Genomic DNA, 282339 nt, shown 5'->3' on the forward strand with positions numbered 1-282339 from the left:
CATGGCTTGCCAAGTGGTGCCATGTCCACATCCGGGATCCGAACCGGCGAACCCCGGGCCGTGGAAGCGAAACCTGTGCACTTAAGCGCTGCGCCACCGGGCTGGGGACGACTTTTGATATAGCATTAGGAACACCAGCTTTGGAGCTAGTCTTGGGTTCAAGTCCCAGCTTCTACCAAATCATAAGCTGTGGGACACTGGAGAGGCTGTCTAACCTCTCTGAGTCTCCGTGTCCTCCGTGAAAGGAGGAAAGCTGTCCTGGGGAGGATCGAGTGAGGCTCTATGGGTCAGCTTACAGAAAAATGCTCTGCAAGTGTGATCTTCTTCTCATCACTTCCCCCAGGCGCATCTGTGCTCTCCGGGCCTGACATGCACCAACCAAGCTCCCGTCAGGCTCATCGTTGGACCAAAACTTTAGATAGTCGGTTGACTATGAGAAATAGAACTGCCATGGAAACTGGAACACTCAGGCTGATCATTGCCCCCGCTCAGAGGCCACTCGGACCTCAGTTTCCTCATCTGCAAAATGGGAGGGATGCGGGGACAGCCACGTGGGGAATTATTTTAAGAATTAAATGAGAATAAGTAAAATGGTGGTTCTCTTTCTTTCCTTTTCTCCTCGTCTTCCCACCTCCACCATGGCAGAGACACACGGGTGACTCTACGGCTAAAGTCACCAGGCTAATGAAGCCCAGGGCCCCATCTCCTCTGAAGGGGATCGGAGACCCATGGATAGAATGCCTCCTCTTGGGTTGTTCTTTAAAGAGACCACTCGAAGGTCGCAACAGTGTGGCGCCTAGATCAGGAATCAAGAGCCCCTGGTTCACTCAAGGCTGTGGCCCCAGCTCTGCCCCGAAAGAGCTAGGTGCCAGTTGGCCAACCTTTTTTGCCTCTCTGGGCTTCAGTTTCCTCGTCTTAAAAGGAGGGCCACATCTCCCACCACCCACCCCCAGCTCAGACCTGCCCCCGACCGTATTGACACACCAACATTCATCAGGTGGCTTTACATATTCTAGATTTGGGACACACCCTGACCTCTACGGCAGAAGATGGGCTACCCTCTGATCTTTCAGGGACCCTCTTCCTGGGCTGCTTACATCCCCAGAAAGGAGAGGAGGCTGGGGCATGCTCAAGGTTGACAGCTAACCACTTCATCCAGGGAGCCGAGTGTGGCGCACACATTTGCGAAAACACAACCCTGGGCATAGCAACGAACTTGCTACCCCTCCCCTCCTGTTTTATCTTATTTTCTTTATCGCAACATTAACAGAAGAATTGCAGTGCAAACATTTTCTGTGTTCATGGCTTTCCTGACTGAAGCTTACAAGGATGTCACCCAACCTCTGAAACGTTTTCCAGATAATACCTCTGGGAAATCATTTAGTTGGATGGTATAGATAATGACTGCCTTGAAAAGTCATTTTAGCTTCCTGAGAGTAATTCTCCATCGTTGGTTCTTGCCTAGGTTTTATTAAAGTAACATTTGTGGGTTTTTTTTTTCTAATGATGAAAATAATGCAACTCACTATAGAGTATCTGGAAAGTACAAACTAGCACAAAGAAGGAAATGAAAACTACCCACAGCCCCCCTCAAAGAGAACCACTGCCAACATTCTGATGTATCTCTTTCTGGAAATATATATATATAGCATATGCATATAGAGAGAAATGTACCAACCTAATTGAATACAGTATCAATATTTTCACATACAGACATAGGTTTTTCACTGACAAATCTGAGACAAAATTTAATTTCACTTTTCAAAAATAGTTCATGTAAAATTCATTTTATTACAATTTTATCACTTTAATAACATTCTAGAGGTTTTCAGACAAAAGATAATAAATTTTACATAGTATATGCTTCATCTAAACATAGACCGTTTTCTTTTTCTAATTTGGGCTCACACTGTATATACTTGTTTGTAACTTGCTTTTTTTTTTTCCTGCTTTATCGCCCCAAATCCCCCCTGATACATAGCTGTATATCTTAGTTGCAGGTCCCTCTAGTTGTGGCATATGGGATGCCACCTCAACGTGGCCTGATGAGCGGTGCCATGTCCGCGCCCAGGATCCAAACCCTGGGCTGCCGCAGCCGAGCGCACGAACTTAACCACTCAGCCACGGAGCTGGCCCCTGTAACTTGCTTTTTTTTTTTAAAAAAAAGTCTTTTTACCGTTTTTAAAAATTAGAGCTTACTTTACACATTAGTGTACGGTTCTGTGACTTTGACAAGCACACATGGTCGTGTAACTACCACTACAATTGGGATATAGCATCTTGCATGTCATTACATAGTTATCTAAAACATGACTGAAGTGTCACCAAGCTTTCTGTCATTTGGAAGAGCAAGGATGTAACCAATCTCTTTTTGTTGGCCATTTAAGTTGTTTATAATTTTCCTCTTACCGATTTTTCAATCTAGAGGAATGAAATAAATGAATGAAAATGAGTGGAATCTGGGGTTCTTATTTTCCTGGAGCTATGCCAAACGGGCTTCTCCCTTCTCTGCTTTCGAAACTGCTCATCTTTGAGACCCAGCTCAGATGTCACCCACTCTGTAAAGCCCCCATGATGCCGGTTGGAGAGCTGGTTCCTCTGTCTTCTGTGGTCCCACAGCCCCACGTCCGTCACACACTGCTTATAGGACAGACATTGTAATACTGTTTCTCTCCTTCCCTCCAGGCTGTGAACTAGGGGGAAGTGATGTCTTAGACAGCTCTGTGTTCCCAAAATCTAGGCCATGCTTGGCTCATCGTGCTCCACAAATGTTTGGGAAATGAATGAGTGCTCTACCCTGTCGAACTAAATCTTGATATTGTCCTGATTTCTTAAGAGACAGCACAGTGAATATATGGGCTGGATGAATTAAGCTGGTACACTTGAAGAGAGTTGGAAATTTTCCCGTTCCAGACCCTGGATCAGGTGTGCAAATCCATATTTATGTGTAGTCACTCAACAAATACTTATTGAAGGAATGAATACAAGAATGAAGAGAAGGTGTTATCCTGGACCCTGGGAAGTAGGAAAGTCAATCAGGGGTGGCACCTGCTGTTGGTGAGCTCACAACGGGGAATCAAGGAATTGCCTTGGGAGGGTTCACCCACCCCCTGTGCAGGCTTTACTCAGACTTGGTGAGTCACGGGCTCCTGGCTGCCTCACCACCAACAGCCAGACAGTGGCCAGTGGTGCCTGGCAATGATTCCTCGACATTTTTGGTGTGTGAAGAGTTTGTGCTGCAGGAGTCAAACCCTGAGGGGGGAGCATCTTCTTTAATTTATTAACGGTGGATTTATTAACCTCTGTATCCGCAAATTCTAGCAAAAGAATTGCCGCATAGCAGATGTTTTAAAAAGCTTGAGTAAGGATAAAACATGATTAAGGATAATAATGTTTGAAAAGGATAAAAATGACCACCATTTGCAGAGTGCCCCTACCAGGTTCTCAATTAGTCGCTCTTTATAAACTCTATTTCTTATAACAGTCCTGGGGTAGATCTGTGTCATTTTCGCATCTTACAGATGGGGCAGTGAATCCCATCCGGGTTCCCCTGAGTTGCCCAGGCCCACGCCGCAGGGAAAAGGATCTGCTGCGAGTTGAACCAGGTGTGCCTGGCTCCAAAGCCTGCATTCTCGACCCAGCGCCCAGGAGCCTCAGCGTCCAGCTCTGCCCATCTCTGTACCCTGCCCAAGTACAGCAGGTAAAGCTCGGTGAATGGGTCTTGCGCAGAAACGGCGTCCTTCTGAGTCCTGTAAGGATCGGTTCCAAGGAGAGGCGACACCGCGGGCTCCGACCGGCTGCGAGCAGGTGACCTGCGCCTGGGCGCGCTCTCCTGGAAGGTGTGTGGACGTGACGTGTGGGGAGTGTCTGGATGCACAGCAGACGCTCGATAACGGCCTTTGGGGTCCCCGTGGCTGTAGGAAAAGATTTGGGGGCAGCCCTGGAGGTGGAAGATTCCCCCGGGGCGAGGACCAGAGGCCGGAGCACCGGCTGGGCGGAGACGACCGCACCTGAGCCGGGCCTTGGGGGCGGGGCCCGGAGGGGGCGTGGCCCCGACTGCGGCCAGCCAATCGCAGCCCGCCCCACCTGAAGAGGCGGCGCTTGCGCATTGGGCCGCCGCGGCTCCTCTCCTGGGGGGGCGGGGCGGGCCGGCGGCGCTCTGTGCTGACGCTGCGCCGACGCGCCCGACGTCGGGCACGTTGACGCCGGCGACGCGCAGCCGGGCCCGCTCCTCCTCCGCTCCGCCAGTGTCCGGCGGCGGGCCGGCCTTAGTGACCGGCGGGGCCGCGGGCGCGGGGCGGGCGCGGGCTGCCTTGGTCGGGCCCCCAGCTCGCCCGGAGCGCGCAGCCGCCCGCGAGCCGCCGCGGAGCCTCCTCGGCCGCTCGCGCCGGCGAGCAAGGTAAGGGAGCGGGAGACTGAGGCAGGCGCGGGCGGAGCGGGTCCGGCCCCCTCCCGCGGCGGCCGCCCGGCCGATTCGGGTCGGACCCCGGGGAGCGGGGCGCTCCGGGGCGCGGGCGGCTGGGGCGAGGCCCGCGGAGTCCCGCCGGGGAGCCCTGCGAGCGCCCGCGGGACCCCCGGCGGACGCGCCCCCAAGGGACGGGCTCTCGGGGCCGCGCGCCTCTCGCTCCTCTGACCCCAGCGCCGGGTGACCCCAGCGCACGGTGACCCCAGCGCCGGGCTCAGGGGGCGAGGACCTGTGGCCGCGAGAAGCCCGCTGTCCACGGGTCTCACCCCGCCGGGGTCCGGGGACTCTGCAGCACCTGGTGGAGGTGCGAGCGGGTTGGAGGTCGTCATCACTGTCAGGTGCGCGGTCTGGAGCATCCCCTCTCGGGGGTCCGCCGCACCTGGAGCCCCCAGCCCCGCCAGCAGCGTCAGGAACCGGCCCCTCTTCCCCCTCGCCCGGTCATTATATTTGAGACACTTAATAGCCTCTCCTAATCTCACCTTTCACTTTTCCTTCCTTCCCAGCCGTCCCCGGCTGTTATCGACCTGCTGTATTTCCATTATGGAATTTTTTTTTTTTTTTTTGGCTATTACCTTACGTAAGTTAGGTTGACTGACCAACCATTGCAGCCATTGAAAAACACCTCTCCCCAGCGCTTAACGAATCCAGTTCCTTTTAGCGCTCACCAAATCCAGCCCAAGAATTCAGGGAGCCGTCAGTCCTTCCCAGGAGCTGACTGCACACATTCCTGTAAGATGCCTGATGGATTTTGTGCTTGTCAGTTTTACTGGCTGTGTGCTCCTTCTGTGCTTTTCCTGAAACATGATTGGGTGGCACGTGTTTTGACTTTCTCTCCCCCACCGGGAAATAGGGAAAAAAAAAAAAAAAAAGAATAGGTTACAGAAGCACGCTTGTTTTCAACAACTAGAAAGTACAGCGTTGCAAACAGAATGCCGCAGGGTTTGTTCTTTATGTGAGGGGTAGTCCTCGTTGGACTTCACCCCTTCACTGGATTATTGTCTTCATCTTGAGTGTTCCAGCTCTTAGGATTTGCATGTGTGTGTTTTCCCAGCGTATTTATATACAGAGCTTAACAGATCTGAGAAAAATGAGGCTGTCAACCTTTGATTTACTGGCTACAGATAGCAATAAAGTTGCGGATTTGTGGGAGCCTTTATTTTGCACTTAATGACTACAGTCTGGGTCTTTTATTTCAAGATGATGTGCGAGGTGATGCCGACCATCAGTGAAGCAGAAGGCCCCCCGGGAGGAAGTGGGAGCCATGGGTCCGGCTCCCCTTCGCAGCCAGACGCGGATTCACATTTTGAACAGTTGATGGTGTCCATGCTCGAAGAGAGGGACCGTCTTCTTGACACACTGAGAGAGACTCAGGAGACGCTGGCGTTAACCCAGGGGAAGTTACACGAGGTTGGCCATGAAAGAGATTCCTTGCAGAGGCAGCTGAACACTGCCCTCCCGCAGGTACGGAGGCCTTTCTCCTGGAACCCTGCAGATTGGTTTCCACTGAACGTTATTTGATGTGTCGTCTTCTGTGGTGTTACTATCTCAGATGAGTGTTCTGCGTGACCACGTGGGAAGTGTGCTTCTGGTATTCGTAAGCCACGTATAGAGAAGGTTCTCCAGGGTTCAACATCTTAGGGAGAACAGACTGTGGTGCTCTAAAGTCAGGTGAAAATACCTCATAATGCCCTTTCCTTTCTTTGGGCAGCAGAAGAAACTGCCTAGATTCAGGAGAGGGCCCCAGAGTTTTTGAAAAAGGGCCATGGAGCACCCAGGCTGTGTGGTGCCTTCTGACCTGTCGTCTTAAGCCATTTCTCGCTGAATGTGTATTTCCCGTGGGTTTCATCATATATTTCCAATTTCCTAATGAAATTTAGTGGACAAATAGGATGGATTTCACAGAGAAAATATTTTTACACACCACCTTTATTAGAACACCTGTGTTTTGTAAATCAAATCTGTTTTAGGGGGTGGAAGACTGGAGGTTGACCCCTTTGGAACTTTGTCCTTGGCGGATGAGAGTTACAAAGCTTAGAGTCACACTGAACTTGTTAGTCCGGGTGTGTTGGCGTTGGGACCAGGGTGTCAGAGCCTTTCCTTCGGGAGCTGAGTGAGGGTGTCATGGCAGGTGAAGGAGGAAAGTGGCACCTGGGAAAGTGGAGGGTACGTGGGTTCCGGGGGCCTCTGGGCTGTCGTGGTGCCGTTTTACTTGCTCGTAACAGGTGCCTCTGTGGTGCTTTCAGGTGGACCGAGTGGGTGCACACTTACACTCTCGTGATGGGTCTGCAGCACTGAGCTAGGAGATGAGTAATGACAAGCTTCATGCGCTTCTTGGCTTAGTCAGTCCTCCTGAAAGACTGATTAGCCAAACATTTGGATTTCCTTTTTAACAACTAATTCGCGCTATGCAGGGCTATAATGCTCCTTCTCTGTTGGGTTAGAGAATCATTAAGTTTTTTGTCCTCTGAATCTTATAAATTACCAAGTTCGTTTAGGTCAAATTTTATTACCACAGCTTAGAAGGATTGGCCAAATTATGTTTTACTGGGATTTTCATATATTTATCTTTTCAGTAGTTTTGTTTGTTTGGTTTTGTAACTGTGTTTGTTTTCATGTAATTTGGGGTACTTACACTGAAGTGTGTGTCAGATACCGCACATTTGATAAGGTAAAATATCACATTTTGAGAGAATGGGCTCAGGGGCCCTCGCAGGGAAGGGACAGGAGTGTGTGCAGTCCAGTCTGGAGCAGCGGAGGCCGTCGCAGCGGCGGAGGAGCCGGTCGCTCAGTGGTTTGTTTCCAGCCACTGCTCAGCGTTGTAGCCTGGAAATGCCTCGCCGGGTGGAGAAGGCGGTGACATCAGCGGTCCCTGAGCCCAGCGTTTCAGAAACGCAGGAACCACTGAGTGAACACTTTCAGGACCCTTCCGATTCCTGGTGCCTGTCTCATGTTTCGTGGCTAATAGTGTGACCAGAGAGGCGTGTGCTTAACTAAATGCATTTGTCTTCCTGGCACGTTATGTCGGCACATAATGCTGTACTTATAAAAGATTTAGCTGTAGCATACATCAGAGAATTTCCCCAAGCGTAAGTGTGCACCTCAGTGACTTTTTCACTAAGTGAACACACTCTCGTAACTACCGCCTACATTAAGGAGTGAAACATGGCCAAGCTTCCCAGAAGCCCCCTCGTCCCCACTCCCAGGAACTGTCCCCCAAAGCCGGTGGTGGTCTTGGCTTTCCACCATTGATGTCTTTCCCGTGTGCTTGACTGTCTAAGTGAAATAAAGTTATACGTACATTTGGTTTCTTGGTTCTTTCATTCAGTAGTATCCTTGTGGGATCCACTCGCGTTGTCTCGTAGCTTTGTTCTTTCTTGTCTGCTGCCCAGGAAGCCAGTCTCTGAATTTACCGTCATTTATTCTTTCTGCCATTCTTGGGTATTCTGGATGTTCCTAGTTCAGACGAACGCCGCCCTGCGTATTCGTGCTTGTTTCTGTGGTGCAGGTGTGTATGCGTTTCTGTTGGTGTTCACAGGAGTGGCACTGCAGAGGGCCAGGGTCTGCGTCTGTCCAGCCTGGGTAGACGCTGCCCAAAGTGGCGGTGCTGCCGCCGGCCGTGTGTGAGCCATCCGCCGTTCCCCAGCGCTTGGTGTCGTCAGCTCGTTCGTTGCGGCTGTCCGGTGGGCGCCGAGTGGAGGAAGCTCAGTGTGCTGTGGGCTGGCCGCTGCCCGGTGGCGCGCAGAAGCAGCCTCCTTGTGTCTGTCTGTTGGCGGTTTCGAGATCCTCTCTTGTGAGTGCTTGTCCTTTGCCCGTTTTTCGATTGGGTTTTCTGTGTTGTTTCTTACTGAGTCGAAGGAGTTCTTTTCATATATTCTGAGTACAAGTTATATATTCTGAGTACATGTGTGTGTGGCAGGTTTTTTTTACATTCTTGTGTATGTTTGCCCTTTCGCTCTCAGTGGTGTCTTGATAAGCAGAAGTTTTAATTGTAATCTAGCCCGATGGATCAGTCTTTTCAGTAATATTGAATGCTCTTTGTGTTCATTGGAAGATAGTATCACAAAGGTCATGAAGATATTATCCTGTAAAAGCTTTATGATTTTATCTTTCACATTTAGACCTGTAATCCATCTGGAAGTGATTTTTGTTTATGGTGTGAGATAACGGCCAAGGTTCCCTTTTTTCCTTAAGTGTATGCTATACAGTTGACCGAGAATAATTTATTAAACAGACCCTCCTCTCCCCAGTGCACTACAGTGTCGTCTGTGTCATCAGGCAAGTGACCGTAAACATATGGGCCTGGATCTAGACTCCGCTCTGCCCCGTTGGTCTTTCTGTCGTCTTTGCACAAGCAGCACACTGTGTAAATTGCTGTAGATTTCGCCTGTCCTGGCATCTGGTAATTTGAGTCCCCCAGCCTCGTTCTTGTGCAAGGCTAGCTGGACTAATCTTCACCCTTTACATCCTCGGTTAAAATGTAGAGTCTGCGTGGCCGCCTCTCCCCGGAAAACGTGCTCTGATTTTCTCTGAGATTGCGTTTCATCTGTAGACTAGCGTGGGGAGAAATGACAGCTTCTTAATATTGGTCTTACAGGGGCCCACCCGGTGTGCGGCGGTTAAGTTTGCGCTCTGCTTTGGCGGCCCACGGTTTGCAGGTTCGGATCCCGGCTGTGGACCTGCGCACCACTTATCAAGCCGTGCTGTGGCAGGTGTCCCACGTATAAAGTGGAGGAAGATGGGCACGGATGTTAGCTCAGGGCCAGTCTTCCTCAGCCAAAAGAGGAGGACTGGCAGTGGATGTTAGCTCAGGGCTAGTCTTCCTCGGAGGGAAAAAACATGGGTTTTAAAATCCATGAACACAATATAGCCTTCTATTTATTTAGCTCTTTAATTTGTCTTCATACTATTCAGTTTTCTGTATATGTATCGTCTACATGTTTAATTACGTTTATTCATAGATATTTCACATTTCTTATTTTATTATAAATTATATTATGTAATTGTTTATTACTGTTATATAGTGATAGAATTGATTTTTGCGTATTCACTTGCTAAATCCATTTATTTCTAATAGTAATTCTTCTTGTATTTTCTACGTGTTCACAACTATGTCTGCAAGAGACAGTTTCTTTTCTTTTTTGTTTCCAAGCGCTGTACTCGTTTTTCTTTTTCTTGCCTCGCTGGCCTGGCTGGGACCTCCAGCACAGTGCTGAGTAGAAGTGGTGAGGGTAGGGATCCTCGTCTCCCTCCCAGTGTCAGAGGGAAGGCTTTCGGTATCTCACTGTTATATCTGATGTTGGCTGTAGCTTTTCCATAAATATTTTTATCGAAATATCGAAATTCTCCTCTATTAGTTTGCTAAGTGTTTTTTTAAATCATGAATTAAATTATTAACTTTTCTTAAGTGCATTTTCTGCATCTTTTGAGACAGTCGAGTTTTTTTCCTTTTATGTGGTGATTTAACTTTTAGTTTGCAATTCTAGAAGAATCCCAACCTGACCTTGATGTATTCTGCTTTCCCCGGATTTTATTTGTTAATATTTTAAGATTGTTGCGTCTGTGTTCGTGAGAGCTTGGTCTGTAACTTTGCTGTCTTGTGTTGTCCTTGTTAGGTTTGGCTCGTGCTCGTCTCCTAACACAAGGTGGAAAGCGTTCCTTGTTGATTCCCAGAAGAGCCCCTGTGAGACTGGTGTTTTCTTCCTTGCAGTTTTGGAAGAATTGACCAGCAAAACCAGCTGGTGTAAGGTTTTCTTTGTGAGAAGGCTTTTAGTTTCAGATTCAGTTATTTACGTGGAAATAGGATTTTTCTGATTTTATATTTCTTCTTGTGTCTGTTTGGGTAAGATGCTCTTTTTTCCTAGGAATTTGTTCAGGCCACCCAAACTTTCCAATTATTAAGTGTAATATGGTTCATAATATCCTTATTTTGTGCAAGATCTCTTGTAATATCCCCTTTTAAAAATTCTTGATATTGGTAATTTGTCCTTTTCTCTTTTTCTTCATCGGTCTTGCTAGAGTCTTATGAATTGTAGTAGCACTTTCAAAGGACAGCTTTTGGCTTTATTGATTTTTCTGTTTAGTATTTGTTCTCTATTTTGTTAATTTATGCTTTTCCCTTCCATTTACTTTGTGTTCTGTTTGCTGTTCTTTTTTCTAGTTTCTTGAGCTAGATGCTTAACTGATTTTGGCTCTTTCGTCTTTTCCAGTCTATGTATGTGAGGCTCCAGCTGGCCCTGTAAGTGCACCTTCAGCTGCATCCCGCAAGTTTTGAAAGCCAGATTTTCATTATCTCTTGTGTGAAAACATGTTCTGATGTTCATTGTGGTATCTTTTTTACTCATAAAGTTTTTAAAGAATTATGTCACTTAACTTCCCAATGTTTGTGGGGATTCTCTGGTTAGTTTTTTGTTGGTTTCTACCTTCCTTGCATGAAGATCCCTGTCTTGGTCTTTTGGGGCTGCTATAATCAGATGCATAGACTAACTGGTTTATGAACAACAGAAGTTTAATCCGCATCGTTCTGGAGGCTGTGAAGTCCCGGATCAAGGCACCGGCAGATTCCGTGGCTGGTGAGGGGCCGCTTCCTGGTTCGTAGACGGCCAGCCTCTCACTGTCCTCACATGGCGGAGGGGGCGAGGGAGCTCTCTCAACTCCAGACTAATCACCTCGCAGAGTCCCCGCCTCCTGATACCATCACCTTGGGGCTGACGAATTTTAGGGGGACGTAAACTGTCAGTCTGTTGTAATCTCTACGTACACCCTGCATTATTTCAACGTTTTGAAATGAGTTGAGCTTTCCTAATGGCCCAGCATACATTCATTGTTGTTAAACGTTCCTTGGGCCCTTGAAAATGTTATTTATCGGTGAGAATGCAGTGTTGTATGTATACCAGTTAGATCAAGTTTGTTAATCATATAATTTAGATTCTAGTAACCACATTACATAAAGTAAAAAGAAATAGGTGAAATTAATTTTGATAATGTATTTTATTTAACCTAAATATCCAAAATATTACAATTTCAATGTGTAATCCACATGAAAAGAGTACTGAAATATTTTGCCTTCTTTTTGTTGTGGTAAGTCTGTAAAATCGGGTGTGCGTTCTTGCAACACGTCTCAATTTGAAGTAGGCACGTTTCAGGTAGTTAATAGCTGCCTGTGACTGTTTACTGGGCAGCCCAGTTCTACACTCTTACTTTTTTTTTTTGAGGAAGATTAGCCCTGAGCTAACATCTACCGTCAGTCCTCCTCTTTTTGCTGAAGAAGGCTGGCCCTGAGCTAACACCTGTGCCCGTCTCCCTCTACTTTATACGTGGGGCGCCTGCCACAGCATGGCTTGATGAGCGGTGTGTAGGTCTGCAGCCAGGATCTGAACCGCCGAACCCCGGGCCGCCGAAGTGGGACGTGGGAACTTGACTGCTGCGCCACTGGGCCGACCCCTACACCCGTACTTTTCTTGGGTCTGTTTTTTCTATCAGTTACTGAGAGATGTGTCTTAAAGCCTCCCACTGTGATGTTGGCTTTGGTTGTTTCTCCTTTTCTATTTCTATCAATTTTTCTGTCTTTTGAGATCGTGTTGTGAGGTGCATTCAGATTTAGCGTTTTTATCTTCTTGGTGGATTGCACTTTTATCGTTGTGAAATGCTCCTCGTTAGTCAGGCTTCTTGCTGTCGAGGCTGCTTTATTTGATAGTGATCTTTGCCACATCGGTGTTCTCTTAGGTAGCGTTGGCCTGGGGATCTTTTGCTTTCACCTGTCTGTGATCTTGTATTTTTAAGCGTGCCTCTGTGGAGAGTATACAGCTAGTTTGATTTTAATCAATTTGACGATTTTTATCTTTTAATTAGAGCATTTGCTCCATTTAAATATAATTGCTGGTATTTTGGTTTGTAGGTACCATGTTACTATCTGTTCTCTGTTTGTTCCACCTATGCTGTGCTGTGTTTCTCTCTGGCCTTCTGTTAGACGTATCGTGATGTTTAGTTCGGTACTTCTCTCTTAGGTTGTTGGCTGTGTACATTCCTAGATACAGGGTGCATTTTACATTTGAGCCTTATTTACTGCTTTTACTACCTCCTGACGCTGCTGTTTCCTTTGACACTTGAACTGCATTGAACTCCCTCCCGCCTCTTGTGTCATTATCATACTTTTTAATTTTAGATACATTTTTGGCATTATCATCGTTTTGTACAGTTAGTGCTTATGAAGGTTTATTCTCGTAGTGACCCTTTCTGTTGCTCTTCACTCCTTGTTTTTTCGTATTTTGTATTTTCGTATTTTTCTTTTCCCTGAAGAACTGCTTTCATAATTCTTTTAGTTTATGTCTGTGGGCAATGAGTTGTCTCATTCTTGTTTCCTGAAAAGTCTATATTTTGTCTTCACTTTTGAAGACTTTCTATTGGGTATAGGATTCCAGGTTAGTGGTTATTTTCTTTCAGCGTTTTATAGATGCCACTCCATTGTCGTCTGGCTTCCTTCCCTTTCCTTAAAGAGTCAGCTCTCAGTGTTACTGTTGTCCCACTGAAGGTGGTACCTTTTTTCCTCTGGCTCCTTTTGACACTTGGTTCTTGCCTTAGGCACACTCAGAAGGACTGCTGAAAACCAATATGTGGTTTTCTTTGTTGAGTCAATGGCTTGATTCCTTCATCAATTTCAGACAAGTTTTGACCATTGTCTGTAGATATTTCTTACTCCCTGTTGTGTCTTTCCTCACTTTGGGAGTCCCCATTTATATGGACATTAGACCTTTTACCGTGTCCTGCATGTCTTTTGGGCTCCTTCTGTATTTTCCAGACTTTTTTCTTGTGACTTCTATCTGGCTATTTTTTACTGACCTGTCTTCTGGTTCACTGATCCTCTCTTCAGTTGTGTTCAACCTGAGCTTAAACCCATAGATTGGGTTCTTAATTTCACTTACTCTATTTTTCAGTTCTAGAATCTGTTTTGATTCTTTGGTGAAAATTTTCATTTTGTCAAGTCTATTTTTGACTAGTTGAAGTTTGCATCTGATAACTACACTGTATGGGTCACCTCAGGGTCTGTTTCTATTTCTGTTTTCCTTTTTTCTCTTGGTCCTGTTTCTTGTTGTTTTTCTAATTAAACCTTGGGCATTATGGATGAAAACCTGTGGAGACTCTAGGTGATGCTGTCTTCCCTCAGAGCTTCCTCTAACACACACCCAGAGGACAGACCCTCTCAGTTCAGCCAGCTTCTGAGCGACTCTAGGCTGGATTCGGTCTTTGTAAGCCTCAGTCCTTATAAGCTGCCTTCATCTGCCCTCTCACCCAGGGTGTAGCCTCCTTGGTCTCCATCTGAAAGCCTGAAGTGTTTCCCGGGGCCCTTCCTCCTTGGCAGGTCCTGAAGCCCAATTTTTGTTGCCTGAAGACGATGAGATTCCTGAAGGCTCAGCCTCTCAGGCAGTTTTTACACAGTGCTGGGCTCATTTCCTCTGCCTCCCTTTTCTCAGAGATCTTGGCCCCTTAAGTCCTGTCTGATTTGTCAGGCCTGTATTTGAATTTCTGTCTTCCCAGCCCCATGGAACTCTCCAGAGCTCTATTAGCCAGTACTTTCTGCTTGGCTTTCTGCTGTTTTCTTCCCAGCTTATTGGTGCATTTCCCCAAATCCCTGAGGAACACCTGATCGTCCGATGCCCTGAGGGAGAGAGTGGCTCTCGGAATGTTAGACTGGCCTCAGTGGGCTGCCCTTTTGTTTAGAATCTTTGCCCCTCCAGTTGGCTGCCTCAGTATCTCCTTGATGCCTTCAAACAGTCTTAAAAGTGTATCCAGCTTTTCTAGTTCTTGGTGAGTGGATCTCCTGCAAGCTGTTCGTGTATGTAGCTGGACGTGGGCAAACAAATCGGTGTTCCCTCTCCATCTGAAGCAAGATGTCAGAGTCCTAGTAAGTATAGTGATCGTTATTGTTATGAGAGAAACCTAAACCCACTAGTCCTTGCTTAGTACCCCCTGTTCTTTTTCTACTCAGCATCCCGTTTGCCCTGGCCCAGCCACTTACACAGGGAAAGACGGAGCAGGTGGCCCACCCCACCAGGACACACAGGCAGCACCTCCGCTCCTGGCTCCGCTCTCAGCTGCTGCGCGGACGCTCCATCCTGGCACTGCTCCCTCCTCTTCCCCTTGCCCTGAGCCAGCCCAGGGCAGGCTCTGTGATGACAGGCTGGCAGTGGCAGAGGAGAAGGCTTAAGAGTTGGAAGGGGTTAAGTGACATTCTGTGAATTGATCACATGTGAGTCTTCACTTTGAGTGTTTAAACAAATTACTGCTTTTAGGCTTCCCTCCAGTTTCATTTTAAAGTTGAAAATGCAGATTTTGTTCTTGAAATCTAGTGCAGTGATTTTACAGTGTTTTTGAAAGCAACGAATGAGATTTTAATAAGACGTCTCACTCAGAGAGCTCCAGTATGTAAGACTGAGAAAAGAGAATCTATTTGGGTTGAATTGTGGGTGGGACCCCAGTTGTGGGTCCCCCAGAGTCCACCAATGCCTGAGACGGGGCGTGTCTGTGGGACTCAGAACGCCCTCGGGAGTAAGGTCTTAAAGCCACGACCTCGTGACGCCTGAGTCGACCTGTGTCGGGTGTGTTGGTTGTCAGAGCACAGGTCGAGGCTCAACTGGTAGCGGTATGAGGTGTGCTGGGGGCTGGAAAGGAAGAAGGTGCAGGTGCAGCCCGGTCGGCAGGAGGAGAAAGGACGAAAGATGATGCGGGGGACAGCTCGGGTGGTTGGGGGGACCGAGGAAGGTGCAGACACTGGGCAGTGTCTGGGGTGTTCTGGTTGTCACAGCTAGGGGCAGGGGTGCTCCTACACATTCCGCAGTGCGGCCCCCACAACGAGGAGTTACTACTATTCAGGAAGCAGGTGCCGAGTGGAGAGGCTCGGGTGGAGGAACCCAGGCTTCTCCTGGGGACTGCTCTAACCTCCAGTGGGGTGCGGCGCGCCCCTGTCGTTTCATCCTGAGTGCTCTTAGCAAGGCTTCATCAAGCCCTTCCTGGGCTTAAGCTGGTGAGTAAATGAGGGAGAATTGACCTCGTAGTCCGCATGAGGTGAGACTAGCTCAGTGACTGCTGACTGAGGGTCCATTCTAGACGTCCCCTTCCGTTTAGATAGTGCCCCTCTGGCGGCCGTTACTGACTGCTGCTCTTGTAGAGGAGGTGGCAGACCCCCCAGAAAATCAGGCTTATTTCTGTTGTGTTTGGTTTATGAAACAGTTAAATATATCCCTTCAAAGTAGTATTGGACTATTTGCATCTTCTCTCTTTTCTACACACTCAACTTGCCATCTCTTTGAAAGCAGCCCTGCCTTCTTTTCTTTTTTGAGGAAGATTAGCCCTGAGCTAACTACTGCCAGTCCTCCTGTTTTTGCTGAGGAAGACTGGCCCTGAGCTAACATCCATGCCCATCTTCCTCTACTTTATATGTGGGATGCCTACCACAGCATGGCATGCCAAGGGGTGCCATGTCCGCACCCGTGTTCCGAACTGGCGAACCCTGGGCCGCAGAGAAGCGGAACGTGCAAACTTAACTGCTGCGCCACCGGGCTGGCCCCTCCTTCTTTTTTTCTTTTTGTGAATCCTCTTCTTTTTGCTGAGGAAGACTGGCCCTGAGCTAACATCCGTGCCCATAATTCCTCTACTTTATGTGTGGGATGCCTGCCGCAGCCTGGCCTGACAAGTGGTGTGCAGGTCCGCACCCGGGGTCCGAACCAGCAAACCCCACGCCGCCCAAGTGAAGAGTGTGAACTTAACCACTGTGCCACCGGGCCGGCCCCCAGCTCTGCCTTCTTGTCTTCCTGTTTCTGTCCCTTTAATCGTCTGCAGGAGCCGGCGCCACCCCCAGCCCCTCTGTGACTATATACGGTTCCGGGTTCCAGGTTCCGTGCTCCTGGGAGGCAGTGGTGGAGGCACACAGGATCGCAGTCCTCAGAGAGCTGACAGAGCAGATCCTTTCTCACGATCAGTACAGGTTGTGAGCGCACCCTGACAGGAGGAAGTAGTTAAGAGGAAAGACACGACCCGGTGTGTGGGCAGGCCGCCTGCGTGCACACCGTGGTCCAGCAAAGGCCTTTCGGAGGGCTCACGTTTGAGCCAAGATCTGAAGCTGAGCGGAGCCAGCCTGAGCGCTTTCCCGGTGCTGGGCCTGCTGGGGCCAAGGCCGGGGGCAAGGAACAACTTGGCCGCGTCAGGCCATGAAGCTGTTGCGGAGGTTCCTGGACCGGAGGCGGAGGGAAAAGACGAACAAGGTGAGGGGGACCAGGGAGTTGGGAGTCAGGTGGAGCCTTCCCCAGCAGAGCTGGGATTTTTGTTTTGTTTTTAAGGACTTCTGAGGGCCCGAGGGTATTGTGGCTTCTCAGGGAGGGGTTGAGGTGATTTGGGTGAGTTTTTATGACGCTGGTGCTGTGTGGAGAATGGGTTGAGCTGGAGGCAAGAACGGATGGGGAGTAGGAACCGTTGGTCCAAGAAGGCACTCCTGATGCCTGGGTTGAGCTGTGAAGTTGGTGCTTTGGGCCAGCATTAAAGTCCCCTTCACATCGCCCACCCCACAGAGCGCAGAGCAGTGTGCATGTGTATGATGTTGCAGAGATAGAGAATGTTTCAGTGGCGGATGTGTAACGGCTGTGTGTGTACGCCTGTCACGTGCACAGCACTGTGTTCAGATACTTCCCGAGTGCCTGTTACGGGGCGGGCACTGTTCTAGGTGCCGAAGAGTCAGGATGTAGTAAGGGGCGCATAACCCAGGTATGTTTCAGTTGTGCAAGGAGAACTAGAGGACGGAAGGGCTGTGTGGGTTCAGCTGGAGCAGGTGAAATGTGTGGACGGTGCGGTGGCTGCAGCCGTGGCTGTTTTGTCCTGGGTGTCTGTGCAGGCGGACTTGGGGAGCCCCTGATCCCTGTACTTTCAGCCACGCCCTCTGCTCTGTCTCGCAGAGACCTGCCTCAGCGCCACACTCTCTACCTCCGTTTGGGTGGTCTTTGGGTTCCTTAAGTTCAACATCGGCCACAACCATCCTTTGCCCTCGTCTGTCCCTCCTCCTGTGAGCAGTGTGGCCTCCCCCCAGCCAGGGGCTCAGAAACCGGGGAGCCCGCTTCGCCTCTTCCTCAGCCTGCAGTCTGCAGGTCCTGAGGCATGTGCCTGTCCTGTCGGAGCCCGCCTCTGAGGTGCACTGGCGAGAGCTGGACCGTTTTTTCCGTCAGGGTGATTCGAGGAGCGGTTGGCTCCCGTGGCCTCTCCCGCCCCGGCCCCCTGTGGTCTGGCGCCAGCTGCGCTGAGCTGTGGGCAGTTCCTCACATGCAGATGTGTCGTTTTCTGGAAACTTCTTTGTAAATATGCTGTTCTCAGAGAAGGCGGTCTTTTTTACTTACCCTGTGTTCTGCTTGCTAATTCTTCATGCTAATGACTGCTAAGTAGTTTGATAACTAACTCTTTTGGAGAACCAGTTTCGCCCTGTGAATAAAGATCTTCAAAAGTGCTCGTATTCTGCCCAAGCAGTTTTACTTCTGCTCCGGAAATGGTTGCTTTCTGGAGGGGACTTTCTGCATAAGGATGTTCACCATAACAACTTAGAGTGTTTACATCCTTTATTCCTGAGCAAGTTAGAAGAGTAATAGATGCCAGCATCTATTTATTTTTAGAAACCATTTAAAGCATAAATAATGTGTAATTCCCACTTCATGGGTTTAACATCTCTCGCTTTTGCCTCCCAGCCTCACCTCCTTCCCCCTGGTTTTGGCATCACCTCGGGAGGGACATGATTTCCTGTGGGCCCGTTCTTGTGGTTGGAGGTGGGGCAGCGGGCCCTGGCTGTGACTGCAGACCACGCTGGACTCTCCCGGAGCTTCCTCGGGGGTCTGCGGAGGGCCACAGGGAGCCCATTCCCAGCGACCTTCCTGGTCAGCTGGGGCCTTCTAGTAGTCGTAGTGCCCACTGGTGTTCCTGCCCGAACCGGGTCCTGTATTGGAGGTTGCGAAGCGGTGATTTTTCTGACTCAATCCTCCTTCATTTATTAGCTGCTCCTCTTCAGTAAGGAGCATCCCTTTCTGTTCTCTTTCTCTCTCTCAGTTGCTGTGGCCCCTTGCATTTGTATTTATTCAGTGTATCGCAGTCAGTTATCATCATTATTCCTTTGGATACTCATATTGTCCCCTCAGCTGGGCTCCTGTGTCCTTTAGCCAGGGCCCTATTAGTCTTTGAATGCTCCGTTGTTTCCTGACACAGAATTTGTCGCAGACCCACTTTGTGTTTCTCCTGCCTCAGATCTGCAGTCGTTCCTCTGAGGAGCCCTGGTTCCTTTTGGTGGGGAAATGCTGTTTAGAAATCAGTATCTGGGGGCTTGGTGTCACAGAGGTTCACATCTAGGTTCTTTTCGGGACAGAGCTGGACAAAAATCTTGACAAAAAGAAAAACCTGGATTTCCTATTGGTATTTCCTTTACAAATTAAACCTAGTTTTTTCCCCTTATTTTATTTCTTTTTTTCTTTTTTCTGCTTTATCTCCCCTAACCCCCCCATACATAGTTGTATATCTTAGTTGCAGGTCCTTCTAGTTGTGGCACGTGGGACGCCACCTCAGCGTGGCCTGACGAGCAGTGCCATGTCTGCTCCCAGGATCCGAACCCGCGAAACCCTGGGCCCCCGAAGCGGAGCGCATGAACTTAACCACTCGACCCCGGGGCCGGCCCTTATTTTATATTTCTTGTCTTACACTGACAATTTTGATTTCTAATGATATTAGCCTTAATTTTTTTATCCTATGATACACGTAAAATAGTTTAAACCTTTTACTATCATATTGTTATAATCATCCTGTTGAGTGAAGTTTTAGAGCTTCTTTGTAGTTCTTTTGGATCTTAGAATAAACCTATCTTAAGAATACATAGCTAGAATAATGGGTTTTAAAGCAATATGAAGTAACATAACCACACAACATTTGATAAACAGTTGTAGTGCCCGTTGGTGTTCCTGCCCAAATCGGGCCTTCTATTGGAAGTTGCAAAGTTCATTTGTTTCTGCTTCTTCTTAATTTTAGGGTTTACATTTTTCTTCTGGAGTTAATTTTTCTTCAAATACATAAAGCTTTTACGTGATTCAAAAACGAGAACTGTAGAAAAAGGCATAGTCGGAAGTCTTGCTCCTCCCGTCCCTGTCCCACTCACGCCTTCTAGGTGGGGGACCACAGTCCGGTTTGCCTGAGGGTAGGCCTGGGTTTTGCCTCTTATCCTCAGGCAATTAGCAGTCGTGCCCCTTTCACTCTCAGAAATGAAGCATAGGGAAAGCCTTGTCGGCGCTTGCTAATGCTCATGAGAGAGCGGACAAAATGTTTCCACTTGGTAGGTTTTTCCCTGTGGCTGGAAGGAAGCTCTTGGCCGAGTTCTGCTGACTTGGATCGCGGTTCGCTTGGCAGGGAAGGTCCACCCAGGGAGTTCTTTCTGGCTTCCAGAGGCTCATTCTTATTCTGAGGAGGAAATTTCCTTTTTCTCTGAAAATAAATGTGGGAGCTTGAAGCATATCTTGCATTTCCAAGTTTTTCTGCTTTGCAAATGGGTAATTATCCCTCCTGCCTATGTATTTTTAAACCTTTGCCAGTAGTAATATGGAAATTGATTTCGTGTAGCGCCATGCTGAAGAAGACTAATCAATATCTCTGAGCCCTTAACATCTCTGGAAATCCCGGGGTGCTGCTAAGAAGCTAGGACACACTCTTGCTCCCGCCTTAAAAATAGTTCATGGGGAAGGGGCTGGCCCCGTGGCTGAGTGGTTAAGTTCGCGCACTCTGCTGCAGGCAGCCCAGTGTTTCGTTGGTTCGAATCCTGGGCGCGGACATGGCACTGCTCATCAAACCACGCTGAGGCAGCGTCCCATATGCCACAACTAGAAGGACCCACAACGAAGAATATACAACTATGTACTGGGGGCTTTGGGGAGAAAAAGGAAAAAATAAAATCTTTAAAAAAAAAAAAAATAGTTCATGGGGAAAACGTGAGTGACAGGTGAGGTCGCCATAGCCTGCGCGCCCTGCAATAGAAACAGCTGTGGCAGGGCAAGGGTATTTTGAAGAGTCTTGAGTATTAATTATAGGATAGTCTGATGTGTTATTTTCATGCAAATTAAAATATAAAAGACTTCATTTTTGACTGAGTGTGAAATGCAGTTGATGCACAGAGTTAAAGAAGTCCTGTATAGAATTTTACTCGGCTGTTTTGTGGCTCAGCTCCTGTACCTCCGGCAGAGATACACACGGAAGGGAGACCGTCAGCAAGCTGGCGTCTCCTTCTTCGTGCTGTTTGAAGGCGCTTTACACAACATGCTGAGTGCCTGTCCCTCCTCTGGCAGACAGATTGACTCCAGTGGACAGTGACAGCAGGTGTGTGGGTGTGTGCCGCCCTGTCTCCTGTGCTGCCGTCCGTCTCTGTAGGTAGAACCCCCGTCTCCCTCGGTCCCAGTGGGCAAGGCTTGGAGGAAGCAGCCTGGTGGGCAGTCGGCGGATTCGCGCCCCATCCTCGCCGAGTTCCCTGTGTCAGTTACCTCGTCTCTGAGCCTTCGGAGTTCTCATCCGTCAGTTAGGGACGGTAACTGTCGGTTTTGCTTCAGCAAATATTGATTGTCTGCCATGTGTTAGGCACTGTCTGTCCAAGGGCTGGGTAGACAGATGTTTGGGGGATTAAATGAGATAATAGCCAGCATTTATTGCTTCTAAGCCTCTTTCTGTGAGTTATCTCCCTGAGCCTCATAACAGTACTGTAGAGCATGCTTTCTACTATAAATAGTGCTAGAAGGCAGGGGACTGTTCCGCAGCCCGTCTGACAGTGAAGGAATTGAGGCACGGAGAGGTTTGGGAGCCCCTTCAGAGGCCGGTAGCGAATGAGTGTGGAGTTTGGTTATGGTGAAGAGTGCTTTCCTCTGACTCCCGCAGTTAACCGTGACCAATAGGGAAAAAAGGAGAATGATGAAGAAAAAGTGCAAACGGTATGCAAATGTGTGGTGGATGGAGTGACAGTCTCTCTCTCCACCCCGTATGTCCACAGTGTGGGGTATTTTATCTGAAAGGCGGTGGTGTTTTTACTGTGCGTTCATAGTTTTCGTAGAGAAAGATGGGTGAAGTTCTACATTGTGAGAATACAAGTAATGAGTAAAATAAGCTTGCTGAGTCAGGGGGCTTAGTGACAAGCTGCCTGGTGATCCGTGCAGAGAAATAAATTATTCTAAGGCCTTTGGTTCCCCGCGTCGATGGGAGGGTGGGAGAAGAGCTCTGGAGGCCCCCCCCGGGGTGTGTTGTGGTCCAGTGCTGCCCCCCTGCTGCGTCCTCACCCAGGCGTGCCACGGTCCACTGCTGCCCCCCTGCCACATCCTCACCCAGGCGTGCCGCGGTCCAGTGCTGCCCCCCTGCCGCGTCCTCACCAGGCATGCCATGGTCCACTGCTGCCCCCCTGCCACATCCTCACCCAGGCGTGCCACGGTCCACTGCTGCCCCCCTGCCACATCCTCACCCAGGCGTGCCGCGGTCCAGTGCTGCCCCCCTGCCGCGTCCTCACCAGGCATGCCATGGTCCACTGCTGCCCCCCTGCCGCGTCCTCACCAGGCGTGCCTCGGTCCAGTGCTGCCCCCCTGCCGCATCCTTGCCCGGCGGGGCCCGCGATTAAAGGATGCCTCTGCACACTGTTCGCTTCTTGTCTCAAGTCTGAGATTGGCAGACCTGGGGCCGTCCTGCGCTGCCCCAAATGCAGGAGAGGCCGGGAGAGTAAGTGCCTGGGGCTCTCAGCTCCTCTGGCCCGGTGCTGTTCCCAGGCCTGGGAGGGGCTCAGAGGCTGGGCAGCCAAAACAGGTGAGAAACGGTGACAGCATGCCTGAAATCACTGCAGCTGTGCCTCTGCAGCTGGAGAAGGCAGTTTAGCGTTTACTTACATAGCAGCTGGAACGCTCTTCCTGGCTGGGATTATCGGGGCCAACTGCCGCCTCCCCCTCCCTTGCCCTGACTTCCCCCAGAAGGGAAAAGAACACGTGTTAAATAAAGACGGGAATTAGGGATTTGGAGCTATATCCCGCCCCCGTTTGTTACTTTTATTCTCGTTCCTGATGATCTTGACTCCATTTCTGTGAGAAAGTTTCACAAACTGGACAGCGTGTCTTTTTGATGTGTGTATGGTGGGTGCCTGACAGTCACCAGAGTGGGAGAAAGGCCCATGCAGGACAAAGTAGTAGGTGGTTAGAATAAAGGGTTTAAGTTGGAGAGAAAGTGCATTCCGAGGTTGTTTTCTTGTGCAAGCCATAGAAATAGTTGTTCCTAACGAAGTTCGACGATGAATTAAGAGATTGTGTGGAAGCAGATTCCTGATTATAGGTTCTGCGTAGTTTGTACAAACCCTTAACGTGCAGTTCGTTCCCCTTCATGTTCCCCAACTGTGTCCAAAGGGCTGGGCGCTGCGGGAAGGGAGCCGTTTCCAGCAGACCTGAAAGCGTTAATACAGTAGCCGCTCTTTCCGCGGCTTCCAGGCTGCGAGCCCGTGCCCCCGCCTGGCCTGGAAACCCACGAGCTGTGGAGGGCAGGGCGTCGCTGCCCACCGTGTCTGGGACTCGGGATGCGGGTTTCTCTGTGCTTTGAAACGCTGCCGGTGTTCCTTCAGTTGTAAATTCGTCTGAAGAGCCTCTGGTGGGAAGTTTTATAGTAATGCCATGTAAAGAGATAGTGACACACGTAGTGCTAATTTATAGTCACTTTAAGCATTGCCAGTAATTTAATTTCCAGGGAGCTCCTGAACCGCCTGTGCTCGGGTCTCCGTGGTTCTGTTTGCTGCGCTCGCTGGCGGGCATTAGGTTCGTTCCAGTTGGAAAACCTCTGCGGGAAGGACGGAGGGAAAGGAAGCACTTGCTATCCACACATTCTTGGGTAATTATTTTCATTTGAACGAAAGTTTTGTGCTAATGACTAGGAAATACGTTAAATCCTAGCCCTCTGCTCCCTCTGCTCTAGTCGTCATCTTGGAGATTCCTTCGTCTCTGTGGGGTCACCCGTCCCCTTTTTGAAGATGATCGCCACGTTTCTGTCTGGAGCTCCACATTTGGGATGCTCCTGCATGCCCAGCCCCGAGTTTTGCCGTATCCCTTAGACGGCCCGTAGACATCCTGCTGTGTCTCAGTCCAGGGTCCTGCTCCGCCTTCCTCCTTGGTCAGCCTCGAGTCTCCCCGCCTCCCTCCCCACTTCACGCGCCTCCTCTGCCCTTCCTCGCTCATCCTGCAGGGCCAGTCCGCAGCTCTGTCCGTGTTTGCTGCTCTCACGTCGTTTCTGTTTTCCTTTGTGCTCTGGTGCCCTAGCTTGGGCCGTTCTTGGGGCCTTGGTGTCTACATGAGTTGGCTTTGCTTGTGCTTTCTTCCTTTCCAGGCCACCTAGCTCCCAGGGTAACCCAGACCTCTGGCATGAGAAGGTTTTGGCGGGGCCTATCCATGGCAGCAGGTGTTTGGCAGTTTGGCATTCATGGCTCCATGTTCTGGCTTTATTCACCTTTCCCACATCTTTCCCTCTGTAAATGCCCCTTCACTCTGCCCAACCAGTCTGTTCACTCTGCTCCCCTTCCCTGATGCCTCGTCCTGCGCGATTCCCTTCTCGGGAACTGCCTTTCCCTCTCCTCGATTTCATCAGACCCCACCTGCCTCTCCAGGCCGAGGTCAACCCTGTGAGGTCTGCTCGGACCAACTCCGATTCCTACTGGGATTCAGAGTCGCTCCCATCTCTAGGAGACGACAGATTTGGTGCTTGGGGCTGGTTTTACTGTTATTCCTTTTATCTTTTCTCCAGTTTTTCAAAATGCCACCAGCTTTAAGAAAAACGCAGATGAAAGAGTAGGATCAAGGTCATTCTTGAGGGGGCAAAAGAAATCACAAAAAGATCGCCTGTGGGGCATGTGGCCAGCCTCTTTCTCCCCATGGGATGATGGCGGTGGGCTTGCTGGGCGAGCGTGGAACAGTCTGCTTTTTCACTGACTGCTGAGTGGCTTCCTCTTCCTCCCACCCTTCCCTCCTCCTCTACCTCCCCCTCCACACCCGTGTCAAATCTTGGATCCTCTGCTTACTAACTTTCTGATCTTGGCCAAGATATTTCACCTCTGAGACCATTTTGTCGTCTGTAAAGTAGAGATACTATTTATTTCCCAATATTATAGGCAGATTTAGTGAGAACTAAAATAAAGCATCCACCGCTGTACCCTGCACAAGGTGGGCCTTCGTTAGATCCGAGGTGTCTGTCTGCAGACCCCGTAACCCCGACTCGGGTGACTGGGAGGGTGTACAGCCTGCAGGGGCTTGGTTTGGGTGCTCACCGTGGGCTCTCCCCCTGAAGATGACGTCGTCTTGAGCTCTGAGTCCCGAGTTGCTCATCAGCCAAGTGACCTTTGTAGGTCGCTAACCTGCCCGGGCCTGTCTTCCAGTCTGTGAAGTGAGCTAATTATGTATGCCTTCCTGTCGTATGTGACATCTACTTTTATGTGATAAATATTGGAAAATATTTTGAAAACCAGTCAAGCATAAGCACGTATAAAGTTATTACAATGAATATTTGTGTCTTAGGAGTGCTTAGCATCGTGCCTCCCAACGTTTTTGTTCAGTGAATTGTCCAAATTAATAGGGCTACTCCTTCTCCAGCTGGTATTGCTGTCTCCTGAGCTTGCTGGAGCCTCGAGAAGAAATCCCTAATAAAGTAGCTTCCGTTCCAGTTTTGTACTTAGACCTTTGGTTCATTCTGAGACGCCCTTCTTGTTAAGTTAGAGGGTAGGTAAAACTGGTTATAATATAAGGCCCTTGTCAGACTGGTTTGCAAGACATGAATACACGGAGCCATGACAGTTTAAGAAGGTTACAACGCGGTAATATTCACAGTCAGACGCAGTCGTTGCTGGTTCAGATCCACGGGGACCTGTTGTTTGAACACTACATTCTTCGCCCGGGCTGGGGATTTTGAAACAGTGAGGGGAGCAGTTCTTTCCCTCGAGCAGACTCGTGTGAGTGCGGTCCCGCATGGAAGGGACACGGAAGGGACAGGTGCTGTCTTTCTCAGGGGCCGGCGGAGCCTGTACAGAGCGGCAGGGTTGAGCTCAGGCTGCGATGTTGTGTCAGGCATGCGGGAGGCGCGGGGCTGGGGCGGCAGTGGGAAGGAGGAGCTGCCACGGGCGCGTGAGCACGAGCAGAGGGCGCAGTTGTGGGCCGGCTGGGCGGGCCTGCTCCGTGTTGGGTGGTTGGCTGCGGAGGGGTGCGGTGTGCCAGGCACGCCGGGTGGGAGGAGAAGGGTCGACAGAGGAACAGAAAGGCACTGAGGGTGTGAGCTCACGGCAGGGTGGTCCCCGAGGGCTGGGGTCAGTTCTCTGGTGGGGCAGCGTGATGGGGGTCCTGCAGGTGCCGAGAGCCCGCCTTTGTTGACGCTGCACCCTTACCTGAGTTCCGCCAGCCAGCCGTGTGTGCTCCGGGGGGCACTGTCACTCCTGCTGTGGACACTGCAGGAGAGGGGGTCGACAGCGTCTTCGGGCTCACCTGTCCTCACTACTGTCAGCCAAGGCTGCGTGGCTTTGCACGCCGCAGCTCCTGTGTTTCTTTGACTTGTTAGCAGGCGGTGAGGAGCTGCTGTCAGTGTAGCCTCAGGTAGCCGTAGGTGCTCCTTCTAAACTTGTGTTTCTGCTGACCCGGCGTGATGGAGCCGCGGGAGGAATCCCGCATGGAGCACTTTCAGGCACGGCTGATGTTGAGAGCCCTGCCTCAGCCCGAGATGCCCTTCTGTCCCGTGTGTCCAAAACGCTCGTCAGAGACGGAAAGGAGAGCAGGCTGCTCGCTTGTCCTCGGTGTCCTGTGCGCTCAGCTGGAGCTTCCAGGCGTGGTCTCCCCGTATCTGTTGCAGTGCTGGCCCAGCTTCTCCATGCTCGTTTCCTGCCTGCCTTGGGAATTGCGGGTGGCTCTAGGGCAGTCAGGTGCAGTGTGCGGGGACCCAGTTGCCGTCAGAGTGGGGCTGTTGAATAGTACCCGCGGGGGTCTTGTTTGACATTTCTGTTCCCGTCAGTAGTGGAGTCTCAAAGTGTGACAGAGCAGGTGCTGTCTTAGATCCCTTTCTGTGCCGTTGTGCTCGGTGGTACCTATGAAGGCCTAGGGGGTGGTGTCCAAACGCTCTTCCACATCTCGGACGTCCTCATGTAATAAAGGTCATGAAATAACTTCACAGAGTGCTTCATCACACGCAAAAGAGTGGATTGTGGCTTTCTTTGCAGAATTGAAGTGCTAGTGTGAACTACTGACAAGCCTGAAAAATGCTAATATTGTAACTGAATCGGGGAAACCTTGCTCACACCCTAAGACTTTTCAGGAGAATTGCTAACCTGTAAACTATAAAGCTGTTCCTGAGAGGGGCTGGGGAGACCAGTATGACGTCATTTTACTAGAGGAGCAGGGGCGTTAATCAGGTTACTGTCCTCCCCTCTCAGGTTCAGGATGCCTGGAACACTGGCACCCTCCATCACTTCCATGCCTTTATTGGCTCCATGTTTTGGTGGAGCCATCATTGCCGGGAGGGATACCGCCACATGCTAAGGCGGGACCACCAGTGGTTCTGGAACGTGGCAGAGTGTGAGTGACGGAGCAGTGACTCGCAGGTGGAGCGTCCTAACGTAGGGACTCCCACGTGGTAGATGGTGTCAGATGAGTCCCCAAGGGCTCACTAAAAGGTGAGCTGCTGTTGTCAAGCAAGGAAGACTAGGAAACATAGTTTAAGGGTCTCGCGGAGATGTTTTAAAGCCTGGTGATGTAAGTGCAGAGTAAGCATGTCCGATGTGGTAACTTAGCGTGCAGCTGGCACGAACACGTTTGTCTGCCTGTTTATTGTAGTAAATTTGTGGGGCTGAGTCGGAGTCAGAGTCGGCTGGTGCTCTACTTTCCTGGAAGGGTGTGTTAATGTGTCCAACCTTTCTGGCAGCCGTCTTCGTAGGGAAATGGGGGGCTGGCCCCTTGAAGTCGCCTTGTGTTTAGGCACACAGACTACGTGTGTGATGTTTACATAAGATCCATAACTGGGGTGTCAGGCTGAATAATCACAGGTTTGTGATTATTTTTACTGTTATGTAATAGCATAATATTTTAATCTGTCCTTTATTGCCATGGGGAGGTTAAAAAAGGCAAAGATTTGGGGCCAGCCCCCTGGTGTAGTGGTTAAGTTCGGTGCACTGCACTTCAGTGGCCTGGGTTTTGGGTTTGGATCCTGGGCACAGACCTACTCCACTCGTCAGCCATGCTGTGCCGGCAACCCACATGCAAAGTAGAGGAAAATTGGCAACAGATGTTAGCTCGGGGGCAGTCTTCCTGGCCAAAAAAAAAGGGCAAAGATTCTACATAGAGAAATTGTGGTGAAATAAAACATTATTTTTGCAAATAATGTTTTATCTCTAAAAAGTAGTAAGACAGTCCTCACTTTGCGTGGGACTATAAAAATGACCATGCAGCTGGCCCGCTACAAAGCAATCTTAATCATTGATGGAAATGATTATGTTTGTGATTGTTAACATTTTTTTTCAAGACATTGCAAACTCTCTTAAATTATAAATGTATGAGGAAATGACAAAAACAGTAAAACTAATCTTTATTTAGTACACTGCAATTTATAACATTAGAAACGTTGAGAATTAAATTCCATAGCTCTTTGAGCCAGCAGGTCCATTTCTGGGTCTGTACCTTAGAGCAATCCAGTACCTCCTTTTTGTACATAATTTTAAAAAATCAGTACAATATCCTAATTATAAAATAAAGTAAATTTAAAAAGTTAGTTTACGGTAAAACATTTCATTATGTAAATGTTTGGGCATGACTGCACCAGAAGACGCAAGTCAGATGTTTGTACCTTCTGCTGATGAATGAGTTTAAGAGAAGATGATCAGTAGCCATTCCATAGAAAAATATAGAAATGTGAAAGAAGAGGTGGCCACTCCATAAAAGTGTGTTAGGATAAGTAAACACAGACCAATCTCAATTGTATTTGATCCGAGAAAAATGAATAACCGTGACTGAAATAAGGACAGCGTGCCGTTCGTATCACAGATTGTCAAGTAGAGACCTGGGCAAGTACAACAGTCGCGCATACGAGCTGAGCCTTCTTTGCAGGTGAAATGTCAGAATAGTTCCCTTGGTCATGGGAGGGCCAGGGGAGTGACGGAGGGTCACGAAGAACATATTGCCTCTGGAACTCTCACCAAGTGCCCAGGCATGCGTTCAGTCTCTGTCATATGAGAAGATTTTGGAGACCCCTATTTGATGGGCGACAGGGAATGGAAGATGGATCCAAAGAAGAAAGTGGGCCCTAAAGTGTAATAACACACCAGGGTGGCAGAGCTACAGGAAGCAGGTGTTTCATAAGCTGCTGGCCCAGGAGGAATAATTTAGCCGTAGCTATTAAAATTGCAACTGACCTTTGACTCAGAAATTCTAAGGTTTTATCCTGCAGATGCACTTGGCACACGTGCAGAATGATGCATGTACAAGGTTCTTTGTTGCCATGCTGTTTGTCAGAGCTAAAGATCGGAAGCTCAGTCGTAAGTGTCCATCTGTAGGAGAAGAATAAATACGTTACGGCTTTTGTGTCAGTGCGGCTGTGAGAGGAGGAGGACGCTGCGAGCGGGCCGGCCCTCCTCAGGCCGTGTCCCTGCTGGAGAGGCACTAGAGGGAATGCGTGTCTCACTGGATTCTCCGCGCGTCGAACCTCGGGATAAACGGGGAGCGTCTGCCTTCAGCTGCCTGCCGAGTTGAAGAGCCACCAGGGCTGGAAGGGAGGCCTCCATGGATACCTTTATTACCATTTGTAAAAAACAAAGTTTTAAAAGTTGGTGTGAAAAAAAGCTCTGTCCTGAGCATCCTTCCATTGCTGCTGCTATCCCTGTTTTGTAAAAGTTTGTGATGGCCAAAACATCTCCGTGGAAATGTGGATTTTACACTGTTCCTAACGATGGCTTTAGGCTGTGAAGGTCAGGCAGGCAGTTTCTGGTCTCATACTTTAAAGACAGTTTCTTTCTGATTCAGTAGTTTTTTGGCACGTGCATAGATCTATGAAAGGAAGTATTTGAAAATGAAAACTATTTTATACTCCAGTAAGCACGAGCAGCGCCAAAAATCACATACTTGCTTTACTGGAAAGTTTGAAACATGGTGTGAATATAAACTGGACATTAATATGCTTCATATTGTGTTTTCATTTTATTATTATCTAGTGTTGTTAATTTATCTGAAACTCTTTAAGGTAGTCTTTTGTAAAAAAGTAATGTTTAAAAAAAAAACCTACCTAGAAGATTCCAGAAGGCACTCATTCCTATTTGAATAAAGGATTTCTGCCCTTGATTTTTTATTTCATTGGTTTGATTCTCCCCTGCCGCTCAGGCTCAGCTTGAAAAATTTAATTAGAATGTTTTTGCCTGTGAGTATTTCGCTGTTATTATGCACTGAAATATTATGCTTCTGAAATATACTTTCACACTAGTATTTCAGATTGTTTTGAAATATACGTGTGCATTCGTATTTCAAATTGTCTTGACTAATTGTGAGACATTATTTGTGTTTAAATACAAAATGCTTGTAACAACCGAAAACATTTTGGTTTACTATTTAGCAGAAAGGTGAAAATACGTGAAGCAAAACTTATACTTACTGCCCATGAGTAAATCCCCATTTTTGCTTAAAAGCAGATGCCTTCCAAAGAAGAAAGGAGTGATGGCTAACATAGCTAGAAATTTAAATTGGAAATGAGAAACAAAAATGGAATAATTCACTCATTGACGTTGTAAAGAAATGTGTCTACTCCTGTGTACACCCGAGAGAAAACATAGCATAAATCCGCATAAAAACTTGTGCAGGAATGTTCATAGCAGCATTATTCATGATCGCTAGGAAGTGGAAGCAACCCACATGTTCGTCAGCGAATGAAGGGATAAACAAAACGTGGTCCATCCGTGCGGTCGAATATTATTCAGCCATAAAAGTGAACAAGGCCCTGACACACGCTACGATGTGGATGAATCTTAAATATGTGATGCTGACTGAAAGACACCAGACACGAAAGGACAGATATTGTGTGATTTCGTTTATACGAAACGTCCAGAATAGGCGAGTCCATAGACTCAGCGGATTTGTGGCTGCCAGGGGCTGGGGGGGAGGTAATGGGGAGTGACTGCTAATGGATCAGCTTTTGGGGCGTGACCAAAATGTTCTGGAATTAGTGGTGATGGTAACACAACATTGTGAATATGCTGAAAATCACTGAATTGTACTCTTGAAGATGGTTAAGATGGTGAATTTTATGTTAGTGACTTTTGTCGTAGTAAAAAATTTCAAAAAGAAAAGAAAAGCAGTGTGGTCACATTTTTTATGAATTTGAGTGATGTGGATTGAAAATAGTGTTATAAAATACTCACATCAGGGGCCGGCCCACGGCCAAGGGGTTAAGTTCATGCACTCCGCTTCGGCACCCCTGATTGTCAGTGGTTCGGATCCTGGGCGCGGACATGGCACCACTTGTCAGGCCACACTGAGGCAGTGTCCCACATGCCACAACTAGAAGGACCCACAACTAGGAGATACAACTATGTACTGGGGGGATTTGGGGAGAAAAAGCAGAAAGATAAAAGGGAAGAAGAAGATTGGCAACAGTTCTTAGCTCAGGTGCCAATCTTGGGGGGAAAAAAAATTCACATCAGTGTTTCAATTACTGTGAGGTAATGCAGTTCTCTCAAGAGTAAAAAAAGTTAAGATGTCAAAAATGATCAAATGTCAGAGTGGGCAGACCAAGTTGTGAGTTGTGTTTGTGTTATTGCCGCTTGGCAATGCCCCTGCAGCTGGTGGACAGACCGCATCCTACAGAGATGCTCAGGTTTGGCTCTAAAGGATGCTCGTTTGGAATTAGACTCCCACACAATGCATCCTCCCTAGTTGCCAAGCCAACAGGAAAGAGGCACAGGATGGTTTTTTTCAATAAACTTTATTTTTTAGAGCAATTTTGGGCTTACAGCAAAATTGAGGGGGAGATACAGAGGTTTCCCGTATACCTCCTGCCCCCCACTCCCCCAGCCTCCCCTACTGTCCACACCCCCCACCAGCGTGGCACATTGGTTACAGTCCTTGAACCTACGTTGATGCATCGTCACCACCCAGAGTCCACGGTTGACGTCAGGGTTCACTCTTGGTGCTGGACGTCCTGTGGGCTGAACATGTGTGTAAGGACCTGTGTCCACCATTATAGGTCATCCGGAGTAGTTTCACTGCCCTGAAATCCCGTGCTCCCCCTGTGCATCCTTCCCTTCCCCCAGCCCTGGCCATCACTGATCTTTCCAGCATCTCCATAGTTTTCCCTTTTCCAGAATGTCATATAGTTGGAATCGTACAGTATGTGATTCTTTCACCAAGATTAGCTTCTTTCACCAAGGAATGTGCATTTAAGATTCCTCGGTATCTTTTCATGGCTTAATAGCTCCTTCTTATTAGTGCTGAATAGTACTCCATTGTCTGGATGGACCATAGTTCATCCACTCACCCTCTGAGGGACTTCTTGGTTGCTTCCAGGTTTTGGCAATTATGGGTAAATCTGTAAACATCTGGCACAGTGTATTTTTGACCTGGTCCATACATACATTAAAAAAAACCCACTAAGGTAGTTTTTTTCTCCTCCAAATGGAAGTCACGTTCGGTTTTTGGCAGAACAGGTTTGAGCTGCTGTTGGGAGCAGTGGCTGCTCAGCACTTAGCAGAGACGAGTTTTGGAAGACGAGAGCAGGCCCCGGGGCCGACAGCTGGCAAAGTGTCCAGCGCAGGGAGAGCGGAGGGCTGGGTGGCGCTCAGGTTTGCTGATCTTGGAGAGCGGTAGGTCGGTGAGTGGCAGGGAGAGGGGGCGGACAGCGAGAACCTGGGCGGGCATGAGCACGGGGACGCGGGGCGGAGTGCAGACCGCCTCTGAAGCGTGGTGGCGAAGGTAATGGGAGGTGACAGGGCGGGCTAGAAAGCCAGCCAGTGGTCCCTGTTGGAAGAAGGTGAGTGTACGTGTGATCGTTTTCCCCATCATGGGTGGGAATGCTTCTGTTAAGAGCTGAGCTAACGTTTGAAGGTACTTAAGTGACATCCATTTTAGCAATATTGCAAAAATCAGCCCGTCAGAACCCTGTTAGCCACCTGCTCCTGGTGGAAACGCCCGGAGATGCTGTGGAAGGAGCTCGGCGGGGCCAGGTGGCGGCTGTCGCCTGTGTTTGAGGGCTGACAGTGAGGCCTTTCAGCGGAGTGGCTCATTTCCAGCGTCCTCATTTGATGTCACACTGGTGGCCGTGGTAGAACGTAGATATTGCTCCCCATATTTTTAGATGAGTCGTCAAGATGGAGAACTAAGTGACCAGTCCAAGGTCATAAAGGTCAGTTGTTTCCCAGCATGGCTACTGAATTACCCTGGGAAGCCTTTAAAAATACATATTCCAGGTTCCCCCCCAGAAATGTTGATTCAGTAGGCTGAGGCCTAGGAGTCTGCATTTTCATCAGCTGCACAGGTGGTTTTTAGGCAGCTGGTCTGGACAGCACGGTTCCCTGTGCCGCCTGCAAACCTCTGAGGTAGACGGGTGTTTTGTTCTGCAGCACACGGCCCTTAGGCCGTGAACTGAGCAGGGTGAGTGGTGGCCAGGGGAAGACCGGCCGATTCACAGACCTGAGGCAGAGGGCACAGGCGAGGCACAGACGTGTTCTTGGAACTGTAGATGAGTTGGGACTGACATGCCGAGTGTGAGACACAGAGTAATGAGGGAGCAGGCTGGAGAGAGAGGCAGGGTCAGAGCTGCGGGAGCTGACTTCTGGAACCACCCCTCCAGACCAAGGAGACCTGGTGGCCTAGGCAGAGCAGGAGGCAGCGAGGACCCTCCAGAAGATCCAGGTAGGAGGCAGAATTAGTACCCAGCAGCTGGTTAATGTGGGGGGAGAGGAAGTGGGTGGTGTGACGTCCGGGAGTCTGGCTTGGACAACTGCATGGATGGATCCTCTGCTGAGTTGAGTGAGGGCCTGGGAGGAGTTGGGGGCTGGGTCAGGGAGGAGGGTGATGAACTCCGTTTGGGGAAGGTGGTTTAAGCGTCCAAGTAGAGATGTCTGACGGGCAGTTGGACAGTTGCCGGGGTGGGGGCTTAAAGCCTTGGACACAGGACACAGGTGTGGAGAGTGAACAGGGCACCCAGGAACCTTTTGTTCAGCAGTTACGAGATGAGCAGAGAAGCCTGCCTGGGGTTAGCGCAGGCGAGGGGATTGCTGTGTCTGAGCCAGAGCGCTTTCAGGGCAGCAGCGGGGCCTGAGGCCAGGTTGCAGAGAGCAAGAACAGGATTCAGGATTGGGGTGTGGTGGCTGAGGGGGCAGGTGTTTCTGAACAAGTTCTGTGTCCACGTGGACAGTCCATATTCTGGTCGCGTCCTGTGCTCTAGCATTGTTTTGGGAGACAAAAAGAGAAGGGAGGATTGGTCTTTTGTTTTTTTTTAAATACAAGGCAAGGGCATAGTTAAAAATTTAAAAAGGAATATAAATTAAAAATGAAGTCTCGCTTCAGCCCCCTTTCCCAGTCCCAGTGGGTAACCTGCCTTAGCTGTTTGCCCGTCTCTGTGTTATCTTAAAGACGTAAAAAATACGCATGGTGTGTGTTTGCTGTGAACCAAGTTGAGATGACGCTGAAATACTGTGCTGTACTGTCTTTTTCGGTTCAGATTATACAGTCTCTGCTATGAATCCCTAAATGCTGAGCAGCAGCATAAATTGTGTCAGTATCCGTTTCTTAAAGAGAAACCGACAAGAAAAGAAATTAGATGTATTGGGACTTTGTAACTGCTTATGCATTTTACTCTCTTGCTTGCAAATGACGTTCAGTGACTGAAAATCCCGTGCTGTTGCCTTAAAAGTGGCTTTCCACAAGTCTAGTGAGCTGATGGTCAGCTTTTCCAAGGGCGTAAAGTTCGCTGTCTTCTGACTGTGCCTCTTCTCCCGTCGTTAGATGCGACATGAACAGACAGTTAGACATAGTCTGTTAACAGGAATAGATAGTTGTAATAACCTTTCTAAGCACACTTTTAATCAAGATGCTGGAGTTTTGAAACATATGATTTGCTGACTCGTAAATAAACTTCCGATTTCCTTTATTTCACAATTTGACATGCTTTAAAACCTAAGGCTGAAGCGGGTAGCTTCTGCTGACACAAGATAATCTGTCAGTTCTGCAAGTCAGTTTTTCAGGGGTTCGTTTGGTGTGCTAACAATTAGACCCTGTTTCTATTTGTTTATTACTCTCTCTGTCCCCACACCAAGAGGACGGGTACTTTTTGCCTCCACTGAAGCTTCGCTCCTGTTTCAGCAGGTTAGCGAAAATAATGAAGAGTAGCTAAAAAATAAAACGAAACTACTGATGGAGATGATAGAGAGTGAAAGATGCTGAAGCGCAGCATGGGATGGCCGAGTGAAGAATTTGGGGGAGGGCGGGGGGGGGGGCAGGGGTCAGGACTCACGTGGGGCTGGGGGAGTGGGAAGGGCCGCTGCTTCCAGCCCAGAGTCCTGCAGTTGCTGGGAGCTACTGGAATGACTGGGAAGAAAGAATGTTCTTTGCTTTCGGAGCTAAATGTTGCATCTGATGCATAGGACTTAACTTAAAATTGGTCTCATGGCGGATTTTGATAAATAATGTCTGGTTTGCATAATCTGGACCTATTATCCAGATCTGAACCTTTTGTCCAGAAATGCTAAATGTCAGCATTTTTGAGCGTTATGTGAAACCAAGTTCTTGAGCTGGTGTTAATGGCTGTTACCTTCCCTGTTCTCAATCCTAGAAAATGTCAAACGGAAATGCAAATCTGTATTGCTCAGACTTATACTTTAAATGAAAATATCCCAGTGATTATTGGATCTGTTCAGTTTCAGAGATACTTTAATTATAGTAAATAGAATGACACTGTAGACTAGTAGTATATGTGGCTTACAGTATTTTTTAGAGAAACATTTTTTTTCTAAAGAGGAAAAAGGTAGATGCTGACAATTAGATTCCTGTGATGGTAATAGGGGAGATCATTTACTGCACATGTTTGGGGTTTGTTCAGCCTGTGCTAGTTTTTTCTGCAATAATGATACACAGTGCACATATGAACGTGCTTCTGGAATCTTAAAGTTTGGAATTTCCTGTCTAATGTTTATCTAAACTCCTAAGTTTAAATTTGCTTTGATGCTTTTTCAGTTGTCGAATTCTTTTGAGCGAAGGGAAAAGGTTTTCCTTTAAGGAGTAAAAATAATTGTCAAGTTCTGTAAATGTGTTTTCTACCATAGCCAAAGCAGTCTGTCACAGATTTCCTTTGAGATATAACCCAGCGATAGGAATGAAGCATATTCTCTTTACAGGTGAACGAAGACAGTCCGGGCTGTTAGGAAGAACTTACGGGGACTGCATGAAAGAGACAGAGGCTTGCCCGGGGAGGGGGGCGAGAGGAGGTCACGGGAAAGCGAGGTGACAGGCATCCAGCATAGGGGCTCGATGGGAGCGCAAGTGGGCTCCGGGGCGGAGCTCTCTCTTTCCAGGTGGTGTGAGTCCGTGTAGGAACCAGCTCCTCGTCCCGTGCGCAGGTGAGCTTCGACGCACCCCCTGAAGTGTCCAGTGTCCACCTTGTTGTGCTTTGACTAGGCGTTTCATTTAAAGGTGGTGAAATTTGTCCATAACAGCTAGTAAGACTTAAAAATAAAAGGCTGATACTCAACCCTCCTGGGACTGCAGGTCCCCTGCCACTTGTCATGGTCCCTCGCCCTTCTCCCCTCTCCCTTCTTCCTCACCCCCCTGAAATCCCATGGTCCGTTATCATCACAGCCTTGCACGCCCTGCCCCTCCCTCGCCTCTTTCACTTCACTGTACTCACCGGCAGAAGCCTGCACCCAGTAAGCGCGTTCTCCGTCCGCTGTCGTGACCAGTGACCGGAAGTGGGCCCGCATGCCGCCACAGTCACGTGACTGTCAAACAGCGACTCTTCTCTTCTAGATGGCTGTTTTCTTCCTTCCCCTTTCCCCTCCCCAGCGCTCCTCACCCACCCTTAAACTTAACGCCAAGTCCTCTGTTTTCTCAGTGAAATTGGAAGAAATCAGAAGAGGTCTTGCGTAAACTCTCACCACATGTCTACCTATTTACCTGGATCTGAGCCCATGTATTCGGCTGCCCTTCCTCTTACTGTGGGCGAACTGTGTGCACCCAGGAAAGGCCACCCGTGCACTTGGCCGCTTGGCCTGATCTGCTCGCGCTTACTCAGGGGAGTTACTCTGTCAGTCCCACCGCTCCCCTGGCTTCCTGCCGTCAGCACGCACACTGTCTCGTCCTCCAGAAGGTCTTTCTAAACCCATGTCTGCTGCAGCCCCTGCCCTGTTTCTCTTCCCCCTCTACCGCCCAGTTCCTCAAAGGAGTTTTCACTTCTCCTCCTGCTCTCTAGTGACCTCAGCCCAGTCAGGCTTTCGGCCCTGCCGCTGCGCCAGAACTGCTGTTCTCACGGTCACCGCTGACCTGCCTTTCAGCAGATCCACCTATCAGTGATCGGTCAGCCAGCATCAGAGATAGGGCTGATTCCTGCTGGGAGCGCTGGATTCTGGCATGTCCTCCTGCCCACTGCCCGCTCCCAGTCTGCTTTGTTGATGCCCCTCATCTCCCAGCCGTCCAATGTTAGGTTGTCACAGGGCTGGAACCTCATCTCTTCTTGTCTGCGCTCAGTGCCTTGTCCATTTGCGTGGAATGCAATTGCTATCCCGTCTTGGCCAACATTCCCGAGAACTCCAGACAGGGAATTGCAGCTCTGCACTGGGTATCCCAGTCCGCTTGAGTGTCTGATGCTGTCTCAAATGGAGCAGTGCACACTGGACTTCTGCCCCTCTCTTCAGAACGTGCTCTTCCCATGCTCGTTCCCTTCTCGGAACGTAGTGACTCCGTCCCTCCCTTGCTCCTGCCGGAATCCTTGGCATGGTCTTGGGCCTTTCTTCCTCTCAGATCTGTTGGGTCTGTCAGCACATCCTGTTGGCTCTCCTCCAGGGCATCTTCGGAGCCCACCGACTTCTCTTACAGTGCGCTCGCTCACCTGGTCTTGCCTGCGTCATTGCAATACCTGCCTGGTCCCTCCACTTCTGGCCTCACCCTCTTACCAGCTCTTCTGAACACAGCATCCAAGGGATGCTTTAAAAACTGAGGGAGAATACAGCAAGTAGCATCTGGCACATGTTGCATACTTGTGTTTTGTCTTAAGAATTCCTTTTTGGTCTCCATCTCTCTAACGCTGGGCTTAATTCAGACCTCATTTCTCCCTGGCACTCTTGCTCTGGGCTCAGAGCTGGTTCTCACTCTCACCCATTTGGAGCACATCCTTTGTGCCGAGCACTGCCTGGGGCTTTCACAGTTTTGCCCACTCCCTGTTCAAGCCCCTCAGAGGCTGTAGATGGACGACTCCCAGAGCCCTCAAGGTGGCATCCGGGCTCCTGACTGTGCACAAGGGCCTTCACAGTCCACCCTCCGCCTGCGTCAGCCTCACCTTGCTCCTTCCTGCGCTGCCCATGCCCCAGCCCACTGGCCCGCTTCTCCACTGTCACATGTCCCTGCTTTTGTGAAGAGGCTCTCACCGACTGGGTAGCCAGTCCCTGTTCAGACTTTGGGTCAGGCGCCATCTCCTTCGGCAAACCTTTGCATAAGCACGCCCACCCCCTCCCATCATAGGTGACTTCCGCCCTGCTCCCACGGTAGCCTGGGTCTCTCACTCAGAGCGCTGGCCACACTGGGTTGTTGCTAGCTTGTCTGTTCCTTTGGAGCACCCTGAGGGGCCAGGCTCGCCTGTCTGGTGTTCAGCTAGACTAGGTGTGCGACCATTTCTTGAATGAATTCTGACTTCCAGTCAGGATGGCAGCATGAACTCGTACTTTGACACATCTCTTCTCCAAATGCACCAGTGAAAAGGTAAAATTTAAATAGAGAAACAAATAGCCAAAAGGTATAGCCAGGCCCCCAAAAGAGAATACCCTCAGGACACAAAGAGGGTAGAAACCCACATGGCAAGCCTGAGTTGGCTAGATTTCCTGGCCTGCAGAGCTCCAGGCTCCAAGCAGGCGGGGGCAGGAGGGAACACGCCTCCCGCAGGTGAGAGTCACAGGAACTGTGTGTTCGTTCAGTGGACTCAGAACTAGATTTAGATTCGCTTTTTGAAGCTAGGGTCAGATGATGTTTCCCCCCCAGGCCGCTGTCCCATGTAGGTTGGGGCTTCATAGGCAATCGCGGGCCTGGGGAAAGCAGAGAGCATGCCTGGGATGCCCTGCACTGCCCGCTGGTTCTCTCAGGACTGGCGCCGTCTGTAGTGGAGCCGCGTAGCACTAGCCCCGAGTCACCTGAGGCCATGGGAGGCTGGGAGGGGCACCCAGGGACCCCAGGAGGGAGGGGAACAAAACCTCCCAGTCCGGACGAGCCCAGGCCAGATCCCACAACAGGAAGAGATCTCGTCCTGAGACATCCTCCCAGAGCCGCCTCCTCACGGAGCTAGACCTGTGCTCCATCGGCAGTTCATGCACAGTCCCAACAACTGTCAAAATAAGTGTTTAAGTTGCTTAAAGAGATAAGTTAACATCCATGGAAACAAACGAGAGATTATAAAACAAAAACAAATGGAACAAGAGCAGGAGGCCTGACAACAAAACAATTTGAAATCAAGTAAAGGAAAATGATGTTAGCCAGAACTTTGGACCGGACGTAATCAAAGACAGAAGTAATGAGTCGGCAGTTCCTTCACGAGACTGACCCAGATGGCAGCACAAGGGGGACAAAGTGATCAAAACTCCGAGGGCCTGACCTCAGGCCTAGAGCCGGCGCCCCTCGGACCTGACCGGCTCTCAGCTCAGGCTAGTGTGAGTCAGGGTGTCTTTCACCTGCAGCGACAGAGTGTTTTCTGATCCAAGATCTCAGTAGGTATATGAAAATCTCTCATTAATGTGAAAGGGGAGGCATTAGATGATCTGACAGTCAACTGAAGTTGTTTACCAGAGGAGCTGTAAGTCGGGGCATTCAGTGTAATTAACACCGGCACATGTGAAAGACACCTGCAATGTCGGAACGAGAACTTGACGGGAGAGCATGGAAAGGAGATGCACTTCCCCACCCGGCTGCCTGCTAGGTCTCAGAAGATGCTCCGGCACTTGAGAGAGTGTGTGTCAGGCTTCAAGACACATTGAATGGCTTCTTTTAGTGTTCCCGGAGTTTCTTTCTGTTTGCAGGCCTGTGGTGGAATACTGAAGTACCGAGTCGTCCGTGTTCTTTAGCCAGTCTTGTGCTCTCAGGAGCAGCCTTTTCTCCAAGGGCACTGTGTGTGTGTAAATTGTGATAAAATATACAGACCATATGGAGTAAAGCGATTCGTTTCAGCAGAGGAAAGGATGACTTGAGTAACTATTGGTGTTGAAACTGTTGTCTATCCATTTGAACTAAAATAAAGTTAAATCTTAATTTTGTACAATAAAAAAGTATATACCTACCATTTTAACCAGTTTATTGAGTACCTGGATGATTTCAGTGAAGCCTGTGTCTGTGGCCCCTGGCTGAGCTCCTCCTCGGGGGCTGAGGCGGGGAGGTGTGGCTCTGGACAGGCCCCCAGTCGCCCTGGGCGGTAGTGGAAGTGGTAGGGCCCTCTTCCCCTCAGTCCATGACCCACCCAGCTGTTAACTCCACTAATTGCCAGCCAATTGCTCTATTTCCAGCAGTGCCCTGGGGCGTAAATTCCCCTACACACTAACCCAGTCAAATTCTGCCTCCTTTCTAGGGATTGTCTCCAGGTCAGAGTTTGGTATTTGCCCTGACCCCAGGAGGGTTCCTCCCAGCTCCCTGAAGCTCCAGTTCCCTCCTGCACACCAGCGGGGTACCGTCTGGGCTGTGTCTTCGGAAATCCGGGCATCTCCTCCCAGCTGCCTGTCACCTGACCCCCACTGTTCTTGAGAGCGCCCTTGGGCTTAAACTTCACCCATGGAGTCAGCTCCTTTGGGATGAGATTAGGAGCTCTCTTACTGCCTCCCCCCGCCTCCCCCACCGGAAAATCTCTGAACTAGGGCTCTGGAGCCTGGTGCGGACAATGGCAGGCTCCTCTGAGTGACACCTGTGCTCTAGGAGCTGAGCACTGGCAGGGGTGGGCAGCAGCCTGGGGTCTCTGTAGCCTTGGAACCACTGCCTCAGAGAGCAAGGGCGGGGATGATCAGGGCCAGGATTCTCAGCACGCGCCACCCAAGGTGTGACGTGAGCCTCTATTCCTTGAGTGGAAGTTGGGCAGAACCTGGGAGCCCGCACATCTCCACCATGCTTCCCTCTGCGCCAGGTAGCTGGGGGCCCAGGTGGGAAATGCTGCTGTCCTGCCCCCCCCAGGAAGAAATCCTTCTGATGGGGGCGAGGGGACATGGGGGTGAGGGGATGGGAAGCCTGTGTTCTTGGCTGCAGCCTCTAGATTGGAGTCTCTACCTCCTGGAGCTGGGGTGGGGGAGGGAGCAGTCTTGGTGCAGATGCCACAGACTCGTCCCTTTCCACGGAATCTTCATAGATTTTCTTGAATAGATGTTTCTTCATTTGTTATTTGCCCTTAGGACCATCTCAGAGGCTTTGAATAGTTGTTTTTTTGGTTTTTGGGGAAGATTAGCCCTAAGCTAACTACTGCCAGTCCTCCTCTTTTTCGCTGAGGAAGCCTGGCCCTGAGCTAACATCCATGCCCATCTTCCTCTGCTTTATATGTGGGACACCTACCACAGCATGGCATGCCAGGCGGTGCCATGGCCGCACCCGGGATCTGAAGCGGCGAACCCCGGGCTGCTGAAGCGGAACGTGTGAACTTAACTGCTGTGCCACCGGGCCGGCCCCATGAATAGTTGTTTTTATCTATTAATTTCACCAGTTTCACTGGGGAGCAGGTCAGCAGAGCTCCTCATGCTGTCAGGCTGGAAGTTGATCACCCACGGTCATAGATTCTTGAAGAAGAAATTAGATAAAATGGGCGTTAGCTGACTATATCCACAAAAATGTTCACGTGTCCTTCAAGATCTCTGTAAACTGTCTCCATGCCCATCCCCCTGTATTTGTTACCCTTGAAATAACAGCATTCGAGAAAAAAGTAAATGTTTTCACTTTACTCTTTTCCATTGTTGAATGTAACAATATGGCTCGCTTCCTTTCATCCCCCATGGGTAAGTATTTCAGTTCTGCATCATGGCTCAAATAGGCTCTTGTGGGCTAGCCTTTTAAAGTCAAATTCTAATTGACCACAGATGGTAATGCTGACTTTGAGTTGCAAATGATTAATTTAGGAATGAGCTTTACGCCACCTGTTTGTAAATTGATTTTCTAGAATTACCTCAATCAGCCTCTTTTCGTATTTTGACTGGCAGCTTGATTGTTTGTTAGGTGAACCTTTATCCGTTCCTTTGTCCAGTAAAGAGAAAACTCTTAAAATATTGAGAAACGTTGGCAGTTGGCAGATAATTTTAATTATTTCAGAGGAGTTTTGCTTCATTGAAAAACTGACAGGAGAATGTGAATCCTTTCCTTTCTCCCCAGCTTAATGACATCGTGTTTGTGTGAGGGTGCTCAGTGTTGCAGTTAGAAGTGACCCACGGTTGACAAGGGGAGTGCCTGGCACCTCTCCTCTCAGTGATGTCGTCAAGGAACTTTTTCCACTTAGCTAACGAAATGTCTTCTTTTTTTTTTTTCTTTCTGCTTTATCTCCCCAAATCCCCCCCGACCCCATACATAGGTGTATATCTTAGTTGCAGGTCCTTCTAGTGGTGGCATGTGGGATGCTGCCTCAGCGTGGCCTGATGGGCGGTGCCATGTCCGCGCCCAGGATCTGAACCAGTGAAACCCTGGGCCGCCAAAGCGGAGTGCGCGAACTTAACCGCTTGGCCACCGGGCCTGCCCCAGAAATAAGTCTTCTTAAACTTCCCCTTCCTACCAAAGGCTTACCAGCATTTGTGAAAAGTCCACATTAGGTAGTTGGCTTTGAGTAATTATTTGGCCAATCCTTTAGTGTTGGAGTGCCATCAGCCTTTTCCTGGGGATGCTCTTCCCCAGGGGAGAATCCGCGTAGAGCAGGAGGCTGGGCGCAGGGCGGCGGCCTTCGGGGCCTCTTTACTCTCTCCCGTGGCTCCAGGTCACAGGCGTGTGAGTCATTTAAAGATGTCTGTATCCACTTGGTGTCAGGATTCCTGCTCAGGAACGTGTCGAGGGCTTCTCTGGGTCTGAGGAGGTGGGCTTGGAGTCCCTTCTTCCTCCGCTGTGCGTGTGCCCAGGTGCAGGGGTGGAGGGAGGGTGGCGTCTGAGTTACGGCGTCTGCGCGGTCTTGGGCTGGTGGCTGTGGACCCCCCACGGAGGTCCCTTAGAGCCTCCGGCTGGGGTTGCCTGTGTGAGGACTGGGGTGGCTTGCTGGGAGTCTGTCCTTAAAAGATCTCTTTTCCCCCCTTATTTTCTAGGAGTTTGCAGCACTTACTAAAGAACTCAATGTGTGCAGGGAACAGCTCCTTGAAAGGGAGGAAGAAATTGCGGAACTGAAAGCAGAAAGAAACAACACCAGGGTCAGTAGGTGCCGGAACTTGAGCCTCTGGGCCACTATCACAGTCACTCTGGCTGGCTTTAAACTCGAAAGACGTCCACTCTACCTGGTTTCAAACACATTTTTGACATTTTCCCACGACTTAACTGTGATCGATCAGTTCAGCGTTCTCATACTTTTCTTGAAATTTATAGTAAGAATTAGTATTTTGATCCATTTGAGGAGGAATTTCTCTAACTTTCTACTGGATTGAAGGCATTCACACTGGTTCAGCATGAGATGGAAAGGATTGATTTGCCCCGAATCCCAATGTGCAATTGAAGGTGTTGTTTAAACTTGCGTCTGTGTTGGCCTTTTCTCCCAGCTGCTGTTGGAGCACTTGGAGTGCCTCGTCTCCAGGCACGAGCGGTCCCTGAGGATGACGGTGGTGAAGAGGCAGGCGCAGTCCCCCGCCGGCGTGTCCAGTGAGGTGGAAGTGCTGAAGGCGCTGAAGTCGTTGTTCGAGCACCACAAAGCTCTGGATGAGAAGGTACCGGCGGCCCCGGGGCCAGCCTTGGGCTGCGCGCTGTGCGCCCGGCGGGCGTCGTGCGTGTGCAGCTTCAGTTTACTCTTAGCAGCTTCTGGAATTCTTGTCAACAAAGTTCTTCTGTAAGAAGACAGTTCTATATGGTTAAAAAGTATTAGTTGGCAGAAATGTTTTAGATTTTTGTTTTGTTTTTTCCTTTTTCTCCCCAAAGCCCCTGGTACACAGTTGTATATTCTTAGTTGTGGGTCCTTCTAGTTGTGGCATGTGGGACGCTGCCTCAGCGTGGTCTGATGAGCAGTGCCGTGTCCGCGCCCAGGATTCGAACCGACGAAACACTGGGCCGCCTGCAGCGGAGCGTGCGAACTTAACCCCTCGGCCACGGGGCCGGCCCCTGACATAAATGTTTTAAAATTTATTATATCCTGTTTATAGATTTGCTGTTAAGAATTGGGTAATGCAATTTATTTAGGGAGAAGATTTTTCTCAAACTGAAAATTTAAAGCTGTTAATAGCAAGTTTCCATGACGGTAACATCAATGGGAGACGTTCCAGGTGTTCTGTGTTATATTCTGCTAGTGATAGGGTCACTGTCCGCGAAGGCTTGGAGAAGTGTGCACCCACACACTCCACCCCTGCTGTTTTCAGGTGAGAGAGCGGTTACGAGTAGCACTTGAAAGATGTAGTTTGTTGGAAGAAGAATTAGGAGCCACACACAAGGAGGTAAGCTTGCTAAATCATTGTGTGCTTGGAATTGAGGGGTGTTAATTTTTACTTCTTAATTTTGAAAAAAGTATGATGCCTTAGTGGTGGATATCGCATGTTCTTTATCTTTCTGAATCTGGGTCATTCGAATGACTCGTAAACTAGACTTTTATTTCCAAGTTGCAAAAGTCTCTTAAGTACCCGGTTGTCCGGGAGATAATAAACTGTGTTTTTAATAACCTGGTTCCCCTCAGGGTGGGTGACACCACCATGTGTTTTCTTTTTGTGTTATGGTTACAGTTTAATAGTTATGTTTTTCCAAAAGAAGTTTGCTATCTTTACTTATTTCTTTGCTCTTATCCAATTTTTTTTGGTTTTAGCTAATGATTCTTAAAGAACAGAATAATCAGAAAAAACCACTCACAGATGGGGTGCTTGACATAAACTGCAAACGAAAAAATACACCGAGCACTAATGGAAAGGCAAGTCCGTGGGCTTTCTCTTTGTCGTCTCCTAGTTCCATCTGCCCGCAGTGTGCGTGCAGCACTGTTTGACAACTGTTGTCGAGCCCCGCTTCGAGCTTGAGTGTCGTGAGCGCTGTGCCGTCCAGCAGGTCTCGTAAATCAGCTTTGGTTTTACCTTCCTCCTGGAAGTCCTTTACTTCCTAGCTCACCAAACAAGCCTATTTAAGGATTTTTTTCCCCCAGCAGCGATCTTCCGATGGTTCCTTAAGCCACGAGGAGGACCTTGCTAAAGTCATCGAGCTCCAGGAAGTCATAGATAAGCAGTCGAGAGAGCAGAGCCAGATGAAGGAGCGTCTGGCCGCCCTTTCCAGTCACGTCTCGGAGCTGGAGGAAGACCTGGACACCGCTAGGAAAGATCTCATCAAATCTGAGGAAATGAACACCAAGTTGCAGCGGGATGTCCGCGAAGTGAGTGGTGGTGGAGACGGCGCTGCCCTGGAGTCCTGGGGCTGGGCGGTTTGGGTTTGATCCTCGCTCAGCTTGTCCCTCACGCTCCCAGCTCCCTCCAGCCTTTGGGTTACTGTATAAGTGACGGCCAAACAGAACAGCACTGTGAGGCTGTGGTAGGCGCCTCCCCATCTCTGTGGTGAGGCCTCCTTTCCCTGAGGTCTTCGGAGCTGGAGGACCCCCGGTCCAGCTGGTCTGTTAGCCTGGTGGCCGCGGCTCCCCGCCGTGCTGCGGTGTGGCTGTAGTGCCCTGGTTTGTGGGTCCCTCACATGCACGGCTTCCAGGCTGTCTGAATTTATTCTTCGTTATGCTCAGGTTTCCTTCTTGCTTAAGGGGAATGTTGGTATCGGTTGTCTGCTTGTTCCCTGAAAGTGATGTGAGCGTGATCTCCTGACCGTTAAGAGCACGTTCCTGGCAGTCTTCCGGCGCTCTGACCTTCTGCTCTGCGAAGGGATGGGTGATGGTATTGAATGTCAGAGGTCGGACCACAGCGAGAGTGGAATTGGCTCACACTGTGCCGTGAGGAGCGTGCTGTAACAATATGCAGAAATAGACTCGTTTCCGGCACATGTTTCTGCACGTAGAATTATTTACGAGAAACTATCTAACCATCGTTATAAGAGCAAATGAGGGCTGGATACTTTCTCTGGTGCTTCCTCCTGTCACTGCAGCCCGTCCTTTGCAAACAAACAGAACACACGCACGCGCACCCCTGCGAGACCATCTCAGAGAGCCTGTCGGGAAGACCCTTCAGACCTTTTCACGTGGGTGCAGAGCAGCCGCACTGCCCCTTAGCAGCTCGGTGCGAGCAGTTTTATGTAGGAATTCAAAACAAAGAAAAATACTACATTTATTACAGAACTTGTTTAGTTATATTGTTCCTTGGCAGCAGGAGGAGATTATTTATGTGGTGGAGTTTAATATGCAGAGAATTTCGAACTTCTTTAAGACCCGTCACTTTGAATATTAAGACATGGCTAACATGAGTTCCTTAGTAAACAAAGAGGGACCTGAAATGAACTTTTAGGTTGGGGGACAGGAATGGCGCTACCAGAAAGTTCTGGTTCGGGTTTCAGTGTTCGATACTGTGTAATAGAATTTTGCTGCTGAATGAGGCATCAGAAGGTTGCATCCAATTAAATTGAACTTTGACTTCTGTTCCCATTTGTTAATGTTATTGCTTTAATTTTGTGGTAATTGCATGAGATTTCATCCAACTCCTAGCCAAGAAAATGAGACTAGTGTCTCAGCATTGTGTCCTTGAGGGGCTTCGCCCCGTCCTGCAGGAGCGCACTTGCATCGTGAGGCACACAGAGGTCGTGTCTTCATTGTCAAGACCTTCACCTCCTGGGATTCTTGCAAGATTGGGATATTTTATTATCCATTTTTCTGGGTAATCTTATGTAGAAAAGGATAAGCTTCGTAAACTGAGTGGCCAAACATAGTAGGTGAATATTTATGAATATTTATGATATTTGAGATAGGTACATTGCCATTCACATTGAAGGAAACTGGCATCTCTATCAACTTAATTCTGAGGACACTAATTTTATTATATTTGATTTCAAAATTAGAGTTTAGTCCAGTTTTTTCTCTCTTTAGCATTCACCTTTTTTCCGTCTGAAACACCTAATGTAGGCCATGGCCCAAAAGGAAGACATGGAAGAGAGAATCACTACTCTGGAGAAGCGCTACCTCGCGGCGCAGCGGGAGGCCACCTCTGTGCACGACCTCAACGACAAACTCGAAAACGAAATCGCGCACAAAGACTCCGTGCATCGCCAGGTAGGGGATCTTACAGAGCTCTGTCTGGCTTTCACTGAATAATTACTAAGGCAGTTAAAGGCCTTTTTCCTGTGACTTCCATGTTGGAAAGCAAGGCCCAATGTAAAGTTTTTGTAATCTTAGACTATTATGTTCAAAAGGGTGAATGACTTCAATTGGCCAGTTTTAATTACTTAGGATTTGATTTAACCATTTTATGGAACTGCACTCCTTGATTCTTTCTCCTGTTTTGTTTTCTTTTAATTGAATGTTAATCTGTTGCTTGTTAGCGTTTTTACCAAACGAGCAGAGTGGCAGAGAGCTGCAAGGCAGTGGCTGCTTGTTAACAGCTGGGTCAGTGTAATACATGGCGCGTTTAGAAATGCAGCCTGCAGGGAGAGTCTGCCCCTCCTGCGGTTTCCTGAGCCACGCTTGCTCCTGTTTCTCTGTAGCCCCAGAGAATCGAGTTAACCAGGAAACCCCAATTCAGCTTCTTGAAAATAAAGTGAGTTCATGTGGTATGTCATAAAGTATATCATTAAACCCAAAATAAAAATAAAACATAAAATACTAGGAAGCCATTAACAATTTTATTGTGGAATACTGTTTGAGAGCTTGGGAGTTGTTCACAGGGATGACTTTAAAGGGCAGACCACAAAATACTGTGGACAGTGTGATGCGTTTTCCAAAGGTTTTCAAGCGTAATATATTGTCTGTATGTCTATGGAGATACGTGCACACAGGAAGAGGAGAAAGCTGCTTAGGAGCAAATGTCCGCCTCTCGGGAACCTGAGCTTATAGACGATTTTTAAAGTTTTCTTTTTTTAAAAAGTTCTTGTCTGAATTTTCTACATTGAAGTTTTTTTTAGAGTAGGAGGACTTTTTAAAAGAACAATTATACATTTACAAAAATAGCTTGACTAGCTTTTCCTTAGGCTGACTCTTAGAAGGTCTCTTTTTCAAAGGAGAAGGCCGTCTTTTGGCTTACCTGCCCCTGGCAGCCGGCTGGAAGTAGTGTTACCTTCAAATCATGGGTCTGGTTATTTTTTAAAAAGGGTTAATAATGACTCTTCTTCCTTAACTTGTCAATAAGAATGAGCAAGCTTCTACAGAAAATGGGTTTTCTTTCATGTATAGGAACTTTGTTTTTTGTTTTTTTTAAGAAAAAAGACTTCTTCAAAGATATTTAGGTAAAGCAACTACTTTGGCAGAGGCGCTTTGCACATTGAAATCAAGCCCAAACAGTGGGCGTATCCTCCTCTCAGGAAGACGAGGTTCACTCTGAAGTGCCTGCCAGCACAGTGCTGCTTCTGTCAGAGCTGGTTTAGGAGATGTCTGCGTTTAGAGTTTTCCTCAGTTTGTCAATATGGAGATGGCTAGAAGATTTGGTCCATTTTGATGCTCTGCTCTCGTTTCGTAGACTGAGGATAAGAACCGCCAGTTACAAGAGCGCCTGGAGTTGGCGGAGCAGAAGCTGCAGCAGACCTTGCGGAAAGCGGAGACGCTCCCCGAGGTGGAAGCGGAGCTGGCCCAGAGGGTGGCTGCGCTCTCCAAGGTGCCGCCTTGGGTTCCCTTCTGGGGCCAGTGTCGCGATTTTGATCTTGAGATGATTTCCCTGTGTGCCTTGTTTACCTTTTGTTCTTATGTCGGTGCACCTCCGCCCACGAAAGAGCTCAGATTGGTTCTTAGTCTTGCGTTGTCTGAGATTGGACCGCTTTTTAAATGTCCAGTGTGAGCCTCCTTTTTTGTTATCCGTGAACTAATTTCTCTCCAGTTTTGTCAGGTGTGTGCTGTTCATCCCCAGGCTGCTTGATCTAAGAGTCACTGCTTCTTAGAGTTAGTCAGCAACTCAAAGTGTAGGATGGAAGCTTTGTGTAAAAGGATAGACTTGGTCCCAGAAATAGGAAACACCATTCTCATTTGTGAGTCACCCTGAGCTAACGTCTCTTGCCAGTCTTCCTCTTTTTTGTATGTGAGCTGCTGTCACAGCATGACCACTGGCAGATGAGTGGTATAGGTTTGCTCCTCGAAATTGAACTTGGGCTGCCAAAGCGGAGCACACCGAACTTAACCACTAGGCCACCAGGGCTAGCCCTGCCATTTTCTTTTAAAGACAATGAAAATAAATTTGTAATAAACAAATTTTTAAGTAATTTATTCATTCATCTGTTCAACAAATGTTGACTAGGCGTATGCAAGACACGCGCCCTGCCCTCACTATCCACGGGGGAGCCAACAGGTGACTAGGCACCTTCAGAATGATGTTGTAGGTACTAGAAGCAGGTGGCCCGTACGGGAGGAGGAAGCACGTGATGACAGAGAGCCCAGCCTCCCTGGGCCTAGGGAAGGCTTAGCCTCCAGTGCCCGTGGGAGTCAGCCAGGCAGAGAAGCGGCCCCGGGCCAGGGGGCCTCCTGGCAGAGGCCTGTGTGGGCGCCTCCGTCAGTGGTTTCATGTCGCCTGGTTCGAGCTTAGTGAGCTGCTGGGGAGGGCACCCGTGGGAAAAGGGCAGGACAGGCACAGGCTGCTGCTGGTGAAAACTCACCTTGGGTGGGTCAGATGCTGTCGAGTGCGCACAGGCCTCCCTCAGAGCAAGTTCATTGCTAACAGCTGTCGCAGAACCGCTTCTCTTCCTTCGTGATCTGCGTTTAAAGTGTCGGTTTCTTCTCTCCCCGTCATCTCTCCTGTCCCTGGTTGGCCTTATAGTCTGACCCTTGGTCTTCTGGAATGTCTGCTGCTAAGGAAGCTAAACTGTTCGAACTTACTTCCCAGCTCAGGAAGGTAGAACGTGTGCATTGCTCTCACTCGCGCTTGCTGCTTCCTGCTTTCCCTGCTGACTAACCAAACGCGATGTGAGGGTGGGGAGCATACGATCCACTGAAATTGGGCACGGGGTCGGGGAAGCACATTTCTCTCACCACATTTGTCACCAACACCAGTCCTGCCTCAGCGTCACCAACGTGAGAGGATTAACCGCTTCCCAGATGAGCACGTGAAGCCACGTGGGCTGTGTCGGGAGATGTAAGGAGACGCTTTCCGTCTCACGTGGTTGACAGTGGTGCACGCAGAGCATGTTCCGCTGGCTGCCGCCGCAGTGGCGTACAGCATGCTGCCAGTGAAGCGGAGGCACTGGTTGAACTTACACTGTGTTTGCTGACAGGCCGAGGAGAGACACGGCAACATTGAGGAGAGGCTGCGCCAGATGGAGGCACAGTTGGAGGAAAAGAATCAAGAGCTGCAGCGGGTACGTGTCCAGGCACAAGGCCGAGCACCGAGCCCGGTGCGGGGGGATGCGCTCAGGCAGAGGAAAGCGACACCTCGTGATTCCGCTTGTCCCGACGCGGACACCGGTCCCTTCTCCATCCTGTCATGTGTGTTTCGTTTGTGGCCTCATCTGCGAGTCGTCTGCTGACAGGTGCATCCACCCCGGGGACAGTCATGCCAGCACTGCAGCAGGGGAAGAGCTTGGTGCCCGTAGGCCCTGCAGGGAGGTGGGTCCCCAGCCCGAGGAGGCTGCTTGCTTCTCTGACCAGCCCGTCAGGGAACCTGCTCCAGGCGCCCCTGAAACCTGAGGTGCTGACCTGGCGTCCCCGTGAAACTTAGAGTGAGGCATGTTGTCCTAGATGACAGGTCCACTTGCTTAGGATATGGCACTGAAAGCCCAAATTCAGGTCACGGGCCTGACTGTCTCCCAAAGTACCAAAGTATGACTGCAGACACACAGGTGTGTGCAGAGGTGGGTATTGGCGAGGAAGAGGAGACCATGACTGAGCTGTGAGCTGTGAAGAGAGTGTGCAGTGGAGGCTCGTGTCAGTTGAATCCTGAGAGAGTTTTCCCTGAGGAGTTGGTCAGGTGTCAGTATGGAGCATCCAGGCAATGGAGCGAGTGGCCGTCCTGCGTCCGGCTGGCACCCAACCTTACGACACCAATTCAAGGCCGTCAGATTTTATTTTCACCAGAAGCCCGTATTCTTGGGCATGGACTGCAAACTTTCGAACATTCTGACTCTCTTCAGAAGATTGTATCTTAGTCCTCTGCCTGGCCCCCATACGCACACGCCTAGCTCTTAGGCAGAGATTTTTATCCGTTTGGGGATGTACTTCCTTACTTTCAGAACTGTTGATAGAATTTGGAAGGACCAGTGTTGAGATAGGGGTGCCATTTATAACTAAGGCAATTCCAAGTAAACGTTTAGGTTGCTTTGCTTTAAAAATATTTGAACACCGGTGCCTTATTGTGTGGTGTGCTGGGTCTCTCCAGATGGTGGTAGCTGCTGTGTGTTGGGCATGATTCTGAGAGCTTTATGTTTAATTTTACCGTGACCCATGAGAAAAGGGAGATGCTGGCACCCGTGGTGGTCAGCTGAGGACGCTGAAGCATGGAGGGCTTGACTGTGTTGGTGGTTCCCTGTGGGCTGCTCCTCCAGGCAGCGTGGCTTGAGCGCAGGTCTCAGCCCCCGAGCCATGCTGCCCTCTGCCCGGAAGCCGCCCACCTGCCCTGGGGACCCACCCTGACAGGTGCCGCCTGTTAGCCCTTCCTGTCCCCTCCACGTGCCCTTTGTATTTGTTCAGAATAAGGGGCGAAAACAAGCTTTTTAAGCCATGAAATTGATGATAGTTTTATAAAACACAGACTTAGCAACTTTATTTTTATGTTTTAAAATTACTCGTGATTATTTGTAATTTTTCAACGTAAACGTTCATTACAAAAAATTCAAGTGATGTAGGAGTACAAAGAACAGGTGAAAGTCTCTGTCTCCACTGTTTTTTCCCCAGATGAATTTCTTTACCTTTTGCTTTGTGAGTTGAGTTCATTTTTTCTCCTGAATCCAGACGCAAGCTTCTGTTTACATGGGCAGATTCCTCCACTGGTGTGTGGATAAGCTGATTCCCCTTGAAACTCTGCTGTGTCTGGGTGTAAATCTGCTCCTGGAGCCCACCCGACAGTCAGTGATGGGTGACGTTGCTGAGGCCCCATGAGGGCCTCGTTTAAGGAGCAGTGGACGTTCTCATTAACGCTCTCGCAGACTTGGCCCTCCCTTTCTCTGCGCCTGTGAGGCAGTCCTGGTCATCGTGTAGACGTCCACTGATGGCGGAGGGCCGGAACAGCCCAGGGATGGCGGCACGGGTGACTCCACGGTGGGGGAAACGATCCTGCCTTTGCTCGCAGTGGCCAGGTTTTTGTTTCTCCTGTTCCAGGCAAGGCAGAGAGAGAAGATGAACGAGGAGCATAACAAACGCCTGTCTGACACCGTCGACAAGCTTCTGTCAGAGTCTAATGAGAGGCTCCAGCTTCATCTCAAAGAGAGGATGGCTGCCCTGGAAGACAAGGTGGGATGTCACACACCTCGCCGAAGGTTTCCCATCCTTTACAAAGAGATCGCCCATGTTCTGCTCCCCGGGAATGCTGCATAATGGTGGTTAACAGCCATTACAGGAAGTAGAAATGACTGTGTAAGGAGGAAAAAGTGCCAACTGTTAACCGCTCGCTGAATTAACTTATCGTTTGTTATGTTCTTGCCCAATTTGTGTATATGGAAGCTTGTTTACCATTCTTATTCTCTAGAGCAGGAGTTGATAAACTGTTTCTATAAAGGGCCAGATAGGAAAAATTTTAGGCTTTTACTAATTATGAGTAATTGAGCAAAATAATTTCATGCCTGCTAATAATGAGCATGAAAGCAGCCGTTGATGACATGTGAGTGAGTGACTGTGTTCCAGTAGAACTTTATTGACAGGGACAGGCCCTCGCTTGCCAGCCCCTGCGCTGGAATCTTTTGCTGGGCCCAGCCCTCACCCCTTCGTTGCTTCTGCGGCGGAAGTTAATTTCTGTCTCATTTATAAACATAACGATGTAGGAGAAAGGTTTAAATAAAGGCTTGGATCAACTGAAAGTGTTCCAACTCCTCCCTCTCTCCCTCCATTCGGTTTGGAAAACGTCTGAGCAGGACTCATGCTCCTCTCATCATGGGGACACTTCAGCCATCCCCAGGGTGAAGGAGAGCCCTAGAATTTGTCAGAGAAGCTCTCATGGGCGACATTTGCATTCGGCCTTGGCACGACCTGTCCTGACTGCATGGGTGTCCCTAAAGATAACGGCCAGAGCCTGCCCTGAGGTGGCCACCGTGGTCATGCTCATTCGAGAGAGACCAGTGGTCATTACTAATGATGTGACTTTCCTGTTACACAGAGCCCGTCAGGAAAGGCGTTATCAGAGACCACACAGGATGCTTACCCGTTTCTTCCTTGATCAGTGGGCCAACCTTAAGGGAAGAATATTTTTACCTTAGATTTAAACTATACATTTGAAACTTATGTCAGGTTTCCCAAGTGACCGATGAATTATAAAATCTAAAAGCTGCTATAAACCAGTTTAACTGATTAAGATAAGCCTACACCATGGGCTTGACATGCTTACTTAGAAAAATCCATCAGGGAGGTAGTAGGTTCTGTATTTACAAATTATCATTAGAAGTTGTGATGGTCTCTCTTGCATTTCACTCTAATACTGCTCATGAGCACATTCACGTGGCCCCTTTTCTGTGGTACTTTATTATCTTAGAAATGTAGCCATACTATTACGTGGAACGTTTTCAAGAATCAACACTAAAGGATTCTTCATCTTTTGCAGAATTCTCTATTACGAGAAGTTGAAAATGCAAAAAAGCAGTTAGAAGAGACACAACATGATAAGGTACTTAAATCTCTAAATCATTGAGAAATCCGTGAATTGAGCGAGTTCACTGTTGCTGTAACTACTACAGACGTTGGGTGAAGTGGAGTCAAACTTTCCTGCTGTAAGATTTATGGCACTCCTAGAGTTGTGCGTGAATGCATTTGTGTTGTCGGTGGATGTTAAGTCTGGCGGCGGGTAGGGATCAGAGTTCTGAGTCCTTTCTGGGTTCATTTGGAAGCTAAAACCTTAGCACAAACCTGTCCTCTAGAACTGTGCTGTGCAGCAGAAGTGTAATGGGAGCCACGTGTATAATCTGAAATTTTCTAGTAGCCACATTTAAAACTGTAATATGAAACAGGTGAAATTAGTTTTACTTAACCTGATAGAGTCAAATGTTATTTTATCATGTCATTAATATAAAAGCTAATGAGCTGCTTTACATTCATTTTTTCATAGTGGGTCTTTGAAACCCGCTGTGTGCTTTATAGTTACAGGACATCTCAGTTTGGACCAGCCCCATTCAGGTGCTCAATGGCCACGTGTGGCGAGTGGCTGCTGTATGGGACAGCATAGATCTAGAAGGTTATAGGTGACTTAAAAAGTTTTTTGTCAGTTTTCCTTACTGTTTTGACGCGTACAAAAATGAGATTGGATGTACAAATGAACAAATGATTCATGAATGAATGAATGTGTGCTCGATGTGAGACAAAGACAATACAGAAAGGAAAAAGACAACACGGGAAGTATGTGCAGTAGAAGGTGAGTATTGTTCGCCTCTCCCCGTCCCCACATCTCTCTACAGAATTAATAATTGTCAATGACTCGGTGTTTCGCCTCTAAAAACAACTCTTTGACTAAGACATGACTTTTTATTCCTCAGGGTTTGTAAAGCTAATTTGGTGGTCTGAGTGTTTGTGTTTACTATAGGACTCTCGGAGAAAACGTTCTCAGAATTAAAATACTTGATATTTATAACTGCTAATTTAACCTGTTATGGTTATGTTCAACGTTTGATGCAAATAATTTTAAATCCTGAAGGAGACAGCTGCAGTGTGTGTCATTTGCTGTTTTGTAGGATCAGCTCGTACTGGACATCGAAGCCTTGAGGGCTGAGCTGGACCAAGCGAGGCTGAGAGGCGCGTCCCTTCACCACGGGTACGGCACTCACGCATTCAGAGACACTCTCCAGCACCTGCTGTGTGTGTACGGGGCGCTCACAGACGTGCTCTGGCATCTGCCATGTGCGTACAGGCCACTCACGTGCTCAGAGACGTGCTCCGGCACCTGCCGTGTGTGTACAGGGTGCTCGCACACTCACAGATGCACTCCAGCACCTGCCGTGTGTGTACAGGGTGCTCACACCCTCACAGACACATTCCAGCACCTGCCGTGTGTGTACAGGGCGCTCACAGACACTCTCCAGCACCTGCCGTGTGTGTACAGGGCGCTCACAGACACTCTCCAGCACCTGCCGTGTGTGTACAGGGCGCTCACGTGCTAACAGACATGCTCCGGCACCTGCCATGTATATACAGGGCACTCTCATGCTCACAGACACACTCCGGCACCTGCCATGTCTGTACAGGGCACTCACATGCTCACAGACGCACTCCAGCACCTGCCATGTGTGTACAGGGCGCTCACGCACTCACAGACGCACTCCAGCACCTGCCATGTGTGTACAGGGCACTCACATGCTCACAGACGCACTCCGGCACCTTCCATGTGTGTACAGGGTGCTCACACGCTCACAGACGCACTCCAGCACCTGCCGTGTGTGTACAGGGCGCTCACATGCTCACAGGTGCACTCTGGCACGTGCCATGTGTGTACAGGGTGCTCACGTGCTCACAGACACGCTCCAGCACCTTCTGTGTGTGTACGGGGAGCTCACGCACTCACAGACACGCTCCAGCCCCTGCCGTGTGTGTACAGGAACACATGCAGGCCACAGGGGCAGCCAACTGAACACACTGCCTGGCCTGAGCTCAGGGAGCCTGGAGCTTCGGAGCAGGCCGGAGGGCAGAGGACAGCATCATCCTGAAGGTTAGGTTCTGGTACCTTGGAGGTTCTGGTCACGTCCTTGACTCAACTCAGAACCGCAGGAGGAGGTGGGGCTGGGGACGATTGATTTGTGTCGGGCATATGAGTCTGAGGGACCCGACAGAGCGTGGGCGTGGTGGTGTCGGGATCGGAGGACAGAGCCCAGGGTGCCAGAGGAAGCCCCGTCCACCTGGGAGTGACGGTCGCATCCTCGAGGAGAAAGAGAAGGCCGCGGAGAGCCTGCGCTGCTGGAGCGGGAGGATGCCCTGACCTTCGCGTGTCTGGTGCGGCGCTTGGAGTCTGTATGTTTTTAAGAGGCTGAGAGTTAACGGCGTGGCGCTCGCAGATCTTTCGAGGCGTGACCGGGCCGGCTGCTGCGGGAGTGAGCCCCCTGGCTCGGCGTGAATCTACCAAGTTGCCCGGCATCCTGAGTTTTTCTTCCTCATCGTGGTAGAGGCGGTAATTCTCATTTAGGTGATTTACTTCCTTGTAGAAAATGGTCATCAAGTGAGAGTTACGCTTTAGCAATAGTTATCGAAGCGCTTACCTGGTGGCAGTGACTGAAACACAGGAGACGGGCCCCTGCCTCCAACACGACTCAGGAGGAAGCTCCGAACCTCTGCAGGCGTTCCGGCATTTGCCAAGTTAGGACATCCTGAAGGTTTAGGGTATCTTGCGGCTGTCCCTGCCTAACCCACTCCTAGGAACTAGAGGAGAAATCAGCGAGGACAGAGAGGCAGAGCCAGAAGCTTCCCCTGACGCCGAACCCGCTGGAAGGTGGCGTTTCGAGGAGGAGAGTGTGCGCTTCAGAGAGCGAGGTGCAGAGGAGGACCAGTGCAGGGAACAGGCGCTTGCTTTCTGCTTCAGGTCCTCACTGGTGGAAGGCTCGTGTTGTTAGAGCGCTGCAGGCGGACCTGCTGCTCGGGATTGCAGGCGTGTGTGCGAGGAGGCTCTCACAGGCACGTGGGTGAAGAGGAAGTGGACACGCATGTGTGACTCTTGTGGAAGTCGAGTCCTGAAGGGAAGGGAGCCGGTGTAGGAGCTTGAGGGGGTGGCAGAGCTGGGGGCAGTTTTTCCGATGGAGACGTCTTGACATGTTTGCCCGTCCCAGGTGTGATGTTAGAGGTGAAAGACAAGGAGAGAAAGGAGCTCTTTGCCCTGGTAGTGCAGAGGTGGCAGGAGGGGATGGCCAAGGTCACCCGGGGCTGAGTGGTCTGAAGACAGTGGGCAGGAGAGGCTGCATGCAGAGGGAAGGGCTTTGTTTCAGGGAGGCAAGGCTAGAGGCTGCATGTCAAGTGGCCTAGAAGAGAGGTTGTTGGGAGCTGTAGAAACGGGGGGAAGCCAATCACAGTAGGCGTGGAAGGACCTTGGGTGGACTGAGGAGAAGGGGTCTGGCAGGCAGGGCAGGCTCAGCTCATTTGGTGTGACTCCACGGCGAGATCGGTCATCTTGTTTTTGTGATCTTCTCCATGAGAAAAGGTAGTCTAGATTGAGGAGTGGAAAAGCACGGTGATGGGTGGCCTTCCATAAACAGATTGGCCATATAGAAGAGAGGCTTCAGCAAGTGATCAGCTGCAGGGTGGTGGCGTGTCGGGAGGCAGGTAAGCCTGGGAAGGGGTGTCAGAATCGGGAAGCATTTGTGCTTCCCGAACCATCCAGAGGTACACGCAGGATTTCAGGTGCATCGCTTTCATCTGCCGTTGAACCGTCTCACGGCCCCAGAGCAGTTGGGCTGGAAGTCACCCTGAGGGAGAGACAGTGTCGTGAGGAGTAAGGGGGAGAGGAAGTAGGGCTGGGTGTGCTCCAAGGGGAATTCCAGACTTGGAGATCTTCGAACAGGCAGGAAATCTCGTGTAACGCTACAAGAAGGGATTTCTTTAAAAAGATGTCGAGAGGTGTGTACCAAAAGTAGATGAGTTGGCATGTCAGCCTGGCCCTGTCCATGATCGGGTGGGGAGGCTCGAGGGGTCCCCTGTCTAACTGGCTTTAATCAGATGAATGGACTCTGTCTTCTCAGATAGTAAGGCCTCCTGAAAATGAAGGCAGCCAGCCTTCTTTCCGGAGAACAGGGAGGCCCTCCGTGGCGGGCCAGGACTGAGGTGTGGCTGGGGTGCCCACAGTCAGGGCTGAGCGCAGGGCTGGGCTGCGCCCTCCTCGCCTCCGCTCACCAGTTCCTCTCCAGGGCCTCTCCTAGTGACTCTCTTGAGCGTCTCCCTCGCGGGTGCTCAGGGCCCCAGTCACTGGTTCAGGGGACTGTTTTAGCCGGGCGTGTTGATTGTCTGTCAGTCTGATTGCACGCAGTCTCTGCTTTTGGTTCAGAATCCTCAAAGCGTCCTGCCCAGCCCGGTTCATACCAGCCCGAGCTGTGGTCAGAAGGGCTTCTGCAGCCGCTCCCTCCGAGGGGCCTGTGGGAGCACTTCAGACAGTGCCACACAGAGAGAGGAGTGTCGGTGTCCACCAGCCTCACACTGCGGAGCCTGGCACAAATGGGAGAGTGACCGTGGAAGGCCACAGGTGGGGGTGGGTGTGCTTCCTGGTGGGTCGAGGAGAAGGTCGAGCAGAGGCAGGGCTGAGCACCCCTCTGCGGGCCCTGACATGGGTGACGGATGCCTCTTCCACGGCCCAGACAGCTGGACCCCATCCTCTCATCTCCAGGTCTGCAGTGGCAGCATTGGCTTTCCTAGGTATGGAGTGTCCCCGCTGGCGGGGCTGAAAGGCTCAACGCTGTCGGGAGCGACGACAGAGGTGCCCTCCTTGGAGTCCTTTTTCTGTGAAATTACGTGTTTTCCAAATTGACAGCTTCTGGCTTGACTAACAAACTTAGTTCACTTTTCTTATCTAATAATGACCTTTTGTTTTCCATATTTCAGCCGACCCCACTTGGGCAGTGTCCCGGATTTCAGGTTCCCTGTGGCAGACGGTCCCGCAGACGCCTACAGCAGCAGCGCGGTGTTGCGGCGCCCCCAGAAAGGCCGCGTGGCAGCCCTGCGGGATGAGCCATCCAAGGCAAGGGCCTCCGTCCTCGCCGCCCGCGAGCTGCCGGCCCTCGGGCGCGTCTCCTGCTCGTCCCGTGACTTTGAGACTTTGGGGATTCCAGTGGTCATAGGTCGCCTTCTCTCTTCCCCTCCCCCCATTTTCCTTTTTCTGGCTAAGAGTTTCGTTTTAGGCGTGCTTTTCTCTGAAGAACAAGTTCTGATAGAATATGACCTACTCTTAAGTGCAACGTAATGTAATTAGTACAGTTTGGAAGCAGCGATAAGCGCGAATGAATGCGTGTATCCGTCATCTTTTAGTGAGAAGAATTCACATTGGGAAGTTTAAATCCCTTCCTACTTCTGTCTGTTTAACAGCACGTCTTTATATACTTCTGCGTATTTTTATTTACAGCACCCGTATTCAGTGCACACCTGGTTTGGGCCAGGCGTCATTATAGACTAGGGCTCCAGCAGTGAGTACAGGCAGAGAAGATGCCCGCACCGCCAGGGCGCACGTTCTAGTGAGGAGCCAGCGTGCGTGAGAAGTACAGTACGGGCTGTGTGTCAGTTTCCTCTCACTGCGGTCACAGGCTGCTGCGAGCTCAGTGGCCTAAAGCAAGGAGTACTTAGAGTTCATAGGTTCCATGGGCTCGGGGCTGTGAGCAGGACGCTTCGGGCTCAGTTCTCCTGAGGTTGCAGCCGTCCGGATTCTCACCTGGGGCTGAAGAGTGCACTTCCAGGCTCACTCGCCTGGCTCTGCCTGGCCCCTCTCTGGGGGCTGCTTGAGTGTCCTGGAAAGATGACCGCCAGCTTTGTTCTGGGCTCATTCTGAGAGAGAGCCAGGAGAAAGCCCCAGAGCCTCTGAGGCCCTGGTCTGGAGGCAGCACACCTTCACTTGGGCTGCACTCGGTGCGTTAGAGTGAGTTAGCGAGTCCTGCCCTCACTGTGGGCCAAGGGAGGAGTGTTAGAGAAGTGTGGACGTATATTTAAACCACCACAGGGTTTCCGATGGTCATAAGCAGGGAAAGGAAACCCGGGGTACCCTGAGCTGTAGGAGGGGAATGATAGTTTTCAATAGGGTAGCCAGCGAGGTCTCACAGGGACGGTGACATTTGAGCCAAGGAAGGGAAGGAACCATCTGGAGATATCATAAGGTCATGCCAACACGATGTGCTGATGGGTTGAATATAGAGTATGAGACAAAGAGGCGAGTGAGGCCCCCGAGGGCGCGGGCTTGAGCAGCTGGAGGCTGGAGGCTGTCTCCTGCGATGAGGAAGACTGCGGGGCAGGGGAGACGAGTGGAGTCTGGCCCTGATCAGGTCGACAGCCCTATCTGCTGTCCAGGTGGACGTGTCAGGTAGGCAGTTGGATATTCTGGCCTGGAACCCAAGAGAGAAGTCTCGACTAGAGATAAAGATGTGGGGGTCATGACCATACAGATGGTGTTTAAAGGTGTAAGATGAGATCAAGTCCAAAGTGGGTGCCTCTTGATAGAGAGGAGCTTCCAGGATACAGCCGTGGGCCACTCCAAAATTGAGAGGTTGGGGAGACTGACAAGGGACCGGCAGGAGACTAAAGAGTGACAAGGAGGTAGGCAGAAACCTGGGACCATAGGGCCTGCAGCCGAGTGAGCGAGATGCTCAGGGAAGAGGGGAGAGCAGCAGACCTGGGCCTGCCGATGGGCCAGACGAGAGGGCGGTGGAGGTCAGTGGCGGACTTCTTAAGGTGGGCGCTTTGATCCTGGAGCAGCTCTGCGGGAGGGGAGGTGAGCAGGAGGAGAGGAGGTGGAGGCGGAGTCGAGGCGGCTCTGGAGACCTTTTACTCATCGGGACGAAGTGCAGTGGTGGCTGGAAGGAGACCTGGCATCCAGGTTCCGTGGTTCTGGTGTGTTATCTGAAGGAGGGAGAAGGGCGCAAACCTTCTCAGGCTGATGGGAGTGGGCCAGTAGAGAATCGATTATCCCGAGAGAGGGAGGGAGCACAGCAGGTGAGCCTGGAGTCAGCCGGAGGGGGTGCTCCTCGTGCCCAGAGGTGGGGCTGGCCTGGGTGGGGGCCCAGGTACCTGGCCGCAACCTCAGATCGTGGGAGGGGAGGTGGAGTGCATGGGTAAAGGCCCGGGGGACGGGGAGATAAGCCAGCAGGGCATCTCAAGTCTTGTGGTTGCTCTCATGTCGTGTCAGTGAAGTGGGAGGCAGGGCCCTGGGCTCAGTGAGGACGGGAGAGGAAGAGATGGAGGCTTCGAGAGAGGGGCTGAGACAGCGGCACGGGATGGGTCACGTGGCCCCGGCGCGCATGCCTTCTCTGTGCGCATTCTGATTGCACACGGTACCCCTCCATCACGCGAGAGAGGAGTTGGCTCGGCACAGAGGAGCCTTTTCTCCGAGAGCCTCAGTTCTCTAGAGAACGTGGTCCGCCAGCTCGCTCTTCCCTGGGTGTTGAGACGAGTGCGTCCGACGGCTGCCCTGCTGTCTCCTTCTGCCCCTGTCTGCTGCTGTCTGTGCTTGTTCACACCGGGCTCAGAAGAGGGAGGATTGGGGACCTCCAGTGAGTCGTGTTACTCGGTAACACTAGTACATGGTGTGGCAACTGCGGTGAACACAGCTGCTGTGGATCTAGTGAACTTTTTACTTCCCATTAGCGTGGCTGATCGTGCCATGTTTTTGTGTGTGTGGTTTTTGTTTTTGTTTTTGCTGAGGAAGATTAGCCCTGAGCTAACGTCTATGCCGGTCTTCCTCTATTTTATATGTGGTTCGCTGCTACAGCGTGGCCAACTAGCAGTGTAGGTCCAAACCCGTGGATTCAGGCCACCGAGGCAGAGTGCACCGAACTTAACCACTATGCCACAGGGCCGGCCCCCCCATGGTGTATTTTTCTAATTTTCAGTTTTTGTTTGCACTCGGTCTTGTCACCATTGTGAATAACGTCATGGAAATGCCTTGTGTCCACAGTGAGATGTGACTGTTACCAGGCAGTCTAAGTAATCGACTGTCCTGCCCCTTAAATACTGCCTGCTTAATATGTGTCAGCAACTTACAAGCATGGCCTACTTTTCCAAAATCTTTTGGGCTTCTATTTAAAAAATATTTAAGTTTCTGCTAGGTTTACTGTAAGTTGCTGTAACTTGGTTGTTATTTTCCATCTTTGCTGAGATTTGATTTTCTTGTTTCTAGGTACAAACTCTTAATGAACAGGATTGGGAACGTGCCCAACAAGCGAGTGTCCTGGCCAACGTGGCGCAGGCCTTCGAGAGTGATGTGGACGCGTCCGACGACGAAGACGACAGGGATACCATCTTCAGCCCAGCTGGCCTCTTGTCCCCCAGTGGGCAGGCCGATGCCCAGACGCTGGCCATGATGCTTCAGGAGCAGCTGGACGCCATCAACAAGGAGATCAGGTACGTGGGCTTGTGCATAGCACCACAGACACCATGCATATCTCTAAAGAATTGTATTCTACCTAGAACAGTCTGGAACAAATACTGTGGACGTATTCTACATGTCCCATGATAGTAAAACTTAGTTCAATCCTGTTTGAATAGTTTTAAGTTCTGAGGTTGCCCTTGATTGGAAAGTTCAGTTGACCGGGCGTTCTCGCCACAGTTGTGGTGTGGGTACACTTGTGTAATATCTTGCAGAAGGGTGAAAGGGGTTCAGTCCGTTCCCCCACGAGCCGATGACACAGCTGGAGAGCGTTGCCGGGGAGCTCAGTGTCCACCTGTGCCGCTCTGGATCCCAGGCCGGGTTCCAGAGACGGCCGGGGTGCAGAGAGCTGAGTGCACATCGGAGGAGGCCTCCCTGCTCCGAAGTGCAGAGGGGAGCTGTGGTGTGGGGCAGGGCACCATGGAGAGCCAGGAGGAGGTGGACTGGCCTGGCGCCCTTGTGGGTAAGAAGCAGGACTCTTTTCACGGGCAGTGCCAGGTGGTGGGTGACTTACGAGGAGAAACGCTGGAGTTCAGTCCACTGGCAAGCGAAGGTGAAACATGCAGTAGGAAGCGGGAGGGAGAGTTTCCTGCCCCCCTCCAGCCTGAGTGTCCCCCAACTCTGAACCCTGCGGGGGGCAGGGAGCTGGGGCAGCGTCCACCTGCCGCTTGTGCCTTCTCCAGCGCTGAGGAGGGCCCTCTTGTGTGTCTTTCAGAGCCTCACGTTTTCAGGTGTGTCACCCAACCACCTGGAACAGAAAGCCGAGGTTTTCAGATTGGCAAATTCCCACTCCTACTTGCATTTTTCTCTATTAAACTAATATAATGTGAAAATTGGTTCATTACAAGACAGTGGTCAGGGGCAGGCCCCATGGCCGAGTGGTTAAGTTCACGTGCTCCGCTTTGGCGGCCCTGGATTTCACCAATTTGGATCCTGGGTGCTGACACAGCACCGCTCATCAGGCCATGTTGAGGCAGCATCCCACATAGCACAGCGAGAGGCACTCACAACTAGAATCCACAACTATGTACTGGGGGCTTTGGGGAGAAGAAGAAGAAGAAGAAGAAAGAAGGCGACGATTGGCAACAGTTGTTAGCTCAGGCGCCCATCTTTAAAAAAAAAAAAAAAAAAAGACAGTGGTCAAAGGATGGTTTGAATCTTAACCTCATCAGTGTTTCAGAGGTGTTTTCTTTGGAAAGCCTCTTAGCAGTTATAACAGTAAATTTACAAGACAAAGGGCCGACTGTGGGGTGCAATCCAAAGACTTGCCCGTCCGAGGGGGGATTAAGAGGCCTTAGGTCTGGGGCGCAGGGTGACAGGGAGCCCAAGATCCGCCCTGTCAGGCCTGAGGCAGCCGTGGTCCGGTCCTGCATGCACACGGAGACCAGCTGTGTGCCAGTGACCCTGCAGGAGGTCCGGGCAGAGTTGCTGCCAACATTTTGTTCTTGTCAAGCTGACACAGACGCCAAGTGCCGGTTCCTGCGCAGAGCCTGCGGGAGGGAAGGAGGGGCAGAACTAACTCCAGGGAGAGCTGTAGGCTCTGCAAGGAAGGGGTGTGCGGCCTGCAGTCTGCCTCCGTAAACCACGGTTCGTGTGCTGTGTTCAACCCGGCAGAGCCCGGAAGACTGCCTTTCCCCATCGCTGTGGGAAACACGAAAGGATTATAAACGTCAGCTTTTATTTTTCACAGTGTATTGCTAAGTAAAATGGGTTTTTCTTTATGTAGCAAGTTGACCTGATATAAATGGTAAATTCTGTCCACTGCCTTGGTATCAATAACAGAAAGTACTTTCAGAATATATAAGTAGAACTTTAATTGGACAGGTTACTGCAAGGTTACTACTAATTTAATATTAGAGTAATGATTTGCATAGTCAAATATTAAAACTGCTGTTTAAGCATCCACTATACATTAGGAGAGAAGAGCTTTAATTATGAATTTCCAAATTAATGCAGCATGGTTGACGTGAATTCATTCAGATGAGGCTGGTGGAGAATTCTGTCAAACAATGCTTTTGTTCGAACTCAACCTTTAAAAAAAAAAAATCAATGTTTCCGTCTAGTCTAGAGACTTAAGTGTTGGGAAACTCCTGATTGCTTTGTAAATTGATTTTTTGATTATATCAGAGTTCCCAGTTTCCAGTCAAAAAAACCGATAGGTAAATGTGCAGCTGTGCCCTGAGAAGTGGGAATGTCGGAGCTGTAAAATTCAAACATCGCGTTGTGCAGTAAGAGAGTTGCCAACTAGCCCCTCCAGACTTGTGGGGTACGTAAATAAAATCAAATGCGAGTGATCAGAGATAGTTGGTAAGACTCAGTGGAAGGTGTACTTTGTGCTGTTCCGAAGCCGTGTGTTAAAGAGAGAAAAAGTAGAACGTTTTTGCTGAAGTGTTAATTGTTGGAGCAACCGTCATTGGAGTTTCCTTACAGTAATGCAAGCACCGATTTTTTCATCTGAACCTGTTAATCTGTTTGCTAATAAAGGAAGGATGACTGTTTTGTTTTTACTTTAGGTTGATACAGGAAGAAAAGGAAAACACAGAGCAGCGGGCGGAGGAGATTGAGAGTCGAGTTGGCAGTGGGAGTTTAGACAATCTTGGTCGTTTTAGATCAATGAGCTCCATTCCCCCCTACCCTGCCTCCTCGCTCGCCGGCTCCTCTCCTCCGAACAGTGGCCGGTCCACCCCGCGAAGGATTCCGCACAGCCCAGCTCGGGAGGTGGACAGACTAGGTATCATGACTCTGGTAAGGATTTGTCTTTTCTTGTGCTGTCTCCCCTTGCCCCCGACACACCTGATTTAAGTCTTGGACACCACGAATATGCTTTATTTTTAACCCGGAAGAAAATCAGGTACACTTGTTATGCTCAGAGGTTTGAGATTTTTAAAACCAGCTCATATTTAATCATTCAACAATAGCATGGTGACAAATTAATTTTAATATTGGGGTGATGCCTGAACTCCAGAGAAGTTTTCACTTGTTCAGCTCTGAGCGTGGTCAGCTCTGCAGGGTTCGGCAGCTAGGGGGATATTTTTGTTTTCCAGCGATAGACAGTGTAACAAAAGTAAATACAGCAGCCATCGTAACATACAGGAAAATGTGCAGAGAGAGTCAGTGCTGTCTGTCTTTACGTTCGGGATGCCTGACTGGAGGGTACAGAATATGCAGTCAAAAACAAAACTGAAAAAAAAGCTAAATCAGTCCTCTTAATAATGCCCTCGGCGGCATGCTTGGCACCGGTTCTGCAGGTGAATCCAGGGTGGCGTGAGTGAGAGCGCACTGCCGCTTGGCCTCCCCGGGAAGTGCAGGGCTGCGTTCGTGCGCAGCCTCTGGAAGTGCAGGGACCGCGACAGCGTGCTGCTCTAAAGAATAGTGCCTAGCTTTCTCACATGTTTAGTCTGGGTTTTGTGAATGCATGAAATCATGTTGACAGCGTTCTGCTTTCTAACTGCGCTTCCGTTCTCATTTCTTCTGCTACCACCCATTTTCGTTTGTAGTTATGTTGTTAGCCTGCATGTAATTACATCAACCGCGAACCACTTTAGTAGCATATGAAGTGGTAACTAGTCCATTTCGCGGTGTTTTGACATACTATTTTTATAATTTACATCGTTAGCTCATTAGCTGATGTTTTAAGCTCTTTGACAATTTCTTGCTTATTTCCTTTCAGAGAATTTGTAAAAACAGTTCTGTTTTTCTTTTTCCTTGTTTTTGTAGTTGTGTGTGCCGGCTGACGCTGTGTCTGCTTCCGTGTTTAGTTTTGATTTCCTGTGTCATCCTTCTGTTTGTTTTGTCACTGTTAGTCCAGGCCTCAGCCCGCGCTGTGACACCCCCTCCACGGGGTGCTCAGGGAACCGTCACAGTTGGGGCCATGGTGTGTGTGTGTGGGGGCCATTGGGGCTCATTAGTGGGGTTTCTGCGTTATCTTCGTTTCTCATGAAATAGTGTATTTTTCCCTCAGTAGTGATACGTTTTTACTGCTGTGTCACTGTACAACAGATGTGGATACAGGCATGATATCGATGGATCAGAGTGCTTTTATTCAAACTGTGTAGGGTTTGTGTAATTCAGAAATGAAATTTTTTATATATACAGAGGTAATCCACCAAGTATAGAATTAACGGAAACTTGACACAAACAGTATACCTTTTGGTTTTGATGCTTATATTCAAGACTGTAAATCTCATCAACTTGTTGGACATAATTAATGCCTTTAGTAGACTATTTTTTAAATTCACATATCTTATAGGAATCATAGAATGTGAAGATTCCACCTGCTATTCTGCTAGCTTTTAGCCTTACGTATTTTCACAGGGTACCCTGCTTTAATCAATAAATTTATGTTTGAGAAATTTTGAATCAGTTTCTAGGTAAGAATTTTATGTTAATGACGAATAGGTGATTAATAACTGAAAGTAGGTTTGTTCGGTTTTATAGTACGTCTTGCAATAACTTCCTCATCAACTAAATTGCTGTTTAGAGACCTGTTTTTCATTAGGGCAAACTAAGTTATAGAGAAGTTTGGCTTAGAATAGACAACTGTCAGGGCCCTTTGTTACATAAAATGCCGTATTTGAATAAATTGTGTATGTTGTAATAGAATTTTATCTCCCTGAGTAACAATTTATAGTGTTTCTCTAGTAAATCTTGAGTAACTTACTGTTTAAATTTCATGGTGAAAAAGATGTTCCATTTCCAGTTACGTTTTCTCTGAATCTTAGCTCGCTTATATCTGTCTTGTCATTCTCTTTTTAATATATTTACCTGTACTGATCCTTGAATTTTTAACTTCAGAGTATGCAGTAAATCTGGTTTCTCTTCATTTCTTTGCATGCGTCTGTCAGCCTAGTGATTTAAGGAAACATCGTAGAAAGGTAAAGTGTTTAGTAATTTAACATTCCTTTGTTTCTCTGAAGTATTGACGGGCACCTATCATTTGGCAAGAATGAGCCCTGTGAATCATTGACATTTAAATGGACATGTTGACACTCACCTGGCATGTCACAAATGATGATTGTCCTGTTGGAGACAGGTCACTGGTGGTTTGCATAGAATGCTGGGACAGGCGTAAGGGTATGCCTTTCTTCCACTCATTTGCCTTCTCATCGTTGCCTGCTTATTTATAATGGATATAGTATTTTTTCAATGAGAAATTACTGAAGCAGAGCCACAGATTTTAGTTTGGGGAAAAACTAATTTTAATAAGCATAGCTAGAAGGGCCGGCCTGGTGGCGCAGCACTTAAGTTCGCATGTTCTGCTCCTCGGCAGCCTGGGGTTCGCCGGTTCGGATCCCGGGTGTGGACATGGCACCCCTTTGCGAAAGTCATACTGTGGGAGGTGTCCCACATATAAAGTAAGGAAGATGGGCACGGATGTGCACTCAGGGCCAGTCTTTCTCAGCAAAAATAGGAAGATTGGCAGTAGTTAGCTCAGGGCTAATCTTCCTCAAAAAAAAAAAAACATAGCTAGCTGTGGTAAGCTCTTACTGTATGCCAGGCCCTGTGCTGAGTGCTTTACGAGTCTGCTCTTTCGTCCTCATGGACTTCCCGTGAGATGCAGGTTACTGTTGTTATCCCCATGGACAGATGTGGAACGGAGGCTCAGAGAGGCCACGTGCTGTGCCTAGGGGCACACAGTTAGGGAACGCTGCAGTGTGGACTGGTCTGATTTCAAAACCAGGACACCGAGTCGCTTCTCCCACGGCCTGACTTCTCTGCAGATTCTCTCACCTCCTCACTCGTCCCTGACAGCGGGGGCCAGCGGGCCTCTTCTTATAGATAGTCGTGAATCGGGCCTCCCTGTTCTTGGAGGACGTGCACGCACTGGGGAGCAGATCTGTTGACCAGAATGCCTTCCTCCTAACCTTCACGCCATGTGCATAGCCTGGACCCCCACCCAGAAGCTGCCTGATCCTGCGCTCGTAGGCCGCCCTTCGGATGCTCGGGCAGCTGTCCTCTGACCGCAGCGCTTAGAGCACATGAGCTGGGCGGCAGCCGTGGGAGCCCTCCGCTGCGCAGAGCACCGTGGCGATTCAGCGAAACGCAGGCTCAAGTGCCCGCTGTCAGTGATGATTTGTGACCCGGGTGTGCTGCTCGCCCTCTCTGCGCCTTGGTTTGCCCTCCTGTTTAAGTGAAGACAACGACAGAAGCGCGCTCCTCGGGGTGGCCGCAGACGGTGCCCGTCCGTGCACGATCTGCAAGGAGCTGAGAGCTTATAACCGGCCCCGCGGCGCACAGCACGCCCTCAGTCCCGCCGACTCGCATCCGTGTTTCCCTCGGTGGGAAGGCTTTCTCAGGGAAGGAAGGAGCGTGTTGATTGACGTCCAGGCGGGACAGCCTGACTCTGTTGCTCACGGCACTGTGGGCTGGCTGGCTGGCTACTTTGAGGGCCTTGCTGTTGGGCTGTGGTGAGGATGAAAGGCAGGAGTGCAGGCGTGGTGCAGACATGGGCGGCGTGGGCCGCGCACTGTCCTCCTCCTCAGCGTCCCTGGCCTACGCCGCCGTGACCCCCCAGCTGTCGGGGAGCTTCGTTCCAGTCAGCTCTGAAAGAGCGTGCAGGCCCCAGCCTGGCGGGCCCCAGGCTGGGCAGGGCCCCTCACCCCGGGGGCACAATGGGAGCAGCCACCAGCCGGGGCGGGCCGCTCCTCCTGAGCTCTGTCTCCGCTGAGGACAGTGAACTCAGTCCCGTGGACTGCTCCCTGTCCTGTTCTTTTTTGTTTTTTATAGGTGATTGTTTTAACCTCAGTTTGAAATCTCTCCCTGTTTCAGTTTCGTATTGATAGTTTCTAGCCGTCATAGCCTTTGGTTGTCTGCAGATTGTAATTTGAAATCAGGAGAGCATGCGGAATCTATCCAGCTACGGCTTAAGGTTCTATCTTAAATGAGTTCGACTCCGTTTTGCACTAATCCCCTTGGTTGTCACTGAGCCGCTGTGGGGCTGCAGTGGAGCGATACTCTACACAGTCGCATTAAAAAAGCCCAAGTTGGGTGCTCAGGTCTTGCTGTTTGTACAAATGCCTGCCACGCGCGTTTTGAGAACTCGAGCCCTGCCTTCACCACGGAGCCCCATGTATCAGTAAGACCTGCCGGGGTTAACGTTTTCCCCACCGCCTCCTTCCTGTCCTCACGTTCCCCGACACGGGAAAACTGGCAGTCTGAAGGAGAGGATCTTCCAGTGGAAGGCCAGGACTGCTTTGAGCCGGCTTGAACAAATTGCTTTTAAACCGCGTAGAAAGACCTCAGTTTATAGCATCCGTCCTGCACGTTGAGACGTAAGAGACAGACAGGCGTGTCTGGGATGCAGCAGTTAGATCCCTTTTCGCTTTTCCACTTGTTACAGAGTCCAGGAAGGTGCATCACTACTCAAAATGATAGTGGATCATGGTACAAGCTATTTCTCTTTTTCTCCCAAAACAAAAAGTTCTGGACAGTTTACCCAAGAGGTTTCTGCCCTCTCTGGTGTTTCTTCTGAATGCATCAGGAGATAAACACCTTCATCTTCAGCTCCTCATCAGGGACAGTGAGTGCCGTGCGTGCTGTGTGAGGACGAGGTTTTGGGCGTGGTTCAGATCTCGGTGCCCTTCAGTGGCTGTCCTCATGGTGGCCTAGGATCCTAGGGCGGGCGGGCCCTCGGGCTGCGAGGAGGCTCAGGAAGAGTGCCCGTGTGTCCTGCCCGGGTCTCTGCGCTCATTCTGGTGCTCGTAGGCCAGGAGTCGGGCTCTGCTCTGTGCTCCTGCTCCTGATAAGTAAGACGGTCCTTTAACGTGGCGTTGGGCTAAAACGAGGCTGGTTGTACTCAGTAGAAAGCATAGGTCATGGATTTCCACATAAGTTTATGGTTATAATTTAAAGCCTATGTGTTGTGGGGTTTTTTTGGTCACAGTGTGTTGTTCACTAATTTTACACTGGTCTCAACCCCTCAGTTGCCAGCCTCCCTAGAAGAGGTACGAGACGACAAGACGACAATAAAATGTGAAACCTCGCCCCCGCCCTCCCCGCGGTCCCTTCGGCTGGACAGGCTGCACAAAGGGGCGCTGCACACGGTCAGCCACGAGGACATCAGGGACTTACGGAAGTAAGGAGGGCAGCGTCCCACCCTAGCCCAGCTCCAAACAGACCGCCTTCCCATGCTCAGCTTTCAGAAATCCATTGCTCTCTTCTTGGGAAAAAAGTCAGAATGATGACTTTAAAGAAATACCGGTTAATTGAGTTGAGTTGATTTAGATGATGCCCTCAGGCTGCCCTGGGAGCTCAGGTGAGCCCAGCAGAAGATGCTGTCTGTTTGGGCGAAGTGAGTTTAGAAAGAGGGGAGTTCAGTGATACCAGCAATCTTAGAAAGCCTTCATGTCTTCAGAGTCTGCAAATTGACTATTGTGAGAACTTTCTCTTCTTGTGGAGCATTTGATAAGTATGTGGCGTGTTCTGACCGTTGCTCTGCAGGACCGTCCGTGTCCTGCTGCTCGGATGCGCTCTCTGCCTCTGAGCTGTGGAGAGCCCCACCTCGTCCCCAGCGCTCCGAGCGCCTCCCCACAGGGACCATTAGAGCCGGTGGGTGACTAGTGTGCTCCTGTGTCAAACTATCACGGGCTGTGCTTTTGTCCCGCCCTGGCAGCCCTCGGTGGCGGGTGCAGGTGTCCATCCTCGCCGCCTCTGCAGTAGGCCCTGTGGCTCTTGTTTCGCGGCAGGGATGGTCGCACTGGGGAGGTTGCTGGGGCGCTGGGGTCAGGCCTCCAGTTGGGAGAGCATCTTCACAGCCGAGGGGCGGCCCTCAGGTGGGCTCATGGTGCTCTCTGCCTTCCATGGTTCGGACTGGAAGCCTTCTCAGAAGGAGAGCTCCGGCTCAGAGCCTCAGCTCCTCAGAAACGGTTCTCCATGGTGGGATGGCTGGGAGCCTTCGTTTCTACACGCGATGCATTTTGTGAAGGAGACATGCCTGGAGGAGACTTGGAATGCTCGTGTAGTTGGAAGAGCAAGTATTAAAAGCGTGGAGTGTTCTAGTGCATGTGAATGGAACGTTGTGTTGGGACGAGGGCGCTCATTAAAGATCGTTTTCTGTCCCCAAAGCTCCACAGGCTCACAGGACGGCCCCGTGAGCAACCCCAGCAGTAGTAATAGTAGCCAGGACTCGCTCCACAAAGCCCCCAAGAAGAAGGGCATCAAGTCCTCCATCGGCCGCTTGTTTGGCAAGAAAGAAAAGGGCCGACCTGGACATGCTGGCAAGGAGTCATTAGGACAAGGTGGGTGGCTTCCAGCAAACATTCTTAACCCTTAGGATGGAGGCGGGGGGCCTGCCGTGTGTGTGCCTACTGTGTGCCCCCGGTTGTTCCCACGGGCGGTCTGTCGAAGACGCTGGGCGTTCTCAGGGAGTGAAAGCTCAGGAGGCGTATGTTTTCTCTGGGACACATGCGACCCAGAGAGCCACGGTGGATGTTCTTTGGCCCTGAACAACCTGGCGTCCCAGACAGAAGGGGCTCACTGTCTCTCGAGCATTCTTGTGCCTTGGTTGCCTAGTCAGAAACTTAGCCTTTAGAGGTTTTCTTTGCCTGCAAGTGCTCTTCCACCTGTTTCTGAATTCACCTAATGCGGCCGTGTTGATTTCTCTCGCTGTTTCAACCACTGGGCCCTCACAGCTGGTGTTTCAGAGACCGAAAACTCAGCTCAGGATGCCTTGGGACTCAGCAAACTGGGAGGACAGGCGGAGAAAAACCGAAAACTTCAAAAAAAGTAAGCTTTTCATTATTCGTCCATCTCACTGAACACTTCTCGGTTGTGCCTGATTTTTAACTAATGTTTATTTAATAAGTGTAGTATCTATTTATGTGTATATATTACCTTCTGAAAGGTTAACCTAAAGCTTTTAACAGACGGTGCTTCCTGGGGGGCTGAGAGCCTCTGCTCAGGAAGGGGGAGAGGACTCAGGGGAGGCTCCCGTCCCCCGGAGAGCTGTCTGATGAGGAGGGCTCCCCGCCAGGCGTGGGGCCCCGAGTCCGGCTCCGGTGCGTCAGCTCTAGGGGGAGGGGCCGCTTAGCCTTGCTGCGCTCCCAGTTTCCTCCTCTAAGATGGGAGTGCAGCGGTACGCGCCTCACACGGCTTTGTGAGTGTTAGACACACATCTGTCGCTACATAAACACGCGTAAAGCACTGGCAACAGTGCCAGCCATCCTAAAATAGGGAGAACTGAGTGTGTAATTGCAGCCACCGCTCCGACTTGATCACCAGCATTCAGAGTTTGCCGTGCGGGCTATGATCTGTCAGGAAATATTCACTGTGTTGCCCCTTTTTTCCTCCTCCAGTAGATTTTGTATTTTTATTTTAAGTAGACTCGTGATTTTGTGGCCTGTTTATTAAATTTTGATTCCGATTTGTCTTGACTCTGAAAATAGGTGATAGCAGGGTGATCATTTTCTGCAGAGGTGCTCAGAGGCTGCGATGCCCCGGGGTAGGGGCATGGAGGAATAGTGTGTGCGTGTTTCTCTGGCTTCGTTCTGATCGGGAGCAGGTTGTGTGTTGGTTGACCGTATGTCAACCAGAATTAAGTAGATGAACGAGGTAAGGAGAGACAGTATCCCAGTGAACTGGCGACAGAAAACTGAAACTGAACCGCCCTCTGCAACAAGGGGCAGTTAGCAGTCCCAGAGGGAAGCTCTGAACTTGAGAATGGGGAAGATGGGCGAGAGCCAGTGGTCAGATGGCAAAGCTGGGCCTTGCGACAGGCTGACGATTGGTGGGTTCTGTGGTCAGTCTGACGATAGGAAAGGTCGTCTGGCCACTCAAGTACCCTGAGACACCCTCATTGGTGTGGCACCCGGACCTACAGTGCGCCCCCAGGACCATGCTGGGGCCCGGGGACCCTCTCCCCTAGAGGCCACGTGCCTTTAGCTGTAGAGTTGCCGGTTGGGTTCCCTTTTGTGAACCCTGCCTCATTTTCGTTCTCTTCTCAGAATCGTGCTAATCTTCTTGACTGGCCCACTGCTGGTCTTATTTCAGGCGAAGTGCCGTTGTTTCTGTTATTGCTCACCATGCCCTAGGAATACTCAGTCTTTCAGGTCCCCGTGAATGGAAATCCGCAGACACCATTGAACAGCAAAACGTGCTTTGAACGTTGCTGTCTTTGAACTGTATAAAAATGTTTTAAAGTAACTTGGGTAATTGCCATTTGCCTTTGTGAAACGTATCCCAGCCAGGCCTTTTGCCTCCTGGAGCCCTGCCAGGAAAAATGTGTCCGTTAGATTTTGCTGACGTGTTCTAGTGCACACGCTTGCACATGCTGGAATAAAATCCGTAAGGTTTGTGGCAGTGCGCCTCGGTCCTCGTCCCCGGAAGTTCATGGTTCCTGTAGGGTCACAAACTATTCAAATTGGCCCAAGTTTGGGTCACCCTTGTTTTCTAAATTTATTTTGTAATTCGCAGGAGGTATGCTTGAGCACTTGGCTGTGTGGAGACAGCCTTTATTGTTTGTCCCGCCACGTGACTCCGTTTCCCGCTGCGTGGGGAGCGTGTGTGGGGGTGGGTGGTAGGCGGGTTTCTCTGGAGCTCTGGGTTCCCCGTGATGGCATTGGCTCTGCACTTCTGTGTCACCATAGCTGTAACTGTCCAGGGGCAGGCCGTTCTCTGAACTCTGTGGTCGTGCACGGCAAGTTCTAGGATGTACTAGTAAGTTACTAGGGAAAAATTCAAAGTATGGAGGTTATTTGTCTGACTACAGTGGGTAATTTTAGTTCTGTCAGTTAACCAGAAATAAAATTGACTTTAGGAAAAATGCTTTATTTATAATTGTGGGAAAATGTTTGAGTTATCCGGAAAAAGTGTTATTGGAATACAGTTTTACGTTTACGGCATTATAGAGGTAAGAATCAAAATACGGTCCTCAGAAATATTTCTTTTTATTACCTCAAAAGTGTGCCTTTAGCTGCCAAAGTCACACAGCCAAACACATCCACTTTTAGAGAGTTTTTAAGAACCTGGTGACTTCGGTGGAGAGCTGACTTTCAGGTTTTGTCAAAGTTACATAAAAGAGAGTGGTGGGTGCGTTTGGTGCTGGGCATGCTTAATGAATCCGTGGAGGGTACCGTTGGCGTGAAATCAGACATCACTGTGTTCGTCCGCTTGGCGGTGCTGCCACAGCGTTGCCGGGCGTCCCTGGTGCTGTCTGAACTCTGTCACCTTAAGTAACCTGGTGTTTTAATGCTCTCTTTCCCGTTTCTCCCTGGTTGACTCTAGTGTGGTCACAGGGTAAGTTGAGGCGGAGGGTGTGCTGTGCTGAGCGTGTGTTACAGCCTGTGGCGTTGGCGGTCACCAGCCTCAGGCTCTGAACTGAGGTTCCGGGAGAGTCGTGCTGCTTTGCTGAGAGCTGTGCCGGGTCCCCTCACCCTGGCCGCCCCCCACCCCCAGGCTCTGACAGCGAGCTGCACCCCTTGGCGGGAGTAATGCTTTGCGTGGCCCGTAGAGCCGTGTTTGTGACATGAGCCCAGCAGGTGTTGGTGCAAGGTGCCATGGTACTGAATGTGTCAGCCTCAGAGAAACAAGGTACGTGTGTCGCTTGGATGGTACACCTTATCTGGGGTCTGGTCAGCAAAGCCCACACCGCTTCTCGTTATGAAAGATAACTTCATCGTGTCCTGTCCTAGTTATAAAACACACATCGTCACTCACGGGTTACATGACCTTTGTCTCATCCGTGTGCCTGTTCCCCAGGGATTTAGCGTATTTCTGAATGTCTTTCTCCTCAGACTCTAATTTTAAGTCTGGGAAGCATGCCACATCAGTTTCCTGGTACAGACGTATTTAAAAAAATCGCCCTTGGGGTCTAGAATGATCTTCGAGGGAGGAGGTCAAGTCCCAGCCAAGCAGCCGCGAGTTGCTGGCTGACCATGGCGGGCCCAGCGCTCGTCCCTTTACTCCGCAGGGACGGCAGCCCCGCCCTTGTTTCTCGAGTAGCTCTCTGTAAACGGAGATCGCAGATCCCAAGGGTGGACAAAGCGATGACAGAGATTGCAGTATCTCCAAGCAGAGGAGGGAAATACGCAACAACAGAAAGCAGACGAGTCTTCTGTTTGCTTCTGGGCAGTGGTTTGGGGCCGTAGAATCTGGGCACACGGAATACACCTCATTGCCCCAGGATGTCAGCTTCTGCCTCAGCCTCTGCAGAACAGAGCTGGGTGCCTCGGGTAGACTCAGGATGCAGAGAAACGCACGGCACTTGAGAGGCCCGCCGCCTTCGATCTCTCGGGTTTCAGGCCTTGGAGCGAAGGGCCAGTAGAAGACGACCTCGTGCCCTGGCGGTTAGCTGTCACGAGGACTCAGCAGCTATCGTAGTGATCTCTGGTTTGGTGAAGTCGAACAACACGGGTGGTTCTGTTGATTCTGATGAGTAGTCACAAACGAAGGAGAGCGGCCGTCTGCCTGAGGCCGTTCTCAGTGGCCAGCAGGGAAAGGCAGATCCTAGACCGAGCAAGAAGGGAGCGTATTTGTTCGAGAAACCGAGCTACAGAGAGGGCAGGAGTGGCGCTGGCTCTGGCGTCTCCAGTCTGGTCTCCGCATCCTGTGCTCGCCCTGCCCTGCACAGCTTCCAGGGGTCTGTCTCCAGTCCAGCAACGCCGTCTCCTCTCCCACGGGCAGGGGCCTTATTCACATGACAGAACAGTCACCCCCAGAGAAGAAGGGGGTGCTGGTGTTCCTGCCTGGGGTGATAACGCAGGGATCTGGCTCCCTGTGGGGTCTTCAAGGTCACCAGCTAGCCTGATAGGGGAGGGACCTGGAAGCAGACAGAGACCTGGGCCGGCCGCCCAGCTGGGGTCTCCTCTGCCCTCGCGCTCACTTCTCGCGTCTCTCAGCGGCATGTAAGAGATGCATCGTTCTCCCTCCATTGCCTTATCGCACTTTCAGCAGGGCGCTGGGCCTGCACTGTGAAACCCAGAAGTACTCCATACTAGAGAAAGCTTTTGATAAAAGCCAACGACCATTGCAGGTGAAGTCAGAAGGGTGTGCACCAGTCCCCAGATAATGGAATTACCAGACTATTTTTAACCCTGTGTTCCTGTGTACAGTGAGTGTCTGTTTCATATGAAAAATGAACTCTCTGCCAAGTGCCCCGGACTCAGTACCTGTTTAGTTCACTTCAGAGTGTGGGGATCGGAAAGCCCTGTTGGCCCGGCACCAGTGCCATCCCCGCCCCTCCGCCGGGCCAGGCGGGCAGGACTTGGCCCTTGACCGTGATGTCAGGGTTCAGGCCTTTCCCTGTTCCGTCTGCCGAAGAGGTGTCTGTCTTGCTCGTATGGCTCCTATGGCTCACAGACGTGTTTGCATAAGATAGAGCCGCTGTCCTCGAGGAGAACGTGTCCCCAGGAAACACAAAGTGGCACTTAATTCAGCACACTGGCGGTCGGTCCCGCCCAGCGAGGCCCTCCTCTCCCCTCCGTCCAGCATTGGCCTCCTGTGTCAGGGGGACGGCAGTTCCAGTGGACTTGGCTGCTTTTTTATTTATGAGTAGCTTTGCTTATTTGAACTAGAGAAGTTTGCCCCTTTTTAACTCTACTTGAGCTATTAAGATATTTGTTGCATCCTCTGGTAGAATTATCCTGGATAGTTGCAATATCTGTTATTCCCCAGAAGCCTCAGGGTGACTTAAGGAACACTTACTTGAGATCCTGTGTGAAACGTTTTGAGCTTTAATTGTCCGTAGACTTCATAGTCTTAAGAAAAGTCTAATAGCATTTCAATATGTTGAAGAGCTGTTACGTATCTTTAGAAGTAAAAGATTCGACGACGTGTTCTGTAGAAATGATTATGGAAAATGACTTGGGGTGTCGGGGCACGTGCGGTGAGCAGCCCCGTCTCCTCTCCGAGGCTCTCCCTGTCAAAGTAATAGGGTGTCTTAGAAAGGCTTGGAGGTAAACAGCACAAAGCAGTAAGATAAGATTCGTGAAGCTTCTTTGTTCTCTCTTACATAGCCATGTTCCCAGTAGACAGAATCATTTGCAAAGATGGTAATGTGGTAAAGTTATAGTTCGCATATTTTAAAATCAGGCCTACAGAATATTTCTGATCTCACGAGGGCCCTGGGACTCCTCCCTGCCTCCTGCCCCACGGTAGCTGTCAGCGCAGGGCATCTTAGGCTCACACTCCGTCTGGGGTCCTGGTAGAAACTGTCCGGGTTGAAATTTTCTGGATTTGAAGCCTGTGGGTTAAACCACAGAATGACCCAATGTCTGAATTTAGCAAATACCTAGTTAGCTAACTAGCAACGTGGAAGAGAAACAGCCAAAATCCAGTCCACTACTTGCTTGCTACAGTAGACCATTCCTAGTGTTAAAAATCCACATTGTTCTCGGTGTTGGTGGTGTGAACGCTGAACGTTTGTGAAGCTCCCACAGAGGCAGGCTTCTCTGTTCAGACCCGGTCTAGTTTCCTCTTTCTCCATATTTTCCCTCATCGTTTAGAAAGAGAAGAGCGAGTATGTTTTCGCTTGAATGTCCTAGCTTGGATACAAAGGCTCTGCTGGGTTTTTTTAAAGTGGGTAATAATTCTTTAATTCTGCGAGGAGATGATTCTACAGAGAACCTTGTGGAGTCCGTCAGCATTCCATTGTTCAGGAGTTCTTCCTGACACGTACCAAACTACCGTTAAGTGGATGGTTTAGAAGATTAAAGGAAAATAATGATATACGTGCTACTATGCTTGTGAAAGTGTATAGAGCGAGTACTCTGCTAACTTGCTTCCTATATGCGTGTGATCGAGTCTTTCATTGTGACTGTCTGGTTATTTGTAGGCATGAGTTGCTCGAGGAAGCCCGGAGACAAGGTTTACCTTTTGCACAATGGGATGGGCCAACTGTTGTCGTCTGGCTGGAGGTATAGCCGTCTTTCAATCCTGGATCAAGTATGTGACTCATGTGAACGTGTTAATCCATTTCACACAGTGTGCATAACCTTCTGGCCTCAACATTTCCTGTCTCTAGCTCTGGGTTGGGATGCCAGCCTGGTATGTGGCCGCTTGCCGAGCCAACGTGAAAAGCGGGGCTATCATGTCCGCCCTGTCAGACACGGAGATCCAGCGTGAGATCGGCATCAGCAACCCTCTGCACAGGCTGAAGCTGAGGCTGGCCATTCAGGAGATCATGTCCCTCACGAGTCCGTCAGCCCCTCCTACGTCAAGAACGGTGCGTCTCCCTGAAAGCAGTTTATCCCCTCCTGACGTTGCTTCTCCAAGTCTTCATAAACACACCCAGGGCTCCGGTTTAAAATTTCAGCCTGCAGAAACGTCACAGCTTCTAACGGGTGAAAACTGAGTGGTTAAAAATACTTTATTGAATGCTTTTTTAACAGCCTGGCTTCAGTGGCTGCATTGTAACGTAGAAGTAGGAGTTTCTGAAAACAACAGTAGTGACCACAAATTTAGACATAAATTCATCAAAAGTGAAGGGAAAAAAGCCTCCATCCCCAGTTGCGCTATAACCAGTGTTTTACTCTAATGGGACGTTGGGCCTCTCGGTGCTTCCGTTTTGGGCGCTGAGGGCCCTGGGAGCTCAGGGTTCTGAGCAGTCCGTTAGCCTGCGTGTGCGCATGCACCAGGCATTACCTGTGCTCATCCGGTTTGCTCCCCGTGGGGAGACCTTGAACGTCCTTAAAGAGGGTCCTCCTATTTGAAACGTTAAAAACTAATCTAATGAAAACATTAGTGGTTATTGGGAGATAAGGGCAGGCCAACGCCTCATTTCTAAAGTGCAGACTCTTGTCATTGGCCCAGTGCCTACTCCCTGCTTTTAGCTTTTGGTTTACTCTCGAGAGAAAAACCCTGATTAAGAAACCAAGAGCCTCACAGGCATGCTTCTCTGAGTAGCAGGTGAGGGCCCGATTCAGGACTCAGTTACTTTGCACAAAAAGTGTTAAGAGCCTTTTTTGTTTGTTTGTTTGATTTTGCCTCTTAGTAAAGAGTTGTGGTAGCGACAGTCAGCCTGTGTTCTCACCTGTCGCACAGACAGCTCTTCTCCCAGTGGAAAGTTTTGTTGCAGTATCCGATCTGGTCCCTGTTCCCCCATCATTTCACATGAGAGTGGCCTTTCTGCAAGTGAAGGCGCTGGGGTGGTTTTCCCCAAGTTTTTATCAACTGTTTTGAGAAAGCTCGCGTCCTGCGAACTGAGGTTAACGGACAGTGGTGAAGAGCCCGTCCCCCGGGAAGCTCTGCGCTGAGAGCCGCAGGGCCTGGCTGTCCGCGGCTGCAGTGACAGGGACGGGACGTGGGGCCGGTGTTCCGGCAGAGTTGCGATTGGGCCTTCTTTTGGACACACTCAGCCCTGCTCCCTGCCTCTTGAGCGCCCCGGCGAGGTTGTGCAGGCCGAGAGGCCCCATCCTGGGAGCCCCGTCCTGGGAGCGCCTGCCCCGAGCCGTCTCCCCCAGTCCGGAGCTCAGCTGCGTGGGCTTCCTGGGCTGAGCCCCTTTCGCATGGGGCGGGTTGATGGGCACCGGAGAATTACTCACACTTGGAGAGGCGCAAAATGTATTTTCTTCTCTTTATATTTCACATACCTCAGGGGGTCAGCAGGGCAGATCCAGCTCTAGGAATCATGGGCTCTTCTCGTGTGGCTGACCACACAGCATTAATTAGGTGTGGTCACTCTTTAAGAAGGGCGAGCTGGTCGATGTTCTCTCCTTTTCTAAGTGGGCATCTCAAATGAGAAGAGGGGGAGATGGGCCTCGCCTCCCCTGCTCCTCCTGTGTGCCCGTGGCTCACGTGTCTGCCACCTTCCTCTCTGTCACTGCTTCCCTCACCCTGGATGTTGTGGTCCCTGGGTCACCGTAGACCACAGGAAATGTCTGGTTAACGCATGAGGAGATGGAAACACTCGCGGCCTCGCCACAAACGGTCAGTCCCGCCCCGAGCCTGTCCTCCTCCCAGGGCACCCCACTTACAAGCGGCGCCATTCCCGGCCTTTTTGTGGGAAACAGAAAGGTCATTTTACACTCAGTTGTTCCTGATAAGTATTTCCGCTAGGTATTAGTCAAATGTATAAAATAGGATCCGTATTTTGTCTTATTTTAGATTTTTCCAGGAACTTTACATTGGTAGGCCCTCTCTCTTTAGAGTAGGTTGAATTCACACCTCCTTTAGGGAGAGGCCTCGGCCGAACGCTCCATTTTTGAGGGTCTGGCCCATTTTCTCCCTCGCTGAGTGTGCTTGCCGGGCGGGGGGCCTCGGCTCCTGCATGAGAAGCTGGGATTGTTGTTTTGCATGCGTTTTGCATGATACCTTGATTTCTCGAACTTTCTCCTCTGTCTCGCTGCACCTTCTGAAGTTGATCTGCTTGCCTTACTAAGCTCACCGATACTAACAGCTGTGTTCTTTTCATTCCTAACCACGTAACATCAGGAGGATGAGGAGGGAAGCTGGGCTCAGGTTGGAGACTTTCTATACTATATTCTTCACTATATGTACAGCAACAAAAAGAATTGGCGTATGAAAACTCGTAATTTACTTTTCTTGACATTTTTAACATCTTAACTTTTTCAGAATATTGTTAACGATTTGAAAGCATTAGTCGGAAGCAGAGCGTAGAGTTAAAGAGCACGTCTCATGGACAATTTTGAACCTCTCTTCTGTGGGGCTGTGGTGTCAGTTCTGGTTAGCGTAGACGGCTCTGTGTAGCGGACCGGCTTCTGGACGCGGTCCTGGGGCTTCGGCGGCTCCTGACATTGCGGATTTAAGTACCCGCTTGGGTAACTTAACCGCAAGGTCTGCCGGTGGGAAAACTGAATTCTGAGAACTTTCCAGCACAGGAGTTGCTGTGGAGACGTCACGTCTGGGTCTTCGTGTTGGTGTTTTACTAAGTGCTGTCCTAATGCTCTGTTGATCAAAAGACCTTCTTACTAATGGAATTCTCAGAAATTAAGCCTCTTCTCGCTTAATGTACTTTTCCGTTTTCAGCTCCCCAGTTCTTCAGCTCACAAAAAGCTACCACACGTGTCTTGCAGCCTTCCTCTGAGACAGCTCGACTAACACAGCGGTGTCCCTGCCTGCGACTCCACCAGCGTTGCTGTGTGACATGCCGCACTTTAGGGACCCGCACAGCCGCGTGGTATGAGCAGGCGGCGTCTCCCGAGGCTCTTGCTGAGGGCAGAGCGCTCAGGGTCCTCACGGGATCGTTGTATGTCTGAAAAGAATCAGGATAGTTTCAAATCAGAATTTTCCTGAGTACAAGTTGTTGGTTGAAATGCCAGTTTCCCTCTGTTTGTATGCCCAACATAAAGCCAATTCTCTCTCTCTTTGTAACAAAAGAAGAGAGAAGCTATAATATGATGGTGTGAGCCCTCTGCTCCTGATTTGGGCCTTCTGTGCTGCTACACCAGATAAATATCCTCATTAATGATTTAACCTGGTCAGCTAGCTCTTTACAAGGCCACTAATGACCATCAGTGAATTAAAAAGGGTGCATTTCGTAATTACTTAAATGTCGGTGTATTTCACACTAGGAAGCAGAACTTTGTCAGCACTTGAGTAGGAAATTCCCTGTGTCAGGGGCACGAGGTGTAAATTAAATAAGCGGAATGTTTGCTCTCTGCAGTAGAAATGCAAACACGGGTGAGCTGTGCCCGCGGCAGCAGAGTTAGCCAACACTCAGTGTTCCTAGTAAGCAAGAGCTGCTCTCGCTGTCGCCTCCCCTAGATGAGAGGAGTGAAGAGGCTTCCTGGGCTCTGTGAGGCCGCCCGGTCTGCTGAGGGCCGCGGTCACACAGTGTTCCTCTCCTGTGCCCTTACCTCGTGGCCAGCTCTGAAGCCGAGGGGAGGTTCAAGGTTTCCTCGGGCCCTCGGGAAGAAAGCATCAAGGTGTGGTGAGAGCCGTGGGTGCCTTCATTTAGCAAGTGGCACATGTGGGCTGTCTGTGGGAGGCTGTGCTGCTTGCTGCAGACACAGGAGTGAGCGGGACAGCCACAGTCCCTGCCGCCGGCCCTCACAGTTTACAGAGATCACAGAAGTGTGTTTGTGATCATTTCAGTGGTGGATTAGCAGGCCCTGGGCAGTGGCTGCCTCTTCTGGCCCAGGTGTTGTCCGATGATGGAGATCCGTGTCAAGGGCTTTTTCAGAAGGCTCTGATGGCGGCCCGGGAGATGGAGGGCTCCCTGGACTGGGCCTGATCCTCAGTCGCTGACCTACGTTATCTGACGCTGACCACTTAAGAAGTGTGACTAGAGTGTATGATGAGTAAACAAAAAGGAGGAGGGTTCCGCTTCCATGGAATTCTCTTATTTAGAAATCTTTGCGTTGTGTGCCCATTTAAGAATACGTAATCACAGGCAAGGAAATGAGACCAGATGCTCATGCGTAAGTCTCAGGCATATGAGATGAGAGTAAGGTTTGAAAGAGTGAAAAACATGACAGTGTGATGATTTCCCGAAAATGTTTGATGTTTTTCCCACTCATGGTTGCTTAGAGAAAATAGTGAAAATGGTTTTTTCTGTTAGAATTTGAGCATTCTTGTTGGAGTGCGAGTCATTTCTTCCAGCTTGGTTGGTGTAAGTGATAAATTAGATCAGAGGCCGTGTTTTCAAGGCAGAGCATGGTGGTAGTTGAGAGGGACTGTGTCCAGGGATTCCGTGATGGGACTGCAGAAGGCCTGCGGGCGCAGCTGGTCTCGGACAGAGGGGCAGCGAGTGCCTTTTTTGGATATGTCTGTAGATACATATAATGTGTGTGCTTATTTTTCATTGTACAAAGCTTGGCTGTGTTCTGTTAGATTTATCCCTAAGGATTTCATGACTTTGATGACATTGTGAATGGCATTTTGTAAATTTCAGTTTCCAGTTCACTTCTGGTATTTAGAAACCCAGCTCGTGTTTGTGTCCTGGCCTTGTGTCCTGCCGCTTTGCTAAGCTCGCTGTAGTTCTCACAGCCAGTTTGTAGGTGTATTTTCTATGTTGCTAATCAGGTCATCTGCAAATAAAGACAGGGTTTTTTTTTCCAATTCCTATGCTTTTGATTTCTTTTTCTTGCCTTGTTACCGTGGCTAGGAGTTCCACTGCAGCACTGAATAAAATTAGTGAGAGCAGACCCTTTGTTCCTGATCTCAGGAAGAATACATTGTCTTTCACCGTTAAGTGTGATGTCAGCCCTGTGTTTGCTGTAGATGCCCCTTATCAGGTTGAGGCAGTTTTCTTCCATTGCTAGATTGCTGAGATTTCCATAAATGAATGATGAATTTTGTCAAATGCCTTTTCTGCATCTTTTGAGATGATATAGTAGTATTTCTTTTGAATCCATTGATAGGATGAATGTCATTGATTTTTCAAATGTTGACCCAACCTTATGTTCCTAGGATGAACCTCACTTGTCGTGATAGCTTATTCTTTTAATTTATTATTGATTTAATTTGCTCATATTTTGTCGAGGAATTTTGCATCTGTGTCTATGAGAGATACTGGTCTGTAGTTTTCTTGTAATGTCTTTGTCTGGTTTTGGTATCAGGATAGTGCTGGCTTCATAGGATGAGTTAGGCATTTCTTCTCCATTTTTTTGGAATAATAGTGTAGAATTGTTATTTTTCCCATAAATATTTGGTAAGATTCACCAGTGAAGACATTTAAGGTAAAGATTTTATGTGTATGTGAGAGAAAGTTTATAACTGCAAATTTGAGTCCTGATAAGATACAACTTATCTCTTTCTTATGAGTTGCTCTCATAGATGATGTCTTTTGCCCATTTTATCTAAGTTGCTTACAGTTGTTCACAGTTTTCCCTTTCAGTGTCTATGTCCTATAGTGTGTCCCCTCTTTCATTCTTGATGTTGGTAATGTACGTCTTTTCTTTTTCCTTAGTCACTCTGTCTAGGGCTTAGTCAATTTTACTGATCTTTATGAAGAACCAGATTTTAGTTTCATAGTTTTATTTTTCTTGTTTCTGTTTCATTGATTTCTGCTCTTTTATTTTCTTCCTTCTGCTTGCTGTGGATTTCATTTGTTCTTCTTTTTCAAGTTTTTTAAGGTAGAATCTTACATTGTTGTTTTGAGACCTTCCTTCATTTACGACATAAGTGTTTAATACTATAAATTTCCCTCAAGACACTGCTTTAGCCATGTCCTGCAATTTTTGAATAGATTGTATTTCACTTTCATTCAGTTAGAAATATTTTCCCATTTCTCTTTTCTTCTTCTTTGGCACGTGGGTTATTTAGCCGTATGCTAATTTCCAAACACTTGAGAATTTTCTAGATATCTTTTTATTATTGATTTCTAATTTAATTCTGTTGAGGTCAGAGAACATAGTTTGTATGATTTCAGTCCCTTTAGATCTGTTGAGATTTGTCTTGGAGAATCCCATACGCACTTGAAATGAACGTATTCTGCTGTTATTGGGTGGGGTGTTCCACAAAACGTCACTTAGGTCAAGCTGGTCAATAGTGTTGTTTAAGGCTTCTGGATCCTTACTGAGGGGGTCTGTCTGCCTGTTTTGGCTTCTTTGTTCCATCAGTGACTGAGTCAGAGGAGGGTTGAGGTCTTGTGACTGTAACTGTGGATTTTTCTGTTTCTCCTTTCAGTTCTGTCAGTTGTTGTCTTGCTTCTCTCTTCTTTTAAAACTATTTTTCGGTTCACTTTTTTTTTAAGATTTTATTTTTCCTTTTTCTCCCCAAAGTCCCCTGGTATGTAATTGTATGTTTTTAGTTGTGGGTCCTTCTAGTTGGGGCATGTGGGACGCCACCTCAACATGGCTTGATGAGCAGTGTCATATCCAGGCCCAGGATGCAAACCGGTGAAACCCTGGGCTGCTGAAGCGGAGTGCGCCAACGTAACCACTCAGCCACGGGGCCGGCCCCTTCAGTTCACTTTTTACACGGATTTTGAAATTAACAGATTTTTTGTTGAGGAAATTTGGAAAACAAAATGTTAAAATTAAAACCAGCCACAGATATTTTTGTGTACAGTTGGATTGATCCTTCAAACTTGTTCATGAGTCGTGATCATTCTTTGTTGTTATATTATTATACACAAAAATTACTTCAGAAAGATCATGTGTTATCAGCTACATTTTTATTGTGGTTGGGGAAATAGGTTAAATTTATAAACACGAATGAGTCATAGGTTTTCAGTGGTATAATACCTTCTGTTAAAATTCTACTGACAAATTTAAAAGGTAGTAAATAGGAGATCAAATTATTTTGAAATGATAAAGAACAGTGTTGTCATTAATTTAAGCTTTAGGAATATGTAATAGGTTAAAAATCCAGTTTAAAGATTATTTAAACTGCCCTTGTGACCTCTTGGGTGTTCTTTTTCCTGAACTGATCGTACTTGCTTGTTGAAAGCAGACGCTCGCCTACGGGGACATGAACCATGAGTGGATCGGGAACGAGTGGCTGCCCAGCCTGGGCCTCCCGCAATACCGCAGCTACTTCATGGAGTGCCTGGTGGACGCGCGCATGCTGGACCATCTCACCAAGAAGGACCTGCGCGGGCAGCTGAAGATGGTGGACAGCTTCCACAGGTCAGTCGTTGCACACAGTTCCTGCTCGTTGGCTAGGAGGCTTTTGACTGTTTCCATCTGTAATTTTTTTTTTTTTTTGTAAATAGAAACAGCTTCCAGTGTGGAATTATGTGCCTGCGAAGGCTGAATTATGACCGAAAAGAACTGGAAAGAAAAAGAGAAGAAAGCCAGAATGAAATAAAAGGCTAGTACATTACGTTTAATTGATTTAGCATATTTCTGCTTCCCAGTGTATTAGCAGCCTAAGTGATTTCCTAGTTTCTTTAAATTAAAAATAATATTTTTTTATTGTGGTCATGATAGTTTATAGCATTGTGAAATTTCAGTTGTACATTAATGTTTGTCAGACACCATGTGAGTGTGCCGCTTCGCCCCTTGTGGCCACCTTCCACACCCCTTGCCCCTGGTAACCACTAAATTGTTCTCTTTGTCCGTAAGTTTGATTATCTTCTACGTATGAGTGAAATCATCCAGTGTTTGTCTTTCTCCATTTGGCTTATTTCGCTTAACATGATGCCCTCAGGGTCCATCCATGTGGTTGCGAATGGGACGATTTCATCTTTTTTTTATGGCTGAGTAGTATTCCATTGTGTATTTATATACCACATACTCTTTATCCAATCATCCATCGATGGGCACTTGGGCTGCTTCCACATCTTGGCTATTGTGAATAATGCTGCCATGAACATGGGGTACATAAGTCTCTTTGGATTGTGGATTTCAATTTTTTTTGATAAGTACCCAGTAGTGGGTTAGCTGGGTTGTATGGAATTTCTATTTTTAATTTTTTGAGAAATCTCCGTACTGTTTTCTGCAGTGGCTGTGCCGGCATTCATTCCCCCCAGCAGTGGATGAGGGTTCCCTTTTCTCTACAACCTCTCCAACACTTGTTGTTTTTTGTATTGGTGATTATAGCCATTCTAATGGGTGTAAGATATCTAAGTGTAGTTTTTTGCTTTTTGGGTTTTTTTTTTAAAGACTGGCACCTGAGCTAACATCTGTTGCCAATCTTTTTTTTCTTTTTCCCCCTTCTTCTTCTCCCCAAAGCCTGCCAGTACATAGTTGTATCCTCCAGTTGCACGTCCTTCTGTCTGTGCTATGTGGGATGCCACCTCAGCATGGCTTGATGAGTGGTGCCATATCTCCACCCAGGATCTGAACCAGCAAAACCCTGGGCCGCTAAAGCGGGGCATGCGAACTTCACCACTTGCCCACGGAGCCGGCCCCTGAATGTAGTTTTGATTCGCCTTTGCCTGATGATTAGAGATGTTGAGCATCTTTTCATGTGGCTGTTGGCCGTCCGTATATCTTCTTTGGAAAATGTCTGTTCGAATCCTCTGCCTACTTTTTGATTGGGTTGTTTGTTTTTTTGTTGTTCATTTGTGTGAGTTGTTTCTATATTATGGAGATTAACTCCTTGTTGGATATATGATTTGCAAATATTTTCTCCCATTTGATGGGTTGTTTTTTCATTTTAATCTTGATTTCCTTTGACTTCCAGAAGCTCTTTAGTCTGATGAAGTCCCACTTGTTTATTTTTTTCTTTTGTTTTCCTTGTCTGGGTAGACATGGTATTCAGTAAGATCCTTTTAAGTCTGATGTCAAAGAGTGGACTGCCTGTATTTTCTTCCAGAAGTTTTATGGTTTCAGCTCTTACCTTCAAGTCTCTGGTCCATTTTGAGTCTATTTTTGTGTGTGGAGAAAGGTAGTGGTCTACTTTCGTTGTTTTGCATGTGGCTGTCCAGTTTTCCCAGCACCATTTATTGAAGAGGCTTTCCTTTCTCCATTGTATATTCTTAGCTCCTTTGCCGAAGATTAGCTGTCTGTAGATGTGTGGTTTTATTTCTGGGCTTTCGGTTCTCTTCCATTGATCTGTGTGCCTGTTTTTGTACCAGTACCATGCTGTTTTGATCACTATGGGTCTGTAGTACGTTTTGAAGTCAGGCACTGTGATGCTCCAGCTTTGTTGTTCTTTCTCAGGATTGCTTTGGCTATTCAGGGTCTTTTGTTGACCCATGTGAATTTTAAGATTCTTTGTTCTATGAAGAATGTCATTGGGATTCTGATTGGGATTCCATTGAATCTATAGATTGCTTTAGGTAGAATGGACTTTTTTTCTTTTTAGGAAGATCAGCCCTGAGCTAACTACTGCCAATCCTCCTCTTTTTGCTGAGAAAGACTGGCCCTGAGCTAACATCCATGCCCATCTTCCTCTACTTTGTATGTGGGACGCCTTCCACAGCATGGCTTTTGCCAAGCAGTGCCCCGTCCGCACCCAGGATCCGAACCGGTGGACCCCGGGCTGCTGAGAAGCAGAACGTGCGCACTTAACCGCTGCACCACCGGGCCGGCCCCTAGAATGGACATTTTAGCTATGCTTATTCTTCCAAATCCATGTGCATGGAATATCTTCCCATTTCTTTTGTCATTATTGATTTCTGTCAGTGATGTCTTATAGTTTTCCTTGTATAGATCTTTTATTTCTTATTTTTTTATCGCAGTAACATTTGATTATAACATTATATAACTTTCAGATGTACATCATAGCATGTTTCAGATTCTGTGTAGATTCCATCGTGTTCACCACCCAAAGACTAATTACAAGCCATCACCACACACGTGTGCTTAATCACCCCTTTCACCCTCCCCCTGTTAAATTTATTCCTAGGTATTTTTTTTTCATGTTGTGAGATTTTTACTTTATTTTTTAAAAAAATTTTTATTGAGTTAATGATAGGTTACAATCTTGTGAAATTTCAGTTGTGTATTATTGTCTGTCAGTCGTGTTGTAGGTGCACCACTTCACCCTTTGTGCCCACCCCCCCACCCCCCCTTCCCCTGGTAGCCACTAATCTGTTCTCTTTGCCCACAGGTTTAAATTCCTCATAGGAGTGGAGTCACACAGAGATTGTCTTCTCTATCTGGCTTATTTCACTTAACATAATTCCCTCAAGGTCCATCCATGTTGTTGCAAATGGGACGATTTTGTTCTTTTTTACGGCTGAGTAGTATTCCATTGTATATATGTACCACATCTTCTTTATCCAATCATCTGTTGATGGGCACTTAGGTTGCTTCCATGTCTTGGCTATTGTAAATAATGCTACAGTGAACATTGGGGTGCATAGGACTTTTGGAACTGCTGACTTCAAGCTCTTTGGATAGATACCCAGTAGTGGGATGGCTGGATCGTATGGTATTTCTATTTTTAATTTTTTGAGGAATCTCCATACTGTTTTCCATAGTGGCTGCACCAGTTTGCATTCCCACCAGCAGTGGATGAGGGTTCCTTTTTCTCCACAACCTCTCCAACATTTATTACTATTTGTTTTAGTTATTTTTGTCACTCTAATGGGTGTAAGGTAATATCTTAGTGTAGTTTTGATTTGCATTTCCCTGATGATCAGCAATGATGAGCGTCTTTTCATGTGCCTATTGGCCATCCGTATATCTTCTTGGGAGAAATGTCTGTTCATGTCTCCTGCCCATTTTTTGATCGGGTTAATTTTTTGTTGTTGAGTTGTGTGAGTTCTTTATATGTTATGGATATTAAGCCTTTGTCGGATGTATTACTTGGAAATATTTTTTCCCAGTTAGTGGGTTGTTTTTTTGTTTCAGTCCTGTTTTCCCTTGCCTTGAAGAAGCGCTTTCGTCTGATGAAGTCCCATTTGTTTATTCTTTCTATTGTTTCCCTTCTCTGAGAAGACATGGTGTCCAAAAAGATCCCTTTAATACTGATGTCAAAGAGTGTACTTCCTATATTTTCTTCTAGAAGCCTTATGGTTTCAGGTCTTACCTTTAGGTCTTTGATCCATTTTGAGTTTATTTTGGTGAATGGTGAAAAAGAATGGTCAAATTTTCGTTCTTTTACATGTGGCTTTCCAGTTTTCCCAGCAGCATTTGTTGAAGAGACTTTCTTTTCTCCATTGTAGGCCCTCAGCTCCTTTGTCGAAGATTAGCTGTCCATAGATGTGTGGTTTTTATTTCTGCACTTTCAATTCTGTTCCATGGATCTGTGCACCTGTTTTTGTACCAGTACCATGCTGTGTTGATTATTGTAGCTTTGTAGTATGTTTTGAAGTCAGGGATTGTGATGCCTCCAGCTTTGTTCTTCTTTCTCAGGATTGCTTTAGCAATTCGGGGTCTTTTGTTGCCCCATATGAATTTTAGGATTCTTTGTTCTATTTCTGTAAAGATGTCATTGGGATTCTGATTGGGATGGCGTTGAATCTGTAGATTGCTTTAGGTAGAATGGATATTTTAACTGTGTTTATTCTTCCAATCCATGGACACGGAATGTCTTTCCATGTGTTTATGTCGTCATCCATTTCTTTCAGAAAAGCCTTGTAGTTTTCATTGTATAGGTCTTTCCCTTCCTTAGTTAAATTCACCCTGAGGTATGTTCTTCTTTTTGTTGCGATTATGAATGGTATTGTGTTCTTGAGTTCTTTTTCTGTTAGTTTGTTATTAGAGTATAGAAATGCTACTGATTTATGTAAATTGATTTTATATCCTGCAACTTTGCTGTAGTTGTTGATTACTTCTAAAAGTTTTCCAATGGATTCTTTGGGGTTTTCTATATATAAGATCACGTCGTCTCCAAATAGCGAGAGTTTCACTTCTTCCCCCCCCATTTGGATTCCTTTTATTCCTTTTTCTTGCCTGATTGCTCTGGCCAGGACCTCCAGTACTATGTTAAATAAGAGTGGTGATAGAGGGCATCTTTGTCTCGTTCCTGTTCTCAGGGGGATGGTGCTCAGTTTTTGCCCATTGAGTATGATGTTGGCTGTGGGTTTGTCATATATGGCCTTTATTGTGTTGAGGTAGTTCCCGTCTATCCCCATTTTGTTGAGTTTTTATCATAAATGGCTGTTGGATCTTGTCAAATGCTTTCTCTGCATCTATTGAGATGATCATGTGGTTTTTCCTCAGTTTGTTGATGTGGTGTATCACGTTGATTGATTTGCGGATGCTGAACTATCCCTGTGTCCCTGGTATGAATCCCACCTGATCATGATGTATGATCCTTTTGATGACTTACTGTATTCTGGTTGCCAAAATTTTGTTGAGAATTCTTGCATCTGTCTTCATCAGCAATATTGGCCTGTAGTTCTTTTTCGTGCTGTCCTTGTCAGGCTTTGGTATCAGCATGATGTTGGCCTCATAGAATGTGTTAGGAAGTGTTCCATCCTCCCTAATTTTTTGAAATAGCTTGAAAAGGATAGGTATTAAATCCTCTCTGAAAGTTTGGTAAAATTCCCCAGGAAAGCCATCTGGTCCTGGGGGTTTATTCTTTGGGTCCTTTTGATTGCTGTTTCAATCTTTGCTTGTGACTGGTCTGTTCAGATTGTCTCCTTCTGCTTGAGTGAGCTTTAGGAGGTTGTAGGAGTCCAAGAATTTATCCATTTCCTCTAAGTTATCCATTCTGTTGGCATATAGTTTGTCATAGTATTCTCTTATAATCCATTGTATTTCTGCGGAGTCTGTTGTTATTTCTCCTCTTTCATTTCTGATTTTGTTTATTTGAGCTTTCTCTCTTTTTTTCTCTGTAAATCTGGCTAGGGGTTTGTCAATTTTATTTATCTTCCCAAAGAACCAGCTCTTTGTTTCATTGATCCTTTCTACTTTCTTTTTTGTTTCAATAGCATTTATTTCTGCTCTGATTTTTATTATTTCTCTCCTTCTGCTGACTTTGGGCTTTGTGTGTTCTTTCTCTAGTTCAGTTAGGTGTAGTTTAAGATTGCTGATTTGGGATTTTTCTGGTTTGTTAAGATGTCCCTGAATTGCGATGAATTTTCCTCTTAATAGAGCTTTTGCTCCATCCCATATGAATTGGTATAGCATGTTATCATTTTCATTTGTCTCCAGGTATTTTTTGATTTCTTCTTTAATTTCTTCCATGATCCATTGCTTGTTCAGTAGTGTATTGTTTAGTTTCCACATCCTTGTGCCTTTCTCAGCTTTTTCCTTGTAATTAATTTCTAGCCTTATAGCATTATGATCAGAGAAGATGCTCGTTATTATTTCAATTTTTTTAAATTTGTAGAGGCTTGCCTTATTTCCCAACCTATGGTCTATCCTTGGGAATGTTCCATGCGCACTTGAGAAGAACGTGTATTCTGCTGTTTTTGGATGGAGTGTTCTATATACGTCTGTTAAGTCCAACTGTTTTAGCTTTTCCTTTAGCTCCACTGTTTCCCTGTTGATTTTCTGTCTGGATGATCTGCCCATTGATGTGAGTGGGGTGTTGAGGTCCCCTACTATTATTGTGTTGTTTTTGATATCTTCTTTTAGGTTTGTTAATAGTTGCTTTATGAACTTTGGTGCTCCTGTGTTGGGTGTATAGATATTTATAAGCATTATTTCTTCTTGATGAAGTGTCCCTTTGATCATTATATATTGGCCCTCTATGTCTCTCTTTACCTGCCTTATCTCGAAGTCTGTTTTGTCTGATATAAGCATTGCGACACCTGCTTTCTTTTGTTTGCTATTAGCTTGGAGTATTGTCCTCCACCCCTTCACCCTGAGCCTGTGTTTGTCCTTGGGGCTGAGGTGTGTTTCCTGGAGGCAACAAATTGTTGGATCTTGTTCTTTAATCCATCTTGCCACTCTGTGTCTTTTTATTGGAGAGTTCAGTCCGTTTACGTTGAGGGTGAGTGTTGATGCATGAGGGCTTAATGCTGTCATTCTGTTGCTCGTTTTCCGGTTTTCCTGTGTTTCCTTTGTTTCTTGTCCTGTGTGTTTTAGCCTACCCATTGACTTCTGCATTTTCTTACGCTGGGTTTCTTAGATTTTTCCTTATTTATGCTTTGTGTCTCTGTTCTGCTTTTTAGTTTAGTGGCTACCCTGAAGTTTGTATTCAGAATCTCATGTATAACAGTCCATTTTCTGGTGGTCTCTTACTTCCTTAGCCTAGACTGTTTCAGTCCCTTTCCTCCTCCCTTTCTAAATTATTATTTTCATCTCTTATTCCAACTTGTGTTGTGAGTTTGTGGTTAGGGTGATAAGATTGACTTTGCTTTGGTGATTTACTTCCCTTTATCCTAATGCTATAGTTGAATATTTGCTATCCTATTCAGATTCTATGTATTTGTCTCCTTACTCTGTGTTTTGTGACCCCTTTCTCCTTTATTTTTCTTTTTTCAGGTATGAGAGCCTTCTTGAGGATTTCTTGTAGTGGCAGTCTTGTGACTACGAAGTCCCTTAGCTTTTGTTTGTCTGGAAAAGATTTAATTTCTCCCTCATATCTGAAGGATATTTTTCCTGGATAAAGTATTCTTGGCTGAAGATTTTTATCCTTTAAAGTTTTGAATATGTCACTCCAGTCTCTCCTAGCTTGTAAGGTTTCTGTAGAGAAAACCAATGAAAGTCTGATAGGGGTTCCTTTGTAGGTTATCTTCTTCTGCCTTGCTACCCTGAGTATTCTTTCTTTGTCCTTCATTTTTGCCATGTTTACTACTATGTGCCTTGCAGTAGGTCTTTTTACATTGACAAATCTAGGAGATCTGAAAGCTTCCTCCACACGCATTTCTCTCTCAATCCCTAGATTTGGGAAGTTCTCTTCTCTTATTTCGTTGAGCACACTTTCTGCTCCATTTTCCTTTTCCATGCCCTCAGGAATTCTGATGATTCTTAAGTTGCATTTTCTCATTGAGTCAGCTATTTTTCTGAGCTTTTCTTCAGTTTTTTTAATTCTTAGTTCTCTTTCTTCCTCTGTCTCGATCCATTCAGCCTGTCTTTGATTATGCTAGTTTGCTCCTCTATGGTGTCTACACGGGCATTCAGGGAATCTGTATTCTGTTTTATCTGGTTCATTGTATTTTCATCTCTAGTATTTCTAATTGATTCTTCTTTATAATTTCAATCTCTTTTGTGAAGTAACTCCAGAACTCGTTGACTTGTTTCTCTATATTTCCCTTTACCTCATTGAATATTTTGAGGATAGCTATTTTGAACTCCTCTTCACTTACTTTACCCATTTCCAAGCCCTCAGGACATAATTCTGTGTTTTTATTGTTTTCCTTTTGGACTGGAGCTTTTATAAATTGCTGGATGGTAGAGGAGAGGTTTTTGCGCATGATGCTGTTATTTGGTTGCAGGTACAGCCTGTCGCCACTAGATGGGGGTCAAGAGCCTTGGTTCTGAGCCCTGCGCCTTCAGCCGTGATGGTGGCGCCCAGCGTGGGTTGGGGGAGGAGGGACACTTTCACTCATGCCAACCTGGATTGGCACAGCTCTCGCTCTCTGGTCTCCCAGGGCCCTGGCTTGCTGGGGTTCCCCCACGCGAAAGCTGTCCCCTGTTAGAGGGTTTCCGCTGCTCCAGCGGTGGGAGTCCTGCACGATCTCCCAACGCACGGCCCCTCCCCTGCTCCTTCTCACACCCACGGCAGTGATCCCAGTCTCTAGGGGAGGGAGCAAAGACCCCGTTCCAGCTCCTCCGAGGGCGGCTCCAGCCTCTCCACCTTCTGTCGTTTGGCTGCTGTGGGTCTCTGAGGATTTCTGTTATTGGGATTTTTTTTTTTTTGGTTGGAAAGCAGTTGCTCTTTTTAGTTGTAATTTGGAGGGGAGAGAGTCCTGGGTGAGCTCACGCCGCCATGTTGCTGACGTCACCCCTATTCCTAGATATTTTATTCTCTTTGTTGCGATTGTAAATGGGATTCTATTCTTGAGTTCTTGGTCTCTTAGTTTGTTATTAGAGTATAGAAATGCAACTGATTTTTGTAAGTAGACTTTGTATCCTGCAACTTTGCTGTAGATGTTTATTTCTAATAGTTTTCCCATGGCTTCTTTAGGGTTTTCTCTATATAAAATCATGTCGTCTGCAAACACTGAGAGTTACACTTCTTCACTGCCAATTTGGATTCCTTTTCTTTCTTTTTCTCGCCTAATTGCTCTGGCCCAAACCTCCAGTACTGTGAGAATGGTGGGAATGGGCTCCCTTGTCTTGTTCCTGTTCTCAGGGGGATGGCACTCAGTTTTTCCCCGTTGAATATGATGCTGGCTGTGGGTTAGTGATTTCCTATTTTTAAAAATATTAGGAAATTTGTTAAGTGGAGAAAACTAGTCTGGCATCATTACAGAGGAGGGAGGGTTGGAAATGAGTGCTTTTAAGACCCTGCTCTCATGGCCTGGTGGTTAAAGTTTGGCCCCCACCACTCAGCGGCCCTGGTTCACTTCCTGGTTGCAGCACCACACCACCTGTCTGTCTGCTGCTGTGCTGTGGGGGCAGCTCGTGTAGGAGAACTAGAATGACTTACAACCAGGATGTACAACCATGCCCTGCGGCTTTGGGAGGAAGGACAATCTTCCTCTGAAGCCAGAGCACTTGTGCCTGTTTTCTTGTGCTTACGTCAGTCTGCGTGAACCGTCTCAAGGGGAACACTTCTCCTGTGACTTGTTCTGACTTGTGTACTCCTTCACTCAGCAATGCCACCCCGTGCCACACTGCTGGATAACAGCAGGGCAAAGACAGACAGGACTCTGCTGTCAGCTCACTTCACTCCAGTGTGGCGATTCTGCTCTAGCCATTTATCAGAGGGCTTTAGGAGCGCAGACGGAGCCCTGTGGCTCTGCCTCCAGGGCTCAGGGGGCAGCACAGAGGCGCTGGTTCAGCTGGGCCTTGGAGGTGGAGGAGGAGCTCCTTAGCAGGGGACGATGGCAGAGGCGGTTCAGTGAGAGCGCAGGTGGGGAGATGTAATGGGAGCCTCTCACCCGGCATGCCTCGTAAGCATCAACTACAATAGTCTGCTTTTAAGTAAGACGTTAACAATTAAGCTCAAAGTAAAATCTCCCAGAATTTTCAGAATAAAGAAATCACTAACAACAGTAATAATAGGTAAGACTTAAGAACTCGAAGCACTTTCAGAGGTTAATTATTTAATCCTTCCCACAACCCCGTGCGTGTGAGTGCTGTCTTCTTCCCCAGGTTTTACAAAGAAAGAAACTAAAGACAAAACTGGTTGAGGACACAACCCGTTTAAAGGATAGTCTGGTCATGATTGAGCTAACGTGAATCACAAGAAAAACCGTAAGCCAGCTTTTATACTATATATATATACACACTTTATACTATATATGTAGTGCGTATATTTTATACTATATATATATATATATAGTGTGTGTGTATAGTATAAAAGGGCATTGGAAATAAAATGGGTAAATCAGTTTTGTCTGTTTTCTGTATCTGTTTGAAATCTTTTTATAGTTGACAAAAGTTGTCTTTGGAAGTGATTGGTGAGCATCCGGAGATATTTTTATGGAGTGGCTATTTTTAGATCTCTACTAGAGCGAATTTAATAATGGGTCACTTCGTGTGGTGTAAGATCTTCCCCCCAGTCTCTAATATGCTGGAGAGTATCTTTAAGTTTCTCTCTTTTTAAAATGAGACAACAAAAAAGGCTTCAAGGAAACGAGCTTCAAGATTACAAATGAGAGATTGAATCGAGCAGGGCGCCAACTCCTTCTCTGACGAAAAGAAAGTGTTTCAGAAACTCTGAAGGCTGTAGAGGAAGCGCGCTCGTGCCTGGTGGGCATTCAGCTTCTTCTCTGTCCTTCTGGTTTCTGACCCTGGATCCTCCTCATTTTCTGTTCTCTGGAAAATAAATGTCCGTTAAGAACTTCATTGCTCTTGGGTTCTTTGGCAGCATGAGTTCTAGTGGGACAGTTTCCCTTCGATGGAGGAGGGCCGAGGCATGACCTCTAAATGCAGCAGCGGTTGCCTGCCCACCTTCTGTGTGCTGTGTTACAAGTGTGCATGATGAAGACAGCTTTGTGCAGACGCCATTCTAATTGTTTCTGTTCACCTGTAGACGTGCTTGTGTGGAGCAACGATCGAGTGATTCGCTGGATCCTCTCAATTGGTCTTAAAGAATATGCAAACAATCTGGTCGAGAGTGGCGTTCACGGTGCACTTGTGGCCTTAGATGAAACCTTCGATTTCAGCGCACTGGCGCTCTTGTTACAGATCCCTACGCAGAACACACAGGTATGCTGCAGAGCCGGCCCGGCTCTCACTCAGCGTTCAGTCAGGTCTCCTGATGGAGACGTCTAGCTGGTTAACTGAGTGGACACAAAACTTCACAGTACCTCAGACAACTATCCCTAAGCCACAAAATACTGGTTCCAAACCAGCAATGCTTAATTCTTCATTATTTTTGCCTGTCCTTCCATTTCTTGTCGCCAGCATGAGAATCTTGCAATAAAAAAAACAAGGGGAAACTTCGTTCAAGTCCTTATGCTCGTAGGAGTGACGACATGTATTTAGTTCTTACGTGGCACGAGAAATACTCATAGGTACACCGATGGAGATTCTGTTAATTTTGTTTCTATTGCCCTGTGTGATTCTTTTTGACACACGGGCTCACCTGAGAATCAGGAAATTTATTCTTCTACAGAAGATTGTATGTCTTTTGCCAATACCCCCCGTCCCCCCACCAGCACCAACCCGCAGAGCACACTTTCGTAGATAGTCTGCCAGCGGTCATGGGTCCCTTTCCCTGAAAGCCCATCTGTGGGCTCCGCAGGAATCCCCTAATTTAAGATGTGGTTGTGGGGGCCAGCCCGGTGGTGCAGTGGTTAAGTGCGCACATTCTGCTTCTCGGCAGCCCGGGGTTCGCTGGTTCGGAACCCGGGTGCAGACGTGGAACCACTTGGCAAGCCATGCTGTGGCAGCGTCCCACATATAAAATAGAGGAAGGTGGGCATGGATTTTAGCTCAGGGCCAGTCTTCCTCAGCAAAAAAGAGGAGAATTGGCAGCTGATATTAGCTCAGTGCTAATCTTCCTCAAATAAATTAATTAATTTAATTAAATTAAATGCTGTCATGGCTCAAGGTGTTTATAGCCTGAGCTTTTTAAAAGTCTTGATTTGAAAAACAGTTGTGATATGCTAACATCCTTCAGATTAGATTGATGAAGCTTTGCGGTATTGTTGTTTTGTTATGATTTCAGGCTCGCGCTGTCTTGGAAAGAGAATTTAACAACCTTTTGGTCATGGGGACGGACAGAAGGTTTGATGAAGTGAGTTTTCAGCCTAATGAATTTTAAATTTGCATTCAGTGTGAATTATTTGTTTATACGCACGTGAGCCCCGTCGGCAGTCTCTCTTCTAAGTGTGGGGATGATTTTACCTCCTGAGCTAAGCTTTGCTCTCAAAAATGTGTTAACAAATGAGATAGTAAGAAACTCATATTTTCAGTCTGAGGTTTTCTGTTTTTAAAATATTTGCTATTTAAGTTTTGATAGCCCTCAAAAATGTTGTTCCCATCAACATTGGTGGCAGCCGAGGCATGGCGTCCGTGGGCTATGTTTGGGGACCGCTGGATGTCTGACCCCAATCCAGAGTCCCTGTGCTTTGGAGAAACCTGTTAGAAGGAGATTAGAGAAACGCAACATGTTAATTTCCCCTCACACAGTCGTGACTTGTTTGTTCCCACACTGTTTTTATTCTTTCCTTCGTTGCACGTTAAGAAAACGTGAGTTTGCCTGGTGACTAGGAGGACAGCTAAAGGAGCGCTCGCTGGCTCTTCCCCAGCTCTAAGGCAGAACTGCTTACAGCTTGGAAACTATTTTAAGACAAATAAAAATGTATTATCTTATACGGCAAGAAGATGATTTCTCCAAGATAAGAAAGGAAACGGGGTGATCACTAGGAGGCACATGCACCTGGGCGGCCCAGGGCCGTCCTTATCGATGCCCAGCGAGGGCCCCACATAGTGTTACTGGGCCCGTCACTCTCAGAAGTTCCCAGTGGGGACAGTAGATCCTGTGGTTATCAGGAACGGGTTAAAGAGCTGTGAACAAACATGCAGTGACAAGTTCAGCAGTCATGTTCAAGGCTGGTAACTTGACTGTCTATTTTTGTCCTTTATTTTAAAATCAGTCTTGTTTTCTGTCCTTTAATTTCCCAGGACGATGATAAAAGCTTTAGGAGAGCACCTTCTTGGAGAAAAAAATTTAGACCAAAGGATGTTCGTGGCTTAGCTGCTGGGTCCGCAGAGACTCTCCCCGCCAACTTCCGGGTCACCTCCTCTCTGTCCTCACCCTCCATGCAGCCGAAGAAGACGCAGCTGGACGGTAGGTGTGCAGGGGCAGCCTGCCGCTGTGGGTGGCATGAGCAGCTTTGTGGCTGGAATGTTAACAGTGATCCAGAATGGCCTCTTGGATGTGTTACAAGGCATTGAGTACTGGTGCATGCCCAGGTGAAGTGTTTTAAAATGAATCCTAACATCTGTGCATAACAGTTTAACAATAATGTAGGTTTTTTAGAGTCTTGTCTGGTTGAATCTTAGCATATCCTTCCAACTAATAAAGCTGAGCGTCGCGTGTGTTCTCGGTGTGCTGAGTGGACGTCCTGTAGTCTGTGTGTGTGGCAGGCAGCCCTGGAAGGCTCTGCCGGAAGGTGGTGCAGCAGCTCTCGGGCCACGCCGGGTGCTCCCGGGACGTCTCTCCCCCTGGAGAGGTGACTGAGTCCATCTTAGAGAACACAGTTTCCCCCTCTCTGAGCCTTCCCTTTCCTCCCTCCACCCCTGCTGGCGTTGGTCCCTGTCACTGCGCACCGTAAGGACGGAGAGGAGGAAGAAGGTGAGCCTGGGCAGGTCGTCACTGGAGCGCGGTGGGCCCTGGGAGCGCACGAGCCTTGCAGTCAGGGTTCCAGATGGAGCTTGCGGTTTTCCCTTTGACCGCCACTCCGCTTGGAGGACACGGCTGATGACAAGTTGGCCGCGCTTTACTGACAGACCTCTCAGCTCTGACCGCGGCCCCCACGATGACAGGATCAAGGGCAGATGGCCTCGGTGGACCCTGGCTCTGCCGCTGAGGAGGGGCACAGCCTCGAGCACTGTGCCTCAGTCTCCCCGTCTGTAGGGCCGTCGTCGTACAGCCATGTCCTCTTCAGCGGCTGTAGCAGTGAAATGGCTGCTCCTCGTCAGGCTCGTAGGAGGCGTCTGCGCGTCCTGGTCCCGTGTGGTGCTGGCCGCTGGGGCCATTGTAGCCGCACTCCCGTTACGAAGGACTTCGTTCTCGTCTCTGTGGCCGATGGATCGGCTATGGGAAAGGAAGCGCTTTTAAAAATTGTCCTGAGGTGGCTTTTACAAGTTTCCCTGTTCTTAGCCCTTCCCATACGTAGGTTTGTGAGTTTAGCTCTCACTTGCCTGTATCAAAATGAGAGAAAAGCGTGTGTGTGTAAAGCCTTCGCTCAGCCGGACGCTTGGTGAGATGGCCCCCAGGGCAGCACTGCTGCTGGAAGCCTGCATCTCTCTGCAGAGCTCAGTGATCTGGTTAATGGGGCAAGAGCAGCAATGTCTTCAGTAGCATTCTTATTCCAAGGAGCATGAGGTAATTTGTATAACTCTAACGGTAACTTGGCCCTCCACTTATTGAATAGGCTGCTGGAGCGCCTTCTGATTTTCTTCACAGCTTCGTGCCCAGTTTCGTCAGAATCAGTCACACTTCCCGTGTTCAGTATTGACGGCGACATTTATATTAGAGTTCAGATAAATTAAAAATAAGCCTAGAGTGAGGTGTAGGGAATATATTATATGGAAGACGGCTGTTGACCCTTGTAGGAAAACTGAGGCCGAACCCCGGGAGAGTGGACTGCTCAATGCCTTCTTAAATAAGGGGCGTCGGGGAAGCTGCAGCTGGCCTCCTGGGACCTCAGGGTCAGGATTTGGAAAGATGACCCATGCTCACCAACAGTGCCAGCTGTTGTGCCGTCTCTTCTGGAACCACGGCACATTCTTGATAAAACGTGTTCCTGCTGGACCCGTGGGAACGCAAACTGTGTAATTGGCAGTCGGGAATATCTGCTCCAGGTGTTCGCACATTTCCTGTCCAGGTTGCAAGGGAGAGTCGGGGCTCACCTCTTGGGCCGTGCCGTGTGTTTCTCGACAGGAACAAGGCATCAGTGGTACACATCACTTCCGGCAGAAACTGAGACTGGGTTTTAGTGTTCTTAGATGAGTCATTGTCCTCTACCCACCCCCTGCAGCCAGGCCCTGGGGAGGAGTGCCCTGGACGCTCCCTCAGACGGTCGTGGAGGGCAGGTGGCCCGAGGGCGCGTCTCCCGTCAGGCCAGGCCTGCATTTGACTCCGGTCACCTGCACCCCGTGGTGTCTAGCGCGGCCCCGGGTTATCTACCTCACACCGGCCTTGGGGATATCACGTTCAGGCCCCGAAGAAAAGTCCAGTTGCTCTGCAAATCTAGAGAGTTTCAGGAGAAACAAAGTTACCAGCTGAAGTAGTTGTCACTTACACAGAGGACATCACGAAGTCTGTACCATCTGACGCGTCCTTGCTGTCGTGAGATTAACTGCCAGTGGCTCCCAGGGCTGCTGGGGGCTGAAGAGAACCCCCTCCTGGCGACACTTAGGTTCTCTTTCCCTGGCTCGTCCGCTCCCATCTAGAAGTTTCCCTGGGAGCCCTCAGTAGGTGCTGTTGTAGGTGTGCAGATGTGTGTACGTGTGCCCCGTGTGACGTCTGAAGACTAACCGCACGCTGTGTTTGCACGCTTCCTCCCCGGTGTCGGAGCAGGCAGCGTGTCGGGAGCGCAGAGGCTGGACGCCGCCACGGTCAGGACTTACTCCTGCTGAAGCCCCGAGGTGAGTAGAGGGCTCCGCGTGCCCGGAGGCCGCAGAGGCGGCCGGGTGACCGCACGGGGACGCTGCCTGGCCCGGAGAGCCCGTTTCCGTTCCTCCAGGCCTTTAGGAACACGCACGCAAGCCCGGCTGCACCCATTACGAGGTTCTGGTGTTCTGTATGCTCACAGTTGGTCACAGAGGGGTTCGTGTATCCTCATTTGTTAAGCAAAAAAGTGTATTTGCATTTTTTCCTTAAAACTGAAAGTGCTGGACTCTTTTCAGTATCTGGTGATGTCTTTTGGGGGTGGGGAGGCAGGAGAGCAGCGCGTGGCAGGAGCTCACCGGCTCAGCTCTTGGCTGGCGGCCACCCATGGTTGAGAGCGCCCGGCACGGCGGCTCTCCGCCTTGACCCTGGCATCCGCGCTGGTGTCGCTCCCAGGTCAGCGGCGCCCGCTGGCTTTCTTAGAAATACACGTTCTTGAATGAGCCGCACCCCGCGCGGCCAGGTTTCCTGCGGCCACGCTGTCGTGAACCCTGAGGGCCTCGCGGCTGGTGTTAAACACACAGCTGCGTTGCCATCTCAGGGGTGCAGTTACGAGCAGCCCGCTCGCGCTGAAGGGGTGACGTGGGGCTGGGAGCCCAGCCCCTGCTCGTGGCGCCAGGGCCGGGGGCTCTGTTCCGCTCTCCACTTTTCACGTCTCCGCCAGAAGGTTTGATTGGTTTCATAATCTTTTTAATTGGTAACTTTTAGACATACGCCAAAAGGAAGTCAGCAAGGAATTTTCTCATTGATACGCGTACTCCTTGACGTTTCATCTCAGTTCTCAAGCAGCTACAGCGCAAGGGGCAGGGAGGCAGGGCTGGGCCTCAGGACGCAGGTGTGCGCCGGGCGGCCCGTCCTGAGGCTGATTGTCCTGTTTGCGCTTCCTTTCCAGTTTACCCACACTACTTCTACAGATGACCGTGCAGCGCTCGGGACCCGGCGAAGACGGCCTTTCAGAATTCAGTGGATCTGCAATCTGTTGATACTTGTTATATGGACCCTAAGATATTTTATTACAGAGTTTTTAATTAGTGAAAAATTCACGAATACCATAGAGAAAATATTTTAGAATTTAATGTTTCTTATATTTATGTAAACATATGACTTCATTTATATAGTTACTTACTTTTTCATATCCAGGCTATAAATATCCTTTCAAATCGATTCTGTTCTTATATCTAATTTTAGTCTTTCAAACAAATGTACTGTAATGCCTGTATGTATAAATCCTATGAAAAGATATAGGGCTTTTGTAAATTATGCATTTATTGTAATTATCATTAATTTTTTAATAATAATCGGCGAGAGAGAAGAGGATTTTACTGCATTTGCATTTGTAAGATCATCATGACATGGTGCGCGTTATCCTGACAAATGTAACCAGCTCTACAACAATCATTTTGAAACAAGCAGACTTAATTTCAAGCAATTGTGTTTTAATGACTGACCTTACTCTACTTTTTCTAGCAAGAAATGCTTTATTCTGCAGCGTGAACAGACTGAAAGTACCTGGCGTTAAATATGAGCTTCTGATAAAATTTGGGCTGAAGGGGCCGTCAGAACTGTGAGCATCTCTGGTGGCTCTCAGTAGCTTGCAGAGCTCGTTCGTCCCTGGGGACCCGCACGGCTTGTCCTCAGCGCCCGGCACGAGCCCCAGCCGGGAGCACTTCTCTCGGCGGCAGGAAGGGCTGGGGGGCTCTCTGGGCTCTGCCCCTACGGGTGGACGCGGGCCCCCGCCCCGCTGCTCTTTGAGGACCAAGCAGGAAGCACCGCGCTCTGCAGGGACGCTGGGCGGGAAGAGGAAGGCGGGGGCTCCCGGAAACCAGGAAACCACGCAGTGCGACTCTACTAAAGGCCTTATTTTTTCTTATGTAAATCATCCTTTTACATTTGTTTGTAAACATGTTGAAAGGAGGGACCTAGTGGTACATTTTTAGCTTTTGACGATATAGCCGTTTTGGACTGTCTAAGTAGCAGATGTAACTTTTCCTTTTTAAATGGCACATTAAAGAGCCAGCAGGAAATGCGTTCCGACCACGGTGCGTTATTTATTATACAGCTCATTTTGTCGGTGGACGGCGTGTCTCTTTACATTCGGTTTCTGCTTTTAACTTCCTTGTACGATTTGTTGTTACATTCTGTTTTCTGTTAATCTTTTGTGAACTTCCTGATTATGTAACAAAGTATGTACAGTCTCCTTTTGAACTATTTTTATCACAGTATTATTTATTGCTTTCTTTCAATAAAGTACTGAGGCGTTTTCCACTGCCAATAAAGGATACTGAGAATAAGCTGTCATTCTGTGACAAATCGGCCGCAGCTGGCTCATCTCCGGCTCCAGGCTGATTCAGTGGCGGCAGCGTTGTCGAGTGGACTTTCTTGGGTAGAAATCAGTTGACAGAATGAAAAAGCTGGGGATGGAAGCACAGGATGGGGGCGTCCCCGCCAGGAAGCCCAGGTGCTTCCCGCCCAGACCCTCTCTCGCTGAGACCTGGGGGACCAGGCCCGGGCAGCCTGGCGCTCAGAGGCACCGCAGGCCACAGGGAGGCGCGGAGGTGCGTCAGTCCATGCGCGCACTGGGGCCCTGCTCTCCTGCTGCTCCCGCCCTGGGCTGCGTCCTTCCGGTTCCCAGGGAGCCTGGTCTTGGAGCGCTCAGACGGAGTCCTGAGTCATGAACCAGTCTGGCGCGAGAGGGGAGGGACGCGCCGACGGGCCCGGGCAGGCAGGCAGGACGCGCCCGGCTGCAGGGCGGCAAGGCGCGGCACTCGTGGCTGGCAGCGCCAGGCCCAGGGCACCCGATGCCTCAGCCCCTACGTGCTGTCGCCCGCCCTCCCCCCACCGCAGTATCGTCATCAGGTCTGGGGGTGCACGATGCCCAGGCCGACCCCATGCCTCGCACTGTGTTGGGTGGGCGCTGCTGACTGTCGCCTCGGTTTTCCTTTTCCTGTTCTGCTGTCCTTCCAGGGCTGACGGCCGCCTCTCCTGAGTGACGTGTTTTCTTTATTCGGGTGAATACATTCCAGCTGGTGTCCGTCAGGGCACAGCGATCCGGTGGTTTCGTGTTCTCTTGACAGCCTGTGCTGGCTGGTTTTCCAGTTTTGTTGGGGGCAGCCTTTTCTCGGCATTTCCTCGTTCTTGGGTTCACTTAAGCGTGAGACTCAAAACCACATAGCGCTTCCCTTCTTTTTCACCCACCAATCCGTTTGCCTGACCAAAGCCGGGCAACCCTTGGGTAGCCTGAAACTTCTGGAAGCAGACCAGGTCATCATTGGCTCTTTAAGTTGCAGGTGTTTGATTAAAACTTCATTCGGTGGTTCCGTTTACGCCTTTAACAAAAGGTCAGCTCAGAACGACCCAGAGAGCACAGGCCGGTGTTGCAGTAGCTCTGCTGTGCTAGGCGCACTCTCAGCCACGCCTCCCGGGTCTGCTCGCCCCACGCGCAGTGTCCCAGGGCTCGCCCGCAGTCGGCGGGGATGGGAGTCATTCGCGGGCCAGGTGTGGCCACACCGAAGACTCTCTGGACCCTTCCCACCGCTAGAACTCTGTCGAGTCTCCTTTAGCCTCATAATTGCTGCCCTTAAGTTTCTCTTTTCAAGTCTCACATCACGCATTTTAAGGTAATTGTGGGTTTGGGGTTTTCTTTGCTCTTTTGCTGGCTAAGTCCTGTGCTCATGGGGATGGGCTCCCCAGGGTCTGGGGAGGAGCGTGTCTCCCCTGTATCTCCGGCAGGTGGATAGCGAGGTGGGCGTCCGGGTGCTGTGGCTGCTGTCTTAACCGCTGACGTGTCATCGAGTGCATTCCCAAATAGCTCAGAGGCTTCTGTTTCTGACATTTCCTTAGCTTAACTCCTCGGTGAGGAGGAGTAAGTAGCCAGTGGTTTTGCGACTGCGTGTCCTTGACTCAGTGGGGCACCTTTTGGAGTCCTGTTGTTCGAGGCCAGCACTGCGTGCGCCCCTCCACCTGGCACACGCCAAGGGCACACCCAGTGCAGGGAGGAGCAGGGCCGGTTCCTTCGGGAGGCTGGCGTGGAGGATCCATCCTTCGCCTCTTCCCGCTTTCAATGCTTGTTGGCCTCCTCGGCTGTGAGCCGGGTCTCCCGTCTCTGCCTCTGTCTTCACGTGGCCCCACCCTGTGTCTTATCTTCTGTCTCTTACGAGGACACTTGTCACTGGCCCACCTAGGTCATCCGGGATGGTCTCACCTCAAGACGCTTCACTTAGTTACACCTACAAAGACCCCTTTCCCAAATAAACTCACGTTCACAGGATCCTGCAATTTGCACACAGACACATCCTTGTGGGGCCCCCGTTCACCCCATTCCACCTTTCGACATTCTGGAGAAGAGCTGCCCTGCCCGGGAGATACCCAGATGGATAGACCTGGCCCTACCCCAAGGGACCCACCCCCCAGTGGGAGCATGGTGAGCCAAGAGAGGGAGCCGTGACGCCCGGGCTCCTACATAACACGCGCTTAATGTGGCCTCTCGATTCCTCCAGTGTGGACTTTGCCTCTTGGCATCTCCTTCTGGAGGATGAGAATTTCAGCTTTCCTGCACCTCCCTTTCTCCTCCCCAGCTCCCAGCAGAGCTGAATCCGTGTTCACTGTTGCCGTGAGGAAGGCTGGAGGTGTTCTTCATTGCTGGGCCAAGTGGGTTACTATGATTACAACCGAGGGCACGTGTTGTGTGCCCAGTATTTACAGATGAAATGACTGTGTCTGGGATTTGCTTGACAATAATCTTGGCGGAGGGGTAGGTCAGGATATGGGTCAAACCAAATTGACCGTGTGGGTTGATAGTTGTTGAAGGTGGGTGATGGATTCATGAGGGTTTATCATAGCATTCTCTTTTTGCATTTGTGTGACATCTTCTATAATAATATTTTAATAGTTATTTTAGGGAGACCCTCTGTGTTTTAAACCCTCAGTCTTTAGATGTCTGGAAAAATTGCTTCTTGGTCCTCACTTTGGAATGTAATTTACCCAAGTTTTGAACATTAACTGCAGCCCACCCATTTTACACCACAACTCAGCATGCACGCACTACGTTTCATCCATTCTATCGTGACTCCTTTGTGACATTTTGGTGTCTGTGAAATCAGGATGTGTCTTACAAACGATGGCATCTTAGACTTGATGAACTATGGTGTACGACAAAACTTCACGTGGGCTGCAGCTTCTCTGCTGCTCCTCCCACTGACAGGTGGGGTCTCATCCCCTGCAGCCTGGCCGGCCTCAGTGACTTGGTTGACCAAATGAATGTGGCAGATGTGATGTTTGGGGACCCCTGAAGTCAGGTCATCAGAACCCTTGCAGCTTCCACCTGAGCTCTGTGGGAACTCCTTCTCTGAAAGGAGTCAGCTGCCAAGTAAGACCAGCCACCCTGAGAGCGCCATGCTGTAAGGAAGCCCGAGGTACCCACGTAGAGAGATGGTGTTGAGCGAGACCCCCAGATGTTGCCGCCCTCCCATGGTAGGTGCCAAACATGTAAGTGAAGAAGCCTATCTGGACAGTCCAGTCCCTGCAGACACGACAGGGAGGAGAAAGGGGAAACCCACCCGACAGGCAGAACCAAGGCCCCAGATGTGTGGCCCAGTCAGGTCATCCCAGCTGCGGCCAACCATTCGAGACACCTGGTTGGGGCTCCACTGGAAGCAAACAAACTGTCCAAACTTCTGACCCCTCCAGTTGTCAGCTCAATGGTCCAGACATTGAGGACAATGGTGCTGGTTTTTCACTTCTAACATTTGGCGTGGTTTATTACACAGCAATAGATACTTGGAACTCTTCCGTGTGACATGCACTTTTATATTTTCTCTTCTTTTTTTTTTTAATGGTGTTTTCCCCCCAGAAAATTGATTTCACAATCCACTAAAAGATCACACCATCTGTTACGTTTTCTTATCTGTTGCTATGCAGAAATCCACCCCAAAACTTAGTGGTGAAAAACAACGATTTATTGTTTCTCTCAATTTGGCGGGTTCGCAATCTGGGTGACTCTTCTGCGGGTCTTTGCTGGAATCGCTGGTGTGATGGCATTTGCCTGACGGCTCCAATGGGGCTGGAGGGTCCGGGAGGGCCTCAGTCGAGTGCTGGCTGTGGGCTGGGCGCCTCCCTTCCCTTTCCTGTGGCCTCTCTCGTACTCCTTAGGCTAGACTGGCTTCTTCACAGCAGTGTCAGCTCAGCTTCCAAGAGGAAGGTCAGAAGCTGCGAGGCATCTTAAGGGCTAGACCCCCGAACTCACACCGTGTCATTTCTGTGACATTTTATTCATCAGAGGAGGTCACAAGGCCGGCCCAGATTCGAGTCTGGAGAAACAGACCCCATTCATCTCTTGATGGGAGGAGCAGCCATGTCACTGCTATGGACTGAGTGTGGACCTGCCAAAATCCGTATGTTGGAACCTAATCCCCAATGTGTTGGTGTTGGGAGGTGGGTGGAGACCTCATAAGTGGGATTAGCGTTCTTATGAAAGAGACCCCAGAGAGCTCCCTCACCCTCCCACCGTGCGAGGACACAGAGAGAAGTTGGCCGTCCGTGAGCCAGGAAGCCAGCGCTCATCAGACACTTAATCTGCCAACACTGCCAACACCTTGATCTTGGACTTCAGTCACTAGAACTCTGACGGATTTCTGTTGTTTATCAGTTTCTCAGTGTATAGTATTCCATTATAGGAGCCCAAATTGACCAGGACAGTCGCTTGGCAAAGAGATGTGGACACAGAAGCATGGTTCTTTGAGGGCTGTAGCAGACAGGTCAGGTGGCCACAACAGCAGAACACAGACTGGGTGACTTAAACAACAGACATGTATTTCCTCTCAGTCCTGGAGGCTAAAAATTCCAAGATCGAGGTGTCGACCGGGTGAGTTTCTCCTGAGGCCCCTCTCCTCGGCGTGTAGATGCCGTCTTCTCCGTGTCCTCACCTGGCCTTCCCTCTGTGAGTCCACACCCCTGGTGTGTCCAATCGTGTCAGATCAGGGCCTCACCCGTATGACCTAATTTAACCATAATTACCTCTGTAAAAGCCCTGTCTCCAAAAACAGTCACATTCTGGGGGTTAGGGACACAATTCAGTCCCTATAATAATGGCCATTATTGTAACATTGGAAACGCTGTTTATCACTTCCCAGGTGGACAGTTATTTTCTCTCAACACACTAAAGATGGTGGTCCATCGTCCTCCAACATCCACCGGGCAGAGGCCAAGTCTGTAGCGGGGCTCATTGTCTGTCTTTTGCAAACCACCCGCCCTCTCGTTCTGGTACCTTTTACGCCTTTCCTACTTATTCCTGAGAGCTTGCAGTTTTACCATAATGCTTCTAGGTGTATGTTTTATTTGTATTTATCATTCTGGGAATCGGAGAGCGCTTTGAGTTAGTTTGCATCCTCTCATCTTTCTTTGATCACAGAAATTTCGCATCTACAATTTCCCGTGATCACTTCACCATTTTTTCCTTCTGTGCTTTCGGAACACCTGTTAATGGCGCCTGGAGCGGCTCCGTTGGTCTTCCATGTGACTTCTATGCTCTATCTCATTTTTCATTGCTTTGGATCTGTTGTTTATTCTGTTCTTCCTGACTAATGACTTCCAAATGGCGAAATTTCCCCTTGACCATGTCAATCTCGAGTTAACCTCATCTATTGAGCTTTTCATTTGAATAACCACATTTTTCGTATTGTATTGGTCAGCCCCGGCTGCCATCACAAAATACAATAGAGCGGAGGGCTTACTCCACAGGAATTTATTTCTCACAGTTCTAGAGGCTGCGAAGTCCAAGATCAAGGTGCTGGCTGATTGGGCTCCCTGCTGAGGGCTCTCTTCCTGGCTGGTGGACGGCTGCCTTCTTGCTGTCTTTTCAGATGACGGAGGGAGAGAGTAAGCAAGCTCTCTGGTGTCTGCTCTTACAAGGACACTAATCCCATGATGAAGGCCCCATTGTTATGACCTCACCTAACCCTGATTACCTCCCAAAGGCCTCATTTCTAAATACCTTCACATGGTGGGTGGGTGGGGGGGGCGAGGAGCGGGTTAAGGTTTCAACATATAGATTGGTGGTGGTGGGGACACACAATTCAGTCCATAGCACATGTGTCAGATTTTAATAATTTTTTATAACTGCCTGTTTTTGTTTCTTTTCTCCTCCTCCTCGCCCCCACCAAAGCCCCCGAGTACATAGTTGTATATTCTAGTTGTGGGTCCTTCTGGTTGTGCCGTGTGGGCCACTGCCTCAGCATGCCCTGATGAGCGGTGCCACATCAGCACCCAGGATCTGAATGGTGACACCCTGGGCCACCGAAGCAGAGCTCACGAACTTAACTACTCGGCCCTGGGGCCGGCCCCCGTTTTTGTTTCTTAATTTTTGAGCTTATTTTATGAATGTTGTTTCTTCTTCTCAGTTTGATACCCTAAACAGACATACTTATGGTCTTCTACAGTAGAAAACTTAACTTTAATAATTCACGTTCTCATTGTTCATGTATTGACATTTTTATTTAATATTTGTTTTTACAATTTGCTTTGGGACTTACATTGTAGGTTCATTTTAAGTCGGAAGTGTTTCTTAAAATATTTTTTACTTTATTTTTTTAAAAAAGATTTTATTTTTTTCCTTTTTCTCCCCAAAGACCCCCCCAGTGCATAGTTGTATATTGTTCGTTGTGGGTCCTTCTAGTTGTGGCATGTGGGACCCTGCCTCAGCGTGGTTTGATGAGCAGTGCCATGTCCGCGCCCAGGATTCGAACCAACGAAACGCTGGGCCGCCTGCAGCGGAGCGTGAGAACTTAACCACTCGGCCACGGGGCCAGCCCCTACTTTATTTTTTTAATTGCGGCAACATTGGTTTATAACAAGTGGGAAGCGTTTTGCTTTGCTTTTTCTCTTCCTCCCTCGGTGTGGGGCCCTGCCCGTCTTCCTGTTCTGCACTCGTCTCCAAGCTCTCTGTATTGGGGTGGGCCAGACACCTGTAACAAATTGACTGCGCAGATCATGTCTTAAACACAGGATTTCATTTCCATCTCATGCAACAGGCCAGGGTGTATGTTCTCAATGTCTCTTGTATCTACTCGCTTCTCTCCCTCTTACCCGCCACCACCAGTCTGCCTGAACTGGCTGTCCGAGCTCCTGCCTGGCCCTCTTCCCATCCGTTCTCCACACAGCTGTTAGAGGGATTTCACTAGCATCCAAACTGCATGATGTCTCTTCTCTGTTTAACTTCCTCCAAGGACTTCCCATTTCTTTTAGAATAAAGACCAAGGTCCTTGCTGTGCCCTTCCAACCTGTCCGTGACCCGGCCCCATCCCACCCCACTTCCCTGCTTCATCACCACACTTCCGCTACACTGAACTGCCTTCAGTTCCTCTGTGGCAAGACCTTTCTGACGCCAGGGCCTCTGCACGTGCTGTTTTCTCACCTGGAAAATTCTTCGCTCCTTACCTGGTTTACTTCTATTTGGCCTTCAGATCTCGGCACAAAGGTTAATTGCTCAAAGAAACCTTGTCTGATCTCTTGGATGACTTCATGTCCCACCTTTTCCCCAGTATAATTTCATGACACCTTTGACTTCTTCCTCACAGCATTTATCTTTTCTCCTAATTATCTATCTATGTGATTAATGCCTGATTCCCCTTCTAGGCTGGAAGCTTCCTGAAGGCAAGGGCTGTGTTTATTCTGCTGACCTTCTATCTCTGATGCATACCTGACCTTCTCTGGATGGACAGAAGAATGGATGATGAATGGATGGATGATGGATAGATGGATGGTGGGGTGGGTAATTGGAGGGTGGATGGGTGGATAGAGAAGATGGATGATGGATGGATGGATGTGTGGGTGAGGGATGGATAGAAGGATGGGTGGATGAATGGAGGCTGGGTGGACAGATGGATGACGGATGGATGGGTGGATAGAATGGAGGGTGGATGGAAGAAAAGGGATGATGGATGGATGGATGATGAATGAATGGATGGATGATGGATGGATGAATAGAGAACAGATGGACGGATAGATGTATGGGTGATGGATGGATGGATGATGAAGACGCTCTTCCCTCCAGCTGACCGGCCGTCACAGTCACCTCTTGTGAGTCCTCAGGGCTCATGCACTGGGCACTGACCCCCAGGCCTGGCTCATTTTCCCTTTCTCACCCCGGGCAGAGTTGTCAATCCTCGAGACCCACCTGGGATCGTCTGCATCTGAGCACACTCTCGTGCGCACACGGTGGGCGCTCCGGACATTGACTCTGCGTGTAGGAACAGAGTGTTTCCAGGCACGCTTTGCAGGCTCGCACCCCGGCGGAGCTCGGCCCGCGCTGCCCGCGCACGCGCGCGAGGGAGGCGGCCGGGCGCGAGGCGGGACGTGCGGGGGGAGGGGCGGGGCCTCTTCGGGACCCGGATGAGGCCCCGCCCCCGCCCGCGGAACCGGAAGTGGAGCCGCACGCCTGGGAGCGGCGGGCGCGGAGGCGCGGGGCCGGAGTCGAGTGGGGCCGGACCGACCCAGGCGGCGGTGAGCGAGCGCGGCTTCCGCCGGGCGGGGGGTCCGGCCCCTCCTCGGCGCTCCTGGGGCGCCCCCGGGCCCCGAAAAGGGAAGGAAGCGGCGGCCGCAGCGGTCTAGCCGCTCTTCCGCTCGCGGTTTCGGGTCGGCCGCGGGGGGAGCGCGGGCGAGGCTTCCCCAGGCCGGGGGTGGGGGCGGGGAGGGCTGTGGCCGGGGAACCGGGCCCGGGGGCCGAGGGGTGGGGGCCGGGGGGCCGCGGGGTGAGGGGCGGGGCGCCGAGCGGTGGGGAGCTGGTGTCGGGGAGGAAGGGGCGGGTCTGAGGTTTAGGGGTCCGGAGGGGAGGGGCCGGGGCTGCAGGGAGCAAGGGGAGGAGAGGGCCAGACGGGGATGGGGTCTGGGGTCTGAGAGGGTGCCCGGGACCCGGGGGCTAGGGGAAGAGAGAGTGGAGGGGCCGAGGGTCGGAGGGGGGCGAGGTGGGAGAGAGGCCATGCTGGGAGAGGGTGGGATCCGGGGTGAGGGGCTCAGGACCCAGGGATTTAGGGGAGGGGGGTGGAGGGCCGACGGGGAGGGGCTGGGGTACAAGGCGGGCGAGGTAGGAGAGGGGCGCTGCACGGAGGGGTCCGGGATCCGGGGGCAGGGGTCAGGGCCCTCGGATTTAGGGGAAGGAGGTGGAGGGCCGAGGGGGAGGGGCTGGGGTACACAGCGGGCGAGGTAGAAGAGGGTCGCCCTGCGGGGAGGGGTCCGGGATCCGAGGGAGAGGGGTCAGGGCCCTGGGGTTTAGGGGAAGGGGGTAGAGGGTTGAGGGGGAGGGGCTGGGGTCCAAGTAGGGCGAGGTAGGAGAGGGGCCCTGCGGGGAGGGGTCCGGGACCGAGGGCGACGGGATCAGGGCCCTGGGGTTTAGGGGAAGGGGGTGGAGGGCCGACGGGGAGGGACTTGGGTACAAGCGGGGCGAGGTAGGAGTGGGGCCCTGCGGGGAAGGACCGAGAGGGGCCGGGGTCTCCCTGGCGCCCGGGCGGGGCCGTCGCAGCCGCGGCTCCTGCGGCCCGGCCCGCACCTACAGGGAGGTTTAGCAATCAGGTCACTGGAAATGCGGCGACACGCGCAGCTGCAGACGGCCGAGAGGCTCTAAATTTGGAGCCATCCCTCTTCTGGGTGTGTTGGAAATCACCAGAAAGGTGCTTCTGGGTTTTTGGTTCTTCTGTTTGGATCGCCTGACTGTTGCACCAGGAGCTCGATCCCCGCGGGCGGCCTCCCTGGAGCGGGTGCGGGGCTTCCTCCGCCCGCTGTCTGTGGACGTGTCGGGCCTGGGGGCGGGGGTGGGATGGGGGGGGGGGGTTCCGTTTCCCGCTGATCGCAGCGCTGGCGGCATCCCCAGTGAGCGCGCCCTCCCCGGGCGCTCCGCTTGGCGCGGGGCTGCCTGGGCCCCGCGGCGCTCTGCCTGGCTAATCCCCCAGGCCCTGACCGCGGGATTCAGCCGGGCGCCAGCTGGCGAGGGCTGAGATCCCAGGGCTGTGGGTCGGTGGGCCCCCCTGCCCGTGGCTGAGCGCGGCTGAGCCCCTGGCGCAGTCCTGACTCTCCTCTGGTTGGAAAAGTGCTCCCAGATGCTCAGGGAGCCGGGCAGAGTCCTAGAGGCAACTTTCAGACCCGCTGGAAGAAGGAGCCAAGGGGATGCAGAGTTGGTTTTGATCCTCTGCCCCCCAGGAACTGGAAGTTACCCCCACCCCGTTCCCGCCCCACAGCTGACTTGTAGTGGAAGCATCTTGTTAGACTTATTCTTGAAACACTTTTGAGTGTATGTAAGTGGTGATTCAGACCTTTGCTCGCTGCCATGCAGTCGGTGCTCAGAAAGCGCATGGCTGAGTGAGTCAGTCATTGTGAGCGCTGGGAACTGCCTGGTGTTGCAATCTGCCAACGTCCTGGGGCCGCCGGCCGCTGTGTCCCCTCAGAGCTCTTGTCTTTCCCCTTGGTCAGTGTGCAAGCAAGTGCTTTGAGTAAGCTGTGAGCCCGTGCGCCCCGGGCGGGGGGCAGGGGTTTCCAGTGAGCCACTGTGTGGGGAGTGGGCTTTTGCTGTCTGTTTTGGCTGCTCTGATGCCTTTTTGTTCTCTTTGGAAAGATAATTGTGTGTGGGTGGTTTTATCGTTTCAAACTGTCTCCCACAGAGGGGTTTTCCACTCTGCTTTTATAAAGGGAGTGCAGGATTCCTTCACACTTGTGTGTTGACTTGCAGGGCAGGTCCACCATTTGTGGTGCTGAATGGGCCGTTATCTTTTCTTTGAACCATATCTTTTGGTAACGGCCATATTGAGATCTAATTCGCACGGCATCCAGTTCACCCATTTAAAGGGTACAGTTCGGTAGTTTTTAGTGTATTCAGCCATTTAGTGTACAACCTTCACAATCAGTTTTAGATTAATTTCATCACCTCGAAAAGAAACTCTGTGACCCCTTCCCGCGAAGCTCTCCCCCCGGCACTAGGCCACCACTGGTCTACTTTTCCTCTCGATAGGTTTGCGGGTTGTGGACATTTCCTGTAAATGGACTGTGTGGCCTATGGTCTTTTGTGTCTGGCTTCTTTCACCTAGCGTAATGTTTTCAAGAGGCCTCCAGATTGCATCGCGTCCGGACTTCACTCCTTTTCATTGCCGAATAATCTTCCGTTGTGTGTAGGCCACGTTCTCTCTCTATTACATAATATGGACGTTTGGGCGCTTTTCACTTTTTGGCTGTTATGAATTGGGCCGCTGGGAACGCTCTTCTGCAAGTTTCTGTGTGGATGTGAGTTTTCGTTTCTCTTGGGCGTGTACCCAGGAGTGGAATCGCTCCGTCCTGTGGTGACTCTTAATCTTTTGAGGAACTGCCAGACTGCTTTTCACTTCACATTCCCACCAGCAATATCAGAAGGTTCTGATTTCTCCAAACCCTCTCCGGACTTGTTGTCTGGCTGTTGGTGGTATCTCGTTGTGGTTTTGATTTTCATTTCCTTGATGGTCAATGATACTGAGTTTCTTTCTTTTTTTGAATGTTGGCCCTGAGCTAACATCTGTTGCCAATCTTCCCTTGTGTTTTCTTCTTCTCCCCAAAGCCCCCCAGTACATAGTTGTATATTCCAGTTGTGGGTCCCTCTGGCTCTGCTATGTGCGACGCCGCCTCAGCGTGGCCTGATGAGCAGTGCTCGGTCTGCACCCAGGATCCCAGCTGGTGAAACCCTGGGTCGCCGAAACGGAGCACGCGAACTTAACCACTCGGCCGGGGTCGGCCCCAATGCTGAATTTCTTTACAGGAGCTTCTTACCCGTTTGAATATCTTTTTTGGAGAAATGTCTATTCAGATCCTTCACCCCTTTTACAATGTAGTTATTGGTCCTTTTTATTATTGAGTTGTAAAAATTCTTTATGTGTTCTGGATGTATGATTTGAAAATAGTTTCTCTCATTCTGTGAATTGTCTTTCTTTGAAGCTGAAGGTTTTAATTTTGTCCGGCTTTTCTATTTTTTTTCTCTTCTTCCTTATGCCTTTGGTGTCACATCTAAGAACCATAGCCAAATTCAAGGTTAGGAAAATGAATGCCTATGTTTTCTATGTTTCTATACCTGTGTTTTCTTCTAGAGGCGAACAGTTTTAGCTCAGACCTTTACGTCTGCGATCCATTTTTGAGTTAATTTTCTGTATGGTGTGAGGTGGGGGTGCAGAGGCATTAGCTTTGGATCCAAAAAAATGTATATGGAAGCTTTTAGTTTTTCACAGTTATTTTTGTGATGCTCTTTTAATTTAAAATATTGAGGGGGGAATAAATTATTGTAGATTTGAGCCTATCTCTAGCTGCCCTCGGGCAGATTTTTGTAGATGCCTGCTGAGTACGGTAGTAATTGCAGTTCCCAGAATGTGGTAAGCAAGCCACAGAAGTTAGGATTTCCAGAAGGGCCTGGGGAGAGAGAGGGAGTAAAGAGTAGGGTCAGGAATGAGAGAGGAAACTGAGCACAGACAGCCCCCGACTTATGATGGTTCGACTTACCATTTTTCTTGTGATGGTGCGAAAGCAATAAGCGTTCACTGGAAACCGTCCTTCGAATTTCGGTCTTTTTCCAGGACTAGCAAGATATGGGGTGAAATTCTCTCATAGTACAGGAGCCACAGCTTCCAGTCAGCCCCACGGTCACGAGGGTACACAGCCGATCCGCTGACGGCCATCCTGTTTGTCACTGTCAGTACAATAGTCAGTGAATTACGTGAGATATTCAGCTTTCAGAATGGCTTTGTGTAGATGATTTTGCCCAGCTGTAGGCTCGTGTAAGTGTTGTCGGCACATTTAAGGCAGGCTAGGCTGAGCTAGGATGTTCCGTAGGTCAGGTGTCTTCAGTGCGTTTTCGACTTTGGATGTTTTCAACTTACAGTGGGTTTACCCGGCTGTAACCCCGCCGTCAATCAAGGCAGAGGTGCATAGGGAAGCCTAGCAGAGCATTCTCCCTGGAGCTCCTGATGCGTGACACGCTGCCAGCTGGTCCTGGCTCGTGCCTGTGACTGGCTTGCTCCTAGTGGGAGGGGCGCGTCATTCCTCTGCTCTGGGTGCCCAGCAGTGCGGGACCGTCCAGGCTGTTGATAGCCTTAGGGGGAGGGTGGGGAGCCGGTGGCTTGGGGAGTCGGAGTCTTGACCTCCTGCAGTGATGGGCTCTGTTGGTTAGAAATGCAGCCTGCCTCTCCCTTGCTCCCTGAGTCGCCCCCTTCCCTTCCCCATAGCTGTCGGCGTGCTGGTTTTTCTCCCAGCCGCAGCGTGATCCCTTCAGGGAGGATTTTTCTTATATTATTTTTTTAAAAACTCACAGTGAGAGAATTTTATTTTTTTAGCAGGATTTTAAATTAGAATGAACAAAAAATGGAAACCTATTAGGATTATGGCAAACAGAAAATGTCTACTAGCCATCAAGGCACTCGTGTCTGTTGGTATTAAGAAGAAACTTCATACAGTTATAAATCTTTAGAAACTTCTTCCAGTAGTTTCTCCACGTGTCTGAAAATCGGTTGAGGTTTGCGGTTAGTAAAATGTGAGTCTTCCCATCCTCCTCTCAGCTTTCTTCACAAAACCCTGTTCCATTCGGGAGGGTTTCAGAGGTATTTGAGAAGGCCGTCCACGTGGAGGGGTTTGCCCAGAGCGCCTGTCAGCAGACATGCTGAGCCTTTTACCTTTGATCTTTTTGCAGACGGAACCCCTCCCAAATGCCTGGGGACTCCTCCTTGGATTACTGGGTTTGAAACAGAATTTTGTGAACGGCCTTTTACCTTCGACCGGGAAGAAAGGTTTGTGCCTTGTGGACGTTCTGTGCTCTCTCCCCGGGACCAGCAGGGTGACTCCTTTGTCAGGGACGGGGAGGGAGCGTCTTCCCGCTGGGCTCACAGGAACAGGGCCAGTAACTTTCTGGGAGGAAATTTCCTTGTTTAAAAGATGAAGTCAAGTGTCCAGGGTTGCCTGTGGTTTAGAAGGAGGAGGGGGTTCCAGAAAACTCCGGAGTGGACGGGCAGGAAGGATGCCCGTCCCCCGGGAGTCATCTGGCCTCTCCTCCCTGGCCTGTGGCAGGTGGGAGGAGCCACGAGGCAGATGTCTTGGAGGGCACACATGTGCTCATCCTGCCTGCCAGGGAAGCTGGCTTCCAGAAAGATGGGTGAAGATTGGGCTCAGCTCCTGTTTTCCTGATGACTCTGCAAAAGTACCAGCAAAGACAGCTGCTCTGACGGGTGCCTTCGGGGCAAGGCCCTGTGCAGAGGCCCTGTCCTTTTGTGTATCCGCAGTGGGTGGAGCTGTGGGCATCTAGGATAGTGTGGTGTCACGGGGCACATTTGACTTGGGGAGGCAGAGACTGTGGGCAGATCATTTAACTTCCGGGTTACGCTGTTTGTTCATCTGGGAATGGGTGCGTTGGGACGAGACCATCTGGCCGTGCCTCCCAGGACTGAGATTTTCATCTGTTTGCTCTCTAAAGTCGTGTCAGTAGCAGATTACATCTGGGGAATTCTTGCCGTGCTTCGGGACAGAGGGGGATGAGGTTCGAGGTGGCCTCGAAGGGGCGTTGTTGGTCCCTGCTCAGGAGACAGCGGCAGGAGTTGCCTCTGGAAGTTTGAGGGCGCTGTGCCTGATTCGCCCCTCGTTGCCGCCTGGAACCTGGACCGGAGACCCGCAGAGCTGCAGGGCTGGTCTAGACGGGCGATCCTCGGGCTGGCGAAGGGCTCGTGTCCTGCCCTAATTCAGGCCACACGAGCACCCGCGTGCGCCGTGGAAGCCAGAAGGCATGAGTTGGCGTGCTCAGCTCAGGCTCGTGGATGGAGCTTCTGGTTGATTGAATTAAAATGATCTTTCAGTTGCTTCCTGGCCTATGGGAAGTTTTATGGGTACTTCTGTGGAAAATGCATCAGTTCTTCTCATACGTGGTTTTCCTTGAAACCCGTAAAGCTTAGATTTTACCTTTGCAGTTAACAAAAAGAAGTATCTGGTTCAAGTCTGCAGCTGTCTCCGTGTTCTCTTCTGGATAAAACCTTATAGGCTTAAAGTGCCGAGGAAGAGAGCAGACAGCCCCTCCTCGGTGCCCCTGACTCAGGAACCCTGGGCGTTAAATACGGTGTGTTTCCCCAGGTAGATGGGAAAGCGGCCCTCTGATAAATTACTGGAAGCATTTAGTGAACCGTCAGAGTCTGAGTTCAGAAAATCACTGTTACATTTCCAGCAAGTCCTTGAAGTCAAAATGGGTACTCTTTTTTTTTTTTAAATTGTGATACAATACATGTGACACAAAATTCACCATTGGCGACATTTAGTCCATTCTCAATGTCGGGCAGCCCAGAAGGGGTGCTTATTTGTCTGGACGGCACCGTTGTCATAAGACTTAGTGGGTTAGGGCTGAGTTCCCAGTGAGTGAGGTAAGTGCACACGTGACTTTCTTATTTCCCAGAAGCCTTGCTCCCTTGACTTGAAGCCAGAGTATTCCTGCTGTGTTTCGGAGGCCGTCTGACAGCAGCGTCAGACTGGAACGTTCCATCCTTTGTTCCTCTGCCGTCCTGCCCGCTCAGCGCTGCGAGGGGCCGGCTGAGCGCGCAGCTCCCTGCCTCCCCCGGCTGGCTTAGAGGCCGTGTGGTTTTGTGGTCAGAGAGCTGCTCTGGGGCCTGCGAACGGCTCTGCCAGGTCTCCTAACCCTGCACTGCTCTTCCAGATGTGGAAAGCTTCAGCCGGCCACGCCGTGTCCCTCAGCCAGGACGATGGGGGAGCCGACGACTGGGAAACCGACCCCGATTTTGTGGTATGACTCTCCGCCTACCTGGGGTCGCTTTTCCTGGCAGTGTCGCCCTGACCTGTTGTGTGTTTTATAGCCCAGGGTGTGGGCTTCACCCCTCCTTTCTTTTTCTTTTCAGAATGATGTCAGCGAAAAAGAGCAAAGATGGGGGGCCAAAACCGTGCAGGGGTCTGGGCACCAGGAGCACATCAAGTAAGAGCCTTTCTCAATATGGGTCGGAAATGGTGTTCCGAAAGCCGAAGGGGGAGAGGGGACGGGGACACGGACCTGAGTCAGCGGGGGGACACCTTCCTGTTGGCATTGCGTTTGTTCTGTCTCGTGACGTGGTGTTTATGGTGGGTGAATGTAAGACACGTGTATCGATTTACGTGTGTGTTTGTGTGGGCGTGCATACACACATGCTCAGTAACTTACAACTCCCATTGCAAGTGGTTTCGTACGTACGGTTCCAGGGAGCCTGCTTTCGGATTGTGGTCCTCACCGAGGCACAGGCCACCTGGCTTTGCTTTCTGCAAGTGGAGTGTCACGCACGAGAGCTCTGATGCCTTAGACCCCAGACACCCCCTCCATAGTCTCTCTCATTTTGTTATAACTTTGTTACTTTATCATTGTCTCTTGGGTACTGTGAGCTGAATTCCAAGCATTGTGTTTTCATAAAAGCTGAAAACAGGAGAAGTGAGCGAAGCATGTCGCTGCCTCTGCCTTGGTGCTCTCTGAAACCGCCTCTGGGGCAGTTGGTTTGCTTGTCAGGAAGTGTATAAAGGAACTTTTAAAGTATGCTCAGGCTTTTCCTTTAGGCTGCGCTGGCTTTGGCGTGTGCCCTCCCGTTCCCTAGTTGTGACAGTGTCATCCCTGCCCGGGTGCCTGTTCGGCCATTTGCAGAGGGCCTCTCTATCTTGGCCCGGTGTCTTTGCAATAGAGTGCAGCTCTGCAGCTGAGGGAGCTTCAGTAGATCCTGCAGAAAGGAAGACGGCGTCTGCAGTGTGGGTGTTTAGACACGAGCGCGTCCTCCCTGACTCGCTGAGCCCACACCCTGCACCGATGCCACTCGGCAAGGGCCCTGGGGCTGGCTGGAGAGGACCTTGAGCTGGGAACTGACTTGGGTCTGGCGCAGTCCCGGCTTGTTGCTGCGGGGTCAGGCTGACTCCTGAACCTCTAAGGTGCCCATTTCTCTTCTCGTCTCCTGCTCCCTGTGGCTTGGAGACATGGTCAGGAGGGCGGACAGAGAAGAAGCGGACTCTGGTGCATCAGCCTCTGGGTTGGCTAGAATTGAGAGAGAGCCTTGGGGAGTAGGGCTGATCTTGGTGCCTGTGACCCTCCAGGTGTGTCAGGGTAGGGTCCTCCTTCCCCTGCTCATGGTGGGGTGGGTGGTGTCCAAGCCTGGTTTGGTTTTTAGCCACACTTCCGGGACTCTTGTGCTGGTGTTGAAGCTGTGGCCATGGTGTCCCCTGGGCAGAAAGTTCCCATGCGGGGTGGCCTCCATGCCGCTCCGGGGTCTCCTGATGGTGACAGCTGCAGAGGCTTCCTGGATGCCGGGTTTTGACCACATCTTGTGATCTGTTTCACTCTCCCTGGTGTTGAAAGTAAAAATGGCTTTGAGGTTGTAAATTCTGAGTCTTTCATTTCACCTTTGAATGTATGAAAAGCTGGAGTCCCTCGACTAAAGAGAAGCCATCTCAGCATTTTGCATCACTGGGCTTGGGCCGGTGCCCTCGGGACATCTAGGGTGAGGGACTGTTGACTTGGTTTCCCCTCTGCCTCGGGGTGACGTTTACAGAACCAGCTCTCTGTGCTCAGTAGCTAATGGAGTGGAGAGGGTTTTCTGTGTGTGAGATAAAGACAGTTCACGTTTCAGGACAGCGACTTCCGGGGTTTTGGGGTGACTCCCTGCGCACACTCACATGGCTCTGGGGTCGGCAGGAGTAGACGGCCTGCCGGCAGAGTGCTGAGGAGCGCACAGCCGAGGCAGGGGCCTGGGAGGCACCACGTCCGAGCCCTGCGGATTTGCACAGATAGCGTCACCTGTCCTCATTTATCCTCCTGGACGTCAGGGACGCACAGCTGTGTCACCGATTTGTTCCTCTTTTGTCCCTTCCCTTCCAGCATTCACAAGCTGAGAGAGAATGTTTTTCAAGAACACCAGACCCTCAAGGAGAAAGAGCTTGAAACGGGGCCAAGAGCCTCCCACGGTTATGGAGGGAAGTTTGGCGTGGAGCAGGACAGGATGGACAAGGTGAGTGCACGGGCTGCTGGGCCGTGGGCCTGGCGGCTGTGACCCTGCACGTGGCTGGCAGAGAAGGCACTCAAACCTCCTCCTCAGATTAAAAGTTTTGAGTCAATTTGTTGAGGATGAGACTTGCCCAAAGTAGTCCTCTCCCGATTGACCCTACTGGTAAAATGCTCTCGCCTTTTAGAAACTCTTTTACAATTCTCAGAATTGCTGGAGAATGGGTGATGTGTAGGGGGACCCGCAGGCCAGCTCTGTGACCAGGACAGAAGTCCAGAAGCATCTTGACCAGATGTGTCGTCACCACTGCCCGCCATTCAACGTGTAGCCAGTTGTGTCAGTCTGCAGACCAGAGTCCAACCTGGGCCCCACTTCCATAACACGGGTGAAAATTCGGCCGTGTGTGCTGCTTTCCTTCGTGCATTCAGTGACCTTCAGAGAGTAGCCAGGCCCTCGGTGTAAAGTCACGCCCACCAGGCTGGGGAGCACTCGCTTTGTCTAAGGGCTACGGGTGGGCCTCTTGTGAGCCATCTCCGATAGAATTGAGATGTCCAGGGGCCGGCCCTGTGGCCGAGTGGTTAAGTTCGCGCACTCCGCTTCAGCAGCCAAGGGTTTCGCCAGTTCGGATCCTGGGCGCGGACATGGCACTGCTCATCAGGCCACGCTGAGGCAGTGTCCCACGTGCCACAACAAGAAGGACCCACAATGAAAATATACAACTATGTACTGGGGGGATTTGGGGAGAAAATAACAGAAAAATAATAATAATGAAAAAAAAGATTGGCAACAGTTGTTAGCTCAGGTGCCAATCTTTAAAAAAAAAAAAGAGAATTTAGATGTCCAAGTCCACGGTGATGGAGGGTGTTGACTGACTGTGTCAGCCGTTGACAGTACTTCAGGCCTCCCCTACCCTGAGAGAAGGGGCGTGGATCAGCTCCGGACGGCCGATTCCTCCCCGGAGAGAAGACAGAGTAGATGGCGGGGTGTTTGTGGGCTCCTCCAGGCAGGCAGGTCTTGACAGACACTGCAGACGTCCGCATGGAGGTGCGTTTCCCAGGCTGAGCCGTGCTAGGTGGTTCTGACCTCACAGATGTTTGCCTTTATTCTGCATCGGAGGAAGAGCGTCAGCTGGTGTTGGGTTCTGGTCTGTAATGCCACACCCGTTCGCCTGGTGCACGGATCAGAATCGGCGTCTGAGCTGGGCACCCCGAACCGGGTCTGAAATTAGCCTGGAGCTGGAGTCGGACAAAGAGCAAGCTGCGGGAAAGCGACAGGGTGTTTCCCAGCGTGCCGGCGTCGTTCCCGAGACATCTTGACGGGGCAAGTGGGAGCACAGTCATCTTTGGATTCTAACAAAGTCTGTGGCTTTTGGTAGTGCAGAGAGACAGACAGACAGACAGACAGGAGCCCGCTGTGTTCAGGGCAGTGGGGGGATCGAGTGGCTAGAAGCTCTCCCACCCCCAGCAAAGCCCGTGCTCAGGACCTTGGGGAGCTAAAGCAAGGAGAAGTTCATTATGAATCTGGGCCCCCAGCTCTGGGTTGGAGAAGTGACACATCGGGAAAATAACAAAACCGTGTCAAGGAAGAGCTTGATGACAAGACCCTTGTCATTTCTGGCTTCTCTGCTGCTGCGGGCCTGCCCCTTTCGGCAGCCAGCCTCACTCCGCCTAGCCCCTGTTAATCAGGCCCTTCGAGTCCAAGAAGCTTCCCTCCTGAGCCCCTCCCACCCCGCCTGCCCACAGCTGCCCTCCCCCGGGCCTTCTCCCTGCCCTCCTCGGATTCCGTCTGTCGTCATCGCTGCCACTGCCGTGGCCCGCTGTCCTTTCCTTGGAGGCTGTGCCTGTCCTGGCCCGGGAGGTCGCTCCGTGGGTGTCTCATGAGTGCCGGGCTGTGCTTCCTGGGCCGGTGCGTCAGCGGGACCTGGTGGCCCAGGGAAACGGGCTCGCCGCCCTTCAGCTGGGCATGGCGGGTGGTTGCCGTCAGAGGCGAGTCCAGCGGGTGCTGCTGCAGGCCCGGTGCCTCACTGCACCTTAGGGAAGGTCAGCCGTCAGCTCGTGTGAGCATGATTGGACCCGTCTCCTATCGGAAATAACTGAGACTCCAAACCCAAACAAGTAGCTCTCAAGTCACTTGTAACGTGTCCTCTCCAGGAATTCAAACATCCCTGAGATCTCTGTGTTAAGAATGGAGGAATATGTGATAGAGACTTCCGCAATGAAACACGTTTTGGGCAAGCATGTTTGCGAGAAGAGTGAGGACCCGGAAGGTGCACCAGCCAAGGGGTCCCGTCTGTGCTGCTGTCTGAGCGCCGCGCGCCCTTCCTTCAGGGTAGCAGGTGGCCGTGGGGCATGCTGTGGCTTCGTTCCTCATCTTGCCACGTCCTAAAGCCAGAGGGTGTGTCCAGGCCTCGGGACAGCCCTGCCTGGCGCCGACTATCTAATAACAAACGTGATTTTCTCAATACCAGATCAAGGGCAGTTTTGGGAATAAGTCTCTTTCGATCAAAAAGCTGGAAAACTTGCCAAGTTGTGACTCGGGCTTTATTTTCAGAACAGTGTCTTAAAACTTCTTTCTGATTAAGACTCGTGCTGGAGAGTCTCTTCAACACGCTGCCCCCGGTGTGGCTTTGTCGACGTCTTCTGGGTGAGACGCTGGAGGCCGCAGGTGGGTGATGTCTGCCCCAGAGGTGTCAGTTGGCTGCGGATGGCAGAGCAAACCTGGGAAGAAGAGAGAGTAGCCCAGCTCTGACGTTGAGAACTTTACTGGTTTTTTTCACTGCGATATAGAAAGAACGGGCACTGAGTTGCCTACCGAGCATCAGGATTGGTGTTGACCCTGCTCTAGTTGCATCCTGAACCCACTCGTTTTGTGAAGTTCTAGATAAATGAACTGGAAGTGTGTCTGTGGTGTGCTGATGGCCCCCTTACTGCAGAGCCGCTGTGGCTGGGGCACTTGTGAGGCAGTGCGGACCTGCCCGAGTAAGGATAAGGGGTCAGATGTGCCTTCTTCATGCTCCACACTGGGTCATGTGTCAGTCACATCGCATGTCCTCACTGCCCATGAAGGGGTCCATGACCACTGTCCTCTCTGATGAAGGAGCCTGGGAGGTGGCGCTGAGCTCGAAGGGTGGGGGGACCCGTCAGGCTGGGCAGGGCTGTGGGCCACTCTGAGTTTGGGTAGTATTTTTGCTTTGCAGGCTGTGGGGTCTCTGGCAGCTACTGAACATGGTGGTTGAACGGCGGAAGTTGCCTTACACAACATGGAAATGAATAGATGTGGCCGTGTTCCCAAAGCTTTATTCACAAAGAGCTGGGGATACTGGCTGTGGGCCTCGGCCCCGGTTTGCTGACCCCGCGGTGGAAAGCCCGAGGTTTACCGCTCAGGGGCCGCATGACCTGAGCAGGAGGTGGCTGGACCCGCTCCCTGCCCCGTCAGTGGGATGAGCATGGTGTTGGTGAAGCTGGAACGAGCCGATGCGGTGACAGGCCCTGCCCCCTTGGATGGGGTGTCCGCTCAGTAGGTGGTGACCCTGAATGAGGATCATCACTAAAGCACGTGTGTCTGTAGTTCAGTTTGTTAGCAAAATCAGTATTTTTTGTCCTGTTCCCGGGTCATGGGGTATGAAAATGCCTCAGCTCAGCAGAGTGGCTGGCTTGCCCGCCATCTTCCTGTAGACGGGTCATAGGTGTCGTGTTGCAGGCACCGGCTCTGGTTTCTGGATGGGGGTTGGCCTCGTGGTCCTTTCTTCACGCCCGTTCATGTCAGAAGCCCCGCAGCCCGGGTTCTTGGGCGGCTTCCGGGGGGCCCGAGATGGAGGGAGCGCAGTGAACAGCTGCACCGGGGCCGCGACAGTGCAGGCCCCCAGCAGGCAGAGAACTCCCCCGGGCCGACTTCGTCCTGAGTGTGTTTCAGTAAGGAGCGCCTCGCTGGCCGAAGCGGGCCGCCCCTTAGACCCCGCACGGGAGGAAGTCTGTGTGGTGATGCTGGTGGGCGCCTAATACTCTGCGTTTGCAACCTGTTCTAGTCAGCTGTCGGCCACGAGTACCAGTCGAAGCTGTCCAAGCACTGCTCGCAGGTCGACTCCGTCCGGGGGTTTGGAGGCAAGTTTGGTGTCCAGGTGGACAGAGTTGACCAGGTGAGTGACGCGTCCAAGGAGCCAGGGCCCGGCGAGGGCACGGGGCCGCTCCCTTGAGATCAGAGCTGGCTGCCACGTTGATGTGCTGCCGGGCTTGTCCTCTTGAGGGAACACGGAGGTGCCCCTGGCTCTGGGACTGCAGGGGCCCCTCCTCCTCCCCAGATGCTCTGAGCTGATTGGCTGGCTGGGTGAGGAAGCGAGAGCGGTAAAAGCGTAAGGGCCTTTTTCACTGTTTGCTGTAGAAATCCCCGTGCTGCTGTCTGCTCATCAGAGGGACTTATATTTGCCCAGGAAGGTGCCGCTGGGGACCATATCCATCTACCCTCCCTTCATGGATGTCACTGTGACGAGTGATGTTCAGAGTAGAATCGTCAGAGCGCCACACATGCCCATTTCCAGGGCTGCGCTGAGGGTCCAGATGCTGTCCGCCGGCTCTGGGCCTCTTCTGATTTCCTGACTCAGGGCTGTCACCCTGTCTTTCATATCACAGCATCGAGGGCCTGGCTTTGTACTTAGACCTCGGTCCACTTTCTGGCTTTGCTGCGCGGCAGCCGTAGTTCCGCGGCTCCTGTCTGTAAGGTGGGGTGGTGGCGGTTCCTGGGGCTGTGCATGCAGTGCACCTGGTGGGGCGTGCCTGATGCCCGCTGCGGCGCCCATTCTTGTTACCGACGTTTGTGTTGCTCTTGGCAGAGCCTGTTGGAAAGCTCAGTTTCTCTGTGGCAGGAGGGAGTTGTCCCGAGGTGTGCCTAAAATCCTAAGCCAGACTCGCTGGGCGGCTGCCGGCCCCTGGGGAGGACGGGCCACCCACTGGGCCTTGTTGGTTGTTTTATGGCATGGAAGTTCAAACGCCAGAGCTTGGGGTGTTGATTAGACCTGCACTCGGCTTAGGAAATCAGAGCTGAAAAAGAACGTGGTTTGGTTTTAGAGATTTCCCGTGTATTGTGGACTCAGGTTAACTCTCAGAGGCATTTAACAACGCATGTCGCCTTTTGTTGTCACTGCAGTCTGCCGTCGGCTTTGAGTACCAGGGCAAGACCGAGAAACACGCCTCGCAGAAAGGTGAGCTGCAGAAGATGCAGGTGTGGGTGGGAGGGCCGCGACGGGGAAGGGGCCGGGGCGTTTGAGGCCTCTTCCTGGGGGAGGGGTGTCACCGTGGGGAGACCCCACTCTCTCTCGTGGGTGGCTGTGTCATCTGGGTCCTGTGTGTGTTGTGGTCCCCATCACGCCCCTAGAATCTCTGGCGTCTCGCATCTCTCTGGTGCCCCACACTGCAGCAGAAGCTGCCTTCCCACCATCCTCGCAGTGTCGCCCTGGAGATGCTGGCTCTGACGTTGCTGGCAAAAAGCCAACTTCCCCCAAAGGATAGAAACCGCAGCCCTTGCGTCATCGGTGTTTTCCCCGCGCACGTGCGGTCTTTAACGCAGTGTTGGCGAATCTTTCTTAAGTCGTGCTGGTTTCATAGAGCCCTTTGTTAAAATGAAAGCTGGTCACTTTCCAAAGCATGCGATGTATGCTTTGCAAGTTTGCTTGCTTCTGCCTCCTGTGTGTCGTCAGATGACCCGGGGAGTGAGCGCTCCGTTCCGCAGCGCTCCAGGGCCCGTTCTGGCGCATACGCGTTGGAGGGCAGGTCTTCTCTGGAAAGGGTTTGTAGCTGCGTAGCTTTCTCCATTGACTGACCTGTATCTGAGCGGTGAACTTCCGGGGTGGGAACGCAGTTCATGTCTGCCATCGTGAACGAAGTGCCCCTAACAGGTGAAAGGGACAGTGTAGACTGAGTCTGGCGTCACGCGTGGGTGACAGCGGGTGGCTTGTGTGTTTTAGAATGTGTGCTTGATCTCTTGCTGAGTCACACCGCGAGTCGTTTCTGTTCTGGTTTAACCAAAGTGCAGGGTTAGCTCCTGTCTGCTCCCATGCCCACTGCTGCGTGTCTCCACAGACTACTCCAGCGGCTTCGGTGGCAAGTATGGCGTGCAGGCCGACCGGGTGGACAAGAGCGCCGTGGGCTTCGACTACCAGGGCAAGACGGAGAAGCACGAGTCGCAGAAAGGTCCGCCCGGGCGGCGCCCTGCAGCCCGTCCACCGCGCGGCCTGCCCCCTCGCCGCTGCTTCCCACACACTTACAGACATGCGCACTGGGGCGTTCCCCTGTGCATGGCGGGTCACGTTATAGTTACACAATTTTTTGACTCAAAACGGTTTGGCCGTTCTTGTTCCGTTCAGGTCAGTGTAGGGGTCTGTCGCGTTTTTGGTGACTGCTCAGTCCTCCGTGGTGGGAAGATCCCGTAGTCTACGTAACCATTCCTCTGTGGAATGTACAAGTTAGGTTATTTTCAATTTTCGATGTTAAAAGTCGACTGCATGAGTATTCTTATCGCTGTGTCTTATATACGTAAGTGGTTATTCAAAAGAGTAAATTCCTAGAAATATAATTGGGTCAGAGGACACTGAATTAAAATTTCGACAGATTGCCAGATTGTCCTCAGAAGCCGTGCTGGCTTCCTTTGCTGTGGCGGCCTCGCGGGTCACTTACTGCCGTCACCCAGCGAGGGCTGTAGGTGGAGGGCATTAGATTCAGCCCCTCCTGCAGAGGCCATGAACCGTTGGTTCTCCTCATTGTTTTGTTTGGCCTGTACATTTAGATTTTTTAAAATGATTGCCAACATATAAAAACTGAGAGCTCACGTGTTTAAAAAAATCCCAGGTTTCTTTAAAGAACAAAACCAAAACCCACCACTGGAAACCCCACCGGCTTGGCGTTTCTCCGAGGAGCTGGCTGTGGGCCAGCCCAGTGTCCCTTTGCCGCAGGCGTCACTTCCGTTACGCCAGGTGGCCTGCGGCGCGGGGTCGCTGTCACTGCCTTCTCTCCCCCCCCTCCTTGGAGCAGACCTGTGCTCCTCTGCCCCACGCGCACCCAGGTCCTCAGGACCTGCTGATGGATGCCTTGCAGTCTGCACTGACTTCCTCCCCAAGAGGACTCTGGGGCAGAGGAAATGCCAGTCTGGGAGGTCGGGGGCACAGCCCCAAGTGCCTGGGCAGGCAGGCTCCTTGGCAGCCCCAGGCCTTTGCGGAAGGGGTTTGCTCTGCGCGCTCGTGCGTTGACGTGCCCACGATGGAGTCATCCTTTAGGACAGAGAGAACCATTCCACTGACGGAGCTTTGAGAACCAGTGTTTCTGGAGGGTGCTCCAGGTTTATCCTGTGTCTTTGCAGGTACCCCTGCATGCCTCTCCTTGTTCTGGTCCATGAAGCAGAGGGACCCATTAAAAGCTGGCTGCTCGGCTCATGCTGATCTAGAAGCTTTGTAATAAACTGTTATTTCATGCTGTCTTTTGGAACGAAGGAAAGATGCTACAGTTATAAATCTGCTGTCTTTATAGGACTCTTCCTAGTCCTGTTATTACATATGAGCAAGACTTTTAGATATTTTCTGTATCAGTGATCTTATAGTGAGCCTAAAAGATTTTTGGTTTATATTTTTTTTAATTGAGTGTTAAAAGTACTTTCTTGAAGCCTGCTGGAATCCACAGCTTGCTCGCTGGTTGTGTTGCTGGCCTGTAAACTGCTTTCCTTGTTTTTAGATTACTCCAAAGGCTTCGGTGGCAAGTACGGTATCGACAAGGACAAGGTGGATAAAAGTGCCGTCGGCTTTGAGTATCAAGGCAAAACGGAGAAGCACGAGTCCCAGACAGGTGCCTGCATCTTACCGGCTCTGCAGCCGGCGACCATTAACGGGACGGGTGGTAACCAGAGCAGCAGGCAGAGACGGAGCATAACCAGCAGCCCTTAATACGGACATCTCTCAATTAAGCAGCCAGCTTTAAAACAGCAAACCAGAAACACAGCTGTTACATGAGAGATCGACTCTTGCCAGTTTTTTTGGCTCTAACACCCCAGCAGTGCCACTTGTGCTAATAGTGTCGCGTGTGTAAGTGGTGGGACTGTGGGGCTCCGGTTGCTGCTTAAGCTGCATCGCTTGGCGCTGCTTCTGTGGGGCCCCGACTGCGTTTATTTGGAACGCTGGGATTACAGATGGGGTCAGTTTCCAGACGCTGTATGAGGAGGGCCTCTTGATGAGTGTTACCTAAAGTTTTACCGAAGATCTGAGAGAGAAGGGATGAATTGAGCGAATTGTGTGTATTGACGTGCATTGAAAAACATGTTTTCTCTCTGTTGCCCGGGCTATCCGTTAATACCAGTTTGTGTCCTTTTTCTAATCCATTAGACTACGTGAAAGGGTTTGGAGGAAAATTTGGTGTGCAGACAGACAGACAAGACAAATGTGCTCTTGGCTGGGATCACCAGGAGAAATTGCAGCTGCACGAATCCCAAAAAGGTACCTTCATTTTGAATCTCCTACTTGGGATCGTTTCCCGAGTTTATTTCCCTTCGCAGGTCCGTCACTGTGCCATGTTTTTGCCGTGTCTCTGTAGCAGTGGTGTTCTGTCTTCATTGTGGGAGGTTGTCCTAGCCCTCCCGTGATTTGAGACAGCCCTTCAGCTAGAGGAGTGAGGAACCCCCGTCCCCTCCCACGGGAGGGCTCCCACAAGAAGGCCCCGTGTCACTGGGCTTCTGGAGCGCCGGTCACTGCCTGCAGCAGCTCTGGGAACGCTGTTTTCTGCCCTCAGGGGGCGGCCAGAGGGGCGACAGCGATCCAGTCCATGAATTAGTGCTGATAAAGCGTGCTGTAGGCTGTGGAAGGGGATGCCTCCTCTCTGCCCGGGATTGTGTGCTTTCCACGACAGAACCATGGCCCTGGGAAAGTAGCACATGGGGACGGGAGACCTCTGAGTGAGCCCCAGACTCACCCCGTCCTTTCAGCCAGCACAGATGGAGGTGGGGGCTGGTACACGTTGCCGTGCAGTCACCTCGTGTATAACGTGTCTCTTTCTTCACATGCGCAGAGATGTGTTCTCTTGTCTGCAGCGTGGGTAGGACCTAGAAAGAAACCTCAAAGCATGGAGTGGCTTTCCGGAATTATTTGAAATACAGTTCCTAACCCGGTCTGATCTTGGCTGGAGTGTTCAGATTTTGAGTTTGCCCTCTAACCTTTGAGCCCAGTTTTGACTGTTGCTGAGCCTGCGAGCTGGCTCTGCAGCCCCCGAGCCTGGCAGAGCTTTTCCTTTCTCTAAATGATGTACTTGATTCCTGCCCATGCTCCCACGATTCTAACCGAACTGTCTTTCCTCTCTCGGTTTTCTCCACTGTTGCTTGTGGATTTCCAGATTATAAGACTGGTTTCGGAGGCAGATTTGGTGTTCAGTCCGAGAGGCAGGACTCCTGTGCTGTGGGGTTTGATTACAAGGAGAGACTGGCCAAGCACGAGTCCCAGCAAGGCACAGTTGCTCACCAGCCCCCGCCCCCGCCTCCCCTCCAGTGCGGCCACTTCTAGCACAGACTTCCAGCCTCAGCCTTGCCAGCACCCTCTGTGCCCTCGAGGGGCACTCGGGCGTTGAAACCCAGGTGTATGCTGGAGCCATGGTCGCCTGCACTCCTCCCACCCCCATTCACTTGTTCCCTGGCACCATGGGGTTTGTGCTTGGCAAGACATGGCCGTAGTTTGTAGGGTGTGTTGCCCTAAACCCATAACGTGGCTCCATCCTGGAGTGGGGTGTCCCTGGTCTCCCAGCAGCCTTCTGCTGGAGCTCTTGCTGTTGACCGTGACTTACCTACTGAGTAAGCCACCTGACTGCCTCTGAGACGGGGAGAACCATGTTTAGTTCAGCCAGAGGCGCGGGGCACCGAGGGGCAGGGGCAGCCGTGTTCTGTGTGGTCTCTGTTTCATCGTGGTGGTGTTTTTTTGACCAGGGGTGGGAGGTGTTTTTTGTTTGTTTTGTTTTTTTGACGACACCACCTACGTATAACTTCCTCACACAGAGCTAAACGGTATGTACAGGAAGCTAAGAAGACACAGGAAATTTCTAGGTGTATCTCTTGGGAGTCCACACGGTGAACACATTTCTCCTTAGAGCAGTTATTTAATTGCTGTCCAAATTCGGACTTGGCCGTTAGAACCTGGACACACGAGCGGAAGACAAGGACGGTCCTCCTTGCCAGGGCAGGGTGTAGGCTCTGTCCCCAGGTTGGGAACACACGGCCGTGTTCAGGCGAGGGATGGCGGACGCAGCTGATCTGGTGCTGATCCGGCAGCCTGCGCGGAGACGGCCTTGGCTCTGCGTGGCCTTAACGCCGCGTGACGGTGTGCCTGTCAGGGAGATCTTTGTTGCTACGTCCTAAGAGTTGGCTGGTAGAATTTCCCCATGGAATTTTTTTTTTCTTTTAAAAAGCAAGAAAACAGCTGCCTCGAGCCTCTGCCTAGTCCTAGTAGGGCGGGAGCCTTGCCAGGTGGAAGACTGTGCTGTTGGAGTGGCACGCTGCCGCGCCTGTACTGGGCCCTCGGCTCACTGCCTGCCAGCCCACACGGCACCCTCTGTCCCTCAGGAGAGCACGGGACGCATGCGCACACCCCTTTTCCGCTTTTCCCCCGCCTGTGTGCTGAACACCACGGGTAGAAACAAACTCAGCTTGCAAGTGAGGACCGCGTGGGGTGCGGTTCTGGTCTCTTTCTGCTCGGGGTGCGTCGTCTTGGGCTGTTTCTGGGTGTGTTTGCATGCCTCTGCCCCGGGCACCTCGCTGGTCCTCAGCCTAAGTGTAAGTGTTGTGTTGTGCCACTTTGCAGACTATTCCAAAGGATTCGGCGGAAAGTACGGGGTCCAGAAGGACCGGATGGACAAGGTAAGGATTCCAGATCCAGGCCTGAGTGTCTTCTGCTGCCGTGTTCGGGAATTTAGGAGGTCCGGGAATTCGTGGAGCTCTTGGTGTGTCAGCGCACGGCTCCGTGGATGGTCTGGGGTGGGGTGTGGCTCAGGTTTTCAGAAGCACGAACGTTTAAGTCGGGCACGTGTCATCACGGATGGTGCCGATTGCTGACCTGTATGCCAGGCCTCGTCTACCGGTCACGGACATCCTCTCCGGTACCCGACATGGTCGTGCTGTGGGGGAGAGACTGTCCCTGTCCCCTTTTGCATTTGGGGGTCCCTGGCCAGGCAGGCTCAGTGCTTGGCCACAGCATAGCAGCAAGTGGCGGGGCCACCTTTGGAAGCCAGGCATTAGGCTCTGGGGCCAACACGAGACCCTTGAGGACATGTGGCTGTTTGAATCCAAAGTAGTTAGCGGTAAACCGGTTGGAAATTGAGCTCCTTGGTCACACTGTCCATGTCAGGAGCTCAGTAGGCACGCGTGGCAGCGGCGGCTCTGGGAGCGCGCGGGTCTAGAACATCTGTATCATGGTTCACGGTGGAAGGTCCACGGGACAGGGACCGTCTGGAGGCAGGTCCTACCCACAGCACCGCCTCCCACGGGTGTCCCGGGGGAACACGCTTGTTTCTCACTGGGGACTTTGTCACACGGTGTCGGATCTCTGAGAGTCAGTCTTAAGTGTATCAGACGGCCGTTTTTCTAGCGTACGGTCCAGCCATAGCAGAGTCTACACTTAGAGCGGGTGTGGAGTTGTCCACACGAGGACACGTGTGGCTTCTATCTCCTGAGCAAAGACGGAGGCCGTCCTGCCTGGTCCTGTGCCCGGCCTGTGGTCAAGGAGAGCAGGGCCAGTCCTCACGGAGTTCTGCTGCTGTCAGGCTCACAGCTGACCACACAGAGGCTGTCACCCAGGGGCTCCACCACGTGACCACGCATGGGCCCTGGGAGCATGTGGCAGGCCCAGGGCTCAGGCTGAGGGGCCAGAAGGGTCCTGGGGAAGTGAGAGGCTGGGCTCAGCTTTGACGGGTGGAGCATGCCGGGAAGATGGGCCAGGAGCCTGGAGAGCAGGGACATAGCATGCAGGGGTGGGGCGGGGGTGCCACAAAGACTGTTAGGGGCTCACTTCAGAGGAGGGCCGATGGGTGAGGAGCTGGGAGGGACCATCTCGGGGAGCCCTGCAGACTATATACGTCTGGTTTCGTCCTTCATCAGATGAGTCCTGAGTGGCCCTCGAAGGGTTTGGCAGGCAAGTGACACAAACGGGATCTGTGTTGAGAAGCCCCTGGTCACAGTGTGGAAGTGGATGGTGGAGAAGCAGTGAGGCTGTGGCCCCAGTTAGGAGGTGGCTTCAGTGGTGTGAGCAGGGTGCGGTGCTGGCTCGGGCAGGGGCTCGTGGCAGAGGGAGAGCAGCACTGACCTCAGCGAGGCGGGAGGTAAAGCCCCCGGCTTTAAGGGTTGGCGGGGGCAGGCAGGACTGCCCCAGGTGGACGGTGGGCCTCTGCTGAGCTGGGCGCCTGGGAGAAGCAGGGGTGGGTAGCTGAGTCGGCTGTGGGTGTGTCCGGGGTGGGCTATCCAGCAGGGCAGGTGGACGAGAGTGCGGCTGGACCAGAGGCAGACGGCCACTGTACAGATGTGGATGGAGCCGGGGCCAAATCGGAGGCCAGGGGAGCCTGCAGAGTGGTGAGCGGGCCCAGGGACACACCTGGGGGGGCAGCAGGCAGGCTGGTAGAGGACACTGGGAAGTGCACCCAGCAAGGTGGGGGGAGCCCACAGGGTCTGGTGGTGCTGGTCTGAGGGTAGAGAGCTTCGGGGCGGGGGGGGGTCACCTGTGCCCAGCAGTGCTCCTGGTGGGGGTCACATCTGGGCGAGCAATGTGGTGGCCCCTGGAGTCCTGGTGAGGGCATTGTTGTGGGTGTTGGGGGGCAGGTTGGGGGAAGCTGGCCTGCGGGGACCCGCACTGTGTGGGGAGGGTCAGTCGTAGAGTCGGCAAGCTTGGGCCCGCTCCGCCCACTGTGGTCCTGTGAGCTGGGCAGCGGTCAGCCGAGGGGATGGTTCTGTTTAAGGTGGAAGAGACCAGAACGTGTAGGGGAGCCCAGGCCGTAGACAGGCATGTGGAGGGAGACCGTGATGTGGTGCTGGTGGAGAATGTGGGGTCACTGAGACGCAGCCGTGGACGGGAGAGGCTGACGAGGGGGCCTGCGACCGAGCCAGGGTGGTGGCTTGGCGCAGAGGTTGGGTGAGCCTGTGTGTGACGGTGACTATGGTTCCTGTTGGTGGTGTGACGGCGTCCGTGTTGTCCGGTTGGAGGCCTGAGGCTTAGGAAGGTGAGGGAGCTGCGCGGGGTCCCAGGGACTTTCGTGTGGAGGGATTCGGGTCTGAAGTCCCTATAGGGGATGGAAACGGGTTGAGGGGTGCCCAGCAGGTGGGACCTGGGAGAGGTCGTGACCTTGAGTTGCCAGGCTGGACCGAGGGGAGGGAGGAGCAGGCGCCATGTAGAGGAGGGCGGTGAGAGGGAGAAGCTTCTAGTCGGCAAGCGGGTCTTGGTGATGGGGGCGTGCTGTGGAGGAGGTGGGGCGCGGTGTGGTGGGGACGCTGCAAGCGAGAACGAGAGGTTGGGGGCCATGTTTGCTGGAAGCCCCCAGGTGACGGCAGAGAGCTGGCTCTGGGCAGCGTGCTGGAGAACTGGCTGGGCTGGGCAGATGGGGGCGACAGGAGGGGCCCATGGGGAGGGTGCTGACGCCCCTACCCCTGAAGCTACAGGGCAGGCAGGAGCCTGATGGGACAGCTGGGAGTGGGGGGCAGGGCAGGGAGTGAGTGTGAGAAGAGATTGTTCTGGAGAGAGGTGGCAGAGGCCCGGTCTGGTGGGCGGGTGGTCTGGGAAGGGAGAGCGCTTGGTCAGGGCAGCTGAGCGGTCGCACTCGGAGAGGGGGGCAGGGGGGCCAGGGTGGCCCGGGCGCTGGGCTCTCAGGCTGGCTGTGGCTGGGCATGGCAGACGGGTGGGTGGACAGCCGTGCTCTGGCCGAGCGGGGTGGCTGTGGAGGGAGAACGGGGCTCTGGGGGAGGGTGGGGGCCTGGCCCGTGTGTGCGACACTCAGCGCAGGGGTCAGCCTGTGCCTGGACGGGAGGGAGCTGCCACTCACAGTCACCCTCAGACAGTGCCCGCTAACTTCAGGTCCATGTCCTCGGGACCCTGCTCCCCTGATTTGTGTCAGGAAGGCAGTGACTGTCCCACGCCCCAGGTGTGTCACTGGGAAGTGATTGCTCACCAAGAAACTGAGGATGGCCCGTGGTTCCCAGAGCCTGTCTGCATCAGTGTCTGCGTCAGCATCAGCCTTGAAGGAGCAGCTGTCGCTCAAAGTGTCGCCTGACAGAATTGGGCCCCCGTACTCACGCTTGTGGGGGATGTGGACGGTCAGGGCAGGCGAGGCTTGCGGCACTGTGTCCCCTCCCGGGGCGAGGGCTAGAGCAGAACCCGCACCTGGTTTCTGATTGCGCAGGTGCAAATATGCTTCTGGGTTTTTTCCTACTCTTTATTTTTTTGGAGCAGTTTTAGCAAATTTGAGAGGATGGTACAGAGATTTCCCATATGCCCCCCGCCCCCACCACGCACAGCCTCCGCCACCATCAGCATCCTCCGCCAGCTGGGACGTTGGGTACAGTCCGCGAGCCTACGCTGACAGGTCGTCGTCACCAGAGTCCACGGTTGACTTTAGCGTCCACTCTTGGTGCTGGACGTTCTGTGGCTTTGCACACGTGCGTAAGGACATGTGTCCCCCTTGTACTGCCCTACAGAGTATTTTCACTGCCCTAGAAATTCTCTGTGCTCCACCGGTCCATCCCTCCTCACGCGTGTACTTTTTCTTCTCACGCTGACCCGTGTCGTCACCAGCAAGTGTGTGTTGTAACCTTTTCATGCCTCAGTTAACTTGCAGAACAGAAAAGGAGATACGAAAGCTTTGGGCTCCCTGGTTGGTTCTTTCACAAGGTTGAGGGCAGGCTTTGCCATCTGGGTGAGGTGGCAGCCGTCACGGGGTATGAGGAGCAGAGAACAGTGCCTGCATGATGTTCCTTTCCTGTCTCGGTAGAATGCTTCAACCTTTGAGGATGTCGCCAAGGTGGCCTCCACGTATCAGAAGACCGTCCCTGTCGAAGCAGGTGAGTCCTGGCGGACCCCCTACCGGCACTGTGGTTTTTCCAGGAGGAAATTCCACGCTCTTTGGTTGTCCCAGGAAAATGCTCAGGGCAAAAAGGGTAGTTGGGGGGCTGGCCCAGTAGCACAGCGGTTGAGTTCGCATGTTCTGCTTCGGCAGCCCGGGGTTTGCTGGTTCGGATTCCGGGTGCAGACATGGCACCACTTGGCAAGCCATGCTGTGGCAGGCGTCCCACATATAAAGTAGAGGAAGATGGGCACGGATTTGAGCTCAGGGCCAGTCTTCCTCAGCAAAACCAGGAGGATTGGTGGCCGATGTTAGCTCAGGACTAATCTTCCTCAAAAAAAAGGGTAGTTGGCAGAATGTGCACCGGGAGCACATGGAGCATGAGTGGAGAGATGGAGCTGAACGGGGCGATGGAGCTGAATGGGGAGCAGAGTCGTTCCTGTGTATTTTCAGGAAAGAAATTGACTTCCCTTTTGAGGGAAGATCCTCTTTGTTCCTGCAGAGGGTCAGAGGCAGCTTTCCCACGCAGCGTGTTGTGCTCTCCGGCTGTGGGGATCTGCTTTGGTGGGTGCTTCCCAAAGTAGAGCTGGGTTAACTACACGTGTGTGAGGGCCCTTCTAGCTGTTGGAACCGCGTTCTGGGAGGGTCCTGTGGCACCTGCTGCTCAGACACGCTCGCTGGTGCCCCTGGACGCGGTCGGCCCTGATGTGACCCGAGGGATGTGTTGTAGCGCCTGTGCACGAGCTGGAGTAGGCGCTCTCTCCTTCGCTCCTTCTCCTCCTTGGGCCTGGTCCAGGCTGCTGCAGTCTGTCCTTTCAGGTGACTGCTCATGTGAGGGCCTCTTCTAGTCCAGCTGTCTGCAGGGCACACGTTCGGTCATGTGGGCCACGCACTTAAGGAGAGCATTGTTTAGTCAGGAAAATATACGTGCTAGAAGGGAGTGCGTTACAAATAGGACGCAGAGAGTCACCGTCGGTTCACTGTGGACGCCCTGGGCCTGCAGTTCTCGGACTTGGTGCTCCAAGCAGACTTTGACCTCGTAGGAGTTATCGAGGGCCCCAAAGAACTATGTGGGTTACGTCTACTGATCTTTACTTATTGGAAACTAAAACAGAGAAGTTAACATTTTATAATTCATTTAAAAATAATAAAGCCATTGCATATCAGCATAATACTTTTATGAAAAAAATAACATTTTCAAAACTAAAATGCAGAAGGGTGGTGTTTTGTTTCTGTCAGTCCCTGTGGTATAAGACAGCCGACTTCTCCCAGCTGCTTCTGCATTGTGCTAAGTCCTGTTGATGGAGAAAGTCTGGGCTCGCCCAGATCTGCAGCGGAGAGGGAAGGCCGTGTGAGGTTGTCGTGGATGCTCTTTGATGTGACACTCAGAACAGGCTGTGGTTTAGTGGTTTTCTTGAGGCTTGTTCTTCCTTGCACACCATGATTTTGTAACATGATGCATCGGTCGTTGGAAAATATTGGATCACTGAGTTACAGAGACCCCCGAAATGTTGCTGTGTCGTTCTGTAATACCGAAAAAAATCATGTTTGTGAATACTGTCATCAGTGCTAGCACAAAGTCTTTAAGTAAAACTGGGAAATTGTCATGTGCACGGGAGCAGATACAGGTTTTCCAAAATTCTGATTTTGCTTGAAAGCTTATGTTTTCCCATTGACAACAAATGGTGCGGTTGTTGTTGACGCGATAGGCTTGGTTCGTTTATTTTGGAGGAAATGCGTGCTGAGTACCCAGTGTGCTTAACTACAGCCAGTCAGTTATTTCAGGGACAAATCATGCTCCGTGAGAAGTCAGTTCAACCTGCGACGCAGACAGTCGCACAAGTGTCCTTCCTCGAGACAGCCGCTGAGCTTGGTGTGTGGCAGTGGTGCTGTCTGTGTCCCTCCCGTTTGTCGCACAGAACATTAAAGACGTATGCTCAAGGGTTGAGATTTACTAAAAATTAGTATTTTTTACTGCTTTATCAAGGGCGTCCTGAGGGAAAATTGGCTCCTCCCCCCGCCGAGTATATGGTGGTAAAGAATACAATGATGTTTGGAATTTAAACTATTCCATGGCTTATGATGTTCATTGGTCCTGCCGAAAGTGTGCAATGGGCAGAAGGCACGGAGGCCAGTTCATGGGGGGGCGGGCTGAGGTGGCGGCTGGGGGACATCTCCCTTCCATGGCGGGCGGGACCGACGGGTTCCCCCGGGAGAGGTCACGCTGGCACGGGGCTGTGGTCCGGGGAGATAGTAGTTGTGTTCTGACATCACACTTAAATCTCTGCTTCCGTCTGCAGTGAACAGCAAAACAAGCAACATCAGAGCTAACTTCGAAAACCTCGCGAAGGAGAAAGAGCAGGAGGACAGGCGGAAAGCGGAAGCCGAGAGGGCGCAGAGGATGGCGAAGGAAAGGCAGGAGCAGGAGGAGGCCCGGAGACAGCTGGACGTGAGTGAGGACCGGCCGCCGCGCTCTCCTGCGCAGTGCGAGGGGACTGGGAACTCTTGGGCCCGTGGGTTTGGTTTACTCCTTCCTCGGTGGTCCAGGAGGTTTTCAATAGAGAACATGTGGAACTCCCGTTGGGCTGTCCTCTGAGGGACTTTAGCTTTCAGCTGCCCGTAGAATCAGGTCTTTTGACCACCAGATTCTAGACAGTCGCCCTTGCTGGCTCAGAGCCCGGTAGCCCTCGAGCCTGGCCTTCCTCTGTCCTGCTGTCAGCCCGCGTGCCCTCTGCTGAGCTCCAGTCCAGATGGTCTCCTAGCGTCTCTGTTCCCACCCGTCACACTCTGGGACGCGCCCTTCCCGGGTAGGAACTTGAGAATACAGAGGAATCCCCTGTGAGGAAGCAGATCTGCTCCTGCAGCTCTTGCTTCTGCAGCCTGGGTCTGCTGCCCTTTCCTGTGAGTGTTTGTAGTGTTTCCCACCAGAGAAGGTAGGAGCGGGAGCCTGGGAGGTGAGCAGGAGGGGTGGGCTCCTCCTTCCTCAACCTGTCCTAGGTGGGCTGGTGTCTGAAGGCTCAGGTCCCTACGTTCTCGCCTACCAACTGGGCGACCCATGACAGATGAGCTCGCTGTCCTGTGCCTCATGTTCTGGTCCGTGAAATGGGGGTGGAGACACTCATCATGACTCTTTTTGGGGTAGTTACGAGGTAGAGTCTGAAGTCATGCATGCAACATTGATAAACCATAAAGGTGTGTTTAACTCTGTGGACGTTCTGCCCGAAATCATGGGGGGGAATGTCGAGAACGTGGATAATCGAGGAAATTAACATGCAATAGACAGAAAATCCCGACGGTAGGACATGAGTTAAATAAGCCCTGCTGTCTTACCACGTGCGGCGAAGTCGAAATAAGAGCAAGTTTTACGGTTACCATTTACTATTCCTTAATTGCTGGAAAACTTTTAGACATCTCTCCTTCAAGTTTTTAGTAAGCTGCTTGTAAGTTAGCTTTCTTTCATTGCAGAACACACGCTCACAGACTACAAGGCATTTTTTCCTGCTATCTTGGTCTTCTTTTCAAATAGTGCCCTCCTCATTTTTTGCCTTAGAAGTTTGACCCCTGCCATCTAAGTCGCCTCAGCATCCACAAGATGCAGAAGGGATGGGCTGCTTGAGAAGAAGAAAACTTTTGATCATCGTCACCTAACCTCTCTCCTTTTGAGGTTCTCCTGCTGTCCCTTCGGGTGTGTTGTCCTTCTCTGTCCCCAGCCCCTGCCACCCATCTGCTCTCTTCCTCCTCCCCAGTGAGAGCGAGTCTCCGTTGGCACAGTACTGCTCCCAGCAGACCCCCTGGGCTGTGGAAGGGCGCTGGAGCACTCGGCTCCCCGACAGCACATGTCTTCTGAGTGCTCCCTCCTGGCAGGCGAGGAGAGTTTGACGTGGGTCACGGACGCCTGACTCTCAGATCCTGGAAGCCCGCCTCTGGGAAGGAGTCTGCCTGTACCCTGCCACCTTTGAGAGGAGCTGTCCTAGAGCCCGTGGCCTGGAGACATGTTTCTAGAAGTGATTCATAGACGAATCCGTGGCCCTGTGCCTCTGCAGGCCCCGGTCTCTCTGCAAGCCCACCCCTCAGCCCGGCCGCCCAGCCCAGGCACAGCCCCTTCGAGGAGGCGCTCTCCTGCCTCAAGTACTCATGGGTGGGTCCGAGTGACGTGTGGCGCTGGGACTCTCCTGTGGGGTGGGGAGGAGAGGGCTCAGATTCCGCTTCTGCCCCTCGCCGGCATGCGTCCCTGGGTGTGTGACTTACCCTCTCCAGGAGCTCAGTCTCCTCGTCTGAAACCTGGAGAAAAATCCAGCCCTCCAGCTGGCAGAACTCGTTCCTGTAGCTGCTGGATCAAATGACTTAGTGGCTTAAAACAACACTCATTTCCTGTCTATAGTGCTGGAGGGCAGAAGTCCTAACAGGTCAGCAGGGCTGCGTCCGTTCTGGAGGCTGGAGAGGACGACGTTCCCTGGCCTTCTCCAGTTTCTGGAGCCGTCCGCGTTCCACCCTCTGCTTTCATCACCACATCTCCTGCTCTCTCTCTCACATGGCTGTCTCCCTCTTGTAAGACCCTGTGGTGACATGGGCCAACCCAGATAATGCCGGATTGTCTCCCATCTCAGATGCCTAACTTCGTCGCATCTGCGGTCCCTTCTGCCCTGTGAGGTCACATGTTCACAGCATCTGGGGCCTGGGATGTCAGCTTGTTTGGGGGCCGTATTCTGTCCATGACAGTCCTCGCTCTGAGCCCCAAAGATTCATGTCCGTAGTACGTGCAGAATACATTCTGCCCATTTTAAAAGTCTGAGTTCATCACAGCGTCAGCTCAGAGACCCAGATCTCATCGTCTGAATTGGGTTTGGGTGGGACGGGGGTTGTAGCTCGGTAGTGGTACTGTTGCCTTGCCGACTGCACAGTGAGTAAATCCTGTGGCTTATGTGGTGGCAGCAGGAGTATTACGGGCCACCGAGGTCCTAGTTCTTGAGAATACTTGACTGACTGCGTGACCTTCGCTTCAGAGCAAAGTTCCCTTAAGACCTGCTGGTGTTCAGTCTCCGAGCTTGGTACTCTCTGCTCTTTCTGCTGGAGCCGTGTTGCCGCGGAGGCGGCCTGGTGACCCAGAGAGTCCTGGGCGTGTTCTGAGTGCTGCGTGTCTGTCGATTGCAGGAGCAGGCCAGAGCCCGGAAGCAGACCCCGCCCGCGTCTCCCGCTCCTCAGCCGGTGCAGGAGAGGCCGCCTTCGAGCCCCGTCTATGAGGTGGGTCTTCCGTTGTTTGTAAGTGAGTCTCTGGCTCCTTGCAGCCATCCCTCCTGGGGAAGTGCCGCCACCGCGGACGGCGTGGGCTCCCTCCTCAGCTCTGCTAGGTGCCTATCCACAGAGGGCGGCCTGGCGAGCAGCCTCCTGGTGCTGGGGCACGCTCCCGGGCACACGGCCTGCTTCTCACCTTCTCGGCCGTCCTCACTGGGCTCCTGGACGAGGCCCCCTTCCTCACGCAGCCCGCAGCCCCCGAGTGGGGTCTCCGGACACCGAGTGGATGGCTTCTGGTCCAGAGCTCACGTGGTCATGCTGCGTTTGCGCTGGCGCCCCGCTCTTCTAGAATCCGCATCCTGCGGCACCCAGCTGCCGCTCCCACGTGGCCTCACTTCACTGGAGCCCTCTCCACCTCTCCCCTTCCTCAGCCCCTCTTGAATGTGTCTGCTCCAGAGCCTCTGTCCTTGGCCGTTTCTTCTCAGTTGTGTCGTCAGTGCCTTGTGCCTGCCTGTGTCCCCAGGGCCTGCTAACACGGATCCGCATGCTCTCTCCTGATCTGAGTTACTGAGCTGCCTGCCTCAGCTCTCCTTCGCTCCGTCACGGGGTCTCCACATCTCCCTCTCTCGGGAGCACCCCTGCCACCACCGTCCATGACCATACCTGGCTGAGCCCCGAATTCCATCCCTTCTCTGGCCCTGTGGCCACTGTCCTGGTTCCCACACCTGTCTTCTCTCCCTGGACATTAGCCCTCAAAGATCATTGAGTCGCAGGGGATGAAAACTAACTCATCTCAGCTGAGGCATAAAGGGGTGAGGATGCGGGGAGAGCTGTGGGCCGGGGCAGCAGGCCTGGCCTCGGGTCCACAGTCTCGTCACCACCAGGGTCCTCTCCTTGTTTTGCTGTTCCCTCTGTGTGGCGGCCGTGTCCTTCTGGACTCCTGGGCAGGTGTGTTGGATGTAGCCTTATAATTCGTAATCCAATGGAAAACGGGGCCTTGAGCCACCCCCCCTCATCATGTTCCACTACGGGCCCGTCACTGAGCAGTTGGTTCTTGAGAAGGCCAAGATGGCATGCTGTTCCTGGCAGGGATGGGAGGTGGGTCCTAGATCAGCAGCCCTGCTGGAACCCTGTGATGAGTGGGGCAGAGGTGCCGTTGCTGGAAGATAGGAGAATAGGGTGCTGCCAGTGTGGGATGCCCGCCGTAGTGCCCACCTGCTCACGGTGCCCCCGCATCACTAAGCTGAGGGTGCGGGCAGCCAGTTCGTGCCCCCACACCATGGCCTGGCCTTTAATCCTCCAGTCCATTCCCTTCGAATCCAAGGGGACCTTGCCAAAAGGAGCCTCTGGCTCTGTCCCTCCCTCTTTAACCCTTGAGTGACTCCTGGTACCTGGCCTGGAGGTGGAGTGCCCTCTCTGTGGCCTTCATAGCACCTCTCCCAGGCAGCATGCACTGTGCTGCTCACCCTCCATCGAGAGCTGGTGCCTGAGCGCCGGCCCTTCCTGGAGCTTCTCCCCATGCCCCACCGCCTCTGGCTCCCGAGGGCGCCTTCAGGAGGACCCTCATTGGAAACACTGATGAAAGCCACCATTGATGATCAGGAGTTCAGGACTTGGGTTCGAGCTTGGAAGTCCCGGTGCTTGTGACCAGGGAGTTGGTGATTTCCTCCTGCACGTGACCTGGTGCTCCCTCCCGCCCGCCCCTCCGCCAGAGGACTTGGTTAGGACAGAACCCGGCCGTCCGCGGCCTTGCCAGCTCTGGCCGTGTGATGGGGTGACATTGTGAAGCTGCTGGGTGGTCCTCGGAGGGCTGGGACCTGAAAAAGAAACAGGCCAGACCTGCCCCAGGCGACAGCCTGAGAAGCGCTCAGCTCGTGACAGCCGTGCGGGTTCCAGTTCCTGCAGGATTTGCGGGCGCTGGGGGGCGGTGAGGATGGGGGTTATTCAGGAAGAAGTGCCACGTGGTCCCCCTGAACACACTTAGCACGGTTAGAATCGAAGCCGTCTGCACACGTCGGCAGGTGTTGCCTCCTCTTCTCCGTGTCCATTTGCTCGGTCTCAGCTGGACCGAGAAGTGGTCCGTGTGTTTCCCTTGGCCGTGGCAGCGACCCGCCTGGCCCGTGTGAACTGTCTCCCTGGCTCTTCCCCAGGATGCGGCTTCGTTCAAGGCCGAGCCGAGCTACAGAGGCCCCGTGAGCGAGCCGGAACCCGTGTACAGCACCGAGGCCGCCGACTACCAGGACGCCGATAGCCAGCAGGGTCTGGCCTACGCCCCAGAGGCCGTCTATGAAAGCACGGAGGCCCAGGGCCACTATCCTGCAGGTACGGGGGGGGCCCTGTGGTGTTCCCCAGGCAGAGGGTGCCCCTGTTAAGTTGCCCTGTGAAAGTCGCCTTCTCCGATGACTGACCTGCCCCCCGCTGCCCTCCACTGTGCCTCCAGGGTCTTCGTCTCCCCTGGGACAGGCTCTAGACCCCAGGGGGTTGGCACAGCCTCCCGTGGGGGTTCCCGGAAGATCCCTGCTTGTGTGGGGATCTGGGAATTTTATAGATACTGCACTTGAACGAACAGTAAAATCAGTCTCTTATTTTTAAAGACGAGGTTTCCTTTAATCTATTTGAGCAGATTGAACACAATTCCCTGCTCCCAGCTGGAGTCACGTGAGCAGCAGTATGAGAGAGTGTCCCCACGTGAAGCTCCCCTTCTCCCCAGGGTGCCGTGGGGCGTCTGGGAGCCCTGTCTCCTGCTGGCCGTTGGCTTGTGATATGTGCTCTCCTGAAGTTAAAGTTTACAGGTTTAAAAATTATCCTTTGAAAACTGTCACTATCCCCAATCAGTTAGAGTTGGGACGGGGTGGATTTGCCCCTTAGAAGCTGGAGTCCTTTTCTTGACGGAGGGGGAGACGTCCCACAGTTTGTCTTCCCGAGTAGCCCTCAGCGCCCCAGCCTTGGAGGGGCTGTCGGACCGAAAAGGAACACGGCCAAGTACGTTTACGGGATGTGGGTTATCGCTCAGATCTCGTCTTGGTTTATTGCAGAGGAAGGCACCTATGACGACTATGAGAACGATCTTGGGATCACAGCCATCGCCCTCTACGACTACCAGGCTGGTGAGAGGCGCAGCGTGCTGCAGACGGGGGACGGGGGGCAGTGGACACGTTGTGCTTCAGGAGCGTTGTCCAGGACTCCTCTCTTAAAGATCTGACTTTTAGAGTGTTATTATGGTTTTTAAAAGTAATTTGTTTTGAAATGATTTCAAAGTTACAGAAAGTTATTCCCATATCTCCCTCATCCAGCTTCCATCTCTCCTTGTCTACATACATGCGTGCACACACACACACGCACGCATATCTCTACACACACCCCCCCCCATAAGCACAGTCCACCCTCCCAGTGAGAGAGTCCCCACTGAAACTGCTGACGGGTCACATTGACCAGCCGTCCCCAGAACTCTGGTCCTGTCGGGGCCGGTTCCTTGCGTTTCCCTGTCATTCCTCTCTGTCCCCTCCGATCTGGAGCAGCCCCACAGCCTCCACCTGCCCTTCCAGTTCTCGGCGTCTCGTTCTGGGGTGACCCCAGCCCAGCTGAGGCCACAGAAGCGCTGCATGCTCTTGACCCTGCCCCGCATCAGGGCACACAGTCTGTCCCTCTGTCCCGCGCTGTGGTGCTGACCGCCATCAGCAGGCCCATTGGCGCCAGCCACCAGCCAGCCACATTCTCCAGTGCAGTCACCGTTTCTCCCTCTGTGGCTGATGTGTTTGTGGATCCCCCAGGCCCTGTTCACCGTCAGACTTCCAGCTGCAGCCCCGTGGACACCAGCCCCGGTGGAGTGGGGCTGTTTCCATCCTTCCTTCTCATCGTGTTGTGGTGTTGGCGTTCTGCCATGGGAAGAGCTGTCCCTCCTCCCATTTACACGCGTAGACCCCTACGTTTGTTTCCCTGTGTGTGCATTCTGAAACTCCCGTGTCTGTGTCATTTTTAAACTGTGTGAGTGTATCTTGGTACCTCCCTTTGCAGCCCGTCACTTCTTCCCGGCTCCCTTTCATACTGTAGGTCCCTCCCCAGCGCCAGAAGCCTGGCTTTCAGGAGCCTCGAACATTTACTTTCTTGTCCCAACCACTTGGCCACCTCCACACCCCCGGGAATGTGGGGGCAGGCTTCTCCTTCCGTCGCGGGAGGGGAAGTGGGAGAAAGCGAGTGCCCGCCTGGGACCCCCTCCTGAAGGGTCCCAAGTGGTTCGGGCTGCGTCTCGTTTGGAGCGCTCTGCTGCACCCATGTGGCCGCCCGGGTCGTGTGTGCAGATGCAGGCCGTCGCTGGGTGATGGAGACAGTGAGGCCTTCGCTCTGGGCCCCAGCGGGAGGCCACCAGCTCCAGGAGTGGCTGCGTAGGGCGCTGGTTCCTAACGGGCCCTGCCCTGACCAGCAGACCAGGAAATGTCGGATTTCACCGTCGCTGTCTTTGTTCTCTTCCCTAGCGGGCGACGACGAAATCTCCTTCGACCCCGACGACATCATCACCAACATTGAGATGATCGACGACGGCTGGTGGCGCGGGCTGTGCAAGGGCAGGTACGGGCTGTTCCCGGCCAACTACGTGGAGCTGCGGCAGTGAGCGCAGCCGGCTTCTCGCGGCAGACCAGGCCTGCCTCCGGCTGGGTGTGCAGGGTCGGGGAGGAGCCATGTTGCTTTTATATTTAATACTTTTGCTGATGCTTTTGAAATGTTTATGCCACAGAATTTGCTAATATATTGTAGTCATCTTCCTTAGGAGGACTCTGGTAATTGTTTTATGCGTTGAAGGTATTTTCTTTTTTTGCTAAATTGACTGTCATGGAGCCGCTTCAGGGACCTTGAGTCCTCCTGAGGGCGTGTCGTCCTTGTCCCCGTTGTCAGCAGTCAGGACCCCTCGTGGCAAACGCGGGAGATCCTTCACTCCATCGTCTGCCGCCCGACAGCGGCCCTGTGGGGTCAGGCCGGGTTGCCGTTCTTGTAAGGGAGTCTCCGCGTTGGGAGGAAGAGGGAAGGACCTGATAGGAAGTTGGAGTCCAGGAAAACGTGAGAAAGTGCAGTAGCTTTAATGTCAGGCGGCGAGGCCTTTCGTACTGTGAAATCCCACGGTGTTTGATGATAGTAGCAAAGACCCCATCTCACTTCTCGTCCCGCCTTGTTTGTCATCTCCCCTAACACCCCGGCCACCTCTCCTCCTGCCCCCGTGGCACAGTGTCACCTGGTCCCTTAAAGTCTGCCCCTCTGCTCGTCTCCTGCCGCGGGCCCACCTGAACGGCTCCGGGTCTGCAGGCCTCGGCTCGTGTGCCCTTGGCTGATGTCTGGTCATCCCTCGAACACGTCTGCAGGCCCCGGGCCGCCGGGCCTGTGTCTGTTGTGCCGGCACAGGGCCCCTTCGCTGTGGGAAGGCAGGGGCCTGCTCTTTTGTAAACTGCCAGAAGCATCCTTCCCATCAAGGGAGTCATCCACTTTCTGCCAAAATATCGTGTTAAATGACAGTAAAATTTGACTGATTGACTTGGCTAAAAATACGAAGTGAACAAGAGTGGGTGCCCTGGCCCGAGATGCCCCGGGCGGCCGCTCTCCATGGACGCTGGGCCGGAGCGTGTCTCCCCGAGAGAGTGGGAGGCCCGGTCCGCGCGCGCCACACGGGCGGTGTCTTTCCGGAAGTCGATGGCGTCTCAGGTGTCCGGGATGGTAATGACTGTGAGGATGAGTTTTCTTTCCTGAAGTGCATTTCTGCATAATCCTTCCTTCACCACAATTAGGTCGGGTTTATATGCAATTATTCTATCTAAATTTCTGTACCACCTCATAGGTATGATTTTTTTAATTAAATATCTGAAATAAACTTGTTTTGATCCACTTGCTGCTGATTCGCTTGGTGCTTGGTCACTCTGTTCGATACAGAGGCGGCTCTCCCGCTCTCCCGTCCGCGCCCCGCTGCTCCCTGACCTCGTGGGGCAGCCCCCTCCACGTATCAGCTCTGGACCAACTGGAGCCCCTTGGAAAGAGGCAGGCTCCTGCAAAGGTGTGTTTTAGGAGGTGAAATGTATTTGCTCTCTTGAATTGTCAGTTTTTCGGACAAAGATTCCAAGCAAAATAAAAAGCGTTATGTTTAATAATCCTTTCTGAATTACAACTTTCACAATAAATCCTGAGGTGGTTGCAGTGTGGCTGGAGGAAGCATCTTCCATTGGGGCGTATGGGTAAGTTAAGGTCCCTGGGAAGCCGTGGTGCAGAGCAGAGGAGCTGGCGGCCTTGGAGGCCTCGTGCCCAGGCTCCTGGACCCACCACGGGCCCGCCACTGGCCGGGTTTGCTGAGAAGCAGCCAGTGAACGTGGGCTGTGGGGAGGCTGGCGGGGACACCAAGGGACAGACAGCTTCAATAAACAAACCCGGATCACCCAGCCGAGTGCTTGTCCACTCCCAGTCACACAGGTTTCTGCTTTTGAGCCCCCAAGACGGTGGCAGAGGGTCCTTGTGCTGGCCACAGACCCAGCTCCCCGGTTTCTGTGGCGGTGGGCGGGCCTCTCCCTGTACGCTACTCACAGACCATGTGGCAGAGCAGGACCTTTGACACTTCTGGAAGAGCTGCTCTCATTGTCCCTGGGAGAAACGGGAGGACACCACAGATCACAGACGCTCCAGGGTAGTGCCTTCTTCCCACTTGCAGGAGCTGGGTGTCACCCTTGGCCACCACAGGTCATTGAGGGATAGGCCTGGAGCCCTGAGTCTCTGCTGCAGCCACTTCTCTCTTTCTGATCTTGTCGGGTCCTTCTCGACACCCCGCTTGCCTGTGTCCTGCGGTCCTCTCTGCAGTCCAGGACCCCACACCAGTGGCTGCTGTCTCCCCAGCCCCTGGGAGCTGGAAATATTTGGGGCCAGATGTTATGAAAACCCTCTTGTCACAAAACACCAGAAAGGTTAAATAAATTAACAAACATCTTTTAAAATGTGGAGTCAACCTTGTAAGAAGGTAAAGGGGACAAAACGAGGAGCACAGAACGGAAAGGCAACCCTGAAGTCCCGATGGCCACGAGGTCCTTACTTTGTGAGTTTCTGGAACCTAGAGCTTTGCGGTTTGCCAGCTTTGGGTCCAGCAGGGTGTGCACTTGGAACTGAGGACCTGAATAAGTCTGGGGTCCTTAAGGGGACATTGCCTCAAGGAAGGGGAGGGAGGGTAAAAATCTGCTCTGGCAAAGAGAGAGACTGACATCACTCGTCTGCCTGGTCCTCAGATCTGGGTGGGAAAAAGATTCTGTAACATCTGCTCAAGATCGTGCCTAAAGGAGGTTAACGCCTGATGAAGTGGACAGGGCAGGCCTGGGCGGCCTCCCCTGCGGGCCGTGGGTTGAATGCAGAAGGGGAAGAGGCGAGGCAAGACGTTTCCCCAAACCCACAGCAGATGGTGCCATCAGCTCAGCGCGGCTTGGCTGCCTGCTCTCATGGAGCAGAGGACTGATTCCCTTACTGCTGCCTCCGCTCAGGAGCTGGCGATGCAGGTAGAAGGGACGGTCTCAGTTAACCCATAGAGAGCAGACTCGCGGTTGCCCTGGGAGTGGGGAGTACCTGCTGACGGGGACGGGCTTTCCTTCTGGAGTGATGGGAACGTGGAACTAGATGGAGCTGGTGGTTCCACAACATTGTGGACGTACTAAACGCCATTGAATTGTGCACGAAAATGGTGAACGGTTTAAGAAAAGAATGTGAGAGAGGGAGACAGTCTCAATCCTAAAGTTCGTGGGTGTCGGGACAAACAGACCATCTTGAGACCACGTGAGAGGCACGGGTGCCATGGCCTTCCAGAGCACAGCGGGTGCGTGGAGTCAGAAGGATGCTGTGATGAGGTCAGGGGTCAGCTGCATCTTGGGGGACAAGTCCAAGGAGACCAGGAGAAGCAGAGTGTCCTGAGCAGAACTAGGAGGGCAGAGGCCGTGTGTGAGCGAGGACTTCCGTGTGCCTGGAGCCTCAGGCGCACACGGAGAATGGAGACCACTGAAGCTAGAGAGACAGGCAGGGCTAGATCATAAAAGGCCTTACAGGCCACTGGAGAAGGTTGGCTTTTATTCTAAGTGCAGACAAGAGTAGCTGGAGACTTTTAAACCCCAAAGTTGCTCGATCTGTGTTCTAGAAGGATCATGCAGGCACTGTGACATCAGCACAATGTTTAACCTCCCAGCACCAAAGGCCTTAAAGATGAATGTCATAAACAAAACTGAGCTTTTTGGGATTTAACCCTTTGTGTTTCTGGAGTTACTCCCTTTTGCCCCTGGGTACTCTCAAGAAAAAAAAAAGCCATTTCCGTTTACTGAAAACAGAAAACACAGTATTATTTATATTTCTAAAAGAACATTTTTCAGTGGGCGAGAAGGTGGGGCTGGAGTTGATAGCGGGTTCTGTCTTCTGTTCCATTGACCCGTTTATCTGTCTCTCCCTCAGTGCCACACAGTCTCGATTCCTGTGGCTGTGTAGTAGGTCTTGAAATTGGGTAGACTCATCTCTCACTTTCTTCTTCTTTTTCAAGAATCCTTTTAGCTATTATCGTTCCTCTGCTCTCTCATATAAATTTTAAAATAATCCGGTTTATGTCGGCAAAAAATCCTCCTGGGATTTTGATAGGAAATACGTTAAGCCTGCATATCACTTTGAGGAGAATTGGCGTCTTCTGATACAGGAAGACTGTCTATCTTTCCTCCTCCTCAGACCTTCTCTCCTTTACGCCACCTGCAGTGTGGAGTTTTCAGCATATAAGTTGTGCGTATGTTATTAGATCTACAGCTAAGTATTTATTTTTTAGCGATCGTAAATGGCATATTTTTAATCTCAGTGTACCCATATTACTCCTTGCTGGTCTGTAGAAGTATAGTTGGTTTTTGTATATTTATCTTGGGTCCTGCAACCTTGCTAAGCTTCCTTGTAAGTGTTAGAAAGCTTCTTGTAGATCCCTTGGGGTTTTCTACATAGACAACCATATCATCTGCAAAATGGCACAGTTTCATCTCTTCCTTTCCTATCTGTATGCCTTTTATTTCCTTTTCTTGCCTTTTTCTAGCCTTCACACTGGCTGGAACTCCCAACGCTGTATTGAGTAAGAGCGATGAGAGTGGGCATTCTTGTTCCCCATCGGAGGAGGAAAGCATCCAGTCTTTCACCAGTAAGTATAGCGTTACCTGAGGTTTTTTGTAGATGTTCTTTATTAAATTGAGGACATCCATCCCTCCTGTTACCTCTTCTCACGTCCGTTTACCCTCCCCCTTTGTAATAGTATTGACTTGAATATTTCCTCTAATCCTACCTTCATCCATAAACTGTGCCATGGTGTTGTCTCAGCCAGGGTCCAAGATGCCTTCCAGGGGTCCTCAGCCCCTCCTGTCACCTGGCCTTGCACAGCCCCCTCCCACACAGAATAGGGCCGACCTGCCTAACGACAGGCTACTGTGGAAACGGTGGCGTGCCACTTCCAAATGTGGGTCATAAGAGACACCACAGTTTCTGCCTTGCTCCCTTAGATCATTTGCTCTGAGAGGAGCCAGCGCCCTATCATGAGGAAGCGCAAACAGCCCTTTGGAGAGGTCAAGGTGACGGAGAACTGAGGCCGCCTGCCAACGGCCGTGTGAGTGTGTCTCCTGGGAAGCGAATCCTCCATCCCGAGCAAATCTTGGCCAACACCTCCACTGAAACCCCCTGAGAGCCACTGAGCCAGAACCACCCAGCAAGCCGCTCCCAAATTCCAGCCGTCAGAAACAGTGTGAGACGGTCAGGGCTGATCGCTGCGTTAGGCCCCGAAGCCTCAGGGTGATTTATGGGGCCTCAGTGCGGAACTGCTGGAGATGTTTCGGTTTCTTATTTGAATCCAACAAAGAATGGGCATGGGCTCCCTTAATGCAAAATGTGCCCGTGCCGACGGGCATACCCTGACACCATCCGTGAGGGGGCAGCATTTAGGCCCCTTCAAATATTTATCAAAATGTATAAAATGCCCTTTAACCCCACAGTTCCATTGGTAGGATTTATCCTGGATACACTTGCACGTGCGCATAAATGTCCACCCACAGGGGGCTGTTAGATAGAGTGCCAAGCATCTGTGCAAAGGAACCGGACAGCTCACCAAGGACAAGTGCCGCCTGGGAGCCATCGCCAAGCTGCAGCGACAGCTAACAAAGCTCGCTGTCCTGTGTGGTCACTTCCAATAGCATTATTCCTGTGACTCAGTAATTCCAGTCCTGGGGGGGTCACCCGAGAGATGCTCTCATATACATGCTCGTGGCTTTTCACAACAGCATTGCTTTTTAAAAAATAAACTTTGAATTTTGGAATAATTTCAGATTTATAGAAAAGTTATAAATTTAGTATGGAGAATTCTTGTGTACCCCCCGCCAGTTTCCCCTAAGATTATCCTCTTACTTAACCATGGTCCATTTACTAAAACTAAAAAATTCACAATGATACACTATTAACTAAATGATACACATTTCATACATTTTTCTATGAATGTTTATTTTCTGTGTCAAGGTCCAGTTTAGGATCCCACATTACATCTAGGATCCCACGATTTTAGAAGATCATGGTGTTTTCCTTAAAAACCAGATTTATTGAGAGATAATTTGCCTACCATATAATTCACCTATTTAGAGTGTACAATTCAATGGCTTTTAGTCTATTCACAGAGTTATGGAAATATTGCCACTATCTAATTCCAGAACATTTTCATCGCCCAAAAAGAAACCCTGTATCTATTATCAGTCATGCCTTGTTCCCCTCCCCCCAGCCCCAGGCAACCACTAATGTACTTTCTGTTTCTATGGATTTGTCTGTTCCGGACATTTCATGTAAATAGAATCATACAATACGTGGTAATTTGCGACTGGCATCTTTCACTAAGCATAATGTTGAAAAACCTCGTTTTTATAGTGAAAAAATTGGGAATCTAAAGATCAACAGATGAATGAATGGCTAAATAAATTCTGATATATTCATCTCATGAAATACTATTCAACTGTGAACAGGAAGGCTTTAGAGTTACATCTGTCGTCTTTGATGAATCTCCAAGGTAATATTGAACGGAAGAAGCCAGCTGCTGGATTCACGATCGCTAGTAATTATGATAACACCAGTGATGATGGCAGCCAGCACAGAACTGAGTGGTGACTGAGTGCTGGCCGCAGTTCTTTGCGAAGATTGCTAATTTATCATGTGTGAAGCGGAGACCGTTTATGTAAGGTTTTAAAGTGTGCACAATGACGCGACATATTGTTTATGGACAGACATAAGCCATAAACGTATAAAAGCCCGCGTAGAAATGATACATGCCAAGTTCAGGGCGGTGCTTATCTCTGGGGTGGGAGGAAAGGAGGTGGAGCCAGGAGGGGGAAGCGAGGGCCCCTCGAGCGCACCCGGAACGGTTGATGTCTGAAGCTGGGTAGTGGGTCTGGGTGTTCGTAATTCCTCACCCTTTAGGTGTGCCCCATATATTTCATCATAGTTTTAAAAGGAGCAAGACTAGTCCAGAGCAGTGTGTAGAGTGAGCTATATTTGGGTTTTTTAAGTGATTCACATGCATATGCTGGCAGATGCATGCACCAGGCCAGGAAAGAATCCCAAGGAATCCTTAATGGGTGTGAGCTTTGGGGAGGAGCTGCGGGGTCGGGACGCCCAGGGGGAAGGGCGAAGTGCTTTTTTCCTGATACTTTTTGAATTTTTGTACCACACCCATTTTTACCTCTTGATTTAAAAGATAATCCAAACTATATCTGTTCATTCTCTTTTGCGTTGGCAAGCAGGTGCCCAGGCAGGACCTCATTTGTCCCCACAGTTCCCGGGGCCGCAGCGGATCATCGGCCCGTATCTCAGGTGGGAACACTGAGGAGCCCAGAGGTTGCTTGGTTCATTGAGCGGTGGTTGGTGCAGGTGGGAACCGATTGGCTGGTTCCCAAAGGAGGTCGTCCCAGTCTGACGGAGGCTCGGGGAGTGGGTCATCCAGGGACATCCGCCAGCTGCCTGGCACAGGAGGACAGGAGGAGCCTCAGGCCCACAGTGCCCCACCGGGCATTTAGCATGGCCAGATGAGCTCCCCATAGAGGGCTCCACAGGCAGAGCTCAGTGACCTGCAGGGCCGTGGCCCCTGGGAGAGTGGGGCATGCGCTCAGCACCAAAAGCCACACGGGGACGTGGCGGAGTTTCAGCTGTCCCCTGACACTGCCCAGCTGGAAGGTTGGGGGTAGGCTGATCGTGTAGGAGGTCACTTTAGAGAAGGGGCTTTCAAACTTCAGCCGGCATGGGAGCCACTCGGAGGGCTTGTCAGCCCACAGGTCGCTGAGCCCTACTCCAGAGCTTCTGGTCCAGCGGGTGGGAGAGTGGCAAGAACTTGCATCTCTAACGAGATCCCAGGTGGCCCTGACGCTGCTGGTCCAGGGACCAGACTCGGAGAACCGCTGCCTTAGCACCTCTGCTTCTGTAAATTATGGACTGATGGGGCCGCAGGGGACAGTCCGGGTGCTGGTGGTTCCAGACAGCGGGTCCTGTGTGTAAACTCTCCCTGCCACAAGCCTGTGCACGGGGCTGCCCTCGGAGGCGTGGCTTCGCCCGTCACTCGCCCGGCCCCATTGACTGTGGATAACGCCTAGTCCGGCAGTTCCTTAAACTCCCCTTAAGATCCACCTAGGAGTGTGCTCACCACACACATTCCTGGGCTTCCTTCTGTTGAAAGCAAAATAAAACAGACACCAGGCCTGCAGATCCCAAGCAGACAAAGCCAGCTAAGCCGTGTACGCGAAACTTTAGCTTATTTCATGAAAGTAAGCAGATCTTAGCTTATTTATGTGAATGCTTCTGATGAGCATAAATGAACCCAGGTCGTCTTCCCAGAATGCTACAAGATAGTCACTTTGAACCAACCCCCTGCTGTCTGGAAACCCGCGCTGTGATAAGCAGCCATTCTCGCTTTATAAACCCTCCGGTACCGACACGCCTCTGAGCTTCGTACCACCTTCCGGTTTGAGGTCTCCCTGTTCCAGAACAGTTTGTTTCTCCCTCAATAAAGTAATTCATATGAGTAAAGCTCTCTGAATTTTGACACTTCCTACTGAACCCAGATTCCCCGGGAGGAGACCAGATGTGCTGCCTTCTCACTCACAGACACTCCTGCTGGCCTCAGGGAGGTGAGACGTGCCAGTCCAAGACCAGTCTCACCAGTAACGCCCGGGGCTTGTTGCAAATTCGGAGCCTTTGTCCCCCAGACCTGTCCCAGGGGGCTTGGGCTGCACGTGTAAGCGTGAGATAGAGCTCGGCCCCTTCCAAGCTCAGACCTAACACCCCCAACAGGTACAACCTAGAGAAATGGGAGCCCTCAGAAGTCTCCAGGGTGGAGCCCTCATCCACTGCCGGTGGGAGCATCCATGGTACAGCCATTGCAGAAAAGTCTGGCAGCTCCTCAACGAGTTAAACAGAGTTACCATAGGACCCAGCAATGCCGCTCCTAGGGTATGCCCCAAAGAGCTGAAAACAGACTCAAATAAACACTTGCACACACGTTTGTAGCAGCACTATTCACACTAGCCAGAAGGTAGAGACAACCCACGTGTCCATCAGCTGACAAGTGGATAAACAAAATGTTGTCTGTCCATACATTGGAATATTACTCAGCCATAAAGGGATGCAGCACTGACGCACACTACGACATGGATGGCCCTTGAAAACGTGATGCTCAGTGAAGGAAGCCAGACCCCGAAGGCCTAACGTTGTATGATTCCATTTATATGAAATGCCCAGAACAGGCAAATCCATAGAGACGGAAAGTAGATTGGTGGTTGCCAGGGGCTGGGGATGTGGGGAGTGACAGCTATGGGGGGCAGGGTTTCTGTTTGGGTGATGGAACTAGATAGTGGTGATGGTCGTACAACACTGTGAATGTATTTAATGCCACTGGATTGTACGCTTAGACATGCTGGCTGAGGACACCCTCCCTGGACACCACATCTGTCACTTGCCCATCCGTTTCCCTTCTGCCTCGCTCACACAGCCCCAGTTTTGTTCCTGGCAGCCCTCTACCAAGTGACTTTCCCAGTCTGCCTTGCTTCTAGGGGTGGCCACGGATGCCATCGTGGTGAGGACATGTTGGTAGGTTCCTGGGAAAGTGTTGGCTTCCCTGTTGAAGGGGGACAGACATGACTTACACGGTCTTCCCCTCCTCTTCCCGCCTTGGAAGAGAATGTGATGTGTGAAGCGGCAGTAGCCTTTTGTTGCTGCGAGGCTGATACGTTTGAGGGAAAGGCTGAGAGAACCTTCAGATTTGATGATGTTAAGCTGTCAGATCAAAGCTAGGGACCACACACCAAGCGTCCCGTCATTCATCCACTCCGCCAATACGCACTTATTCTAGAACATTCTGTTCCAGGTGCTGGGACAGTGAATAAGACACACAAAATTCCCTCCCTCCTGGAGCTTACGTTTTTGTCATATGGAAAGAATAAGGCACTCTTTGTCTGAGCCACTTTTAAGCGGGGTTTCTATTCTTTGCAGCCAAACTTCGTATCAACGGATATAACTATTATTTAAATTGGTCTGCTTCCTGGGATAAGAGTGAAGATGTTGCCCTGGCCATGTAGCTAACAAGCTCCAGAACCGGGACGTGGACATGAGTTTCTCAATTCTGGACTCCAGACTCTATTTCTCACAAGTCTTATTTACATCCTCCCCGCCTGTGTGCACAGAAGCTGCCCCGTGCCTGTTCCCAGGGCTGAGGCATGTGCCCAGCACAGTGGTGGTCTGAAGACCATGCCCTCAGAGAGCTGGGTGTAAGGGGATGTTGTCACAGAGAAAATTGGAAATAACCCTTAATGTCTAACTAAAAGAGGCCGGTCAAGGAAATTACGGTGTTCCGGCTCAACGGGCTATCTCGCCACCATTGCCATATAGAGTTGGGGACGCCACAACTGCCTGACGAAGGCTTAGGGGGTAAAGAAAAGCCAAGAAAGCTGGAGACCGAAGTGCATTATGATTCAAGCTAAGGTCAGAGAAGATGGGTATGCTGACACAGTCGGCTGGCAGGACTGTGAGTAATTCTCTGTTTCTCAATGTGCCCCCGTGTGGCTGAGGCTTTGACACTCAAACAAATCCATGAAGATGAGGGGCCTCAAACGTGTGCTCCCCAGTGGGCAAGCGGGTGTGGCATCCTGCCTGGGCCCCAGGACAGAGTGCTCTAGGGCAGTCTCCGTGTCCTAGGCCCGGAAGCCTCCTCCCGCCAGACAGCAGCAGAGACGGTCTGGGGACAGGTCGCATGGACGCGGGTTCATGGACCCCTCTTGCCCACGTGACGTGGCCTACATCCAGGTCAGGGCTGTCACAGGGAAAGCCACCCAGCGCAGAGTGCTCAATGTCCTCAACTGCTTTCCCTGTGTCCTTGGTGGCCTGCTCCCTGGGGGCCCTCTCCACGTGGCCCGCCTTGCTCGGGAGGCCCGCAACACTGTGACCTCAGGGAGTCACAGTTATGGGTGGGCAGGGCTGTCCCATCTGCAGGGATTGGCCAAAAGCTGCCCCGCCCACTGCAGCTGAACCAATCATAGATAGGCACTCCTTTGCCAGTCCTGATTGGCCCACTAGGGCACGTGACCCAGGATGTTTTTTTTCTTTTTTTGGTCTGTCACAATTGGTCAATGCAAGGCACGTGCTCAGTGTTCCCCTTTGCCAGTCTTGATTGGGCCGTCCGGGGCACGTGACCAGTGGGCCCAGCATGCCCCGCGCGCGCGCGTGCGCCCTGGTGTAAGGCGGGAACGCAGGCGCGGGAGGCCCCGCCGTGTGGGTCCTGGGGCGCGTGGCACTGGTCAGGCCCCGGGTGCCGCCCGCCTCCCCAGGGCGCCCCGTGGTCCGCGGAGCCGCTCTGGGCGCGCCGAGGACGGGAGGAGCGCCGGCTTCCAGAAGCTGGGCGTCGAGGTAAGTGTTCCCGGACACCCGACCCGCGGTGCGGCGAGGCCTGCGCCTGCCGGGACGGGCGCCGAGGGAGGAGGCGGGCCCGCGGCCCCAGGGAGCGGCCTGGAGCTGGCCGAGCGCAGGCGTGTGCCCGGGACGGTCTGCCCAGCCCGCGGCAGGCCCCCGGGGACCCGCCGCCACCCCTCCACCCGGGCAGGGCTCGGATCCCTGCTCCAGCAGCGTCCACGGCGCCGGGCCTTGGGGTGCGTAGCTCCAGACAGACGAGGTGCCTGGTGTCATGGGGAGCAGGGGCCCCAGATGGTTGGGGCAAGAGCTGCCACTAAACGGATGGGACAAGGGGAGGATGCCCAGTCACTTTCCAGGCTCGGGGCAAGGAGGGCCGGTCCAGGGGCAGGCAGTGCAGGGGAAGTCCATGGAGGCCCTCTTCTTGGCAGGTCTCTGCAGACCACCTGGAGCTTGCAGCAGGGGTGGGCTGCGAGGGCACCCCCGCGCCCCGGGCCTCTGGAAGAAGGAGGGGCTGCCCCTGTCGGCACTGCCTGTGCCCAGGAAACAGCAGTGCAGAGAGGAGGCAGAGCTCCTGTCCCGTGGGGCTTATCTTCCAGAGGTGTGTGTGTGTAGGGGGGATAATTAATAAGCAAATTAATAAGCCAGCTCGAGGGAGTAACGAGTGCCATGAAAAAAGAAAATGGGGCGACGGGGGCATGTGATCGGGGTGGTCCAGGAAGCCAGGCAGAGACAGGAGGAAGAACATTCCAGGTTCCAGGAGGGGCGGGGACAGAGGAGACCCTAAGGTTGGAAGGTAGCTGGAGCAAGGTGGAAAAGCTCGGAGAGGTGGGCGGGCGTCAGATGGCTCAGGCCGAGGGGGTACCTACGGGGACTCCATGGCAGAGCTGGGATCCGCGTGGCCGTCTCTGTGCTGCTGCTGCGAAGACCCAGCGGCCCGTGCTTCCTGCTGTCTCCAGCTCTCTCTTTTTATGGTCTCCTTCCCTCCCACCATCAAGAGCCCTCACACTCTCCCCTTAGTGCTCCTGGCTGCTGCCAGAGGGAGCTGCTCACTGGTGCCTGAGTGCGAGACGCGGGGCTGGGCTTTCCTGGCGGACCTGCGGGTGCTAAAGGTTTCAGGCCGCGTGGGTTCCCCCGGCCTCGAGGTCTTCATCGGGGCCTTGTAGTCACATTTATAAACTCCCACTTGAAAACGGAGCCTTGATTTTTGGCTTGTCCTGATGGCAGGCTCCAAGGCCGAGGGAGGCTCCATGCCCTTGGCTTCATGGAAAGCTTTATGAAGCCGTGTGGGCCTGTTAGACTCGTTTTCAAACTCCTTCTGCAGCCACGCGACTCCTTATCTCACCTGTCATCCCCTCAACCTTTCTCCTCTGATAGTAAAGAGAGAGGAAGGGGCTGCCTCAACTCTGACTGGCAGAAGGAAGCTGGAGGGGTTGGGGTCAGGAGCCATGTCAGCCGGGAATCTGTGGTTGTGAGCCCAAGAAACGGGCTGGCCGACTGGCCACAGAGGAACGTGTTGGGACGGTTCTTGGGGGGCGCAGGGCCGTCGGGGAGAGTCGAACGGGAGGGCCAGGGAAGGGTGGGGCCTTGGGCGGCTCTGCTCCCGGGGTGAGGACTCAGTCCTCAGGTTGACTTGTTCCAGCTGCGCGTGGACCACGGGACACGGCATCTGGTTTTCTGAGCCTCAGTCTCGTCATCAGTAGGCAGGCACCTTTTTGATACTTACCTCCTGGATTCGCGTGAGAATTAAGGCAGATGCCACATGTCAAACATTTCGCAGCCCTGGGGCCTTGTACAAAGATGGGGGGCTTTGCTCTGTGAAAATCTGGGATCCTTAGCTCCTGCTCCCCTGATCCTAGCCCAGAGAAGAGAGGTCACCACGTGGCCTCTGAAGTCAGTCTCCCTTTTTCACACCCCGAGGTGGTTCAGCTGGGAGGAGCCCCCGCCTTGCCCGGCCTCCTGGACCCTTGGCCCTGCACAGATGACTTGGAGGGAGGAGGAGGGAGGGATGTGTCCCTGTCGTTAGTGGTAGATCCGGACACCAGCCGTGGTTCAGGGGGCACCTGACAGGGGTTCTCTTTCCTACCAATGGACTCAGCCATGGAAGCCCTGGGCCCAGCACAGCACATCCTGGTTCCACACTTGCTGTGGATCTTGGCCAGACTCCGTTTCCTCGTCTGCACAATGGGGCTGTTCATGGCCGACTCCCGGGGCTGTGGGGCACTCAGTGCATGCAGGGCCCTGACTGGCGCCTGGCGCAGAGATTTCCTCTTATCTCCAGCCTGTACTACATCTTGGGACCACGCACAGAAATAACGTGACTCTGCCTTGTGCTGGGGCCACATGCCTGGTGCCTCAAGGGCTCTGTTCTCCCCCTTCCCCCTGGGTTCCGGGGTTTGAAGAACACAGTTGAGTCTGCCTGAGTCCCTCGGCAAGGAAGACCACGAGTGGGCAGTGGCAGGATGGCTTGGCGTCTAGCAGCACCAGGAGAGGTTGCTGGCCACCAGGTGCAGGAGAGTGACCAGCGGTCTGCACTCTCAGTCCTGCTCCCCTGGCTGCACTGAAGACCAGCCAGGGTTCCCCTGAGCCCCATCTCACACGAGGCCGGGGCTCGGCTGCGCGTCTGGCTTGCCCAGTGGCTGCGGTCAGTGCTCTGGCTCCCCCTTTGACTGTTGGACATGTACATGTATCCAGCAGAGGCCGCAGCGATTGAATGGGGCCCCCTAGGAAACCCCGGCCATCTCTGCCCAACCACACTCCCTTGAGCTTCTCAGATGCTCAGCTACACCTGCTGCCTGAAGTGAGGAAGTCTGGCTATCCAGTTGACTTTGGCCTGGTAAACAGCAGCATGGATGACCGTCTTGTGGGGTAACAGGCCCAGGAGGCGTGGCCCCTTGCTCCCTTGAGACCTGTGTTTGGCAGAAGAGCCCAGAGACATGCCGGCGGACACGGCCCGTGGTATCTGCTCTGCCTCTGGCAGTGCCAGCCGCCCGCCTGCGAGGTCCCGGGGAGGTGGGCCTGTGTTGCTCTGATGGGGCTGAGCTGCCCACAGATTCGTGATGGCTGCGACTGGGCTAGTTCGCAGGCGGCGCGGCGGGTCCTCACACGCTTACGGTGCTCCAGACTCATCTGGGCCACCAGAGGCTGCGCAGGACGCTTCACACTTAAGGCTCGGGAAACAGAGCGTGACGCGTCAAGACAAGGATTAGCCCGATGTGCCTCTTACAATCATTCTTCTTCTCAAAGAAAAACAGACTGTGTATTGCCGCTCCCTTAACTTACAGGGACAAGGGAAACAGTTCTTGTGTGATCAGTGGCCTCCATCACTGAAAGCAAACATTTTGTTTGTTTTTAGCAAAATGTGAAAATATCCATCCTGCTGACTTTGATAAGCAATACCGACAAGCACCACCGGGGGACGACACAGCACAAGGGGAAGTGGGTGTGACAGCTCAGGGCTCTCGGCCAGAACGTCCTCGCTCTTTCCATGGAAATTCTCAAATACATTGTGTATTTTAACTAAAGGAAAATACTGAAAGTGATATAGTAGAGAGCACTTTTTATGGAAAATTAATTGATAACACAATCTTATTTCAACTTTCTTTTTATTTTTAACTGAAATGACTGTGTATATTCCACAGTCTTATGATGAGAAAGGCTCCAGAATCACGTCCAGGTCTTCTCAACATTTCATTTCTCGAATTGTTTTTTACTTCATGTTGTGCATTGATATGGGCTTCTCAGTTCAGAAAACAAGGCACTATAACTATTGTATCAGCTACATTAATACATTGAAGGTATATTTATCCTTTCATGAAATATACAGCATTTGAATACAATATGGTTTTATGCAGATCAGGTTCAAAACACCCAAGGCACACGCTTTATTTTTTTCCTTTTTTTTTTTAGTTTCTGTATTTATTTGAAGGCTCATATTAAAGTTTCAGAATTGCTATAAACAAAGAGTTCCAGAGTAGAAGCGGTGAACAGTGATTGTTATAATTTTAAACATAAAACGGTAAAGACTGTGAAATGTAGAAGTATATTACAGGAACAATCAAGAAACAAAATCACTGATACAGCATGGATAAAAAATTGAAATGACCAGATCTGCTGAAGTCTGAGAAACAAGTTTGGAAATTCCCCGATTCCCCACAAAGCGCGGGCAGTCCCGTATGCATGCAGCTGCTGTGGTCACCCAACCACTGGGGCGTTTTCACCTACTGGCGTGTGCACATGGGTGTCTACGAATACAGAAAGACATTCCGGTTCACCGGTTATTAAAATGCCTCAAATGAAGTACAAGGAAAAGAAAAAGTCTCCCAATAATTTTTTTTCCCCTTAAGACAAATGGGTACATTTATCTAGAAGAAGAGGCCTGGGAGGAGCCGCTGGATGGTGAGGCGGGCGGGTTAAGGGACGGTAAACTGCAAAAGACGTGAGAATTAGAATTTTCATGGACGCTGAAACACAGTGGCTGCTGTTCAAATGGAGAAAGTGCCAAAACAGAAGAAACTGTCCAGAAACTAAAGACAAGTTTTTACTGATGAGGCCGAAGAGGTTCACTGTTTAAGTTTAAAATGTGCTTCCCTCCAGCGGAAGGGATAGCCCCTGTCTTCCCGGCTCAGTTCTTCGCCAAAAGACACAAATTCTCTTGCCCCGAGCCTTAGTGCGTGCTTGCTCACCAAACACGTTAGCGTTAGTCAGCCAGGGGGGCTGCCCAGCTCTGCAGTCCCCGTGGCCTGACAGCAAGAAGACAGCCAGGGGTGGGTGTGGGGGAGACCCAGCCTCCGAGTCGGGCTCACGCTCCAGGCCAGCCCTGCTTCCATCCCAAACCGCAGGAAAGCCAGGCCTCAGCTGCCCTCACAGCCACGTGCACAGACGTCCGTGCTGACATTCCCCCAGTTCTGAGATAATATACGTGTTTCCGTCTGTACTTTGAGCATGCTTCAAGGAAATGGAGCCAAGGCGGATTAGCTCAATGAAAGGAGAATGTTTCCTCTTTGATGGAAGATAGCATCAGGTCAGTTTTCTCGAGGTAAAGTGGCCATGATGTTCCAACAACCTACATTAGACTTCAAGTTTGGCAACTTTTCCTTTGTTTAATTCAGACAGTGTTCACTGTTTGCAATCAGAACCACAACCTTAGTGCAATAGTATATTTATTTTTTTTTTACAGTAATTTTGGTTGCCATACAAGAGATTTAAGGATTGGGAGAAAGTGCAAATTACAGGGGCTTGATTGTTGTTGTTGTATTTTAATAAAATCTAAAAAGAATAAAAGCACAAAAGTAACAGCAACATAGATAATGCGAACACGTTACACAAACTGTAGTGTGAAACAGACTAATTTCTAAAAAACAAAAAAAATTCGTTAATGGGAAAAATCAGTATTTGTGGCCCACACACAAAAAGTCATTGTCAGATCACCTGGGTAATGCTTGCTTGTTCAATAACTCAGAAAAAAAAAAAATCACCATTTTATTAACCAAAGAACCACAAATAATTCACTTTGTGATATGTAAAGTTTAACAAATCAACAGTCACACTGAGTCATTTTTATATTATGAATGAACTTAAAGTGTGCGGACACCCTGGAGAAGGTATCTTGGCAGGTCTACGGAATTTACATCTCGAGAGATTTTGGTTTTGTATACACAATGTTACAGAAACTAGGCATGTAAATGCAATTTATTTAAATTACAGTATATAACAAAAGTTGATCTTAAAACCTGGAATAGTATTAACATGATCTTCATATGAGCAGTTTAACATTTGTTCCACCGTTAAAGAGGGGCACGGGACAGGGCCTGGTCCTAACACGTCCCAAGGGGGGAGGACAGTGGGCAGCAATGGGAATGAGGAACTATTGCTTTCCGTAGCAGAATCATCGAATGGAGCCGGAGGCTGACTCCTCTCGGCAACGTGTGTGTATTTTGTTGTCAGTGCAGGTTCTCACGGGTCTATGACTTCTCTATGGTAATACAGGTCAAGATAAACGGTTTCCTCAGCTCTTTAGTCCTTACGTCTGCTTGCTTCTGGGTAGTTGCATGTGACTTGGAAGTCTCTTTAAGGAAGGGAGTAACGGCCAGCTCTCTCCCACTGGCTCCCAGTCCAGTAAACCTAAAGCCACCGAATTGCGATTGGTTACAACCTACCAGGGGTTTCCTTTACCCTCATTCTGTCTAGAGCACGTTGCCTGGCACTGAGCAGCGAGGTCAAACCAACAGCAGGCAACGAAGAGCGAGCCACGGTGAAGGGCATATGCACTGAATTTTGCACTACCACCAAATGGAAGACAAATAATGGCCAAACCCCCATTGTTACGTTTTCTGAAATCTCGGGCAGCCTCAGCAGGCCACCTGTGGTATCTTGGCTTGAAATTTCTCTAAAGTAATAGCATTCACCACACGATGGAAAAATTGAGAGTACATGGAAGGAAAGCGCCTTAATACTCAACTGACTTCGAGTTGGACTGGATCGTTCACTTACCAAGACTGACCTGCAGGAGGTTTTGGAACAGAAGGAGATCCAAAACTCGGTTTCCAGTTCAGGGGCACGTGGCTGGAAACACTGTGTGTGTGGTGCGTGTGTGTGTGTGTGTTTGGAGAAACTGCTGCATTGTGAATTGTAGCCACATTTGAAGAAATAATTGTCCTCCGATGACGAAGTTCTAGCAAAGATAGAAAATATGACACAGCTCTGCTGGTTCCGATGCATCCAAATAAGGGTGATTTAAAAAGGTCAGACTTTTATCATTATTCCACAGAAATAGTAGTATTAAATCACAAAAGTTTTTTCTTTAACTTTCTAGCACTGAAGTGGCACAAAGGCTGCCTTGTAGGCCAGCCACTTTTTTTTTCTTAAAATATTGTGCTTATAAACTATCTGTACAACTATTTAAACTTGCAGTAAAGAAAGAGAGTTGAAATTGCTAAATTTTATGTGTTCATTCTAGAGCTGTTTCAGACCTAATCAGACACTTGATTGTGAGCATAAAGAAAAAGAAGGAAAAAAAAAATCATGTTTTTATAATTAGAGATGGGCTAGGCTAGTTCTGAAATCATAATAAAAGCCCAAAACCTGACATTCGAGTTTCTTCCAAACGTGGGAGAATGTGCTGGAAGCCTGACTGGATGTTTTGCGGCCCATGTGCAACTGGCGACCTCCTTTGGAAACCAGAGGCATTGTTCCGGGGTCGGGGGCTCTAGGAACAGGAACGGGGCAGGGCTCACGAAATGCCAGAGAGGCAAGACGGCGCTCAGGACACCTCCCTGCTCCTTCCTGTCTTCATCGCTCTGCTCTGCGCCCTCACCCTGCAGCCCACCTTCTGTTCTCAACCCTGGGCCCTGTCTGTACGCCATACCCGCTGGGTTCTCAGAAAACCGGCTGCACTATTAAGACAAGCTGGTGGGGTTCCTGGACACTCCGAGACAAAGGGACAAGCCCCTAAGCGCCCCCTGCCCGGCCTCAGAGAGCAGGAGGGCCGTCTCAGTGGCCACCTTACCCTTGGCCGGGCGCAGAATGGAAGTCACTGCCCCCCAGGCTCCTGGCAGCAGCACAAGCCCATCAGTACCCTCGGGCCTTGTCCCTCAAGTCAAAGTGCATGCTCCCCTGCTCTGATCTTTGCAGAATTCAGCACAACGTTGTTTTAAAGAATCCCAAAAGGCAGAGAGCCCCCTTCTCACAGTCGTGGAGAGACTCCTGGCAGACTGCTGCTCTCATCCTTGGGGAGACTTTGGACCCAGGCAGCTGCGCACTGGCTGGTTCCCATGGCCAGGTCTCCCCTCCTCCTGGGAATCGTGACTTTGTGCTTTGACTAACTCCATGTGACATCTGTTTGGCCACTTTGGAATTATGCTAATAGATTTGCAGAAATAAAGAAAGAAAGCTAAGCAAAGCCGAGCACGATCCCATTCAGACTCCCCATCCCTGCCAAGAACCTCATGGCCAGAGAGCCACGGATGCACATCGCAGGAGATGGCGGGGGGAAGCTGCAGGAAAAAAAGCTGCTCTACCTTTCAGGCCCGAGAACGTGCACCGGACAAACAAGTCTGAGGGTGTCTTGCTGCAAGCAGAGTACAGGGAAGAGAGGAGCAAGTGAGCACTGGTGCCCTCCGGGAGGCACGGGCCGAGGAGAGGCCTCGTGCAGGGCTGGGGCGAGAGCTGCCCGGAGGGCGGAGGAGGGAGGGCTCAGGAGGTATCGAGAGCACACTGGTGTCTGCCTGCAAGAGCAGGGGTCCCGTGCTAAACCAACGGGGGAGTCCCTTGGACCTGGCAAAGAGAGGTCACCTGCATGCTGGGAGGCAAGCTATGAATCTCTTTCTGTGTTAGAAAAACTCCCTCCCCCGGCCCCTGTTGCACAGAAACAGCCTAAGAAACCCACAAGAGAGCTGGGGAGTTTCCAGGCCTTCACCCAGCCGCACCATGGACACGCCCCGCCTTTCTTTGGGTACCAGGAGACAAACCCGTGGAATGGGGTTGGTGCTCACAGACCTTGCTTGGCCATCCAAACATTTCAGTATAAGCCCATCTCTACTTATAACAAAAGTCTGTGAAGGGAAAGAGCAGCCACCCTTATCTGTCCAGCAGCTGTTTCAAAGCCCTTTCTATGTTCATTCTGTGCCCGACTCGAGTCACCCCAAGATCTATTAGGTCTTCCTTCTGAAGGTTTGGTAAGTGACTGCCATCGATCTCATTGTCCATGAAGGTCTCTTTATGTTCACCCAAGTTTAGACTTTCCAGCCAATCCGCCACATCTGGTTTAGTCCACAGGTGGACAGGTTTAGTTGTGAAAGGCTTATTTGAGATTGGCTGTTGCAGTATCGACGGGGACGGCGACCTGCTGCGTCCCGCTGGGTTCAAGCCAAAGAGGTCCCCGGAGGGCGGCTGGCTTGGAAGGCTGAAGACATCTGAGAGAGCGGGAGAAGGAGATGCAGCGGCAGCGCACAGGGGGGCAGGCAGGGTCTCTTTGTTCATCTCTGTTGGCGAGACCACAGGGCTCGGGGCGCGTCTTGTTCCTGAGGTCCTACTTTCGTAGTCTGGGGGCCGGCTCTGCAGGGTGATGGGCTGGGAGGTCCCAGGGCGAACAGTGAAGGTGACCGTCGTGCTCCGTGTACCTGAGATGGTGCTCATGACCTCTGGGCTTCTGAAACGGCAACAACAGAGAAGACCGTCACAAGCTGGGTCACAAAGCAGGTCAGCAAGGAAGGGGGAGGAGACACTCAAACCACACCAGAGCGCCTAGTGGCAGATGCACTGGCAGTGAGCAAGTGACTTGCCATGCCAGGATGGGGGCAGGCGGAGAGAGGAGCAGGGGCAGAGGTCCGAGGAGGCACCACGGCACACGGCAGCCCGCTCACCTGACCCCACGCTGGGGAGTGGGTGGGTTTGCCCGGCTGTGTGAGCAGAGAGGGGCGGCTAAGACCTAAGACAGGCCCAGAGCGAGGTCTGGCTCCCAGGAGGGGCGTGTCTGGTGACATCACCACTACCGCTGGAGGAAGTGACAATTTCTGCCTCCTTTCAGCCACTAGGGGAGCTCCCTGGAGGCGAGCCCCTCCCTCTGAACTGCCTGTCAGACCTCCTGCCTTTGGACTTAAAAGGGCAAGTGCAGGGAAGGGCTCCTTGCAGGCTGGCCCTTTTCTGGCGAGTGGGAAGCCCCACAGCCACGCGGGGCTTGAAGAAACCGTCCACACCACCAGAGAACAGGAGTACTCTGCCGGAGTTCAGTGCCCTGGTCCACTCTAGAAGGGCGTGCTTCGCAGTCGACGCTCTCCAGCACCGAAGGGGCTACTTTGTTGGAGGAGGACTGGGGGCGCTTAGGTATTTTTTCAGCTCTTTTGAGGCTCACTAATAGGACGTGCAGTCCTTACCAAAAAGCAGAAATCCGAAAGGAATCCCACTCACCCAGTGGTGGCCTCGGGAGCCGTGGGAGGCCCCGTGCCCTTCCTGCTCTGGCTGGGCAGGGGAAGCCCCAGGGACTGGATGGTCAACCTTGACTGGCCCCAGTGAGACAGCTGGACGGTCCCGAGGGGAGGAGGTCACATCTCAATGCCAGAGAAGTCTCTAGGCTTCGTGCTCGCCTACATGGAGATGGTCTCGTAATAGACGGCACCCTCGCTGGTTTGGGCCAAGGCCCAGGGCAGGCTCTCAGCCACACACAGAGAGGCAGAACGACCCCTCTAGGCCCTGGTTCACACTCTTCTCTGCTGTCCCCAAGCCAAAGGCCTGTCCACCCTACCCCCCTGAGAAAGCCACAGCCACAGGGAAGTGGCAAGAACAGGTGTGTGTGTCTTGCCTTTTGGACTTAACTCACATGAATGTGGACAGACCACATTCTGGAAGGTTCTGTCCTACCATGGGTCCCTCCTCTGGATTTGGACTTGAGATGTCTCTTTACGTCCTGACTCTGCCAAATGGCAGCACAGGCAGGTTTTCAGCCTGTGAGTCTCCGTGTCCTTATATATGAGATGGGTTCCACTCCCTCTTAAGTGCTGTGACAGCCGGGGTGGACGCGCTCTGGAGAGCATGAAGAGCTGCTCAGGTGCTGACGTCATGACCAGCAATGAGAATGGACAGGCTGCAGCATCTGTGAGAAAGGGCCGAGGACGAGCAGGAGCTTTGTAAACTGAGGGCAGAGAGCTGGAGGCGGGGCCCAGGCTCCCTGCTCTGTCTTGTCTTTTGTGGCTGTCCGTTCTCTGCCTCTGATAGATACTGGGGTAAAACCACCATCGGTACCTAGGTCTCTAAGCCTTGCGAGGCTCCCCACTCGATGGCAGTCATGGTTACTTCAATATGGACAGCCCACTGAGGAAGCAGCGGCAGACCTGAAGAGAGAGCTGTGCTGGGTTGAGCTCTGACCTGGTCATAAGGAGAAGCACTTCCAAGGGCGGGTGGATGCACATGGGGCCAGGGACACCCATCCACGCGCAGAGCGTTCACATGCAGTCTCCAGCAGGGCTGTGTGCCCCACGGTGGGGTTTCCCACAGACAGGAGGTCCCCGTTGGGAACCTCTGGGGGGAGGGTGTTGCTTGTTGGTGGTTGTGGTTACACCACCAGGTAAGGCAGGCCAGGCAAGACGGAGGACGCCTCCTCCACTGCGGCTGGCGCAGTCACTCAGAGTCAGGAGATCACGGGAGGGAGACGGAGCAGCAGCCTCTCAGGTCAGCCCCGGGGTCTCGGGAGAGAGGTGGCTGTGGACACAGCAGGGACACGAGGGGAAGCCTGCAAGTGCTGGTGCTCACGTGGGACCAGGAGAACCACTCCAGTTCCAAGCCGGGCAAGAGCTAACGCCGGCGGAGAGCCAGGAAGGGCCCCTCAGGTGGCCTGTCTCCTCTCCTGTCTGCTGTTTCGGGGAAGGCTCATTCCTTCCACTTTGATCCAACAATTAAGCTAAGATGGCGGAAATAAAATCCTCACTGAGAGTAAAGCCACTCCATCTAGATGGGCTTTGAGTTGTTAATTAGGTCCAGGGACCTCTGGGGAAGAAAGAGGTTTTTTCGTACAGCGGGTAAACCTCCCACACCAGCACACTTGCTCAGGTGAGAACGCCTTGGAGTAACGGTCCCGATGTGCCGTCTCTAAAGGTGACTGTGCCTGTGGCCCCGACCCTGGGTGGACCCCCACGGCACTGCAGCTGGGGAGTGGGCTTGTTGCCCCCTGGCTCTGTGGAGCAGAGGCAGGTGAGGCTCCCAGAGGCAGAGCACTGCCTTGCCCTTGGGCAGCATCCAGCAGTCGGCAGCTCGGGGCCGCAGGACGGGCTCAGCGCCACCCTCCCTTTGGAAGTACCCAACCGTTCCCAGGTCGGTGGGAGTTCTTTTCAGGAAGGCTCTGCAGGCAGCTGTGTCTGTCGTCAGAAGCAGAGAGAGGGCTCTGCACACATGTGGGTGGGCAGCGAGAAGGAGAGACAGCACACCAGAGACGAAGAGCATTTCTGCAGGGCACTTACTTCTGTTCAGCATGACCCTCTTCTGTTAACACCCATCATGGAGCAAATGAAAATGACAAAATGGAATGGCTTGAGACAACACTGCAAGATTAATTAAAATGTAAAACGCAGCTTCTTTCAATGGGTGACATGAAAGCAGTGGGACAGACACTGGCTGAGAATCTGTCCGTGCTGGTCTGTTTCCGGCCAAGGAGGCAGGGAGAGGGGTGACTGCCCAGAACAGAAAACCAGTATGGCATCACTTTCACATTGCGAACGGGAAATTCACAACCCTGCCTTCCTCGGCTTGGTATAATGTGGATATAAAGAAGGAAAATATGCAGGAAAAAGTTGAAGAGAAAACAGCAACACCAGAGTGATGTCAGCCTCTGCTGAAGTCCTGAGAACCAGCCCACAGCCAATACCCTCCCGGGGCCCCTGCACCGTCCCGGCTTCGGCAGCTTAGGGTAAGTCAGCCCTGTGGGTGAAGGGAGGTCACACAGGTGCCTGTGCTTCCCTTCAAGTGCACACATGAGAGTAGGGCCCGGCACTAATGACATGGGCCGTCAGACCTGGCCACGTGCTGGGGCCTGCCCACACACCTGCTGAATGTCGCCATGGAAAAGAATAACCAGAGAGTTTGAGAAGCAGAGCGGAGGCCTGCCCTGAGCTGGCCCGTGCTGCCCTGCTCCTCAGCAGCTTGACCAATTCTTGGGCCATCACACCGCTGTTATTCACCAGATCCTCCTGGTTGCAGAGATCATCATGTTGCTAAGCAACCAGTGGGTTCCCGGGTGGGACACACAGGAATCTGTTGCCCTGATTTAGAACACAGACACATGCCTACTCACACACTATCCTGTCTCTCTAAATCCATATGGAAACATGAGAATTAAAACGAAAATTCAGAGTTGACTAACACTCTGGGATGCGGTGAGTCTTCATCAGCCATTGCAGGTTAACGGTGGGGGAAGTAAATATTCAAGTGGCTTTTTTGTTGTTTACAAATTCAGTTTGGCTCTTGAACAGTAACTGAACGTGGGCCAGAGGTCGCTCTGTGATGACGGCCAGGCGTATTCATTCTGCCCTCACACGAGCTGTGCTGGGGCTCCGAGTCCTTTCCCACAAGATTCTCTGCATTTGAGTTACCATAGTTTTCCTGACGAACCCTATCTTGCATGTAAAATGGCGCGCACTTCCAAGCTGCTCTCTTATTAGGTATCTTTATAGCATCTCGATAGGTGGGGCATTAAACAGACAGAGAAGGGGCTGGCCTGGTGGCACAGTGGGTAAGTTTGTGCGCTCTGCTTCGGTGGCCCAGGGTTTGCAGGTTCGGATCCCGGGTGCCGACCTAGCACTGCTTGTCAAGCCATGCTACAGCAGCATCCCACATAAAATAGAGGAAGGTTGGCACAGATGTTAGGGACAATCTTCCTCCAGCAAAAAGAGGAAGATTGGCGACAGATGTTAGCTCAGGGCCAATCTTTCTCTCTCTCTCTCTCTCTCTCTCTCTCTCTCTCTCTCTCTCTCTCACACACACACACACACACACACACACACGAGAAGGTGAGGGGCACCAAGTCATTCACAAATCTGCCCAAGGCCTGAGTGTGGACACTGGAGCCAACACCTCTCAACCTGGTCCATACCTGGGTGTCACTGCTTTCCTGTACTCAGTCCTCACAGTTGCCCTGGGCTCTGAGCACCAGGAGGGGTCCCTGGTCTGTCTGCGGTCCCAGGGCCTGGCCCACGATAGGTGTTCAGTAAGTAAGTGTTGAATGAATGGTGGATGGACATTATTAAGCTCATGTCTCAGATCAGGAAGTTGAGTGGCCTCACCAAGGTTACAGAGCCAGCACTGGGAGCGTGGGTGGCTGCCTTGTGTTCAGCAGCCATGCCATCCTGCTGGAATGTTCATGTCTAAACAGATCGAGAAGGCACCCAGTGTTCAGGGAGAAGCATTCACCCCTGATACACTTTTGCCGAATGGTCCTAGTGTCCAGACTGGGCAGAGAGGATGTAACAGTGGGACTTGAAACTGGCCGTTTGGTGAGCGAGGATGTAATGCTGCACCCAGGCTGGAAGGAGCCCTTCAGCTCGTAGTCCGCGAGGGAACACTCCGAGAGCACCTTTCAGGTCCCTCTAACTAGCATTCACCTAAGTATCGCAGTTTCATTCACTGACGCTTTAACATTTCAATCGGTGCCGTGAAATGATAAAACCGCCGTGACGGCGCTGAGGTTATGAGAACGCCATTCAGCAGCTTCTATTATTGAGTTAGTTTTGAAGTCTGTGCTCCGCGACCAGCGGGGCAGATAATTTTTTAACAACCCAAATTGATTTATTTTAAAACCAGAGGCTCTCAGGACAACACTGCAGAGAGCCGGTGTCGAGCTGGAGGCACGGGCAAGGGCGGGGGCAGCTGCTGCGAGGCAGTGGGCGCGGGGCCTCTGGAGGGCGGCGGAGGCTGGAGAGCGACTGCCTTTCCTGAGGACTGGCCTGGCTCACACGTCTGGCCAGCCGGCACCGCCCTCGGAGGCCTCGGCGACCTGGAGCTCCACCCAATGCGCCTCCTCCCCAAGCCGGGCGGTGCCTCCAAGAGGTGGAGGCCAGCCTCAGTTGCCCCTGGACCCACCAAAGAAGAGCTAGGCAATCTAGAGGGGATCCTGGGGGATCCAGCAGATGCTACGCCCTCTGGACGAAAGCCACAGGGCACCCCCACAGGCACACACTCCCTGCTCTGTCCGCCCGCCAGAAGGTGAAAGTGACCTCCCACTTCCTCGGAAGTGCTGATGAACAACAGATGTTGGTTTAGGATGATGCCTGGGCTTCCTGGGTCCTAGCCCCTTGTCTGGGGTCAAAGGGTGTAAGTCAGGCACACTGTGCTGTTTTTCTGGGTTCCCAAGGCACCTGTCTCCATCCATCCACCTCTCTCCAGAGCACAGGCTCCCTGGTCTCACACCCGGACCCCACGGTGGCTGCTGACGGACCTCTCTGTAACCTCTGTGTCACCGCATCATCCGCCTAACCAGACAGCTGCTGGGTCATCTTATGAAACCAAAGTCAGGTCATGCTGAGCCTTTGCCTGGACCCTTGGATGGCTGCTGTTGTCAGCACGCGGACCGGCTCTTCCCCACGGCCCGGCCCCTGCCAGCCCTCCCCGCACTGGGCCACAGCTCCTGCAGCCTGGGAAGCGCCTTCTGGCCACTGGGCCTTGCGCTCGCTGTCCCCTGTGCCTGGGATGCTCCGCTCCTGGTTTTCTGCACAACTAGTTCCTTTTTGTATTTCAAGTCCTTCAAATGTCACTTCCTTAAGGAGTGTCACCTTCCTGCACAGCATCACTCCGACTCGTGAGCACATCTTTGTTCCTCTGCAGCACAAGGTGCACGTCGGGTGTGTCTCGTTCTTTATTTACTGTCCATTTCCCCTGGGGACTGCGGCACCCCACGGGAGGAGGGCCCTTGAAGGTTTTCTGTTCAGTGAGAAATCCTGGGGCTCAGCTCGGTGCCTGGCACGTACGAGGGAACCACTCATATTTGCCAAGTGAACGATTAATGACTGAATGCGCCGCTCGGCTTCCGAGGGCCCAGGCTTCCTCCTCCTTGGTGTGCATCCCTCTTGTTGCTGTCCTCCCTCAGGTCGGGCATGGGGCTCCACACTGCAGCAGCTCAGGAATGCCCGAGCTGTGAACCCGTCGGAGATGCTTGAAGGGCTCTGGAAGGTCAAATGCACCAAGCCAGTGGAGGACACTCCCGCAGTTGTCAAGAACGTGTTCATATGTGCCCGTTCTCACGTGGGAGCCACGGTGCTGTCGCTGGGCCTGCTGGCACTGCCAGTCATCCTCTAGGCTCTGAGCTTCCCAGGGAAGGGGTGGGGGCCTCCAGCCGCAGTGCCGACGGGCCAGGAAGGCCCCGGCAGCTTTGGGGTTCTCCCGAGAGGAGAGCCAGCGGACTCCTCACAGAGGCTCACACTCCCCTCTAACCTCAGCCCCCTTCCCTTTGATGGAGTGGGATGCCCTCTTCAAAATGAGACCATTGCCTGGGAAAGTCGGGCCAGGCTGCCCCGGGAGCACTTTTCCCAGAACTGCCTGGCGGCTCCCTTCTCAGCGCAGTGTGTCTGGATCAGGCCTGAGGCAATGCCTCCAACATTATGGACTAAACTCCTCGATCGTCTTCTTTCGGGACAGAATTGTAATCCAGACATAACCAAATCCCACGTCGTCCCTGATTTCGGGGAACAGATCTTAGCAGCAAACTCACTGATGGCTCAAGTTAAGTCAGATGTCCCCAAGTAAGCAAGGGTCTAGTGACACCCTTCTCTTCTCCCTCGGTCCCGTCCTGGGTTCCAGCAAGAAGTGAAAGTACTCTCGCCTCAGCATTGTTGCAAAGAACCCAAGGGTGGAAGTAACTTAGGGGAGAGTCAGCTGAGGCTCCTCCCACTTATGGCACGGACAATTGTGAAGCGACTCTAGAATCTGTCCCTTTCTCGGGCGATTAAAACTTGTTTCTACAGAAATGGCCTTTTTACACCGTTGTTCGTCTGTCAAAGGGCAAGGCCGGTTTTCAGTTTTCCCTAGGAAAATCCATTTCTTTTTCCTCAATAGGAATTCCCTTCATCCAGTTTCGTGCCTCATTTTGCCCAGGGCCATTTCCAGCTCTTAATTTTTAGATGCATTTGAGAGTAGCGGCCTGAGGCCCGGGCAGATGAGCCCTGGCTGAGAGGATGCTGAAGGGGGAGGCAAGACCCAGCAAAGGCGGGGCATGGCTCGGGGGTGTCTGTGTGAGAGGAGAAATGTGGGTGAGTGCCGCCGATTCCTAAGAGAGACACAGCGCCCGGGGCCTGGGGACCAGCTTTGGCACACCCCGGGGCTCTGCCCGGTAGCCGCTGCCCCAACTTACCGCCATCTGCATGCCTCGTGGCTGCAGCTCGCGCCCACTGAGGGCTTTGCCTGGTGAGGCTGTGAGCTCAGAACCAGGGAAGCCAATTGAGGGCCCAGCTTAGGGCCTAAAGTCAGTGACCTTCCTCTTTGTCCCTTGGCCTCAGGGCCATCCTATTCCTGGTCCAACTCACTGTCACCCTTAGTCGTGAGCAGGAAGAGCGGGATGCAGCCTCTGGTACTCAGCAGTGCTGGCGCGCGTCTGATGACTGACCTTGCCTGTTAGCTGCCGCCGGGAGCCAGGGAGGAGACTTCCGGGCACTCAGCTGGGCTCAGGGTGAGTCCCCGGGGCCTGAGAACAGCCTGCCCTCGGGTATCAGCCCTGCGGATGTCAAGTCCGCTGCCCCTGCGTTCCAGGCTGATCCTGGGCTCCAGTGAGAGGTCAGGAGTCAAACCCTGAGACAGCTCTCGGGGTTGGAGGTGCTGCGTCTTCCGGCTGAGTACCCTTGGCCGAGTGCTCCACTCTCTGAGCTTCGTTTGCACATCTGCACAGGGAATAATTATAGCCCTGCCTGCCTCAGCGATGCCCAGCAGCTGGCGAGTGCTTAACAGATGCCGGCTAATGTTCTGGGTGTAAGTGAATTGGGTTATAAATAACAGAACAGACCGGAGGTGGCTGTTCTTGGCAACCGAGCTTCAGCTGGAGGTGGTCCTGCAGCTGCTCTCGAGAAATCCAGCAGGACTCTGCCAGGTGACGTAGGCTCGGAGGCCCCTCCCACGTAGGGAAGTGCAGAGCAGGGAGCCCTGCAGACACATACAGCTCGGAGACCCAGCTTCCTCCGAGCCCCCGGGAATCCATCCAGTGGGGAAATGATTAGAGGTGGGGAGCCGAGTGGCCCCCTGGAAACCCCACTCCAGCTAGGAGTGCCCAGGGGACGACAGCTTGGTGCAGGCTGCCCCTGGCCTGGGTGGCCCTGGAGTCACCCCCTTCAGCATCTTCTGACCTCCCAACTTTGCTAATGCAGGGAAGTGCTAGTCAGAAAAGCTGAGCCTCGTCCTGGCTCTGCCTCCTGCTGGCTCACACGTGGACAAGCCACTTGGCTTCTCTGAGTCTCCATTTCCCCTTCTGAAAAATGGGTTTGTCTCGTAAAGATTATTCACCCACGTGAAAGTGTTTTGTAAAATGTGAAACACTGAGATGAAGCATTCACATAATGTAGCAGCTAAAGAACTGTATCATCCAATGAGAAAGGGCAAGACTAGGCAGTTCTTAAGATTTCCTTGAGACTTCTGAGCCTATGATATTTGTAGGTATGTGTGTACATACGTCCACCAGAAACAGGGGATTTTTAAAGGTTTTCTCTTCAACCCGAGGTTCTATTGAAATGTCACAGCTGTTGCTGGGTGCCCCATTAAAACACGGCGGTGTCAGCTTGCTTCTCTCTACCAAGGCTGGCTGGTCACTCTTCCTCTGAGGGGTAATGGGAGCCGTCCAAGTAATGTCTTTACGCCCACACTGAAAGGTGGCTGGAAGGTGGCTGGGACCCTGTGGCTCTCGGTGCGCCTCAAGACCCCGCCCTAATGTGGTGTCGCTGCTAATAGACTTGGATGTTGACGCAAACGCCTGCCCAGCAGGAGCCTGAAGAAAGACTGCATCAGTCAAAGTGATGACACCCGGGAGTAAACGTCGGTGGGAGAAGCTGGAGAACACCGCCCCTGGGGAACAGCAAGCTGGTGCGTGTCACGTGTCACGGGGAAGAGACCCGAGAACCTTGAGGAAACGGCGGGAGAGGGAGAGCTGCGGGCGGGCGGGGGGGGGGAAGGGGGGGCCTGTGCTGTGCTGGAGCAGCGCGTGCCTCCCGAGCCTGCGGGCTGCGCCGAGACCCCCAGGCTCTACCCCCAGTCCCAATGGCAGGCACTTAGATTCTGCAGGATGCTGGGAATGGCTGACCTGGGGAAAACCGGCTGGTTTTCTTCCATGAGGTCTGCCCGCCAGGGTAGGCTGGGCTGGCAGGGGGCTGCGTCTCACTCAGATTCACCAGGGAGGCCACAACCTGGCCCGCCCCACCCTCAGCCCACCGAGCGAAGGGAGGAGGGCAGAACCCACGCACACCGCATCACACCCCCACGTGCTGCCAACCCCTCACACGCCCAGTTGGCATGGCTACCCTCTTGCAACCAGCTTGGTGGAGCTCAATTTGGGTTTCTGTGGGGCTCTCGAATGGCCTTTCGGGTGGTCCTGGCAAAGATCGGGAGGACATGAACGGAGAGAGCAGAGCCCCTCTCTGGAAGCCCAGCTGGGGAGGGCTCGGGCGGCGGCAGTGTAATAACACAAGTCTTTGAGGGGAGTGCCGGCTGCTGTCCTGCCAGGATGGATGGGATCTTTGCTCTGCGGCCCGGACGGCGTCCCGGAGAATGCGGAAGAGAAGCGCAATGATGCGGCCAGCACACAGGCTTTCGGCATCCCCTCTTCACGTCCGCTGTGGTTCTCCTGAAGGGCACCTCCCGGGCAGCACGGGCCGGACGAGACAGAGGACAGCTCAGCACGGAGCGGTCTGCGTCTAAGCCAACTGAGGGACTTACCTTGGAGCGAGGCTGGCAGGCTTGGTTCCCGTCGGCAAATCCAGTCCTTCCCCAGGCTTTGCCGACTTCTCTCGGTTCATTTGCTGCAAGATTGAGTTCAATTCACTAATCACATTCGCCTTTGGGCCTGAGAGAATCGGACTTTTGATCTCCGAGACATCACCCCACAACTTGGAGGTCCTTGGCTGGATAACCTTGATTGTCCCGGGCTGGACACCACCCGGCGGCGGTGGGGGGGCTGGCGGGGGGATAACAAAGCTATCCACATCCTCTTCCACGAGCGCGTCTTGATAAAGTGCATTGCTTTTGTGAATTACGGGCTTCATTTTTGGCTTAGGAGGTACTGGGGGTTTGTCAACCATAAATGCTTGCCCATCTGCATAGACTGTGCAGGTGTCCACGTTCTCCCCGCCTTCGGAGGACAGGGTGGAGATGCTGGACACTGTGGAGATGGTGCTGGTCGTCTCGAGATGGTGGTCACTGCTGCTCCGGCTGTCCACCTCCTCGATCCCAGAGTCTGTGACAGTGTCAAAGCTTTCGGGGGGCGGCAGGAATGAGGCAGGCAGACAGTTTGAAAGACCGGCCGGCTTCTTGCTATCTGCAGAGTTGGTGGGTTGGCTGGAGTTCAACGAAGGGGGCTGGGAGGCGTCGTTTTTTTTCTGCTTGACCAAGTCTGTGAGAGCGGGGACAGAAGCGACGCGGTCGTCGGGGATATCAAAACTATTGGCAAATTCCAGGGGAGGAGGCAATGGCTCTGTAAAAATAAATTCCTCGTCCAGGTCCACGGATGCCAGAGGGGGAGGGGGGATGCGGAATGGCAAAATCACCGCCTCCTCCATGGAGCCCACCGCCACAATGGTCCTGCCGGGCGCGGCGGCGTTGGCGGGCTCTGGGCCGGCGGAGATCTGTAAAGCACCTTCGGTTTCGGGAACGCCTTCTGGCACCTCGGTGGGCGAGCTGTCTGGCTTTGTTTCCATGTCGGCCTTCTCATCCTCTTCCTCCAGGAAGTCGTCCGACCGGGCAGCGTCCACGGTGTGGACCATTAGCAGGCCGGCCGACTTCTGCTGCGACGTGTCCACGATGTCGATCAGCATGTTCTTCTTGTCGTCGCCCTTCCGGTCCTTGCCCAGCTCCGTCTCATACTTGTTCTCCGTCTCCTGCCGCCTCAGGGGCCCCCGAGTGTTCTGCCTGGTTACCGTGGGGAAGCCCGCCTCCACGCTGGGCCGCATTTTGGTATCGATGTAGAGAGGTTTGTTGAGGTCGGCCTTGGGGGCCTCCCCCTTGGGGCCCTGCTGGGACTCCTTCATGGCTCGGTCCCTTGCAGAAAGCGCCAGGGCTAGCGGGGAGCTAGGGTCCAGCAGCCGCCCTGTGAGCGGGTGCACGTAGTTCTCGGGGCCAGCCGCGTTGCTGCTCTTGGGGGGCACCGTGGGGCTGCTCTCGGGCCCCTTGGCTTTGGACGTGGAATTCAGTGGCCTGCCGGCCTCACCCTGAGCTCCGGCCTCGCCGACACCCACAAAATGGTTCTCGGGCTCCCTGGGCGCTGCCCCTGACGTGGGCGGTGACAGCTGCTCGGCGCCATCCTCCTCGCCAAACCCACCCTCCTCGGGGAAGTTGGAGGGCAGCATCCGGGGGGCGGGCAGCCCCAGCCCCACGTCTTCGTCCCCCAGGTCCGTGGAGAGGAAGGCCGGGGAGTTCCTCCTGGCTTCCAGCCGCTTCTCCCGGTCTCGGACAGCCCCAGCGATGGCGGCAGCGAAGGGGCTGCTGACGGCCAGGCCGTCGTCAGGCCGCAGCTGGCCCGGCTGCTCCGAAGCCTGGGGGTCGATCTCCATGCTGCTGCCCTGGCTGCTCTTCCCGCTGCTGCTGGTGGAGGGCTCCTTGACGATGATGGTGGGGATGGGGATGGAGCACGTCTTCTCAGGGCTGTCCTCCACGTTGGACTGCTTCACCAGCATGCCCTTCCGCCTGGCGGGCTTGGCGGGCACGTAGACGGCTTTGCTGGCGATCTTGCCCACCTCGGAGTATGGGTTTTCGGGCATCTGGCCCCTCTTGTTGCGGAAGTTGGCCTGGGCGGCGGCGTTGCGGCTGTAGAGGTCCTCGGAGTCCAGGGAGTAGCGGTCCAGCTCTCTCCTGTAGTACAGCCCCTTGTCTCTCATCATGGTGGCCACCGTGTCAGAGCGCGCCGCCGGCAACACCTTGGCAGCGGAGTTCTGATTGAACGCAGGCTTAATCGTCCCATAGACTCTTGGAGTTGGGGACTTGGGACAGTTGTAGGCAGTGGGGGAAGGTGGTGGTGGAGATGGGGGTATGGACTGCGGTGGGGGGGGGATGTCCTCCGAGGTGTCCGGCATGGACAGGCTTCTGGTGAACTTCAGCATGGGAGGGGCCAGGAACTGTCGCTCTTCCTCTGTTATTCCTACAAGTAGAAGGAAGGGTTAGTTTTAAATCACGACAGTGACACACAGCCCACTAAGCTCCTAGGATTGTGTGACATACTACGTCTCTGCAAACTCACAAAGAATCACGATGCACACTTGCTCACAGAACACAGCACAAGCCACGAGGCCAAGGGGTTACGCAGCCCATTCTGAGCCAAAAAAAAAAGAAAGAAAAGAAGACAAAGGCACTGGGGATGCACTGAGTGCGTGCTGCTGAGATGCTGTGCTTGTGGCCGAGTGGCGGGCATGAGGGACGTGTGAGGCCAGGGTGGTAAGGGCCTGGACGACGAGCTGCGTGTTGCTCTGCCGGCCAAGCACTGGGCACCTGACCTCAGGGCTGCTTGTGTGCGTGTGTGCATGCACACACGTGCACATGTGCGTGCGCTGGGGCCGAGCTGGACTGGACCGGGGGGCATCCATCCTTCCTGGCTTGGCCGGGGCCCGCAGGCGGTGTTTTTAGGGTCTGGGGGCTGAAGCTGTGATGCTGCCCATCTGAGACGAGGGGGAAGGGTACAGGAGTTGAGGGAGTTGCTGTGTTGGCCGATGTGACACGGATGCTGCCACTGTTCAGAGGCAGGAGAGCACCATCGTCCTGCCCGGGTGTGCAGGGAGGCTGGCCACCCTTCAGCAGAGCCATCGGTGGGCTCGTGGCCCTGCACGTGCTGTGAACCCTGGTCTTGCCCATGTGACGGGAGCCCGTTTTGTTGCCTGACTTCTCTGGGCTACCCGAGGGCTCGATCCTGGAGCTCCCTGGGCCCTCAGGAGGGTGGCTGTGTGGACGCCAGTCCAAGCCCGGAGCAGGCTCCTGAGCAAGCGCTCAGCCGCTGGCCTCAGCGAGCCCTTTCTGGATCCTCCGGGGAGCTCTAGAACGGGTCCAATTTACCACAACCCTGAGTAACCAGGAGCAAAGATCGGCCTGCTTGGCACAGTCAGGTCGTGTTCCAGGCCTCAGTCTAGTGAAACACGCGGATGTTGGATGTGAGGGAACGTGCTGAGGGGACGGCCATGCGGACGCGGGCCTGCCAGCCCCGCGGGCCTGCGCTCTCTGTGTGTTGACTGGGGAGGCTTTCAGACTCTCTTCCTGACAGCCCGAGATATGCAGACGTCAACAGAATGCACTCCAGGAGACGGGAAGCAAAACAGACAGACAGCGACAGACGGGAAGTACGAGGTCTCACGTCGGGGGCATGCAGAGGGACAGCAGGAAGTCCTTCAAATCAAGAAACTCCCAGGACAGACTACAGTCATGGACTCCAGCGGACACTCCCGCTCCATAAGGGTATTCCAAATTGGACGTACTCCTGTGGGAGGGCATTGTGGCGACGCTGAGGACGGCTGCTGCCAGGCCTCCTGCGCTGGCCGTTTGCTACCTGTCGGCTGCCTGACAATTACGTTCCCAAGGAGTAGTAATTTAAGAATACACCTTACAGAGTCAACTGGGTGACATTCATACTACAGATTCCAGACCGTAAGGTTCACTGACCTGATAGAAAGATTCTGCTGTCTGACAGGAGGAAATCAATTGTTATTAACCGGTTACAGAGCCAGTGACACACACGGCGTAGGCGCTACTCTGTGGGCCGAGCTCCTGGGACGGGTGAGTGTCAGGGACAGCACGTGTCCCTCCACCATCACTTGTCATGGAGCCACTGCCTACTGTAATCCACCTCAAACTAGGGACAGACCAGCCACGCCTCCAGACAGCATCGCCAGGAGGTGTTTCCAGAACACAGGGAGCAGTGTCCCCAAGGGCGGGACCGGGGCTGCCCATTGTGGCCACCACACACACTCTTCTCTTTAAATGGCAAGGGTCCACTGGTGTCCAGCAGTGGCCTTAGCTTCTCTGAGACCTTACACGGTAGTCTCACGAAGGGACTGTCTGAAGGGTCACGTTTACCTCGCCTGGAGCAGAGCCAGTGGGGATCATGTGACATTAGCAAGAAAGGTAAGCAGTTTTCTACAACACACAGTACATGATTTTATTAGAATTCAAGCACCTGACCCAGCCACCCTTAGAAGTATGTCCATTGAGCTCGTCCTACACAACATGGCACGGGCCAGTCTACACAGGGACCGTGGGGACCGCAGGGAACACAGGGCCCACTCCCCGGCCACCTCTGACCTGTGCGGGCCCAGCCCCCACCTCCCTCCTGACGTGGCCCCCTCACCCTGCTGGTGTTATCACACACAATGTGGCTTGCAAGGTTGCAGAAGCCACCCTGGATCGGGGGTCCAGTGGGGAGAAAAGTTGGAAAGGGCTCCCCAGCAGCTTGGCCAGGTGCCTGCCCTCTGATGGGCGGGCCTGGGGGGGGTCGCTGGGCGGGCCCTGGTGGCAGCGCTGCTGCGGGTGTCTGGGGCTGCTCTGAGAGCCAAGGGGCAACCTCTTCGGTGCGGGCCACACTTCTTACCTATTGATTTCTGCCTTCGCATCGTACCTCGAGGGAGGCCCAGAAATGGGCCTTTCGGGCTCCCAGGAACAGTGGGTGTCATCACGGCGATCCCCTGGCGTTCGTACACAGACTGCAAACCAGAGAGCCCGGGGTGAGCCATGCCGGGATCAGCCCCACCTATGGCGCCCAGGCCCAGAAGGTGACACAGAAGTCCCGGGCAGCGGGCACCCATCACGTGGCTTCCGGGCTGCTTCCAGGAGCACTTAAGTGTCCAGCTGAGGCTGACAGGACACACCAGCATCGAGGACTCAGAAGGGCTCTGTCTGTACCTTCCCCACTAGCTCCCGCCCTCTGCCAGCGTGCCCGGTTCATGGAGCCATGGTCTGCCTGACATCATTCACCGAGTGGCTGACAGACAAGTCTCTGGGAGAGTGGCCAGGACAGATGTCCTGTAGGAGAGAGAACACCCCGGTGGGTAGTGGGGTCTGACCGTGGCCATGTCCTCAAGCAGGAGCCTCCATTTTCCTCCTCCACAAAATGGGCTAACAGCACCGGCCACAGCGTGGTGCATGGAGAGCTGGTCCCGGCTGTGAGCGAGCGAGCTGCAGGACGGCCCTGGAGCTCCGAGGCCCAGTCCAGCTCCCGTCTTCCCTCCCCGGCCTGGCTCAGGAGGAGCCTAGAGCCGGCCTCCTTTGCTTTGGAAACAGATGCCCTGCGCAGCCTCCGCCGAACCTGCTGCTTCCTTGACTGTAAAACTGAGGTTGCTGGCTGCCCCCATGTCTCTGCGCTGGAGGGCAACTCAGGAAAAATATCGGATGCAGAACCCGATGGAAACACCTGTGCAAGTTCCTACATATTTGGTGCTCGTGTCCCCAGCCTGGTGAGACGCAGACCTAGGGTCTGGGGCTTGGGGGCTCTGCTGGCTCTCTCCTCTGCAGCCTGAGGCTGGGCTTGGAGAGTGTCTGGGACATGGTGGGGCCTGGGGTGCAGCCAGGGGCAAGGACTGGGGAGGCAGGGCCCGGAGGGAAGGGCTGACCTGGCAGGATGGCCGCCCACCGAGAGCTCGAGCTCGTGCAGCCGCTGCTCTCCCCTCGGAGTTCCAGAGATGGTGGGGGAGGGGCAGGCGGAGCATTTTAATTGTAATTGTTCACAGTTGTGTTTGTTTTAATGTGTACTGCACAAAATGATCATATCAAATTGGTGATCCTTACGGGTATTACTGTTTAAGGAAAGGCTAGGTTAAACAGAGTGAGTCAGTTTAAAGTGGATTCAGAGAAAATACTGTGTAAGTATTCAGAGCAGGTAGTACTGGGATCCAGCACCAGGCACGAAGATGGGGCGCCGAGGGCTGAGTCAGGACAACAGTGAGAAGCAGCCTGCCCAGGACGAGCCGGCCCGGGGAAGCCCAGCGCCTCTGCCCCAGCCCCTGGGCCGCCAGGCAGGGTCCCGAGAGGGCGGCTCTGAGCTGGGCACTGGGCGCGGTGACCCGAGTCCTCGAAGCCCAGCCCTGTGCGACCCCAGCTCCCGGCCCCTGAGATCTTGGGAGGCATGCCCTCGTCCCCTGGGTCCTGCTGTGCGTGGAGCCGCCACTAGGGGAGGCCCCTACGCCCGGGTCTGAAGCCGGGCCTCTTCCAGCCCCGGGGGCTTCTGTACTCTGGGTAGACTAGGAGCGGAGACCCTTCTGTCTGAAGGGGCTCTCAGGCCTTGCAGCCCTAGAGGGGTGTGTGTGCGCGCATGTATGTGTGGTGACTGAGTGCAGGTCATGTGGTGAGTGGCGGCCAGGCTCTGGTCTGTCCCCACTGGGCCACAGTGCCTGTCCCGTGGCCACTCAGCCTGGGGCTCCGTGTCTGGACAGCGTGGGGAGTGTAAGCCACCACTGCAAGGATGGTCGTTGCCACTCAGGCTGGGCCCTGCCACCACAGGGGCGATGCTGCGAGGCCCGCCCACTTCCCTGGTCCCCGGGGCACGGCCACTCACGTTCATGTCAGAGACGGACGGGAAGCACCGGCTGGTGGGCCGCTGCTTGATGGTGGCCACCCTGGACTCCACGGCCACGTTCTCGACGGTTCGGGATGGCTTGGAGGCGGGGACTATCTCATCTGGTTTGTCTGCAACGTGAACACGACGATGGGAACAGCATCAGTGACCGCAGTCCCAGAAACACAGTCAGGGGCACGGGTCTCAGCCAAGGCTGAAGCGCCTTCGCATTTTAACAAGGCGTTTCCCGCTCCGCCTCCGAAATGGGGCAAGCTGGTGTCTCTCACGGCCTGCGGAGCCACGCGCTGCCCACTGCCACACACATCCACACCGACACTGTCCCTTCCACAGACCCCATGCCCCAGGAGGGCGCATGGGCGGGACGGGGAGAAGGGCCCCAGAGACACAGCCTCAGCCCTGGGAGCCCCGTCTCCCTGGATGCCAGCTCTTCCATGGAGCCCTGTGGGGTTCCCTGATGGGTGACCTGCGCCCACTGTCGGAGCGCTTTCCTGGTCATGAGTCAGAGGTGCGGCTCCTCTGCAGCCAAATGTGGTGGCGGGGCCTGAGGACCCAGCACCCGAGCCTGGAGGCCACTGGGCAGGGTGGGCGTGAGGGAGCCTGTCCTGCACAGGGTGGTCCCGGGCTTCCCCTACTAGCAGAACATTCTCATTTCTTTGTGAAAAAGAAAGCCAAGGTTAGTTATTAGTGATCCTTAGATATTTTTTTTAAAAATCAAAAAGTTGAGATTTAAGACATTAGAAGACTTTTGGGAATGTGGAAACTGAAGCACGTCCTGGACCTACCCCAAGGCGCTAGCCTTACTAGTGGGACGTGGGGTTCAGGCCCCGGCTGTTCAGGACCCCGGTTTGCCGAGACCCGCAGAACCGGAGTCCTCGGGGCGCTGTGCCCGCGGCCCCGTCCACCACAGCGGCCCCTCCAGCGAGGCGCCACCTGGCCAGTGTGAAGCCAGAGTGAGGGGGCGCCGGGTGCAAAGTCCCACTTTGGACCCTGTGAGGCACAGCACTCCCCTTGCCCACCCCTGGCCATCCAGAACATTCTGTCCATGAGCCTGAGGTCTTTTCCTGGGTGACCCCAACCTGTTTGGGGTCTCGTGACTCCTGTGAAGCTCGTGCCGTTGAAAAGGCCCAGGCCTCTGGGGTCTCGCCCAGACCCTGAGCTGCGAGGGGGGCCCCGGGGAAGGAAGGCGCACCCCACGTTGTCTCTCAAGACACGGTGACTCCCAGAGAGGAACCGCCTCAGAGTCACCACACCCCTGGGGTTGCCCAAAAGGGGCCGGCGGGGGGGGGGCTTCAGGGGGGCGTGCCAGGGCGGGGTCACCCACTGAACCTCAGCGCTGACAGGTGTGGACTCTGCCATCCTCCACGGAGACACTTCCCTGGTTAGCCCTGGCTCTAGAGCCCTGCCCTAGATGGGGGTCAGCCAACCAGGGCCCTCGGGCCAGGTCCCGCCTGGGCCTCGCCTCTTCTTGTTTGGCCCTTGACCCAAGGACGGTCTTACACTTTGACGAGGTTGTGAAAGGAAGGAGAAGAACGTGCAACAGAGAACATAGGGCCCGCAGAGCCGCAAACACCCTATCCGGCCCTGCATGGGAAACACGTGCGCCCCAGGTCTGGACACCCCTCCCCGTCCACCTGCCGGCAGTCGCCGGAGGGCCCTCCCTGCCGCCTCCTCTCCTGGCTCACTGCCTCCCCCTCAGGGGCACTTCCTTCCACCCAGGGATGATGGGGACGTTGGTAAGCAACGGATCCTCAGGGAATTGGTCAGAAATACCCATTTCTCTGGTGTCACTTAGCAGCGGGGACACCCGCAGCTACAGTCACTGTGTCCCCAGCCCCCGCTTTCCTCCTCGCTGCCCGCTGAGGTGCTGTGCAGTTCTGCTCTCTCCTCACCTCCTTCCCTTTGCCCCAGTGCTGTCCTGTACACGCGCCCTGACCCCAGCCATCTGCCTCCTCTGAGAAGCCTTCCCCCTCAGATTTGGGCTGGGAACCCTGCCCTGGTTGGGATTTCACTGCCTTCTGCGCAGGTCTCCCCGGCCCCAGCAACCCAGCCTCGCTCCCCTGGACTGCTGCACGGCTCAGGGCCTCTCATGGCAGCGGTGCAGGGGACATGTCGCTGACTTCCTCAGCAGGCCGACAGTATACCCGCACGTCCACCTGGCCTGTCCCTGGAAGCTGGGCCCTCGGCGTGGCTGTGGGTTTTGCTTCAGCCAAGGTGCTGGCTGTCTCTCCCATGAGGGCAGGGAGTCAGGCTCTCTCCGGTGCTGGGAGCTTCGTCTGCAGGCTCCGGCTGTCTGCTCAGCCCAGCCTGTGCTTCAGCACGTGCAGCTCAGCTAGGCGCGCTCCCCAGGGGCCTCCGGGAATGTGGACCCGGGGCGGAGGATGCACTGACTTAGCGGAAGAGTGACTGGAGCCCAGCAAGATGTCCCTGGGAAGCATTGTAGATGGAGAGCTCGGCTGGGTAGCTGGCCACATCTGGGCACACCTGGGGGTGAGGGATGGGGGCAGCTCTCCCATGATGGAGGTGGCTCTCCCATGATGGAGAGCTAAACCAGCCGGGGCTTCGAGAGGTTTCCAGCTGTCCCCTAACCTGATGGGGCTGGTTTACCCCCACCCCAGCACACAGAGGGTCTGCTGGCTGGCATCCCCGAATAGCACCGGGAATCTTCCCACACCTGGAATGAGCAGGCGGCAGACTTGATCTTGGGGCCCCAGGGCATGTGGCAGGCACCCCAAAAACACGCCTCGAATGATGAGTGTGCCCTGCTGAGGCAAAGGCAGCCTGGGTAGCAACAATGGGCCCGGTCCCGGTGGAAGTCCCAGGTGCCCTCATCCCAACAAGAAGCTGGCCGCAGGGGAAGTCCCATCGTGCAGAGAGAACAGCTGAGGGTCTGAGATGCCTACAGTCCTGCAGGTGGAAATCTGGGGCCAGGTGGCAGCTTGGGCTCAAGTTGAGGTCACCCAGCCCCTGTACCCACCCTTGAGGCAGGAGTGCCGGGCCCTGGGGGGCAGTGGAAACTCGGGTTACCATCAGAAACGTCTGCCTCGTCCCGCCGACGGGAAAGCAAGGGCTGCTGTCTGAAGTCGGGGCTCCGTCTGTACCCCCGCCAGGCCGCACAGTGAGGGCGGGTGGGGGGTCACTGACACTGCGTCCCCTGGAGGAGTGGCCACCTCCCACGTGGACACCCTGCTCTTTGTTCCAGCCTTTGCCTCCCGCTTCCGTCCCACTCAAATGTCCTTCTGAACCAGAGCACAGGAGGGCAGCTGGGTTTGGGGCAGGTAACGCGGGGGCTGTCCTTCCTTCCCAGTGACGGCTGCTTAGCATGGTCTCTGCGATGCTCTCGTCTCAGGGAGCCTGCGCCTGACCGCTCGCCCCGTCTTTGAGGGTTTGGTGACTGGAACAGGAAGGCTTTGAAGAAAAGCTGAGAGACTGTGGGTTCCTGCTTCTCCCTCCGGGCTCATCAGGATGATTACGCTTCGTCCATAAAAGCTTTGGACTGGGGCCTCCGGGGGAAGGGGGTTAGTGACTCCAGCACCTGCGACTTCAGATGGAGTCCTCGGTGACTGAAAACAATCTCACAGACAGATTTGAAAGTGGTCAAGTCTTAAAAAACTATCTAGTAATGAGCTGATGAAAATGCTCCAGAAGCAACCCCGTACTTTAATTTTCAAAGCAAACGTCCGGTCTGTTTAGTAGCCAGAGGTGATGCTCACCGTCTGTACACTGCTGACTTCCTGGCGTGGGGAAGAGCATGCTCGGGGAGAGGCGAGGTGGCGGACTCGTCAAGCACCGTCAGGTCACACGCAGCCATGGTTCTCTTAGGAACCAGGGGAGGGGTGACAGGAAGGGCTGGTGTCCTGCTCATCACCAGAGCCCGCAGCCCATGAGCTCACCCTTGACCACAGAGACTTCAACACAGTCACCCAGGGCGTCCCGTGCCTTCCTGCTGGAGAAGCCCGCTGGCTTTGCAGGAGGAAGGCACCCAATTGTGGCAACAACTCCAGCAGCCAGGATGACGCGGGCACACATGGCTGAGACAGGAGCCTGTGGCTGCACCTGTCTCCCTCCAGGTGGAAATTGGGTGCCCATTGCAGAGACCCAGGCTCTCGGGCTCTGTGCCCCCCTTTGCCTGTGGCCACATGCAAGGCTGCAGTGACCCTGAGCCCGGGAGCTAGGCCCCCATCTGCTCCTCGGAACCCTGGGGAGAGCATCCCAGATGCTCCAGAAATGTCCGGCGAGGCCACGATGGAGATGCTCAAATTCTCCAGCTTTGTGAAGTGCTTCCTAACATCTGAGATATCCGCGAACCCTGTCATTCCTCAGTCGCTCTCCTCTCCCTCGTGCCCTTGAACTAGTCGTTTTGCCAACCTCTCTGGAGGGGCAGGGCCACTCATGCCATCCCTCGGGGTGAGAGGGCACGCGCAGGATTTCCTCCACAACACAGCTTCCAAGAGGAAGACAGAAACGCCAGCAGCACCAGGTGTTAGAGACGAGCCGCGCATGTTGGCAGCTGCCGCTGTCGCCAGCTGGCCCAGCTCGTTGAACCCTCCCAGGAGTCAGGGAAGGGGTGGGGAGCCGCTGCGCCAGCCCAGCAGACTGCTCCTGGCCTGCGGGCTCTGACGAGTCTCCAAGAGACCGGCCGAGGGTGCAGCCCGAGGTGCCAGGAAGCCCGGGTCAAACCCGTCCCACCACCCCGGGCCTGGCAACTGCATGGAACTGCCCGGGGCTACGTGGCCCTGGCGGGGGCGTGGGGAGGGGGATGGGGCCCTGATCACCCTCGAGCCCGTGAGTGCAGTGTCAGGGTGAGAGCAGGCCTTAGGAAACACCGGATGACTAAGCAGGGGCTTAGAGATGAGGAAACGAGGACTCGGGGATCTCGGTCACTTGCTCACTTGCTCGCAGCCACTCCAGCAGGAGGCGGCTCCTGGGGTGGAGCTGGGATGTGAGGCCCTTTTACTGTTGTACCCGTCTCCTAGAGCTCCTAGGACAAAGTAGCACAAACCAGATGGTTTAAAACAACAAAAATTGATTCTCCTCCAGTCTGGAGACCAGAAGACTAAACTGAAGGTGTCGCAGGACCCCGCTCCCTCCGGAGGCTCCAGGGGAGGGTCCTTCTCGCCTCTTCCGGCTTCTGGGGCTCCAGGCGTCTGTGGGTTGTGGCTGCAGCCCTCCAGCCTCTGCCTCTGTCTTCACGTGGCCCTCTCCTCTGTGTCTGTGTCAAAATGTCCCTGCCCTTTCTCTTATGAGGACCAGTCATTGGGGCAGGGCCACCCTGCTACAGTATGACGCATCTTGATTCCATCTGCAAAGACCCTATTTCCAAGTGAGGTCCCATGCTCAGGTTCTAGGTGGGCGCGAATTCTGGGGGACACTATTCAACTAGTAGATCCATGAAGGCCGGCTTTTCTCCTGTTCCCCCGGCCTTTGTGGAGTGTGATGGACGCTTCTTAAGAGGGGAGGCCAGTGCTCCGGAAGAGACCGGCGGGGGCAGAATGACGGGAGTTGAGTGCTCATTGCACGCCTACTATGAGCTGGGTGGGCGCTGGGCACGACTCCATGGGATGCCCTCACCCTTTGTGGTGGGTCCCCGATTGTACTGTGAGGAACTGAGGCTCTGAGCTGGCAGGGCCGCGGGCCAGGGGAGGGGACACTGCAGCCCCGTGATGGGTGGACAAGCGCACTCCGCCGCCTGCCCCTCAAGAGCTGGATGCGCCACGGCTGCTGGGCCCTTCGGGCCTTCTTGCCCCCGACCCATCTCCTGTTCTAGCTGGGCTCAGGGAACACGGGGAAGGAGCATTTGATCTCGAATTTGCATCCAGTTTTCTCTGCTGTTCAAAGGAAGGCAGGTCTCCACTCTCTAATAAGACTCTTGCCTGTCCTCGTGTGGACTCTGCCTGGGCCCACGCAGGCCACGTGCCCACTTCTGTCCCCATCCTCCCTCAGGCTCCGGGGTATCTGGCTGCTGGAGCTGCCCCGGGGAGGAGGGTGGCGCGGATGGGGCCGGCGGGGAGGGGTGCAGGCCACAGGCGCCTCTGAGGCTCTCCTTGACAACAGACACTGGGCCAGCTCTGCAGGGCTGCTGGGTTCCTCGGGGCTTCTGGTGGGGGACTGTGAGGACAGTCCGGTGGACAGAGGGGCTGCGCCTGACAGCAGGGGATGGGCCTTGGATTGAAGGGGAATTCAGAGAGAAATGTAATCCCAGGAAACTTTGTTTCCAGGGCACCCACCACGTGGTTGATGTGGTGACCCATCCTACATAGCCCCCTGGGAGTTCCCTGGGCTGCCCCTAGGGGCTGGGGTGGAGGCCCAGGACTGCTCCCAAGAAAGCCTGCTGGACTGGCCTGCATCTGCGAAGACAGTTGGGGGAGAAGGGGGCGTGTGCGACTCGGGGCTCCAGGACCCACACCCCTGTCCCGAGACACAGCCTTACTGGGTTCCAAGGCCCTTCTCCCCAGATTCCAGTGTTGTGGCCACTACACTGTGCCTCAGCGCAGTGCCCGGGTCACGTGACAGGCTCCCCTTCGGCCCCTGGGATAAGTGGTTTTGACTTGACGGCGCTGCTTTCACTGTTGGGGTGCCTGTCTCCAGCAGCCAGGCGAGGAGCCCCCACATATAGTGCGGTGCAGGCGGAGCCTGAGTCCGTCTGGGGCCCTGCTGTCGGCCACCCCGGGCTTGTGTCTGTGCTGTTCCTCCCACCCTGCGCCAGCCCTGCAGAGGGGCAGGGAGGGGTGCAGCCTTATGGCTCCGCCCGGCCTCCACCTTGAGGACAGGTGTCCTGCAGGTGCAGAGCAGGGCTCTCAGAGAGCGAGGGGCCTTCTGGGAGCTCAAGGGAGGCAGCTCCTGCCTGCGGCGAAGGCAGCCAGCGGCCAGGGACCCTGCCCTCTATCCATTTGCCAGGGGCTCACTGGCCTGCACCCTGCCAGCAGCCTCGTGTGGCCTTGTCCACAGAGCTCAGAGGGTCCCCAGCAAGGCAGACTCAGCTGTGACAGCCCGAGTCCCGAGGGCTTCACAGTCGTGATGACATAGACACAAGTCGGGGTGGGGGGGGATGCAGAACATGTTGGGGGGGACCACAGACGGGAAAAGCGAAGCAGACGGAACAGACTGAAACGGGACGTGTCCTGGAGCCCAGGCCTCCTGGCGGGACCCCAAGCAGGGAGAAGACAATACAAAGTGACCGCACATTGTAGACACCACGCCGACGGCCACAGAGGGGTCCCCCACAGGGTGTGTGGGGGCTGGGGACAGACAGGGCTCGCCCCTTACCCTTCTTCTTCCGGACGGAGGCTTGCAAACAGAGAGGGGCGTGTGAGTCCGTGGTGGCAGTGCTCGCCCAGTGCCTGGGCTTCGATGCGCATTGGGGGTGGGGGGGGGCCCACAGCCTGACCGCCCACAGCCCACAGGGGCCAGACCCTGGCAGGCGGGCGTCCAGAGAGTGAGATGCACTGTCTGTGGCTTCCCCGGGAAGCTGGGCACGGTGACCCTCCCTGTCTGACCGCCCGTTGGTAAATGTGCTTCCTGGGAGGACCAGGCGCCTTCCTGGGGCCTTCCTTCTCACCTAGCTCCCCGCCCGGGCCAGGGTGGAAACTGAGTCCCACCTGAGCGAGTGGGAACAGAAGCAGCCTTTAGGAAGGGTGCCCGAGGCCTGGCACAGGAGAGAGGGCCTCGGGATGCCGAGGGCTCCGGGACCTGCACGGGGCCCCCCTGTCTGAGCTGGCCCACTCGAGCCCCCCTTTAAAGAGGAGCTGCTGGCTGGTCCTCTCAGGGGAGGCCCCTTCAAGGAGCCAGCGTGGCACGTGCCGTCTTGTTTCAGAGAAGGCCACGCAGTAATTCACAATGTCATCCGCATCAGGTGTCGGGCCAGGCGCAGGGGACAGTGTGGTTTTCCTGGTGAGTCTTGTTTGGATGGACAAGGTGTGGTCAAGCAGGGGGCCAGAAGACAAGGGACCTGCGGGGAACTACTGGTTCTGGGTGTGGGTGGGCCACACCATTGCAGGGGCGCTCTTTCCTGAAAGACCTAGGCCTCAGTGCAGACCTGCAGATTCCAGCCCAGAACGCAGTGACAGTGAGGGGTGCTCGCCCGGAGGCGGCCTCGGCCGGAGAGCTGGTCAGCCTGCTCCACTGCGCCCACCATGGACGGAGCGGACGAGACCCCGCCCAGAGGAGCCGCAGGGAGGAAGGGGCCACTGTACTTTCCTGGGGAGAGGAGGGGTCGAAGGGTCTCCCACTGAAGGCTCAGATCAGCTCAAACACCAGCGAGGGTGCTTGGGTTTCTACCAGCCGGACCCGCTGGGCTGACGAGGGGGCCTGGCGCACGGGGCTTGCTTTGTGGCCCACGTACAGCCGCCTGTGCAGAGAGCACAGAGGCTCCTCCGTCCCCACCCGCGGGCCCTCCTCGTGTTCTCAGCTGAGCAAGCCTGGCAGCCCCTTGCTACTTCTGTGGGGGCCAGCGCCACTCGCCTTCCAAAGGTGTCCCGGGCTCCATGGTGACTCCCCGATCGGACATTTAACCAGCCTCTGGGGGGCTCATGCTGCCAGCTCCAGAGTCATCCCTCTTTTCAACAGCTACCACGGCAACTAGACCCAGGGCCATGTCACTGCTTATCCTTCCCCAGCTACATGATGGGGTGGGATGGCCAGAGCCTCTCTGCTCCTCGTGGACCTCTTGAGGAGGTCTCAGCAGCTCCCTAAGCCTGGGGTGCGGCCCGCCTGGCCCGCCAACTCCGCTGCTCTCTATGCCAGACCCCAGGGCCGAGCTTTGTGGTCTGAGCCGAGCCTAGACGGCCAGCAAAGGCAGGTTCCAGGGGAGGGCGCCCTAGACGTCAGGGGGAGCGGTTTGGGGGACCCTGGGGGGCAGCTTACCTTTATCCACTAGTGAGAGGCCCAAAAATTCAAAACAAAACAATGTTAGATGAACCAAGAAGGGGACAGGGCCCCACTGTAGCCACACCCCTGAAGCCAGCAGGATTCTGAGGGAGATGCCACGGCGGGAGTCACCCGCCCGGGCGAGTCCTGACGCCATTCCCAGGCTTGGGGGCCAGGTGAGGGGCAAGCAAGCAGGCACAGGGCCATGCATGAGCTGGGGCTCCGCGGAGGCCAGCACTGGGGCGGCCCGGGAGCGGCGACAGCGCAGGCGGGGTGGGCTGAACGGTTGACTCTTACCGAGCTCCTCCAGCTCCGAGGTCATGGACTTGGAGCGCAGGGTGAGGGCCGTGGTGGGCGCGCGCTTTGGCGGTGGGGGAGCTTGAGGGGCAGACAAAGAGGAGGGTGAGGACCTGGCCGCCAAGCTCCTCCTCCCCCACCTTCCAGAACAATCTGGGAGGCCACTGACCCTGAGCCTGTGGTTTTCTTCCGGGAAGGCAGACAGGCAGGGGTTGTCCCCCAGGGCAGGGAAGCCAGCAATTGTCACCCTACCATGAGTCACAAGGCTGAAATTGTCTGCAGGCTCCTCGGGGCCGGCCGAGATGGGTTGGGACCAGCCATGGTGCTCAGGGGGCCCGGGGCGGGCCCTCTCTGGAGAGCTTGCTGCCCCCCTGCACCCAGCAGCACACCCGGCACTGGGGCCCTGCCCTCTTGGGTGAGTGGGAAACGCAGCAAAAGCCTGCAGAGGGGAGCGCTCTCTCTGCACTGCGCCTGTGCCTAACAGGGACGGAAGGTTCCTGTGGCCTCTGTAGGCCTCTGCTGCCACCTGTCAGCATCCTCAGCAGGTGGGGATTCCCCTTTGTGCGCCTCTCCCCCAATCACGGCAGAGATGTGACTCTCATGTGTGATGTCCTCTCTCGGGATCTGCCCTCCCACTCATTCAGGGGCCTGGAGGAGCCCCCCAAGCAGTGCTTCCAGGGAGGGCCGCGGTGGTCTACTCCCTCCTCCCCTACAACCTCCACAGCTCACGGACCCTCCTCCAGGCAGCCCTCCTGGCTGCACCACCTGCTCTCTCCCCAGCCCAGACTGAGGGCTCCTGGGGGGGTGGGTGGGAGGGGCAGGCACACTTGCTCTTGGGAAATGCTGGAGTGCCAGAAGGACTGATGTGCTGCTCCAGCCTCTCCCCTACCAAGGGGACCTGGGGGCATGTCTCCCCTCTGCAGGCCTCACTCAGCCCCTATGTCACCCAGCTGGGGCCTCCCTGGGGAAGGATGGTGGACCTGAGTCACTGTGGGGGGCCAGCAAGCTGCCCTCTGCAAACAGGCCAGCAGCGGGCTCTGTGGCCCTTCCTCCTTCCATGGGCACAGGCTGCACCTGGCGGGACCCATCCCCAGTGACTGATGGACAGGTTGGCACGGAGCCCCCCAGGTCCTGGTCTGTTGAGCACAGCCCTTGCCTGAGGCTGCCACTGCCGCGCGGGCAAGCCCCAGGTCATCTCCTAGCCTCCTTTTCTGGCTTCTTTCCCTAGTCTTGGAGGGGGGCCTGGACCCCCCAGTGGGAGGAGACCCCTGAAAGTGTGCCAGCACAGGAGGCTGGAGAGAAGGGTCCCACCCCAGCCCCCACCCATCCCGTGGACAGCTGGGGCGGGCACCTTTCTTCCTGGCGGTGTCATCGGGGTCGAGATTCCTGGTCACCGTGACCACCTTGAGGACGAGGTGATTCCCTCCCTGGCGGATCATGTTCACCACCTGCCGGTGGCCGACCTTCACGACGTTCTCATTGTTAACCTGCAGGAAGACAGCATGGCATCAGAGGGTGGGTCCCGGGGAGAGGCAGCAGGGGGCCAGCCCACGGCAGAGATGCGGCTGCCTCCCAAAGGGGCAAATGCAGGGACATCAGGAGACCACCCTGGCTCGGAACCAAAGGTGCTTTTGGGGAAACAGGAGCGAAAGCCGGGTGGCTGGCTGTGCAGGTCACTTAACATGGCCAGGGCGCCAGGGGGTGGGCTTCCTGCAGCCGGCGTCCTTCACCTGGCGCGTGGCACGTGGCAGAATTCCACTGAGTGAGCGAGTGAGCGCTCTGCAGCTGCCGGAGGACAGACCCGATTGAGGTTCTTACGCAGACCTGGGAGCAATTTTCCTGGCCACCAGCCACGCACACAAAGCCCGACAGGAGATCCCCAGGGGCCAGGGTTGCAGCCCTACAGCTTTCCGTTTTTACAGTTCGGAAGAAGCAGGGCATTTAATTGCTTCACATATTTCGGGAATACACATCACACGACATGGCCCATTTCCTCCAGGCGGGCGCTCCCTCCCTCCTCTCCCGCCCCGGGGCCTGAAGAGGCATAAAAGCTTGGCTGACGAGGTGCTAGGAGCAATGGGTCCCCTGCCCAGCTCAGTGGGACAACTGCAGGCCCGTGCTCCAGGGACGGGCTCCACCAGACGCTGGCTCCACTGTGGCCACCTGGGCGTTCACGGAGCTCTTGGTACCTGTCAGAGCCCGTTACGTGCCCTTTTACCTCCGTTCGTCCCCGCCGTGGCAAATACGGCTGGCACAGAAACTGACCCGAGGTGACATCCCGCAGGCAGAGGAGGAGCTGGGCCTCAAACCCCGGTGCACTCTGGGCCTCATCAAACTCAGCACAGCTGCAGCCCTGCTCTGCACACCATCCCACCACCACTGCTAGATCAGAGTGACGGACGCGGACGGGACGGGCGAGAGTGCAAGAACTGGGGGGAAAGAGAGAGCTTCACCCCGTGCACCTCCTTTGATCACAGGCGTTTGGGCCCCACCCCTCCCACCTGCTGGAGTGAGCCCTGCGGGGGGCCCTGGCACCTGCCATCCCCCAGCTCCCCGGGGGAGAGCCGTGCACCCAGGGGCAGCAGAGAAAATGAAGCCACAGGATGGCGAAGTTCCTAACTGCTCCACGCACTGTCTTTGAAGGGGGAAAACCGCCCTGACAGTAAAGATCAGAGAAGCACCCGATCCACCGTGCCCCACCGCGGGGTCGCCCGTCCCCATCTTGCCGTGCTTCCTTCTCCTGCTACGGATTCTTTAAAAACCTCTCAAGTGCAGTGTAGCCACAGACAGAGGAGTTAACAAGGCGTGGTGAATTTTCACAACCTAACACCCCAAGTAACCAGGCCCCCAGGAGAAGCATGAGGCGCCTGGCTCCCGGCACCAAGGACACGCACACAGGCGACTGTGTGCTCACCTGAGTGGCTCTTCCAGCCAGACGCTGGGCGCGGGGTGGGAGGACTCAGAGTGGGACACGCTCTGCAGCCTCGCCTCCGAGGTGGCCAGCATGTCCACTTGCCCCAGCATTGCTGTGTCTCGGGAGCCCCGTCAGTCCTGGACAGGCAAACCGGACAGTCAGCTGCCCTACACTGAGGGGCGTGGCCCCCTCCTGGCCAGGGACAGGACAGTCCTAGGGGGACCTTCAAGGAGAAATCCGCCTAATTCCGGGCCATGGTGGTGATCTTGCAAAGCGATTACTGGTGGCTCTCCTTTTCACCGATTTTCCTAGAGTGTAATCAGGAAACCAGAGGAGTTTAGGAAGCAATGAAGCCAGGTGGAGGGAAAGAGTGACAGAGCGTTCCGCCAGGACACGAGTCTGTTGGCCCTGAGCTGCTAAGGGCAGGAGAACACAGCCCCGCTCGCCCAGACCCCAGCTCTGCTGGTGGCTCCAAGAAAGACGGGGACCCCGAGCTCTGAGCCCTGGCTGATGTCTCCCCTCTCTTCTCCCACAAGCCCACCAGAACAGCGACTGCTGCTCAGGAACTCACTCGTTCCTTCACTCCGTCAGTCAGTCATTCCACCAACACTTTTGCTCTGAGCGCCCACTAAGAGCCGGGAGACAGGGGTGATGCTGGCGGACCGTCCGTCCCCGCCCTCAGGAGCCTCCGTTCTCGTGGGCGAGTCAGATGACACACAAGTCAGCGAACAAATGAACGTCAGCTGTGCTGAGCGTCACCTGAGGAAACAGGGCCCGGCAGGGGAGAGGGAGCAGGCGCCCCTGCGAGGGGATGAGGCGTGGGGAGCAGACAGAACGAGTCCTGAAAGCTTGGGAGCGTGCTCCAGGGCCCTGCTCACGGTGGGTCCCCAGTGCAGCGAGACAGGGCTCCAGCAAAGAAAGCCAATGTCCCCTGATTTAGTCCTGTCACCAGCGTTCTGACGCTCGAGAGAGGCTGAGATGCTGACAGATGGAGGACTCGGGCCAGACCTGGGCTTCGATGGCTGGTGGGCTTGGGGGGACCCAGCAACCAGGCCACTGGTTAAGGAGGCGGGGGGTGGGGAGGGACTTGGCCTCTGACCTCCATCCAGCCATCCTGGTGCCCGCGGCCTGGGGCCCCACTTCCTAGAACCCTGAGCCCCTGAACCTTCTGTGTCTGTGTGTGCCTGGTAGCTGGATGTTGTCCTCTTGTGACTCTGGCCAGGGCTGGCCTTGGCCACACTGGGGAGCGGAGGTTTGTCCCTGTGCCTGGGGAGGCGCAGGGGCCCAGAGTGTTTTGTCTGAAGTGTCAGAGACACGGTGACTTAGGGTTTGTGTTTTGGGAAAAGGTTCTCCAAAGGAATGAATTGCTAATGGTGGATTCTCAGGCCCCACGGCCGCTGGGTGAGGGCATCTGCGGGGCCATCAGTGCCCTGAAGGGCCTGTGGAGACAGAGCAACAAGCCTGGGGCTGAGGGCCTCAGTGACTCGACCATTCCAGGCCCCTTGGCAGCCCTGCACCACAGCCCAGCTCGTATGCTGGCATCACCTGCTTGCTGGGTGACCTGGAGTGGCCTATATACCCTCTCTGGGCTCCAGCTGCCTGGTTGATGAAACGTGGGTGAGGTGGGGTTTGGAAGAACCCAGGACCACGAGGGCCGGTCCACGTACAGGTAACACTGCCCTTCAGCCTGGATCCTCTGGATCTGAGGTGCCCTGACCCATCCTTTCTCAGAAGCCGCTGTCCCACCTGAGCTCCCGATGGCCGCACTAGCGGTGACAGGCACAGAAAGTGTAGTCTTGCTGCCAGCCCTGTGGGCGGGGTGCCTCCCACGCCCTCCTGACAGACCTGCCTCTCCTGGCGCGTCACAGCAAGGGCCGGGGCTGCTGGAGAGCTCGGAGGAAGTAATCTCCGATTACTGGAGGGCCGCTTGGCCTTCTCCGAAAGCCTGATGACAGCGGGGCTTAGGCGGCTCAGCGGGGCTGGGGCTGAGCTGGGAATCAGGATTGCTGGGATCAGACTCCCCTCGCATCCGCCAGACCTGTGTAGACAGACCCTGAGAGCACACCGGGGGACCCCATCCAGCTGACCCCAGGACAGGAAGCCCCCTGATGGAGAACTTGGCTGCACCAAAGAGCCTGTGCCTGGCCCTGACCTTGTGCAACGAGCAGAGCCCACCCGCCCAGGATACGGTGGGTGCCGGGGCCTGGTTCCCAGGAGCAATGGGGCCCGCATGGCCCACCTCCGCCCACTCCGCCAAGCACAGAGGATCCATCCTGACCCGCCACCCACACAGACCTTCCGGGGCTGAACTCTAATTGCCCATCCACTGCCCCATCTTCCCAACCACCTCTGGGGCTATCCCCCGGGCCCGCTGGAGCCTGCCCCACCTGCCTGCCCTGGGTGCATCATCCACTTCACATCCCGGACACACCTGTTAGGGGCTGAGCTGTGGTCCCCCAATTCCTACGTTGCAGTCCTAACCCCAGGACCTCAGGCTGTAGCTAGATTTGCAAACAGGGTCTTTGCAGAGATACTCAAGTTAAGATGAAGGCATTAAGGTGGGTCCTAGTCCTGTCTGATTAGTGTCCTTATAGCAAGGGGAAAATTCGGACACGGGCACGCAGGGAGCAGGCCACGTGAACATGGAGGAAGACAGCGGGGCGATGCATCTCAAGGCAAGGAACCCCACCGACCACCGGCAAGCCACCAGCAGCTGGAGGAGGGGCCTGGACCAGATGCTCCCTCACCCCTCAGGAGGCACCAGCACTGCCGACGCCTCCGTCTGGACTTCCGGCCTCCGGCCCGGGAGACAATCCATTTCTCCCATGCCACCCATCAGTGGTGCTTTGTGACAATGCCCTCGAGCGTGGCCTCCCCACCGAGGGCTGGGCGGACAGCGGCCTCCACTGCAGGCCTTCTCTGCCCACTGCCTTGGATGCACCTGGGATGCTCCTCAGAGGCTTGCCGGCCCCCTGACCCTCCAGGGCCCTCGTGCGCTGAGGCCCCTGGGATCTTTGGTCAGTCCTGGAACCTCTACCGCTCCTTTCTTGCCAAACCAGGCATCATAGCCCCTTATCTCCCTTTCCTTGTCTTTCAGCTCAAACCCAGCCTGCTTCCCTGGCCAGAGAGGTGGCCCCTACTGGAAGCTGGAACTCGTGACAAACGACGGTTGAGCGCACTTCCCAGGAGCTTGGCCACCCCTCCCTGGGGGACCTTGGGGACCAGCTGCTATCCCCCAGCCTCTGCAGTTATGTGCACTGCCCCAGGCTGGAGGCCAGTGGGGAGGAGCCGTCGGGGCCAGCAGTGACCCCGGAGTGACTGGTTTTGGTTCAAGGGAAGCTGGGAGTCCGGGGCCGAAGGCGCAGACCCCGGGGCTGTGGTCCCCCCGGACCTGCAGAGCCAGCAAACACAGCCCTGGGCGGTGAAGGCCACGGTCCCCAGATGCTGCTGCTGCTGCTGCAGACCCAGGGTCGTTGCTGGTCCTTGGGGCTTTCTAGGGGGAGTGTCGAGGGTGGGCCTTGGGGGGCAAGGAGAGGTAACACCATCGGAAAATGACCGCAGGAGCCTGGGGAGGGGACGGGCCACACAGAGAGAAGCCCCCCGCCCAAGGGTGTGTGTGTACAGAACTCCCCGCCCCCTAGAGGTCCATCAGAAACCGCCCACTTTGAGTGACGCCTGCACTGGACACCGGATGTGGCTCCCTGAGAAGACAGTCTTTCCAGGCGCCCCCTGTTTCTGCCCCTGGACTCAGATCTCGGTGAAGCCTCCGGGCACTGATCCTGCCTCCTTTCTCCTCTCTCCTCCTCCGTCCTGGGGCTGAGGGAACCCCTCTGCAGGAAGGGGGTGCCCTCCAGGACAGGTGCCAGGGGCAGGGTCCAAGTGCCCATGTTCTTCCACCTGCAGGGGAGCATCTTTGCCTCCGGGACCTCCTGTCTGCTCAGTCCCAGAGCTTCCTCCCTGGGCTGGGTAAATGCAAGGATGGGGGCTGCACTCCTGGCGCCTCCACTCCCCAGCGAAGACAATGTGACGCCTGTTCCCAGAAACAAGGACGGGCTTCCTAAGCCGGCTTGGCCACAATGGGCAGCAACCCCTGCCCACGGGCCCCTCACGCTCTTCTTTCCCCTTCCATCCCTCCTCAACCACGCCTGTCTTAAATTCTCACCCTGCTTTGCAGAGTAGATAGGCTTTGGATGGAGTCCTTCCCAAAAAGCAAGGAATGTACAAGGTCAGAGCTGTGGGCTCTGTGGGCTCTCACGGCTCGGCTGCCAGGGTGCGGGGAAGCACTTTGACAGTGCGGGCACAGAGGTGCCAACTGCCATGTGCTGAGATGCCTATAAATATCCTCCTCCGAGAAGACACAAAAAGACTGCCAGGACACTTCCACGTGGAATCGACAAGACCAGGACTAAACGAGGCAGGATGGGAACGTTCAGCTACATTCTCCTTCCTAGTGCAGTGGGGACAGAGGACCGAAAGGCAGAGCCGTGTTTTAGGATTTCCCAGCCTCTAAACAAACTTAAAATTCAGTTTAACCCTCCACGGGACTTTGGAGCCAGCTCTCATCTTTCAAACAGATGCTCCAAATCGCTCATGTGGGGACGGAAACCTCAGAGACTGAGGAGGTGAGATGCCTGCTGTTTTCTCAGATGCCCAGGCTGGCATCCTGAACTTTCATGGGGTTTCCAGTGTCCCCCAAAAAACCCGGACCTGCAATTCTGGCATGCCGCCACTAGGAGGAGGTGTGCACCTGGATGTCTCGCCACGTTCCCAGAAGGTTAGACCAAGTCCTGAGGCTCCTGGAGATGACAGCCTTGGCGGAGAGACAAACCATTCACGGTCACAGACCCTGCTAACTGTAAGGAAGGGTGCCGTGCCTCTCCATGCATCGTCCTTACACGCAGACACGGAGTGATTCATGGAGGGAGTAAACCATGGCCACGTCCGGGGGAGGTCAAGACCCCGAGCCTGGCCACCACCACAGTGCAGGGAATATACGTCAGATGCCTGCCACAGCATGGCTTAATAAGTGGCACGTAGGTCCACACCCAGGACCCGAACTGGCAAACCCTGGGCCACCAAAGTGGAGCGCGTGAACTTAACCACTATGCCACTGGGCTGGCCCCCACTGCCCCCACTTTTTGAGCACTTCCATCCTCTGGACATAGTTCTATCATAATTTTAACTAGATCAACATTCAGGATTTACATCATGACTATGTGACATCTACTCACGGCCACACTGTGTAGTATATTATAAGTACTTTACCTTTCTTCATATATTTTGTTTTCCCTGGAGTGAAATAATTTTCTATTGTTTGTTTATTGGTTTAATTTTCTATGTGCTTAACAGTCATTCAGATCTAAACACTTCCCTAATTGTGTAAATCTCTTTTCAACATCCTCAAATACTTCACGTGTTTTGCTAAGTTTATCTCCTGGAAGGAATCACTCCCCAAGCTTCTGCTCTTCTCTGAACAATGTGGGCTCGGTGCTCCAGGCCTCTGTCCCCATGACTGTTGCCCTCAGGATTCCTCTGAGTCTTTCTTGTGTTGGCTCACCCAGGTCTGAGACCCCACGTATCCGTTTACTTGGTATAAAGCCTCATTTCCTGCCATGGACATTCTCCAGCAGCTTCCCAATAAAAGGCGTTAGGGAGACGACTTTTTTTTTGAGACATAGTCTGCTTGAAATGGCTTTATCTGCACGCTTCAGTGGTAGCTTGGCTGGGTATAAAATTCGAGGCTGGAGGATAAGGCAAAGGAAGGTCTGAAGGCCAATGTTCTGCAGGTGACAGCTATAAAGTCTGGACAAAAGCTGTCCCCTACTCCCACCCCCAAACAGACAAAAACAGTTCCCTGGAAGCTCGAGAGAGTGCATGGAGGGAGGCAGACTTTGAACGGGGCGGGGTATTGGAAGCTTTGGGCCATGGTCACAGTGTGGTGTGGGGCACCTAAGGCTCTGATAGAAATTGCAGCCTTTTCAGTTTGAGATATGAGAGGACAGAGGTCAGCGTGGCCACAGCTGTCCAAGTGAGGGGAGAATCCCAAAAGAGAGAGAGCCAGAGAAGAGGAGTTTCGTGTTCAGTGTCTTACTTTTCCCAAGTCTCTGGCTGACGTCTGAACTGTGAAAGCACAGGGCAGACCCAAAACAGCCTGCAGATGAAGCTGACCTGCCTGCACTGCATCTGAGCTGCTGTCACTGCCGGCCAGGCAGCGTTGGCCATGTGAGTCTAACCAAGCTAATTATCAGCTGAAACAAAAACATCAACACTCATCAAGGAAACAGAACAGAATCCAGGGTGGCCACAGCACAGCATTCACAACATTCAGGATACAATGCAAATCTACTTGAGGAGCCCAAAGATGACCAAGATGCTGCAATTATCAGAGAAGGACGTTAAAGCAGCTATTACAGTGATGCTCAATTAGATGAAGGATAATATACTCAAAGTGAATAAAAGACAGGAAATCTCAGCAAAACAGTTAAAAATGTAGAAAGAATTAAGTGGAAATGTTAGAACAAAAAAATACAATAGCTGAGATTTAAAAATGCACTGGCTGGACTTAAGAGCAGAATGGATATGACAAAGCAAAGAGTGACCTTGAAGATACGTCAATAGAACTCATCCAATACGAAGAAGACAGGGAAAAGACTTTCAAAAGTGAACAGAGTCTTAAAGACCCATGGGACAATGTCAAGGGTCTAAAATGAGGATAACTAGAGTCCCAGAAGGGGAGAAAATGAGAGTCCCAGAAAAGAGAGAGAAAATGGGTCAGAAAAAATATTTGAAAAAATAATGGCCAAAAACTTCCCGAATTCAGTGAGGGACATAAATTTACAGAATTAAGAAGCTCAGTGAAACCCAAACAGGATAAATATGAAGAAAATCAGACCCAGGCACATTACGGTCAATTTGCTGAAAGCCAAAGTTAAAGAGGAAATCGTTTTTTTTTCCCTTTTTTTAAGATTGGCACCTGAGCTAACATCTGTTGCCAATCTTTTTTTTTTCCCCTTCTTCTTCTTCTCCCCAAAGCCCCCCAGTACATCATTGTATATTCTAGTTGTGGGTCCTTCTGGTTGTGCTGTGTGGGATGCTGCATCAACATGGCCTGATGAGTGGTGCCATGTCTGTGCCCAGGATCTGAACTGGCGAGACCCTGGGCCACTGAAGCAGAGTACGTGAACTTAACCACTCAGCCACGTGGCCGGCCCAAACAGGAAATCTTACAGGTGCCAGAGGATAATGACACGTTACTTACAGAAGAACAATGATTTGAATGACTGTGGATTTCACATCAGAAACTATGGAGACAAGAAGAGCAGGGAATAACATTTTTAAACTGTGAAAGTACAATAACTGTCATCCTAGAATTCTGTATCCAGTGAGAATATCTTTAAAGAATGAAGGCAAAACAGGGGAGTGATGTCAGCATCATGGTGGAGTGAGTTCTCCTGGCGATCTCCCCCCCCCCCACCTCCACCATACAACAAAAAAGACATTCATACTCCAACAGAGGACATCCACACAACACACAGGACGTCTGAAAGACCCATGCAGCCACATGTCAGAGGGTGGAAAGGCTAGAGCCCCCCTCGGAGGAGGTGGAATGGGATAAGAGAAAAGTTCGTCCCCTCCCCAAAAGACTGTGATGCCAGACTGCATGCAGCCTCCAAGAGGGAAGGAAGTGGGGAGAGGATGCTTGTTCGTGGGAGCATCACAGATCCCCAAGGTCCCTGGCAGCCTAGGGGAAAGCCCCTACCGAGGTGAAAGCTAATGTGGGGGTGACATCAAGCCAGCACCCCAGGAGAGCAGATAGCGAGGGCAGAGTGAGAAAACCCCAAGAGCACACAGGAGAAAGAACCCTACCCCCACCCCTGCTGACTCCAGTGTCTGGGCAGAAGCAGAGGGTTCAGCACATGCAGCTCTTGACACCCACTCAGTGGCAATAGGTGGTAACTGCGACCAAATTACACCATGGTGTGCAAACACAGAGCCATGCCCTCTAGCAGTATCAAAAATTATATCAAATCTCCAGACCAGAGAGAAAATAACAAGTACTCAGAAATCACTCCTGAGGACACAGAAATATGTAATCTAAATGGCAGAGAATTCAAAATAGCCATCATCAAAAAACCCAACGAGTTAAAAGAGAATGTAGAGAAACAATTCAATGAGTTCAGAAGCTACTTCACAAGAGAGATTGAAATTATAAAGAAGAATCAATCAGAAACATTAGAGATGAAAGACATGATGGATGAGATAAAACAAAATATGGATTCCCTGAATGCTGGAGCAGATATCAAAGAGGAGCAAATCAGCATAATCGAAGATAGACATGTTGAAATGCTCCAGATAGAGGAGGAGAGAGAGCTAAGACTAAAAAGAAATGAAGAAAGTCTCTGAGAAATATCCGACTCAGCTAGGAAATGCAACATAAGAATTATAGGAATTCCAGAGGAAAAGGAGAAGGAGAAAGGAGCAGAAAGCTTGTTCAAAGAAATAGGAAGAGAGAACTTCCCAAACCTAGGGAAGGAGATGGAAATCCACATGGAAGAGGCTACCAGATCTCCTAGATTTGTCAATGTAAAAAGACCTACTGCAAGGCATATGGTAGTGAAATTGGCAAAAGTGAATGACAAAGAAAAAATACTAAGGGCTGCAAGGCAGAAGAAAGTAACCTATAGGGGAACCCTTATTAGGCTTTCAGTGGATTTCTCTGCAGAAACCTTACAGGCTAGGAGAGACTAGAGTGACCTATTCAAATCTTTGAAGGACAAAAACTTTCAGCCGAGAATACTCTATCCAGTGAAAATATCTGTCAGATATGATGGAGAAATAAAAAATTTCCCAGGTAAACAAAAGCTAAGGGAGTTAACCCCCTCTACAAGAAATCCTCAAGAAGGCTCTTATCCCCGGAAAAACAAAAAAGGAGAAAGGGGTTACACAGCATGGAGTAAGGAGATAAATAGGTAGACAAAATCAGAAAATTGTAGCTATACATCAGAACAGGTTAGCAAATACTCAAATATTAAAGATAAAGGTAAGGAAAACACCAAAAACAAAGATAATCTTCTCATTTTAACCAGAAACCCAGAACAAAAGATGGAATAAGATATGAGAAGAACAGCTTAGGAGGGGAAGAGGAAAGAGACTGAATCAGTTTAGTCTAAGGAGATAAGAGGCCACCAGAAAAGGGACCATCTTATCTATGAGCTTTTGAATACAAACCTCTTGGTAACCACTAAACAAAAAAAGCAGAACAGAGTCACAAATAATAAATAAAGAGAAAACAAAGAAAGAAACACAACATAAAAAACTCCATAACTCAACTGGTAGACCGAAACACATGGATGAGAAACAAAGGAAATGCAGGAGAACGGGGAAATGAGCGATAAAATGGCAGCAATAAGCCCTCACGTATCGATAATCACCCTAAACGTCAATGGTTTGAATTCTCCAATAAAAAGATACAGAGTAGGGGGATGGATTAAAGAACAAGACCCAAGAATACACTGCCTCCAGGAAACACATCTCAGCTCCAACGACAAACACAGGCTCAGAGGGAAGGGATGGAAGACGATACTCCAAGCCAATGGCAAACAAAAGAAAGCAGGTGTCGCAATACTCATATCAGACAAAGTAGACTTCAAGATAAGACAGGTAAAGAGAGACAAAGAGGGGCTGTATATAATGATCAAAGGGACACTCCACCAAGAAGAAATAATTCACATCAAGGGACAGATCACCCAGACAGAAAATCAACAAGGAAACAGTAGAATTAAATGAAAAGCTAGACCAGTTGGACTTAATAGACAAATATAGAACACTCCATTCAAAAACAGCAGAATACACATTCTTCTCAAGCGCGCATGGAACATTCTCAAGGATAGACCATATGTTGGGAAACAAGGCAAGCCTCTATAAATCTAAGAAGACTGAAATAATAACAAGCATCTTTTCTGATCACAATGCTATGAAGCTAGAAATGAATTACAAGAGTAAAGCTGAGAAAGGGACAAAGATGTGGAGACTAAACAACATGCTATTGAACAAGCAATGGATCATTGGAGAAATTAAAGGAGAAATAAAAAAATATCTGGAGACAAATGAAAACGAAAACATACCATACCAACTCATGGGATGCAGCAAAAGCAGTACTAAGAGGGAAATTCATTGCAATACAGGCTCACCTTAACAAACAAGAAAAATCCCAAATAAGCAACCTTAAATTACACCTAACTGAATTAGAGAAAGAAGAACAAACAACGCCCAAAGTCAGCAGAAGGATAGAAATAATAAAAATCAGAGCAGAAATAAACGCTATTGAAACAAAAAAGGCAGTAAAAAGGATCAATGAAACAAAGAGCTGGTTCTTTGAGAAGATAAATAAAATTGACAAAACCTTAGCCAGACTCACAAAGAAAAAAAGAGAGAAAGCTTAAACAAATAAAATTAGTAATGAAAGAGGAGAAATCACAATGAATACCACAGAAATACAATGGATTACAGGAGAATACTATGAAAAGCTATAGACCAACAAAATGGACAATCTAGAAGAAATGGATAAATTCTTAGACTCTGACAACCTTCCAAAGCTGAATCAAGAAGAAATAGATAATCTGAACAGACCAATCACAAGTAAAGAGATTGAAACAGCAATCAAAAGCATCCCAAAAAATAAAAGCACAGGATCAGACAGCTTCCTTGGGAAATTCCACCAAACTTTCAGAGAGGATTTAATACCTATCCTTCTCAAGCTATTCCAAAAAATTAGGGAAGATGGAATTCTTCCTGACACATTCTATGAGGCCAACATCACTCTGATACCAAAGCATGACAGGGACAACACAAAAAAGGAAAACTACAGGCCAATATTGCTGATGAACAGAGATGCAAAAATCTTCAACAAAATTTTGGCAACCTGAATACAGCAATTCATCAAAAGGATCATACATCATGATCAAGTGGGATTTATACCAGGGATACAGGGATGGTTCAACCTCTGCAGATCAATCAACGTGATACATCACATTAACAAAATGAGCAATAAAAACCACACGATCATCTCACTAGACGCAGAGAAAGCATTTGATAAGATCCAACAGCCATTTATGATAAAAACTCTCAATAAAATGGGGATAGAAGGAAATTACCTCAACATAATAAAGGCCATATATGACAAACCCACAGCCAACATCATACTCAATGGACAAAAACTGAGTGCCATCCCCCTCAGAACAGGAACAAGACAAGTATGCCCACTATCAGCACTCTCATTCAACATAGTGCTGGAGGTTTTGGCCAGAACAATTAGGCAAGAGAAAGGAATAAAAGGAATCCAAATAGGGAGTGAAGAAGTGAAACGCTTGCTGTTTGCAGACGACCTGATATTATATATAGAAAACCCTAAAGAATCCATCGGAAAACTATTAGAAATAATTAACAACTACAGTAAAGTTGCAGGGTACAAAGTCAACTTAGAAAAATCAGTTTCATTTCTAAACTCTAATAACGAACTTACAGAAAGAGAACTCAAGCATACAATTCCATTTACAATTGCAACAAAAAGAATAAAGTACCTAGGAACAAATTTAACCAAGGAGGTAAAGGACTTATACAATGGAAACTACAAGATATTATTGAAAGAAATAGATGATGACATAAGAGATGGAAAGAGATTCCACGCACATGGATTGGGAGAATAAATATAGTTAAAATGTCCATCCTACCTAAAGCAATCTGCAGGTTCAGTGCAATCCCAATCAGAATCCCAATGACATTCTCCAATGAAATAGAACAAAGAATCCTAAAATTAATATGGGGCAACCAAAGACCCCAAATTGCTAAGGCAATCCTGGGAAAAAAGAACAAAGCTGGAGCATCACAATCCCTGACTTCAAAATGTACTACAAACCCATAGTGATCAAAACAGCATGGTTCTGGCACAAAAACAGGCACACGGATCAGATCAATGGAACAGAACTGAAAGTCCAGAAGTAAAACCACACATCTGTGGACAGCTAATCTTCGACAAAGGTGCCAAGAACATACAATGGAGAAAAGATAGTCTCTTAATAAACAGTGTTGGGAAATCTGGGCAGCCACATGCAAAAGAATGAAAGTAGACCATTATCTCAAGCCACACACAAAAATAAACTCAAAATGGATCAAAGACTTGAAGATAAGTCCCGAAACCATAAAACTCCTGGAAGATAATAGCCAAATAGCCGGGTAGTATACTCTTTGACGTTGAACTTAAAAGGATCTTACTGAATACCATGTCTGCTCAGACAAGGGAAACAAAAGAAAAAATAAACAAGTGGGAGTCACCATACTAAAGAGCTTCTGCAAGGCAAAAGAAACTAGGATCAAAACAGAAAGACAACCCACCAATTAAGAGAAAATATTTGCAAATCATATATCCGACAAGAGGTTAATCTCCATAATACATAAGGAACTCACACAAATGAACAACAACAAAAAAAACCCAAACAGCCCGATCCAAAAACAAGCAGAGGATATGAACAGACATTTTGCCAAAGAAGATACACAGATGGCCAACAGGCACATGAAAAGATGTTCAACATCACTAATCATCAGGGAAATGCAAATCAAAACCACACTAAGACACCACCTTGCGCCTGTTCAAATGGCTATAATCACTAAGATTAAAAATAACAAATATTGGAGAGGGTGTGGAGAGAAGGGAACCCTCATCCACTGCTGGTGGGAATGCAAACTGGTGCAGCCACTATGGAAAACAGTATGGAGATTCCCAAAAAACCCTAAAAATAGAACTACCACATGACCCAGCTATCCAACTACTGGGTATCTACTCAAACAACTTGAAATCAACAATCCAAAGTAACATATGCACCCCTATGTTCATTGCAGCACTATTCACAATAGCCAAGACATGGAAACTATTCAAGTGCCCATCGACTGATGATTGAATAAAGAAGATGTGGTATATATATATACATACAATGGAACACTACTCAGCCAGAAAAAAAGACAAAATCATCCCATTTGCAGCAATATGGAAGGACCTGGAGGGAATTATGCTCAGCGAAATAAGCCAGACTGAGAAAGACAAACACCAGATGATTTCACTCACGTGCGGAATATGAACAAGCACATGGACAAAGAAAACAGTTCAGTGGTTTCCAGGGGAAGCGGGGTGGGGAGTGGGCACAGTGGGTGACAAACAAGAAATAATGGACAACTGAAATTTCACAATGATGTAAACTATTATGAACTCAATAAATTAAAAAAAAAGAATGAAGGCAAAATAAAGACATTTATAGACAAATGACAACCACGTGAATTTGTTGCCAGCAGACCTGCACTGCGAGAAATGCTAAAGGAAGTTCTTCAAGCTGGAAGGAAATAATATTCGATCTTCAGAAGGTGTGAAGGATATCAGAAACGATAAATACCTAGGTATAATATAAAAGATTATTTTCCTCTTATTTAAAAAATAGATATGACTGTTTGAGGCGAAGACAACATTGTTTCGTGGGGTTTCTAACGTAAGTAGACGTTATGCCTATGACGATTGTGGCGTAAAGAAAGGCAGGAGTGAGGCAGATATACCTATGTGGTTGCGAAGTTTCTACATCTCAAGCGAAATGCACAATATAAACTCCAAGTTAAGGATGTGTACTGTACTCCCAGAGCCACCGCTGAAAAGAACGCAAAGAAATACAGCTAAAAACCGATGAATTAAAACAGAGTTCTAAAAATAGTCAATCCCAAAGAAAGCAGAAAAAGGGAGGACAGAGGGAAACAGAGGAGATAAACAGGAAACGAATAACCTGGCAGACCTACGTGGGACAGCATCAATCATTGTATTAAATGAAACGGGGTAAAATTTCAGTGAAAGGACAGATATTATAAAAATGCATTAAAAAAGAAGACCTGTATATGCTGTCTGTTCACTTTAAATACAAAGAGATGGAGAGGCTGAAAGTAAATAAATGGAAAAAGATACCCCATGCGTGGAGTGGCTGTATTAACATCAGACAAAATAAACTCCAAGCACTTTGAAAAACAGCTTGGCAATCCTCGAAATGTTAAAGATAGAGTTAGGAAATGATCCAGCAACTCCACTCGTAGGTATATTCTCAAGAAAACACACGTTCTCACCAATACCTGCAGGCAAGGTCACGGTGGCATTGTTCGCACTAGCCAAGAAGCGGGGGTGGGAGGAATGGGGAATGACGGCCAACGGGCACAAGACTTCTTTTTGGAGTGACAACGTGTTCCAAAATTAGATTGTGCCGATGGTTGCACGACTCTGTGAATATACTGAAATCCACTGGATTGTGCATTTTAAAAGGCTGAATTTTATGGTGTGCTGCATTCTCTCTCATTAAAGGCGTTATTAAAAAAATAGACTTCAGGAAAAAAGGGTCTTACCAGAAATAAAAAGAGACGTTTCATAATGATCCAAGAGGTAATTCATAAGGAGAACATTAACAGTCATAAACATTTATGCACCTAATAACAGAGCCTCCATATGATGAAGCAAAATTTGACCGAATTAAAGAGAGAAACAGGCAACTCTGCAAACAGAGCAGGAAATTTTAACTCCTTTCTCAAATTGAAATGAACAGCTGGACAAAAAAAAAATCAATAATGACACAGATCTGCACAAAAACCTTGAACTCATTGATATTTATGGAACAACACACCAACAACTACAGAACGTACATTCTCTCCAGGTGCACGTGGAATGTCACCCAAACAGACCACATGCTGGGCCACAGAATTCTAGGTTGAAAATAATTTTCCTTCCGAAATTTTGAAGGCCGTGCTTCATTTCTTTTGGTTTCGAGGTTGGTTATTGGTGGCTCTGATGTCATTCCTGTTTTGATACTTTGTCCGGAACCTGCCTCCTCTCCTTGCTGCCCCCGCCCCAAACTAGAGAATCTTGTAAGATACTCTTTGTTCCAAGTTTTCTGAAATTTATTGATGTGCCTTGGTGTGACTCTGTTTTCTTCTCTCACACGGGGTACGCAGGGACCCTTTCTCATGAGGAGACTCACGTCCTTCAGTAAGAGAAAGTTTTCTGTTTTCCTTCAATTATTTCTTGGCTGTTTCCTTGCTTTCATTTTCTCTTCAAGGCATCCTCCTTTGGCACATGGTGGACCTCCTGGATTGTCCTCCATTTTAATGATCTTTCCTCCTCAATTTTCCACATTTTTCTCTTTCTGGGAGATTATTTTCACTTTTATCTTTCAATCTATCTATCAAAATGCTCATCTCTGCTATACGATTTTTAATTAAGAGGCTTTATTTTTGTTCTTTGAATGTTACTTTAAAAAAGGGCACTTGATTCTTACTTCAAGGTTGCAATATCTTCTTGATTCTCGCTGAGCGTACTAATAACATCTTTTCATAATCTTATTCTCCCTGCGTAATCTGTTTCCTCCATTTTTTTTTCACGCGATGTTTGTTTTGGATTCTGTCTCTCATATTAATTCTTTCATCAATGTCTGGGGCTCCTCAGCACGCAGCTCATATTTAAGAGTGACCTCTAAAAAAGCTGATTTCTCTCCCAGCAAGTTTATTTTGTGAATACTGACAAAGTGATCCTAAGCTTTACAGAGAAATGAAAAAGACCCAAAATAGCCGGCAAGATATTGACGGAGAAGAACAAATTTAGACTGACATTCCCCAGCTTCAAGACTTACTGTCAGACTACAGTAATTAAGTAGTGGTGAAGGAACAGAGGAATAGATCAGCGGGACCAAACAGAGAGCCCAGAAACAGACCCACACAAATACAGTCCACTGATCTTTGATAAAGGAGCAAAGGCAATTCAACGGACAAAAGACAGTCTTTTCGGGGCTGGCCCCGTGGCCGAGTGGTTAAGTTCGCGCGCTCCGCTGCAGGCGGCCCAGTGTTTTATTGGTTCAAATCCTGGGCGCAGACATGGCACTGCTCATCAAACCACGCTGAGGCAGCGTCCCACATGCCACAACTAGAAGGACCCACAACAAAGAATATACAACTATGTACCGGGCGGCTTTGGGGAGAAAAAGGAAAAAATAAAATCTTAAAAAAAAAAAAAAGACAGTCTTTTCAACCAATGATGCCGGGGCAACGGGATGCCCACAGGAAAAAAAAATAAATCTAGACACAGACCTTACATCTTTCACAAAAATTAACCCCAAATGGGTTATGGACCTAAATGTTAAACACAAAACTATAAAACTCCTAGAAGATAATGTAAGAGAAAATCTAGGTGACCTTGCGTTCGGCCGTGACTTCTTAAATACGACACCTAAAGCATGAGCCGTAAAAGAGAAAGATGATGAGTAGGATTTCATTAAAATGAAAAAGTTCTGCTCTGCGAGATACACTGTCAAGAGAGTAAGACAAGCCCGGACTGGGAGAAATTCTTTGCAAAATACATATCAGCTAAAAGACTGACATCCAGAATACACAAAGAACTCTTAACACTCAAAACAAGAAAAGGAACAACTTAATTAAAAAATGGGCAAAAGATCTGAACAGACACCTCACCAGAGAAGACGGAGGAATGGCAAAGAAGTACGTGGAAAGGTGTGCCACATCATAGGTCATTAGGGAATCGCCGATTAAAACCACAGTGAGACACTGCTACACAGCTATCAGAATGGCCCCAATCCGGAACACCGCCGACATCAAATGCCGGCGAGGATGCATGGCAATGGGAACTCTGGTTCGCTGCTGGTGGGAACGCAAAATGGGACCATCGCGCAGACAGTTTGGCACGTGCTTATAAAACAAACAGCTCGCAGTGTACAATGCAGAAATCACCCTCCTTGGCATTTACCCAAAGGAGCTGAAAACCTGTCTCCATGCAAAAACCTGCATACGGACGTTTACAGCAGCTCTGCCCATGACTGCCAGAACCTGGAAGCAGCCAAGACGTCCTTCGATAGATGAATGGACAGACGAACTGTGGTACGTCCATACAAAGAAATATTATTCCGTGATAAAAAGAAATGGCCTACTGAGCCGTGAAAAGACCTGGAGGAACCTGAAATGCATCTTACTGAGTGAAAGAAGCTTGTCTGAAAAGGCTACGGTCTGTATGACGCCAACCACGTGACATTCTGGAAAAGGCGAAACTCTGGAGACGGTAAAAAGATCAGTGGTTGCCGGGGGTTGGGGGGATGGAGGGCTGAATAGGAGAAGCACAGGGGAATTGTGGGGCAGTGAATTATTATTCTGTAGGACATTGGAATGGTGGACACATGACATTGCACATTTGTCCAAACTTATAGAATGTGCAGCATGGAATGTACACCACCAAGAGGGAACCCTCACGTTGACCGTGAACTTCAGTTAATGATAACGTATCTGCATTGGCCCATCAGTGGTAGCAAATGTACCACACTAGAGCGAGATGTCAACAGCTGGGGAAATGGGTGGCCGGGGAGACGTCAAGAGCGTATGAGCTCTCTCTGTACTTTTTGCTCTATTTCTTTCTGTAAGTCAAAACAGCTCAAAAAATGAAGTCTGTTAATTTAAGAAGTTCATTTCTATAATTTTTCACTATGGAAAATGTCCCACAACCATACAAAAACAGAGAGACTATTATTCTGGACCGCGGCAGTCCCGTCAGCGAGTGTCAACGATTAACTCAAGCGGTCTCAGTGCCTCTTCATCTCATCCACCCCTGCCCCCCATGGGGACTCGTGAAGCGAATTCCAGCTTCCCATTACCTCGTCCGAAAGCAGTTCAGCATGCTTTTCGTTAAAAGAGAAGGCTTCGTAATAAAAACATAACCACCGTACCATCATCGCACCTACAAGTAACACTAATCTAATTCTTCACAGCATCAAGTTCCCCATCATGGCGGAGATTTTCCCAGTATCTCCTAACTGTCCTCGGGTGTACCACTGGTTTCCCGGAATCACGAGCTGAACCAGATCTCCACGTTTGTCCGGCTGGCGCATCTCCGAAGCCTTTTAATCTACAGATATCCCCGTTCCTCTTTCATCCCCTTGCAATTCATTTGCTGAAGAAATGAAGTCATTGCATCCCCTCGGTTTTGTCTGACGTGTTCCTCTGTCCTCTGTATTGCCACCGACTGGTGGTGGGAAGCTGGTTCCCATCCAGGTTTGATTTGCGGCAGGCGTATGTCACCGGCGGTGCTGGGCGCCCCCACATCAGTGCCCCCAAACATCTGCTCGTGTCTGTGTGGCATTAGGATTTATCGGCGGGTTCAGGTACTGTCAGCCTGGTTCACTAGCTTGTCACTTATGTTTTTAGCAGCCAGTGGTGGTCACTGCTTGGATCCTGTCCCTCTTGGGGGCTGTAATACGGTGAAATTCCACTTCTGTTGTTCCCTCTCTGTTTATTAATTAGGATAATTTTTTTCTTTTTTCTTTTTTTTTTTTTTGAGGAAGATTAGCCCTGAGCTAACATCTGCTGCCAATCCTCCTCTTTTTGCTGAGGAAGACTGGCCCTGAGCTAACACTTGTGCCCATCTTCCTCTATTTTATATGTGGGATGCCTACCACAGCATGGCTTGATGAGCGGTGCCGTGTCTGCATCCGGGATCCGAACCCGTGAACCCTGGGCCACAGAAGCAGAACGTGTGAACTTAACGGTTGTGCCACTGGGCCGGCCCCTAATTAGGATAATTTTTAAAGAGAAAATTTCCCTCTGCCACTGTTGATTGCCCTGATATGCAGTCTCTATAAGAAGGGCAAGATAAATGCTTGCTTTTTTCTTTTTACTTACCCATTTTCAGATTAATGAATTGGTTCCTTCAAAAGCGACCTCTTCTTCAAAAGGTGTGGTCATGAATTCAGGGATGTTTAGAAAACATAGTCATGCATTGCTTAACGATGGGGACACACTCTGAGAAATGCATTGTTGGGGGGGTTTCGTGCTGGTGGGAACATCCTAGAGTGGCTTACACAAACTAGATGGCAGAGTTGGCTACACATCTAGGCTGTACGGCACTAGTCTTATGGGACTCTCCTTTCCACACCGTCCTCTCTGGGAGGAAGTCACCGTGCACAGCCACACCTGAGGGGCAGGCAGTCGTGGCCCATCTCTCTGAGGGCAGAGCATCCATAGAAACTTAGGAATTCTTCTGCAGGGGATTTGCCCCTCTCTTCCTCTTTGATTTATTTATTCAGTTGTTTATTTGTGTCAGTAGGACTCGCGGATATTTATTTTGTACTTTGGATTATAACCCCATACTACTCTATTTCTCTTGTGGCTCAAATTGTCCCAGTTTTGGCCGTCGGGGCTGCTGTGCCCCTGAGACCTGCCCTGTCCTTTTGTTTTCACCTCTTCCTCCCTTCCGGCACCGCGGGATGCTCCGGGCTCCCATTTGTCCTCTGCCACAGGTGTCCCTCATTCGCTCAGCAGGGCCTCGTCAGGCTCGCTCCGAGCCCTTTTGCAGGACTTCGTCTGTCTGCAATACCTTTCTTGCTCGCTGGTGACTCACGATGTTCCGGGCTCTTTGCGAGTTTATACTGATAAATTCAACCGGAATTTAGAACATCAGATTTTTTACTTGTTTGATTTTAAATTTATTTCTCTCTCTGCTAAAAAATCTGGGTTCCTAATGACTGACATTAAGGTAATGATTGACTTGCTGGCCCTGTCTATCTATCCATCTATCATCTACCATCTATTAATCAATCATCTATCATTACGATCATTAGACAATTTCAGGCTGACAAGACCAACATCATTACCAACAATGTAATTACTGAAAAGAGCCTAAGATGTCTTTTCCATTTGCGGTGATAGACGAATTGTCGCTTGAGATAATGTCTCTCTTAATGCCGTTCGTTTAATTTGTGGTTATGCTCACTTGTAGTATTTTGCTTCTGATTTTTAAAATGTTGATTTAATTGTGTTTTACAATTATGCGAAGTATTTACCCAATTTCGTAGTCTAATCTGCAAACCAATTCGTATTCAGAAAAGTCTTTTCTCCCTCTTCCTTTATCGGTATCCCTGAGGCAACATTAAATTAAAAAAAATTTCGTGTGTGGACTATCTTTCCATTAAAAAGAAATGAGCAAATACCCGTGTGTGTACATGTGTGAGCATGCGTCTGTGTGTATGGAGGTGTGCATGAGCGTGTGCGTGTGTGTACCTGTGTGTGAGTGTGTGTTTTCACGCACATGTGCAAGTGTGTGAGTGCATGTGTGTGCGTGTGCGTCCGCTGCCCACCTTCCTGGCATAGATGGTGGCATGCTGATCACACTTTTCTCGCCTTTGCGTTCTTCTGGAGACGGTGCCCGGCAGCAGCCCGCAGAGCTGTCCCTCCCTCCTGACCCCCCCAGCAGCCGATCGCGGGGTGCTCGCCGGTCTCCTGGCGCAGCGGGCGCTGTTTCCAGGGTGTTGCTGTCACAGAGCTGCAGTGAGCATCCGTGTGCATGCCTCTTCCCCGTTTCTCAGTGTGCCTTTGGGACACCTTCCTGTGACCGGGGTTGTGGGTTCTAACAGCTCCTGAGCCAGGTCTTCCACGAGCCCTCTGTCCCGGGCCCCAGAGGAACCTGGTGCGGCAAGGCCACAGCCCATGGGGTCCTTCCACGAGGGCCTTCCGTCTCGACCTGCTTTCCTCACCGCGGCCTGGGATCCAACTTGACATCAGGCTCCAAAATCGGGCCGCTCGTCCTCTGCTCCATCCGCAGTGGTTTGTGCCTCTTCCAGCCGGCTTTCCCGCGGCCTCAGGGGGCTCCGAGAGAGCCAGTCCGAATGTGTCGCTTCCAACCACTGTCCTACGGGACGTCTCTAATCAAATCTAAAAATTCATGTCTTATGGGAAACAGTGCACACGGGGCGATTCATAGGTCCAGTGGGCAGACTCCCTTCCCTGCTGTCCGTGTTCTGCTGCCCTCTCCAGGGGCAGCCACGACTGGCAGTTTCTTGTGCATCCTCTGGGAGCTGTGTGAACACATGCAGGAGTAGGGGTCGTAATTCACTCTTATTTGTCTCCAGCCACGGTTTATTCAAACCCCGATCTCTCTGGGAGCATGCCCAGGCCAGTTCACATCCTTCCCAGGGATGTGAGTCCCTCCAGACCCGGATCCCCGACAGCCCAGGCCCCTCACCCAGCTCCAGCTGCAGGGCCTTGCCCAGCCTTGGGCACCGGCTGGCCGGCCCCCTGCTCACGCCGAGTTCTTCCAAGGACTGGCCTTGTCATCATTCAGAGCATGAGTCATCCCCTCAGCTACTAGAGCTGCTGGAGGAGGAGAGAGGAGAGACAGAGTTGCTGTCCCCACCTCCAAAGTGGCCCTCTGCTTTAACCTGACCTGGCGGCATCGATCTTGGAGCTCCTGCCGGAGCAGAGAAGCCACCCAGGCAGCCGGCCGCTCTGGCCCCCAAACGCCGCAGCTCCCCTCCCAACAGCCACGGTTCTTGCTCTTGGCCACGTGCGGGGCGGGCAGGCTGCCTTCGCCGGGGGTCCCCCCAGCCCACAGCGCCACTCCACGCCCCTTTTCCAAGATGCCCACAGCCAACGCTGGCGGGCTCCGAGCAGAGAGCTCCCTTGCACCAGCGCCGTGGGCCCGCCACCCGGCGTGGGCTCAGCGCTCGGCCACTCTCTTCCCGCCCCTCACCGAGCAGCGAGGCACGTGGTGGGGCGCGTTCCTGTGTTCACTCGGGCCGGCTGTGTAGCTGTGTGCACGCGCGGAGGGCGTGTCCCACGCTGAGCACCAGGGGCGGCTGGTCTCACATATCCACGTGCGCCACGATGATGGGGCCTGGTACCCACACAGACTCCTGGCCCTGCACAGCAGCAGATGCTCCCTAACTCTTTGGGACTCAGGAAAACACTGGGGGGTCGGGATTCCTGGGTACACGTCCCAGCTCCCTCTTCCCAAGTGAGGGACCTTGGACTGGGGCTCTGGGGCCTGGCAGCTCCATTGGCAGCACGGGGAGAATACAGTGGGGCTGGGTGTGACAATGGGTGGGCAAAGCTGGGGGCTCCACTCTGTGGGGAAGCGCTCCCCGTCCCTCGCCCCCCTGAAGCTTCTCTCAGCCACTGCTGAGCTGGCAGGCCCCGGCTCTTCTAAGTGGAGCAGGCTCTGTCGCTGGCTCCTCCTCCTCCTCCTCCTCACTGTTGCACCAGCGCCCCCTCTGCCGGCCGCACTTCTGGGAGGCAGGCGTTCGTCCCTTCTGCCTCGGTGCAAGGCTCTCCAGCTGGCGCTGAGCCACCATGAATCGGGGGCCTAAGGGGCTTGCAGGCCGCTGGCCTGTCATTCTGCAGGTGACTGGCCACCATTTCAGTTCAAGGCAGCAGAAAGGATCACACGGTGGCTGAGCTGGGAAGCAACACGACTTTACAGGGCGGCATCCTGCCTCCTCATGGTCCCCGTCCAGCACGGCCATGGCAGGCCAGCTTCAAGGCCCCAGATGAGGCGTCAGGGCCCAGAGGCCCAGGTTCAATACCCAGAATAGTGGAGGGGCCTGGCCGTGCCTGCAGTGTGACCGGTGAAGCAAAATCAAGTGCGAATGTTAAGTGAGCACCTATGATGTGTCCCTGTGAGAGGGCTTTGCACGGTTATGCCATTAAATCCTATAGACAGTATGCCGACGGTCTGCCCGCACGGCCTGGCCCCAGGGCTATGTCACGTCTCGCTCTCTGCAGAAGCCCCAGTCAACCTGACTTTCCACGAAACATCTCGCTGGTCCACAACATGGACGACCTTGTGGTGACCGTATCTGATGAGCAGGAAGTGGCAGCTGCTCCAGGTGCCTTAGATGCAAACTAAAGAGTGGGCGACAAACCCACAAAACACAGGGGCCGCTACCTCAGTGACGCTGCCGGGGCTCTGGTCTGGAACATTGCAAAGTACCCCCTCCAAGCAGAAGGCAAGCTACAGGCCTCACGGTACCGCAGGGCACACGCACAGGCACCACACGGGCACAGGCACACATACAGAGCCTGAGCACACGCAAGGGCATGATGCTTGGTACGCCCTTCTGGAATCTGGAGGAATCATGCCATATTTGAGCCTGTTTTTCAAGCCATCCACAAAGCCATCTCTAAGGCCACTTTGAGGGGGGCCAGAGCAAGAGCATGGACGGTTTGCAGCAAGTTCCAGGCCCCACTGCAGGCTTTACCGTCCACAGGACCCAACGATGCTGAAAGTGTTCATGGCAAAGAAGGACGCCGCGTGGGGCCTCTGACAAGCACCACCGGGAGAAGGACGGCGCCAGCCTCTGGGATGTGAGCAAACCCATCCCTTCTCTGCAGGTGAACCTCTCCTTCTGAGACGCCCGGCTTGCCATGGGCCTCGAGGGAGGTACAGCCTGCCGGGATCCACCCACCTTGGGGGCGGCAACCGCTCCACCAGGCGGCTGTGGTTAGCCCTGGACAGCAGCAGCCCCCAACGCGGCAAAGGAACCGAGGGCGGCCTCGGCGGCCCAGCTCGGGACAGCAGCACCTGCTGCCCAGGACAGCCTATCCCGGCGGTAAGCCCCACGCCAGCAGGTTAAGGGGCAGGAAGGTGGCCTTTTCCTCCTTTTCTCCCATGTTCTGCCTGGAGCATCACACACCCAAGAGAATATGGCATTTGGGGAAACGAAAGAATTGACAGCAACAGAGAGAAAGCGAACGGGTTCCCCAGGATGAGCACGTCCCGGGACAAGCACACACCGAGGCGGGCCAGGATGTGGGCAGGGGCTCCTCCACTCCCCAGCCCCCCAGGGGGCGGCTCCTTTGTTTCCTGAAGCCTCTCCTCTCCTCCTCAGGGGCTCCTTGTCCCCTCCAGGGAGCCCCCAGCTTATCTCTGTGGCCTGGGGGCAGCTGCTGCCTGTCCCTCCCAGGAAGGGGTCTCGGCTGCCTGCCCCTGGCTCCCAGCCCTGGTTCTTGTGCTGAAGGGTCGCTGTCTGTCCATCTCGCGGGCATTGTGACACCCATCGTCCACGCCCCAAGCCTTGTTGTGCCTGCCCGGAGGCATTGTGGGGCTTCTTCCCCAGGGCCTGGCTGTCATCTCTGGGCGGGGTTTGGCCCTCAGAGACAGCAGGTGGGCTCCTGATCCCGTGAGGTCCTCCCCTCTTGGGGGCCGGAGCTGGGTCCCCCCAGGGAAACCAAGCAGGACCTCAGGTGTGGGGGGGTGGCCTCGGGGAGGACGCTGGTGCAGCCTGGAGCGGGCACGAGGGGCAGGGCGCTGGAGTGCGTGTGTGTCTGTATGTGTGCGCACGTGGCACGATGGCCCCCAGGCTGGGGGACATCTTGCTCCAAGAGCAGACGCTGGGGTCCAGGTGCTGGGGGTGGCCTTCGCTTGGATGGAGGGAGATGCACTGATCTGGGATCTGCATTCAGGGCTGACACTGTGGGGTGGGCGGGTGCTGCAATGACTGCGACAGGGGGCAATCCGGATGAAGTGAGCCAGAGGTGTAGGTTGGACCAGAGAGACTGGGGCCCCTAGGTAAACCCTGTGCCTGAGGCGGCCCGTGTTTCCGGCGGGTCATTGGTGGCCTGGGATCTGGGCTGGGCTTGGCCGTGGGCGGGCCTGGGCACAGCGTGATGCCGTCTCAGGTCAGCTCTTTCTCAGGGCGTGACCCTCCGAGGCGTGGGGGCTCTCGTGGCCCTGCACTGGGGCTGGTGGGGGGTGGGCAGCCTCCCAACACTGCCCAGGCATGGGGGGCCGATGAAAGGCAGGAGCACCCCAGGTCCCACCCACCCCAGCCCTTCAGGAGGCTCACTGGGCGTCTGGCTCCCTTCACAGGACAGGCTTCCCCCGGGCAATGCTGTGTGTCATGGGGCTTCCTAATGCCCCCTTACTCTGAGAACAAGAAGGACCCCTCCCCTCAACCCTCTACCCACAACAACCTTGGTGATGGGGAGTCATTCCTTCCTGGGGCGTCAAATCCCATGGGAGCCCAACTGAACCCCAGCTCACCTCTATGCTCCTGCCCCATTCTGCCTACTCCAGCAGCACCCGACCCCCTCCTGGGAATGTGCCAGCCGCCCCGTCTCCTCTGCTGCAGACCTGATGCCCCCAGGGCCCCTGACGCTTCCCCAAGGAATGTCATTCTGTCTGGCCTGGCTTCCTCCAGCACAGCCTGGGATCCCACAGCCTCGGTGTGGGCAGACCTGAGCAGGGCGGGAGGCCACTGAGACCTGGGCCTCGTCGACGCAAGCACTTCCCTTCCTTGTCCAGACTCTCCAGAAAGTCCTGCCACCGCCCCCAGGACCCCATGGCTTAAGCCCTCCTGAAGAGGTGCGAGTGGCCAGGCTGATGACAGACTGTGGCCAATGCCCACTGGAGACTCTGACCCAACCCCGGCCGGCTCCCGCAGGGCAGAGCTCACTCCCCGGAGCTGACTGTGGAGCAGCCCCTGTGGGCCGGGGGCCGGCGTGGGCTCTGCCAGGTTCCCCCGATTCCGGTGGGGAATCCTAACGCGGCTGACTTCCCGTGTGTTTAAAATAGTCCTTTTGCTCTTAACTCAGAAGGGCAATTGCTAAAAAAGGACCTCCGGCAGCCTTGCCGACAGCACGAACGCGTATAAATTAAAGCCAGCCTGGGCTGGCGAGGGGCGCCTCCTCACTGGAGCCCCCCCATGGCGGCGGCCGACAAAGGAGCAGGGCCCCTGCGGCCCCCTGAGACCCTGCTGCTATTCCGGCCGCCTCACCAGGGAGGGCAGCCCCGTGCTGGGGACTCCGTGACTCAGACGTGGGGATCTCGGAGGAGGTGACACATCGGGGAGCCCCGGCTGGCTCGGACGTGCCCAGCTGCTCCTGCTGTCAGTACGTGGGGATAGTGGCTGCAGGGGCAAGGCCAGGCGGCAGGTCCCGGGGTCAGGAGGGGCACAGGCCAACGTGCTCCATCACGGAGCAGCGGAACTCGTCAGGGTTCACCTCCGAGCCTCAAATCCTCGCATGTAACGTGGGATGACAACGGAAGTGCTGAGAGGGTCAGAGGGCGCAGCCGGGTCGCAGAGAAACACTGGTCATCACCACCACCTCATAGCAAACTAGCTGGACAGGAAGACACAGGTGGGGGTAGACAAGCAGATGACAGGGACAGGATGGGAGTAGGGGCATATTTTCCGTGGAAAGCTGCCAACCCAAGCGGAAGGTTCCAGAAGGCAGGCAACCACCTCCCGGCCCCTCAAGAACCTCGTCTCCCAAGGGGTCCCTGAGCTCCCGGGTCAGAGGGTCCGGTTCTGATGGGAGGAATGAGCATCGAGTGGCTGTCCCGGCTTCACGCTCGCTGTCGGGGCCGGGGGGCTGTTAGGATGAGCAGCCCTGGCTTGGGCTCCACTTGGGCCCCTCCTGGCCATGTGGAGAACAAAGCCAGGGCTCCCACTCTTCTAGAAAGGGAGCCGAGCTAGGGAATCCATCACTCACGAGGGGTCCTCCCCAGCAAGGGAGGGGCCAAGGGCACGCCGGCCCGACCTCTGACCCCCACCTCCTCTAAAGGTTCTGGAAGCTGCTCCCGTCCTCCTGGCCTCCTCGCTTTCCCTCCCAAGCCACACGGATCATCGATGCCCCCTGTTGGCTCCCCCCACAGACCCAGACTCTGCCTCTTCTTGAACCCCCGCGGCCCTCCCCGTGGTCTCCCACCTTGTCCTCCCGCCCGCGCCTGCTGCCTGCCATCGCGCCACCGCCGGCCTCTGCTCTGAACACGGTGAGGACCATGTGGTGGCCCGCGGGGTCGTCAGAGGCCTGCCCCCTGCTCCCTGTGCCTCCACGTGCACCCAAGCACAGGAAGCCACTTCTGCCACAGAGAGGCCTCCTGGCCCCTTCTGGAGCCCACACTGCCCTCGGTGCCGCAGCCGAGGACCCCCCGGTGATTGGTGTGTCAGGATCTGCTCCACCAGCCGTGACGGCAACTTAGCACCTGGGCAAGTTGCCCGAAAACCTCGAGTCTCTTACAGGTGGTTACAAAGGGGCTGACGGGGACTCAGAGCCGCATGACTGCCCTTCTGGAACATGCCGCAGCCTTGGCCGCTGTCCCGTGTTGGCAGCGCTGTGACGGGAGGAATGACCTGTGCCCCCGAAACCCCCAGGACCAACTGAGCCCACTCTGGGTGGGGAGGGGGCAGCTCTCAGAACCCAGCCTCTCCCCTCCGTGGGCCGGCGGCCGAGGCTGTGTGTGTCAGGCCAGGCCCCGTGGCTGATGCCCATGGTACATGTCTGTGCACGAGCACCACCTGCCCGACCCCAGGGCCCATGCCCAGTGTAGGGGGCAGAGTGGGGCCCTCCTTACAGCGCCCCCTGGGCCCCAGACATGGCATCTCAGACTCAAGAAACCCGAGCCACCAGGCAGCCCTCATTCCTACAGGTCAGCCTAGAACATTGTAACAGCACCTGCTATGAGCCAGCCCCGGGCTGGCACGTCCTGTGTGGCATGGTGTTCAATCCTCGCGACAGCCTGGTCCGCAGGTGCTGGAATTATCTCCATTTTGCAAACGAGAGACTGGGGCCCAGAGAAGGTGAGCAACTTGCCCAAGGCCACACAGCCTATAGCAGTGGCTGAGCGTGCACGGTGGAACCAGGCCGTCAGGTACATGCCTCGGATGGAATTGCTGGGTCATATGCTAATTCCAAATTTAACTTTTGAGGACCCTCCTAACTGCCTTCCACAGCAGCTGCACCACTGGGCATTCCCACCAGCAGTGTATGGGGGCTCCGACTTCTCTGCATCCACATCGACACTTGTCATCATCGTGTCTTTTTGATGACAGTCACACTGTCGGCTGTGAGGTGGCGTCTCACTGTGGTTTTGGTTTGCGTTTCCCTAGTGACTAATGACGTGGAGCACAGAGAGGCCTTTTCTATTAAATATTTGTGTCAGCAACACTGGAGCAGTGGAGGTTCGAGGTTAAAGTTCATGCAGACACTTTCCCGGGTTCCGGCAGAGCACAGCTGTCCTTCCATCGGTGACTCCCCTCCACCTGGATCCTACGGAAATGTCCACGGAGCACAGGGGGATCTCGGCGCCGGAAGGAAAAGGCCCGGCGGGAATGCAAAAGGGCAGCCGCTGGGAGAACAGCATGGTGGTCGTTCCGAAAAGTAAATGCAGAATTGCCACAGAAGCCAGCAGTTCCACCTCTGCGTCCAACCCCAGAGCACTGAAAGCAGGGACCCGAACAGACACCCGCATGCACAGCAGCATCGTTCGCAAGAGCTGAACGGTGGACGCAACCCACGTGTCCATCGACGGATGCAAGGGTGAGCGAAGTGTGGTCTGTGTACACGACGGACCGTGCCTCAGTCTTAAAAAGGAAGGAAATCCTGACACGCGCCACCACACGGATGAAGCTTGAGGACAGTGTGATCCCACTGACAGGAGGTCCCCAGAGGCGTCGAACTCACAGAGACAGAAAGTAGGATGGTGGACGCGGGGGGCTGGGGCGTCAGTGCCGAATGGGGACAGAGTGTGTTTTTCAAGATGAAAAGTTCTGGGGACGGATGGTGGTGATGGTTGTACAACAATGTGAATACGCTTAATGCCACTGAGCTGTACACTTAGAAATGGTTAAGATGGTGAATTTTATGTCATGTGTATTTTTCTTTTTCTTGAGGAAGATTAGCCCTCAGCTAACATCTGCTGCCAATCCTCCTCTTTTTGCTGAGGAAGACTGGCCCTGAGCTAACATCGTGCCCATCTTCCTCTACTGTATATGTGGGACGCCTGCCACAGCATGGCTTGCCAAGCTGTGCCATGTCCGCACCTGGGATCCGAACCGACGAACCCCGGGCCGCCGAAGCGGAACGTGCGCACTTAACCGCTGCGCCACCAGGCTGGCCCTGTCATGTATATTTTACCATAGTTAAAAATAACAATTGAAAAAGGAAAGAAAGGTGAGTCCTGAGGTCCAGGAACTAGATCCAGACTCTGTGCCCACTGGTCACCAGGAGCCGCTCTCTGGGCCGTGGTGACATCCGTGAGACGGGCCGACAGTGGGGTCGCTTCACAGGGTCTGGGAGGATCAAGTGAAACGCACGCCAAGTTGCCAGCCCGAGCCTGGGGCGGGGGCAGGGGATGGGCTGACCTGTGGTTCTTCTCCCCAACACTTGCTGAACACCCCTTGAATGGACGCCCCTGCCCCTGTCATGGTTAGAGAGTGGGGACCCGGGGCGGGGCCTGGGGCCACACAGAGGGCAGGCCAGGGCCTGTGGGACGGGGCATGGCTTCAGGGACGAGTTTGGGGTTAAGGTCCCGTCCGAGCTCCATGTCCCTACAGACCTCCCGGGCTGGGGTGGTGACCAGGTGAGGGCACAGACGAGCCAGGACCTGGCCTTACACGTCACACGGAGGCTGGCAGTGGCTCATCCACACCTGGTCACTTGCCGGGTGGCATGGTGCTGGCCTGACGGGGTCCTCACAGCCCTGTCATCCACCTGCATGTCTCTTTCCTGCTTTGTTCACTGCAGGAGGCTGCCCAGTTCGGGGGGGGGGGGGGCTCAGTCCAGCCTGCACTCTGCTTGCCTCACTCTGAGCCCCCACCTCCCAGAGGGGTGCATTTTAAAATTTGCCTCGAGTCCGTGGGCAAACTGTGGGTCTGTGTGCGCCCCCCTCGAGGGGGGGGCCCCTGGTCTTCCTCAGATTCTAGAATGGAGCCACGCCTGCAAAGCGGCTGAGGGCCCCTTTCCGAGGGAGGCAGGCCCAGCCTAAGGCAGCCGGCAGCCCCACACAGTCCACTCTCCACGCAAGAAAGCGAGCGTTTGATGGGAATGTAAAATGGGCGGCCGACGTGGAAAACAGTTTGAAGATTCCCCGAAAAGTTAAACACCGAGTTACCATGTGACCCAGCACTTCCACTCCTGGGTACATCCCCAAAAGAGTGAGGGGGGGACTGGGGCCGGCAGGTGCACGCCGAGGTCCACGACACTACTGTTCACAACAGCCAGAGGCAGAAACAACCCAATTGTCCACCGGAGGATGAAGGGTGAATGGACAAACAGACGTGGTCCAGCCATCCACACAACGGAATATTACTCACCCATGAAAAGGAATGACACACTGACACACGCCACGTACGATGTGGGTGAAGTTTGAAAACATGATGCTCGGGGAAAGAAGCCAGACACAAAGGACCTCCTATGCAGGACCCCATTTCTGTGAAATGTCCGGAATAGGCAAACCCGGACGGAAAGCAGACGAGTGGCTGCCAGGACCTGGGAGGAGGTGGGATGGGGAGTGGCTGCTAATGGGTTCAGAGATTCCTTTTGGAGTGATGAGAATGTTCTGGATCTAGACAGAGATGGTGGTTGCTGAACGCGGTGAATGCACTAAATGCCACTGAACTGTTCGCTTTAAAATGCGTAACTATGTTATGTGAATTTCATTTCAATTAAAAACAAAAAAAATGTGAGCATTAGTCAGATCGTCTTATCCTTCTCTGGGCTTGAAAAGCGAGGGAAGCCGTACCCTGAGAGGCGCATCCCTGGGGAGGATCTGGGGGAGCGAGATACAGCTCTGGCCCGACACAGAGCTCACCTTGGGCAGAGCCTGGGCTGGTGGCTGCCTCGACCCCCTGCAGACCGCAACGCATCAGCGTGAGTTCACACTTCACGCATTGATGCCAGGGGGCCTCAGCTCTGGAGGGAGGGCCTGGGGACACTTCCCCACCCGGTCCCTGAGGGAAGCCCTGGGACCTGAGGATCCCCGGGGCGGTGGGGCGGCCCCTGTGGTCAGGGCCCCTGGGCCGGACATGGGTGCTCAGACAGCCTCCTTTCTGGGCCTCGAGTCAGAAGTCGGGGTTCAAGGTCTGCATATGAGCCAACTCAGGCTACTGTAACAGAGCCCCCCAGACGGGGTGACTTAAACCACAGATTTTGCTTCTCTCCTGGTCCTGGAGGCTGGATGGCCGAGGTCCAGGTGTGGGTAGGCCTGGCTCCCCCTGAGCCCTCTCTCCTTGCTGTGTAGACGCCGTCTTCTCCCTGTGTCCTCACAGGGTGGTCCCTCTGTGAGCGTCTGTGTCCTCATCTCCTCTTCTTCTAAGGACCCCAGTCACACCGGATTAGGGTCCACCCTAGTGACCTCATTTTATTTTAATCCCTTCTTTAAAGACCCATTCTCTAAATAGGGTCACGTTCTGAGGCGCTGGGGTTAGGACTCCAACATCTTTTTGGGGGACACAATTCAGCCCTCAGAGGCCGGCTCTGTCCTTCCGCACACGGTCTTTGGGAAGCTGCCGGCTCGGCCCCAGGTTCGCGCCTCCCTGCACTTGGAGGGCCCACGATCCCCTTAGCAGGGCGGGAGGCTAAATGGCACGGCGTTGGGGCCAGAGCTTCACAGGAAACTTAGAACAAATGTCGGCCTGCGTGTGGGTGCACAGCAAAGGTGGTTCTGACTCAGCCGGATCCCTCTTCAGAGGGCACCGGGAGGGGCCCCTTGAAGATCCTGGCATGGGCACGCTCTCCCGGGTGTCTTCACACAGAGAGAGACAAAGAAGAAAAAGAAAGAAACTGCCATTGACACGAGCAAGAACTCTGGAGTCCCGCAAGTGCTTTCTAAAAAAGGGAACCTGCGCTGTCAACACCCCCAGATCTGGCCGCCTCCATCAGGTGGTCGGAGGGGGCGTCTGGGTCCCCCAGGCTGGCCACTGCATTGCATCTCCTGCCACCAAAGCCAGGCTTAGACCCCATGGGGCAGCTGTGATGCCAACCCAAACACCTCTCGGGGGAGGGCTGCTGGGGCCCACCCCCTGCCCCCAGCACGTGGACCCGGGTGGCCCGACAGGAGGCAGGGTGGCCCAGAGGGCAGTGACTCAGGTCTGGTCAACACGCAGACGTCCCAGACAGGACAAGCTGCCTGGGGAAGACACTGAGAGAAGTGGCCTTCTCTCGTCCCCCTGAAGCTGGAGTGAGCCAATCAGAGCGCGTCCGGCAGCTCGAACCTTGCCAGCTCCTCACCGTGGCCCAAGCCCATGGATCCGCCTGCTGTCCCTTGCCCGTCCCCTCCCCCCAAGTTCTCTGCTGCAGCCTCGCAGGCGCCTCTATGCTCCGCAGTGGCCCGATCCCACAAGCTATTTTTTTGGGTATATATTGCATATATTTTTTAAAAATTGAGGTGAAATTCATATAATGTAAAATTCGCCCTTTTAAGGTGCACAATTCAGTGGCATTTAGAACATTCGCCATACTGTGTATCCACCACCTCTATCTACTTCCAGAACACTCTCCCCCAGCCCCCAGCAACCACGAATCGACTTTCTGTCTCTGTGGATTTGCCCGTTCTAGGACATTTCATACCAACTAAATCCTACAATAGATGGTCTTTTGTGTCCTTCTTTCACTGAGCCGAACGTCTTTGAGGTTCATCCATGTTGTTACGTGTGTCAGCGCTTCCTTCCTCCTTAGGGGTGAGTGATGTTCCACCGCGTGGATTCCTGCGAGCTGTCTGCGGGAGCCCCGGGGCACGGCTGGGCCGCCTTCCCAGACCCAGCCCTGGCTCCCTCTCCTTGGGAAGCAGGAATAAGCTGGCATTTGCCAGGCGCTGCACCAGGAGGGCAGGAATTCACTGACTCCTCGATGGTCCTGGGAGGCAGCTCCTGTCACTGTCCCCAGTGTCGGACGGGAGCTGACCTGGAGGGGCCAGGTCAGGACTTGGCCCAGAGTCTGGCCTGGGGTCGGTGCTCTCGCCTCTGCACCAGGCTGGCTTCTGACAAGTGTCGGCTGGATGGGAGAAGGACCACACCCCAGGACTGCTGGGAAGTCCTGAATTTGTGGCTTCCACTCTCGTGTGTCATTTCCCCCTGGAAGTTACAGGAACTTCCAGCTGAGTCGTCAGGGGACCCTCAGGCCCCTCCTCAGAGTCCAGGCTCAGACGAGTGGGGAAGGATCGTGAGATGGGGACTGGCGCTCTGGAGCCGCTCTGCATCCAGAGCCCAGGGCCTGGGCTGCCCGGTTTCACACCTAAGAGAGGGGTGCTGGGGCCCCCAACAAGGGGCCTGGGAGCACGGCGACACACAGATCACCACGTTGGCTGAGAAAACAGTGACGGAGAGGCTGTGATTCCAGTGCCCCGACAGGGCGGTCCTTGGCTCTCACACCCTTCCTTCCCGCCACGCTGAATGGGGCAGGGCTGACACCGGAGGGAAGACTGGCTTCACAGGATGAAAGGCAGGCGCACAGAGCGATACTCACAGCCAGAGAAAGCTCCTGCAAGACACTTCCTCCCTCTCACCATCATCCATCCACCCATCCGTCAGTCTGTTCACACCCCCACCATCGATCCATCCACCTGTCCTATTCTCCTGCCTTCCCACCTAGCCATCCACCCCAACTCTCATCCATCTATCTGCCCATCTGTCTGTCTGTCCATCCATCCTTCCATCCCTCCATCCACCCATCCACCCATCCATCCATCCTTCCTTCCATCCATTGGTCCATCTGATGTCTGTTAGGCCATGTCTGTTGGGTCAAGCACTGTGCTGGACACTGGGCGACATAAAACATACAACGCTCTGCCTCTGAGGGGCACGCAGTCCAGCATGAGGATGGCCAGTGAGGGCAGCCTGGCCAGCGTGGCAGCAAGGAAGTCCACCTGTTAGGCCTGTGGGAGGGCCCCGAGCTCTGTGGGGAGATCCAGGCAGAAGCTGAGGGCCACCTGCCAGCAAGGACGAGGGCCCTTGCCCTCAGGGGACCTGGCAGCCTGAGAATGGGCGGGGGGGGCCGGCCCCGTGGCCGAGTGGTTAAGTTCGTGCACTCGGCTTCGGCAGCCCAGGGTTTTGCCGGTTCGCATCCTGGGCGCGGACGTGGCACTGCCCATCAAGCCATGCAGAGGTGGTGTCCCATATCACACAGCTAGATGGATCCACAACTAAAAACACACAACTATGTAATGGGGGGCTTTGGGGAGAAAAAAGAAAAAAAAAAAAAAGAAGGGGCAGGGGCCTCTGGGCCCGGAAAGCCAGGGGAGGACATGGCTACTGGCTGGGGACCCAGGGAAAGGAGAGTGGCCCAGAATGAGGCAGCGTGATGGAGGTGGGCTGGGTGGGGGCTGGGCCTGACTCTGCAGACACACATACTCCCTCCCCGGCCACCAGGACACGTCCTGCACCCCCAGGCCCAGGCCATCAGATGTCACCACATCTGCCTGCCCTCCTGGGGCCTGTCCCCCCAGCTGAAGCCCACCCACGGCTGCTGCTGGAGACCTCAGCCCAGAAGAGCTCCGGGCCCCCTGCTGCCTCCGTGTGGCTCTGTGCCGAGACGTTCCCACGTGGCCGGAAGCCGGGGGGCTGGGCCAGCTGTGAATGGCACGCTGTGGCTGGGCTCGTCCTGTTTCTTCTGATTTTGTTAAAGTTCAAGTGTGTTGGACTGCGCTGAGCATGAGGCTTGGTTTAAAATAAACCCGGAGGTGCGTCACCGTGTGGGCTGGTTCTGCAGGCTCGAGGCCGGCTCCACGGCGGGCGGGGGCTGGGGGCGACGTGCTGTTGTACGGCCCTGGGGCTGGCACCACCCAGGCCAGCCTAGCTGTCCCTGCGGGGCCCAGCGGCCACCTCATGGGAGCCCGAGGGCAGAGAAGCCAGCCTCAAGCCCGGAAGCTTTGTGCCTGGTGGACACAAAGACCCACTGCCTGGGGCCCAGGGCCCATACTCGGTTCCCTCACGAGTGCTGGCATTTGGGCCTGCTGATGGCTCTTGGTGTGGCACCTGATTTGGCATCATCTTCTCGTGCCAGGGAGCCAGGGGGGCAGAGCAAAGCACAGGAAGCTTTCTCCCCCGAAGAGATGGACACAGCATTTCCTGAGCCCCTTCAGGTGCCAGGCTCCATGCTGCACCCCAGCTAGAAGAGGAGCTCCCCAGATGAGAATGGGGAGGGGGCCGGAGCACTGCCTGCTCAGTCTCTTATGCCTCTCTCGGGGGCTCCCAAGCACTGCGGTTCCAGGGGACACGGTTTGAAAATGTCAGGCTCCCAGGAGCCTGGTGGGGCAGGCAGTGCCCAGTGCCCAGCTGACAGCTCTCCTCCCATTGTTCCGTCCTGCTATAATCCTGATGCTGCTCGGGGCAGCAACACTTGCAGACTCTAAAATGAATAATTTCCAGCTCTGCCTTGAAACTGAGGAGACAGGCAGCATAGTTCTAGCCAACGAGAGGCAGGTATAGATCTGCTGAGAATTTCTTGGCAATTTGACTTTTCTAATATTGGTGCCAACCTGTCACTTCCTTTGGTCTTCTTGCTTGGAATGTGGATGCTAAGGCTGGACCTTCAGCAGTCATCTTGCGACAGTGAGGTGATGGCCAAGAGAATTTAAGCTCTTGAATCCTTGACCTGTTGAACTGATGCCTGAAACTATCGGCTTCCAGGCTTAAAGATAAAATAGCCTCCAATTTGTTTTAAAGCTGCTGTTTACTTCGATTTTCTTTAAAGTAGAGGCCAGCCCCTAATTGATAAACTTGGTAAGGTCTTGTCCAACTCAGAGGTTCCATGTCCCTATGCCCTTAGGTCCTGCTCTCTTGTATCATTAAGCCCACAGTCTGATAAGGATCAACCTTCAGGAAGGCTGGGCCTCCCCTCAGCCGGGAGAGGGAATGCAGCCCTCCGGGACAGGTGGGGAACATGAGGTACAAGCTGGGAACATTCTGTCTGCATCTCTCTCCCGCCTCCATTGGGAAAACCAAGCGATGGCTCTGTGTGGACACATTTCCCGTCTCTGCAGCCCGCAGGACACAGCTGGCACAGCTGGGTCAGGGCGCGCCACACTGAACACGTTTGTGGGAGGGGCCTGCCCGCAGCCCGGAACAGGGGCACGCAGACGAGAGGTGTGCCCAGGTAGCCTGGTGCCCGGGGAAGGTGATGAAGACACAGAGGGCCAGAGCGGGGCCTGGCAGGGAGGAGGAGTGGAGAGGTGAGCCGCACTGGGGCGGGTGGGGAAGGCGTCTGAGCAAGGCCAGAAGCAGGGGCAGTGGGGCAGCAAGGACTTGAGGAGGCTGCCAGGCAAGAAGCCTGGACCTCGTCCTCAGCAGAGTGGATTAGCAGCGGGGAGAATGAAGCTCGGACGATTGCAGTAGTCAGGGGCGCGGAGGAAGAAGCAGGCTCCCTGGGGGTTCTTTCTGGTCCAAACCTCCCCAACCCCAGAAGTCACAGAGTCTGTCCTTCACGTCCCCAGAGCACCCCTCCTTTGGAGCCCCCTGCAGAGTCTCCCCAACAGCGCCCAGAATTCAGGCCAGATGGGCCAAGGGGGGCTTGATGTCCCCCCCAAAAAAACACGTCCGCATCCTAACACTGGAAGCCGTACATGTGACCTTATTTGGAAAGAGTCTTTGCAGCCGTACCTGTGGTAAGACTCTCAAGGTGAGATGACCCTGGATTCAGGGTGGGCCCTGCATCCAATGACAGGCGTCCTCTAAGAGACAGAAGAGGCGAAGAACCGGGGAGAGGCAGAGACGGGAGTGATGCAGCCACGAGCCCGGGAGCGGCTGGAGGGGTGGGGAGCAGGCTGGGGGCAGGGTGTGCAGCTGACCTCAGCCCTGTGCCCAGGAGCCATCGTGTGGGGCGCCTGCCCCTTGGGACCCCCAGGTCAGTTACCCACCCGGTTGGGTCTTGCATTTAGAGGGCAAGTGAAGGGAACCACAAGATTCCTGAGAGGGATGGCAGAGTGGCTGACTCACCTTGGAGCTGCCATCAGGTCTGGGTCCAACATGCCCACGACCAGGAGAATAGAGAGCGTGAAGGTGGGGAGAGTGGGGGTCCACATGTCCCCGTCAGCTCCAGAGGGTTAAGGCCTGGGCTGGGGTCCAGCGTCACCCCCGCCCCACGATATCTGGTGGCCCCGCCTGTGGACACAGCCAACAGGCCCCCAGAGCCCCTGGGAAGGTCCATTCTCCAAACGGCCTGGCCAGTTCTTCCCTGGGACTGCTCAGCAGTGACCCCAGCCATCAGGGTGTCCTCAGCCTCAGCTTTGTCCTGAGGGGCTGGGCCCAGGATGCCCGCCCACCCAGGGGAGCAGAGGCGCTCACTCAGGCCTCTCCTGGATGGCCCGGGAGGTCTCTGTGCCAGGCTCAGGACGGGCGAGGTCGTGGTCGACAGCTCACAGTTCTGCGGGAGCCATCCTGACCCTGGGCTGATGCTAAGGAGGTGGCCCCATTACTGTCCCATAGAAAGATCAGTGTCCCGGCCCTGGTCAGACGGAGGCAGACGGGGTGACATTTCCGAAGCAAGAAACAAATAGGCGAGCAGGAACCCAGGTCACTGCTGTTCCGGCGAAGGAGGGGTCCCATGGGAATGAAACCTGACGGCCCCCTGTCAGAACCACCCCCCGGGGCAGAGCCAGCCTCCAGGGGAAAGTCAACTCTGGAGCAGACAGGCAGACCTCACGACGGTGGTGACCACCCATCCGAGCGAGGGGGGGGGGGGGGCCGCCCTGGGTGCTGTCTCAGGGCCCCTTGCTCCCCGCAACGAGTCACTCCTCCGTCAGACAAGAAGAGGATTGGCAGGGAAGGTCCTGAGCCATCCAGCTGGCAGGGGACGAGAAGCAGGAGTGGCCCAGGAGGGTAGCAAGAAGGGCAGAAAGGACCGAGCCTCACCACGGCCACCCAGGACGCAGAGCACGGGGTACAGCCCCCACTGGGCCTGGAGCCAGAACAGGGACTGAGGACCTGAGTCCGGGCCCCGTCTGGCTCCAGGAACTTGCGCCCTGACCCGGCAGCCAGTGTCCAGTGAGCGTGTGAGTCTCCTGGGCTTCAGTAAGGGCGGCTTAGACAGCGGGCACGTGTCGCCTCACAGCCTGGAGGCCAGAAATCCCAAACCAAGGTGTCAGCAGGCCGGGTTCCTCCTGGGGGCTGAGGGAGCGTCTGGCCCAGGGCCCTCCCCCTGCTTCCAGCGGGGTGCTGACCACCTTTGGCCTTCCTTGGCTTCTAGAAGCAGCACTCCCTCGCTGCCTCCATCTTCACACGGCCTTCTCCCTGTGTGCGGGCCCGTGTCCGAAGGTCTCTTTGTTATAAGGACATAGTTATACTGGATGAAGGCCCCACCCTTCTCCTCTATGACCTCATCTTTTTTTTTTTCTTTTTTTTTTTTTGAGGAAGATTAGCCCTGAGCTAACATCTGTTGCCAATTCTCCTCTTTTTGCTGAGGAAGACTGGCCCTGAGCTAACATCCGTGCCCGTCTTCCTCTACTTTATATGTGGGATGCCTACCACAGCATGGCTTTTGCCAAGCGGTGCCATGTCTGCACCCGGGATCCGAACCGGCGAACCTCGGGCTGCTGAAGTGGAACATGCGAACTTAACCGCTGCACCACCGGGCCACCCCTATGACCTCATCTTAACCAATCACATTTGCAAAGACCCTGTTTCCAAATAAGGTCACAGTCAGGTTTTGTGGGGTTAGGACTTTGGCGTTGTGAATCTAGGGGGACACAATGCAGCCCACCCAGGGAGCGGTGGTCGTGTTCGTCTCACACCCCTGTCCCCAAGGGCAGGGCCAGTCTCGTCCATCTGGGCAAGAACGAGAACGAGGCCAGCTAGCAGGGCCCCATGGTCCCCGGGGAACAAGGCGGCAGAGGTCATGAGAAACCGCTCAGGCACCGGAGAAACCAAGTCAGATCCCAGCCCTGCTGCTTTCAGACTGTGGGCCCCACGCTCTTCCGTGAAGTCGGGGTGAGGAGGGTGACCCCACTTCTAACCCCTCCTCGGAGGGCGGCACTGAGTCTGACACCGGGAGCTGCGTGCGACTTCATGATCAGTAACCAGAGGAGAAGCGAACGGTGCAGAGACCTCGAAACATCTCCCGTCACCCCTCCAGAAACATGCCAGGCTGGCTCTTATATTTATTTTTTTTGTTTTTAATGGTGGTAAAATGCATATAACAAAATTTACCATTTTAGCCGTTTTTAAACAAATAGTTCTGTAGGTTAAGTATATTCACGTCGTTGCGAAACAGAGCCCTAGAACTTTCTCATCTTGAAAAACTGAAACTCTGTCCCCACTAAACACTGACTCCCCATCCCCCTTCCCCAGCTCCCGTTGCCGGTACTTTCCGTCTCTCTGGATTCGACTCCTCTAGGGACCTCCTGGAAGTGGGATCATACAGTGTCTGTCCTTTTGTGTCCGGCTTCTCTCACTCAGTCTAGCGTCCTTCAGGTCCATCCATGTCATAGCGTGGCTCAGGATTTCCTCCCTTTTCAAGGCTGCGTAATATTCCACTGTGTATCCGGATAGAGCACATTTTGCGTATCCGCTCACCTGTGGATGGACACTCGGGCCAGCGCTGGCTCTTTATCTGAGAATGTCTGTCTCTCCCATCCGGCCCGACGCAGCCTCTAACTCCCCCGCACCCCATCTCGAGGGCAAAGGGCAGGAATCAATATTCAGCGGCCCCAAAGCAGCCATCCTCGGCTTCATCAAGAAAATGGCTGGCTGGATGTGGGCAGCCTGGTGGTGCCCCAGCGTGCCCTGCCAACGTGGTCACCTCTGCACTTGAGGGCCGGCAGGCTGTGAGCGGGAGAGCACAGGGTCAGCTGAGGAACCCTACCGCAGGGTGGCCACGGGCAAAGCCTGAGCCATTTCCTGGGCTGGCATGGACGGGGCAGCACCTGGTCCAGTGAGTCAGCGGGCACCTACCGGTAGCTGCCACAGGACTTGGGGTTTGTTGTCCAAAGTGGCTCTGAGAGCTCGGTTTACAGGCAGTGGTTTTCGACCGGGGCAATTGTGCCTTCCCCCAACCCCGGGGCCATTTGGCAACATCTGGAGACTTTTTTGGTTGTTACAACTGGCGGGGTGCTACTGGCATCTAGTGTGCAGAGGCCAGGGATGCTCGTAAACATCCTGCAGTGCACAGGACGGCCCCTGCAACAGAGAAGGATCTGCGCCTACATGGCACAGTGCGGAGGCTGACCCTGCTCGAGGGCTGAGGGCCGCCACGTCGGAAGGCACCCCGCGGTTCCCGAGGAGCCCGGCAGGAAGGGGGGTGCTCAAGGGAGCGGAGCTTCCTTGCTCAGAGGCTCTCCCACACCCTGGCAATGGTGTGGCTAGAGTGGGTCTACAGCCCAGGATCCATCCAGCTCCTCTGTGCAACGGCTACGGAGCCCACAATCGTGCCACAGGTGGCCTACCACGCTGACTTGGTCCACTTTGAGCACCCACTGGATGCTTTGTCCTGGGTGGGGGGTGGAGGCAGGGAGGTTATGAAGACGGACTATGTAGTGAGTCGAATGGTGGTCTGACCACGTTCTGACCCCTGTGATCTGTGACAGTGACCTTCTCTGGAAATAAGGTCTCTGCAGATGAAACTAGGTTAAAGATCTCAAGAGGAGATCATCCCGGATTATCCGGGTGGATCCTAAACCCAACAACGAGTGTTTTTATAAGAAATAAAAGACACAGCGAGAGGAGGAGTCCGTGTGAAGTCAGAGGCAGAGACTGGGGTGATGCGGCCACAAGCCCAGGGACGCCTGGAGCCGCCAGAAGCTGGACGAAGCAGGAAGGGTCCCCACCCTAGAGCCTTCAGAGGGAGCGTGGCCCCGCGACACCTCGATTTCAGACTTCTGGCCTCCAGACTGCGAGACGACAAATTTCTGCTGTTTGAAGCCACTCACTAGGTGGCCCTTTGTTACGGGGCCCCAGGACCCTCACACAGACTGCACGCAGCCCTGCCTCTGGATGCCCCAGTCCAGCAGGGCTCCCTCCCTGCTTGGCCAGCGTCTGTGTCAACCCTCTCCTGCACCTCCGCTCTAACCAGCGGCCCCGGGATGCTCCCAGGAGCAGGACCCCTGCCCCCCCCAACAATGGTCTGGGAACATCTGCAAATGACTCGGAAGTCACCCGGGACACAGCAGCCCCCATCCCGTGGAAAACTGTTTCCCAAAGAAGCTATTCCATGAGATGAACTCTGATCACGTAGCCTGAAACCCACGGCATTTCCAATGAGCCTTCTCGCTAACTCCTCTGTGCACCCCGGCCTCAGTTTCCCCACTGCCAGGGAGAGCAGGACTCTGGGGACTTCTCCAGGGTCTCAAGGGCCGAGTGCCCCTCCCAACTGGAGATCCCAGCCGGAAGGGGGCTCCCCGAGGACGGCTGACGATCCCATTGCTAATAAGGGGAACAGGTGGGTGGGAGGGTGGGAGAGCAGCCTGCACTGGGCGATGGAGGCACCGGCTGAGCATCCTCAGGGCCGTCAGAGGTGCTTCCCGAACGGCAGTTTGTGCCTCCTCCTGAGCCAGCTGAGACCAAGGACAGCAAAGCCACAGGGCTCTGGGGGCCGTGGGCTGGCCTGGCCCCAGGTTTGGAACTGCTGCGTCTCATTTTGGGGATGGGGTGAGCCCAGGAGGAAGGAGCCCCCAAGACCTGGAGAAGCTTCCAGCACACGCCTGGTGCCGGCAGAGGCCAGTCCTGGGCCGCGGGCTGTAGCGGCGAGGGGCCGAGCTGAGCCTGTGGTGACCAACCGCCGAGGCGGTTAGCCACCTCTGCTCACCTGCAGCCTTTGCAGGCCTGGGGACAGGCCACTGTGGGCCCCTGGGGATAGGCAGGCAAGGACAGGTGGCACCGCTTGGATGTGCCTGGGAAGCCCCAGGCTGCCACCCTCTCTCCTGTGATGGCATCTGCCCGGAAGCCCACCCAGAGCAGGGCGCTCACCTCCGAGCCTCACTTGCTCACCTGCGTGCGGCTCAGCGTCTGTGCCGACCTCTCGAGGCTGCTGGGGTCTCGAGGGGGTCACGCGGCAGGGCTGCCCCTCAGCATGGCACCGGGCGCCCAGTGAGTGCTCAGTAAGCAGCTGAGATCGCTGTTGTGTGGTTTTCCTCACACCAAACACATTATCCAACCCCAACTCCCCAACTCTCCCATGCCAGCTGGGGGTCCTACAATCAATTCCAGAGTTGGCGCCAGAGCCCGGCAGTCCCATTCTGGCCCCCCCACTTCTGACCTCACAAGTCACGAGCTTCTGGCTGACTGCCATGGATCAGGGGTTCCCACCATCCGCTCTCGGGTTAGATTATTTGCTACAATGTTTCACGAAACTCAGGAAGGTGCTTTGCTTGGGATGATCGGTTTATTATAAAGGATACAGCTCGGGACAGCCAGATGGACGGGATGTGCGGGCCAGGTAGGGTGTATAGCCCCCGTGCCCTCACCGGCTCTCCTCTCGGGACCTCCTTGTGTTCCACAGCCCGGGATCTGCCGCAGCCTTGCTGTTTCAGAGTTTTAAAGGAAGTTTCACTGTGTACACACGACTGATTGAATCGCTGGCCCATGGGTGATTGAACTCAGTCTCCAGCCCCTGCCTTCACCCTCCCCAGAGGTGGGGCTGAAAGCTGGTTTTCCTGGTGACCAGCCACCCTCCTGGAGCTATCTGGAGCCCTCCTCACCCCGAGAATCTCATTAGCATACAAAACATTCCAAGGGTTTTAGGAGCTCTGTGCCAGGAACTGAGGACAAAGATCAAATATTGATTTTTTTCTTATAACACAGCTGTCATCTGCCCAGACGCCCTCCTCATTCTGCAGTCTGTCCTTAAGAACCAGCCCCTTTTGGCACTCCCTGCAATGCCCTGCCCTGGGGCTGGCTGGGGCGGCCCCTCGCAGGACAGGCGGGGTGGTGCCTGCTGCTCCATAGGCCTCTGCGGCTGCTGGGCGGCCCCGGTCCCTCCCTGGTCTGTGCACCTGTCCTGCGGCCCTGGGCTTCTCCAGCGTGTCAGGCCCGAAGTTCCTCCAGCTGTGGAACCTTCTGGGCGGTCTGTGCCCACCGAGTTCCCACACGGGGCCTGGCTGAAGCCGATGTCCGGGTACTGCTGTTATTTCTCAGCCTTGAGGAAGCAAAGGACCCTCTTGGAAAAGAAAACTTCTTGGCGACCCCAGTTTGCATAACAGACTCGGCAGGCTGAGCACTCATTCCGGGTAAGGGTCGTCCAAGTGCACATGTTCTCTGCTAATGGGATGCTTTACGCCAGAACGTTTAAACAATGGAGACAGAGGTCTAAAAGCTCTCGTCAAGCCCTGGAAGCCGTGCTACAGAGCGAAAGCTCGTGACCCACTCACGCCAGATGGACTCCCAGAACTGGAGACGCCCCACGTCTCGTGCGGGTCTCTCGGAACGCAGCGTGGCTGGTGTGAACATCCCTGGGCCCGGTCCCTGGGAGTCGGCACCTCTGACGCATGTGGATGGTCCTGGGCAGACATTCGGGAGCCTGGCGGGTCCTCTTGGCCGCTCTCCCTTCAGCAGATGCCAGGTGGGGGTTCCCACCGTCGTGGGTGGGCCATGTCCAGACACCGGGCGCCCCGTGATTGGCGGCTGCTCTCGCCACTCATCCGACTACAGCCTTCCCGAAAAAAGCCTTAGACACAGACAGGCACATGCAGACGTTCCCAGCAACTGATTCCTGAGCTTCCCTTCCTGCTAGGACTGCCCCTCATCTCAGGTAGGGGGCTCTCTTCCAGGACCCGTGTCCTGCCCCCATCCTTCCGCCCATTTCCCTGCTCCCCCTGGCCACCGTGCCCTGCTCTCAAGGCCCGCACCTGGCGCTGGGTGGGAGCTTATGCAGGAGGCGGCTCTCTGCCACTTGAGTTTGCACCGTTCTCCCCTCCCCGGAGTCCCTGAGGGCAGAAACCAAGGCTCAGCCATTTCCTGTCCGGCAGGGCTCGGTGCATGGCCCACAAGAGGGGCTTGCAAGTGCTGTACCCTTGGAGCTGGATCAGGGGTCGTTGTGGGGGTGAATGGTGTCCCCCCACAATGGATCCACGCTCTGAGTCCTGGAACCTGTGAATGTGGCCCTATTTGGAAATAGGGTCTTTGCAGATGTAATTACGCTAACATGAGGTCATGAGGCGGGTCCTCATCCAATGACCGGTGTCTTTATTAAAAGAGGGAAATTCGGACGCACACCACAGGGAAGAAGGCCAGGTGGAGACAGAGGCAGAGACAGGAGGGTTGTGGCCACAAGTCCAGGAAGGCCCGGGGCCCCGAGAAGCTGGACGAGACAAGGAAAGCTCGTCCCCCAGAACCTCTGGAGGGAGTGCGGCCCCACTGACATCCGGGTTTCAGACTTCTGGCCTCCCGATTGCACGAGAATCACCTTCTGCTGTTTTAGCTGCCCAGCTCATGGTGCTGTCACGGCCGCCCCCAGAATCACACGCCCAGGGGCACCTGGGCATCAGCAGACGCCCCCATGCGGGGCGGGCACCGTGGCTCTCAGGCGAGGGGTCAGTGAGTGTCGGAGGGCCAGCCCTTATTTCTAGTTTACTCAGGTTCTCTCACACCCAGCCCACAATCATGCTTGTCCCCTTCATGTGTGCCCCTTGAAAGTGGGGAATTGATGGCTCTGAAAGGCACCCCGTTTACTTAGGAAATGGAGACCACCGTCCCCTCTGAGGTGACGACATGGATGACCCTCGAGGACATTTCAAAGCAAGTTCCCCTCAGGGAAGCTGTCTCCTCCGGTGCCCAGGGCAGGGTGCAGAGGGCATCTCGGGGCCACCGGCCGGGGCTCAGCCCGGACATAATGTGCCTGAGGTCCCTGGTGGGCAGCGGGGAGGGGGCTGCTGACCCCCCGCACAGGGCTCTGTCTCCGAGCTGGGGCTGCTTCATCAGAGACGAATAGAGGGAAGTCTCAGCCTTGAGAGGGGATCTCCTAAAAATCGCGCCTTTGGAAGGCGACACCTCTCCGGGGACAGTCAACTCTAACACGTACGGGTCAGGGACATGAAAGTGCATTTTGTGCATTCTTCTCAGGGCACTTGGATATCCAGGCTCCCCAGCAGACGAAGGTGTGCAAGACACAGAAGCCCCGGTCCACCTCTCAGCCAATTCTGGCACAACAGCGAGGCTTGCCGCCTCCTAACGGCACTTGCAGATTACATTCATAAGACCATCCTGGCAATCTGCCCCCAAGACCCAGGGACACAGGTCATACAACCGCAGATGATCTGGCCGGGGAGACCACAGGATGGCCATTGCCACCTCGCTCGTCTTGGCTCTGATTGTTACAGCAACTGCCCCTCCTTGGTGGGGATGCACACGGGCGTTGGTACCTGCCTTGGTTCCCCGCCTTCTCGCCATGCCCCTCACTGAGGGTCCCCCTTATTTGGGACCGGCACCAACAGCATCACTCAGTTCTTAGCCCATCAACCCACATGGAGTTCCAGGGTCAAACGTGAGCCAACACCCAGGACGTCATTTTTCCTTCCTCCTGGAAGATTTCACCCACATTTGGGATGTGCACACAGAGTTGCAGCCCTGGCAGTGGGAAATACTCGCTGTCTTTTAGAGGGACCCCAGTGAGGGGTACAGAAATGAAGGTCTGTGATGGGAAAGAGAGCGCTCGCCGAAGGCTGAAGACCACCCTGGCCCTGGCTGCCTCGGGATGGCCGCGAGCCGGCCCACGACGGGGGGGGGGGGGGGGGGGGGGGGTGAAGGTAGCGTCTGCTCTGAGGACAGCTGTGCACGGGGACACTTGAGCAAGGGCTCCCGTGATGCTCTCCCAGCCACTCTGGGGCACATCCAACAGGAGGCACGGATCCAGACTCAGCTCTGAACTTTCCTTCAGTCCCGCGTGACCCGGGCTGTCTCAGGAGCTCAGAGATTGCCCTCGGGACAGAACAAGTTCCAGGGGGCCCAGAGTGGGTGGGATTGGGAGTCCTGGTGTCAGCGCCCCCAGCGACCCAACTGCAACTGCTCAGGGCCGCCGTGGGCAGGACCTGGCAGGCTGGAGGCACCCGGGGAACCTTGTGGAGTGGATGGATGAAGGACAGAGGGGCTCAGTCATTCAGTCCCATGAGTAGACACGTGTGGACACAAATGGCCACATAGATCGTGGTAAAATCTTGCCTGGAAGTCCGTCAGCAGCACCAGGGGATGCTCGGAAGGTGATGCTGCCCAGGAGGGTTCCGGAGGGCCTACAATGGACAGAGGAGACGGGCCAAGGTGCCAGCTCCTCCTCCCACCACCATCCCCTGGACCTCAGCCTCCCAGGACATTCGCTGGGTCCCTGAACACCGAGTGTCCAGGGGCTTCAGCCAGGGAGCGATCACGCCGCTGGACTGGCATTCTTGACGTGTACTAACTCTTATGTTTGCCAGGTCACGTGTTCTTACTGGGGAAAAACAGACAAATAAAGAAACCTTCCCTTTTCTTTGTCTAAAAGTTGGCTCTTTCAAGCCAAGAAGCATCTGGAGGTTCTGTCCTGGGGCCCTGGGAGGGAATCCTGTGGCCACTGGGCCTCTTCCTTTCTTGGTATTTCAAAGCGCACGGGCCCTGCACACCCACGCAGCTCCCCGACCCAGGGCCTGGTCCAGCCCCACCTTGAGCCCGCCCCACCCCCACCAGACGGCTGGTCTGACGCCGAGAACGGTACGGGGCAGCGGGGAACATGGCCTCTTATTTTAAATTCGCGGACAGAATTCTCAAGAAATTATAGTCCATCCAGAATGTTGTACCAGATTTTTTGCCCCAAACTCTGGGTTTGAGAGTAACCATGTTTCCACGATGCGATTTCCCAACTTTCAGCATTTGGGCGCCCCCATCGTGACTATGGTCCCATTGCCTGGTCTCCGTATATATTATCATTTCTCTGGATCGGTTCACGGCTGTCTTGTGCTCAGATGCCCTGGGATCCCCACAGCAGCAGCGTGGACAGAGCTGCAGCTGTCTGATGATGCAGTGGCTGCGTCTTTGTGGGTCACGCTAACATGAACACGCGCTGTGAGGGTGGTGATGCAGACCCTGCACCTCCCAGCATCGCCTGTGCACCACAGGGCCACATGGGCCCCACAGGGGACACGTCATCTTCGCTTGTCCGCCTGGCCCTTGGCGGGGAAGATGGTAAGTCCCCAGGTGGTGCTGGACTCTGAGTTCTCCTGCTAAGAACGTGAAGACCCAGCAGTACTGGCCTGGGGACCCTAAGTCAGTGCTGCCTGGAGGCTGGCAGATGGCAGAGCCACCCGGGGGGACCCTCCTTTGGCCACACCCGTGCTGTGCATCCTCCCAGCGCAAGACAAGGTGGGGAGCAATGGTGTGCGGGCTTTCCCTCCCGGGTGTGCACATCTCACTGGAGAGAGTGGACACACCTGAAGGGCAGTGGAAGATTCCAGGCAGCACGGGGGTCACATTTAGTAGGGGAGAGAAGGCATGACACGGTGATTACAGGGAGAGCTTCTTCCAGGAGGCCGGCCTTGACCTTGGCTTTGAAGAAGAACATGACCCAGAAGAGCAGATAGTGGGGAGCGGGGAGAAGGGCAAAGACAGGGGAGGGGTACGGAGAGCACTTCCAGGGTGCAGCCTTCATGACTGGGAACAGACACATGGACAGGCGAGCAGAGGTTAGCCATCCCTGGCAGGAAGGAGCGTGATAAAACCCTCGGGGAATATCGCCAGCCCAGGCCCCACCTCAGGAGGCCAGCAGAGCCCTGAGACGGCATCACTGATTTCCGGGTCCCCCAGCCAAGACTGCGTGCGAGCCCCTCCCGGGTGAACTTGGGCCGAGGCTCGGGCTGCAGCGTCAAGCTTGGGGAGATTCATAGCTCAGGTTGGCTCCTGCGTATCCCACATCCTGAGGACCAATTTACCAAGTGCTTCAGCTCGACGGCAACAACTGAAAAATTAAACCTCAAAGCAGACAAGGAACTCTTAACAGGACGAGATGCCCCATCTCGGCGGCACCAACCTCCAGCGCTTTGCCTGGAAGGCAATTTGTCTCTTTCCACCTGGGCTGATGGGGGCGGGGGTTGGGGGTGGAAAGCTGCCCCTGGGCAAACAGCCACCAGGACTCATCTCTGGGCGTTAATTAGACCTGTGGCCCAAAGGTCTTCCACTGGATGAGTGGCTACAGAGTGGACGCTGCCCCAGTGCACGATGAGCAAGGGGCAGTCGAGTCCAGGGGGACCAAATGTTTCTCCATTCCACGTGGGTTTGAGGACAGAGGATGGTCTGGGGTCCAACTGACCTCTACGTGGACCAGTTCCAACAATCTCTGCGTGGGTCTGCTGTGGTCACCAGAACAAAGTCCCCCAGCCCAGGCGGCTTAAACCACAGACACTCATTGTCTCCCGGTCCTGGAGGCTGGACGGCCGAGATCCAGGTGTGGGCAGGGCTGGTTCCCCCTGAGGCCTCTCTCCTTGCTGTGTAGACGCTGTCTCCTCCCTGTGTCCTCATGTGGTCGTCCCTCTGTGTGTGTGTGTGTGTGTGTCCTCATCTCCTCTTCTTATAAGGACCCCAGTCAGATCGGATCAGGGCCCCCCTAACGGCCTCACTTTACCCTGATCACGTCCTTTAAGATCCCCGTCTCCAAATACAGTCACATTCTGAGCTCCTGGAGGTTAGGGCTTGAGTACATGAACTTTGGGGCCACAGCTAGCTCACGACAATCTCCACTGACTCTCTTTCTCATCCCGAGTGCTCTCCCAGGCGCCTCTCCTGACTCCTCTGTGGCTGGAGGTCCCGCCAGCGGGGAAGGGCAGTGAAGCGGGGTCAGGACCTTTTACAAACGGCTTTGTGACCTCGGGCGAGACACACCCCCTCTCTGGGGAAACGGGTGGGCTGAACCGGACGAGATCGCAGTTCCCTTCTGCCTCCACAATCTTGGGCTTCAGGTGACATAAGGCTCAAAGTCAGGATGTTTGGCGTGTCCCTGTATTAGTTAACACCGACTGCTAAAACCGACGCGCCCTAATGAATAAGAGTGGAGTCACGTGGGAAGTTATTTCTCCTCCAGGCGAGGTCCTAAGAAGCAGCAGCTGGCTTCCAAGGGGGGATTCAGGGCTCCGGGTGCTGCCATTTTCAACATGGAACTTCCAGGTGTGGGGCCCACCTGCAACCATGAGGTGGATGGATGGAGAGAGTGGAGGTGGCTCCTGGAGGCTCCGAGCAGGCCATGCCCCATAAACCTAACTGCAGGGGGCAGGTACTGGGACAGCGGCGTTGAGATGTGTGCACAAAAGAAGATGCTGTGCACCTGGTGGACAGCAAGCCAGGGTGTGGCAGAGATGTGGCAATGAGTAAAGTGGAGGGGAAACTAAAGCAGCCTGGGCCACTGAGGGGATGGGGATGGCTGGCTGTGCAGGAAGTCCCCAACGTGGGTGACGGCCTCAAAATGACTTCTCGTTGGGGGAAGCAGGTGGCATTAGCAGCCTGTGCTTGTGTGCCGGGGGCTCCTGGGTCCGTGGGCGCCTCCCCAGAGCTCCATGGGGAGGAGAAAACGCCACGTCTGCAACCCCGCCCTGACGTCCTCCTCATGAGAAATCACAGGCGCCTCCCTGACCTGCCGGCTGCTGGGACACCCCACTTTCCTCCGGGATGCAGAGGGGGTCCTCCCTCAGCCGCTGGAAGCTCAGGGACACACACCGGTAATTGCGCCCTGTGGGCTCTGCAGAAGGTTCTGGAGCTGCTCTCTTTCCTGTTCTCTTTGGGTGACGGTTCCCTAAGAATCCTACACTCTCCCATGAGAGACAACTTGGGCGGATGTGCCTTGTTTTATTTTAATTAAGCTTCATATTTTGGAACATTTTTTAGGTTTACAGAAAATTTGAGCAGATATGGGGCTGGCCCCGTGGCCGAGTGGTTAAGTTTGCATGCTCTGCTTTGGCAGCCCGGGGTTCGCCGGTTCGGATCCCGAGTGCGGACCTAGCACTGCTCATCAGGCCATGCTCTGGCAGCATCCCACACAGAAGAACCAGAAGGGCTCACAACTAGTATACACAACTATGTACTGGGGCTTTGGGGAGAGAAAAAAAAAAGAGGAAGATTGGCAACAGATGTTAGCACAGGGCCAATCTTCCTCACCAAAAAGCACACAAAAAATAATGGAGCAGATAGTGCAGACACTTCCCATATATGGCCTTTCCTCCACCCCGCATCTTCCCGATTATTAACATCTCGCACTGGTGTGCCACCCATGTTACAGCTGATGAATCAATACTGATACGTTATTATTAACTGAAGTCCACAGTTTCCATTAGGGTTCGCTCAGTGTTGCACACTCTCTGGGTTTAGTCAAATGCATAACGTGGTGTATCTACCATTACAGCATCCACAAAGTAGTTTCATTGCCCTAAAAATCCTCTGTGCTCCACCCATTAATCCCGCTGCCCCCACGGGCAACCACTGCTCCTTTTTACCGGCTCCCTAGCTTTGCCTTTTCCAGAATGTCACATAGTTGCAATCATACAGTATGTAGCCTTCTCAGCTTGGCTTCTTTCGCTTAGTAACACGTGTTTAAGGTTTCTCCACGCCTTTTCATGGCTTGATAACTCATTTCTTTTTATGGCCAAATAATATCTTCTTGAATGGATGTACCATAGCGTATTTGAAGGACATCCTGGCTGCTCGCAGCTTTTGGCGATTATGAATAAAGCTGCTGTAAACACTCATGCAGAACCCGATCATATTTCTACAAAGCTGCGGCCGTAAATGTCTTGGCACCCCCCTGCTGTGACTCGTAAGGACGTGACAGCTTCCATATTTCGAGTGCTCCTTACACCCCGGGCATCGCACTGAGAGCTGGAACTCCTTCACTCGCTGCTCCTTCCCCCACTCCACGTTGACCGAGCACCTCCAGTGTGCAGGTCTGCCCAAGGGGCTCGGGGGCCCGCGTGAATTACAGACAAAAGCAAACAAACACACTATCGTGTAGTGGGTTCCAGAGGAAGGGTTTGAACCCAGGCCCGTCCACCCCAAAGACCCTGCTGCTGATGCTGAAAGGCGGTACTAAAACTGCCGGGGTTCCATGTGGAAGTTTCTGGAAGCATGTTCTGGAGGAATAGTGGGTGAGGCAGCCCTGGGTCGAGTTAGCAGCCCTGGCTTTGAGGGCCCCCGTGGTCCTGGGAGGCTTGGGCTTGGTGTCCATGAGCTCTCACTGAAGGAGAGGACAGGCTGGGAGCAAAGAGGGGCAAGGTGGAGAGAGGCCACTGGGGTGAGGGCAGGAAGCAGGTTTGGGGGCCTGGGAGTGCTGCAGGCAGGGGACCAGGAGGAGCCCCTGCTTTCACAGCCATGCTCCCCGAGACCCCACGCCCTTGACCACCACACTCATCACAGCCCTGGAAAAATGAGCAGAAAGCCCCACTCGGCCCAGCCCTCTTGGAGCAGGGGTCCCCGGTGCTGAGTTCCCTAGTGACGCCGAGGGAGTCGGGTCTGCAAACTTCCCAGGTGGGCAAGCAGCTGAGCATGCAGCTGCCCGGCGACTCCAAGGGCGGCAGCACCCAGCCTGGACCGGCGGCCGGGCTTGCTGCTGCTGGTGCTCCCGGGTCTCGGGGAGGAGTGCCCTGCGCGCGTCTCCCCCGTTTGAGAGAAGGAGGCCGGCAGACGAGGGTGCCGACCAGGGTCTGAGTCACCGCTACTATGCGAACATGTTCCCCCTTCGAAATGACAGTCTTGGCAAATATATTAAATGCCAATTGAGAACAAATGCCACCAGGGACTCTGATTGTCCTTCATCTTTTGAGCAAAGAAATGCCACATGGAGCTGGGAAAAGAGGTGAAACCCCGGAGGAGGAGCCTTGGGTCAACTACCTCTGGTGCTGGTGGACAACATCTGTGCTGCCTCACAGGGATGCAAGGTGGGTCCGTGAGAACATTCTGGAAGGTACTTAACCTAGGGCCTGGCACTCAGTGTGTGTCTTGGTCCATGGCCCCCCTCCTGGAGACCTCGTGGTTCTGCAGAGGGCTGGCTTCTATGCTTAGGCACAGGGCGAGCCAGCCCAGAGAGACACAGACAGTCCACTGCTGTCCCAAGTGGGAGATGGATGGAGAGACACAATGACAACACGGAGGCACCTGGGCTCCCGGAGGACGTGTAGATTCCCGGTGACACAGGCACACAGCTTCCCCTCCGGCATCAACCTCCAGATGCGTCTGCGCATCTCGGCACAGACAACAGCCAGCACACACACCTCTTGGTTTTTTCTCTTGAATTTAATAGACTCTATTTTTCAGATCAGTTTTAAGTTTATAAGAAAAATTATGCAGAAGGTCCAGGAAGTTCCCCTGGGCCACACCTCTTTTTCTGGCACGACAGTAACACGGTTGACGTGCTGCTCTGCTCCTGGCTTTGTCCACTTAAAATCATTTACTAGGGAACTCGTCCCCTAGTGGGACGTCAGAGCCGCCGCATCTTTTCAACAACGGCCCGCGCGCCCCCACATGGGTCCTCCTTGTTTTATTTGACTAACGCCCCCTGGGGGACGCCTGGGCTGTTTCTGGGAGCTTGCACCTGGGGAAAGCAGGGATGTAGGATGAAGTCTGGAAGTGCGGAGGCTGGGTCAAGGGGCACTCGCATTTCACGTTTTAATGGGAACTGATGAGTTCTCCTCCAAAGATGCGTCAACGTGAGCTCTTTCCAAAACTAGGAGAGTGCCTACTGGCCACCCCAACTCCACCCAAACGGTAGGTAATCAGTTGTAAGAAAGAATCTTGAGCCAGAATGGCCCTTCTCTTTCCCTACCTTGGAGCACCCATGCTCCGTGGTTGCACACGGAGTGGACTGACATACAGAGGATCCTTGGAGAGAGCAGTTGTAACTTTGTGGAACAGCAATGAACGTTTACAAACAGAAATTTAAACATACCTTAACAACGTCTTTGAAAAATATGAAACAGTTAGGGATAAATCTGGCAAAAGATTTGCAAGGCCTGTACCCTAAAAATGTTCAAACTTCAGTGAGACACCTAGGCAATGGAGAGGTTTCCTCCGATTATGTGGCAGGACTCATTATTGCCTTGTTTAAGACCAAGAATCTCCCCAGCTTATCTATGGAGTTAAGGCGATCCCAATCAAAATCTCAGCAGGCTTTTTCCAGAAATGATTGTTAAATTCATATGGAAAGGCGAAATATCTAGAATAGCCAAAAAAAAAAACAAAAAAAAACCAACATTTTGAAAAAGAAGAACCAAGTTGGAAAATGAACTCAGCCTGATTTCAAGACTTATTATGGCGATGGAGTAATCAAGACAGCAGCGCCGAGAGAGACAGACAATGGAACAGGAGAGACAGCTCAGACACGGCGGACAGCGGGTTTTTGACACAGTGCAAAGGCAGGTCAACGGAGAGAGGATTTGTAGCGATGTCCCCGCTCTCATTTCTGCTACTGGTAGATTAAAAGATTCTGCCTTTTCTTTTATCCTAGATAAGCCTGCCTAGAGGTTTATCCATTTTATCGATATTCTCAGAGAACCAGCTTTTGGTGTCATCATTTTTCCCTATTAATTTCCTGTTTCATCGATTGCTGCCGTCTTCGTTATTTCCTTTCTTCTGCTTACTCTGGGTTTAATTTGCTCTTCGTTTTTCAGTTTCTAAGAGCGGAAGGTGCGGTCATTGATTCGAGAGGGCTTTCTTCTCTTCTAATAGAGGCATTTTATGCTATCAACTTCCCTTAAGGACTGCTGTGGTGGCAGCCTGCACATGCTGATATGCAGTTCAATTTCATCCAATTCAAACACTTTATAATTTCTCATTTGATCTCTACTTTGACCCACACATTATTTAGACCATGTTATTTCGATTCCAAATATTTGGGGGGTTTCCAGAGATTTTTTCTCTTATTGGTTCCTCCCAGGATTCTGTTGTGGTTAGAGAACACATTTGTATGACTTGAATAATTCTGAGTTTATTGAGCCTTGTTTTATGAACCAGAATATGGTTTATCTTGATAACTGTTCCAAGCGCTCTTGAAAAGAAAGCGTGGAGTCCTATAAACGTCAATTGGCTCAAGTTGGTTGATGGTGTTGTTCAAATTCTCTATATTCTTACTGACTTTCTATCTGCTTGTTTTATCGGTTGTTGTAAGAGTGGGTGTTGAAATAATCTGATTGTAATTGTGGATTTGTCTATTTCTCCTTGCAGGTCTCTCCGTTTTTGCTTCATGTGTTTTCAAGCTCTGCTATTAGGTGCCTATATTCAGGGTTCTTATGTCCTTCTACAGAACTGACCCTTTTATCATTATGGTATAACCTTCTTTAACTCTGTTAACATTCTTTGTTCTGAAATCTATATTGATGCTAATATAGCCATTCCAGTTTTCCTTTGATTGGTGTTGACATCTAGCCTTTCTACCCTCTTACTTTGAATATACTTGTGTTTTTATAACTTAAGTGTGCTCCTTGGAAGCTAGCATCTTGCTTTTTCACCCAACTTGATCATTCTGCCTTTTAATTGGGGGGTGTTTTTGCCATTTACATTTAATGTGATTATTGATATAGTCACGTTTAACTCTGTCTTCTTTCCACTTCTTTTTTGCCTTCTGTGTATTTTATCCCGCCTTCCCTCTTCTTCTGCCTTCTCTTGGGTTATTTTTCATGATTCCATTTTATCTCCTCTGTCAGCTTATTAGCTATAATTCTTTGCTTTGTTATTTTAGTGGTTGTCTTGGGGTTTATAGTATATGTCCTTAACTTACAAACAAGTGACATTCTACCACTTCACATATAGTAGAAACCTTTACATAGTACATTTCCATTCCTCTCCTCTCAGCCTTTAACATACATACTACTTTCCCATATGTTATGATCCCCAAACTACGTTGTTATTATGTCTGTTTAGAGTCAAGGATCTTTTAACGGGATTCAAATAGTAAAGTTTCTTTATGTCATCATGCAGTTACAATTTCTGGTGCCCCTCATTCTTTGAGAATTTCCATCTGGTGCCATTTTCCTTTTAGCTGACAGACGTCCTCTAACATTTCTTACGGTGTGTTCTGCTGGGGATGAAGTATTATAGCTTCTGTATTTTGAAGAAGTCTTTATTTTACCTTTGTTTTTGAAATAGTTCTTTTTTTTCTTTGCTTTCAGGACTTAAAAGACACCTCTGCCCTGTCCTCTCACTTGCATTGCTTCTGACCATGTATCTGCTGTCATCCTTTTGTGTGTTCTTTGTTCTGTAATGGGTCCTTTCCTCTCTCTGGTGGCTCTTAAGATTTTTATCTTTATCACTAGTTTTGAGCAATTTGAAAACCATGTGCCTCGGTATATATTTATTTCCCATTGTGTCTTGTGCTTGGGATTCATTGAGTTTCGTGGATCTGTGAGTTCACAGTTCACTTCAAATTTGGAAAAATTTCCATCATTATTTCTTCAAAGACTTTTTCTGTCCTCTCCTCACCACAACAACCTCCACTTCAGGCACTCTGCTGACAAGTACATGAAGCTGCCTGAAGTTGACCTACAGCTCACTGATGCTCTGTTTTTTTTTTTTTTTGAGGAAGATTAGCCCTGAGCTAACATCTGCTGCCAATTCTTCTCTTTTTGCTGAAGAAGATTGGCCCTGAGCTAACATCCATGCCCATCCTCCTCTACTTTATATGTGGGATGCCTGCCACAGCATGGCTTGACAAGTGGTGCATAGGTCCACACCCAGGATCTGAACTGGTGAACCCTGGGCTGCTGAAGTGGAATGTGCAAACTTAACTGCTGTGCCACTGGGCTGGCCCCTGGTGCTCTGTTTTTTTTTTTTCTTTTTAAATTACTCCTTTCTCTCTGTATTTCCTTCAGGATAATTTCTAATGTACTTCTTCAAGTTCACTATTCTTTTTTTCTGCAACATCTGACCTGTCATTAATCTCATCCTGTGTATTTTTTTCATCTCAGGCATTGCATTTTCCATCTCTGGAAGTTTCATTTGAATTTTAAATTTTTTAACTGTGGTAAAATATACATAACATAAAATTTGTCATCTTAACCATTTTTAAGTTTTTTTTTTAAAATATACCTTCCCTGTCTCTATTAACTTTTTTGAGCATATGGAATACAGTTATAATCTCCTTGTCTGCTAATTCTAACATCTGTGTCCATTCCTAGTCAGTTTGGATAATTTGATTTTTCTCCTCATTATGGGGAGTATTTTCCTGCTTCTTGGCATGCCTGGGAATTCCTGAATGGATGCCAGATTGTGAATTTTACTTTGTTGGGCTCCTGGATATTTTTGTATTCTTATAAATATTCTGGGGTTCTGTTCTGGGTGCAGTTACCCAGAAAGAGTTCAATTCTTTCAGGTCTTGTTTTTGAGATCTGTTAGGTGAGACCAGAGCCATGATGAGTTGGCCACTTATTCTCCATTATGGAGGTAGGGACCCTTCCACGTAGCCGTTCCGACACTCCATGAATTTTGAGGGTTTTTCTTCATCCGGTGGATGGCAAGAGGCACCTGCATCCTGTGTGAGTTGCAGACACTTTTCTCTAAACCTTTGGGTGAGGCCTTCTCCAGTTTCTGGCAGTTTCCTCATACACACGTGCTGACCAATGCTCTGCTAAATACTCAAGGGGGCCCTCGTGGACCTCAGGGTTCTCCCTCTGTGTGGCTCTTTCCTCTTGGGCATCCCAGCTTGCAAACTGTGCTGCCGTGGTCTCCTTGGACTCTCGGCTCTGTTTCTTCTACTCGAGCATCCTTCCAGCCTCTGCCTGGGTTCTCTCTCCCTATGCCGAGCCTGGAAACTCGGGGCAGGAAGCTAGGGCAGTCGCAGGTCTCATCTTCTCTGTTTCCCATCTGTCAGCCATCGCTGTCATCTGTTGCCCAGCGTCTTGTCTTCAGATCCCTCATTTCACATCTTTTGTCTGAGCTTTGGTTGTTTCCCGGGGAAACGTAAATCCAGTCTCTCTTTTCCCATCATGGGCCACAAGCAGAAGTAGAAGTAAGCATTAAATTTTTTAATTTCTAAGGGCTTTTTTAAAAATGGAAAATGGCAAACATAAATGTAAAGGGGACCATCACTTTCCTGAAGCTCCCACAGTCATCCACGTTGTGGCATTGTTCTCACTGAGCCAGAATCACACTTCAATTCCCCGCCTTTGATCCATACCACCTCGTTACTCTTGGTGCTGTTAGTACCAAGAGTGGGAGTGGAAAAGCGACACTGCCGGCTGTCCCAGGACACTGACTGGTCACCCCCCGCCTCCAGCCCAAGTCTGAGAAGACTGTCCCCAGCCCCCAGGCTCACTGCGGGTGAGGGGGTGAGGCGGCTCCCCCAGCCTGAACGCTAAGACTATCGGTTTGAACTCATTCTGAAGTCCATAAGCACAAGTGACAAAGACACGGGTGATCACTGCCCCTGAAAAAGGGAGAAATTACCAACATTCCTGACACACTGAGCCTCACGCCCTCTTCCTGCATTTTCAGAGAGTAGGCGCCCAGGGGTGACACCCGCTTACAGAGATGCTGGGAGCTCAGCCGCGGGCCCTTCACAAGTAATTCATTTAGTCTCTATCACAGACACTTAGCAACCTCTTTTCTCTTCGTTTCCTGTTCAGAGACCTTTGCATGAGTCAAAATGAATAACTGATTTGAGCAGGAAAGCCTCCAGCCTTTGAGGTTCTTCATTAATTACCTGGACAGAAAGAAGGAAGAACCTGTACTCAGCTACACGTCTGCTAAACACGATTGAAAAATCCCCACCCAGTGTGGGTTCCTCGGTTCACCAGATGTACCGTTTACCTTCGCTGATGGCGGAATGCTTCTGGAACTCTCTGTCTAACTGTGGAGGCTCACTACCATTGTCATGTGTCGAACACACTTGGCTGCAACTGGAGAAAAGGTGGTCTGAAAAGCATCTTTTGTTGGGGTGCTGTGATGGGCTGAACTCTTGTCCCCCTTGAAATGCCTACGCTGAAGCCTGTTCCCAGAACCTTAGAGTGTGACTGTCTTTGGAGAGAGAGCCTCTAAGACAGGATTAAGTTAAAAATGATGCTGTCAGCGTGGCCCTAAGCCAATCGGACCAGTGTCCGCACGAGAAGAGGAACTTCGGACGCTCAACGACACGCCGTGGGTGAGCACGCAAAGAGAGAAGGCGACGTGAAGAGGGCGCCATCGGCAAGCCCAGGAGAGAAGCCTCAGCGGCAACAGGCCAGTCGGGCTGGGGGGAAGTGCGTTTCTCTGGTTTAAGCCACCTCGTCTGTGGTGTTTTCCTACGGCAGCCTGAGCTGACTCCCACAGGTGCAAAGCCCTGTGCTAGTGTAAAGACGGCAGGGACGGACACGCAATACGGATTTTCCATCCCAAGCAGCTTAAAATGGATGGTGCTATTCAAACCCAAACAGCCAGGAGATGGGCTACAAAAGATGAGACTGGAAGTGAGATGGGTCCAGAGTTAGTTCACAGTGAAGTGCAGGCTCGGGGGGGGGGCTCACTCCTGAGGGACTGTGAGGCCAGGGGGAGGAGGCTGGCACATGACTCATCCTCCGTGGGACGTTTGCTGCTAAGGGGTCAGAGGAGACCTCCCAACAGGAGGAACCTAGAAACCAGCTTCCTCAGGCAACCGCAGCCGCCGCCTCTACCTCCAACGCAGAGACGTGCATCTCGGGGGTTGCAGGTGGCGATCTTTCCAGAGCTGTCTCCAGCTCCAGGATGAATCCTTACTTCCTCTCTGAAAATCCCCAGGCCGTGAGCTTAAGGAGAGAACTCAGGAAAAAGGAGTGCCACGAAGGAAACACGGAGGGCTAGGCTCCTCTTCCCTCTCTCTCAGCTCCCTGAAAGCTCCTTGTAGGGAACTCCTCAGCTTAATAACCTAAAAAAGCACTAAAAACGATTCCAAAGAATGCATTTAATGGGTTCTCGGAGGCGGCTGAAATCCACAGGCTCCGTGGAGCCGGGGGGATCTTCTTATTGTGGATAGAACCTCCGGCTGGAGAGAAAGCGCCTGAAATTTCCCCAAAGCCAGTTTGCTGGGGAAGACAGCCATTGTGCCTCTTGCAGGATGAATCCACCCAGCGCCTCCGCCCCCACGTGGGCAGCAGATTGCTGCCGGCCGGCCCACCTCTTCCGGGCGGAGAGGGGTTTGTTCTTTTCAGGGAAGCAGTGGGTAGCGGGCAGAGTGGAGAGAGCCGGGTGTGGTCCATCTGGGTGGAGCGTCGGTTCTGGAGGCAATTAGGCAGGGCAAGCCACAGTGTGCAGGGCGGGCCTCACCCTCGCTGGAGAGCATTCTCCTTCCTTCCCGGGGACTTGAGACCCTGCCACCCCCACCCCAGCTGCTTACAGCTGAGGAGCCTGGGCCCTGGGTCTAGAGTGCAGCTGGATGACGAGTGACTGAGAGCCACCGGACAGTGATGGCTCCCCATCCCTGAGGATGCTCTAAGCTGCCAGCTTTGGGCACCCAGCGTGTGGGCTCCATTTCTTCCTCTCACCCTAATGGAAAGCGAGCCCAGCCCTGGGGTCCCTACACTCAGCGCCGAGCGACGTGCACAAGGCTCAACGACACAGCCTCTGTCAGGGATGGCTGCCGGGTTTCTGGGTGGTGGGGTCTGGGAGCCACACCTGGGCTTTCCTCTGCACGTCCACCGGGTGGGACATCCTCTTCCCTCGTTTCCGTGTGGAGCGGAATTTGGTCTGACTGGCCCCAGAGCTACGGAGGGTGGAGTGGCGGGATCTGGATCTGTGTGGGGGTGCAGGAGGAAGCTCCTGGCCCCCTGCCTTGGGCAGGAGTGAGTGATGGGCTGACACAGGGATGGGACCCCTGGAGGGAGAAGAGGCTCAGATGGTGCTGATGGTGGTGATGGGGGCCCTAGTTTTGTTTGTACAGCTCCCATCTCCCCTCTGCTGGTAACTGCAGCCCTTTTCTTTCTGGGGACCAAACCCCTGTGGTCCGAGGATACTGTCAATGGGAGGACACGCCCACCTGACCCAGTCCTGCCCAATCAGAGCTTCCTACTTCCCAAGCCACTGTGATTGGTTTAGGGATGATCATGTGACTCAAATCAGGCCAATCAGAATCCTGCCTGGGTGTTTTTGCCAGATCTCCTGGGGTAGGGGGTCTCCTGTCTTTGCAGTGGGGGAGGTAGGATGCTGGAAAGGTGTGTGAGCAGGGAGGGGCTCCTCAGGAGTGGGAAAGAGAGGCCAGCAGTCAAAAGGGCAGCAAGTCAACACAGAGAGACAGAGAGACAGAGACAGAGAGAGACAGAGAGAGGAGAGAGATAGAGACAGAGACAGAGAGATAGAGAGAGGCAGAGACAGAGAGTTGGAGGGAGAAACAGAGAGAGGGGAGAGAGACAGAGACAGAGAGAGCAGAGAGATAGAGAGACACAGAAAGAGAGAGAGAGAGAGACGGGGACCACAGTGGACCCCTGCATCCAGCTGTCCATCTGGGGGACCAATCCACTAACTGCTCACCCGCACATCATTGCCAATTAAACTTCAGCTATTCAGTTGGACCTCACGAGCTGCTGCTGTCTGACTGTTTTTTGACCTATAAAAATGGCAGCTTCGCATGGGTCCACTGACTAGTGGGAGGGGACTTCTGTCACTTGCAGTTGACAGAGCCCTGAATAAAAATGAGTTCAGCTGGCTGCTACACTGAGCCGCACTGCCCCTGGCCCTTTGAAGCCCTTCCGTCTTTTAGATCTTATGGGGTTCACGGGGGCCCAGAGCCCTCCTGTCCTTGATGATGATGATGATGATGAGTTTTTAAAGAATTTTATTTCCAATTCCTGATGGTAGAACTTCAGACCTTCATGCCTCCCTGGGATACGCTCTCTAGGAGGCCCTGACCCCAGGAGGTGCTGCCTGGCTCTCTTACGAGCTACAGTCAAGGGCACCCCTGAGTCGGCATCTGGGAACCAGGACCCCGTCCCATCACCGGGGTCCCCATGCAGACCTTATTTTGGAACGGGCCCTGAGCAGCCTGCACCCTGCATTTCTCTGGGGGTGGGTTGGCCCCTCGCCTGCTCTGCTGAAAGCCTGGCAGCCCGGTGGGCACGGGCCGGCCAGCTGCAGGTTCGGTCAGCGCCACCTCCCATCAATTCAGCCTGGTCAGCTTCTTGAGAGGGAGTGCCGAGGGCTGGAGGACGTGGGGAGTCCCAGAGTCACCCCAGAAACTAGTGCCCACTCACCTCCAGGGCCCCACATCCACCAGGTCCTCTCGTTCTGGAGTGATCAGCGTGATTCCGGGGACACAGACTCTGCTTGTCACACAACTGGAGACAGGTGTTGTGACTGGACCCCAGGCCAGAGAGAGAGGAGGGGAGGAGAGAAAGAGAGAGAGAGAGAGAGGAGGGCAAGGAGACCCCTCCCACCCGGCATGTTCCTCACAACTTTCTAGTCCTGGCTTCACAAGAGAAGACAGCAGATGGCCCAGAGGCACATGGAAAGATGCTCAGTATCATGAGTCATAGGAGAAATGCTAATTAAAAGCCCGACGAGATGCCACTGCTCACCTATCAGGAAGTGTGCAATGAGAAAGACCCACCACACCAAGTGTTGGGGAGGATGCAGAGAAGCTGGAACTCCCTGCCATGGCTGGTGGGAATGCGAAATGGTGCAGCCGTTTTGGAAGACGGTGTGGCAATATCCTAAACAGTTACAATGTTTATCCAGCATGTGACCCAGCCGTGCCCGTTCTGAGTATTTATCCAAGAGAAACAGAAACACCCATCAGCCCAAAGACCGGAATGTGAGTATTTACAGCCTCTACATTTGCAGTAGCCCCACGTCAACGCCCATCAGCAGGGGGGGGTTAACCGAATTGTGGCAGATCTGCACAATGGAACGTCACTCAGAAATACAGAAGAACAAACGATCAACACACGCAAGTCTCTAAATAATTACGCCGAGTGAAGGAACCAAACCAAAAAGAAGAGAGACGGTGTGATTCCATTCATGTGAAATTCTAGAAGATGCAGATTACTCTCTAGTAGCAGAAAGCTGAGTGCTGGTTGCCGCGGGGATGGGAGGAGCGTGGGAGGTGGGGTCACACCAAAGCACGAGAAACTTCTGGGGTGATGGATGGACTTATTATCTTCAACTTGGTGATGTTTTCACCAGGGTGCATGTAGGTCAAAACTTATAAAAGCGTATCCTTTAGATATATGATTTATGTTGATTATACTGCTGACCCCGCTATGCCAGGCTGTCTCCAGCCCCCAGCCCTGCCCTGTCTTGCACCTCTGCCCCCAGCCCAGATCTCTAAATTCGGACAAGTCTGGTCTCCCTGGGCCAGGGCCCAGGGCTCGGGCGCAGCCGTGCCCCCCAGCTTGGTGTTGATGGAGAACTCAGCCAGTCCCCTCCTGTCTACGGCCTCATGGTGGCCCCCTGCCCAATCTCTAGGTTCTGCCTCAGTTTACCCCGGCCGATCAACCTTCAGTACGTGTTTTGTTTGGGGCCTTTCTCCTGGGGCACTGACACTGGTCCCAGGCTGTCTTGGCCTCGTTGGAACGTCTTGGGGTACAGGGCTGGGTGCTCCACACACACTTTGTTAGAACACTGGTGTCACAGGATGCCAACCATCTTTCCACGGTGGAGGCACCACGGGGGCGGGGGTCTCTGAAGGGAGGAGAACAGGACGGCTGAATGCCGACCTCTGCCCCCTTCCCGAAACTGCAACTTCTGACTGGTCGCCTAATGTCCCCCACTCATTCATTCATTCTTTCGTGCATCAAACATTCAACTCTTGGCCCATGCCTCCTCCCATGGTCAACCGTTTGCACTCTGGACAGGAACTTCTAGCTACTGTCCCTCTGCCCATGAAGAGGGCTTGGCCTGAAGGGCCTCTGTGCCCTTCCCCACTCAGCGTGCAGTCCTGGCCCCACCCAGGGTAGGGAGCGGGTGGGGGGGCCAGCTTTACACTGCGTGCATGCCTTATAGTGTATAAATAAATAAGGGTACACAGCTGTTGGTGGGTGCAAGATCAGAGGAGTGCAGAGATTAGAGGCTGCAGGGCATCTCCTGACACGCGTTCTGAGAAGCCCAGCCCGTGGTCAGCCAATGGGGTGAAGCGTGGGGGTGAGGGCCAGACAGCGAGAAGGAGGGTGAATTCCCGCAGGCTCCTCAGAGCTGGCCTGACGGTTCTCTCCCAGCCTCGATGTCAAATCCCGGGCTTTGCTGCCTGCAGCCTGGCGCGTGTCCGGGAACGGTTTGTGGACCCAAGCAACTGAGCATCGAGAATCGTCGAGAGTAAGCAATGGGACACGGTGTTTCCCCTGACTGTGAATGCAGTGTTTCTGGCAGAGGGTCCCATCAGGCGTGAATTTTGGGAAACAGACTGTGGAATCCGTGAGCGCTGAGCCCTTCGTCCCCACCAAGAGCCTGTCTGTGACTCAGTGTCTCTCAGGAGCCCTTTATTCTCCTGGGTGCTGCGACCCCGCCAGGGACAGGACGGGGGCCCTCATTCCAAGGGGCGGGCGGGCGGTGGATGGGGCAGTGCAGCTTCAGGCAAAGGTCCAGAGCTGAGCCCAGCCAGGGAGGAAGAGAGGGTGGCCGAGCTGAGCCCCCGGCACCTCCCGTGCCAGCAGAAGGACCCTGGACTTGGAGACAGGAAATCACGCTCTCAGCCCTACCTCTGCCTTCAGTGGCCTGAAGGAGGGGCCCAGCGCTCCCAGGGTCTCAGTTTCCCTACTTATAAGACAGGGCTGCCCCGGGCTGCCAAGAGGCTCAGCTCCCTGAAAACAGCTTTGTGGGCCGTCATCTCCTTAGGCCTCACTTTCCTCCCCTGGGAAACTGGTCAGCAGCGCTGCCATCCCAGAGGGACCATGACGCCGTTCAGGAGTCGGTCCGGGGACAGAGCCTGTGAACGTCACTCTCTAGAAATAACAGTCGTCGTGCAGCTGGTGGAAGGGATGGCTGCTATTTTCACACAGGTCCCAAGATACCCCGGGGGACACGCTGTGCACCCGAGCACGCGGGTCCTGCACCTGCCGAGCCGAGGCCCCAGCTCCCTGCCCCCCTGCCTCCCAGGGACAAGCATGATTGGTGGGTGTCCTCCCCACCCACCCCCGGCCCCTGTACCTACATCACCAAGAGGGCTCTTCCCTCGGTCTGGAAACCGTGACACTGACATGATCCCGCAGAGCCCAGGGGCCCCTAGGGCACTCGTAATCCCCACCCGCCGGAGGAAGGAAGAGCGACTCCAAACTGACCCTTTAGAGCAGAAGAGGGTGCTGTCAACGTCTCGGACCCCAGCGCTCCGGGCTGAGGTGGTGATGGTTCCAGCAGACCCAGGACCCCGGGAAAGTCTAGCCAGGCCGTGGGCTCCCTGGGGAGGGGCGAAGTGGACAGCCGCCCGCTCACAGGCTGGGTGTCACGGGGCCTGGCTCAGACCCCCGGCAGCACTGCTGGGCGTGGGAAGTCACACAATGCCCAAGCCTCGGTTTCATCAAAACCGGGGGCCCAAAGTGCACAGACCAGTTTCCAGAATTAAGACACAGGCTGCTGCTCCTCCCCAGAGGAACTTCCCTCTCCTGACACCCGGGAGATAGACGGGGCAGTTGAGCTGTCTGGGGCACACGTCCCCAACCCCTGGCCCCCAGCCCGTCAGAGGGAGAAGCACAGAGACACAGGGATCACAGTCCCCAGCTGCTCCACTGCTCTGTCCACTCTCGGCCTCCAAGGAGCCCTGAAGAGCACCCATGTCACGTGACAAGTGGTATGCAAGGACAGCAGGGTGGCTCCGGGCCTGACTCCCCTCGGTGGCCCATGGATGTCCATAAGCCAGCTGCTCACTCATCACCCCTCCGCTCCAGAACATTCCATTTCCCAGAATGCTCTCTTCACGGCCCACACATCAAAGCTCCCTGAGACCTGGTGCTTTGGCGGCCACCATAAAAACACAGCTGGGGCCCCCACATGGCCTGTGTCCCCAGGGTCCTCTGCCCTGACCCCCTGTAAAGACCCTGAACCAGGAGGAAGATAAGTGTGGGGGGCAAGACGAGCCATGGCCCCCGGGTGGTTCTTGGACTTGGGGCTTCACCCTCTGCTGCACGGTGACCAGGGAGGGGCCCTTGGCCTCGCTGGTCTTGGCATTCTCACAAGTAAGCTGAGGGTCTCACCCCCCCGCGGGTGGATGAGCTGCATTAGGTCACTCAGGCCTGCACAGAACGAGTCCTCCGTCGTGGGGCCTGTTCTTTTATCAGCCAACAGGGAGGGCGAGGGGCGGGGGGCGGGAGGTGGGGAGTTGCGGGAAGTGCCCCAGGGACCCATATGGGCCATTAGGATAGTAAAGCTGCTCCGGATGCTGTGGGAAAGGCCCAGTGGAGGTGGGCTCAGGGCTGGCCCCTCTGAGGATGGTGGCAAGGTCTCAGGTGGGCCGTCTAGGCGGGAGGGGAGGGCCCAGGTGGGAGGACCCAGAGTAGGCCTGGTCCACGGGAATTTGATGAGATGAGGTCAGAGCACTGCCAAGAGCTCCTCCCTCCAACAGGCTGACCCTCCTAGGGCTGCAGGCAGCCCAGGCCGGGGTGCGAAGTCTGGGAACGGGCCCAGCACACAGTCATGGGCTGAGCTGTGTCCCCCGAAATTCATGTGTTGGAGTCCTGGCCCCTATCTCTTCAGAATGTGACTGTATTTAAAGATAGGGCCTCTAAAGAGGTGATCAAGGTAAAATGAGGTCACTAGGGTGGGCCCTAATCCCATATGATGGGTGTCCTTATGAGAAGAGGAGATGAGGACACAGACATGCACCGAGGGATGACCACCTGAGGACACAGGGGGGAGATGATGTCTACACGCCAAGAAGAGAGGCCTCAGGGGGAACCAGCCCTGCTCACACCTGGATCTCGGCCGTCCAGCCTCCAGGACCAGGAGACAGTCAATGTGGTTTAAAATGCCCCATCTGGGGACTTTGTTCCTGCAGCCCGAGCTGACTCATACACAGGCCTTGAACCCTGACTTCCGACTCCAGTCAGGCTTTGCTAAATACAGGTGCACGTGAATCCGAATACAAGTGAATGTGGAAACAGGTGAGTGTGAACCTGAATACAGGTGAGAATGTATACAGATGAGTGTGAAACTAAAGAGAGGTGAGTGTGAATACAGGTGAGCGTGAGTCCTTTGCTGAACACAGGTGAGCACGAATGCAAGGCTAACTCTGATCGGCCTTCCTCTGATTCAGTAAAAGAAGGTCCTTCTCAGACTTCTGCACCCAGCCCGTTCCTGGCACGTGAGGACACCCAAGGGTGTGGACGCCGCCCCGGCCAACCCACTCTGTACCGGCTCAGTGGCATCATCCTAGTGTTCAAGAGCATCACTTCCAGCCAGTGAATGCATCATGCAGGACTGAACACCTGAATGAAAAGCAAAGCTTCGACTTCCCGACAAAACAGAGGGAGTGGCCCCGAGCCTGGGGTCCCTGTGACAGGGCAGGTGGTGGGACCCGGCACCCTTGAATGTCCAAGGCTGGGGCCAGGGTTTAAACACGCTTTCCTTGAAGGAGGCCCCTGTGAGACCTGGAGCAATGGAGCACACAGGACGTGCAACCCCGGGCCGTGAACGCAATGTGACACCCTGCTCACTGCCTGGTGACTGAGTGGTGTCAGCCACCTGTTGGCACAGATCCCCCCGCCATGGGGCAGGTAAGCTGCGGGGCGGCCTGGGCTGGCCCTTCAATGGTTCTGCATGGCCGTGATGAGAATCCGCCACTGAGCCGATGGTGCTGTGTGGAGAGGGTGTCCGGGTGGCCCGCACGTCCTATGGCAAAGGCTTGCACCAGGGGCTGCAAGGTTCTTGGCGAAACCTGACGACCAGCCCAGGCTGTGCCTGGCAGAGGAGACCCTGAGGGTCGCCGGAAAAGCTCCAGAGGGCTTCAAAGTGCAAGACACCTAGCTCCCCAGCCTGCCCCGTGCATGGCCCAGGACCCTGCGACGTCAACCTGCATCCCATACTTTTTCCTTGAGCCCCTGTGCGCTAGCCTTGTGCCCGAGCAAGGACAGGGTGGAGAAAGAGACAGATGACCACAGTGCGGCACCAAAGGCAAGCCACGTGCACTTCGCGATAAGTGCTGGGAGGTGGGGGGAAGGGGCACAGAAGACAGAGCACAGAAGCCTGTCCCGGAGAGTCGGGGAGGGGTCTCGGCACTGGGGAAGAAGGAGAGGGTACATAGGGCAGGAGAAACAGCACGTGCAAAGGCCCAGTGGTGGGCAGGAACCCGAGCTGAGGGGAGGGTAGGCACCCGGGGTTCTGGAGTGTGGGCAGAACTTGGGGGACAGAAGAGCAATCGTTGGCTGAAACCCACTGGGTGCCATCTGTGCTGATGGCCCCTCCATACATCATCTTGCCTAAGACCCAGAAACCTGAGCTGAGGGTTTCCCTGGATCCCGAAGCCCAAAGAGGCAAATACTTCACCAAGATTTGACTCGGCTCCTGGGTGAGTTTAGCTCCTGGATTTGAGCAGGCTGCCGGAGCTGACAGTGCTGGCAGAATAGACCGGAGTGGGCGGGAGGAAGAGAGAGGCAGCCACGGGTGCTCTAAGGACTTCACTTCTCAAGAGGCCCAAGAGGTGAGACCTCGGCCCTTGGGGAGGTGGGACAGAGGGAGATTAGAAAGGTGTCCCCGGGTTAGGGGCCTGGGGCCAGCCCATGCAGCCCATGAGCTAGGCGCCTTCTCCCCCTGGCAGGGGAGAGCCAAATGCACCGAGGTACCGAGCCTGAGCTGTGGGACAGGCCAGTGTGGCTGCTCCTGGGGGCAGCCGGGAAGGACTGTGGCCCCAATGCAACCCTTCCCTCCCTCCTCCCCAGAAACGGGGCTCCCAGGCTGCTCCGTGCTGCAAAGCCCAGGACCGGACAATGGCACAGACCTGAGCCAGGCAAAGGCTGAGCTGGACTCCAGGGGCTCCGAGCCCCCAGCAGCATCTCCAGGGCCTCGTCTGGATCCCAGAACCGCTGGTACTCCCAGATCCTCTGCCAGCAGCACAATAACAGCCCCCAAAGACATCCACGTCCTAATCCAGGACCCGTGACTATGTGACCTTACCCGGCAAAAGGGACCTTGCAAATGTGATGAAGTTAAGGATCTTGAGATGGGAGATGATGCTGGCTTATCCGAGTGGGCTCACTGAAACCACATGTGTCCTCAGAAGCGGGAGGCAGGAGGGTCGGAGTCAGAGAAGGAGATGTGAGGACGGAAGCAGAGGTTGGGGTGAGGCAGGGCCGTGAGCCATGGAGTCGGGGGGCCTCTGGAAGACGGAGAAGGCAAGGAACGGACTCTCCCCGGAGCCTCCAGAAGGGTCGCAGCCCTGTCAACGCCTTGATTTTAGCCCCGTGAGACCCGCTTTGGATTCCGGACCTCTAGAAGGCCAACATGATAAACGTGTGTTGTTTTAAGTTGCTGCGTATGTGGTCACCTGTTACAGCAGCCACAGGAAACTCACGCATGGGCACGGCCGACTTCTACAAAAAGCAGGAAGAGCAAGATGCGGAGGACGCAGCTCCTCACAGACCAGCTCCTCCCATTTCAGTCGTTGATGAACAAGGGGGCTGATGGGGACAAGCCTTCCTTTTGCGCTTAAATGCCTCTCGACAGGCACAAGGCGGTGCTCAGTCCTGCACCCTGAAGCAGCCTAGAGCCCAGGCGCCCGGGAGCCTGGGGTGTCTGAACATTCCCTCATAATCACAGAATCCCCTCACCAAACACTCAGCCACATCCACCGTCCAGTTGCAAAATGAAATCGAGCCACCGATGTGCGGCTGGTGACATGGGCCTTGCTCTGAGCAACCTGGGGTCTGCACGGTTGCCAGCAGGAACACGTGGGGAGATGACACCGGCGGGGGGCTGGCCATGAAAGAGGAAGGAGTGGGTCTCCCGCCAGGAACAGGGACAGCTCCTTGGCGGGGGTGGGGGGGTGCGGGGGTGGGGGGGGTTGGGGGACTCAAGTGGACACACACAAAAGCCGCTTCCCAGCTCTTCAGGCCAGAGTCCGCTGCCAGCCTCGGCCCCCACCAGCGGCCGCCCGGCCTGGCCTCCCTGATGGAGACGGCCAGAGCGAACCTGGGACTCTGCCAGGCCTGGGGCTGGGGCCGGCAGGAAGAGCGAGACCAGGAGGCCCGGCTCACCTGCCAAGTCTCCGTGCCCGCGTGAGGCTGTGGGGCCTGTGCTGTTCGTGGCGGCCGCGATGGACGGGGCCGGTGGGGGCAGGCCTGGGGGGCTGGTCTTCTGGCTTCCTGGGTGCCCTCTGGGAACCATGGGCCCTCCCCCTCCATCGCCCTGCCTGCTCACAGAGCCCACCACGTCCAGGTGACTCCTGAAGCTCCCGACCCTTCTTCACCATCACCGATATGCAACTGCTAGGTTATGTTGCCTCTATGATGTAACCGGGGAAGGAAGACACTCGACTAGAGACTAGAGGTGCTGGATTAAGGATGATCACAGGCTCGTGGTGCTCCCTTCCCACAGGGGAGTCACCCACCAGGACCTCCGGGGCGGCACAGTGGGGAAATCAGTTCTTCTTTTTTTTTTGGAGGGCAAGGGAAGATAAGCTTTTGTAGTCACTGACAAAAAACTGCAAACGTGATCAGTTATTCCACTAAATTAGGCAAGGCTCCTTGTTGTCCCCAAAGAGGTCGCCTTTCTATCTGAAGAATATTACGGCTGTTTGGGGGCTTTATCTTTATTATCATTTTTTTACTTCCAGTTGACACCATAACACCACTGTATTTTTTTAATCTAATTGAGGGCAAACAACAAATTTGGGATCTGGGGCCCAGCGGTGTCACAGGGAGTAGAAAGAGCTCGGCATTTTCACAGAAGGAACCTGCTTCAATTCTCGATCTGCCATCCCGAGCTGTGTGACCCCTGGGAAGCCATTCAACTTCTCTGGGCTTCCATTTACTGTCCAGTACAGAGAAACTCCTGAGCCCATCCATCAGGACGAGGTGGGTGCGGCTGGAATGTCTGCCCCAGGCCTGGCCCACCCCAGATGCCCACAAAGTTCAGCCCTGGCCTCTCTCTGAGATCTGCCGGTCAGGGAGTGCAGACAGATCCTCGGCCAGGCCCCAACTTTCCTTCCAGCCGAAGAACCTGGACTAGGGGAGGGCTCGGCTCAAGGAGACAGCAGGTGGAGACAGGGTGGCCATCGAGGGTGGCCCATGACTGCTCGGTGAGATGTACAGAGATCTCGAGCAGAAGAGAAGGAAACGCCAGCTGAGGGTCAAAGGCCAGCGTCTGTGTGATGGGAAGGGGCCTGGGGTACAAGCCAGCGGGAAGGACCCACTAAGTTCCCCCACAAACGGCATCTTCAACATCCTCTCCCTCCAGGCCCCTTAAGACCATTAGCGCTGACTGTGCGTGCTGGAGCCCGCCAAGCACCAGTCCCGCGTCCGACCAGCTTCCGAGCGTACGTCTCAACTTGATGAGCCAGGGTGATTCTATCTGCTGGGGATGCTCAGCGGAGGGCACCCGCTCAGCTTCTTCTCCTCTCGTTGGATTCCATGTGCTCTGCGTGTAAGCAGCAGACGACATATAGGAAATAAATTCAGGAGCCCACTTTGGTCTGGAGCCCACTTTGGTCTGAACCTGGCGGATCTGCAGAGCTAGCTGGGGGGGCTTGGGGAAACTGTGAAACCCTGGGCCCTATCCCCAAAAGAGTGGAGTCAGTGGGTCTGGGCTGGGGATGGTGAGCGGGGTCTGTGTGTCGAATAAGCCGGAGACGCCCCAAGAACCATGTACGAAGCTGGCTCATGCGGGAGCTCGCTCTTCCCAACCCTCATGACAGCCCTGTGGGGCTGAAGGTGGCGCTGCGTGGATGGGGCGAAGCTCAGCACCATGAAATGACTTCACGGGCAGTCGGGGCTGGTGCCGGGTGCCAACCTGGGCGGCTGGCTGACGGGGTAGTGGGGAGATTTGGGTGGGGAGTCCGTATTCGGCCTGGTCTCGGCGGAGGGACAACGGGTTATCACGGAGGAATGTGCAGGAGCCGCGGAGACCAGCAGAGGGGGCTCCATGGAGGAGAGCAACCCCAAGTGGACGCCAGGTGACCAGCAGAGATGTGGAGGCTGAAGGGTTGGAGGACAAGCCCTTGAGCTCCACCACCATGACTCCTGGGGTAGCATCAGATCCCAGGGTTGACTTGGGTGCTGTAGAGATTGTACTGGATTTTGTGTGGGAGGCCTGGGGAATGCCACCTCACAGCCCCTCCATACCAGAACTGGCCAGGCAACAGCCGCCCCACCCCAGCCTGGGGAAACGCACCATGCTTTGTGCACTGGCAGCCCAACTGACCCGACGGTACCTGGGTACCTTGACCCAGGGAGTGGCTCATTCATTGGCTGGCCAGGGGCTGATGCCAGGATCTGATGCACAGGGCATTGTCCAATGGGGCAGAGATGATTGACAGAGCCAGACAAACCAGCTGCTTTTAGAATCAGAGAATTCAGAGGCAGTGATAATCGAACTGATTAGCAGAGAGGAGCTGAGATAGCATGAGGGAGGGCCAAGGAAAGCTGTCTATAAAGCTGCCCTGGGTCCCCACGGCTCTGATTCCCAGGCCACAGTGCCCTATAATGCTCTCCAATCCCAACCGCCATTTTTAGAAAATTGGCTGGAATCTGTCCCTGTTCTTTGTTTCTGATAAAGACAGGCTTTCATCCATCCATCCATCCATCCATCCATCCATCCATCCATCTCTCCATTTCTTCTTCATCTGTCCATCCAAACGTCCATCCATCTATCCATGCATGCATCCATCTTTCCATTTCTCCCTCCATCCATCCATCTCTCCATCCATCCATATCCATCCATCCAACCGTCCATCCATCCAAAAGTCCATCCATCTATCCATGCATGCATCCACCCCTCCAGCTATCCATTTCTCCATCCATCCATCCATATCCATCCATCCATCCAATCATCTAACCTTTCATTCGTCTCTCCATCTCTCCATCCATCCATCCAACAGCAATTTGAACTACTGAATCAGCACCTCTCCTGGGGAGACAGCAGAGAACAAGACAGATTCGACCCTGGCCCCATAGAGCTCCCAGCCCGTGGGAACAACCACTGATGAAGTAACCACAGGGTGAAGGTTCTTGGAGGGTCGCACAGGTGCCTGCCCTGGGAGTGTGTAATGCAGTGGAGGCTAATTAATCGAGGGGGAGGCCTCTCTGAGCACACGAGGGACGTACGTGGACCCTTCGTATTGATCACTGGGCTTGAGCACCATCTCCATGGAAACTAACGGGCAAGACTGGTCACAGATGTCTAAACATTTGAAGAAAGGATTTCCTTCCCCTTGTTTGCTTCTCTGGATCCCTTCTCCCAGGAGGACGGCGAGGGAAGCACAGCTCACAGCCAGCGCTGAGAGAGGGAGGGTGTTGCGCAGGTGGCGGACATCTGGGACAGGGGCAAGCACAAACATCAGTTTGAGGGGTACCATTCAGACTTTGCTCTCTGCATCTTTAACCATTTGCATGAACACAGAAACACGTAGGTGTTCTTTTTAATAAAATGGGGCCACTCTGCAGTCCGTGACTCCTTCTACAACCTGCTCTTGTAACTCAGGACGCGTCTTGGCTGGCGTGGTCAGGACGCACGGATTTCCTGCATGGTTTTTCACAGCCGCACGGTATTCCATGGAGAGCTGTGCTGGGGTTTCTAAAGGCGATTTGCTCAGATGTCCAGCGGCACCATGCTGTACAAATCACCGAGCGAATAAAACAATATACGTCACGGTCCCTCCTCTAAATTCTTTCTGTAAAGGCAGACTGGTCCACGAGAACCCCACCTAGGCAGATCCCGCCAAGCCAGAAACCTGGGGCGGGGGGAGTAGGGGGAAAAGGAGACCCGGAGAGTGCTGTCAACAGCATCGTCACAGGAACATCTGTAATAGTGAAGGCCGGGGAGAGAGGAAACTGGTTTGGGGAATTGTGTGCAGCCAATAGGATCATGGATTATAGTATTTACTGATGTGCGAAAAAGCTCTCCACGTGTTGTTCAAAAAAGAACAGGTTATGAAAGAGCAGGTGACGCTGAGTCCATTTTTCAGAGAGAAAAGGTGTTTGTAGAAAAGATCTGCAGAAAACAAGAGCCGGGGGGCCCCTCGGGCTGATGGGGCTCCCCTTGTCCGTTGAGGGCTAATTACTCTCGTGCGTGGGATCCCTGCCCTGACAGAGGTTAGTTTTTAGAAAGGAAAAGACAGAGATGGCGGGAAAGAGCTTGGACGGAAAAGGAGTCAGAGGAGAGAGAGGCAAAGATGGAGAGGACTGATGCCGCCGGGCGAGCCGGTGCAGGTAAAGCGCGGGTCAGTCCGAGCAGCGGCGAGCTCAGGCCGGGACTCCCACTGCCCTTCACACTTCCGGAGACACAACACCCGCTTTTCTTTTCTTAAAAAAGCAAACGAAACTTCACAGCTCCATTTCCTTCTCAAAGGAAGTGTCACGTCTCAACAGCTTACAGAAGGACAGCAAGATCACGTTAAAACTCCCTGAAACGGAGACTCCTCTCCAGGGCAGTGGACCTGGGCAGTGGCATTCTCTTGAGAAATTTTTACTTATTTATTTGTTTTATTGTTTTTCTTTTTCTTTGAGGAAGATTAGTCCTGAGCTAACATCCCCCACTAATTCTCCTGAGAAATTTTAAGAAATGCAGAGACGTCCAGGCTAGGTTTAAACGGGACGAGGAGGAAAGCCCCTTTTCCAGGAAGGTCTCAAGTATTATCTGTTGAGTGATGGCGTGCTGCCTCAGTTTCCCTTGCAGTGATGCAGATGGCGGCATCCTGGGCTCCGTCTTCCCTGTGCACGCAGGGGAGGGCAGGAAAGCACACCTTTGCAGACCACGGGGCTGGCCCTGTGTCCAGGGGGGAGGCCAGAGCGGGGCGCATGGGTCCTGCCCTGCAAGGCCAACACGGGGGCTCTGCACCCCCCGGGCCACATCACGCACGGCTGTGCTTTGCAGACTCTCTGAAGGTCACTCAGCACCCTGGCACCTACAACATCCTCCTCTTTGCCTGGACCCCCACCTGCCTAAGGGGGGCCGGGAGCAGCCCCAGTCCTGCAGCTAGGACCCCGCAGAGCTGGGCCTTGAACCCGCTTTTGTCAGACCTTGTATTCGTCAGCTCGGGGCTGCCACAGACTCGGGGCTTAACGACAGGAGTTCATCGTCTCAGGTCCGGAGGCTGCGAGTCTGAGATCAGGGCGTCAGCAGGGCCCCGTGCTGGTGAGGACTCTCGTCCTGCTTGCAGACGGCTGCCTTCCTGCTGTGTCCTCACCTGGCACGCAGAGAGCTCTCCTGTCTCCTCCTCTTTGTACGAGGGCACTAATCCCACTGTGGGGGGCCCCACCCTCATGATCTCATCTAACTCTGATTGCCTCCCAAGGGCCCACCTCCAAATGCCGTCCCTTTGGGGGTTGGGGCGTCCACATAGGAATTTGGCGGGACACAATTCAGTCCACAGCAGACCTCAGCGCTCATCTCCCTTCTGCTCCATCAGACTTCCTCTCAAAGACACTGTCCTGCGCTCATCAGCTCGTCCCTCTGTCACCCCTGCTGGGAGTGATTAATCCCACGCCCCAGCCCTGGGCAGAGGCCCGGCCACAGGGACACCAGTGAACACCCATTGAGATGGGAATGAGCGGTCTCCCCCGTCGTTCACAGACCATGTGGCTGGGCAGATGCCTCGGGAAAGCTGGGTCATGGGGGCCTGGGTCACTGCCTGCCACAAGACGGGGACAAGGCCTGAGCTGGACGACGGAGCAGAAGCACCCAAGCTCGCTGGACAATGCACACACCCTGCGTGAGCTTACATGTGTGAGCGTGCTTGTGGGCACAGCTCGCATCCTCCACCAAGAGGTGGACAGCCCCAGGGACTGGGAATCGGTCCTCTCTGGTGGCAAGCTGTTTGCACCCCAGCCGAGGCTGCTGGACAAGCTCCTTACACCGTTTCTCTTGGCCCCACAGCTCGCTCCTCCACCCCAGCCCCCAATTTCTGCAGATCATGTGACTCCCAGTGGTTGGCATCTCCCGGGTACTCACTGCACGGGGCAGGCACGACACGGGAGTCACACACACGATGGTTGAGTCCTGCAGCTCACACCTGTCCCAAGCGAGATCTGCTGTGGCTCCCATCTCCCATGCAGTGAAGTCCAGACGTCTCCACCTCACCCCTGGTAATGGTCACGGTTTCCAGCCGTTCCCCCCTCCCTGCCAAGCCGGCACATAGCAGATGCTCAGTAAATGCTCAACGAGAGGAAAAACAACTCGTGCCGGGAGCCAGCGGAGTCATGGTGGACGTGAGTGGGGCTGGGGGCTCTCATCCCATGCTGCACACCCCTCGCGCCCAGGATTATATGTGACGCCCATCTACCTTGACCCATAGCTCCGGGGAGGGCCGAGACCGCCTCTGCTGGCTTTGGAAGGCCACACCAGCTCAAACATGAACGCACACATACCCCAGCAGGTGCAACTCTTTGGCTAAAGACCTGTGTATACTTCTGCTCCTGCGATGGTTCGGCTGGGTGTGGCTCTCACGGAGGACGGTCTACACTGCTCAGCATCACCGTGTCGCTCTAAGATTTCCTGCCCAGTGAGAAAATCTAACCCACATAGTAATAAAGTGAATGCTCAATTTAACAGGGAACAAAGTTTACCTATAGTGATGAAATATTTACTAATTTAAATGGTCTCATGACCTTTTTAAAAATTTTGGGGACTTAGAAGGTCTTTGCTAGATCTCTTTGGCTCTCGGGAAGCTCACGGGCTCTTAGCTCACCCCACAGGGGTCCTGGAGGTCAGCAGGGACGTTTCACCAACCTGAGCCTCTGGTTCCTTACGGGGCAGTGGTGGCTGTCCACCCCCCCCCGCCTCATGGGACTTCCCAAGGAGGAAAGTCACCCAACTGCTTAGCGGGCACCTCCTGCAATGCCACCAGGCTGCAGTTGTCCACAACCAATTAGCTGAATGAATGAATGATTGAACGAATAAGTGAGTGAATGGATGTTAAATGCCAGGAAGCCTGGGGTGGGGGTAGGGGGTCACTTTGTGGCCAAGTGAAGCGCGTCTGCCTTCTCGAGTGACAAAGGGGCGATCTTGTCCCCTCCTTGAGTGTGCTGTCTGATGGCCCACAGGCTGTTGGGTGGCATCCAGGCAACTCAGCAGGCGGTTAGCTGGGAGTGACCGTGGGGAGGCCGGGGGAGACGGTGGGGGTCCTCGGGCCCCTCTCCAGTCCCCCATGGACAGAAAGGCCATTTCAACACAAGCTTCTTTCCCAAGACACCCGTCACGCTGAGAGCCTGTGCCTACCGGAGACACAAGGGTGAGCCTTCTCCCGCCTCCCACCACGTGAAGGAAAGAACGAGAAAAGCAAAGTACAAACGGGCTGGTCCGGTGCCAGGACGGGCGTCTCCAGGGTGGTCTGTCCACCTCCTGGGTCGTGGGCTGGGCCCCCCCGAGCCTCGCAGCCCCAGGCCACTGCTGATGCAGGAGGTGTGCTGTGGTGTAAGCGTGGGGCAGACCGAGGCTGGAGGGGTCTGTGCCACAATTATCATTCATTCCCTCACTCATTCATTCATTCATTCATTCAACAAGTACATGCCAGACACCGTTCGGGGGCCCTCTGCTACGATGATGAGTGACACCTGCATGGGGCCTGTAGCATCAGGCCTGGCGTGGACCCACTGGGAGGAGTGAGGAACCCTAAGGCTGCTGGGTGAGGAGAGGCCGGGGTATGCGAGGCACTTCCCAGAGCCCCCGGTGAGGCAGTGGCCGCAGCACGGCCTTCCCAGGCTGCCCTGGCCGTGTCCACACGAGGCCACCCTGCGGTCAGCAGGTCAAGACCAGGGAGGGCCCCAGGACACCGTCCCACGCGAATTCCCTTGTTCTCAGAGGCTGGGCCCTGCCTCCCTTTCTATCAAGACAGGAAGAATATTCTTCAGGGCACTGAGCGGTTTGTTATCAATAGAGGACAGGTCCCTTTAAACAGTGAGCTCGATGGCCATCAAACGTCCATCGATGGACGAACGCATGAGCAAAACACGTACATTCGTCCATGCGGTGGAAAATCACACGGTCACAAAGAGCAACGAAGCGCTGACGCCTGCTACGTCGTGGATGACCCTCCACGACATTCTGCTCAGCGACAGTACCAGACTCCAAAGGTCACGTACTGCAGGAGTCCACGTGCACGAAACGTCCAGAACAGGCAAATCTACGGAGACAGAGAGTCGATTCGTGGTTGCCAGGCGTGGGGGAGGGGAGAGGGGGGAGGGACTGCCGACGGGCAATTCCTCTGTGGGGGCGGGGGTCACAAAAATGTTCTGGAACTTGACAGAGGTGGAGGTGTTGCAGCATTGCGGCCGGCACGAAATGCCACTGCATTTTACACTTTAAAGGGGTTGATTTTCACTCAATCAAATTCTAAAAAGTGAACTGGAAACAAACGATGAGACAAGAGCTTCAAGCCTGGGAGGTGGGTTCTCTCAGTGGAGCCCGTTTCCTATGGACGCCATCCCTGGTGACACTTCCTGATGCTTCCTGCTCCCTGGGCAGCTGGGGAAGGGGCCAGCAGCCCCTGCAGCCCCCCAGGATGGGCCGTGTGCTCAGGGGGAGTGAGAGGCTGAGCCGAGGAAGAACCCCTCGCTGCCACAGCCATCGTTTCTGCCCTCCCTCCATCCTCTCACTCTTTCAAACGCCCAGACACCCGCTCGCTCGTTGCCTCTGCACAGGCAAAACCACAGGCCGGTCCTTCAGCAGGTCCCCCGAGACCCAGCGGGTGGAGGGCTGCAGCCCCGGCCGCCCCCGAACCCCCCCGGGGGCCTGCTCCCCCCTCCCCGCGCTCCCTCGCAGCCAGCTGAGTCTGCTCGCGTTTGTTAAAAATACACAGCACCATCTGCGGCAACATGTAATTTAATAAATTTATTTATAATGCGACTGAGGCTTGTTTTAAAGACAAGCTTTTATCTCTGGGATGCGGTTTCGGAGGCCCAGAGGGAGCCGCGCTCACCTAGGAAGCACGTAGCCGGGGCGTGGAGCGCTCTCTCGGCCCTGGGCCGCTGCCTCGGAATAGCTCCAGAGGCCCCAGACGCAGCCTGCACCCCGGTCACAGGAGAGGTGAGGGAAAGATGGGGACCACACGCCCATCCCAGGCCAAGGGTCCTTCCTACACTGGTTAAAGGATGTCCCCCCCATAATTCATGTCCACCAACAACCTCAGAACGTGACCTTGTTTGGAAATAGGGTCCCTGCTGATGTAATTAGTTAAGATGAGGTACAGGGGAGTGGGGTGGGTCCTAATCCAACGACTGGAGTCCTTATAAGAAGAGAAAGCACAGACAAAGGAGGGGAGCAGGCCATGCGACAATGGAAGAAGAGACAGGAGGGACGTGGCCACAAGCCCAGGGACCCTGGAGACCCCAGAAGCTGGACGAGGCAGGAAGGACCCTCCCCTGGAGCCTTCGCAGAAACCCACCCTCCTGACACCTCGATTCTGGAATTCTGGCCTCCAGAACTGCGAGAGCACAGATTTGTATTTCAAGCTGTGCGGTGTGTGGTCATCTGTTGCGGTCGCCCCAGGACACTAACTGCCCCCTGGTGAGCTTCCTCCCCGTGAGCTCGGAGAAGCTCTGACTCACAGAAGGTGCTCACCACAAACCTGCAGAGGCCCGGGGCGTGTGGCCGGACCCGCCACGTGGCTGACGCACAGCCTCCTATGCTGCATTGCCCTGTGGCCGACCCGGGATCGGGAAACAAAGGGAAAGGGTGTGTCCGCCAGGCGGTTCCAGAACAAACCACAGGCCAAGGAGGAGGAACTGCCAGGTGCCTCTGAGAGACGGCTTGGGGGTAGGCGAGGGGAACGGGCAGCATGATCCAGACATGCAGCCTGGGTCCTGGTGTGGGACCCCCGGGCCTCGTCGTGGCCAAAGGACCATAGGATTTAGGACTTAACAGGAACAAAAAACGCCCAGAGCAGAATCCGACTGTGGGCATCGGGGGACAGCTGGGCGGGTGTCAGAGGGCAGGCGCTGGCCAGCCGCTGCTGCTCCACCCTCCACTCCCTCACCCAGCGTGCACGGGGGACCTCCTCCGCGGCACAGGGGTGAACACTCGGCCCCACAGACGGTTAGCTTTGGCCTGGGGTCCCGGGTACTCTGATGGGGTACGCCTAGGGCCCTGGGGGTGCCCGGAGCTGGGCCTTCCTCCAAACCCGGGAATCGAGGAGGCTTCTCAGAGGAGGAAGTGGTGTCCACACTGCGGTCTGAGGCTACAGGAGGCTGCTGGGGGGAGAGAGGGGCGGGGTGTCAGGCTGAGGGCACAGCATGGGCAAAGGCTAGGGAGGAAAGGCCCTGGGTGGGGGTGGGGGTGGGGGGTGGGGGGTGGCTGAGAAAAGACTGGAGAGGAGACGAGGTGCCACGTGGGCTCAGGCAGGGGTCCATCCTGGGGGCAGTGAATGGTGTGGGTCTCTCCACCCTCCAAGGTGAGCAGGCCGGTCGGCTGCTGCTGGCTGTGTGCCCAGCCCACAACCGACACCCCACCGCTGCCCTCGGCCAGACGGTGTGCCCGGGGGAGGTCTGGCCCTTTCGCTGAGGGCCTTCCTGGGGAGGCCAGACTTATGAACGAAGGGACAAGAGGCCTGACTGGCACGAGGTGGTTCAGAGGTCATCGCGACCCCGGAGTCTACCATCCTCGCTGTCCCAGGAGCCTCCACGGTCAGACAGTTTTGGGTTTGAATCTTCGCTCTGGTACAACCTGGCTGCCACTCTGGTCAACTAAAATGCTCTGAGCCTCAGTTTCCCCACCTGGAAAATGGGAAACCACAAGGCTGGTCATGAGCCTAATGGGAGTGAGGCTCCCACACAGTGGTGGGGCCCAGCTTGTGTCAGGACATGATGTCACAGACACAAACCCAGGTCACACAATCCTACGGCCAGAGACGGTCCCTGTATCAGTGTCCTGGGGCGGACGGAACAAATTACCTCTGACTGGTCGCTTGAAACAATAGAAATGTATTTTCTCATGGTTCAGAGGGCAGAGGTCCAAAATCAAGGTGTTACAGGGCCACACCCCCCCCCCCCCAAAGGCTCCAGGGGAGGCTCCTTCCAGCCTCTTCCAGCTTCTGGGGGCCTCCAGGCTCTCCCCAGCTTGTGCCCCAGATCTCTCCAGTCTCTTTTGCCTCCATCATCACACGGCCTCTCTGTGTCTGTGTTTCTCTCTTCTGTCTCTTATAAGGATACTGATTATCAGATTGTGGGTCCACCGGGTCATCCAGGATGACCCCATCTTGAGACCCTTAACTTAGTGACATCTTTAAAGACCTTTTTTCCCAGTGAGGTCACATTCACAGGTTCTGGGTGGACATGAATTTTAGGGACCACCAAGCAGCTGCTACCCCTGTTACATTTCGCTTCATTTCATCTCAGTCTTCCCACGGCCACGTACAGATACAAGCGTTTCCCCCCATGACTGAGGTCTGTCTGGATCTCTATCTTACATCAGTTTTGAAGGCCTGAACAGGTTATCTCCAGGCCCTGTGAAGAGAGCTGAGTACCAGGTGCACCTGTGTCCAGGTGTGAAAGTTCCCTCCAGGTTCAGGCGGACAGCGGCAGCGTCGGGGGTGGGGGCGGGTTTGGACACATACTGGGCACCAGGTTGCCGGCTCCCACCCTGTCTCCTGTTCTCTCTCTGTCTTCGCCCCTCTGCCGTCTTTAAGTTCGATCCCTCCCACGGCGCAATCTCGCCTGAGTACCCACGACTCCAAAGACTCGAGACAGGCAAGCGGGAGAGCTGTGTGCATCCTTAGTGGACACAGGAAGTGGGAGGAGCCTGAAAAGGAGGTTCCTCTGGAACACACCGTGGGTTTGGGGCTTGTCGGAAAAGCCACATGAGGGACAGCCTGTGCAGCTAGCAACAGCCAGGGCTGGAGATTTCCCTTAACCTGGCAAAGTCCCCCTTCCCCTGCAGCGAACGAGGACCTCCATCCGCCCGTGGGGTCCAGAGCCAGCAGAAGATGCACGGTGGGTGCGGTCCCAGGGAGCAGCCAGCAGAGCCCCCTCCCGGCTGTGGGTGAAGGGGTGGGAGGGGAGTGTCGGACACTCAGCGTGTGCGAGGGGGAGGAAGGAAGGGCACAGGAGCAGAACCTCTGCAACTGAGCCGGGCCGGAGCGTGGGGTGTTCGACGGTGGAGGAGGCGGAGGGAGGAGCTGGAAAGGTAGGCTGGGGGGGGGCTGGATATCTGGGGAAGGAGTTGAGAATGGATCCAAAGTTAGCCCAAGCCACTCAAGAAGCAATACAAACCTGAACGGTCCGGGTACCACGGAGGAAACCACACCGGCAGCTTCGAGTCTTTTCACAAGGAAAACAGGAGCACGAGGGGGCTTTCTGAGCAGGGTCGACCCGCCACAGAAGGAACGAATAATTCTAACCTTGGTAAAGTCTTCCAGAGGGAAAAAGAGAGCACTCTCCCCAGCCTGTTTTGTGAGACTGGCATTAGCCCCGTTCTCAAATCAGAAAAGGATGGCGTTGGAAAGAAAAATTACAGGCAAATCTTGTTCATGAACTTAGACGCAAACATCCTAAACAAAATACTGGCCGATGGGATCTAGCACTATATTAAAGAGATCACGACATCACGACAAGTTGGGTTATGGGAGGAAGCTAAGACGGGTCTACCAGGAAATTGATTAATGTGTCTATTTAGCAAGGCAGAAAAACCACACGATGTTCTCAAGAGATACACAAAAGCCCTTGAGAAAATCCAATATCCATTTGCAATTAAACCCCAACCTCTTGGCACACTAGGAGAGAACGAAATGCTTTAACCCGATAAACTGCAGGTCCAAAAACACCTGCAGTCAACAGAAATTTTACAAGCATTTCTTTCAAGACCAGGGACAAGACAAGGATGCCCACCACCACGTCTCTTCAGCATTTTACTGCGGGCGAGTCCTAGCTAGCAGAGAGAAAAAGAATCAAAGATATAACCAGCTGATAAAAGATGAGAATTAATAAGAGAATTTTTCAAGGTGGCTGGAGAAAACAAATCAATATCCCAAAGTCAGCTGCATTTCTAGATTCCGCCAACAATCAGCAAACGCAATTTTGAAAAAATACACCATGAAACGACAAAAATTAAACTACCTAGGAATAGATCTGAAAACGTTGCAGAAGCTCTTTATGGAGACAATTATAAAATCTGTTTGAAAGACATTAAAGAAGACCTAAATAAGTGGAGAAATAGATCATGCTTTTGGACGGGAATGTGCAACGTGTCACTTCTCTCCAAATTAGTCTATTCTGGGTCAATGCGATTCTAACCTGAATCCCAATAGGGTCGTGGTGTGTGTGTAACTTGATAAGTGGATTTAAAAATGTGCAGGCACACCTCATTTTATTGAGCTTTGCAGATACTGAGTTTTTTATAAGACCCTCCACTGGCAAAAAGATTACAACTCGCTGAAAGCAAATGATGCTTAGCATTTTTTAGCAACAATGTATTTTTTAATTAAAGTACGTGCATTGTTTTCTTAGACAGAATGCTACTGCACGCTTAGTAGACTATGGTGTAGTGAAAACATAACTTTTACATGCACTGGGGAAACCAAAAAATTCATGTAACTCGCTTTATTGCAAAATGTGCTTTATTGCGGTGGTCGGGAACACAGTATCTCTGAGATATGCTGTGTATGCAAGAGTAAACAGCCAACAATAGCTAAAATAATCCTGGAGAGGAACAAGGGTGGGGAGGGCGGGGAAGGGAGAATTGCTCAGACGTAATTGAGACAGAACTGAGACAGATGGAGGCACCAATGGCATTGCAGAGTCAGCCCTGCATCCATGTGGATGCTTGCTTTATGACTGAGCCGCACTGTGGATCCTGGAGAAAAGTCTTATCCCACAAAAGATGCCAGCACGAGTTATCCACATGGGGGGGAAAAAAATGAGATTTGATCCCTACCTCACACCGTACACATAAAAAAACCCAAATTCCTGGATTAAAGACTTACATGTGAGAGATAAGTTTATTAATCTCCTCGAAAGTAAGGTTGGAAAATATCTTTATTCACGTCTTGGTAGAAAAGAGTTTTTTAAATAAGACACAGAAAAGAGTAAACCATCAAGGAGAAGTTTGAGAAATTCATCTACGTTAGCTTAAGAAGGCGGGCTAAGGAGCAGTAAAGAGAATGTATAATGAACAGAAATCAGTAAGTAAAAGATAAACAACCCCCGGGAAACTGGGCAACAGACGAAACTGGCATTTCACAGAAAAGGGACCCCCATCAGAAAGATGCAAGAGAGAGGCTGTTAGTCATCAGGAAGTGCAAATGAAACGCCAGTGGAAAACCATTTAAGACTGGCAAAAACTACAACGTCATGAGACCCGCCACCCAGCGTGGCACATGGAATGACCACCACGGAGAGCTCTCTGCCACTCCTGGGAAAGCTGGACACGGGCTCCAGCATCTCTTCTCCTAACGTCCTCACGTGGACGTCGGCGGACACGCTCAAGGGTGCTCGGGGCTGCCCTGTTTACAGCCACAAGGCCCAGGAGGCCAGCGAATGTCCGCCAACAGGAGAGTGGGCACCTAGGTGACGGCAGAGATCCACAAAGCCATAGCCCCAACTCCCAAATCACAAAGGCTCTGAACACAAATAGCATTTCTTCTGTTTATTTTGGTCACTCGATTGGTGGTGAAACCCAGTCCCAAAAGATGCAAGGACATTGATCACCTGTATTTATTCCACTTAGCGTGAATATCTGGATATTTTGATGCAGAAAATCAGTGTCTTGACGACATGGTGCAACTCGGCTGGGATTGGACAAGATATCCAGAACTTCGTATTTTATACAATTCAGTTTATAGTTTAAAATAAATATACACACGATCTTTTGTCTGAAATGCACCCACTGGCTCTGGATCAGGGAGTAAGGACTGTCTGGTCCCACGATGGAAGCCGGAAAACGAATAAACGAGCCACACTCGTCTATGCGGATAAACCTCAAAGGCATAACGAGGAGCCAGGGCAGCAGGTCACCAGAGAATCTGGACCGCAAAACCCCAGGCATGCGAGGTTGGGAGGCGGGCGAAAGTCGTCTCTGTCCAGTGACGTGAACACAGGTAGTAAAGCCGAAGGAGGAGCTCACCACCGAGGGCCCTGCTGTCCCCACGAAGTGTCCCTCGGCTCAGGCCAGCACCTCCCCGATGCCTCCAGGATGCGGGAATGAGTGACAGAGCCTGTCGCTGACGGGCAATGTCCACCTGATTAGTCCTGGACTGGACAGCGAGCGAGCTCAAGCTCAAGCCACACGTGCCGCCAGGGCAAGAGCAGGCAGGGGGCTGTGGACGTCACTCTGCGATCTCGCGGAGCCACACCATTGGCTGCTCGCTCCAGCCTCCCCTCCTCCGTGCAGGCACACTGCCCCCAGCTGCCCAAAGGAGAGATGCGCATCCTGCATGGCCCTTGAACCCCGACCCCCAGACTCAATCCAGCGGCCGGTCTGGCCCACCCACAGCTGCAGCGGCTGCCTGACCTGTCACCCTCCTTCCACCCCACTCTCCCAGGACCAAGACAGGGGCCCAGGCTTCCCTCCTTGATGCCTGCGATGCTTGTCTCCTGGTGCCGCCTGGCTCATAACCCAGGTTATGGCTGAAGCATCGCCTCCTCCAGGAAGCCCTCTAGGCTATCCCACCCAAATTGCCCAGGTCCCCCGCATTACTGTCACCATGCTCTGTCTGCTGCCTTCCTGGAATTCTCACAGTTTGTAAACAGTTTTCCTTCCTTATTTATATTCTGGTTCCTTAAACGAAAAGCTGACATCGTGAAATAGTTCTGTTTTTGTCACTGTTGTAAACCCAGGGTCCAGCTGAGTCTTTCGTCAGTGGGAACACAAATTACTCTTGAACAGATGAACTGCTAATAATGATAATGACAGCAAGGAACAGAGAGGTTGAGTAACTTGCTTAAGGTCACACAGCTAGTAAGGTCCAGAGCTGGGATCTGGGGAAGGCGCCTCCAGCATGCTGGGCAGCCCTCTCCTGGGCCAGTCCTGCTCCTCACCCCATCCCCAAACTTTGGTGCTTTCACAAAAACCCAAGAGGCACTGGGAGAAACCAGGGCAGCTGGGGCTGGCTCCTGGACTGCCTCCCCCATCGCACCCCCTTCGCAGGATGAGTGGCAGGGGAGGAAATGTCCAGGGAGCCTCCCTCTGCCCAGGGGACACGCAGTGACCCACCCGGACGCTGGCGGCCACAGCAATGCTGAGCAGATGGCGGTCAGTGCCCAGCAGAGGGTCAGGGAGGCAGGAGGACCCCGTAAAATTACTCCTGCAAATATCTCACCGTGGGCGCTGCGGCAATGCAAAAATAAAATCGAGGGGCAGGGGTGAAGTGGAAGCCGCTGCCGGCCGGCCGGGGCGTGGGAGGGGCGGGGGGGGGGGGAAGGCACTCAGGATGGAGGCTGAGCCCCCAGCCAGGACCCCTCCCCAGCCTCCCGGCTCTCGGTATCTCAGGACCCGGGGCCACGAGCTCCACATCTGGTGGCACGCACATCCTCGCTTCTGCCCTGCCCTCCCGCTTCCCCTCTGTGAATAAACTCCCACCACCGGAGGGCCTCGGGGGCGAGCAAAGCTGCAACTAGACGGAAATGAATCAGGTGAGCCCACGAGTGTGACAGCGGCTGACCTCACATCCTGGAGGCGGGTGTGGGAGGGGGTGGTCCGGCCTGACCCCAGGGCAGTGGTCACTTCCAGAGGAAAGGGCAATGGGCTGGAAGATGCGCAGGATTCATGAGGCTTGGGGAGGGCAGGGCACCCCCGGGAGAGGGAGCAGGTGGCCCGAGCACGGCCTTGTGGAGATCGTCCACTGGTTGGTGCCAACCCGGAGCCCCGGCGACCTACCCCTCGGCCCTGGGTCCTCCTGGCCCCTCTGTCCGGTCTGCACCCAGTGGCTGGGAACCCCCAACATGCACGGATACCTGGGGGCCCCCAGAACGCTCTGTCCTCCGAATGGTTTGGGCAGTGCGTCCAGGAGGGCCCTGGGCCTGGTGGGGGGCAGGGAGAGGCGGAGCTGGTCCCCTGGGCTGGGGTGGGCACCATGATCACACCCACTTTGTGGATACGGACACTCAGCTTGAGGTTGGGGGCCCCGGGCAGCAGTCGCTGCGTAAGGATGATCATGGGAACACCAGAGGCAGAGGCCCGGCAGAGCTCGCCCTCCACTGCATGTGACATGTTAACTATGACACACGTGCACACACACGGACACAAAACATAACATACACAGTAACGCGCGCACAGAGTGTGTCCCCGTGCTTTCTGTAACTTGACCTCCGACCTCACAACAGCCCCCGGGGCGCATCATGACATCCTCACGTGCATTTTACAGATGACAAACTGAGGCACAGAGCCGGGAAGGGACGCACCGGAACAGGTGGGGGGTGGGACTGAAACCCAGGTGGTCTGGCTCATGTAACCCTGTCCGCACTGTGCCTCACCGGGTGGTGGTCTGAGGGAAGTGTGTGTGGACACACGAGGGCTACAATTTTGAAGCCAGTCTGCATGCACCGCCACCAGCAGCTCAGGGCCCTTTGTCCAGCTGGGGTCCAGCGGGGCTGCAGGGTGGGGTGGGGTGGTGGCCGGGGACAGGGACCCCGGCGGACGCCTGAGAAGGCTCTCCAAGGAGAGACACTCGGGAAGTCATTTAATTAAGAAGGGCATTGCAGCGGTGGATGGCGCGTTCAACGAGCCCCATTTCTCTATACATAAGATGCCCTCACAGCCGCTCCAAGCCTTAGAGGAAGCGCAATTCTTCTGGAAGATGTTCTTGCTGGGGGTGGCCCGTCCCACTGTCCTGTGCCCTGGGGGTGGGCAGCCCCTGCAGTGAGGAACGAAGCCTCGGGGCAGCCAGGATCGGCTTGGCACGCCCCAGAGTGTGAGCCTGTGCGCCTCCCACGCTCACCGGAGCCCTGGAAGGGTCCCTGCTCCGGGCGCTGCCTCATTACCATCCATTTCTGGGTCAAACGCTCGACACTTGAGCTTTCCTCATGCAGCTGGTCCCTCACCTTCCAGCGATTAGCACGTTGGGACTAAAGAGCCGTGCCCGGCGTGAGCTCCCGCCGACTTCTTAATGGCCCGCGGCCTCCAGTAACCATATTTTTAGCAATTTCCACTCCAATTACTGCTCAGTGAGGGCACAGACGCATGGGGGACTTTTCCGTGTC

The 282339-nt window shown here is 53.0% G+C and overlaps 3 protein-coding genes across 18 annotated transcripts in view; 2 read left to right on the forward strand and 1 right to left on the reverse strand.

The window, feature by feature from the left end:
• The first annotated feature begins 4180 nt into the window (after positions 1-4180).
• Positions 4181-103474, forward strand: PPFIA1 (PTPRF interacting protein alpha 1). Of its 11 annotated transcripts, XM_070488367.1 has the most exons (32): positions 4193-4399; positions 5663-5926; positions 42960-43061; positions 43404-43568; positions 44211-44285; positions 44648-44749; positions 44978-45199; positions 46877-47023; positions 48423-48557; positions 49707-49781; positions 50161-50244; positions 52199-52330; positions 53631-53693; positions 54751-54830; positions 58589-58724; positions 61863-62086; positions 64625-64856; positions 66956-66985; positions 70034-70185; positions 71175-71347; positions 71741-71834; positions 77878-77959; positions 78067-78267; positions 79908-79970; positions 80475-80501; positions 85401-85576; positions 85663-85760; positions 96384-96559; positions 97524-97592; positions 98483-98648; positions 101106-101173; positions 102088-103474. In XM_070488367.1, exons 2-31 carry the CDS (start codon positions 5663-5665, stop codon positions 101162-101164), a joined length of 3804 nt encoding a protein of 1267 aa, XP_070344468.1. In that variant the 5' UTR covers positions 4193-4399; the 3' UTR covers positions 101165-101173; positions 102088-103474. The 11 variants fall into 11 exon arrangements, with proteins under 11 accessions (XP_070344467.1, XP_070344468.1, XP_070344457.1 ...); XM_070488366.1 differs by lacking the exon at positions 49707-49781 and having other exon boundaries at positions 4181-4399; positions 44975-45199; XM_070488356.1 differs by lacking the exon at positions 49707-49781.
• Positions 103475-111560: 8086 nt separating this feature from the next.
• On the forward strand, positions 111561-147324 carry CTTN (cortactin). Of its 4 annotated transcripts, none has more exons than XM_070488368.1 (18): positions 111570-111689; positions 116872-116968; positions 118870-118956; positions 119069-119142; positions 121054-121183; positions 125202-125312; positions 126317-126371; positions 127249-127359; positions 128890-129000; positions 129534-129644; positions 130534-130644; positions 131988-132043; positions 136153-136222; positions 138525-138673; positions 141376-141465; positions 143607-143778; positions 144492-144563; positions 145929-147324. In XM_070488368.1, exons 3-18 carry the CDS (start codon positions 118870-118872, stop codon positions 146063-146065), a joined length of 1647 nt encoding a protein of 548 aa, XP_070344469.1. In that variant the 5' UTR covers positions 111570-111689; positions 116872-116968; the 3' UTR covers positions 146066-147324. The 4 variants fall into 4 exon arrangements, with proteins under 4 accessions (XP_070344471.1, XP_070344469.1, XP_070344472.1 ...); XM_044749666.2 differs by lacking the exon at positions 111570-111689 and adding an exon at positions 112805-112852; XM_070488370.1 differs by lacking the exon at positions 130534-130644 and having other exon boundaries at positions 111561-111689.
• Positions 147325-160993: 13669 nt separating this feature from the next.
• SHANK2 (SH3 and multiple ankyrin repeat domains 2) overlaps positions 160994-282339 on the reverse strand; it is a 559575-nt gene continuing 438229 nt past the window's right edge. For all 3 annotated transcript variants that reach the window (XM_070488373.1, XM_070488372.1, XM_070488374.1), the window contains 8 exons: positions 194109-194244; positions 192758-192838; positions 190862-190882; positions 183578-183708; positions 181619-181730; positions 180694-180714; positions 176776-179188; positions 160994-166537 (listed from right to left, as the gene is read on the reverse strand). In XM_070488373.1, the coding sequence (XP_070344474.1) occupies positions 165967-166537; positions 176776-179188; positions 180694-180714; positions 181619-181730; positions 183578-183708; positions 190862-190882; positions 192758-192838; positions 194109-194244 (3486 nt within the window). In that variant the 3' untranslated portion in view covers positions 160994-165966. The remainder of the gene's footprint in view (positions 166538-176775; positions 179189-180693; positions 180715-181618; positions 181731-183577; positions 183709-190861; positions 190883-192757; positions 192839-194108; positions 194245-282339) is intronic.

This window comes from Equus asinus, chromosome 17, assembly GCF_041296235.1.
Source record: "Equus asinus isolate D_3611 breed Donkey chromosome 17, EquAss-T2T_v2, whole genome shotgun sequence".
Classification (NCBI taxonomy): Eukaryota; Metazoa; Chordata; class Mammalia; order Perissodactyla; family Equidae; genus Equus; species Equus asinus.

Bases quoted from the DNA above. Each gene is read 5' to 3' on its own strand.
- PPFIA1 (XM_070488367.1), top strand. From the start codon at position 5,663: ATGATGTGCGAGGTGATGCCGACCATCAGTGAAGCAGAAGGCCCCCCG. The intron at 85,761-96,383 runs GCTAGTACATTA...GTTCACCTGTAG, and splicing joins AAGCCAGAATGAAATAAAAG to ACGTGCTTGTGTGGAGCAAC. The intron at 96,560-97,523 runs GTATGCTGCAGA...TTATGATTTCAG, and splicing joins TCCCTACGCAGAACACACAG to GCTCGCGCTGTCTTGGAAAG.
- CTTN (XM_070488368.1), top strand. From the start codon at position 118,870: ATGTGGAAAGCTTCAGCCGGCCACGCCGTGTCCCTCAGCCAGGACGAT. The intron at 136,223-138,524 runs GTGAGTCCTGGC...TTCCGTCTGCAG, and splicing joins GACCGTCCCTGTCGAAGCAG to TGAACAGCAAAACAAGCAAC. The intron at 143,779-144,491 runs GTACGGGGGGGG...GGTTTATTGCAG, and splicing joins CCAGGGCCACTATCCTGCAG to AGGAAGGCACCTATGACGAC.